General features: G+C 40.2%; 8 protein-coding genes across 16 annotated transcripts; 5 read left to right on the top strand and 3 right to left on the bottom strand.

Moving 5' to 3' along the window:
• Positions 1-2,966: 2,966 nt before the first annotated feature.
• Positions 2,967-28,730, bottom strand: tfb1m (transcription factor B1, mitochondrial). Of its 2 annotated transcripts, none has more exons than XM_010731266.3 (8): positions 28,650-28,730; positions 27,363-27,510; positions 26,657-26,808; positions 26,401-26,509; positions 26,124-26,275; positions 25,735-25,854; positions 4,917-5,044; positions 2,967-3,926 (listed from the first exon to the last, which is right to left on the bottom strand). In XM_010731266.3, the coding sequence occupies exons 2-8, from the start codon at positions 27,493-27,495 to the stop codon at positions 3,647-3,649; spliced, it is 1,074 nt and encodes a 357-aa protein (XP_010729568.2). In that variant the 5' UTR covers positions 27,496-27,510; positions 28,650-28,730; the 3' UTR covers positions 2,967-3,646. The 2 variants fall into 2 exon arrangements, with proteins under 2 accessions (XP_010729568.2, XP_027130481.1); XM_027274680.1 differs by lacking the exon at positions 28,650-28,730 and adding an exon at positions 28,136-28,271.
• Positions 12,462-17,714, top strand: LOC104919288 (claudin-20). Its single transcript, XM_010731265.3, has 2 exons — positions 12,462-12,750; positions 13,513-17,714. Exon 2 carries the CDS (start codon positions 13,760-13,762, stop codon positions 14,489-14,491), a length of 732 nt encoding a protein of 243 aa, XP_010729567.1. The 5' UTR covers positions 12,462-12,750; positions 13,513-13,759; the 3' UTR covers positions 14,492-17,714.
• A 6,533-nt stretch (positions 28,731-35,263) lies between the features above and the next one.
• LOC104924649 (filamin-A-interacting protein 1) lies at positions 35,264-59,963 on the top strand. The gene is made up of 6 exons (XM_019259878.2): positions 35,264-35,480; positions 47,282-47,576; positions 48,544-48,708; positions 49,064-49,242; positions 55,203-58,011; positions 59,124-59,963. The coding sequence occupies exons 2-6, from the start codon at positions 47,289-47,291 to the stop codon at positions 59,328-59,330; spliced, it is 3,648 nt and encodes a 1,215-aa protein (XP_019115423.1). The 5' UTR covers positions 35,264-35,480; positions 47,282-47,288; the 3' UTR covers positions 59,331-59,963.
• Positions 59,964-60,741: 778 nt separating this feature from the next.
• On the top strand, positions 60,742-66,370 carry LOC104924631 (cell cycle control protein 50A). The gene is made up of 7 exons (XM_010738037.3): positions 60,742-61,198; positions 62,638-62,757; positions 63,257-63,364; positions 63,459-63,546; positions 63,717-63,860; positions 63,951-64,160; positions 65,180-66,370. The coding sequence occupies exons 1-7, from the start codon at positions 60,950-60,952 to the stop codon at positions 65,371-65,373; spliced, it is 1,113 nt and encodes a 370-aa protein (XP_010736339.3). The 5' UTR covers positions 60,742-60,949; the 3' UTR covers positions 65,374-66,370.
• A 70-nt stretch (positions 66,371-66,440) lies between these two features.
• Positions 66,441-69,092, top strand: LOC104924632 (cytochrome c oxidase subunit 7A2, mitochondrial). Of its 3 annotated transcripts, XM_027274855.1 has the most exons (5): positions 66,442-66,580; positions 67,034-67,131; positions 67,687-67,776; positions 68,497-68,581; positions 68,840-69,092. In XM_027274855.1, exons 2-5 carry the CDS (start codon positions 67,123-67,125, stop codon positions 68,893-68,895), a joined length of 240 nt encoding a protein of 79 aa, XP_027130656.1. In that variant the 5' UTR covers positions 66,442-66,580; positions 67,034-67,122; the 3' UTR covers positions 68,896-69,092. The 3 variants fall into 3 exon arrangements, with proteins under 3 accessions (XP_019115295.1, XP_027130656.1, XP_027130655.1); XM_019259750.2 differs by lacking the exon at positions 67,034-67,131 and having other exon boundaries at positions 66,441-66,580; XM_027274854.1 differs by lacking the exon at positions 66,442-66,580 and having other exon boundaries at positions 66,611-67,131.
• A 681-nt stretch (positions 69,093-69,773) lies between these two features.
• col12a1a (collagen, type XII, alpha 1a) lies at positions 69,774-123,553 on the top strand. Of its 4 annotated transcripts, none has more exons than XM_010738039.3 (66): positions 69,774-69,937; positions 71,075-71,180; positions 74,960-75,076; positions 75,165-75,308; positions 75,908-75,961; positions 77,198-77,461; positions 77,583-77,747; positions 77,993-78,166; positions 78,348-78,638; positions 78,760-79,362; positions 80,172-80,450; positions 80,533-80,808; positions 80,905-81,177; positions 85,704-85,973; positions 87,548-87,814; positions 87,957-88,149; positions 88,235-88,359; positions 89,959-90,108; positions 90,202-90,321; positions 90,443-90,607; positions 90,691-90,837; positions 91,394-91,533; positions 92,159-92,288; positions 93,162-93,307; positions 93,872-94,001; positions 94,095-94,231; positions 95,350-95,479; positions 95,588-95,727; positions 95,987-96,119; positions 96,335-96,358; positions 97,092-97,231; positions 99,492-99,621; positions 99,718-99,857; positions 99,968-100,097; positions 101,900-102,042; positions 103,734-103,863; positions 104,006-104,148; positions 104,263-104,392; positions 104,962-105,081; positions 105,173-105,319; positions 105,448-105,564; positions 105,645-105,797; positions 106,181-106,255; positions 106,354-106,493; positions 106,585-106,708; positions 106,813-106,956; positions 107,182-107,346; positions 107,565-107,603; positions 107,700-107,838; positions 108,573-108,715; positions 109,211-109,320; positions 113,781-113,939; positions 114,235-114,312; positions 115,056-115,142; positions 115,613-115,666; positions 116,053-116,148; positions 116,492-116,545; positions 117,528-117,581; positions 117,903-117,956; positions 118,504-118,575; positions 118,675-118,710; positions 118,796-118,862; positions 118,958-119,140; positions 119,378-119,455; positions 120,595-120,765; positions 122,667-123,553. In XM_010738039.3, exons 2-66 carry the CDS (start codon positions 71,111-71,113, stop codon positions 122,813-122,815), a joined length of 9,351 nt encoding a protein of 3,116 aa, XP_010736341.3. In that variant the 5' UTR covers positions 69,774-69,937; positions 71,075-71,110; the 3' UTR covers positions 122,816-123,553. The 4 variants fall into 4 exon arrangements, with proteins under 4 accessions (XP_010736341.3, XP_010736344.3, XP_010736342.3 ...); XM_010738042.3 differs by lacking the exon at positions 122,667-123,553 and adding an exon at positions 121,725-122,272; XM_010738040.3 differs by lacking the exon at positions 96,335-96,358.
• Positions 123,554-199,425: 75,872 nt separating this feature from the next.
• Positions 199,426-213,697, bottom strand: LOC104924650 (CD109 antigen). The gene is made up of 32 exons (XM_010738066.3): positions 213,618-213,697; positions 213,319-213,470; positions 213,200-213,228; positions 212,820-213,053; positions 212,590-212,712; positions 212,444-212,483; positions 211,815-211,896; positions 211,631-211,721; positions 211,382-211,499; positions 211,177-211,286; positions 210,889-211,089; positions 210,505-210,606; positions 210,326-210,388; positions 209,403-209,573; positions 209,149-209,301; positions 208,360-208,435; positions 208,072-208,156; positions 207,856-207,973; positions 206,328-206,441; positions 205,895-206,113; positions 205,516-205,657; positions 204,605-204,781; positions 204,407-204,485; positions 204,061-204,292; positions 203,773-203,944; positions 203,182-203,372; positions 202,726-202,881; positions 202,537-202,599; positions 201,563-201,702; positions 201,259-201,415; positions 200,164-200,266; positions 199,426-199,950 (listed from the first exon to the last, which is right to left on the bottom strand). Exons 1-32 carry the CDS (start codon positions 213,695-213,697, stop codon positions 199,748-199,750), a joined length of 4,176 nt encoding a protein of 1,391 aa, XP_010736368.3. The 3' UTR covers positions 199,426-199,747.
• A 1,048-nt stretch (positions 213,698-214,745) lies between these two features.
• Positions 214,746-230,096, bottom strand: si:ch211-195o20.7 (cytospin-A). Of its 3 annotated transcripts, XM_027275206.1 has the most exons (13): positions 229,925-230,096; positions 229,663-229,826; positions 228,962-229,114; positions 226,817-227,425; positions 226,547-226,599; positions 219,591-220,135; positions 219,127-219,223; positions 218,947-219,013; positions 218,438-218,498; positions 218,075-218,171; positions 216,770-216,886; positions 216,622-216,681; positions 214,746-216,506 (listed from the first exon to the last, which is right to left on the bottom strand). In XM_027275206.1, the coding sequence occupies exons 3-13, from the start codon at positions 228,999-229,001 to the stop codon at positions 216,417-216,419; spliced, it is 1,836 nt and encodes a 611-aa protein (XP_027131007.1). In that variant the 5' UTR covers positions 229,002-229,114; positions 229,663-229,826; positions 229,925-230,096; the 3' UTR covers positions 214,746-216,416. The 3 variants fall into 3 exon arrangements, with proteins under 3 accessions (XP_027131007.1, XP_027131006.1, XP_027131005.1); XM_027275205.1 differs by having other exon boundaries at positions 228,962-229,112; positions 229,659-230,096; XM_027275204.1 differs by having other exon boundaries at positions 229,663-230,096.
• Positions 230,097-236,247: the final 6,151 nt, after the last annotated feature.

The raw sequence follows: 236,247 nt of genomic DNA, 5'->3' as shown, positions 1-236,247 counted from the left end.
AAAGCTTTACTGTGCTGCTAGGTTTTTATACAAAGACGTGTGAAATTAACCAAGCAATATGTGGGAAATGTTCAGTTGGCTGAACACATTTAGCATCTCCACAAGGACAATAATTAGTTTTCACATTTCTTATTCTCTTTTATATTAAAGTCAGCAGACTGAAAAAACACCCAAATTATAAATTAAATGATGTTTTGTCAGTCTCCCCACTTAGCCCCAGTATCATCCGCATGGCTAGATGGCTTTTATTTGGAGACATCTGCTGACATTTTGGCACCCAAACAGGAGTTAAATAGAATAAAATTACTGTGCTTAAAGCAAGCTTATGTAATATTTATTGTACAATAGCCAACTGTAGCCACAACTATGTGATCATGTTTCAAACTAAAACTAGGCACCACCATAAACTACTGGTCATACCAGACCAAGTATAGCTGTAGACGTAAAACCCTGTGTATCAAAGTGTTTTTTATTGCTTGTAAACTTACTTATAACAGGAAGTATGTGATTTATTTTTTTAAGTTACAGTGTCATTTTAAAACTTCAAAAATCTTATGTAAAAAGCTTCAAAGCAATGTGTCTGACCCGTAAAGACACTTTGCAACATGCTGCCACTTGTTCGCTTTGATGCACTCCTGGGCTATACAAGTTTAGCTTTATGTAAGACCATGATTAGTATTTTGAGACACACAGGATTATTTCCTGACAGGGTGAACAGGTGTAGAAGACCACCAGACAGCCAAGCACGATGATGAAGCATCAAAATATGCGTGGCCAGGTAATGCTGGCAAAGTAACAGAGGGAAACCTTGTGTCCTTTTTTTATTATTATTATTTTATAGTCACTGCATTTCACAATCAGTGACAAATCACCCGCAGTAAATCTGTCATGATGATGCCTGGATAGCAGCTACAGCGTGAGCCGTTAGCTGGCTGCAGGGATGAAATTGTGTATGGTTCAGGTATTTGCTGTGATTTATCAGATTAACATGCAGTGACAGACAACTGTGGCAGTTTAATGGTTTGAAAACCACACTAAAAGCTATCCAGATTCATTCTGAAAGGTGGTGAGCCGAGGATCATTATTCTTGATTTATTTTACGTTTTGCCAGGATGATTCACACTCATTTTGTCTGGGAATGACTATAAAATGTAGAATGTCCTCCAGTCACCTCTAACCTGTCACAGTCACCCCCCCCCTTGAGTCTGGACACCTCAGACCTCATCACAGGTGTCACACCACACAGTTATTAGCATGTAATATAGCATAGATAATATAGTATCATTATTACACATCTACAATATGTCTCAAGCTTACACTGAAAAATTAATTCATCACCTCAAGGCTTGACTACTGCAATGCTCTCTTGTTTGGCCTCCCTGGGAAAAGTTTGCTTACAACTTATTCATAACTCAGCAGCCTAAGACCAGACAGAGACCTCATATAACTCCTATTTTAAAGTCAATGCATTGGTTGTCTGTTAGTTTTAAAACAGATTTTAAGATCTTATTTGTTGTTGTACTGAATGGCCTGTGTTTATTCACTTTAAGCCCATGTAAAGGCAATTCTGAATACATTAAATATGTTGTAAAATAGTTGCTGAAAACATGTGAAAAGACTTTGAACAATATATTACTGAAATGTGGAGTTAGAGGTTTAAACAGATTTTCACCAGTTTTCAGTCCAGGTTTTTGTGGGCGGTCCTAAAGGGTGGCTCGATGACACACTGAAGCCACCCTGAACATACCCCTGCACCCCTAGCAGGGAAATGGAGATTAATTAATCTTTCTAAGAGTGTTTCAAAGTTAGTCATGTCATCTTATGAACTCATCTGCCACGTTTTAGTCGCTTGAAAAAGGCTGCTTCACTGCTCCCACGAGTGGGCATGGTTTCAGCACATACAGTCCTGGAGCTGAGAATACTGCTCAGTTTTACCTGATTTTGACACCTATTTTAATAGACTTAATATATTTATATATTAATATATTTAATCATTTAATCACTCAAATTTGGCTGGGTGGTTTAATAACACTTTCTTCTTTGGTCTTACAAACCCAGAACACATCTATTCTTACTTTACAGACTTTAATTTAGTTAAACATTTTATTGTTACAGGTTTGTTACTTGCTGAATTGGCGTTTCATTTCTATGCATTTGTTCTGAAACATGTTTTATTTTCTTATTGGCTGCTGCAACATTTTATCATTCTATTTTTATTTTTAATTTTTTGCAAAATTCCATTCATTGTTTTTATTTGTTGCTCTTTCTACACGTTTACATGAACGTTGCTATAACAAAAACATAAAGTTTGAGTCCAATACCTGACAGCGGATTTGACGTGAGGATGCAATTTGGATGTAGACTCACTTGTAAGTGCAGAACTCGGTTATCTCACAGACTTAGTTGGTAGCTAGCAGGCCTCTCTCTTCTTTAATTGATGTCCAGCAGACAGCTGAAGAGTTATTCAGAGATAAACTGTGGACGGTAACGTTCAAACATATTACACAGTCCAAACAAACACGAGTACAACGTGGCACACGAGCAGCTGTGCTCCTGCACAGGTGTTTCTAATCAGTGGCTAATTACCTTCCACTTATGCTTGACGTCAGTTCTCTTCCCATACAAAACCTTCAAAATAAAAGCTCATTATAACACAAAACTATAGTTTTGTTTTTTTTTAGTGTCCCTGAGCTATCTTTATAACATCGCGGCATAGCAGCCCTGCATACCTATCTGCCATGCAGATCTGATGAAATCCTGATTGTGGTTGGAGATTAGTGCCCACCAATAATCAAAACCGAGTGAGTGAATCTTCTCTCTGGCAAGTCAACCATATCACACCATCTGCCACGCTGGCACGCAACAGCCCTGCCATGTTCTGTTAGTGATAATCTGCTCTAGCATTCAAAGAGGAGTATTTTATTGATATGAAACCTTAAAATAACAACACCAGGCTTGGATTTATGTACGTTTCATAATTACTGTATTCTGTACAGGAAAGGTAACAAACATGTAACATCAGTGCTTCCATGAACATTTATGATGCAAGTTTGTAATTTCTTTAAAAAAAACATAGGCATCAATTCCTCTTCCTTTAATACAACACATTCCCATCACTTTCCTCTTCCCTTCAAGCTCTGACTCCCAAGTGACTACAATATAGTACACAGTGGAAGGAAAAACTGGCCTGGATATGGTGCTGCCATGTTGTTCTCATTCTCTAAACCACCCTGAAAACAGTGACATTTCCTTCAGGTCCCACAGGACAAGGTGTTATGCAAGTTAAATCTCAAGTAAGAACTGGGACATATAGATACCCACTTTTAAAGAGCTATTACAGGTGATAAGCATTCTTTATTCTCCCAAAAACACATATCTGCTTTGAGATATCGCATCCTGGAACAAGGGGCTTGGAGCTGATCCAAAACCCACCCAGGATCTTAACGTGCCATGTGGTTCTTGTCTCTGCTCCAGGATTTCATGTATACCAAGTTACCGATTGCTCCCTGTGTGCAGGGAAAAGCGTTTTAAAAATACATGCATATGCCAGGTGGAAATGTCAAGGCTAAGAGCAGTCGGTTGTCTCCCTCGGTTAACAGAGGCTATTAAAGGAATTCTCTAGGTTTCTGGGCTTCTTGTCTCTCTTTCAGCAGGGCTGTTCAGGACTTGGTGGCATGCCGGTTGGCGTGGCAATAAACGTGTCTATTGGTATGTGTTTTTGCCCAGTGAGGTGCTTCAGTCTGAGCTCCTCTCTGAACTCATAACTGAGGAGACTTGGCTCATTGGTACAGAGATGAGCATAGGCATCTGCTAAAGCCCTGATATGGGGTATGGTAAGTTCTGTCGGGCGTAGAATGGGGTCCACATCTGCCTTCTCCATCATCTCCTGTGTCAGCTCGATGCGACATGCCTCTGGGAACAACTTTCTGAGGGTGATAAAAATGATACAGTACATGATAAGTATAGATTCCTACACTCAGGTCGCTTTGATAATCTTAATCATGCAAGTTTAATGACATAAAGTTCAAACAGAAAGAAATTATCCCTCAGCAATTATTTCAAATCTGTGAAGTTAATTGAAATCACACAAAGGGCTAGAACTGCTCATGAATTGTTAATTTGTTCCACTGCCATGCTCCATAGTCGAGGGATGTAGATACTGTCAGACACCTCACACCGACACAAACTTCTCAAACGTAGAGAGGGCAGCTATAATTTAAATGTCTAATTTTTTATTTATATTGCTGGATCTCATCCTCAAAAGCTCTCCCACTCCCAGAATATTCAATACAGAGAGGTAGCCATTTCATTTTTAAGACATTTGTCCATCTAAGTTATTCTTTTCTGTTCTTTCTCTGCAGGTTGGTGAGCAATAGCCAATTCCACACACTCTGGAGTACAGATGCTTTTTAGGCGCTTCAGCGCTGGTGCCTCCTCTCCAATTTGGTGCTGCTGCTGCCAACTCAGTGCAATTACATCAAATATGTTGCCTCGTCTTCCTATGCAACCTCAATGACTCATAATTGCTGCTCTCTTTCACAGAGCCAGTGCTCTTTTGTTATCCGGGCCTACATACGCTTTTCTAACAGGCACAGGGGGTGATGGGCAGCATGCACATTCATGTGGGCGTGTGGGTTTAAACAAGAAGTGTGCTTCTGATGTTCTTCAGACTTCAGTTTCTGAAAGCCTTGAAAGTTGTTTCATTGTCAGAGTGGAGTGTGTGACCAAGAAAAGCAAATCAAAAAACGTTCTAATTAATGATGACATGTCGACATGGCTGTCAGAAAAACTGAGAGTAGAAAATGTTGAGAGAGACATGAGGGTGAGATTTAAAAGATTTTAAAGTATAAAAGAGAGAGAGAGGAAAGAGAAGTAGCTGCTTTAAAAGCTACATCACGTTGTATAATTGTGCTTACTCTACTCCTTTATGGCAGTGCTTCCTGCGGAACTGGAAAATATTCCTGACGACTTTTTCCACCAGCTTGAAGGGTTGCTGGATCTGGGGCTGAACCAGAGGGGTGAAGTTGACTACTCCAACATCCACCTACACAAACACACGCAGGAGGAGGAATACAAACAGCAGGGGGTTAGCAAAGACCTTCAAACTAGATTGCATTAGTCATGGGCGAGGAGGAAGGAGAATGCAAAGTGTGGAGAGATAAATTCTAGAGAGAAAGGTTTCCTGACAAATGGCGAGAGCGATACAAAGCTGGACAATGGGAGGGAGAGAAAGAGGTGGCCGGATCAACACACTGGGATAAAAGAAAAGAGGAAAGGCAGAAAATAAGATGACGCAGCATGGCTGGCTGGCGAGCCGGTTCCAGTTGCCACAGTAACACCTGTGCGATGGACCATAGAAACTGAGCCTGTCTCTATCTTTTCTGTCTCTCTTCCTGTCAGTGCATCACTGCTGAATTTCTTAATACCTACGAGCCTGAGTCACTGTAGCACTCGTCTCCTCGTCCCACTGTCTTTGGCAATCCAGCTCTTCCCTTTCCACCGTTGGTGCAACCAGTGGAGCATGATATAGATCCAGTGGTGGGTGTGTTAAGCTTTCCTGCATTATGAGAAATATGCAGAATGTTTGCTATTCACCAGTTATTACTGATTACTTTCAGCCAACAGTTTAAACTGTTTATATTTTACCTTTTAACTAACTACTTCAACTGTTCATTTCCTTTAGCTCATTATTTCAACTGTTTATCTGTGTTTTTATTTAATTAGACAATTCATGCTTTACATTGAGCTAACAGTTGTAGCTAACCTTTTTGCTTGCTTGCTAGTTGTTGCACACACGTTTTCTATTCTAAATTTAATTGAGAATAATTACTTGGATTAATAAGTTAGAATTAAATGTATTTTTTAGCTTTTCAAACTTATTATTTTTCTAATTTCTTCCAACTAATGCAGGCCTATACACAAGGGTAAAAGGATTTCTGGTAGAAAATTATTGCACTACAGTAGAGCACTGGTGGTAGTGGTAACTTTGGATCCAGTTCTTCACTAGCTGCTGTCTCCTGATCCTTTCTGTGTCGGCCCTAAGCTGACATGACACACTACTGAAGTAATCGTGCCAGACTCAGCAGAGCCTAACTCTTGCTCTCAGATTGCTCCCTCTTTAACACAAGCACACATACATCTAGCACTTTTTTTTTTTTTTTTGCTTGTTCTACCATAAAGGATAATCAACTCATGATAGCATCAGAAGAACCAAAATACATTAATGAATCTCTGGATCGGTGTTTTAGTGGCACAAAGGGGACAATCATCTTTTAAGGGCATTTCACATGATGTCATTCAGTCCTGCAAGATATAGCTTGAAGGGCTACAGCACAGTCAGAGAGACTACTTTGCTGTGTGTGGAACAATGGCACAGCCAGGCAGCGGGCAGCAGAGCGGAGCAGTCGCTTGTTTCCATAGTTGGTCATAGTTTTAATTCTCCAGTGAGGGAGCACAGAGAGAAGGACTGTACTCTGACTGTCAATGGGGCATCAGTAGCATTAATCTTAATAATATTACATTTCATTGCCCTTAAGTGCTTTTTCCTTTTCTAAAACTCTTTGTGTAGCACAAAATAATAAAAGTAGCTCATGTCTCAGATCGGAACATGGAGTAGGTTGTTTTTGCTGAAGAACACACAAGCTGTAATGTGTAAAAACAGAGAAGACAGATGTTGCATGCTATACGTGTGCAGGTATGTAAACGAGAGGAGACAAGTTGTAAAGGAAGGAACCGTGCAGGTGTATGAATGGGAATATTACACAGCATGTTAACTTAACAAGTCAAGCATGCAAAATACACCCACCCGCAGACATGCTCCCCCTCTTATACATACAAACACATACACAGAGGTAAAATAAAAGGACATTAATGCTGCTCAGACTATATGCCCTGTGGAGCTCCTCCATTCCCAATGCTTATATTTCTGGATTGTGTGACTCACTCTCATTCACAGCTGTCTTTTTTGCTTTTCTGTGCTAGGGGGCTGGCGTTGATAATTAGGGGAGGAAAACTAAAGTGGTCCAAGGACGCACGAAGGATATCTAATGAGCTGTTTAGATTCCCCTTTTCTGTGAACAAGTAGGTGGAGCGCTCGGGAGCACTTGTAAACCGCAGCACTATCTCTTATCAGATCTATAGATCCCCCGTTGTTGAGATGCCTGGCTCCTGCTTCCTGCCGCAGTGGCATTTAATGGGACGGCAGTGGTGGAGACTGTTAGTCTCAACAGCCCCGAAGGCTAGGTGCAATAATAGTGCAGAGAAAGCTACAAACTCCTGGGTTCAGCATTCAGTGATTTGACGTAGGCGAAGAGAGGTTATAAGTTGTAGCTGTAAGTGCACGTACTGTACAGCTATTAAGTAAATCTCATGTTTAATTTTAATGCCAATTTTTGTCATGTTTAACACAGCCGAACATTGAGTCATGACTTCATGGTTTATTTGTGTCGGTAATGGCCTTGGCTTCCTGATATGTTCATAATTAATACACTACCCCTTTTAGTTCAGATGATGCATTTTAAATACAAAGGCCAGTGTGGCAGGTGTTGTCAAGGGCACTGAGAGCTGTGGCTGCATCATTAAGTTTGCATTACAAGAGTCAATTCCTCCACTGGTCACATCAGACAGGATCTAAGGATCTTGGTCATGGTTTTATATCTAGATTTTAAAATGTCTCTATCAGTGCTTTGGTGATGCAAGATCAGACCACCATCTGTTAGGAATAAGCAATAAAAAGGAATGCCTTTAATTTCACTCTCTGCTGGAATAATTAGGCCATTTATATTCCACACTTCATGATTTAAGAGAGGAGCAAGGGGAAAAGTCGATATTGGGACTATACAGGCGGCGGCATTTCAGCCATCAGCTTGTCCAAGTCACTTTGCTTCTATGATTTATGTGTGGCCTTGCAACAGGGCTTCACTAGGTAGCACCACTGGAATATATCCTGCTCCCTGTCGTTAATCCTTCCCCCTGATAACCTCAACATGCAAGGAAACTCCATCTTAAATCATGCGCCGCCACCTGGACCCTCAACTGAGGTGCTATGAACATGCCTTCACCCCCAGCCCTCGCGCCGAAACCTTTAAAATACTTTGCGTCTGCAGGGAGGTTCTGAACTGGGGTAGCAGACTGACTTATTGACCCTATCTGACAAGCTTAATATCTCTCCCTTGCTCTGGTTCTTCTATCTCTCACCCCTCGCCTGTTTTTCTTTACATGGCTGGCAGTATCAGGATCATACATATAGGGCAGACAGAGAGGGAAAAGACTCTGCCTGTAATCATCTTGTATTCTTAAGCAAACCATTGTACATTGTAAGGAAAAACAAGTGAATCATTACCACTAATTTGGCCTTGGATTAGATTATTACGTAAGGATATGTACTCAAGCTCTTGCTCCAACTCTCAATCCAGCAAGAACGATGACTTTAAAAGACTTTGAACCTGCGAAAAAAACAACACCTTGCATTTCTACTGCAAAAAAAAGAAGCTTTTATAATGCTGATTCCTCTGTTGGAAAGGGCAAAAAATACGAGAGATCTCTATCTAAAAGTCACACATCTGCTTCTGTCCACAACTCTAAAACCTTTTCTGACACTTAAGTACAATAGTGCCACATCCACATTAACATACCCGTGAGTTACCATATTTCATGTGTTTGACCTTCTAAAACCTCAGCAGGGAACGCTATTACTCCAGCTTTGCCCCTTGGTTCTCCAGCTTCCCATTTCCCCATTTCCACCTCTGATGTCTCTTTCTTGGTCAGTTCTTGCCCAATGGCGTGTGAGCAGTAATTTGTCATGTCCCTCTAAGCGTAACCAAGACGAGTTGGCAGGGGCCCTGGGGCACCAGCCACTGTGCTACCTGAACCCCCAACACTTGCGCTTACATAATGGCAGGCAGGTTCTGAGAAAGAGCAGGGGGGATGGAAAGAAAGCTATATACAGCCAGGGAATACAAGAGAGAAAAGCTCACAAAGATCCTGCAACAAAAGGGAGAAGAGCTGCATTAATCATGACGATACCTTAAGAAGACAACCTCCATTACATCACTGGAGGGAGACAGCATCTCAGAGAGGAGAAGGCAGCAGTCACGGCTGCTCAATATACTAGGCTGATGTTGCTTGAGGGGTTTGGGGAGGAAGGGCTTTGGCTTCCTGTGCAGCCCAGTGTACTTCCCATGAAATTGCCCATGGCATGCACGCAGGACATTCAAGCAAGACTGTAGCCCTGCTCTTTGACAAGATCAGCTCCTTGGAGACACGCTTCCATCATACAAAAGCTTGAACTTTGTGCAAATATGTGACATTTTGTGGACCAGCAGAAAAGCAAATGGGGACAACATGGGAAAATAGTTTTGATGGGATATGTAAAAATATCAGAAATGCCATGCTATATTTGTTCACGCGGGAGTCAATCTTCAATCAGATGAGCTGACCCATTGATCAAGTCAATGCAGGTAGTGTTGCAACATGTCACAAGTGTTTTGTTTACACATATTATGTATGGTGAAACTAGATCCCTGTTTTGCAACAAGATTGCATTGACTGACATTACAGCTATCACACAACACCTTGCATTTATGCTGTGAACAAACCGCCTTTGCGAGACGATGAGCACGAAAACCAATTACGCAACGGGAGGACATAAAAGAGAGAAAATGCAAATTGAACGATAAAAGACCCTTGTGTGGGCAAAAAGAAGCATGGCTGGTCCGGCTGTGCCTCAGAGCTATGCTGCATAAAGGCTGGAGAGCTCTGCTGTGAGGTGATAAAATAAAGGGGAACATGCTTATAATAGCCCGCAATATCTTCACACATCACAGCGTCACACATCTGCACTCACCGGTTGTATGTTAACTGGGTTTTGCTCTTCTCTCCTTCCATCCACACCCACTAATCTATTTATTTATTTATCTTACTCCCCACAGAACAACACCAGCATCAGCACTTAGGATCTCATCGCTTACAAGAAGACAGGTCACACGCACCATAATGTCGTGTGTTTGTAGAAAAAAACTGGAAACTCTCTTCCTGCTACAGTGGTTTCCCACAAGGAGTTCTGGGAATGTCGCGCTGAAGGTCGACATCAACATCACACTGGAGTTAATGTGGTGAGCAACATCCCTGCATGTTGGCCAGTTCTCATTTCAAGAAAAGGGTCTCTTAGGGGTAGTTTAAAGGGAAAACAATGGTGGCTGGAGAGGAGGACCGGGCCATATTAAACAAACAGATCAATAACTTAACAAATCAATTGCTACCAACCTATCTACACGTAATAGCTACACATCACTGTTGGTCAATGTCTGGTTGTTACACTGTAAGTGGAGGGATAGGGCAAATTATTTCCCACAGCTTGCCTGTTTTTGCTGATTTGCCCATGCAGCAAAATAATACACATTTGCGTTTCCAAGGGTATCAGCCCTATTAGTCCTATCTGATTTTTTTCCCCCCTCTCTCTCTCTCATTTTGTCCTTTTTGTCATTCATGAATCAAGACCGTCCTAGCCACTCCCACCCTTGTTTTATGTCCTCTACTGAGAGGAGAGGAAAGACAGGCTAAGACAGGGCAGCAGCTGTGAGTTTTAGGTTCCTGCTGACTGATGCCTGATGAAGATGATGCCCCAGGGAGGGTCAGTTTTGGCATGGTAGAGTACACATGCTCCTCTGGCCTCTGGACTATAAACACATAAACAAAGCTTTGTTGAACACAATTCTGATCATCTGATCTTTCTTCTGTTTTAATTAGATTACCCTTCCCAGTTGTGCAGTGGGGCTATGTTTGGAAATCTTATCTTGGCTTTGCATCTTGGCAATCCTTTATCTTTTAACAACAGCGGCATTACGTTATGATTACTAAGCAGCTCAACGCAGGAATGGGTTGGATTTTATTTTTAAATGGTTATGTAAGTTTACATTACAAAACAAGAAGATAGTTTTCTCTGCTAGAAGAGATAGATAACGCTGCATTTGAGCAACAAATACCATTGTGCAAAGCGTCATAAGTCATATCATACTTCCTTCTCATCATTTGATGTGATGAGGAAGTTGTTACATTTTGCAATTTCACACATTTTTGATATTTATTAAGTATTACTACAACATTAGCTGACTGTTGAATCTGGGAGGTTTAGCAACATACATAGGTAAAATAAATTAAATTCAAACACTTTGCTATCCAAATCCCAAACCTGTCATAGAGACCATTTATTTGGGAGAAGGCAGTTCTGATAAAAGCTGTTCAGAGAAGTCTGAGTATTTCCTTACTTAGTGTAACATGGATGTTATTTCTGGAGATACATTTTCACTGAAATGTATACAATTGACATTCACCTCCAGAAATAACAGGACGCTGGGCAGATAAAACCAAAGCTTTCTGCAGGGACACCTGGAGAGGTGGGTGAACAGGACTTTTGTGGCTTTAAAAAAATAAAGTGCTCTTAAGACATGTCAGCTAATGTTTACATTTAGCTATCTGACCCCGTCATTACCATAGTAACTATTTCTTTGGGAGGGATTGTTCCAATAAAGGCTGTTCAGAGAAGTCTGAGGATTTAGGTTGATACATTACATTTTGATTGTTCACAGTGGAATAAGTCAGATTTCTATGAAGGTAAATGATGTTAGGATAGTACTTTTACAGTACATTTATTGATCCCTAAAAGGGAAATTGGGTAGAGCTGCCAGCCATTTGCTCGCGCCAGCCATGTTTTAAGAAAAGAAAAAGTGCAGTTACAGGCAAAGACAATCACAAACACATACAACATTATACAGTGGATTGGTTTGATGAGATCGCCAATGTTTCATTGAGGTTTAACAACATAAATAGTTAACACTATGTGTAGCATATGCATATTTTTTTTTTTTTGTAGTTTTTTGTAGTTGTAGTAGTTTGTAGACTCTTGCAGCTTCTAAAAGAAAAAGTGCTTTTAGACCTGTAATGTTAGAAATGATTTAGTTAATTCACACCCAACTGAAATGATGTTAAACAGATTGGCAATGATAAGAAACGAGTAAGCTAGCTAACTCAGAGTGACAGGAGTAACGGTTCTTCCGTTGGTCGTCATGGAGGCAGCAGGTGACGGTTGTAACAGTAGCAGTTGGTAACGTTTCACTGAGGTTTAGCAACATAGAGAGTTAACAATATTGTGTTTTTGTAGTTTAGATGAACAGACCCTCGCAGCTTTTTATTTTTTTTTAATGTGCGTGTATAAATATGTGTGTTACGCTAATTATTTAGTTAATTGGCAACAATAAGAAACGAGTAAGCTAGCTAAGTCAAAGTAACACAAGAGTAACGGTTAGTCCGTTGGTCGTTGTCATGTTGTGACGGTTGGAGCGGTTGACAACGTTTCAGTGAGGTTTAGCCGTTTATAAAGTTGTTGTTGTGAGGGAGAGACTGCCATTCTCCAGCACACACACACACACACACACACACACCGGCGAGGAGGGGGAAGAGGAAGAGAGAGAGAGAGAGAGAGAGAGAGAGAGAGAGAGGGAGAGGGATGGAGAGGGAGAGACAGCCGGAGCGCTACGGTTATTTCTCCCGGGCTCCGGCTGAGGCTGTGTGGTCTTACAGAGCGGGGATGTCCGCTGACACTCTGTTGCTAAGGAAATGGACGGCTTGAACGGCTCCGTGGTCCGGGCTGATATCTCGTCCTCGCCCCCTCGTCAGCCCACCGTCTCTCTTCAGTGTGTGTGTTTACAGGAATCACTGCGAACAACGTGACGCGTCAGCTCTGCACCAGCCGGGGTAAGGGATTATTTCAACATCGCTGTTTTTTTATTTTTTTGTTGTTGCAGTTTTTTAACCCTGCTTTGGATCATAAAACAACAGCAAAAAAAAAAAAAAAAATAGACTGGAGATTATTTAATATAAAGCTGGGACGACCTATTTGTTTGTTTAGAAGGACCACAATGCGCCGGCAAGTCAGACAAATTAATAATAAAAACAGAACTAGTGCATTCATAAAGTTTAATTCTAGCAGCTGACTAAATTAAATAAAGTAAATGTCACCTAGAGATAATGTTGTGTGTCTGCTAAAAAGGTAGAATCAGTTTATCAGGCGAACAGCACTTGCATCAAAGTGGTAGGATATACAGTATATATATATATATATATATATATATTTATGTATGTATATGTATGAGTAGGGTGAGGACACTGCAGCTTTAAGTCCACATAGCAATTGAGCATTGCAAATACCACAAACTCATTTCTCCCTCTCCAGTAACAGCTCTATGGGGGCTCCGGTGAGGAGAAGGAGAAGGCAGCACATAGCAGATGAATACATGCACAACAACCCCTGGTTGTTTTGCTTACCTACAGTACAGTCACACCACAGCCAGCTCTCTTAGCGCTCACGCTTCATGCTGCCCCCTTTGTTTCCAGCCAGAAAAGTCTGTGCTTGTGTGAGGTGAAAGAAAAGAGGTAGAGCGAGGGCACCCACTCAGTTCAATTTCATTTCCGTCTGTCTCTCTCTTTTTTTCCCTCCTCCTTCTCCACCTCCTTCAGTCCGGCGGAGCCGCAGCTGAAGAGCTGAGGAAAACTGGAGATTTTGACTGGCAGCTGGTACACCACCAACCAAGGGAGGGGAGACAGAGAGACAGAGAGAGAGAGAGAGGGAGAGGCAGCTGGGCAGCGGGGTCGACGAGCCTGGCTGGCGCTGGGTGAATGCTGCCTGACGAGGGCGAGGGCTGAGGAGGCGGTGGCAGGAGCAGGAGCGGCGTCAACTTGAAGGAGACAAAAAAAACAAAGGAGCATGGCATCCACGGGCATGCAGATATTTGGATTTGTCCTAGCACTGTTGGGCATCATGGGTGCCATGGTCGCCACTTTGCTGCCCAACTGGAAGGTCAGCGCAGATGTGGGCTCCAACATCATCACAGCCATTTCCCAGATGCAGGGTCTGTGGATGGACTGCACGTGGTACAGCACAGGCATGTTCAGTTGCACACTTAAATATTCGGTGCTTTCACTACCTGCGTACTTGCAGACTGCCCGCACCACTATGGTGCTCTGCTGTGTACTGGCTGCCATGGGCCTCTGCCTCGCATCCCTGGGACTAAAATGCACACGTTGGGGAGGTGGACGGCGCTCCAAGCGGCACGCTGCGATCGCCAGCGGCGGCTGCTTCGTCGCTGCAGGCTTTCTGTGTCTGGTGCCTGCTTCCTGGTTCACCAACGAGGTCATCACCAACTTCCTGGACTCCAGTGTGCCCGAGAGCAATAAGTTTGAGCCTGGGGGTGCCGTGTACGTGGCCTTTGTTTCCGCGGGATTCCTGTTCATGGGAGGGTGCATCTTCTGTATGTCCTGCTCGGGGAAGAGACACGGACCCCAGGATCTGGTCCTGCTCCCTCCCCCTGATAAATTGCTGCTCCAGCAGCAGCAACAGCAACAGCTGCTTCAGCAGCAGCAGGAGCTCCAGCACCAGTACTGCTCTCTCTCCCCATTAGACAATAAGACTGGCTACAGCCTGCAGGACTATGTGTAATAAAGCAGCGCTGTGCGCGCTACGGCTAAAGGGAGACGAGCCTTGAGGGGAAACCATCGCGGCTTATGCTACACACTGGGCTCTACTCCAGATGGAGGTGGAGGAGAGAAAAAAAATGAGAAAAGGAGGGCAATAACTTTGAATGCATTTTTCTCTTCTCCTCTATCTCGCTCTTCTGCCCTTTTCTGTTTTTGCAAGCACAAGCAGTGGAGGTATTCCCTAAGCAGCGCCTTGGAACAAACAGTGTGAATGTGTAAGGAGCCAGGATAAGGTGCTGCAGCATCGAGGAGGCAGCCGCTAACCAAATGCAGACATCCTTCATCAGTAAATCACAGAAAGAGTTCCCCGGGGAGTGGATTAAGCAAATAAGAAGCCTTCCGTGTAGATTTTTTTTTTCTCCCCTCGCCAAAGGTTTGAATTGAAAGAAAAAAAAAAAAGCAATCATTTAGCTGCTATTTACAATCGTTTCTAACCCTCCCCAGTTGACAGAATAGGCAATATAAACGTCCGAGAGCAGTAGGTGGAAACCCTTTTCATAGCAAGCCATTGTAGTTCTTTCGTATACTTATCCACTAGAATGCTACGTGGAGTTGATTCAAATAAATGGTCATATTTTTGTTAGCTACTAGAATGATGTTGATATTTTTGCCTCTAAAAAGCATGCCGTGTGGAGCCTGTCTGTGTATTAATACAGTGGAATGCCTGGTAGAAGACTGAGACATAGCCACAAAATGCCTGTGCCTGAAAAGCTGTAGAAACATTACCCCGCTGTAACTGTTCAAAGAGGACTGTCAGGAGGAGTAGATGTGGGCTGCTGGGCTGGATTTGAGGCAAAATGCAGACAAACAGTTGCCTGCCTCTCTCTCTTTCTCTGTCTCTCTCTTTCTGCAGGTTGACATATGAGAGAGATGGGAGAGAAATTTATAGAAAGACATTCAATCCTTCAGCAGAGTGGGCTATCTGATATGCTGTTTTAATATTTCCACACAGATAAAAACATGCCGCCTGTAAGTAGCAGCCACCCCATCCCAATCCATCTATCCATTCCTGCACACCCACACACACACTTACTCATGCTTTTGTGCGTCTATGCGTACACAGTAAACACTCTCAGACACGCCGGCTCTTTGCATGTGCGCTTCCACTTGTGTCATCCTCCTCCACACTGCCATGGAAACCAAATTCACCATTCAGATATCTTTATTGTCTGAGGAGAATGTGCGTGTCAATCAGTGATTTCAAGTTGTTCGGTGCTTTAATCAACAACCTCTGCTTCATGCCACTTATGCGCTAATCCCCGTTATTAGCTGGCGGCATGAAGCAGCATCTCTGTTACGCGGCGAGAGGTTTGCCGTGGTGTCTATACCATGCAAGCAGTCGTGCAGGGATGGACGGATGTTTAATGGTGCAGTGGCAGAGAGGGGGGGGAGAAAAAAGAAAAAAAAGACAACGAAGCAGAAAAAGGGGAAGCATCTCGAGTCATGGTCGGCCGGGTAAGCTGTGTGGCATGCAGCTAAAAAAGGTTTGAGTCATTCTCCATATGTGACTTGTTTTCCAAGTGCGTCAGCAGTGCGCATACGCTACCACCCTGCACCTGGTCTCGGTGTCTTAAATTGCAGCCACTTCACTATGTCACCATTCCTCTTTCCCCTACCTGTCACCCCCCTCACTCCCACCTCCACACTCCTTCTTGTCCTGCTCGTGTCACACACCACACGGATGGTGATCGCTGACAAGAGAAAGCTGATGCATGTTGAAAGCATGGCCCGCTCCAACACATGCACGCACATAAACAAAACTCCCACCTACTCATATGTCTGTAGCACTGTTCCGCTTTTCATGCAGTCATATCTCTGAGTGTGTGGACTCTTCTATGGGGGGGGTGGGAGGATATTAGAGGAATATTGTTTTCGTGTTTGAGACAGGCCTTGGCAGTGATGTATGGAACTGCATATTCTCTCAATCTCTCCCATAAACATGCAGCTTCCTGGGGGAGAGCAGATGGCTGAGCCCAGCTCGCCACCTGCAGGCGGCTGCCGGCACACCACGGGCATCTCTGTGGGCACCACTGCCGGCCCTGGCAGCCCTTTAGGGGCCAGATTTTTTTACCCCACCCTGACTGAACCATCTTGCCCAGCACAGACAGAACTGGCCTCCTGACAATAACTCACTGCCCAGGCACCATAACCAATGCAATAAACAAAGTAAAGAATGTGCCATGTCATCAACTAATACCGACACGTTATGCGTTTCGAGAATGTGCCAAATCGTCTCATGAGGACACGTTTTAATACTATCTGGAGTTCTTTCTGTTTATTTTTTTATTGCGTTGTTTGTACATGAATTATACATTATGGATTTGTGATTTGTTCTGCCAGACTAAGTCTCAAGTCAACTAGATGCTTGTGTACAGTCCAGTGCAGCTTTTCGAGGGTTATTTTAAATCCTCTTTATTCCTCATTTCCAAAAAAGCACATCAAGACTTCGCTTGGCAACGAGAGTTTCATTGGAAAGACACGAGTGTCATGTTTTCTAGATGAAAAAAAAAAAGTATTTGTATTAGGAATTCTGGTTCACTGTAAGTCTGTGACATCTGTACACAAGTATCTAGGCTGTTTAAGGTGTTTGTTTTTACTGAGGGATCAGGACTCCCTCTGATTGTTTCAATATAAAATACAATGCCATGTTCATACCATATCTTCTTTATAAGAAGACGAATCAATGCACCTTTGCTTGTGTTACTTTACTTGACAACGGTTTGTTTCAAATGACTGAGCATTCCAAGCTCTCTGGACCAGTACCAATACATAACACAACTGGCACTCTGGAAAAAACAAACTACAAACAAAAAAAGGGAACGATTTCTGTCTGAAAATATTTAGCAGGGAAAAAAACAAGCTAGAGACTTCTCTTTTTTTTGTGGCTGTGCAGCTTGATCATCAGCACGCAATTTCATTAGCTTATAAATGGCCAGAGTGCAAAGTGACTAGGTCCTAAAAGTCTAAAGAGTTACGACTCTTCTGCATATACTGTAACAAGACATCGAGTTTATCATTTTGATAATCGCAGCTTATTTTTGTGGATGCTTTAGCACTTCTTACATTGCCGGAGCATATTTGTGATGATGAACAGTACACAAGTTCTGATACAGTTGTCTCAATGTGCTTGTGCAAGTAGTTCTATTTTTTACCAATAAAACTATTTTGTGAAAGCAACATACCTACCATATATAGTCTGTGTGCTTTTATGGATGTGGCTGATAAGGATGGAGACAGAATTCGTCCTCCTGCCAAATCTACAGATTGTTGGATAGCACAGGCTGTGCCGAGTGTAGGCAGGCATGCTGCTCTATGCAGCACTCAGGAATACAGCAGTATCAGTCCGACTAAAATACGCATCCATAAAACATTACTATGTGCAAATGGGTTTTGAAGAAGGAATTCTTCCTTCAATTATTCCTCACTAAGATGATGGCATGGGCTAACGCAGCATGTCTCAGGGGCTGCCTTCCGGCTTCATCAGGGACGACTTTGAAAAAGAAAATTCTGGCATTGCAGATTTAATAAAATGCATTAAAAGATCATGAAAATGCAGATCATCACTTAAAATTTGTCTCACATGAGCCTTTCCTCATGTCACGACGTCAGCAAATTATTTCAGCACTACTCACTATGTAAATAGCATACAATGTTTTTAAAGATATTTTTGGGCTTTTCGAGCTTTAACAAATAGAGACAGCTGAAGAGTGATAGGAAAGTAGGGAGAGAGAGAGACAGGCAATGACATGCAGCAAAGGGCAGCAGGTCAGCAGCTAACCGGCGCCTATACAGTGGGTTCAGTACTGAGGCTGAACTTTTACAAGCCAGGAAGGATGCAGGGTATTTTATTCAACACAACAGTGTGCAAAAGTGTCAGAGAAACCACTGGAGGTGCTGACCGGTGGCCAAGAAGCCACACGACTGGTTAATGGTAGATGGAGTGTACTTATATAGCGTCTTTTTGCGTCCAGATGGTTAATGGAACGGGCATTATCTCAGTCTGCAAGTGTTTCTGACACAGAGTCGTGAGTTTCCTGACAACATGTAGAGCAGCTGCCGATAATCAAATCAAATCAGAGTTGACCACAAAAGAAAGATAATACATAACAGTAGGAGATTGTGTATGACAGACAATCACATGAGAGCCAAACAGATGTCAGCCGCAATTTCTCACTAAGATGAATAACCCTGATGCATCTGCAATAAGCATGTATTAGATAGATTACTACAGATAGAGCTGTAGTATGCTGGCTGATGAGTAACAACAAGTTGGTAGACGCGGTATCTCCATTAAATCGTTCAACAGAGAGCACAGACGATCGATTAGTCAATACAGAATAATCGATCTGCTTAACCGGGTGGGTTAGCTGCTTTTCTTCTTCTTACATGATTATAATGTGAATGTCTCTGAGTTCTGGACTGCAAAAACAATTTGCTTTGACATCACTTGAAGCTTCAGGGAATTCTGATCATCATTTGAAGTTTTTAGCATTCTCCCAAATGATGAATCGGCCGATTAAACAATAATAAAAAAATTAAACAGTAATAAAATCATCATTAGTTGCAGTCCTACTGACAATTTTGAACAATTTTAATAACTAAATTCAAGTGGTTATTTTGCCGATGTGTTGGTATTCAACAATTTAAACTCTCAAATATCTGTATCAGTCAAGCTTTAATCTATGATATTAAAAAAATGGACACATGCAAATGCATTAATGAGAAATGATAAGAATGGTAAGAAAGACCCCATCCTGCAAATCTGTTTCATTAAACTGACTTTTTATGGTTCGACATAAAACTAAAATAAACAAGAAGAATGGCCAAAAACTGAAACCAACATCTTTGGATGCAGAACTCTTTGAATGACAATGTCTTTAGGAGCAAATCAGAATATCGTACAGCATGTTCCTCAATTTAATTTAATATTGGGATCATATAATATATTCTGTACACTTTAATTGGAGTGCTTATTAAATAGTTTCCTTCCAAATGCATCTGGAGCTCTCATTACAGCTGATTGGAGCATCACTAACGCTGGCTTCTGAGTGAGAATGTGCTTTCCCGAAACAAACATGGATTATTCACGTCTCTCTCTCTCTCTCTCTCTCTTATTCTCCCACTCTTCTTGGTTACGCAACAAGAGTGCAGATCAAATAACTACTCCTCTCGTGGGGAAACGCTAATAAGATCTGCTCCACTGTGTATTTAACCTACATTTTCCATCAAAGGTTTTCACCCCGAGTTGCCGCTATGACAGATCAGGAATGTGAGCTTAGATGAGGGGAGGTGAGCTCTTGTCAGTTTGAGGCAGGGGTTAACGATGCGTCAGGATCTTCTCTTTGAACTTCGCTGACACGTGGAAAAAAAATTAATTCATAGATTTCCTGATTGACCCTCTTGACCGTCAAATAACCTTTCCAAAGATCAACCCCAGAAGAAGAAACCCGTGGAAGACAATGAGGCGATGACGGCGCACAGTAGTGTGTTAACACTCTCCACCGTTCATGCTGGCAGACACAAAAGAGTGAGACAGATATCGGAGCGTGTTAAAGAGCCGTGATGCCATCGCTCACCAGAACTCCATTAGCGATCACCACATTGCTCAAAAGACAGTGACCGCCTAAATCGCTCCTGTATGTCACCATGCTTAATGTGTGCCTCTTTGTTTTGGACATCCGTTATGCTCGTGAAGGTTCATATTGGAGATATAATGCGGTCATCAATGCTGAGGGAGAATGACCTTCCTTTGTTGGAGTAGCTCTCCTCTGGTACCCCGTGTTCGTGTGAGGCTGAGGGAATAATAGCAACGACCTTGGCTGGGCAGTTAACTGCTGAGAAAGGCAGTAAAAGCTGAGGGAGATGACAAAAGGAGCAGCTTGTAGGAAAACAATACAGTCTGACAGCTCAAAGGAGGCCCTTTAATATTTCAGCCCGGGACGCGTGGCTGGGAGGATTCGTAAGCTGAAGGTGAGGGAGGCTAAACGGTTGAAAGGTGTGGACACAGGAGGGGTTTTTCTGCAATCTATATCTAGTCACTGTAGAGCTTATTGTTTTGTGTTACATGAGATAATATTAGTGGGAGCAGAGAAACACAATAAAGATCTATGGTAGAGGTATACTTCTACACATTGTCAGCTTTTTTTTTTTTTTGTTGAAACAATCAGGATGAAAACACCCACTAAATCCAACCTACAGCCTCAATCCCTCTAAAAAAATGTCTGAAATTAAGTCATGAAATCACGGTGCATGAAGTTGAAATGAGAGCGTTCATATAACCCTTCCAGTTAATAGCTTATAGATTGATGCCTCCCATCGTGGGGGAGGCTTTTTCTTCCCTCCCACCGACTTCATTAGCTGTCAGCGTATGAAAGCGCAGCTAGCGATTTACTTGTTTGAGGCTGACCTTCTTTCCTCGCGATGGCTGTAGCATTATTCCTCAAAATACCTGCATATTCTCTTGGCATGTTCACTGACTAAACAGAGCTGTATTTGCTTAACTCTGCTGACTCTGAGCGAAAGGCGGCACAGTTTCTTGTTAGGAGGAGCAATAGATCTCTAGTGGATGATAAGCCAACTCTGCCAACCTCTGCATTTTGTTTAAAAGGGAAGGAGAGGAGGAGGAGGAGGTGAGCAGAGTATTTTTAGTCTTTCTTTACCTTGGGTCTGTGATGTATTGAGACCAAGCCTTCAGGCGTTTACCACACTGGCACGAGTCATTGAAATAACTTTCCCCGATACTCTTGATACCGCGTTTGACCCCGTTTGCGAGATAGGAATAGGGCCTAGATGAATTGTGTGCCGGTAAAATGTGCAGCGGGGAGGTGAGAAAGCGGCGCAGTCGCTCTGAGTTGATTCTCGCTCTTACTGTTGAGGCGAGAGCTGGGCCACTTCAGGTCACAGAGAAGATATCCATCACCGAGCATGCCACTGCATCACAATGGACTGAGGTGGGTCACATTTAACACTGAAACACCGCCTCCAAATTCAAAGAATATTATTATTCTGATGTTTGGAACAGCTGACACTTAAGACATTAAAAACATCACTTTGCTAAAGGATCTAGGTATTGGCTGGATTTTTACAGCACAAGTGCAAACGTTCCCTGACAACTGCCAGCCGTAATGAATGTTCAATGCCGCATCAACAAATTTAATTTAGGCTCTGTTCATCTGGCCTGTGCTCTTGGACGACGATTGTGTACAAGGCGAACATCTGTAGGGCTCTCCTCCTGTGAGGCTCAGTTAGTTGGTGGGTGATGGCTGATGCAGCCATTACTCAGAGCAGGGCTGATGACTGGCCCAGACAACCATCTGCTGGAGGTACGCCTCACTATCCTTTCAAATCCATCTCTGTCATGAATCTGTCTTCTAGCACTCTGTACTCGTGTGGAGGATGCGCTGCTGTTTCCACATCCTTTTTCCTTTTTTGTTTCATTTCACATCCAGAACCATACACACCTTTACTTCCTTTCCATTCACTTAGTCTCAATCGGCACCTCTTCTTTCCTTTATTCTTTTATCTCACTGCGATTGTTGTCAGTTTCCAATGTTTCCTCTCCATCCGTTTTTCACTTTTAGTGTCTTCCTCCACCTAGTTATCACTCCACTTTTCCCTCAGTTCCAGTTTTATTTCTCTGCCTAATTTTCTTTTTACTGCTTTTTCACCTCGAATAATCTAATATTTCCATCTCCCACTATCCCCTTCTCAGTGCCTCATGTTTTATAATGAGTAACACACTTGTCCTGTAGAGCTTTGTAGGAGCTTACTTGACGTATAGATCTGCCTGTGACGGGCAGAAGTTGATTTTAATTACATTCTGCTGAGGAGCGAGTCAACACGGACTCTCTACTCTTTGCAAATCAGCTATTTTCTATGTGAAGAGGCAGTGAAGATGAAACCGAATGAATGTTGAAGACGCAGATGCTTGATGGCGGTATGCACTCTAAAACTCCTTGACCCCCTGACCAGAATACAAATTAGAAACGTGTATCATAACTAAAGCAACAGCGGGAAATCAGTTTGTATTCTCAGTTTACTTCCTTAAGCGTATTTTTCACTGTATTTGTACAGCTGCGAATGACAGAAGCAATTTAAAGATCACTCATTCGGTCTGTCCATGTGAGAATTAACAGGAGGAGAGTGACTAATATGGAAAAGGAGGCAGGTGTGATCTGCAGCGGGACAGACATAGGGCATTCGGAGCCTGGGGGAACACCATCAAAGCAGCCAATCACTGCACTCAGAAACCTTCAAGGACAATCTCAGTCAGTCCAGAGGCCAGAAGAACAAGACAGACAGATTAAACAGCAAGGATAAGAACCTATCTGCCCACCCCACATCAATATAGGCCCCAGCAGCTGCTAATGTAAAATGGATTCAACATTTCCCATCTCATTATCCCATTACCCTGCACGGGCCAGATCCTATAGGTTCAATTCAACCTTTCCCTTCCCCTTCCCCCCGGCTTTTAGGTGGAGCCATTTTTCTCATCCTGGTTATTTCTGAAAGGTTCAGTAATTTCGTTGCCTTTTTTTCCCGTGGCTTGCTGTATGTTTTTTTTCACAGTATTTAAACCACTTCAGATGTTTTTTCACACCCCACTAACTGCCAATGTCTAACATAGCACCTGCTGTCGCTGTATTTTACTTACTGTAGCGTAGGCGAGTTCCCTTCGAACTAAAACCGTTGACCAGCTTCTGTTCATATATTCATAAATACCATATCAATGCATCACTGTGCTGACCTGTTCCAGGAGAGCGATGACTCACTCGCTCACTCGCTCACTCACAGCAGAACAAAAAGCCTCAGGTTCAGACCACAACAAAGACATGCAGGAAGCAGACAAAAAGATAGGCAGCAAGTTTCGCTTCATTAACACAATCAGTGTTCCCAAAGCTTCAGTGGGAACGAGATAAGGATGCAGAGGGAGAGACCTTTGATATATGGCAGCATCACTCTCAGTATAATCAACTCCTTGCCCACGGACGGGGGTATTCATCCATTATCATTTTTATAAGTTTCTTCTGCTTTTTCTGGGGAGCACCATTAGGGTTGCAAATGGGTGGACATTTTCCGGTATCGGAAACTTTCCATGGAAATTTATGTGAATTAACTGAAATTGGGGGTAATTTAGTAATTAGGGGTAAGATAGCAACATGATGAGATTATTCTATCTGTAGCTTATTTAGCATCTAACTTATCAGCTAGCCATCTACTGTATGAATACATTTTCACGTGCTATTTGCAAGTTAAACATTAATACCGTACATCAAATATATTGACCCTATAATATCATCAAAACTTATTTCACTGGTGTACTTGCATGAAATCTGGTTGTTTTAGTCAAGATTATGCTAAAATACCCTTAGAAGCTGTGAGAAGCATCAATACCCAAGATAGTATCCATTTGAATGGAGTGCATTGATGCACTGACTATTTATATATATATATATATATATATTTTTTTTCTGTATTATCTATACCTCTGTTTGTATTCAGATGACAGATAGACAGATAGTTTAGATAGTCTAGTTAGATAAAGTTTTAGTTTTATAGATAGTGCTTTAGTTAGAAGCCTATATTCGTTTGTGTCACAACCTCAACCCCCCTCCTACCAACCTTTGACGCTGCTGTAAATCAACCAGGACATTTTTATTGTTCATGCACATTCGGCGTAATTACTCTGGTGTGCACCAGTAAACAATGCAGAGCCATAGAGGTTTTTTTTATTTTTATGAATTATACTACATGACATACTAGTTAAAAGGGGTCTGCACAATGCAGGGAGTATGATAGCATTAATACACTCTATGTGCTCCATGATCTTTTATAGGACACCAGCAGCAGGAGGCCTGCTCATCAAACAGCCATCATCTCTCTTAATGATATCAATTCGACCAAGTGCCCATTAAAACATTTACTGGGGATAGATGGCCTGTGTGAGCGTGTGGGAGGCGCTGATTCATCTGCAGTGCATGCGCACACGAACGCAGCGAGTCCCCTCTGTTGACGTTTACATACTGTGTACAGGCAGATGTGTGTTCATTTGCAGCACATGTAGAAATCCATTAAGTTACAGGTTGACATGCACACAAAAACAAGACACTCAAGGGGGAGAAAAAATGCACAGAAAGGAATCTGAGTGTGATGAAATAATCATTGGGAGCCATCTCTTCTAAGAGAATGAACAATCAGCACTGGTCCCATTCACTCTGATGTATTTTAACCCACACAGGAGATTAAATATTTACCAACAGTGGGTCTCCTAAACATCCACGACATCTTCAAGGGACCAACAGTCCATTTCTGACATCAACCTAACACCTATCCTTTAATCCAGGAAAAGAAAAACATGTTTTCATTTGTACAAAGATGCAAGAGAGCCCCCAGAGTCTTTCAAAAGAGTTGTGCGTCTGTAATCTCAACACAGAGCTGTCTATTAGCCAACACTGATATTTCAAAATCTTCGGCAGTACTTTTATTTTTTAATATGCCCCCTAGCCCTGCTATAAATCCTTTGCTCTCATGTTATGTAAGAATGAACGTATTTTTTTCCGCCACTGATACGTGCACATGGGCTGGAAGACGCAAAGAGAGAGAGAGAGAGAAATTGGTCCTAAAAAAGAACTAGGCCCCTCATTACAAGGCACACTGCGATCGTGCCACATCTCAAATACCCACCAGGCATCATTACAACCTAGAAAGGGGTCCACAGACAGAACAGAGGCAACACTGATTCAACACAGTCTTAATGAAGCCTTAAAGCGAAAGAAAAGTGAGGGAGGGATGAGTGATGGTGACATGATGAGGGACTCAGATGGGACCAGACGAGGAGCCGACATTAGAAGATGTGAGGAGGTTCGTTGGTTATCCTACAGCAGAGTAAGACCTGTGAAATAGTAATGTGTCCATCTGCCAGTGCCGTCCTCACAGACACTGTTTCAATACTTTCATATCATAGCATCATTTTGCTAAACGGGTGAGGAATATCTTGTCATCTCGCTGCAAAAGTTAGCATTAAATTAAATTCAAATGATCCACCACATGTCAAACGGACACCCAATTAATAAAACTGGTCTCGGGAATTTAATAAGGGACCATTTCTTTTGGTCAAATACACTTTAACGCACTGCCTGATTTGTTTTTGACATAGTAGTACTAAATGTGGAGATATAAAGTATTATCATCAGAGTTAAGTCCTACCTCTGGTTTAGGGACGAAGGCCCGTCCAGGGATGGTGAAGCAGTTGCGGACTGTGCAGAGATACTGAGCCATAACAGACAGACGACTCCTCTGTTTGCTGCCTGTGCTGGCTGTCAACCTCTGGATAAAGGAGACAAATAATTGATGCATATCGTCTTATGTGTTTATGTGTCATTAAGAGAAAAACAAAGTTAAGCAAACATCATTAAATACTGCTCTGAATGATCTGACTGGCCTAAATAAGAAAAACACTCCAGATTTCTTTATTTTAGATGCAAATTGGGATTAATTATAGATCAAGGAATCAATATTTAATGATAACAATAAAATAAGGCATTCATTGCACAATATTTTTTTAAATACGAGGTGATGCAGCAGTGTTCACCCACCTCTGCAACCTCTTTCTGGAAAGTGAGCGTGAGTTGGGTGCGTCCGTAGGCGAACGGCCCCGTTTTGTTGGCCATGTTCTCCAGCCACTTAATGATGAGCGGGGTAGAAACGTTGAAAGGGAGATTCCCTATGACGTGAAGGTTTGGTGGACCTGCAGACACACAGACACACACACACACACACACACACACACACACACACCCACATATATATAAGTTCAGTGGATTTACTACACATGTGACCACTGTAACAGCTTTCATACTTTCATAATCTCACCTTCCTCCCACGGCTTAGAGATGTTGACTGGGAATCCTCGGTCCATTCTGTAGGTGAGTATGTCACCGTGGACAATCCTCATCCTTCCTGGTGCTGCCTCAGACAACAGCTGTGCAAACAAATTGACGGTAATGTCATATTAACGAGAAATTAAAAAGGTGTTTATAAAGGTGGCTGGCAGTTGAAAAATAATTATCTGGATTCATGAAACGGAGAAGTGAAGCTAACCCATTATCATTGTGGTTGCTCAGTTTACCTTGAGCCCTGGGATGAAGCGTGTATCTTTCTCCACCACTAGCACGTCCGCTGCACCGGCATTGAGGATGGAACGTGTAAGTCCCCCGGGACCAGGACCCACCTCGCACACATGGGCATCTCTCAAACTCCCTGCCTGACGCACTATTTTGTCTGAAAATATGGAGATAGACGACCCACTCGAATGAGTTTCATCAGTATTTTCGCATAAAATCTGTGAATTGCATACTTACTTTCAACTCATGCATCATATAAATTGCACAATACCATCCAACTAAATGTCTTTATCAGTGTCTTAGGTATCTAAATTGAGATGAATAGTGTGTGATGTTGCAATACCTGTCTGCCTTGGTGTGATGAAGATGAGGTACATTAATCTAACAAGTCACCTTGTCCAAGGACAGGAGAGCAGATTAGACCTGCACTGCATCACTGATAATTATATTAAGGCTCAAGCTCTGCAATGGCTGCAAACAATTGACTCAGTCCATTCACATTAGCAGCAGGAGACATGCTGAAACTCAACCATAAGAAAAAGCCTGCCAGTTCCAATGCATTAAAACACAGCTACGTGAAGCTGTGCACTGACAAAACACGCCGCCGTGCTCTGCACTGTACACACAGTAACAAAGAGTGGGAGCTAGAAGGTGTTGGTGCACTGCAGATAGGAGCGAAACAAAGAGGAAGAGAGAGTGAGGCGGACTAACCTGTGAGCCTCAAGTCCAACAGAAAGTTCTGGGAAAGCTGTTTCTCAGCTCGCAGGTTGTACAGCTTTATAAGCTCACCCACAGTGGGCAAGGGAGGCAGACGGAAAGATGCCAGTTTCCCTGAGGCTGCCATCGATCAGGTGAAACACTGTGAAAAACAAGGTGAGAGAAAATATGACTGATCAGCCTCCTCAGTGGTGAAATGATTCAGAAGCAGAGAGGTATACATTTATTTAAAACTAAAAACAAATACTTAAAAGGTTAATGTGTAATCATATTCTTAAATTGTTAGGAAAAGTAAGTCCTGAGTGACCTTTTGAACTGAATGTGTGTACGGTTGTTATTTTTTATTTACAGTTGTCGGGCCAAGTGATTGAACAGGTTTTATTTTACCCTTTAAATAAACAGTGTGAGTCTGACTCCCTGCCTCTTCTAGCACATTTTTAATCAATAGCAATGGCTTCTTCATCAGGTCATGGGATTGATTTCCAATGTCTAGCCTTAAGCTGAGGTGTTACCAGTACTACAGGGCAGATTATGTTGATCTTAGTGTGTCTTATTATAAGATCTAGTGCACCATCTAGTGGTGTTATAACAGAAAACTAAATGGCCAATATAAAAGACACAAAACACATGCCCACACGCTTTGAAAACACGTCCTAATATGGGAATTTCAGCTAAAGGTGTTTCGGTTTAACGAGTGACCATGTTAACCGGTGTCCTTATTTGATAAGTTTTCTTTCTCATCATTGTTACAATGTCAAAAAACATACCTGCTTCGTCTTCGGTGTTTTATTTGACAGCTACAGTCTATTCCTGCTTCAACAGCTGTCGTAACTACGGCAACCTTAGAGATCTTAGGCTAACGGTCACCAGTTAACATGGTCACTCGTTAAACCGTAACACAGGCACCAATCAAGTCAAATTAGCAGTAAATAAATGAGCAGAAATTAGATTTATCTCTATAACACATGAGTAAAATGAACTGCAGTATACTTTAACAATATCTGAGCTCCGGGTCGGGATGACATTGACATGTAAAGCAGTTATTTAAAGCGGGATAATTCACTTTAAACTCATGTTGACATGACACGGAGATGTGACACTTGTTAGCATTTACAGCTAACGTTAGCTTTTAGTCCAAATGCCTTGAGCGGAGCCCGCAGTAAAAGGCTCTGAATGCAGACGGAACACAACAATAGTTCGTACAAACCGAGAAAAAGATGAGAACAAACTACAAATAACACAACGAGCACACAGAGAGAAAATACTCAAGGGTTTACCCACGTTTTTCACTGGGATCGTTTTGCTACCTTACATATCCGCATTAGTCATTGAAGTATCCAATCAGATCGCGAGATTGGTGACCTGAACCAATCAGATTTAAGTAGGCGGGGATTTGACGTTGCCCTTGAAAACCTGGTTGTTGTTGGTGTAATGATGCGTCGCAGCCAAAAGGGGGTGAAATTTTAATTTATCCACCCAAAGAGCATTATTATTTTTAAAAATTTCAGTTAATTATCTTTTCATTGTTCATTATATGTACTTATATGTATTTTGGTTTATGTGTGCTGCTTTTATTTACCCAAATGTTTGCACAGTGTCACGTTGAACAACAAAAATAAAATCATATTGTAGTAGCTATGGGTTGATGTAGTTCTTTAATACTAAATCAAGATCCAATTATTTATTCTCATGATGTCTCCTCTATTAATGTAACTGTGTGAAAATCAAAGATTTTACATGACTTGAATGTAAAGAGGGAAAAGACAAGGTCATGATGAAATCATGATGCCCACTCAGGCTTGTAAATGCACAATATCTGCTGGTTTCACTGCCATTATTCTCTGTCATTATTGGCAGCTTTTGACATCTTCATAATGCTGAATTGATTGAAACCGCTCAGTTTAAACTGATGAGCAGTCTGCATGCACAGAGTCGACTGCAGGGCAGAAATCTATAAGTGATTTTGTCACACTGGATGATAGACAGCTGCTGTTTGGAATCGCCCCGTGGCTTTGCGTCTCCTGGCTCTGCCTTTACAACCCAGGCTGGGTCGCGGGTGTCAGAACTCGAGATGGAAATACTCTTCCCTTGCAGGGTTTAGCAGTTGAGTGGCAGCTCGGTCTCTTGCTGAGGCTGACCTTGGCAGTACATTTTAGACCCTAAAGAGGGGGAGAAAAAAAAAACACTGGTGGCGGTGGGTTAGGGGTCATGTTGGGTCTGAGAGGTTTCTGCAAAGTCACGTTCTTGACAGTTTAGAGTTAGTATAAAACACAATACTGAGATCAAGTTATTAATGCAGACTAGGGAGTCAGGGATAGATCATCATAATTACATGACCTCTGAGTGATCATACCTCCCAATGATAACCTACTCATGTCAGCATTTTCACGTTTATAAGGCCACAAAACAGCCTAACAACATAATGTCCCTTTCATTATCATTCCAGCTATAATCATTAATATAAAAGAGGTAAAACAGAAAAAAACCCACAAGATATAAAAATATAAAGTTATGTTTTTTTATCTGCTGACTGCAAACTAGCCACCAGATCTCCTGCTGCCATTCTTCCACCACTAGCAATTGCAGTAGATGAAGTCATGCTTACAGCATGGCCTCTGGTTTTCCATCTGCGATAAAAGCTATGCCCTCCAGGAGTGTGAAATTGAGTAGCACCTAGTAGCAAAGTTGCAACCGACTGAATACCCCTCACCACATCCTCTCGTTTCAAGCATAAATGAGAAACTACAGTGGCCATGAAAGGTCCTATGTAGAGCTAAGTGTTCGGCTTGTCCATTCTTAGAGCTACTGTAGAAACAAAGTGGTTCAACATGGCAGACTCCGTGGATGAGGACCCGCTCCCTCTATAGATATAGATTCACTATTGAAAACATAGTTATATTACATTTCTGTCAATAGTTCTCCTTAAATCTTACACACTGGACCTTTAACTCCTTTAAAATGGGTTATCGATTATATTAAAGTTGAGAAACTAAACACCTGTAGTACAAAAAAATGAAACAGAAAGTTTATAGTAATATTATCAGAGGAACTGTTCCACTAACAAAGTCCCATTTATATCCTGAGACAAAACAATGTTTGCATCAGAACACAGGATGGCATCAGAGAGTCACTTCCTGCAAGCAAGCAACCCTATAGTGTGTGATCAGCTTAAACAGGAAATGAAACATAAGTAATTAACATTTCTGGGACATTTAGTCATCTCTTTGACCGAAACATCAGAAGAAAAACAAAGACAGAAATATTTAAGAGTATATAATTTCGAAGCCAATTTAGACGAACAGACTAACATCAATAAACGCAGAAACCGCAAGAGATGAGATGTCTTCAGTAAGTTCAACAATAATCTGCTATTATGATAATTCAACGTTGAGTCAGTATTATTATTTAGCTGGATGCTATGGATGTTGTAACAAGTTCAACAGGGTTAACGGCCCAGAAAGTAAAACCAGATGTACACTGTTCTATTGTGAATATCCCTTTGGATTACTTGGATCGAGTATTTTTACTTTATTTACTTCTACTATGGGAATGGTATGTTACTCCACTAAAGTTATTGTAAAACTGGTAAAAATAAACTACAACTTTTTTGTCCCAATCAAATATAAGCGTAGTTTGGAGTGAGATGGCAGTGTGAACACTAACTCATGGTAATCTTTTAGATCCGGCTCAAGAAGTCTTACAATGACTAGTCTGAGTTAACACAAAATTATGTGCATTTATCATTCTGGACAGGACACTATTACTGCGTTCGGAAGTGGAAATTCCAAACCCTAATTAGACATACTTGTCTGTCAACCTTAAAAAAAGAATCCTACGATACAGTACCACATAAAAGAAGTTGTGGTACCTCAACACTGAAATTCCTGTGGTAATCACTGTGTTCCTGTGATACATGTATTTTTGTGGTATTCTGAGATTTGTCTGCCTTTTTAGGACAATTTACTATAAAACATTTGGTCTTCTGTGGCACTTGCGTGTTATACGAGTCCAAGTCGACTGTTTACTTTGTGACAAATAAAACCAAATAATAAAATAATCTGTAAGTCTAGAGGTTTTTGTTGCCAAATAATTGAGGATACAACACTTGACCACCCTCAATTATAGCAGTGTTTAACAAATAGGTCCACATTTTGGGAAATGCGCTTATGAGAGTAATATTGATCCTTTTTTGGCAATAAAGGGAATGTCTGTATGGTGAATTTAAGTAGCTTGCAACAGCAGCCTGTTAGCTCTGCTTAGCATAAAGACTGAACAGCTAGTCTGGCTCTGTCCAAAGGTAACAAAATCCACCAACCAGCACATCCAAAGCACTCTTATTAGCACATTATATCTTGTATGTTTAATCCATACAAATACAGAAGTGCAATTATGTGACAATTTGTTGTTTTGTGCCTGATATCTTGGCCGGGAGCAACTTCCCGGTTTTCTCGCAACTGCCAGACTAGAGAGTTTGTTCCCAGAATTTTTACAAGAAAAGCCTGGACTTTTATCCAGGTACTGCGGTTGGTGTCCGTGTGAAGCCAAAAGTTATTGTTGACTTATTAGCTTTTCCTAAACCTGAGTAACTAAATTGCAACATTTCACAATGTTAACCATATTGCAAAAAGTCTCTGGCAGAAAGGCCTGAGGACAAATTTTTTCCCATATGCACCTACACAAACATAAACATTGCTGTAAAGACTTTTCATCATCATCAATTTGTTTGACCTCCATCATCTCATTTCCTAAAAAAAACTCTTTTGTCCCTTTATGGCTTATAGGCCAGAAACACTATGTTCTCTGTTGTATCGCCTGGTCTAATCTCTCTCTGCTTGGACAGCTCATTAGCATCTGTCAGTGTGCCCAAAACTGAAAATGACCCGAGAGAGCTGAGGTGATGTCTGATGGCAGAAAAAGTGGAAGCAAACAGAGTTGCTAATATTGCAGGAGTGTTTTGACGACATACTGTTGGATGAAACCTCAGTCATTACGGGGGAGCATTTGACGACAAGATTGATTTATGACACTATAAATTAATTTGCCTGACATCGCATTGTCTTCTTTTCCCCCATGTTTCCTTTGACAAAACCTTAAACAAAGATTTACCCTGAAGCTTCCTTGCAGCTGGATGACTTAGCTCAATTCTCACAACAACATTTTATCACCCATCTTGCATTAATTAAATGAGAGTGCTGCTCCTTCTGATCACATCATATAAATGTGGGAATGGCAGCTACTTCAACCAGCCCACATTTCTATTATGATTCATAACAACCGCAGCCCCAATGGGCCCAGACAGGACCACCGTCCTGTGGGCATTATATATACAGAGTGAAATCATAACAAACCTCTTCCTCACTGAATCCCACCACATGACTTCATTTTGGGTGTGGGAATTATGGCATTCAATCAAAATACACTTCTCATGACCTCAGTTTGGATAGATCTTCCTCTTCGATACCACATGTAGGGGGATGACTTCATATGTGGGGAGGAAGGCTTATGTCAAACAAATGTGCTTTGTTTTTTTGGAGCCCTTCTTTGCTTGGATTCACTTTGAGCGTCACATACAGGACAACAAAAAGGTAAAAATGTCTTTGAGGCTGCCCAAGAGCTGCTGAACTCTCAGATTACCTTGTACTTCAGGCATCCAGCAACACCTGAATTAATAAGGTACTGTAAGGAGTTAACCAGAAAAGGAGTGTGCATGTGTTTCTGTCTTTTCATGCTATTGTCTATTTCTCTGCTGCAGACATTGACAAGACATTACATCAGCCCCACACCCAAATAATCCAGCAATGGCTACGTGCAAACAAAACCACTGTCAAATCTGCATTGCAACACAGAAGAACTGACAAAAAGGGAGTGAATGACTCCATGGCCATCTGACATAATTCCTCAGTGGGTTTATCTGTTAGCTGCTATGTCTTTTGTTTGCTTTGGTTTCCACCTAGAGATAACAATGTCATTATGTTTTGGTGACCAGACAAGACTTTCACTTACATAAAAGATCAATGCAGACTGCGGTGCACTCCCTTCACTTCCTGTGCTACATACATGACTTTAATCCAGATTGATACAAATATCATCCAGCAATGTACAAGCAAATAAATAGTCAATAACGAACATGAGCTACAAACAAGGTGAATATTAACCACAGACAGATAATAGGGACAGGTTGGAAACAAAGAGATTTGACTAGTAAATGTTAGCTTTTGTCAATGTGTCCAGATATTTAAATACTCAGAAAAGGATAACAACCAATAATATTGCAGCAAAGAATTATGCAATGAAGCTCACCCTTGGCAGATGAGAAAACTGTTTTATTTGTACTTTTTAGAGAAGCATTTTACCCTGAATAATATGTAACATTGTTGATGTAATGTATTTTTTGGTATTGAATCTGATGTCAGCACAATACCGGACGCATACAGCAACCACCTGGTGGTCAAGTCCAATATTGACTCTCTTTTAGCTCTGATTTTGGTCTCCACCAACTCCTGAGGAAGTCTATAGAGTACAGCCACTTTAATTATAACGACAGAAAGGCAGGATTGTCCAAAAAACTGTAAGTGGCACATCATCTGTAAAATATTTGCAACACATTTGGTTCTGAAAGCTTGTGGACTTCAGGGATTACTACAGTATCTCACAAGGCCAGCCGGGAACATGCTAGCATAGTCTGCTAAGTCCGCTAAATGATAAGTTCTGATAGCTTCCTCTATTGTGAATCCCCCAACTCTCCAGTCCCTCAAAGGTCAGCAATGTCAAGATACGCTTGCTAATCATCAACTTTGCATAGCTGCAAGTCAAAGTTAATCAAATATTAACTTGAAACAAAAAATGTGTTTGGATTTATTTGCTACTTTGAACGAATCTTCTGATTCAATTTCAATAAACTGGTTTTGCTGCTCAATTTTGACACAATTTTTTGATGCAGATGAAATTTTTCCTGCAAACTCTTTAATTCTGCGATAATTAACTATCTAACATGTATGGCTTTTTTTAATACATTGACCTTGAGAGGTGGGTAAATGCTGATCTACAAATAAAACAACAGATAAATGAAGTTTAATTGTGTTTTCTTTCTACTGCTTCCGTGCACATGTCTAACCTAACAGTACCCTGGCAGCAAAGTTAACTATTCCCATTGATGCAGAGGACAATTACTGTACCTCAGATTTAGCTTGCTGGCCTTGTTTTCAGTAAGCTTGGCCAAAAAGGCAGTCTAGCTGCCAAAGTCCTGGAGAGTCTGGCCACACTCAGCCCTCCTAAGTCAGCAATTGGTGGTTCCTTGGACCACTGTTAGGGCTTTGGTGGCTCCTGTCACCGGACTTTCCCAGCATTAGAGAATGGCATAGTTCAGCTGTCACTAAGGGTCAGTGGTGTAGAGTTAGATTCTCCAGCTAGACAGCCAAAACATCTAGCATTCAGCTAGTCTCAGCTGCTAACAGTCCCCATGTTGGCAAGAGTGGGCAAGTTATATATAGAAGTATACTTTTAGCCTTGGTGACTCAAGTAGAAAGAGAGGGACAATGGAAGATGTCGCTGAGTGAAAAGATCTGGCCTTGTGACAAGGGACATCACAACGCACCTCTGCCTTTCTCCTCACCGGGCAACGGCCCCTTTCAACCGTTGTTGAGAGGGACTAGAATAATGCCTCCCTACCTCAACAACCCCTCAACCCTCCCTTTTTAATTCTCACACACTCATCAACTGACTTCTAGAAAGGATAGGAGGGGAAGAAAATGAGAGGTGTGCTTTAGAGTGCTATGCAGAGCTGAACTGGATAGGCTGTGGGAGTGAAAGAGGGAGGGTGAGAGAGAGAGAGAGAGAGAGAGAGAGAGAGAGAGAGAGAGAGAGAGAGAGAGAGAGTTACAGTGCTCTTTTATTACTCTCTACCATTCCCTGCTCTGACCTGAAGAACTGAAAGAGGAGAGAGAGAGCAGAGCTTGAGATGGCTCTTGGCACAACTCAGTAGCCAGCACAAGCCGACACCACAAGTGGACCACACAAGCCAGAGGATATTAGTGGATACTTGATTGCCTTTTCTCTGGGATTACCCTTGGACTGACTACTAATTGCTTAAACCTGGGGACAACACAACAGCAGGTAAGTCACTCTCTGCTAATGAAAGCATGTGTGTTCTCCATGCCCTTGTCAGGGAAACAACCAAAGACAATCACGTGCCTGGCAAAGTAGAGCTTATCAGTTGTTCTGCTTTCACGCTGATATACAGCAAACGACTGCTGCTGAGCTGTCATCAATTTATGAAGCCAATAAAGCGCATTGTTGTGATAGAAACTCACCCTCTTGGCTTCATTTGAACAGTTGTTAGAGCCATACGAATAACACAACTCTTCCCTTAGGCGTGTAATTAATTCAGCTCACTTCTTATTCAAATGACGTGGACGTTTGACATGTTGCATTAATTAGTCGCCCATTAGAAGACAAGGGGCTACTCTTGGTGCTGTTAATGGTGACACAGATTTGGCATTGTGACAACTCATACAGAAAAGAGAGAGAGAGAGAGAGAGAGAGTCATGAATCAAACATTTTTCCCCATGAATTACATCTTATATTCCTGTATGAATAAGACTGTTTAATGTGAGGGGCTTTTGTGCTTTGCATGTGGGCAGAGAAGCCCACAACTTCACCAGACAACAGGAGATGATGGTGCACTGAGAATGTTAGAGAAAGAGTAGAGTAGTTAGTTCATGTTTGGGAATAATATCCACTCATATAGCAACTTTTGCCGTCAACTTCTCCCACAGCCGCCAACTCATCTCTGCAGCACCGTGTAACGCTCACTGCTGCATCTACTGTACAAACACAAATACAAATATACACACACCAGTGCTTAACATTAGGAAGCATCCGAGGCCTTCGCAAGCTGCAGCAGGATGACATCTTTCATCCTGATTATTTATGGATCGTAATGACGCCAAAATGAATTCCATTTCATCGGCATGAAGTCATCGGCCTTTCAGAGGAGACACATGGCTCCTGCTAGCTGCTGCCCATTTGTCAAGGCGCACATCACCTTTCCTATAAACCCGAAAAAGAAAATATGAAATGTATCTCGCTCTCAGCAAGGGAATGTAACGCAGGTGTGGCTTACGCTGCTGTCAAAGATCCTTTCTGTCAGCGTTCAGGGGCTCTGTGCAACCTCACCCTTCCTCTCCTACCCTCTCCAGCTGATGTGGCCTCTGAGTGCTCAGTGATATCACCGCTAACACGAGACAAAAAGAACCAGAGGGGCGATATTACTCATTAACATTTTTGTGCCAGTTCCAGCTTTATCTAAGCTCATCCTCTGTAGCTCTGCACATGCCCTGCAAAGTCTCTGCGGAGCTCAATCAGCCAAATGGCCACAGGAGAAAGACAGATTTGTGAATGTTGACTGAGCAGTTATCAGTTGCAGCTTGTAAATGAATCAGTCTTACTGTTAATCAATAATGTTGTCCCTGTTTAAACTGAAACCAAGCAGGGTAAGCTTGTACGCCAAAGCAGCATTGATTTGAGATGCACTAAATGTGTCACTGGCTTACCTCATGACATTACTATGGCTCTATGTCATTTCAGTTCGGTGACATACTGTAATTTAACTGTGAGATGTGGTTTTAGCTTGAGGATCTGAGAAGGATGACCTTTTTCTTTGTTGCAGCATTTAGACACATCCAGTGTCCAACTGAGTGAGTAGCACACCGGGAATGGTCAGTCAGTCAACAGCCATGTCATACAGTGTTTATACCCTGCACAAGATAAAGCTGTGTCTCTGCATCAAGTGCAAAGTTTGGCTCAACACACCGAAACTACTTTTTTACAATATGATAAACCAGCCAATAAAATGATTTGAATGAGATGTAAATGGAATATTTTTAATATGAGCTGCAAGAACAAGACGCCGTGCTTTAAAGAGGAGTTGCGTCTGTTTCAAATGCATTACTTTCATTATTTCTTGACACTTTTACGGCCTCCTGCACATTATCAACTCCATTCCTTGCTATGAATGTGTGTCTGTGAGGCTAATTCGCCTATATGTGCGCCTGAACAAAAACACAACATACTGTGAGGAGAAGCCCGTTGCTGCATGTGGTCAGTCTTCCCCATACGTCTGGGGGGCCTCAACAACAGCTGTCACTGACACATGCACAGCTCCAGTCGTATACGGGCCCCTGGTCTTGAATTCCAAAGATGCAGTTTAGACACATTAGGATATTTCACAGAACAGTCGCACTTATAACTCATGTTCCCTTGGTTTAAAAATAAGGCCTTAAACTCCATAGCAACCCGGGATCTTTTTAAGATCATGTGATATGTAGTAGTAGTGTAGTGAGCAAGATGGCACAGCAGACTGGTGGTTGATTGCTTCTTGATGTCTAATAATATTAAAACTAGTAAGGTCATTCATTAAGGGCACATACAGATTGTTCTAACTCTTATTTTCCCTGTGTGTGGCATATAAATGATGCACTGCACCATTGCATCTGACTCAAGACTCACTTTAGTTTGATGGTATGAGACATTTGAAATTCCACAGAAGGGAAAGATTAGTTGATCTCAACCATATCCCTGCCCTCTCCACACATCTCATGCTTTTCTTCTCTCATACAGGAAGTGACTTAATTGTGACTCTTCCAGTGAACTGGTGTGTGATAATGACAGTCGGACACACAAAGATCTCATCTGTCCGTTGTGTGCTTGGGGACCAAATAACACACTGTAATTTCTCACACATCTGTTTGTGAGACAGAGTTCTTCATCCCACTGCCATTTCATTTTCTGTTTTGTTTTGGTTCCACCTGCAACAATGCAGGCATTGTCTTTTATAACTAGTTCTTTACTTCTTTAAAAAAAGGGGGGAAACAAAGGGAGACAAAGGGGCATAGTTATGATAGCAACACAAAACAATACAAATGCTCACCTATAAAAAACTGAAATGGGTGGTGGTTGTAAAGTTTTGGAATAGTGCGGTTAGGCAAATATTTCATTTTCATACCAACCGCACCAGAATGTGACCAGATAAGAGGCTAAACAAACTGACAGGCACACGCATATTTCAACCTTACAAAAGCTGTTAAGGTTAATGTGTTAGCAAACATTTGACTTGGACGTACAGCAGACTTAGCATTGAATTGGATTTCAGTGAGTCTACAGCTCTCTGAGGCTGTACGTACTTTAAGGGGTGGTTTGAGCAAAATGCTAATTACAAGCATGACAGCATGCTTACAATGCTAAGGGTTTCATCTTCTTGGGACCATGAATGTTTGCACAGAAATTCATTGAAATCCATATAATAATTGTTGAGATATTTCAGATCTAACCAAAGTGGTGGATCCACCGGCTGACAGACTGGCATAGCCATCCATGGAGCCATTCCACAAGCATGGCTAAAAACAGATGCCTGCTGCTAGCAATGGGTTAATGCAGACAGTGAGACTGAACTAAAGTATTTAGCTGTGAAGTGTAAGGTTGTAACTGAGCTGTGTTTTTTCTCCTTTTGCTTGACAAAGCAAGAAAAGTGTAAGGTGGGGTACATTTATATATATTAATTAAAGACAACTGCATTGCATTAAGGACAGTCCCAGGGTCTGTGAATTATTCATGCAGTCTCAATTGATTGGCTTATTGGGTCACCATGTTGAAAACAGACAGACATTAAGTGTCCCTTCTCTGTTAACTTAATCGTATCTGTGATATTTATCTTAGATATCACAAATGTATTTTATTTTATCCAAAAAAAATGTCTAGGTCTCCAGCAGAAAAATGTCCTTAGCACATAAGAAGTGCAACCCTAACTCCCTAACCCTACAACCTGTAAATAAAAAGTAATAGAAGAAAGCTGGTTTAATTGGATTCTAGTCCATAGACATGCAGGTTAATTGGTTAATTGGTGTAATAGGTGGATGGTTTAAATGTCATACTTACTGCCAAAAGATTTTTATTATGATCTCTATGACAGGGTTGAGGAGTTTCCATGATCTATATATAAAGATCGAGATCTTTATATATAGATCATGGAAACCAATGTGAACCAGTGTGAAAAATTTAGTGGCATCTGGGGTAGGGCTCTTCCACCCTCTCCTTCCCAGTATGAAGGAGAAAGTACGCTGGGCGTGAATCACACCAAAAATGTAAAAGGCCATATGGGGGGACTCCGTGGAAGAGGGACCATGGCCTCTGTAGATATCAGGCTCACTCTGAGGTAACAAAAACATGATTACACACTAATGAAAACAAATATTCTGTAAATACAGCTCACTTAATCTTACACACTAGACCTTTAATATACAATCTTTGGGCTTGACCTGTTAGTGACATTAATTTAATGTATGTGATAATTAAGCTTTAAAAAATCCAGTTAACTCCTGGGGTTGTAACAATATAACGGCACCAATGTACAAAAGTAGCTACAGAGACAAAACTTCTACTAATTTATGAACTGCAAATGCAATTAAAAGTCTCTAATATAAATGGCATTACCATGGCACTGAGCAAAAAATGAAAAAAAAAGGGGCTCTCCAATTAAAACCATGCCTCTATGAATCATCATTGGCACACCAAAAGGCCCCACATTACCATGCTACACTGCACAAGGACCCCGAAAAATGAAAATGTGGGAGCAGTAGCCAAGACAGACAATTAAACATGTGAAATTATGATCTAGTAGGCATTTAGATGAGACTTTGGACAAATGGCCTGACCCCTGTGACATTGTAGCATATCTGAGACTGCTTCATCCATATGTTGTCTCGCTGTTTCTATTCATAGAACAGCCAGAACTTGATCTCTTTCTTGATCTCAAGGCCATAAAGATGATACCCACAAGTGCCATTGGTCCAGAAGAATCTGGTGCTTGATAAGCTGGTTTAGGTTTACATACACTCTCAACAGACTGAAGAAATACTGTTAGCTACAACATGTCTAACTCTTTCACATAAAGTAAACTAAACTAATTATGACATCAATCTTTCTTATGCTTGGCTCAGTATGTTGCTTAAGAAGAGTGGGCCTGATATGTTCTGACTGAATATAATATGCATATCAAAGTCTCCCACGCATATCAATATTCATTATTTTTCAACTTGAAAGGATTTGCCTTTGCGCTTGTGGATTTACGAAGAGATGATAAAGTTCATCAAAGACTCAAAAGTGAATATTTAACAAACTGCCACCAGCATAATTATCATAACTATCCCTGTGATATTTTATAAGTGACTGATTCAGGAACTACCTGTGCCGAGTTGTTGCGAAGCAAAGTCGACAAGTAAGCCATTAATGTGCGAAATTATGTACAGTGGAGTATCTACATTCTTCTCAGTTTGCTCATTAGTGAAACCTTAACTGCTGAATCTCCAGTCAGCTCCAGTGAGAGGATCAGGTTAATGTGACATCAGGAGAATACTACAAGATGAAACCCACCACCTATGCTGACATTTGGCTGCAGTATGGCACGTCAAAGTTATTAGAGTTATTGTCGGTTATGAGGTATTAATAGACACCATGATTACAGGAAGGTAAGCTGTACATGTTTAAGTTTTGTCCATGAAGGATCTTTGGCTTTTTTTTAAATTCAATTAAGCATTACTGGAAGAATACTTCCTAAAAGTAAAATCTTAAAGGAATGTGTCTGAGTCAGTGCTGTCTGACTCTGCTGTTATGTAAAATCTGACCCCAGAGGTCACTGGCCGTCTAGGCTGGAACACGCTGTCCATCAGCCTCTTGGAACAGACGGCAGCTTTGTTCCAGGAGGCTGGGAAAATAGGTGCTCACATTCAATATCAAATGGATTGACTTGTAGCTTCAAATCTTATCCACGGCTACAGTTTTGATTGAAATTCCTATATCTTGGCAAGCCGATGTGTTTGTCTTGTCACGACGGAAGAGCTTCTCAAGCACGCTGCAATTTATCAGTGTCCTCTGGCGGAACGAGTTGCGAAACGCTCGCATGCAAAGAGCAGCTTATTTAGTCACATTATATTTGTGATGTGAATATATCTCACTGAATCAAACAAATCAATTTCCAGTAGCGTTGCTGCATTCCTTATCTCTGGCAAATTAATTTGGCTACAAGTCAGACTTTTATTGACAGACCTCTTCCCTTCCTCACTTTTGTCTCCCGATGAGAATATCAGAGATCAGCAGTATTGTGTAAGCGTGTAAAAAGAGAAATCACTTAACGTAAGTGTTACTGTATGGCTTGGACTTGGGCCAGCAGACACCATCATGGTAAAAGTTCAAATTTTTGCTAATATTTCTAATGCTAAAATGTTAACCTCTGTGGCTGTTAACTGAAGCCACTTAAGAAGTGTCAAAAATTAGGCGTCCTGGTAGTACGTCACTTTATTTAGCGTTTTTTTAAAAGAGAGTTTTCAGCCCCCTCTAGCCACTCTTTTAAAAAAAGCCACTAGCGACAAATCTAGCAACTTTTTCTAGTGTACTGGAGACTTTTGGCCTGCACGTCCAGACTGCAAATGAATCGCGCAAAGACACATTTTAGACAAAAGTAAGTTTGTTTGTAGTTCTAAACATATTTAGGGTGTTTGTTTTTTTAACTCTCTCTTACATTATTCATCTCTACTACAGTGTCCATTACAACATATGCATTGCCAATTATGCAAATTAGGTGATGATGTCATTGAGCGTCTTCTAGTGACTTTTAGAACAGCCAATAGCTACTTTCCTTACTGAGCAGATGGCAACATTGTGCAGACCGTGTGCCTCAGGCAGAAGCCTTGTTGGAGCAAGCTGCGTTCGATCCCTTCTTGTAATCAGATGCCCCCAAAAAATGATTTAAAAAAAATATTGCAGTTCCTCAAACGGTCACTTCAGGCTGCATACAGGACAAGTCAATCTCCATAAGTCGCTATGTTTCCATATTCTTGACAACTGTAGTGAGGCTGAATTTCTTTGTAACTCACCCTTTAAAATTATATTAAAACTTAAAGTTATGCATAATTAACTGCGTGGCTGCTTTGATTAACAGAGGATGATGCCGTTACTGGTGGCCACTTTGAGCAGACTTCATTCAGCCTGCTACAGGCCCAGCCATTATCACCCATATCTTTGCCTATTTTTAGATTAGCCGTGAGGCGGTAGAGACAGGACTGCCAAGATGGCGGCAGCCAGAGCCATGTTCAGAAACCTATGGGTGACATCACATATGAAACATCCATGTTTTATACTGTTTACAGCTCTGTAAGTGGAACTGGTAGAAATTAAGATTCACTCATTCACCCACATTTCACAAAAGCTACTTGAATACAGCCTTAATGCCTCTCAGATGTTACGTAAAGCAGAGGATGTTTTACATGCATCATTACATCTGAGAAGCTGAAAATAGCATTATGCTATTTTCACTAAATTAAACTACTGGTAACTCAAATTGATTGACTAATCAACTAATTGTTTTAGTTCTTGAGCAGAGCATTCATCACTCATAATATGTTTTAAGTGTCACAGTCTACATCACAATTCACTGCACTCCCATTGATGGACACTGTTCTTGTGTAAAAAAAATACTCAATTTTAGCCCACAGATAAAACTCATAGTGAACATCAGAGGTGTTCACTAACTTGCTGACCACTCACTTTTATAGCCCCTTTTTTCACTCTGGAATGGAGGCATGTGTTTTGTTGGAAGCTATAAATACTTTGTATATGTGACAGCTGGACTTTCCCAAACCATGGGATAGATTTGGGGCCTGGCTTTAAATTTAGGCTTAGGCCTTGACTGAGGCCTTGCTGGGTATAAGGCCGCTCTTTGATATTAGCAAACACTATGGAATTGGATGCCGGGCAATCAGTAGCATTGTGCCGATGGTTTAGATGCCATAAATGTGTGTGGGCATTGTGGCGGGTTAGGGTAGAGCTCAGAGTAAAAGCTTATTGTCTGCCAGCTCTCCTGAATTTTCCATAAAGACAACTGGGAATGTTGCATGTCTGACTGGAATGCAGGCCACGTGGCTTTGGAATCTCCATTTGCTGCTCTGGAGAATTCACCACAGTCAAGCCCGTAGTAACCAGTCGGGGTAGATCAAAGACTTGTCACCAATAGGCGTTGATGACAAGCAGAATTTGATGATTAAGACTTGTCATCAAAGAGCCTGTGAAATTGTAATGTTTATTACTATCTCCTTAAGCTGTCAAGCGAGTGTTTTGTATGAATCTGTGCAACTTATGAAAAGTCAAACATGTTTAACTGAGCCCTTTTGATGCTGCTGCTGCTACTGCATGATAAACTGCTAAAATCAATATTTTTAAGCGACAGCCTGAAGTGGAGCCAATCCATAAAGCCCAACTTCACAGCAGAAATAAACATGTTGCTGGACCCGTTCAAATTATATCAGGGCTTAAAGTCAGCACCACACCAATGACAGTATAAAGAATAGACAGACCCTGAGTGACGTCATCCATAGGTTTCCGAAGCGCTGCTGTGATGCCGAAAATATGCAGTGCTGGCTGCCACCATGTTGGATCTACTGCTTCTTTCGCCTCCCGGTTAATCTAAATATTGGCAAAGACGTGGATCATCAGTGGACCCAAGGTGGGCTGAATGACGCCTGGGTGCTCTAAGAAGCCATCTGTAACGGCACTTACCTGTCAATTAAAGCGGTCACGCTGTTATTTATGCGTAACTTTAGGTTTTAATATGATCTAAATGGGAGAGTTGAAAGAGTGACTCACTTATGCAGCCTGTCTCAAGTGACCGCTCGAGGAATTACAGTTTTTAAGACTTCCACATTGGCTTCATTTCCCAGTACAATCCACGTTTTTGCCCATTTTTGGATTAGCAGGGAGGCGGCAGTAGCGGAACTGCCAAGAATGCCAGCGGCCAGAGCCAACACACTCTGAGCTTCACAACGGCTCTTCAAAAAAACCTCACGGATATGACGTCCGTGTTTTATACTGTCAGTGATTAATGCTGGAAACAATGACTCTAAGAAGAGAATTATCACCAACATCTTAGATCTTCCCCAGCATCTTTCAGCTCACTGTTTCGGTTTTAAAGTTTGCTACTTTACTAGCTTGATTCACTCTCGCTCTCATAAGCATTTTTTTTTAATGCAACAGGCAGCTGTAGTCAGCCAAAAAGCTCTAAAATCGGACTATACAGCAGCACCATCAATGTCAAGAAAACAAAGTTAGTGGCTGATGCATTTAGTGGAACATTTGGCAACTGAAGAGAAAGATATTTCCCTCAGGAGTTGGTTGAGACCAAACCAGAGGTGTTAATGTAAACAACTAATATAAAGTATAACAACTTAACATAACAAAAATATCAAAAACAAAATTTGTGATTAGATTTTCAGAGATATGGTTCTTTTGCCAATGTTTGTTCCTCTTTACTTTACTGACCTTTACTACTCTGCTATTTGTGTTTTTAATGCATTTACATGGTGAGTTCCTCTATGCTTATTTAATTCCTGTTTTTATAACTTTTTGTAGTTGTTTGGCTCTCTGCTATAACTGCACACACTCTCCTGCTTACTCTCTTGACCTGGAGTGACCCCACAAAACGAGGCGTTACATTGGCTTCTCAGGACTTTCATGGCACGAGCCCAGAGATTAAAAATAAACCAGCGAGTGCCTAACTCGTCAGCGTCAACCATTTTGTCTTATTTAGAAACTCTGCCTCGAGTAATTTACAGTACTGCACATGTTTCTATGTTTCATCACTCATGCCCTCAATAGTTTTTATGCCCTCCACTGCTGGGCATTTATCTGGTCATTTAAACTCCCTGGCACTGCTTGACTGGTGGGCTGAAGACTGTAGGCACTAGTAGATGCTGCTGTGCTGCGACATTTGACTGAATGACAGCGAGCCCACAGCTGAAACTAATAGTTATGGACAGGAAAGAAGGCACTGCTATTAATCTCCAGTTAAGAACTAGCTCTCCTCTGAGCCAATGTGGACTCAATGAACTCCCAGAACTAAGATAAGGAATGTACTTAATGTGTTGGTTCGTCTGTTTTTTTTTTTCTTTTCTGTTTGAACCCAACATGCATTTGCTGTTATCTTGCACTCTTCCTTCTCATGAGCTTGAGTCTTTTTCTTGGAAACAGGTGGGATTCAAAGAGACTGGTTTCATGCATCATTAGATTTCACTGCAGCCTTAACTTCTATGACCACTATTACAGACGAAGATAAACATTTTGCTTGATGTGAAGCGAAACCTTTGATAGACTCACTCTCAAAACCTCAAGACATTGCATATGGAAAGCCTCTTCTAAACCTACCCATTCATTTTCCCTGCCTTGTTTTAATCTAGTTACACTGATTAAACAAGTGTTGATGTTTTACACTGAGCCTCCCGGCATAGTTGTGTGTACATATAGTCCACATGCACAGTGTGCATGCACAGTTTATGTGTTTTGCGTATGCTATCGCATGCATCCAATCCTGTGCTTAAGAGGGAAGTGACAAGTTGGCAAGCTTACTCAGGATGTCTCAATGCATGATTCAGAGGTCAGGGCGATATGACATCACCAGGGTGCTAGGGTGGGGATTTTGTGGGCTGGGGATTGGCGGTTTCTGTTTGTAATTAAAAATGATGTCATATCTGCAATCAATCACAAAGAGTGCACTTGCTCAGTGTATCAAGGCTGTTGTTAGAGAGCTTATGCACACAAACACGTTAATAAATAGAGGCAAAACGCCTAATTTCTAACAGTGCACCTTTGACCATTTTATTACAAAAGAATAATAACTTTAATAATATGTTTCCACCCATTTGTGTTGACGAGATTAAATAAACTAAATAGCATTACAAACTAGGCAGGTGTTAACACCGGAACACCATGTGTCGCCATTGAGAATGCATGAAAACTAGTTAGCAAGCAGAAAAGTTAAAAAGTTATAAAAGTCATGAATAAACAGCTGAAACAATTAGATAAAAACAATGGATAGTCCAAACAGCTAGTTAAAATTGCAGATTAACTTAGCTAAAATAGCTAGTGTAGACTTTAAAATTGCAGATTAACTTAGCTAAAATAGCTAGTGTAGACTTTGGATAAACGGCTAAAATAGATTAGATGGATTAAAAGCTGAAATTTTTAGATAAAAGTGAAGAATAAACAGTAGGAACTGGTTACTAAAAACAATGAATTAACTGAAACAATAATCTAGCTAAGGCTTTGGATTACAGTTGAAACGGTTAGCTTCATGAAAGAATAAACAGTGGAAAAATTTAGCAATGTATAAATAAGGTCATCAAAGCGACTTTATCAATTGTATAAAAAAAATCATAGCAATATCCACTTTCATATATGTAAATATTGAAATATCTTTGCGTGAACAATAAATAAACTCAAAGTTATTCTCCCAGCTCACTGCATGTTTAAGTAATTAAGGTTACAAAACAAGCATGCCACAGGCCACCACAGCATGACTTGTGTCGTTACAAATGATTAATGCAGTGAAATTAAATTTAGAGTCTGTCATCAACGGATTTATTTTCAAGATCTGGATAAAATGTTTGTCTCAGACTTTTAATGTGGCCAGAAAAGGTTAAAGCACCCAGGAGTGTCACAAATGTGCTTCCAGAATGTCAACTCTCAGCATGAGATACGCAACCCTTGTGAGAGAACGGGATGTGTCAGGAATGCACATGCCGCCATACAACACAAACATACACACAGTTCTGGGTAATTATGAATCTTTATTCCAGATTAGGAATGTTACATGTCGTCCAATTGTAGTCCTGTGTGTGTACAGTAAATAAAAGTTGGTTAGCATGGTAATGAATGGGAAGTGAAGAAATGGTCAAGGCCTCTGTCATAGTGCTCACTGTAAATTACAACAACATACATTAATTCAGAGGACAACTTTTGTAATTAAAAGACTGAAATTGGATAACTAAACATTATTGGTAATTTGATTTAACACAGCGTCTCTCTCCTTGGTGCAGGAAGAGGATGAGATCCAAAAGCAGCGGGGTGGAGAGCCCGGCCAGTGGGGTACTCGGGGTTCCACAGGGCGACCACGACATCAGCCAAGAACAGGAAGTGGGTCTACCTGTGAAGAGCCTGATGGCTAAAGTTCAGCAGAAAGAGGGTGAGGACAATGTGGACGTAGACGTGATCTCTGACAAGGAGAAGCTACTGATTGTTTCACCTGAGGTTGGAGAAAAAAGAGAGGACATCATGGATCTGTCCAAAAAGGATCTGCTGAAACTGCTGGGGATCATGGAAGGAGAGGTTCAGGTGGGTTGTTTCTCACCATTGTATTTGATCTTTGACCTGTGGTCAAAGTAGGGTGGGTGAACTTATGAAGGAAAACAAACATACTTGTGAAAGGCATTGTGTATCAGTTTGAATAGAATGTAATCTTGTTGCACAATAGCTCTATCTTGTGGTTGGAAATGGCAGTTTAAGATGCCAGAGAAAACAGGCAGACGTGCCATGTGTTTGTGAAGTGACTATTCTGGAGAAATCTGGAATTCATTAAGGTCTGTGTAAAGTAAGAATAAATATGTGTCCTGAGTTTGTCAGACCAAAGAAGAAAGTGTTACTAACCACTCAGATAAATTTGAATGATTAAAAATATTAATAAGTTTATAAAATTAGGTGTCAAAATCAGGTAAAAATGAGCAGTGTTCTCAGCTCCAGGACTGTGGGGGCGTGTCCGCTGAATGTGCTGAAGCCACGCCCACTTGTGAGAGCAGCGAAGCAGCAATTTTGAAGCGACTAAAACGTGTCAGATGAGTTCAGGAAATGACATGACTAACATTGAAACACTCTGAGTGAGATGAATTAATCTCCGTTTCTCTGCTAGGGGTGCAGGGGTATGCTCAGGGTGGCCTCAGTGTGTCATCGAGCCACCCTTTAGGACCGCCCACAAAATCCTGGACTGAAAACTGGTGAAAAACTGTTTAAACCTCCAACTCCACATTTCACCAATATATCTTTCAAAGTCTTTTCACGTGTTTTCAGCAACAATTTTACAACATATTTAATGTATTTTGAAAGAAATCTCAGAATTACACAGACTTTAAACAGGGCTGCAGGGCTTTAAACACCATCATAACATTGGATGTGCAATGTGTTCAAAGCCATTTTTAATGCACTATTTCTCTTCTATATGTCTGACAAAGAAGTCTACATCTCTTCAAACTCTTTCTCCTCTTCGTCAGGTGTATTTGTATATCTTTTATTTTTTTTCTATATTCAGGCCAGAGAAGATGTTATCTGCATGCTAAAATCCAAACCGACTGTCCCAGAGGCCCTTGAATCAAGTTACAGCTCAGGTTCGGCCCTGCAGGCTCTGCAGAGGGACGGCTTCATCACTGGCACTGAGACGAACAACCACAGTGTCTACCAAAAGCCTATGGCTGAGGTCAGTCAGCAGATCTCTCAGTCACAGCAGTGTTTGAGATCAGGACATTGAAATCTTTCAATATTTTAAGTGTTGAACCCATGTTTGTGTTGTGTTATATGAGCTACTTTTTCGATTCGAAAAGTGAAGCGTTTAAATTTAATAGTCGTTGGAAATGTAAATGTTTTTCTTTTACAGCTCACTTACATGCTGAAAATCAGCTGCATAAATATCCCAGAGCAGTTTAAGAGTCAAATATGACATCCCTGAACACCTTGCAGGATGTTAATGCTATGAAAGTCTTTGGCATGGCTATGTTTCTCCTGTCATGTGTTTCCCTGGGTGAATGTGATGGCCTGTCTTCGCCTTTTTTCAGCTGGACCGTCTGCAGGAGAAGCACAAGGAGACGTACAGGAGGATGTTAGGTCAGTTGCTGCTCGCTGAGAAGTGCCACCGCCGCACCGTTCATGAACTGGACACAGAGAAACGCAAACACGCAGACTACATGAACAAGAGCGACGACTTCACCAACCTACTGGAGCAGGAGAGAGAAAGGTGAGGAGGAGAGCACAGGGAGCATGTCTGATTACTTTGGTAACTATAAAAAATGATTTAAAAAGGTCACCAAAGTAATGTTTTATGAGATGCATATTGTAACATTAGTCCATGTTTTGATCCCCGTGAACTCCTGATGAAATTTTTTTTGCTATACTAAAACAAACAGTATATGTTTTGCATATGGGAAATTTGCTGGCAATCGAAGAAAGAAGTAGATGGAGTAAATGTGAAGGGGAAACAGGTGAAAGCAGTGGGGGAGGAGGAGAAGGCGGGGTGAGAAAGAGAGGAGTGAGAAACTAAAAAAACATGAATTTGAGGAGCCAACATGGATTTAAAATCAGCGTGGAACATATAAAATGTGGCGAGGCGAGAGAATCCGAAGAGAAATGTGTGAACGGCGGGTCTAATCAGCCGAGTGAATCACAAAAGAGGGAAGAGGAAAGGCGAGGAGAGGGTGGTGGTGATGTGATAACCTTACATACCTTCATTTCACAGTGAGCTTGTAGAGGAGAGGAGGAGGAGTAGGTGGAGTGGAACTAGTTGGTGAGGAAAGGGTCAGGCTCTTTGCTGTGGGAAAGAGACAAGTCAGGGGCAGAGAGAGTGGAGGAGACGAGGCCACTGGGTGGGGGGAGCCGGACGTTAGACAAACGAAGCAATAAAGGCCTTTGAGAGGAGCAAATCTCCCATGACATCATCTGTGAAATGAAGTCATCGCCAAGGTTGCGACCCGATTTGTTGGTCAAGAGGAGACGAGGCATGGCAAGTTGGGTGGCGAGGGAAAGAGGGGTCTCTAGCATCAGAGCTACATCACGTGTGTGTGGGGGGCCTCACAGAGATCAAACAAGCTTAGCTGTGAGTGTGTAGCACTGAATCTGTATAAGAGAAGAGGCCCTACTAATTAACATACATCCAGATGAAAGAGTTTAATTGGCCGTTGCTTGTTGGGGGATGTAATTCACGGCAATTCCCATCACACATCACTGTCCATTCTCACACAATAACCTAGAGAGATGAGGACATGTGTGTGAGAGACAGAGTAAGAAAGACAACATCTGTAATGTTCTGTATAGTATATATACAGTATAGTCATCTGTAGAGCAGACTACACCACGTATATGCTGCATTTCATGAACTGTCAAAACTTCAAACAGTTCATTTGCAGTACTGACCCAGCGGAGGTACTTTTTTTTTCCAGGAGCTTTTACTGCGGGACTCAGGAAACAGACCATGGAAGCTAAATCACAGTAATGACAGCTGAGTTGCCATCACAAACTGAGGAGAGGGCTGGGAAATGAGCAGCAGACTTAGTGTTATAGCAATTCCATCGGCAGGTTTCTAAGACAGGGAAATATGATAGGCATGATTCAAAACCTTTCAATGAAGAATATGTTCTCGAAACACACATAAATTAAGTTATCGAGAGTAAATTTAGGTGTTTAATATAGAAGTTATATTGTGTGTGCAACTTACACAACTTGGATTTTCTAAGGTAAAATACAGTGCAGTTTTGTAAGGCTGTTGAGGACTTTGTTTGACTGACATCCTACTGACCTTAAAAACATATTTAACCTGAAGCCAAATGTATGCATGAATGAGTACAGAAGTAGAAGAGATAAAACCACGAGATGAAAGTCATTTTTTTTTTGTTCTCACTTTGATGCACATTTACCATATTAACAAAAGTAGATGTGACAGTACAGGTGGGCCTTGAAGAGGTAGTCAATAGAATAGTCTATAGCCATGCTAGCAGGTCTGTGAAGCTGGTGATGCTTTGATGTCAACATGCTAACATGCTTACAACATGGTGAAATCTAGCAGGCATAATGTTTACTAAACTAAACACAAAAAGGGAAAGGAAATGTGTGTCTTGTTGTGGGTAGATTATTTCTTTGTTGTAACAATGTTTCTTAGCAATAAATCTTATACCATTGGAAAGTGTGAATATTTTCCTTTTAAATTGGTGCCACGTTTGTAAGAAACATCCATTTGAGGGATGAGCAGCAGAGCTGAGTATGTGGGTTGCGCCCGTGAAAAATTTGCCAAATCTTCTCAGACAATGCCAAACGTCTTTTTTCTGCTGTTGACTCTTGTTTGATGATTGGATGATTGAAGTCTGAAGAAACAAGACATATTAGGAATTTAACAGTTTATTCATTTAACAAACATTGATTTAAATTAATCATTCATTTAACAAACAGGAGCCTCCGTAGCGTGTGGAAGAACCATACACATCACAACAGCCTGGACCAAAAATGTTACCAAATTGTAATCCATTCAAAAGTTAAATGTCCAGTTTGTGAGATTTGTTGGCAGGGATGGAATATAATATTCATTATTATGTTTCCATTAGTGTATAATCACCAGAAAACAAGGAAGCGTGGGAGAGTATTCATTTGGTTGCAATCTGCAACTTCACCTCTAGGTGATCCCAGGTAAATCCTACAGACTAGACGTTTAAGTCAGTGCTTAAAAGTCAACCTCATGATGGCACTAAAAGAAATGTTGATGATCACCAAATGCTTCTTCTGGCGCCTTCAGTCTGGATCAAAGTGGTGGATCAACTCACTGACCTGCCTCCCATGCTGTTGGCACATCCAATAAAATAATCACTGAATGTATCATAATCAAAACCTTTAAACATTGGGAACAGTAACACGAGACTTCAGTTTGAGGCATATGGCACAAATCACAAGTGATCTTTCACTTGATCCTTGGTTTGCATGCAAAAAAGAGACGACCTCCTTCTTATGCCAGGTGGTTTCCAGCAGGTTCCTTGGCTCGCGCACAGGTCGGCCTCTGTCACCTCACAAGAAGAGTGAAAGGGATGAGCTCTGCTGTCAGCACCTACAGAGCCCAGATTCTTGTATCTGTTTCCATAGAAGTGACTAAGTCATGAAAACACACAGAAAAATGTAACTAAATATAGAATGATGGAAAAACGGACACCAACACATGAAGTACAGACTAGCACATAGTGTGTAAAAACAGAGTCGATGACAACACAACTTTCTTTGCACAAACACATTAGCGCCAACACCTACGCAGAAACACGCATATATCTGTTATGTCTGGTGCTGCTCTGTTTTGACATTCTCTTGGGTGAGATGGAAGCATGTCATCATCTCATCTCTGTCAATGTTGTCTCCTGCAGCCATCTGGGTGAGAGTGAAGAGAGAAAAGTCAAGGGTCTTGTGCCAAACATCTGCAGGAATGCAGAGGATGGGTAAAGAGAAAGCAGTTTCTGACTGTGAGCCCTTAACACCCTCTCAGACAACAGAGCAATTTATATGTCAAGAAGTTAGAATATTCAAGTGGCACGATGGTATGTGTAATGATTAACGGAAGACAAGGTGCCCATTCCTGACGCGTTTCAGAAAGAAAGAAAGAAAGTCACGCACACAAAATGAAAATACACACCTTAAATGGAAAACCAGAATGATTGTGCTGTTAGAATTTTACAGGCTTGCGACAAAAACACCAGCGCTCCATCATCTGTCAGCAGATCCTGTACATACAGTATGCATTGACCTGTTGTGGTTGTCTTTAAAAAAATCCACTTCTGATTTCCCTCTTTTAACACCATGTCAGTCTTATGTACTTCACACTATCACTGACTCTCTTTCTTAACACTTAATGCTTTTTCTCTGTCAAGAGAAGTCATTACTGTACAACATAATGTTTTGACAGCTTTTTGGCAGTTCATGTCTGCTTCAGTCCTCGGCCTCCTGACACAAAGGGGCCGCAGTGCCTCTGAGCAAAATTCCCCAGGACGCATAGTATGAGATGAAAAAAAAATGTTGAGGTTGGCTTATGGATTGCACCTGTGTATTTGCTTAAGAAATGTGTTTTCATTTCGCCAACACACACTAACAAGCTTGAACCCTTATTTAAACAACTTTCTTAAACCTACCATGCATTTAAAAAACAAGAAAATGTATCTTAGAGCATTGGCATTAGCATTGGAATTCATAGCTTTCAGCAAAGCATTAGTATTTGCCACTTAAGACTACACTGTAAACAGCCACTATGTCCAGTTATTTCTACCCTAGTAACAGAGCCGTGCATCGTAAGCTATGCTTTACATGACATGAGCACTCGAGCCAAATACCACTGACATCATGACTTTGACCTTTGCGTGAAAGTAATTTGAGAGTGCCAATTTCTAGGCTATCAATGACATCTGTCTGTGTAAGTATAAATTTTAAGAGCTGCACTCTGAGATTTGGATGGCTCCTTTGTACAGTAGCCAGACCTACTTATGCCACTTGGCAATGAATACTGTTGATAATGTGAATCAATGTAGATGTTTGCTGTCATTTACAAAATGAGGATCAACATTTAGATTCACAGTAATGTTGGGTTGTGAAAACTTTTGTTTGTTATACAATTCTCCATGCTGTATCTGTCTATATCAAATAAACATAAAATAAATACAGTTTAATGCAAAGTTCAGAGCATAGCACTTCATAAACCCATTGTCATGGTAATGTATCCTCCAAGATCTTTCTCATCTCAAGGGAGACATCCAGCTCATCCATCTGGTTTCCTCATCATATGTAGACTTTTCAAGGAATCACATTTGCTCCTGTCTCCTGTACCAGGGAGATTAAGGCTTCCGGTCTGCAAAGGCAATATCCTGTGCACATTGGAAAATGGAGTTTAACTGAACTTAATTTTGTCTGAGAAAAATGCAAACATTTTTTCATTCTTTGTAGTACCTTTGTAAGCTTTCCAAAAAAAGAGAAGTCTTTAGTTATGTTATAGTATATGTTTTTACTCTCAAACATGCCATGTTTTATGAAAACATGAAAGTTGGGGGGAGCTTTGCATGCAAAACACTCCTCCTGTTGCCAAGGTCCTCCCCCTTCACAGCGTCCACAGCAAAGCAGCACACACACTCTCATACACACAGTATTGCCTTATATGGATGAGGTGACATCATTTACTAGAGGTCCGGTGGTGCTTCACTGTATTTATTCACCTTTCATTGTACTGATACCATGCCTGGAATGTGACGGTGGAGGATCTGTGGAAGAGGAGGCTCCTGTTACTTCTTATGCATTCTCAGTGGATTTTGTATAATGCCAAAAAATACATACGTGGCGATTGTAGTGCATCCATAGTGGGTAAGTTTTAAATGGGGTTTTGGGAAGTTTCTGAGATGTTCTGTCCACAGTAATAGATATGTTTTGAACTAGGCTCAGTTAAAACATGTAAGGGTTGTTTAAGCTGTAGATCAGCAATCTTCCTTGTTGTGCTGATGCTTGTATTCATTATTTTATTTTTTTTGCAATGCAAAAATGTTGAATAGTGTATTAGCATATCCCTGGGAGTGTACAAGGAGAGGATGCAACTTTGCATTCAATCTGCTTTGCATGTATTTTGTTGGAGCCGGAGATGAGTTTGGGCATGAGCAGCATAGAAAGAGGCTAAGAGAAAAGAAGACCACTTGGTGAGGGGGTGTTAGTTGAACTGTCACTAGTAGTTTGTATTCTTAGTCTATATCCCTCTTACTGCTTGCTGTGCATAGTAACATAGTATGTATGATCTTTTTTTTGTATAGTGGATAGGTTAGCAAATTCTGTTTCTGTCTCAGAGAGATAGAAATTGCTTGGAAAAGTTTTGATTCGGCAGCCAAATATAATATTTTGTGTGGCAAAATAGTCAATTACTGGATTTCTGTGAATAGTAGTTTAAATATATTCAATGAAAACTTGTATCCTGGGTTTGTATCTTGGCGTGGGTTTTGAGATGATCATATTCGTAAAGATACACACTTTGACTCACTTATTTTCACAATCATTGAAACATTAACTGGGAATAAACATTCAAACCTTGGAATATACATTGTTTATATTCCATAACACTAAAGCAAACAATAATACATACTGTAGTTACTGACTTTAAACCAATAAAACTCCAAACTAATCCAATTAATACTGTTTTTTCTCTTTTAGACTGAAGAGGTTGCTTGAGAACGAGAAGGCCTACCAAGTAAGAAAGGAGAAGGAGCACACAAAACGTCTGGACAAGGTGCGAGAGGAGCTGGTCAAGCTGAAGTCTTTTGCCCTGATGTTAGTCAATGAACGCCAGCAGCACCTGGAGCAAATGGACCAACAGAGCCAGCGGGTCCAGGAACTCAGCCAGCAGCTCCAACAACGGGAACAAGCACTGAGTGAAGCCAAGGAGCGTGCTCAGGAGGATGGACACAGGGTACTGAGCCTGGAGGCTGATCTTAAGGAGAAATCTGCCAAACTCACACAACAACATGAGGAAATGAGTGCCAAGCTAGCCAGTCAGGAAATCCACAACCGTCAACTTAATGCCAAACTTTTAGGGCTTACGCATAAAGTAGAGGAGCTAGAGGAGAGCAACAAGTCCTTGAGGAAATCTGAGGAGGAACTCCAGGAGCTGAGGGAGAAGATCGGCAAAGGGGAGTGTGGAAACTCCAACTTGATTGCTGAGTTGGAGAACTTGCGGAAACGGGTGCTGGAGATGGAGGGAAAGGATGAGGAGATTACCAAGACTGAAAATCAGTGTAAGGAGCTCAGAAAGAGGCTACAAGAAGAAGATAGTAAGAGTAAAGACCTCAGGCTGGAAGTTGAGAAGCTCCAGAAAAGAATGGTGGAGTTAGAGAAACTCGAGGGTGCCTTCAACATAAGCAAGACCGAGTGTGCGCAGTTACACACTGCTCTAGAGCGAGAGAAGGGTCTGACCAAAGAGCTCTCAGATGAAGTTGTAGCTCTCAGGATCCGTATGAAAGAGCTTGAGTCTTCTGAACTCAAGTTAGAAAAGTCTGAGCTGAACCTTAAGGATGACTTGAGCAAGCTGAAGTCACTGACTGTTGCTTTGATGGAAGAACGAAAGACCCTGATGGAAAAAATGAAATCAGATGATAAGAAAAATGAGGACTTGAGTAAAGTGGTCAAAGTCGAGCAGGGTAAAGTTATGGAGGTGACTGAAAAATTGATAGAGGAAAGCAAAAAACTCTTGAAGTTGAAATCAGAGATGGAAACCAAAGTAGAGACTCTAACCATAGAGAAGGGGGAACTAAGCACTAAGCTAGCCTACGAAATTGATAAAACCAAGGACCTTAATTCAAAAGTCAGTCAAATGAAAAAGAGGTTAGATGGTTTTGAGCAAGCAGAAAAGCTATCAGCGAAGAATTCAGTGAAATGTGAACTGGGAAGAACGCCTGAACCTGTTAAAAGAGAAGATAACAAAGTTAAAGAGCTGACATTCGAAATTGAGCGCCTGAAAAATCGTCTCAAACAACTTGAAGTAGTTGAGGGAGATTTGATCAAGACAGAGGATCAGTATGACATGTTGGAGAAAAGGTTCATGACTGAACAAGACAAAGCCAACATCCTTTCCCAACAGGTGGAGGAAATGAGAAGTCAGATAGCACGAAACAAAGCAATTGAGAAAGGAGAGGAGGAAAGCCAGGAAGACGACCTCCGACAACAATGCAAGAGAGAAGAGGTTAAAACCAGGGAACTTCAGGCTGATGTTGTAGCCCTCAAGGAGAAGATCCATGAACTAATGCACAAAGAAGACCAGCTTTCTCAGCTCCAAGTGGATTACTCTATTCTGCAGCAAAGGTTCTTGGAAGAGGAGGAGAAAGCCAAGAACATGAGCACTGAAGTTTTCCATCTCACCAAAGAACTGGAAATAGCAAAGCGTCATAGTCGAGCACTAAGGCCCAGTTTAAATGGGAGGAGAATGGTGGACGTTGCTGTGACATCCACAGGGGTGCAGACCGAGGCAGCGTCCACTGGTCCAACAGAGGAAGACACCCCGGCTGTGTTTATCAGGAAGTCTGTTCAAGAAGAGAATCACATCATGAGCAACCTCAGACAGAAGTGCCTGAAGAAGCCAACTGAAAAGAGTACTGCTATTGAGCGTTGCCCTTCATCTGGCAGCGACCTAGGCATGAAGAAATCCTGGATTCCCTGGATGAGGAAAAAGGACAACACCCCTCAAGAGACCAACTTGGAAAAGCCTCTGCACATTAATGGAAATCATTTACCTTCTGAACTGACCATGTCCCAAAAGCAAGGGCAGCCTTTACACATACGAGTAACACCCGACCACCAAAACAACATGGCTACTCTTGAGATCAGCAGCCCCACTGCTGAGGACTTTTTTTCTAGCTCAGCTCCCCTCAGTCCTAACCCATCTCAACCTAAATCCAGAATCACCATCATTCCCACCTACTCTGCACCAACCCACAAGAGAAAGTCCACTACTGGACCTCAGGGCCCTGAAAGAGCCAAGTCTCCAGTCACCATCACAACGATATCCAGAGCCAAATCTCCAGAAAGCACCCGAGCTCCCTCCACTGCTTCAGGAAGGCCCTTGTCCCCTGTCTCTATTATGACAGTGAGCACTGCTATAGTGCCCGAAGCCTCTGCCTCCCCAGAACCTCAGGAAATGACCATGGGTCGAGCTGTGTTCAAGGTTACCCCTGAGAAGCAGATGGTCCCAATGCCTATACGGAAGGGCCACAACAACACTAGCATCATCACCACCACTGACGACAACAAGATCCATATTCATCTAGGCAACACCATAACCCCAAAGATGGTAGTCAGGCCAGTGTCTGCTGTAACAGAGGGCAAGGATATGACCTTATCAACTGGGACAGTTTTACGCTCCCCCCGCCAAATAACCACCACTACTACCAGGAGCACACAGAGCAAAGTGATGAGCAGTATCACAATTTCCCCTGTTACGTCTACGACTTCCAGACCCACTCAAAGCACGGTAAGTTTTGCCTAAAGGTTGCATTCACCCAAATTACAAACTAACATATTTTCCTAGAGATAGCTTCGGTTCATTTTGTCCATTTTTGAGATAACTGCCCAACAGCAATTTACTGTCCATAATCCACAGATATTGCTGTGAACAGTATATTCACCTCCATTGTATTGAATTGAATTGATTCATACTGACCTTTCTTATTCTAGGTGAATATCTTAAAACCTGGGAAAATAAAACCAAACTATCTGCATTTTGGGATATACGGTTATTTACTTTTTGTGGGGAATTATATTACAAGGCTTCAGTCAGTAGCCTGTTAGCTCAGCTTGGAACAAAGATCAAGAGCTGAACTATCTTACCTGGCTCTGTAATTTGCCAGTCTACAGTGACAATACCAGATACCCAAACAAGATATTATGTGTTGCAGATTTAGAAGTGATGGTAGGAGGATTTTGTAACCGTTGTATATTTAGTGTACAAACATGAGAGAGGTATTAATCTTCTTGTGTAATTCTCAGACAAAGGGGTGAATAAGCTTCTTTAATGTCCTGCAATGGTTATATATTCTTTATTACACATATATTGTTTCATAAGTACATATGTTCACAAACAGCTTCATCTCACACTATGAGAATCAAACACTGTGTTGGTGTTTCAGTGGGCCGTATAATATGCTCTTTGTGGATGAGATGGATGGCGTGACAGATATGGCCCTTTGGGCAGGCCTCAGAACGGCAGAGCTAATGATGTGGCATTTTGCCACTTTGCTACAGTCATGCTGTAATTTATAGTTGTTACTCAGTGTTTACATTCACAAACAGCTATGCAGGGCTCAGTGCTCTATGGCTGACACAAAACAGCCTAGCACAGCACACTGAAACTTAGCTTGGACAAGTGGTCACCTACTGGGATTGAAGTTAAAGAATGCATAAATGTTTACATTTTTCTTTCCTATAGCACACACGCTCAGTTACATTGTTTAGAAATTCAGAATTCCTTTTCCCCTATAGTGGGTTTTACCCCTTTTCCACATTTACTCCTCATGTTTCCCTCAAGTTCTGCCCTGTCTTTATTTTCCTTCCTTAAACTGTACTCTCTCTCCCTATTGTCAACAGCCTGGGCATGATGCCCAGCCACCTCGCACAGGGCTGACCCGCATCCCAATGTCCAAGAGCCTGAAGACAGGAAAGGCTGTGCTGGGATCCCTGGGGATCTCGGGTGGAGTGAAGATGGAGTCACGAGCTGAGAGTCAGTCTATGAGGATAGAAGTTAAAAAAACCACTGTGAATAGCAGTACTTTACAAAATGGAGGAAAAGCCTGATTGACATGATAGTATCAAGAAAGTACTTGTTTGTAGATATTTAATTTAGAGGTGATTAAGAGAACAGTCAGAAAAAAAGCTCTGTCCGTGTACAACTCAGCTAGATAATACAAGGCACAGAGGCATTTTTTAAAATGAAATATTAATTTGTCATTTTTGTAAAACCTTTTGTACTTCTTATATTAGTTCCTGCCAGATAGATATAACCATATTCACTGTATTTACAGTGTGTATTGTGATGGGCATTTGGGTTAAATATTATATCAGACTTTGCTGCTACTAACTGCTTCTTGCTTTGAGTGTTTGTCTCACATATAAGGAGTTTGTTGATAATATTTTATAGGGACAAGTTAAAAGTCAAAATACCTGTTTTCATGTAAATTATGTTTATTTTTTTCTGTAAAGTATTTGTACTGAAAAGTATTTTAAATAAATGTGACTTTAAAGGGTAGAGTGATATGCTTATTTATGTAGGAAAATAAGAAACACAAGGGAACTGTTAAATGTGAGCCCCAGTTATTTTCATTTTGTTCCATAAAATAAAGCTTCTATGTTTATTTATGGAAGCAACTAAATGCCACAATAATCTTGAGCCTTACAAAGAACTATAAATTATAAAACAAAAACAAATAGATAAATAAGTGATACAATTAAACATTTAAGGAGACTAGAACATAGTATTTTTTAAATATTTATGTTTATTCTTTGAAAACCATTTATCTCAGTTTATATTAAAATCTATTTGTATTTATATAATATAATATAAGAAGTTTCCAGAAGGTATTTTTAAGTTGTACAAAATTAAACAACTGGATTTGTCTACATTTTTTTCTATTTCTTGTTGCTGTTTTTTTTATATTGATAGTTTCAAGTCTCTTTATTTATATCGATACAATTCTATGGCAATGTGCAGATCAATTCAATTCAGGGTCAGCTGCATAAACTTGATAATAAATATACAGTAAATATTTAAATTTATGCATTAAATTTTCTGTCAACTTTTAATGCCTGAATGATATTTACTTGAATATTTATTTTGAATAATGGATACCTGAATTTTCTGTCTGAATTTGTTCAAACAAAATAATTGAGTATTAATGAAGTATATTATTTAAACAAGAAAGGTCCCATTGAGATTGAAAATCTCCCTTTTTTAAAGGGAGTCCTGGCCAAGACAGGCAGCAGTACAGATAAGTAAATTATAACAGATACAAAACAAAACAGAATTAAAACACATCAGATCTCTAAAAAAAATAAAAGTGCAAGGACAACCACACGATTCTGTTTGCAGGTCTTTCAAAATAAAAGCATCCAAAAATAACTGTCATTAACGGACCTTTCGCGTCACGTGACGAAGGGGCGACGACGTAACGGCTACGTGTCATCATCCAATTGGCTCGAAAGCTTCCGGCTTCTTCCTCTTGGACGGGATTAAGTAGACAGATCAAATCAATACTACAATGAGTAGATATTTGGATTAGATACAGGCTGAATGTCACTCCTCACACAGTTTTACGCCTCGCTTTGACGTCTCGCCTCTTGTTCGTCGTGTTGAATTAACCGGGAGCCGTCGTCTGACAGCCGCAGTAGATTATTGTTGCTCGGAGCGGATCGCAGCCATGATGGCGTCAAGCTACAACGCTAAGGAAGAGGACGGACATCACTCCGGCGCTTCGAGTCACGGAGCCGCCGGGGCTGTGAAGAGCAAGAAGCCGGACAACACGGCGTTCAAACAGCAGAGACTACCAGCCTGGCAGCCCATCCTGACGGCAGGCACCGTGCTGCCTGCTTTCTTCGTTATCGGTCTCATTTTCATCCCCATCGGCATCGGCCTGTTCGTCTCCTCAAACAACATTAAAGAGTTCCAGGTACAGTCACGTCTGCCTGTCTTTCAACCAGCTGGTTAACAATGTAACCACCGCCGACAAGCTTTGTCCGGGTGTGTCCACACTTTGTAAATAAAAACATTTAACCTGTTGTGCTAAACAGGAACTAGAGACACTGTGTTGGTTAGTCTGAACACTGACAGTCTCAGCTGATCTGTGCTCAGTTTATTAAGCAGCTAAAACTGATATATGACTAATATAAGAGCACTGTGATGACAGGTTATGATGAAACTGTTTTTAGTAAGATGTTAAATGAACTTTATGGTCGTTTGGAGGCTGCAGCTAATGAAAAATAGTTTGTTTTCTAGTATTTGGTCCACATTTATATGAAAATGTTTGAAACCTCTTAGTATGACAATAAGTTAACAATTGACAATTTATATGAACCCTCCTCTGTCACTGTGGGCGTTTTTGTTTCTCTTTTATCTGGTCATCATTTCGGCTGTTTTGGTGCAAATGGCACTCATGGTCTCTTTCTTGACAAGTTTTGGAGTTTTAATTTTTTTTTTTTAAAATAGATCAGTAGAACACAGTGAAAAAAAATTTACCATCCTCTTAAGTCATTAAGGACAACAATGTCCGCTTTCAGAAAAGCTGCCGTAAAAACTTTACAAATTCATATTTTTTCTGCATAAATCTTAACTTAAACTTAAGCCCTACTTGAAAACTACCAAACATTTCATCGTTTTGACAATTTTATCCCTTTAAATGCCAGTTTGATTACTACTTATGAGATGTTTATTAATGAGAAAAAGGGAAATTAACTCATACGTCAAGCAGTCAAACAGGTATTGATAGGGTTAAAACCCCTTGGTAGTTTTGAGCAGGGCTGAAATTGAGATATATGCAGAAGAAAAGCAGGAACAAATGTTAATTTGCAAAGTTATTATAGCAGCTTTTTTGGAAGAGGATATTTTTGTCCTTAATGGTTAGTAAACTAAACTTGGCGTGTTCAGATCTGTCTAGCCTCATTAACACTCATGACGCAAGAGTGTTAATGTTAATGATTTGAACACGCCATTAATATCAGTGAGAGTAGACGAAATGTTACAAAGACGTATGTATGTAGAGTTAGAGTTTCATCAAGTCAAGTCAATTTTATTGTCAGCACTGCTATATGTACAGGACATACAGAGAATTTAAATTCTGTTTCTGTCATATCCTCGGTACAAAACAAAGTTAACATTAAATAGAAAACATAAAGTGTACAGAAATCTAAAAAATATAGCAATGTAAAAAAATATAAACAGTTTTAAATGTAGATGGCAAAAAATAAAAAAATACATCAATGTTACTGTACAATAAAAGCAGCAGCTTGTTTGTATTTCAGCTTGTACTGCATACATTTGCCACAAAGTGTTTATAAAAGAATCTCAAGTGTGTACATATGTCATAATACTAATTGAGCTCTCATTTTACAGATTGATTACACCGGTGTCGACATCTCCAGTCCATGCTACAGCTGTGCCAAGAACTTCAGCTGGAACAGCACAACACCGTGCGTCTGCTACGTGCCCTTCACATTAAATCAGTCATTTGAGGTGAGCACCATCTTACAGTGTGGTGGCCCTGTGAATAATGCATGCTTTCACCTTCAAAATTGATAGTGTTGCTTGTAGTGCAATAAAAGAAGAAGAAGAAGAAGAGGAAAAAGCCCTCCTGACACTAAATGTCCATTAAGATCTATTTTAAGTCCAAAGGAAGGCACACTCAAGGTTTGTTTGGGGCCGTCATTATCATCGATCATTCCAGTCTGAAAATAAACAGCCTTGCAACTTTCAGAAGGTTTCTATTGACTACTTATAAAAAGCTCTCTGCCAGTTGTATTTCCAAATCAACAGTGTCACTAAATTTTACTTTTAAGAGCAACTAAAATAATTAAAAATTACATTTATCTCATGAACACGGAGACACCTTTGATAGATGTGAACCTTTAGTTGAAATTATCTTAACAAATGCTTTGTGTTCTTTGTATGCTGAACTATGCACAGATGCCTTGCCTTGTACACTGTCTATAACCTGATCTCTCCTCCTCTGCAGAGCAATGTCTTTATGTACTACGGCTTATCCAACTTCTATCAGAACCACAGACGCTATGTGAAGTCCAGGGATGACAGCCAACTGAATGGTGACCGGTCTGCTTTGACGGTACGATCTTGGAAATAAACTGTTATAACATGCAGAGATTTTAATGAATGCTCTTTGCATTGCTTCAACATTGGCTGTTTTTTTTTTTTTACAGAACCCCAGCAAGGAATGTGAACCATACCGTACAAGTGATGGACTGCCCATCGCTCCATGTGGGGCTATAGCTAACAGCCTTTTCAATGGTAAGTAAGACATGAGGAATAGCTTTGCATTTTTGTAAAGGATTGTTGCAGTCTTTTCTGACCATTGAACCTCTACTAAAAGCTTTGTACATAGCAGAACTCCGGCATCAGCTCATTTGTTGCACTTAACTTAATGCAACATTATTGAATGTAATGTTTCGTTGTTTCAGACACTTTGGAGCTGTATCACATTGATTCCAATGGCACCAGTAATCCTATTCCTCTGGCAAAGAAGGGCATTGCGTGGTGGACAGACAAGCATGTGAAGTTCAGGAATCCTGGTGGAAACAACAACCTCAGTGTAGCTTTCCATGGTGATTTTCTTTCTTTTTCAAACTGTGCACAGGATCTCATAAACACCTAAGTTGCAGTGACTAGCTTGGTTTTGTCTTGTTCTTTCTCAGGCACAAATAAGCCGGTGAACTGGAGGAATCCGGTGTACGAGTTGGACCCATCAGATCCTGAGAACAACGGCTTTATCAACGAGGACTTCATTGTGTGGATGCGCACAGCTGCGCTGCCCACCTTCCGCAAGCTCTATCGCATCATCCAGAAGAAGCCCAACACGACCCCCACACTACCCAGTGGCAAATACTTGTTGACCATCACTTACAGTATCCTTTATGAATCGAATTACTCAGCAAAGTTTCCAGATGTATTGGTAAACCATTTTCTTAAAAGAGAGTCCAAGTGTAAGTTTGTGTGTCATGGTTAGAGGATTGGATTGGGTGATAATTAAATTTAAATGAGTGGTCATCTCATGACTTGATTACTGTAATGGGCCTCCCAGCCTGCACAGTGAAAGCTCTCCACATGATGGGTTACCCCGCTGCTCATGCAGCCTGCATTAAATTCAGATTGCTCTAGCTCGCCTGTAGAGTAGTCTCTGCTTCTGCACCCACCTACTTGGATGCCCTGATACAGGCATATGCTACACTAACATGTCCTAGTCGCACTGTACCATGATTGTTTCCCTTTTTTGTAAGTCACTTTGGATAAAAGCGTCGGCTAAATGAATAAAACTAAATGTAAAATATACAAACATAAACATTTATAAATGTAGTTCAAATCAAGGCAAGGGGAGGTTCATAGGTTAAAAGTAGCTCAGATAAATAGGTGGGACCATAAAGAGTTTTATAAACCAGTAAAAGAATCGATTCTGAAATGCACAGACAGCCAATGCAGTTGCAATAAAATTCTGCTCTCTCTCTGGTCTTCGTCAACAGACAAGCAGCTGAGTGTGCATTAATGTCTCTGTGCTTGCTTGAGAGAGAAACGGTCGTACTTTAGCAAGCTAAAAAAAGCTGTTTTAGTTATATTTTTAATATGGGGTTCAAAAGATCACAATCTATGATAACTCCTTGTTTTTTTTACTCTTTGACAGACACTTTTTTTAGGCTCCGTGCTTGTAGTTTCATATTTAGTTTCTATCTCTGTACCTTAGTATCATTAATTAAACTTTTTGTCCTGGTTCAGCTGTAAAAAATTCCCTGCCATCTAAGATGCAGTTTAAAACGAGCATCTATTGGCCCTGAGTCATTAGGGGACGTTGTGTGTCATCAGTCAGTTTAAATGTAATTATCTCTCAATCTAGAAGCTGCAGTCATTTTTTTCTTTAACCACGTGTAATCAGATTACCCTGTGCTCAGTTTTGACGGTCGCAAGCGGATGATCCTGAGTACCATCTCCTGGATGGGAGGGAAGAACCCCTTCCTCGGCATTGCCTACATCACAGTGGGCTCCATCTGCTTCTTCCTGGGTGTGGTTCTGCTCATCATCCACCATAAATATGACACCCGCAACAACAGCGCAGATATCCCAAACTAAACTATTCTTGTATCACCTTTTCCTGCCTCTGCATGCATGGGTGACCCGGAAGGGTCTGTTCTGGACTGCTTGTTGGTCTTAGCGTGATTACACTGGTCTCTAATCGTCTGTTGTGTGTTTGTGTAAGGACAGCACTGTCTCAGGTGTGTCATCAAAAGCTGTGTTTATGTGTAGGTCAACTAATGCAAAAGAAGGATGCTGGGGATCTGTCTCTCTGTGCATATATCTTCAAGTCAGCTGCTGAGAATGTCATTTCCTGTCTTCAAAAGAAAGTTTTTATCTTCTATTTATCTATACATTATCAAAGTATCTGTGTTTTTATTTTATTTTAGCAGTGCTTTGCGAATGGCTTAATTCTTGAAGGATGTATGTATTTTTAATGCAAGTTTTTGTCAATACTGTGTACTGTAATATGTCCTGCTGATGAATGTACCATTATATTTCCTTGACATACCTCTGTAGTTCTTTTGAGTTACCTTGAATATATGATAATCACTGCTCGTGTGCTGTTTATTATATTAAGCATTGATGTTTAACGAGAAGTATTTTAACCATTTGAAAGACAGAATACTCATGACGAGTAGTACCAAAAGTGTGGCTATCTCCCCTCTGCTGTGACTGGTTGTATAAAGAGATTGAGCCAGTCGTGAATCACCTTTAAAAAATTATAATATCAACAATGGAAACATTTTAATCTTACACCACTATATCCAGTATTCCGTCTTCTAAAACTGAGCAGCGTCTCCGACTCATCATCATCGTTTTCACAGTTTGGCCTGCGTGTTGAGTTATCTTGAGTTCTTTAATGTTTGACCAAATAATATGCACTTTAAAAGTGTTGCATTTGTTAGTTTACTCGCCCCCCTCTTGTTTCAACTTCTGTTAAAATGTGGCGTTGTTGAATTTATTATTAATCATGAGTTCGTTGTCTAAATTGGAAATTTTATGGGTTTTTATAAGATTTATAGGGTCCAAATAAACAACTTGCTGAATGTAATGGTGTTATTTGTGATGTTTTTGCACATATAAGAATAATTAATGAATACTAATTATAACAACCTCGACCGACCGGATGTGACCTGCACACCGAAGGATAGTGGGTAGACATATTGGCAGTGTCCGTCCTTGTGCTGGTGTTTTTATTTTAAATTATTTTTTATCTCTGAGCTCCAGACAGAAGTTTGACAAAATGTACAGACAGCTCATGGTGAGAGATGTGTTTAATATTTTGTATTTAACACGAAACGTTCCGGTTTTGTTGTTACAATGTTGTAGTTGTGTTATTGAGAACTGTGACCGTTTGTCAGTTAGCGAGTAACGGTCACCGCGGCTAAACCTTTCAAACGTAACTTAGCAACCCGGCTAAAGTCAAACTTAATGTGAAGTTAAGTCGTTTAAGAGCACGATATGAATATATATATGTACATATAAACATGATATGATGTGTGCGTGTTTATAACTTTATAACATGGCTTCGGTGGTTTGACAGCCACCTGTTAGGTTAAGCAACAAGTCATGTCACGTTCGTCAGCCGTCATGTAGCTATATCCAAGAAGTTGAATACTCGACAAACATCGATTTAACTCAACGTGAAACACTTATATTACACTATTAACATGTAATATTATATAATTACACATATCAGGGACGTGCTTCTCAGTCTCCCACAGCGTCAACACACATTTGGTGAACGTATAGCTACACGTTGAGGACAGTCAGAGGACAAAGGTTTGAGGAAGGTAAAGTTTGATGTATCAGGTAAGGGCAGTTCTTAATAAATGATAGGATTTGATAAAAGAAGTAGGTAGACAGGCAACTTTTAGACAGACAACCTAAAAACTAAAACTTATACTATATAAAGTATAAATATATATGATATATAAAGTATCATGAAATATTTTGGACATATGTGAATTGACTGTGTGTGTTTTATTATCTTTATTGAACTATGTAATCAAAGATGATAACAGTGATTTGACATCTGACATTTTGAGTCTTAAATGCAATACATGTATTTGGCCAATAGATGTCACCATTTTATTACAGCTGTCAAATGCTTTGCAACGAGTAATATAACTATTTTTAGCACTTCAGTGTGGTTCAGTACTTCCTAAATTGTTATTTCTTGTTTAAGTTAGCTTTGTTCAGCTGTCATTGCTGACTTTGTATCATTTGTGTCACATTGCGTCCTCACTCAGTTTTAGTGTTATTTTCTTGTCCACACCATTATCCACAGTTTGTTCATTAAAATGATAAACATTAGAACTGTGTACACTATAAAATCCTCACTCCTCAAAGTGTTTATACCACCAGGGACTTCGGCAGCTTTCCAGGCGGACCATCGCGAGCAGTGCACGCAGGCAGGTTGAAAACACTGTGAAGGAAAAACAAAAACTGTTTCAGGTATGATCGTACCATCCCATTAGTGTCACATCTGATGTTTGTCTCAGAAGAAGATGCCAAAAGTGTAGTCTAGTCTTATGAATAACTTTCTTTCTGATGCAACTTTGTATATGTTGTATATATTCACTTTGAACAGCTGATTTGTGGGTCTGTTTTCAGCAGAAGTCACAATCTTAATCTTTCGTAATGAAATGCCTGTTTGAAGAAAACTGTGAGAACAAGAATGAGATCTTTATGTACTGATAATGATAACGTTAAAGTTTCTACTTTATTCCCAGGTTCTGGAGACAGAATCTAATTTTATCATCTTTGTAGCCTGACAGATAAGTATCGGTGGATCCCCCACAATGTTTAAATGACCTTCGACTGTAGCTGGGGCTGGAGTTATACTAATTATGTTTGCCAGCTGCTAATCAAAATCCATTGCAAAATCAGCGTTCCAGTGTGGCAGGCTTTGCTGATCCTTGCATAGCGCTAGAAATTACTGTAGCCCTAGTTGACAAATGACCTACCCTCGCTTCTGAATCCCAGAGCAAGCACTGCTTCATTGCGTAGTGTACTATACGCCACCACATAATTGCTGTGGTTAACCAGAGATGAGCACTAAACAAATTTGAAACAGAAAAACTGAAGCTAAAAGTCCATCACATACCTGCAAAGTAAGGCTGTCTTTTTAAAAAATAACTATATGCCTTCATTCTTGGTCTGCTCTTTGCACAGGAGGACAACGGTATGCCTATCCATCTGAAGGGCGGGTCAAAGGACGCTGTGCTCTACAGAGCCACAATGGCTCTCACTGTGTTTGGTATGTCGGCAATTGTCTGAGATTTGATGATTCAGGCTTGCGCCAGATGTCTCAGTCTGTATCTTAGTGAAAACATGTTTTCATACCAGTGACTTGACCCCGATGTTATCACTGAAACTGACCTTGAAAATCAAAATATTGCAATTTGACAATGCATCATCTGGAATTGTTTGAAGTCAAGATAAATAACTTTTGTTCAAGCTTGTTATATCTCTGTATCTCTGTCACATCTGTGATTCTTGTCCCATCTCTTTGCAGGGACTGGATATGTCGTGTACTCACTGCTCTCTGCTTCAATGCCCAAGAAGCCATAGTGAAACAGGAGTGGGCTTTATCATCTAATGAAACAATCATGCACATGCTGTGTGTAATTCATCAACTCTGTTGTGCAGATTGGTAATCTGGGAGATTATTTGTCCTATCAATAATATCAGTATTTATAATGTTTAAAGGGAATATTTATTGACTGTACAAATCGTGTGCTGAAGACAATAAAAGTATATCTATCTCATTCAACTGTGTCACTTTTTTGATGTTTGAGTTTATAATGTAAAGCAAATTTAATTCTCCATCCAGAATCTGAGTTGACTTTGAGACTACAGTCTGTTTGCAACTGTGCTCATCTAGTGTAAGTTTCTGGTCTGAACGCTAGAGGGCACCAAAAACCATCAAATCAATTAGAGGTTTCTTCATTGTGGATACGAGCAGCAGAGAGACTGTTTCTGAAATACTTCTCCTTTCCCCCGCATAAACTCATTTTCCATTGATTTCCACATTATAAATACACTTATGAAATAACAACACACCTGTTTTTGTTTCTTTAAGCATCCTGAACGCGCTATGAGAAACCTTCACGCACTGATATACCAAACGTGAAGAGGTTTCTGTTCACAAATCGATAAATTAAACTTTTATTTCAGTGAGTAAATAGGATGCCTGCTGCGCACTTAAAATCCCCCCCTCAGTATTGTCTGGTTAACTGTGGCCCTGCAGTAAAATCACATTGGCACTGGAAACTCATTAAATCACCAGACCAAAGGAATGCAGGAAAAAAATGTAATTTCCAAACAGTGGATCGGTCTTAGCGGGGGACATACATCAACTGGAAGGCAGGGGTTTCGTAAGAAGCCCATATGATGGTAAACTGAGAGTTGGGAACTGCCCCCCTATTAAGTAGCCGATGGTGGAAAGATTCTTCCCACTTGGAAAGAGGCTTTTCCTTCTTGGACATCTGCTGGTGGAGCTTCCAGTAGCCAGAGAGAGGAGAGGGTCCAGCAGCAGCTCCTGAAATTTTCTCTTACTTTCCAGAGGGGGAGGCTTCAAGCAGGCTGCTCATTTTTTGGGGGGATTGAATAGGTGAGTACATAGACTTTTTATTTATTGTAAATTATTTATGTTTCGCATTTTAAATCATTTTATATTTGAGAGAATATCGCCATTTTGCCGCAGTTTTGTGTGTTTTGAAACAACTTGCGTTACATTTACATTTTAAATATACAATTTTATTGACTTCATTGTAAAATATAGAGTTTCAGTAGAAAGGCTTTTTTTTAAATTGTGCTTTATGTGTAATTCATAAATTTTAATTATATGAGCTCTTATTGTATCCGAGGGACCATGAACCTCATTTCAGCCCCTGTATCTGCAGTTTTCGTTCTTGTGCACCAGGCGGGGCGCACAGCCTGTGGTAAAGATCTCATACTGTGGGGATGTAGTCTACTTATCCTTTAGAGATGAAAAAAAACAAACAAAAAAAAAAAACAGCAACCACATCGCATGAGATTATTCCATTACAGATAAACTGCATAATAAGAATCTATTTAAGTCCGGTATGAGATGAGTGCCTGTTAAAGCCATAGTCCCTCATGTCCCTCATGTCATTGAATTTAAACCATTCTTAAAGAAGGAGAAGAGTTAGAGAGGAAAATCTGAAAAACAGAAATGCGTGGTTTGTTTCTATAAAGATGCCCCATAATATGTTATAGGTTCGAATACATCAAAATATCATCAAGGTGCTTATAAGACCTCATAATGTTCCCCAAACCTCATCCCTGAAGGACTAAAGAGAGTGAGAATTATAGGTAAGACTATGCTGCGTGTAGAGCTGTATACTACAAAGATCAGGACAGCAAGAGGGCATTTCCAAATCATGCATATGAGGATCAAACAAAAGAGCATGTGATAAAAAAAATTCCTACTAAATTCCTACACCTCATGGTGCAGGCACCAATGGGACGCAGCAAGGTGCGGCTCTTATGTTATCTAAGGGAGTCTAGATGGATTTTGCAGTTTTTGAGTAATGGAAAGCAATGATTCTCTAACAGCTATCAATATTAAGTCCATACATCACCAAAAATACATAATACAGAATCTGACCATGTTGACGCAGCAGTAAATTACACATTCATTCATCCTTTGCTTGCGATGTCACTAAAAAAAGTGAGCTGTGTCATAGATCTGCAGTTTCAACACATTTTCTCTGTTTGTCCTCAGACTGGTTCATGCGCTGGTGACCCTTAAGGGCCAAACATGAAGATAGGGCTGTCTCTGGCCACGGCTGCCTTTGTGGCAGCCCTGTTATCCTCCATAGATGCTCAAGGTAAATCCAACTACCTCGCTTCAGTCCACTTACATACACTATCCCCCTCTGTCTCTATCCTCTGCTCTTCTTCTTTCACTCAAACATCTCCACTGGATGTCTGTGTTACAGGGATAAGTCATTTGATTTAATGTCAGAGAGAGAGAGTCATCACATAGACAGTGAACTCTTTGTATTGATAAACTGAATAAAGTTATTCTTATTTCCTGTGTATGCTATTTGACTATGTAACTTTTGGACTACTGACTGATTCCTTGATAATTGTCATGCTTTTATCTCTCATTTGTACTGTATTATGTCTGATTTATCTGTCAGGACTCATTACAGGCTTTGGTGTAAAGTCCAAATCTCATTTACTTGTATTTAGGCTGCAATTTAGATGGTTTTAAACCAGGAACAATTTTCTCATTCAGATTTGGCAAATATAAGAAACCGAGCGCACTTCAGTTTATTTCATTTCCAGTTTCTAATTAAATACATTAAACAGCTGGGCACAGAGAAGAACAAAAGTAATTTCATGGCTAAATGTTTCCCTGTAAATGTTTTAGCAGAGCTGTTGCTGTTTGAGTTTTATGACAGTGGACCTCTGCACTTTTTCTAAAGCAAAACTTGGAAGATTGTCAAGTCTTTCATAATTAGGCATTGAAATGTCAGACAATTTCTTTTAAGTTATTATGATTATGCCATGGTTGTAGTTGGATCTTGTAAACCTGTAAATCTCTTTGCCATGGTTTTAGTGGCTGCAGTAGTAAGTAAATGCAGTGTTTTAAGTCATTAAATGACTTGTGAAACAACACAATAGAGTGCAATGCTTTGAAATAGATGAAAAAGTTCAAAACTAAAACTAAAAAAGCATTAAAATGCGTAAAAAGTAATGAAATGCATTTACGTTAAGTAACAAAAGTATTAATTTAGAACAATTGTCCTTTTCATGGTGTTGCATCATAGAGGCAGTATTGTAATTTTACTGGCAGAAAGTCTAACAAATGGAAATGTCCAAGAAATATGGAGTGCTTAAAACTGTACTTGAATGCCATACTCAAATTACTTTACTTTCCAGCTTTGATTTTGTGCTTATATATTACGGTTTTAGTAACTGTTAAATACTTTGTGCTATACATGTCACAAGAGCTAACATATCATAGACTGTTAACAACCTGTCAGTTGCTTTGACAGAAAATGACTCAAAGTAATTTAATATGCAAACGTTTCAGTCCAAAATAATGGCAAATATGGAAATATGGTATGGAAACCCTGATTTTTTCCCCTCTGAAGGCTCTCTGGTGGGGGAGAGGAGTCTAACGTCTACTCTCACATATCTCCACTAACGGAATGGAAAGATGAAATACGAGAACAGCAAATTAATCCTCAGACAGCACAAAGACAAAGAGCCTTTCTAGGGCTTCTTTGTGGGCATTCGCAAAAACGCTGAGTTGCAATACATATGGAAAGTTAATATGCAGTAATGTTTAATGTCAGCACATGTTGTGGAATTACTTTGGCATCTGTCCTGCCTCTTTGGGAGAGTCAGTGTTCTTTCCTCCTCTTCTTGGTCTCTCCTCCTGGCAGTAGCCCAAGCCAGGATAGCTGGCTGGCTGGAGACTGAGGTTACTAAGAGAACAGTAGCCAGACTCTGGCCCCTGGGAGCCAGAGATGTCCTTTATTAGGAACTGATGGGACAGACACCCATATAACAAGAGCAACCACAATAACATACCAGAAATTGTTATTTTGACAAAACCGCCTTTGTTCCTAATGTATATTTTAAAACCAGAAAGACGTATGGTCGAAGAAATTGTAACAAATTGAAACAACATGCTCACACCGTCTTGAACAAACGTGGGAGTGGCAGGTGTGTAGCTCATGCGAGTGTAGACTCACTTAAAACTTTTTTTATCAGAATTTTTCAATCCAGCAACCATTGCTTTGCTACTTGCTACCCACCCCCCAATTCTACACACCATACATACCACACCCATATACACTTCCATACCCATTACCATTTGGTGTTGGAGATACTCGCGGAGAAATCAGGGGGAACGCAGTCCATCGGGACTCCTTGAATTGATATGTCAGGTTGGTGATCCTCCAATCCCAGTTTTTAATTATTTGGTGGGCTCCTGTTTGTCATCTGCCTGTGCATTCAGTGTGTCCCAAGCTATGGCTTCCTCCTCAACGTGTATTTTACAATGATATTCTTGCCTCCGATGGCACTCATTCTTACTCAACAGCTAGCATGCAACCCTCATGGCGAAACTCTTTGCTGATGCCTTACAGCCTAATGCATGCTCACTTACCATATATCATCCCCATCATGGTACTGCCACTGTTGGCTAGCACTGCAAGTCAGTGCAAATTACATCATGCTAACTTCGTTCACGTCTTGAATGTTCTCACAAAATGTGTTTTATTCATTTGTGTCTTCTTGTCTTTCAGTTGTTCATTTTGTCACTATGAAGAAATTCTCATGGAACACTAATTCTATATACTAGCATAACTTCTTGACCCAACTCGCATGAAATAATCTCGCATCATAAGAATGAATTATATAATGAATGAAGAAAATAGTACAACTAAAACTAACTGTATGACACTTCAAATATTAACATTATATAAAAGAAAACTCTTCAAATACTTTGATACTTTGAACTTGAACTTTTATGCATGTAAGTGCTAAATGTACTAAATGTTAATGAAATGTTAACGAATTTCCACTAATTAACGTTAGCCCTTTTTCTCAACTGGTAGCCTTGAAGCTGTAAGAAAGAATATCATTTTAAAATATGTTTGTCATCTCTGTCTGTGTGGTCCCAACTGTACATGGAAATTACCCTCAAGTCAATCAAAGTTGTTGAGCCAAACAACTTTCTCATGTACATGATGCATGAAGCTGTGATCAAGTCAAGTGTAAAGGCGCGTGGTCTTGTCACACTGTATATGTTTTCCTGTATTTATTTTAATGTACATACTTTCTCTTTGATAGTACATCAGAAAAATCTTTTTAGTGTTTCGAGTTAATTTGTTCTCTCATGCCTTCATATGCACTATGCTGTCAATGAAAAAGTACACAAGGGTCTCCGGTGACGAATTGTGTATTCTTTTAAAAGGTTTGCAATGGATGTGTGCCACTCACTTGTGTAAAGAGTTTTAACCAAATAAACACAAACCACTTTTTGTCCTTGAAATATGTTTATATACAATGTATATATAACATATGGTTGTTCAATTTTGTCAAGAGTTACTTCAACAACCTTAACATGGCAACCTTGATTCCATTGTATAATCGGTAACTTGTGAATGAAGTCACATGGTGAATGTTATATTTTTGTAATGCTGAGATCAACTCCATCATAAAAGCAGTTTAGTATGCGGTCGGGGCATGCTTTGTAATGACTGCACTTAGCATGTTGTTGGATGGTTAATTCAGTGTTTGCACTTTGGTAGAGTTATGTCGTGCACATGTTGTGTATGCCAGTGCTTGAGTTGCTGGCCATCTTGGTTGAGCAACTCAAACAAATGCCATTTTACTCCAAAATGGCTTCTCACACTTTTTCAATGTTGTCGTGTTCTTTACTTGTCACCCTCACAAATGGACATCAGTGTTATGTGTCTGTCCCCAACAATGAACAAGTCTACTTCAGTCATGAAGTGTTTGTTGTTGGGATCAATGTGAATGCTTGATTGAAAATACATTACTTTGATATGAGCGTACATATACCATATTCATACATATGTTTATGTTTGTTGTGATTTAACAGTGTTTCACCTCTTATTTGCAGTGGAACCCCCCTCAGACTTGAAATTTAAAATTATAAATGAAAACACAGTGGAAATGACATGGGCAAGACCCCCGTCAAGGATAGATGGCTTCAGAATACAAGTTGTATCAGATGCAGGTCAGTATGAAGTCAGCGCTTACAGTGTGTTGATTTATACATTCATTGCATCCTCACAGTTGATTTACTGTTAAATTCCCCCTCCTAGATGAAGCAGTCAGAGATTTTACCCTTGATCCATATACCACTATGACCTCAATCACTGACCTGACCCCTGACTTGGACTACTCAGTGTCCATAAACTCCTTTGAAGGGTCAGATGAAAGCATTCCCATCTTTGGACAACTGACCAGTGAGTATATAATCATACTGGGTAATTTAAATTGTTTGGAAAAAGTTAGACCTTAAAATGTTCAATTATTTTTGTATAGGACGTGGCTACAAGGTCAGTTTTTAATGCATTATTGTAGTTTTTACAGTTTCTGAACTGTTATAGTCAAAATCATTTAAGCAAAAAAGTTGCACTTGCCTCCAGAAATTATTCTTTAAATAGTCAGTAAACCTTTAGAGTGTCTACTTATTATATGTGGTGATTAATGATGTGACATAAAGAATAAATGATGTTCACTAATATCGAGGCAAGCAGACCATCTCCTCCTGCAACATAAAGATAATATTTGGCTGCTAGTGATATGCGTATTCCCTTTTAATAAGAGAATAACTTGTTCCATGTAGCATTTTTATTCAATCTGTTTACTGACTCTTGAATTACCCATTGTCTGTAGCCAATGCAGCATAAAGCTATGTGCTTATGTGCATGTGGTTTTGATCCTGTCAAACAGCTTTTATGATGTGTTGATTTTCTTTCCTTTTTCCACTGTGTAAAGACCCACAGTGAGGCAGGGGTGTCAATGTGTGGTGCTAACTCACTGAGTGTTTCCTGTGTTTCAGTCCAGTCCAGTAACGCTAGTGAACGAGTCAAGAGGCCACAGTCAGATGCAATCAGTGAGTATGTTTACTCTGGTGTCAACCAAAATCTGAACAGGGCCTGCCCTCCACACAGCTTTCCTTTTTTTTTTATTATTCGTTTTTTCCCTTCATAACTGTCATCGTAATTTTTTTCCCCCATGGAATAATTTGGTCAGGCATACTTTTTACCTCCTGTTAGGGTTGTCAGCGGGTAAGCAGACAGGGATCTGACAGTGACTGGAAGGGCATACATTGGTTCCTTTAATTGAAACCAGTGTGCACATCAAGAAAAAAGGAAAGGAAGGCATGTAAGACATGGGCTCTGTTATATGCCATTGAGTGGATGAGAGCAGGAAGGGATTGTAAAGCAATTATGTATATTAATTGCGCCATCACAAGGCAAGTGCTGTCCCTTGAAACCGTTAAAAGAGGCCAAACTATCCTCCGCTCATGTCATGAGACCAATCCTTATAGATTTACTGGAGGACATGCTCACTTTCCCCCCACCTATAGATTCTTCTGGAAACTATACTTACTTCTCCAGATTGTCCTAAACCCAGCAATTCCTTCACAGCTACCCAAATTGTTTGACTAAACCCCTACTTTGAGGCCATCATTTTCTACATTAGGTCAGGGAATTTTGAGAAAATATATGCGCTTCTAAGAATAAGACTTGTGAGATGCGAATAACAAAATTTAAAGTCAATGAGACCAAGGGGAATGAGGATTAAGGTCCATCCAGCTAAGTCCTGCCAATTATTTTAATAGAGTCATAAATGTTCCAGAGAATTTCATCTATGATATAAAGCCCTGTAGGATTTGAAAGAGAATGTTGCTAGTGGAACTTCTGCTAAATGTTTAGTCTATAAAGCCACTTTTTCTTTTTCACATCTCTGTCTGCTGGAATGACTATACCAGCCCACTGTTTGGCACTGCCTAATGTTTCTTTTGATGTCAGAATGCATATCTCTGAGCCATCCAACTAAGTGTCAGTGATTTTATTTTCCTTAGACAGACAGGAGAAGAAATGAGCCAGTGTAAAAATATTGTTCCAAGACCAAGTTGTTGCTGCCATACGTTTATTTGCACATTTCTGGCTTGGAAATAGTTTTAATTTGAGACATGAAGGATGTGCTTTTCTGCATCTTAAGTTTTGACACCAATTAGTAACCTGCAGTGAAACTTCAACTTTTTCCTAATATGGATCAATCAAAACATGCAACATAATTTTTTTAACTGACTGACTCTTATTTCTCCACTGTCTTTGCCCAGAGTGTTCGGTCAGTGCAATAGCAGATTTGGTTTTCCTGGTGGACGGCTCATGGAGTGTCGGCAGAGAAAACTTTAAGTACATTCGCAGTTTCATCGCCTCACTGGCAGGGGCCTTTGACATTGGCGAGGACAAGACCCGGGTGGCTGTGGTTCAGTACAGTACAGACACCCGCACAGAGTTCCCTCTCACCCGTTACACCAGAAGGGGAGACCTGCTCCAAGCCATCAACTCCTTGCCATACAAAGGGGGAAATACTATGACAGGTATTTTATCGTTACTATGGATTTGCATGTTTTTTTAAGATAGTGATTTAAGTGTCTTTTTTATGTTAAACATTGAGTGCAACACAGATATTTAAAAATACACGTACATTTCTCTCTTAAGGTGATGCCATAGATTATCTCCTGCAAAACATCTTTACGGAGGCAGCCGGATCCAGGAAAGGTTTTCCGAAGGTGGCCATGATCATCACTGATGGAAAATCTCAGGACCCAGTGGAGGAGTATTCTAGAAGGCTTAGGAACATTGGAGTGGAAATATTTGTCCTAGGTATGGTTTATTATTCAGTGTTTTGTTGAATATTGCTCTCCCATGTGAAAGTCTGCCTGTTCTTGGAAGCTGTTTGATTTTCCACTGATTGCAATATTCATATTTGACTTCGTAAAAGTCAAGTCTTGTTTTTTCTAACATACGCAATACTCCAAAACCATCAACAGTCTACCACATCTGTCTCGCAGCCTCTGACTAAAGGACATATGAGTTTATGATGTTGTATTTCACATTTTCCCACTCAGGTATCAAAGGAGCAGATGAGGATGAGCTAAGGGAAATGGCCTCCACACCTCACAGCAAACATGTGTACAATGTTCCAAACTTTGACATGATCCAAGAGGTAGAGAAAAAGATCATCACAGCGGTGTGCTCTGGGGTTGATGAGCAGCTCAGCTCTCTGGTTAGCGGAGAAGAAAGTAAGTCAAAAGATGCTAATCAAATTAGTTTCACATTTCATTGGATTTGCATTATATTGGTTTTATGGTTTTGACACAGAATGATCCTAATAGTGCTGTGGACAGTCCAGCAAACAAATTTTGATGCTGAATACATGTTGAAAGCCCATGTAATAATACATTTCCTGCAAATTTTTCCCAGTGGTGGAGCCAGCCTATAACCTGCAAGTCACAGAAATTGCATCTAAGTCAATGAGGGTGACATGGGATGCCTCCCCGGGTGAGATCACTGGCTACAAGGTCACCCTCATCCCTATGCTAGCTGGAATGAAACGCCAGGAGTTGTACATGGGGCCCACCCAGACATCCATCAATGTCCGTGACCTTTCTCCTGAGACCGAATATGAGATCAGCCTGTATGCCCTCAAAGGTCTGACTCCCAGTGAGCCCATCATGGCAATGGAGAAGACCCAGCCTGTCAAGGTGTCAACAGGTAAGAAGACTTATTGTGCACGATATGTCATCTTTCCTTGACTATGCTTACTTTTGATACACTTATTTCTGCACGGAAGCCATGCAAGGATTTTAACCTATTATGTCTTGTCTTTTTCAAGAGTGCTCTTTGGGAGTGGATGTGCAGGCTGATGTGGTCCTACTGGTTGATGGCTCGTACAGTATTGGATTACAAAACTTTGCCAAAGTCCGTGCCTTCTTGGAGGTCCTGGTCAATTCCTTTGATATTGGACCACACAAGGTCCAGATTAGCTTGGTCCAGTACAGTCGTGATCCACACACTGAATTTGCCCTCAACACCCACCATGACCTTAGTGCCGTTGTTAAAGCTGTGCGCACTTTCCCCTACCGTGGAGGCTCCACTAACACTGGCAAGGCCATGACATATGTCAGGGAGAAGATCTTTGTTTCTAACCGTGGAGCAAGACAAAATGTCCCCCGTGTCATGGTCCTGATCACAGATGGAAAGTCATCAGACTCATTTAAGAATGCTGCAACCAACCTGAGGAATATTGATGTGGAGATCTTTGCTGTTGGTGTGAAGGATGCAGTGAGGTCAGAGCTGGAGGCCATTGCTAATCCCCCCTCCGACAGTCATGTCTTCGAGGTCGAGGACTTTGATGCCTTCCAGAGGATCTCCAAGGAGCTGACTCAGTCCATCTGTTTGAGGATTGAACAGGAGCTTCTCAACATCAAAAAGAGGAGTAAGTTGGAGTATAGAATATCTAAAGCCAATAATTTTGACCAGCAGTGTAGCCACATAATATGCAAATAACTTCTAAGCATCAGTTTTGGGTAGCTGCCATTTGCTAAATATGTTAGTGCCATCATCTTTGTCCACTGTGTCTTTATTAGACACTGTACCATTGAACTATCAGTTAACCTGGTCTTTAGGAGTTGGGGTAAAGGCAAAAAGCCAATGCAATTATGAGAAAGCAAAATACAGCAGTATATTACTGTATAAATATCTGAAAGATGAGGCACAGGCAAAATTTATTCAACTTACTTGACCATAGCCTGCCAATAACCCTACCACAAAACCACATACATGCTTCATAAATGAGTTCTATCACACCATTTGTTATCACCAAGTGTTTGAAAACTCTATGGTGACAGGAACAACTGTGATATTTTTACTTGACCATAATTTTGACTTATAAGGCCACCCGAACTCTAAGCTGTGGCTGTTCCACCTGGTGTGACACCACACAATGTGCTTGATACTGAAGCCTGTAGTCTCAAAACACACACCACTTAGTGTGTGTAGCATTCCATGCTTGGCAACTTAATTTTTTTTTCCAACCTTGTTGGCTGAACAAGGGTACAGCAACACCTTGCTTTTCAATTCTGACATTACTGGTAGTAATTATGGTCAAGGCAATGGACGGAGAGAAGAAAGGAATAAATCATAGCTACAGTAGCCCCATAAATCTCACAGATTTATATGATTGTGGGATTGATTGCAATGATTTTGAGTGACAGATATTTCTAACAAGTAATCTTTTATTTTCAGGTCTGCTTCCACCCACTAACTTGGAGTTCTCTGAGATTACCTCTAGAAGCTTTCGTACCACCTGGACAGCTCCTGTTGCCAATGTCATGTCTTACCTAGTGCGTTTCCGCAAGGCTGAAGATGTTACTGGTGACTACATTTCCTTGGCAGTGCCAGGTGACACCACCACAGCTGTTCTTCCCCACCTTTACCCCCTCACCGCCTACGAGGTCAATGTCTTTGCTCAGTATGAAAAAGGAGACAGTTTCCCTTTGACTGGCGAAGAGACCACTCTAGAAGGTAGGAGAGATTTACTTGAACTTGACCCAGCACTCATCAAAAGTGAGAAAATTTAGGTTCTAAAATATTCTTTCCTTTTCAGAGCAAGGGACTGTACGAAATCTACGAGTTACAGAGGAGACAACAAACAGTTTCAGGGTGTCATGGCAAGCTGCTCCAGGTTCAGTGATCAGATATCGACTGTCCTATATCCCACTGAGTGGTGCTGGGGAAATACTGGAAGCCCAAACCATTGGACCGGAGACTACCATAGTTCTCCAGGAGCTTTTTCCCATTACCACCTACCGTGTGTCTGTGTCTGCTGAGTACTCTACAGGCATAGGGGATGAGATGCAAATAGATGGCACCACCAAGGAACGTGAGTCAGGAACATTGTTTTTAAGAAGTTTTTAACTACAAGCGAATATGAATAAAAATAAGAATTAGTATCTGAACCATTTTTGGTTGCTTTCAGTCCGTGGCTCTCCTCGTGACCTTCGTGTCTTTGATGAAACCATATCTACAATGAAACTGGCATGGCAGGCTGCTCCAGGAAATGTCCTCCAGTACCGTGTTGCCTTCAAACCTACTGAGGGTGGTGAGAGGAAGGAGATATCCGTCAAGGGAGATACTACCCAGGCTATGTTGAAGAACCTCCAACCGGCCACTGAATATGAGCTGTTTGTTAGTGCTCGCTACTCTTCTGGTTTGGGTGATCCTCTTCTGGGCACAGGAACCACCTTAGAAGGTAAGGGAGAATGTCACATTGTTATAGTCCAAATTAGAAATGGTTGGATTATTTTTATAGCCTATGTGTGGCAGAAATGTAAAGCATGTTTTGTGGTTGTGGCCTCAGCGAGTGGCTACTGCTGGGTAGACAAATTAATTATTGTTCAGCTTCTTTTCACGATGCAAGGAAACGCCAAGATATAGGCATGTATGGTTGTTGTTTCTTGATTACTGTCTATCTTTTATTAATTTGATGAGAGCCTGCATGGCGTAAAACTACTGAAATTAGTTCAGCTGTCTTCCTTTAAGTCCCTTTAAGGGTGTACCATCTGGTATTCCTCATCGGTGACTACATCAGAGTTAAGGAAATTGAGCTCCTACTTTGCAAGGTTGGTTGAGTATATGGGCTGTGGTTGGAGAGGAAAAGACAGGAATGTCGCACTTGATGTAATTCTTTTGGCATAGACTGTAGGTTAGGGTGGCTTTGCCGCCCATGAAGGCAATGAGATGGAAATGGGTGGGGGATGCTTGTAAACTTTCAGAACCTATGAAATGGTTTGGAACAGACGTTGACAGCCAGATGCCTTCATGGTAATACATATACATGTATGTCTGAGTTTGAATTTGTTGTCTTACAGTAGTTCTTAAGACATATGTGGAATATTTGGCAATGAATGGCAGATACCATTCTGTTTTTTAATGTGAAATCAGTCACTGGGGATCATCTCAAGTTTAGTTAATTAACAGTTAGTTAACTGAAGGCAATGATACAAATATGTGTTTGAGCATCTTTTTCCTGTCTATAGATGACACAGCAGGGGTCAGGTTTTCTGTTGATGTCACACAGACCACAAGAAAGGAAGTTAAAGAGATCTGTTTTGAGAGAGAAAGGAGAAGGGCATAGCTCTGGGAGGGACAAAACACCAATCATGGTACTGAATCCCACAGAGGAAAATATCTCTGGCTTTCAATCAGTTCCACTTATGGCTGCAAAACCAGTAAACTATTTATGAAATAAGAAGAGCTTACTTGGGTGGACATTTAATTATAGTGGGGAGTTAGCACAACAACATTGTACTGTATAGATTGGTCTTTAGTAGTCTAGTCTATGCAATATGCATTGTTGTAATGTTGCTAAAACAACTTTGTTTTTTTCAACTTTTCGTTTGCCAAGATGAAAACAAAACAAAACAGTGCCTGTTAGTCCATACTTAGTTCAATTGAGTTGAGCCTAGGTACACATCAAAGCTATTCTATTCATCATAACACCAAGAGTGGAGTCCTTGTTCTTTAATATCGCCTCCTTACACTCCTGGCATCAGTGAGGTCCTCAGTACTGGGCATGTCCCCATTTAACAGAGACATTTATTGCCGACACACATGGACCTGTGTGCTAAATTGATTAGAGAACTTGGGCTCATGCTGTGGCCGATAGAAATGATGTTGATTTCAACTTGCCTTCCTCTTTTTTCTCTGTTCCCACGTTGACTGAAAGGCTTGGTTTTGATTATTGACTTTCCACAGTTCAAATCTGTGCTGTCATCAACCATACACCCCCACAGGAAAAAGCTCCATGACAAAGCACTTTGTTTAGGCAGCTCTATTAAGCTGTCATGACGTCAGCATGCCTCAACACTGATCTCATTGTTTTGAGTGCCACTCACTTTGAGTGACCCTCTGTGAAGTCCATGTAGGCGAGAACTGGAAGAGAGTGGCTTCTACAAAGCTATCCCTTGTGGCAAACAGTGTATGGTAGCCAATACAGAAGCCTTGAGTAGGACATAATTATAACATCTTGAGATGACTCAGAAGGTAGACAGAGAAGGTGTCACAGCAAATGCTTAGACGAATGTCCCAAATGTGGATATTATACACAAACACAGGGAAATTATTTACTTAAGAAGAGGGAGTCTTATCCAGCATGTGGAAGACGTTACCTAAGAGGACCTTCAAGCTGTGTGAGATGTCTGTCTGTGACTAGACAGAACTGTCTGTTTCTTTTTCTCAAGGAACAGACAGTTCTCACCCTCTCTCTCTGCCTCTGCCTGTCCTTTACAGGCAGAGGCAGAGAGAGAGGGTGAGGATGAGTAGAAAAAAAGGGCACTTCAGATTGTGAACCTTCAGGGTGGCCCTGTGGATAAACCATAACTGAAAGGTCATGTGTTCAGCCTCTGAAACAGCCATTATACCAATCTCAAATAATTGACTACTTGGATGATATAGCAAATGTGCCTGAGGGATTCCTTTACTTGGAGAGCAATAGGTGAAATTGAAGCATCTTGATTTTATTTCCTCCTAATCTGATGTCTTTTAGGCAGTGCCAAGTTCTTGCCAGACGGTTTTCCTCCACTACTCTAGAGGTTCTTTGGGGTAAAAGGCCAGAGACAGGCAACCTTGGCACAAAGACACTTAAGGCTTCATATTTGTGGCTCAGATGTATGCCTTAGTGGACCAAAAGTAATAAAGAAAAGGGAAGTGTTCCAGTGCTGAGATGGCACTTTAAAGAGACAATGTATTTCCTGCAGTGATTTTGGAAGAGCTTACAAAGAAATCAAGATAAAAAAAAAATAGGGGTTAGGCTGAGTAACTTGTATTATACTCAGATCCTGATAACTATTATCTAATACAAAAGATGTGAATGAAAATTTCCAGTGATGATAATAGAGTTCCAACAGCTATATATAAAATCAACAAGGGGTCTCGTCTACTGACATAATGTTTTTGTGCAGCTATTGGTATTTTCATTATTAGTATGTATTCAGAAGTGAAGGTTATGTCAGGACATGCTATGAAGGAAATCTCTTAGATGATCTTCAGTTGTGTCATATGTGGTTTTCTTGAGTGGGTGAGGCTTCATTGTGAATATGCTTTGGTCTTGTTAAAGGTCTTAATTTGAGAGTGTTTAGGGGGTTGAAAAAAGAAATGCAGAATATTTTTATTAGCATAAAGTGGCATGTATTTGCTTGTATACACATCTCTCTTCATATATATAGAAGCCACTCCCACTGTAATTCTTTTACTTTGTATACTTGTAACAACCAAAAACATGCTTTTTGTAGCAAATATAAAACATAAAAACCGTTGAATTCAATATATTGGTATTGTGTAAATGCATATATAACATGCAAACTGAAGCTTTGCTGGGTTTGTGGACCATGTGTTTCATGTATGTGTGCTTTCCTTCTTGGAGTGGCCGATGTACAGATAAAAAAGTCAGCCACTATCTGCAAAAGTCATTATCCTGTGATTCTTCTGCCCTTGGTTCACACATGGCCGGAAAAGTCAGTCAAGTTCATCCTCTGCTGTTGGCAATGATAAACCCATTTTGATGGAATGATCTGGGTATTTAAAAGTGGCCCACACTGTTTTCATGGTCTGTGAAAATCTGGAACTCTTCATTAGTTTGTGGTTGTGGCTATTACTCTTCATATCTGGCCTCTGGTCTCAAGGTGCAGATCGGTCTGCTTGGCAGGCAGGGCTGCTGCTGTTATTTCTGTTCAGATTACTTTCCAGTTTGTCTTTAATAGATGGATCCTGAAAAATACTCATATGGTGACAGATAGACACAGTGGCTGCCTTTTCTGCTGCACGCTCGCTTAACATTTCTAAAATGAAAGTGCATTACACTTGTGGTAGGTTTGTGATGCATCTTATTCTTTGCATTGGCTTTTTCTTTTATTAGAACTCATTTTGTGAGGTTTGATAAATGAGGTTTGAGAGAGACCACCCAGCTGCACATCTCTGTCTGTGATTATATTGTCATTAGGTGCTGGCATGTATGGGCTTAGGGGCTTGAATCGGGATCAGGATCCCGGAGGTTGTGTGGGAGGCTATGTGCGGTAGATACAGACTGGAGGCAGCCAGACCAGAGTGTTGAGAGTCTGTACTCGACATGGGCATCCCTCTCAGCCATGCATGTGCTGGCTGCTCATCACCAAACCTCACCACAATATTCTCTCCTCTGTATTTCTATGCCTTTCTCCTTTCATGATGGTCTGTCAGGAAAAGTGAGTGAAGCAGGGAAAGCGAGAGCGTAACATCTGCAATTGTAGCAAACGCAGTTTTGTGGATCGGGTTTCCTCTGTTTCGATGGAAAATTAAAGTGCTGCCAGGAGAGGCGCTGAGAATATGTGATTTGTGATTAGTTTTGCAGAGATTTTTCCAACAGTCTCTGATTACGAAGGGAGAAAATCAAGTTGTTCAAACAGATCCTTAGGGGTTAAAGTAGAGACAGATGAGTGATTGTCAGTGGTTTATCACTGTGGTCCATTTTGTGTCCTGCTCATTTCCTCAAACCTCCATATATCTGCATTAGAAATCAACACCACCTGGATAAAGCCATCACTGGGCTTAGCGTTGTACCTTTATACTAACACTGCCATCTTAGTCCAATTTTACAAAGAAGAAGCTAAGAAAATACTTTAGGTAAACAAAAGTAAAAGTGCAGTGCTAATAATTTTCTATTTCCACATCCATTATGCATAGAGTGATGCTATTATTCTTCTACCTCTGTTTCTAATGCTGTTCTTTTTTGTTTATCCACAGAGCTTGGTTCACCCAGAGACCTTGTGACAAGTGATGTCACAGACACCAGCTTTTTAGTTAGTTGGGTTGCTGCCCCAGGTAATGTCCGTCATTACCGGATCGTGTGGAAATCTCTGTTCACTCACGAGACTGGGGAAAAGACAATACCAGGACACATCACTTCCACAGTTCTGGAGGGTCTCACCCCAGAGACACGTTATCAGGTCTCTGTGTTTGCTGGCTATGGCCGTGGAGAGGGCCAGCCATTGGTTGGAGAGGAAACCACAGATGGTAAGTTACTTTAACTGCTTTAACTCTTTAACTCTTTGACCAAACACTTAATTCTCTTTGCTCTACTTCTCTCCTTTTCTTTTTTTTTGTTTGATTCTTTCTTTTTCTTGGTATTTTTTCAATGCTTTCCTCCTCTCTTGTACGAACATTTTTTTTTTGGTTTCTGAAAGTCTTACCTCGAAAGTGTGAAGCTAAGGTAAGTGTGATGTAACCCTACGACCATAAAAGCCATTAAAGTTCTATGACCACAAAGCTGAATGTTTTTTTTTCATGTGTAACTGTTAAAGCGAGATCGTTTTTAAGGCCAAGAATGCTAGACACTTTTATCATAAACACATCTGAAGCCTTAAAGTTTCATATGCCCGTTAAGTTAGATTTATAGGAGATCATCACTGAGAAATATGGGGCTGTGACGCAAATTTAAAAATGAGCCAGGGAACACAGTTGGGCTGTAAGCACCATTTTCTTGGGTGTTATGTAGAAATCTCTGTAGAAAGATGTGTCAGCGACACTTCAGTTCTGTTGAGCTAAGAGATAACGTCATAGCTGTTGGCATTCACCTGAGCCAGTCTTCGCGTGCACATCTTTAAGCATGTGTGTGTGCGTGTGTTATATGTATGTACAGAAGTGACGTTATGTCCTGCACACCTGCAGCGGGTTTTCATGGAAGATGCAGGACAGATAGACACTGGCCTCTCCCTTGTTAGACTGCGCGTATGCTCGGATGAGAAAAGCACATTGAGCGGAAACTCGCACCAGTTGGGAGGGAATTTGTCCACCAGTTAGTGAAATGGAATGTGCTTAAGGAAAAATATTTCCAGCCATCATTAATGTTTATTGATTCTGGCAAGCAAGAAAGGGGCATACATAAACCCTAAACACAACCATGAGGCTGCTTTGTAGACTTAAATGTTCACTTTGCTCATTCCTTCCTTCACTTCACTCCCACTATCTGCTGCTTTCTTTACTTGTGCACCACACAAATCATAGGTCTCGTTGGGCTGAGCCACACACGGCAAACTTGGATGTGCTGATTTTTTCCGTTAATAAAAGTCCTCTCTCTGAAGTAAAGCATTCTGAATATTTTCCTCAGCTCGTTTCGAGACCTCTGATAATTCACACTTGCCCTTCCTACTCTGAAAATAAGAAACACTCTACGGACGCACAATGGAAAAATTAAAACTATGGCTTCCCTCAAATTCACAAGACATCTGAGCCAGGCTTCCAAAACCCACCGACTAAACATGATCAATCATGTAAATTTGGGCCTGTTTAATGTATACTTCTAAAAATCAGATGTCTTTTGGTAGGTTTTGTCCACACGCATGTGGAAACTGAACAGATATCCGGATGAAAGACTGTGAGGTAGCCAAGCGTGTTACTGTTTAGTTTACTTACCAGCAGGAAAGCCATGCTGCTTATATTTCCAAAGGTATATTGGAAACATAGGCGGTTAAGCACACATTTAGCACAGATTCCCATCTGAACAAGGCCCAAAATCTACATTTTCCTTTAGACCATCCATTCATCATTTATCCTCTTTCAACCTTTCTTCCTTTTTTCCCTCCATGCAGTCTCAGCTGCTGGCAGAGTCATTGCTGTCTCAGAGGAGACAGAGAAAACCATGAAGGTGACGTGGCAACCTGCACCTGGAAATGTGCTAAACTACCGTGTTACCTACAAACCAAAAGTAGGAGGACGCCAGCTGGCAGCCAAGGTGCCTGGAGGCAACACCACAACCGTGCTGAGACGCCTTACTCCCCTCACCACTTACGAGATCACTGTTCTGCCAGTCTACCGTTCTGGAGAGGGCAAACTAAGGCTAGGAGAAGGAACAACATGTGCGTTGGTTTATCATTCACCACACTACAAATGTTGCCCATCATAATCACAATCATCTCACACTAAATGACTAAAGCAAGATTATGGTTAATGTACATTTTTGTTCTTAATCTTCATTATGTGGTGCTCTTCTCTCCTTAGTGACACCTTACAAAGGTCCCAGGAACCTTCAGACTTCAGAGCCTTCCAAGACCAGTTTCCGTGTAACCTGGGACCATGCTCCTGGTGATGTTAGAGGCTACAAAGTTACTTTCCACCCTGTTGGGGAAGACATTGACCTGGGAGAACTTCGGGTTGGTCCCTATGACAACACTGTGGTGCTGGAGGAGCTAAGGTGTGTCTTCAGTCTCATTTTTATTCTTAGTTTTGAGCAATGTTCTTCAATACATCATGCAAAATAAATGTTTTTGGATCTACAGAGCTGGAACCAAATACTCAGTGAGTGTGTTTGGTATGTTTGATGGAGGAGAGAGTATGCCATTGGCTGGAGAGGAGAAAACCACTCTCTCTGATGAACCTGAGCCTCCCCCTTTTGTAGCATCAGGTAAAGTTGTCCAAAATTCCACTAAATATATATGACAAGGTTTTACTACATCATCAAATGAATAACAAGGAAAACATGTTGTATGCTAAAACTAACTACAACGCGAAGAACTTAAACGCTTTTAGTCACTTTGTTACTGCGTCTGTCAACACCATTAAGGCAACGTCTCCAGTATGTTATGTCTCTGGGCAGCAACAGTCAAACATTGGAGACTGTATCACATAGTAAAATTTTGCTTAGGAAAATACACTCTAAATCCATGCCTCATAAAAGCTAAAGAGTTTCTCTAAATACCTTTCCTCAGAGCTAATTGTCTCACGAAATAACAGATGTAATAGCTATTCCATCTGTCTGCCCTTTTCTCGCTTTCCTCATTGTGTCACTTTGGGCTTCCGCTTTTTATGTCCAGTCCAAGTACAGTCTGTATAGGTTCGAGCCATACGCATATAACCTGTTTGCAGTTATAAAATGTTTTTTACTACCTTGTGAGTCAGAGAACATCAAGCAGCAGGAGAGGGAAAAATGTTGTGTTAGCTGGAAGGAGCAGTAAAGGTCAGCTTGACCGCTCAGCTGCAGGCCCCGTTCCTAATGAGGATGCAGCTCCCAAGTCCAGGAGATAAAATAGAAGAGGTGCGAGAATCTCACTCCCCCTTGTACCACCTACTGACTACAGGTCAGTTCTTAACAAGCCTGTGGAGCTTGGGGGCAAAGAAAGCTATGGGTGTGGCAAAACTCATGAGGTCTTAAGAGACATCCTCATTCATTCCTGTCCTAGTTACTTACTTTAAGAACTGTTTTAAATTACATTTAAACATACATTTTCACCACAATGAACCTTTTTAATTTTGATCATAGCCAATGGACAGTCAGCAGTCGTATTAAGTCTCAGGTATTCATACTTTTTAGTGGATATACCTAAACAGATCTCCCTGTTGGATATGTTTTTGTACCTCTTTCCTTTCTTTCCTTGGATTTTCTGTGTGAGCAAACCAATCTGTAAATCGATTATATAACCTGTTTTCAGTTGCAGAAAGTGGCATTTAGTGCTACATCTGCCTATTTCCAGTGCACATCTGCAGCCCTCTTTTAGGTGCCGAGGATCGGATGCCTTCCTTGTCATCTCACAGGTTTTTGGAAACAGGATCTGAATATTGCCTTGCTGCTCTGGAGGGCCCAGTAATGCCGTCAGTGGAGGCCTTTGATATGTTCCATGTCCTCTCCTGATTTGCCCTTGGGACTATCTTGAGGATCCAAAAAGAACAACTGAGAGAAATACTGCCTCGACATGCCTCAAGAGAAGAAGTTAATGATTATAACACCTGGAAAATAAAACTGATTATAAATCCCCAGCATAAGAAGGAAATGTTTTACTACTTGCTTGTAAATATGTTATCTGTTTGGTTCAATGCCAAAAATTAATTTCATGGAACTTTTCTCTCTTTCTTTCCTTTACCTCACAACTCTCTGAGCACCTCTTACACCATTACAATTCACCACACAGACCGTCTTTTGTACATAACAATTGAACTTCTTCTTTCTTGTATATATAGTTTGAAACTTTAACTTTGTTCAATTAAGACATTAACATTTTGCCCTCAGATGTGATGTGCAAAACCACTGCACAGGCTGACATTGTGTTGCTGGTGGATGGCTCCTGGAGTATTGGACGTCTCAACTTCAAGACCATTCGTTCCTTTATCGGCCGTATGGTGGGAGTCTTTGAAATTGGTCCTGAAAGAGTTCAAATCGGTTGGTCTAAACAACTCATTATTGCTAATAAAACAAAAAGTGGTGTCTTCGGCATAACCTCATTGGCATAACAAATATTTCTGGTGTCTTCAGGTCTTGCTCAGTACAGTGGAGACCCAAAGACTGAATGGCACTTGGATGCTCATCGAACTCGGGAATCTCTCCTGGAGGCTGTGGGTAACCTGCCCTACAAAGGAGGAAACACCCTGACTGGTACTTTAATCTGTTTATTTAATGTTTTGCTGAGGGAAACAGTACCGCTTCCACTCCTGTAGGCACATTAATACATTTTATCCATCAGGATAATAAATTAACTTTGATGTCTTCAATATAGGTTTGGCTTTGAACTACATCCTTCAGAACAATTTCAAAGAGAATGTTGGAATGCGGCCCAAGGCTAGAAAGATCGGTGTGTTGATTACTGATGGCAAATCCCAGGACGATGTCATTGCCAACTCTCAGAACTTGCGTGATCAGGGCATCGAGCTCTATGCCATTGGTAAGAAATCACACAAGAATCACAAATCAAATTGTCATATACTGTATATCTAAAGTGCTAATGAGTTCCTTATTGCACTTTAGGTGTGAAGAATGCTGATGAGAATGAGTTGAGGTCCATTGCCACCGATCCAGATAGTATTCACATGTACAACGTGGCTGACTTTTCCTTCCTGCTGGAGATCGTTGACAACCTTACTGACAACCTCTGTAACAGTGTCAAGGGACCAGGTATGTATAAGTTTACATCAAAATGTGCTCACAGCTGACTGATCAAGGTAAACTGAGAATAGTACACTGGATTGTTAGAAGAGAAACCGTCTAGTTCCCAAACTTCCCAGACATTCGATAAGCAATATCACACACCCACAGACAGTTACACATCTTGCCCACCATGGAAAGCAACTCTAGAAGCAAAGAACCGGCCAAGCTCTTGGAAATTATTACAGATATATGATTTTCTCATTCCCCTAATATTCTGTCTGCCTCCTTGGAATAGGAAATAGTCTGCTCCTTAATCAAATTAAAGAGCTGGTAATTGATACTGTAGGGGAGCTCCTTGGAGAGGATCTGGCTTGAGTCTCAATAAGTACTGTGGTGTGTACATGGTTCTGTTAGGACTTGTAACTAAATAGGAATGCTTTAATGTGATCCCATTTATCCCTTCCAGCTTAAATCAGTGATTACCATCTTAATTAAAGGTAGAAAGTAATCAGTCTTGAAGAAACATAATGTTCACTGTGACATATTTACAGTTTCTGTCTTTTTATGCTTTTTACTTGAATAGGAGGTGCACCCGATGCTCCCACTAACCTGGTGACATCAGAGGTGACTCACCGCTCTTTCAGAGCCACTTGGACCGGCCCTGAAGACCCAGTGGACAAGTACCGTGTGGAGTACATGACTTTAACAGGACAGCCACAGCAGGTATGCCTGCCACATACTGTAAGAAAGTACTTCCACTAATTGTGTGTGTTAAAAGTGAAGCTAATCTCCCTGTGACGGCGTTGAGGGGATGTTGGCTTTAATGTATCCTGTTTCTGAGATCAATGGGAAACTCCATTCAAACTTCTATTTCCAGCCTCCTGTTTGTGTTGGACTCTTGTTGTTTGGATGTCTACATTACAGTCTGATACAGGGCAATGGAACAAAAACACACAGTTTTCAGTTAGAGAATTAGAAAACAACTATTTGCTTGATAGCTCAGTTGACCGGCAGGGTCCTGGCTCCAAAATGTGTGGAATAGATGGATTTTTGGTGTCTGAATCTAACTATGTGTTGTGGGATGTTTGTTTTTGTTCCATGGCTTTGTTTAATAGTTAACATAGTTTTATTTTTGTTTATGGATTTGGAGTTTTAGTCCAGTAAAGATTTGTTACAATAAACTGGAAAGCTTTACAACATGCTCAAGTCCAAGCCAGTAAATAATAATAAATGTTTCTAAATATATATACATGTTTATGTAAAGTAATGTAAATGTTTTACAGACACTCAAACCTCACTGGATGAAGACTCTTATGGCTCTTCTTCTAACTTTCCCCCTCTGTATTAGGTGTTTGTAGATGGTACTCAGACCACACTGGTTCTCGAGAGCCTCAACCCCCTGACTGAGTACATGGTCAACGTCTACTCCGTGGTGGGAGAGGAGAGCAGCGAGCCTCTCAAAGGAACTGAGACTACACGTATGTCTCCATTTTTGCTCATATTGAGGCCTTTATCATTTTTGATATAAAGAGATCCACTTATAAAAATCCATATATGGTAAAAGTTGTCAGGAGGAATGCAAATGACTTAAACTGTCAAAAAAAAAAAGTCTCATTAGATCATTGGTTATAGATGTGAACATTTATGTTGAACTCAAGCACGCTCTCTAAATCACAGAGACTTTTCCACTTTAGGAAACCCTGTTAAATTGGGTTGTCCAAAAAATAACAGTTTAAATTTCAGCAGGCTCTGGACCGCTCATGAACCTACAGCCTTTTACTTTTATGAACGGTAGTCAGCTTCAATCAACTGAAGATCTCTGGCTCAGTAGCACAATTTTAATGTGCTCATTAACTGTAATTCCTGTGTGGTCCTCATGAATCAAATGCTCAAAGGTAATACACAGTTTATGTCTTGGCCTTGTTTATAAAACCATATGTGGCTGCAAAGAGATAGCAACAATAAATCCTAATTAGATGCAAATTCAAAAGCAATTTATGTGATTACACTGAGGTTCAAGTGCAATTTTGACTTCTTTCTTTGTTTCTTTTAAGATGCTGTTAAGTGCAGTTTTATTTGGGCTCTCTAGAATAGCAGAGATTTAATAGCGTTAATTAGTATCTATAAAAGCACATATAAAAGAGCACTGACTGTTTAATTTCCACAATGTGAATGGCATACGAAAGCCTGAGAAACTCCCTCTGCAATCAAAGAAACACTCAAAAAATGCACAGATGTATACTTGCTATAATAGATATATATGTATTTGTGTGCGCATTCACAAGTGCCGGAAATTGTCAGTTTCACTGTGTCAACTATCGCCTTTAACATTATTCCATGTTGTTATCTAGTGCCCTTGAGTGCTGTGAGGAGGATGGACATTTATGATGAGCAGACCACCACCATGCGGGTGAGATGGGAGGAGGCTGATGGTGCTACTGGCTACATGCTGCTCTACAGCGCCATCAATGCCACTCAGCCCACCGTCGAGCAGGAGGTGAGAGACATTCCCGGAAAGCACTGAGAACACAGTGTAACCGAACGAAACGGGCATACAGCCAATCAGCTGCGTATACGACAGTTTTGGACAAGGAAAAAATGAACGCATGCACATGTGTTTATGGGTGGACATGATCGCACAAGTTTGCATGCGTTCAAATGCACCAAACACACTGCTGAACACTAGAAGTGACCAAACACTTTAATGTACTGTCAGCACTTCTTGACAAAACACAGATGTCACGCACTGAAATGACATTTTACAAAGCCACCAGTGTTTGGCTCGTCATTCAGCAGACAAGGCAAAAGGGAAAATACAGAGAAACATTGTTAGTCAAAAAGGGGTGGGTGAACCATGAGCTCATACTGCCAAGGGAACATCATCATTTGTTCATGAGGTGTCGAACCCAGTGGGTAAGAACCGGAATCGGCAGATGTGCCGCAACCAGAATATTTCTCCCACTGTTCTTTTCCAAATGTCTCACTTTATGTCACTGAGGAGTCCCTGTCATCCGCTTCCCCTCTGACCTTATGTTGTTTCTTTGGTCTGGGCCCCTTGCAGATCAGAGTGGGAAGTGATACAACTGATGCCCAGCTGTTGAAGTTACTCCCCAACACAGCCTACTCACTCTCCCTCTTCGCCCTACATGGAGAGTCAGCTAGTGAACCACTGACCAAACAGGGAGTCACCAGTATGTATCTGCTAAAAGTTGATTTTATTAAGCACATAATATTTATTTATATCCTGCCCTGAAACTAACACTAAACTTCTGCCACTTGTTCAGAGCCCCTGCCACCTGCGGGCAAACTGAAGGTTCGTGACATCACCCACAGCACCATGAGGCTTTTCTGGGATGCTGCTCCTGGTCCTGTTCGCAAGTACCTCATCAGCTACAGGCCTGAGGATGGAGATGCTAAAGAAGTGAGCTTGGTTCCAGTCCTTTCCTTTCTGACATTGCTAAAACCAGTTAGCAGCCTATGTTTGTACAAGTCCTATACTCTTCTGGTTTTCTTAGAAACTTTACCTTGCATCTGTTTGAGCCATTAGGTTTGATGGCGTTGAATTTATATAGATATTTTTGACTCATCCTTTAATATTATTGGCTGAGACAACCTAATGGAGACTGCAGCTGGTTGGGTGCACATTAGGGAATGTCCAATGTCCAATGAAATGGTTATGAAACTATCAGAACATGGTTTTGCGGGGGTTAAAAGGTAGTTCAGGTGCTGGGGATTGGACGAATACTTTATGGTTCCATGTCCCCTTTTGGGACTTCTTGGGCTACAGCAGCAAACCTTGTGGTCTGCCTTTTGCTACTTCCTCAGCCATAAATCAGGTGGAGGTGATCCTCAAAGCTCCTCTGATGGAAACACACATGTGAAAGTAACTCGTGGGCTGAGCATGTGACTATCATAAATGTAGTGCATGGGAAGGAAGAGCTTACTGCACAGAAAGTAGCAGAATGTCATGTTTGACCTTATGGATTATGTTATAGAGGTGATTATTTGACAGTATGGCACTGCAGGGCATGTTTCCTCCTATTGAAGCCATTTGCATGTTTTTCTGGCCCAGACAAACAAATACTGTGCTCAGACTTATAACTCAAATTAAAATATGAAGAATCTGACAAACACACAGCAGCTGTTCAATCTAATTGGTATTCAGAATTAATTTCTTATGTTTGTTGAGATTGAGCTAATAAAACCTAATTGAATCAAGGGTAGTTAAACCAACATAGTGTTTCCTGTAAGTATTCCAGGTGTTCAGTTGTTGTTGGATGTGTGTCTTGTTTGTTCCCATTTTCCTGTGGAAACAAGCAGTTTTGTACCTTTAAGTTTCCTACTAGTCTAAGGTGCGCATTCCTGCCGGTGTTCCTGGAAACGCTTTCTGTGAATGGAATTAGAGTTTCACAAGACTTGGCTTGGCTTGGCTGAAGAGAAAAACATCTGAAGTGCTTTTTGCTTTCAAACATCAAAGCTCTATATATTTGCATTATTTATTTAGTTTGATTATAGTTAACAAGTTTTATTGTTCTACAGCTGGAAGTCGGAGGACGTGTGACCACCGAACAGTTGGAGAACCTGATGTCACAGACCGAATACGCTTTGGCTGTTACTCCGATCTATGATGAGGGACCTGGTCAGACAATGTTGGGAGAAGCAGTCACTGGTAAGAATGGATAATTACTTTAATGACATTGTGGATAATGGCAGTGGACCTCGCCTGTTTCTCACTGAGATAGAGATCACGCTTTACTTCCCTCCCTCTCTTCTGTAGATGTCGTTCCTGCCCCAAAGAACCTGCGATTCTCAGAAGTCACCCAGACCAGCTTCAGAGCCACCTGGGAGCATGGAGCCCCTGATGTGGCTCTGTACCGCATCGGATGGACTAAAAAGGGAGAAACCAACTTCCAATACGTAAGAGAAAACCATCTGTCACAGATGTTTACATTTCTGATAATTCATGGTGGTACCTCTTGCTGAATCCCATGAAAAGCTCTTTGGCACTGCTTTGAAAAAGACCTTCAGTAAGAACATAGAAAAAACAGACTTTTGCACAAATCCAATTATTATATCTCTAAAATGGATCATGTGTCACTTCTCTTTGGTTTGTATTGGCTAAAATCTTTTGTGTCAAGCACCATCCCACATGTCCTGTTTGTGTTTCCCTCATCAGGCCATTCTGAACAACGATGAGACAACCCACGTTCTGGAGAACTTGGAGCCAGACACACCCTATGATGTGTCTGTCACTGCAATCTATCCAGATGAATCAGAGAGCGAGGATCTGATGGGCACTGAGAAAACATGTAAGATGCACATCCCAGCAGCTCTGTGGTGACGATTTAACAATCGCTTTAGTTAACTCTGTTTTGCTTAAGTTTCTTGACAGAATCTCTGTTGGATCTTGACCAAAGGCTTGAATAATGATTAACTTTTTGATTTTACCGTCTGGAAAAATATGCTGAGTAAAATGTTCAGCGAAGGTTACGCCCATTATACCTTTCTATTTTTGCCTCTATAGTGTCCAGGCAAGGTGGTGTCACATGTAAGTATTTAAGTGGTAAAGCAAGAGGACGCTGAAAGCATGTTTTATTACTTCAATCAGTCATCAGCACTTTTGTTCGATGGACAACCATCATTCCATCATCAAGCAAGGCCCTTAACCCATCCACCACGCCAGTGGTGCTGTGCTGCAGCTGACAAAGCCAGTTTTTATTATATGTTTGCCTGTCCCATTATTCATATCCATTCATCCATCCCATGGTCATCTCCATCAAATGCCAAACTGAATAGTTGAAAATGGATTTCAACTATGCATGCCATGCAAAACGGGGATTTGAAAATCCTTGTTTTTAAAGTCCATTCCATCATCCATCGTCTATTCATCCATCCATTTCTTCATCGCATTTTTCATGCATTTATGAATCCATCCATTATCATCTTTCCATCAATCCATCCTGTTCAAGAGAAACCATACCTGCTTCAGAAAAGACAAAAACCCAGAGGAGGATTGTCTTTTCTTCTTTAAAGCCACAATCCTTGATACAAATCAGTGCTATATCTGCTAAAGTAAACAAAGTACACCATCTAGAAGTAAATGAACTGATATTTTGATGACAAACTAGTCACTCAAGACTTCTTAACATGAGCTGATCAAGACATCAAGGACTGTGTCTTTAAGAGATAATAAGAACTTCATGGAGTGCTTGCAACATATAATGAAAGCACTTATTGACATGGTTGTAACTGCGACGTGTGTGTGTGTGCACGTTCTCCAGCACCTAATGCACCTCCCACCGACTTGGTTGTGTTCAATGAAACCACTACCAGTATGAACGCGAGGTGGAATCCCGCCCAAGGTCGTGTCCAGAACTACAGGATCACTTACGTCCCCACATCTGGAGGCAGGAGCCAGACGGTAAGTCGCACAACAGGCTATCACACCATACCCACAATGCACCATGTGTTCATATTACTTTGTGTAGCGATTGTGTTTCATAAAATTAACACAAAACATGTAGCATTTATCTACAAAGTGACTTTGTCTCTCATGCAAGGAATCCCTGAATACCCAAAAGCAGACTGAAGTTTTAATAAAATAAGTATTTCTCAAAGGGAGAGATGTTCCGGTACTTTAAAGACAATGGATAAACACAAGTTGGAATTTAAACTTATCTTATATAATAGATGACCAAAATCGACATGCAACAGAGACAGTTAATAAACCTATAGTAATAGTGCAATAGTCTAGTATCCAGGTATTAAAAATCTACTTACTCTTTACTCTCTCCTTCTTTACTGCATTTCAGCATTACTTAACCAACAGACTGTCATTCATGGCTCTCTGAGCTTTAAATGAGTCACTGGATTTGTTTCTTCCTCTAGAAGAAGTAAACTAAAGCTAAAACTCTGCCACTGGTGTTGCATTATTTTTGTTTATTTTAAATCAGATCTCCTAATCTGTTGTTTGGATATGGCAGCATTAATGTGAACAAAACTCTTCCTAGCTTTTCTCAATATTTCCTGACGCTGCAGACTGTCTCCCGCTGGTCATGCATTTTTGGCAGCCGTAACTGAATGTGCAAAAGTCTATTTGGAACACAGTCAAATGTTTGGTTTCCATTTGCCTTCAGACATTTCTCATTGCCTCCACAAGCGAGACTCAATCATGCTAAGTGGTGCTTGTGCACACAGTCATACACGACAGAGTGATGGTCACACTGATAAGCTACGAAACAACCTCTTAAATCAACTCTAACCGTTCCAACAAAGTTTGAAAATATTTCATCCTCACTACTTGGCTTTTAGGAGCTGTGAGGAGTTTCTGAAAAAAAGATACAAATTTAAATCTTGTAAAAACTGCACATGATGCATTTAACAGCTCTAAGGGGAGACAGTAAAAAGATGCTTCAGAGATTAAACATTTAACTGCATCAGTGCTTTGATGGTTCACATGCAATGTGTGGTATTTGGCCATCTGCAAGTGTGTGTGTGTGTGCGTGTGTGTGTGTATACTGTCAGGTGTGTATGCTTGCGTAATGAGAGAGGACCGTGTGACAGATGTATTATACAGTGGATTGTGTTTTGAGTGCTGCACAAACCTGACTATTAGTTCACTGTTTTCACCTATGTTAATAAGGCCCAGATGGCATCCAACATTTGTCATCCTGGACGGCGCAGCTAAAGGTTGAAGCTAATTTTCTCTCCTCATAATTTACCCTGTTGTACCAAATTTTACTTCAGCTCACTTGCTATTAACATAGTTCACAAGTTGACCATTAGTTTCCTTTTTAACACAAGGCGATATATTTGCCTCTTTAGTGCTTGATGACATTTAGTTGTGCTGATTGCCTTGGTGATATCACACTGAGAGGTTGATGGAAAACTGGAAGCTAACAAGCTATTATCAGCCAAGTCATCTTGAGTCAGGGTCAGGATTTCAAGTATAACTACCCTAGGGAGTTTTGAAGTATTTAGTCTGGGACAATAAGTTTGTTTTCGGAAATGGATGACACATTTTGCACGTGTGTACAAGAATACTTCTCCAGTGCCAAATTATAAAATAGTAGGTTTGGAGACAGAGCTTCACAGTGATTAAAGAAATCCAGAGAGGTTTAAAGCAAACATAAAAGCACAGGTGCATACATTATCTTACACAAGATCCACGTTGCAAACACACTCTCCTGGGTCGCTTAAAATGACTGTGTCTCCCCTCCTTCAAGCTACGGCCAAAAGTAATGTAGTAAATTCATCATGAGTCACGGCTGATATGACAAGACATCCGACTGTTTCAGCCATCAGCGTACAGATTTACCTTGGCCGGTGTGCTGTGTATTAAGCATGTCCAAGAAGACTTGAGTGGTCTCTGGAGAGATGTAAAATCTTTTATCCCATTCTAGACACAGATCTAATATATTTTCCCCCTCTTGGAGTGGCTCATGGTTGTTAAAAGCTTAAGCAAGACAGACGTATTTTGTAGAAAATGCTCTCCGAAAGAATGAATATCTAAGTTGACTTTCACTGTAAACAACTGATGTAGTAAATTGACTAAATAGCTAAATTCACCATGATTACATAGGGTTTACAAACTTTTGGCAGCTTCAGTGACTGAAAAGTCATAATAGTTTTTTAAAGAAGATATTAGCTAAAGAAGCTAACATTTGTTCTTCCCCAACTAGACCCAGGTTGGAGGAAAGAAAACTACTGTCCTGCTTCCCAAGCTGACCCCTGACACTGAATACTCCATCAGCGTGGTGGCAGTGTACGCCAGAGGAGTCAGTGAAGAGCTGAATGGCCTTGGAAAGACCAGTAAGTGCTCCAAAACGACAAAGTGATAACAGTCATACCTATAAATGTATACAGTTGGAATGTTATTAATTATGTCATACCTCTTTCTTGCCCCAGAGCCTTTGGGTGGTGTTAGGAACCTTCGGGTCACCGACCCCACTACCAGCACCCTGAATGTCCAGTGGGAGGCTGCTGAGGGCAACGTTCGTCAGTATAGGATCTTCTATGTGCCTGCAGCTGGAGGAGAGGAAGAGATGGTAAGCTAGGAAATACTTCTAGAGCATTACACCATTGGGGAAATGTTCTTCTCTTTATGATCACAATGAGGTCAGAGCATGACCTGATGTCTGTATGTCTTGTTATACAGGCCCAGGTATCAGGCAGCACCTACAGCACTGTGCTGAAGAACCTGCAGTCTGACACAGTTTACACTGTAACTGTGGTTCCTGTCTACTCGGCTGGAGAGGGTCAACGCATGTCTGAGAATGGCAAAACATGTAAGCACTGCATGCATATAATAATTGCTGTAAATCATAAGTTACAACGTTGATACATGCATGGTTGTTTTAGTCATGACGTCCTTGGAAGACAGCTTTCAGGGTTTAGAAAAGCCCATAAAGACTGAAAAGAGGACCTCTGAGAATGTCGTGAAGGCTGTGGGATTTTTTTCCCGAAGTCAGGAACCCATTCATGTCCGTCCAGAATGAACTTATTGGCCTCAGTTGTTGGCTTGCTGTAAGTGTATGTCAGGAACCTTCAATAAGGCAGCCAGTTGTAGCTGATGTGTTTCATCATCTAAATTTAAAAAAAAACCCTGCAAGCTAAGAAACCAATCATTTGTTTCTTGAAAGATTAGTTAAATGCACACTTTGCATGTAAAAACTCGAACATGTAACATAACGTGAAATGACAGTGTTAAGCACAGTCAGCTCAGTTTGAACTTGGTCAAAGAAGCAAGATTTTTCCAGTTTCTCCCACAATTTCAAACCACCAATCTCTGCTGGGAATGAGTCAGCATTTTGCGGGGTGATTGCGTAGGAAGGAATTCCTCCGGATTGGCAGCATTATAATGATGTCTCCTCTCTTTTTACCGTAATATTGTCCATTTATAGGATGGAATGAAGGGTAGTGGTCAGGATAATAGTGGGGCTGGGGAATGGGGGAGGGGATATACTGGGTAATTGGCTCTCCTTTGGGAAAAAGAAACAGAAGTGGGGTTAGAAATGAATGGAGAGCATTATATGTTTTATGGCTCTCAACTCACTTGGCTAAGGTCATGCTCCATGCATGCTACTGTTACCCCAATTTTCCCTCCTGTAGCAATGTTGCTTCATGTTTTTGTGGCTTTTTCCTAGACATGTTAACCAAACTTTTATACAGTATATCAGATCTTTAGTGCTATTCCTTGGAACTTCATCTCTGTTCAAACTGCAGTACCTCAGTTTGTCTTACTCTTTTCAAGCAGTATAAGGACAGATCTGCTCTCACTACAGTATGTGAGCTACCTTTGCTCTTCACTGATAATTGTGCCCTTAAAATTCGAAGCAGCTTTCTAGGCAACAGGATTTGGTCTGTGAAACGTTAAAGTACGGAAGCTCTTTCACTGTGTTTTCCCCCTGCATTTATGAGGTTATAATGGGGAGCGGCACAAAGCCTCTAAACATCTGCTCTGTTTTTTTTATGCGGAAAGCTTCACACAAGGCTGCACAGTTGCCTTGTATACCCTTTAGGGCACTGAAAGGAAGTTTCCTGTTGATAGCACTATTGTTAAATAATGTCTTAAACCTGTCCCTGTTGGTTGCTGGGCAGTAGTCTTCACATTTTATTGAAATGTTCTCATGTAGTCATTGAACTGCTCCGGCTGTCCACAAAAAGTAGTCTGGACCGTGTTACGTTAAATGAAACAAGGAGAGAATGACAAAGGTGTTAACACTTGTAAATAACTCCCATTACCCACAGGGTAAAACTTGCACTGGTGCATTTGTGTAGCAATATTATGGGTGCTGTTTCTGTGTAATTGATGGCTTTACCTTCTAATTTAATAACCTGCCCAGCCCCTACTTGAGTGCCTGACCTAAACAATCTCTCTGTTCTTGTCTCATCCGCCTTACCTCTCCCTCTATCTCTACCTCTCATCTATTCTAATCCCTTGACTTACTGGCCTTTAACCTCACTCTGTCTTCACTTCTCATTACTCTTTGTACCTTCTTTTTTGTTTTATCTCACCCTGACCCTCCTTTTAACCTTTAACCTCTAACCCCTCCTCCTGTCATCTACAATCCAATTTCTGGCTTGGCAGTGGAGCGCAGCCCCGTCAGGAACATCCAGGTTTACAACCCTACTACCAACACTCTGAACGTTCGCTGGGAGGCTGCCACAGGCCCAGTCCAGCAGTACCGGGTGGTCTATGCTCCTGTCACTGGCGCCAGGCCTGCTGAGTCGGTGAGTTTCCATATGCATACAAAGAACATATACATCGGCACAAAAGGTTAATCTTTTTGTTAATGTCAATTACATTACACACACACAAACAGTGAGGGTTTTTCAAGAAAGAGGAGAACTCGGTGGAGGTGTGAACACATGCTGCCCAAGCAGCAAGCAATACATTTCTTTGACCAACATTTAAAGTATACCATATGTCATCAGGAATGAAACAGCCACATCCTCATTGGGGCGGCTGTGGCTTGGAGGTAGAACGGGTCGTCCACTAGACAGATGATCGGCAGTTTGATTTCCCGGTTCAATCCCCTCCAGTGGTAGTGTCAAGTGTCCTTGATACTGAACTGATGAGCAATTGCATGCCATGTATAGATAATGGTGAATGAGATATGTCCTCTAAAAGCGCTTTAAGTGGTCAGAAGACTAGAAAGGTGCTATAAAAGTACAGTCCATTTACCATCCTTAACTTTGAAAAGAAAACATTAGTCTGTTCAACAAATGGCCCAAGTGAATGTGTCTGTATGCAGGCATGTGTGGAATTAGTGCCAGATGAATTTTATTTTTCACACAAACTGTTCAAGATTTTAACCACGACTGTGTTGATTAAAGCATTGCAACTCCCGTTCTCTACATGATATGTGGCATCTGGCACACATCTTCATGTGTAAAGGAATTCTTGGTCGCTTAAAAAATCCACAAGCACCTTTTGAAGTGTTACTTGACATTGTTGAATCATTAGCTGTCTCCAGAATCTAGACAGACAGATTGCCCTATTAAAATTGGTTTCTGCGCTGTAACTGTAATAACATAGTCTTTGAGTGTGGTGTATTCCAGTTTGTTGATAGAGGTGAACTCTGCCTTCATCCCGATTTGTTAGCACATTCATGGCAGGCTCAGGCCTTTTCCGTGGCCAGATCCAATGATGTGCGTCAGTGGCAATGTGGCCTTTTTCAGCCAGCACCATCAAATTTAACACAAGCTGGAGATTTCTAGCACAAATTACCAGCTTTACCGGTGTGATATTATTTTCATATTGAGCCTTTAAAGCAACTCAGTAAATCTTTGAGCAGGAGAGATTTGAGCAGACTGTAAGTGACGCAATTGGAGAGCAGACCACGGGACATTGTTGGTGCATTTACATGTGACGTAAAGAGGCAGTAAGGAACTTATTTGCTGGTCTAACACTCACACATAACTCTCTTCATCACACAGTTTCACTATTTCCATTGAAAGCACCAGCTTTCTCACTCACTGACAGAGGTTATCACCAGGCCAGAGCCCTTGAGGAACACTGACCTAACCTTTTCTAGCTAACTAACCCACATACAGAGAGAGAGAGTGAGAAAGGGGGTGGACCCTGTATAATTAGCTGTTGTCACTGTCGGACTGGACTAAACAGGTGCTAGCTATAAATCATCAAAGGTGAGCAAGGGGCTTTTGAGTGAAAGGGAAGGTGTTAGAGGGAGTGCACAACACAAGAAGATAAGAGAAAGGACTTTGTCTGTGCATGTGTTGAGCGAGGGGTGTGTCTGTATCATGTCTGAGCAACCCTTCACAGTTTTCTTAGAAAATAACCACATCTACTAATATGATTGATTGATTTTACTGATTGGTTTGGGACTAAAGTCTACACATGCTGCACTGAAACTCTCAAAACTCAAGACTCTCCTGACATGCTCTGTGTCTCTACACAGGTTGTGGTACCAGGGACCACCACCACGGCCCTGCTGGAGCAGCTGCTCCCGGACACCGGTTACAATGTTGGAGTGGTGGCCCTGTATAGCGATGGTGAAGGACCCGCCATCAGTGATATTGGAAAGACAAGTGAGAATATATTTTAGTTGGAAAAACAATCTATCTAAACAATTTGTCTTATTACTGAAAAACGCGTCTAAGACATAGAGATGTTTAGACTGCGTAACACAAACAAATAAAACATTTTTTCCATCTTGCTTTTCTTCCTCAGTGCCCCGTAGTGGCCCAAGGAACATGCGTGTATATGACCCTACCACCAGTACTCTCTCTGTGAGCTGGGAACATGCCGATGGTCCCGTCATGCAATACCGCATCACCTATGCCCAGACCACCGGAGACCCCATCGAGGAATATGTAAGCACGTTTGTAATTCTACATAATTCCTGATCTTGTCTTTCTTTTTCTCTTTTTTAATGATCCAGTCTTAAGAAATAAACTCATTGATGTTGCATGTCTTATGTCTTGTAGACTACAGTGCCAGGGAACAGAAACAATGTGATCCTGCAGAACCTCGATCCAGACACTCCTTATAATATCAAAGTAACTGCCATCTATAGTGATGGACCAGGAGGAGAGCTGGAAGGAGATGGACGCACGGGTATGAACGATTAAATCTCTGCAACCTATGTGTAGCTTTTTTAACTGAAGCAGAGATCATTTAAGGACATGACACTAAGATTATTGATAGATGTATTAAAAATAGCATACACACACAAGTGAGGGATCCACAGCAGAAAATCTGAATAGACTGATCCATTAATTGGGAATGATTGTAGCAAAAAGGGAAATTCTTAACTTTTCATGAAAGCGCCAAAATCATTTGCCAGAGAATAATGAACTGGCTGTACTCCAGTGAGGGGGTTCTCACGCTTGCTGTGCTGCACGTGTCTTGCCTTTGTCTCTCAAACAAAAAAAAAGACCCTATTACGTATCGAAACACCACAGCGCACCTCGAGGTGGCTCAGTTTTTTTCTGATGTGGTTGAAGATATCATCCCCTTGAGCACACGTTGAGATGATTCACTCATAATTCAAAAGACATAATAAACATAATAATATAGAAATTACTGTGCTGACAGTTCACCAACACTGAATTAACTGGATTCCATCTCACTCTAATGAGCCGGAGCTTGTATTCACTGTGCTGTCCTGTCTTGTTTCCACACAGTGGGTATGCTTGGCCCGAGGAACCTCCGTGTCTCTGATGAGTGGTACACGCGCTTCAGGGTGTCCTGGGACGCCGCCCCCTCTAGAGTTAATGGATACAAGCTTATCTACCAGCCTGAAGGTATGGACGTGTTGTAATAGGAATAAAACAGCATTAGCTGATAACAGTAATAATTATAAAATCATTATTATGTTCATGTCTCTGTTTTTAGGCTCTGATGAGTCATTGGAGGTGCTCGTTGGAGATGTGACCTCCTACCAACTGCATAACCTGAAACCTGGAACCACTTATGACCTGAAGGTGCTGGCAGTGTACAACACAGGCCTCAGTGGACCTCTGATTGGACAAGGCACCACATGTAAGTTAATGATGCAATTATTTATTGGTTGACAGGTTTATCTATGCAAAATTAAATTTGCAGTTTTGACTGCCAAGCCATTCTTGTGAAAGAGGAACATGTGCTAAGAATAATGCTTCCCCCCTTAGTGTATCTGAATGTGACCGACCTGAACACCTACAATGTTAACTATGACTCCTACTGCGTCCGATGGGCCCCTCACAGAGCAGCCACCTCCTACAGACTCAGAGTCCATCCTATTGACCGTAAGTGTTGTTGTCATTTTCATGCCAGATTTGTTAGATTACAGCAACCTCAACCTAATCTGGATTCTCTTTTCATTTAGCCTCCAAGAGTGGAGCTCAGGAGATCACTGTCAGAGGATCGGAGAGCACTTACTGCTTTGATGGTTTGACCCCTGACACTCTCTACAACACCATAGTGTATGCCCAAACCCCCAACCTGGAGGGACCTGGAGTCAGTGTTAAGGAGAGAACATGTAAGACAATATCCTGTTTGGCAGTTTAAAGACATTGACATTAGATATGTTGGAAAATAGTTGCTGAAAACATGTGAAAAGATTTTGAAAGATAAATTCAAATGTGAAATGTGAAAAGACCTAATTTTATGAACTTGTCGATAATTTTAATCATTCAAATTAGGCTAGGTGGTTAGTAACACTTTCTTTGGTCTGACAAACCCACAACACATATTATTCTTATTTTACACAGACTTTAATGCTAATGGATGAGAGGACAATGCATTCACATCCATCAGTAAAAGCTACTGGAGCTTCCAGTTTGTTTTGTGTTATGTGTCATGAATATGCCTTCACCAGCCACAGTACAGTATGTCACATTCTGTTTCTGTTTCTGTCTGCAGTGGTCAAACCCACAGAAGTGCCAACTGAACCTCCCACACCTCCTGCTCCAGCAACAGTCCCCCCTGCGCTAGATGGTGAGGAGAGCTTTAGCGTCTGTGTGCTAAAATAATCGTTCTCATGGCTCTTTGCTGAGAACAGGCTTTACATTAACATCACTCTACCTTCACCACAGTGTGCAAAGGTGCCAAAGCAGATCTGGTCTTCCTTATTGATGGTTCCTGGAGTATTGGAGACGAGAGCTTCAATAAGGTCATCCAGTTTGTCACGAGCATGACTGGAGCCTTTGATGTCATCAGTCCCAATGGCATGCAGGTCAGCATAAAACTTTAATTGTTCATCACAATCCCATTCGAGTTCTATATAAGTTTTATTATATATAACATTATTTGTTCTCTTTGAACAGGTTTCATTTGTGCAGTACAGTGATGACGCCAAGACTGAGTTCAAGCTGAACACCTACCACGACAAGGGCATAGTGATATCTGCCATACAGAATGTGCGCTACAGAGGAGGCAACACCAAGACAGGTACACTGCTGAAAAAAAACAGTGGTATCTTTGCAAAAGCAAAATGTTCTAAAGAGGATGGACTCTTCAGATTGGATGCTCTCTGTCCACTATCCTTCATCCAGGCGTCTCTTTGAAGCATGTCTATGAGAAGGTCTTCACCTCAGACAGTGGCATGAGGAGGAATGTCCCGAAGGTGCTGGTGGTCGTTACTGATGGACGCTCCCAGGATGATGTGAAGAAGAGCGCAGAGAAACTGCAGCATTCCGGTATGCGTGGCATTATTAATCACCGTGATTTTTGTAAAGCACATACAGTACTGGAGACTGTAGAGCTGTTCGGAATCATCCGTTTTCTCCCAAACTCTGATTACTTCACCAGAGCCAAAAGTTTTTTCTCTCATTTACTTAATATTCCCTACAGTGATGAAACAGTTCTCAACTATCTGTTGCTTAACAATGGTCTTTTTTTTGTGTGTGTTTTCTCCCCTTTAGGCTACAGTGTGTTTGTGGTTGGAGTGGCCGATGTTGACATGACAGAGTTGAGACTTATCGGCAGCAAGCCAAGTGAGAGACATGTGTTTGTGGTAGACGACTATGATGCTTTCGCCAAGATCCAGGACAACCTGATCACCTTCATCTGTGAAACGGCCACTTCTAGTAAGGCAGACATTAATATATAATTAAAACACCATTACAGTTTACTATTTCTGCATTCCAACTTTGATTTCATAATGACTATTGTGGTTAATTTGTGCACCTGCAGTAGGCTCACCCACTGCCACACATTTCTACTAATCTGCTGGCAGGAAATGTATAAACAGACATAAACCCTAGTCTGTTTTTCCAACCTTCTAAAATGTTTTATCCTGTTTCAGCCTGTCCTCTGATCTACATCAATGGGTTCACAACACCTGGTAAGAATGCAGCACCACCATGCATGAACTCATTTCGCTAGTTTCGCTATTTAGATTTCCATTCTCTCAACGTGGCCCCTGTTTTATCCCTTCCAGGTTTCAGGATGCTGGAAGCTTTCAACATCACAGACCGGACATTTGGTGCCATGAACGGTTTGTCCATGGAGCCGGGCTCCTTCAACAGCTTCATTGCCTACAGGCTGCACAAGGATGCCTTCATAAACCAGCCCACCAAGTAAGAGCTTAGGCTAATTAGTATTTGTGGTGGAGGACTAACAAAGAGAGTGTGAGCCTCACTATGTGAATATTCCCAGCCTACTGGCCTTATCTCCTGTGCACTATAATCCTGCCCAGCCCACAGTCATTATTCATAATGATGTTCAATAGCCTCAGTCTTAGGGCTTTCCCCAGTGGCCTTTGGCAATAAGCCCAAAGCCTTATTGTTGTTGCAGCTTGTGTAAAATGAGGTGTTAGCAGGAACAACAAAACTTGGTCGAGGAATTATAAAGTTCCTGGAGCAGACCCACCTCCTCCCACCTATGTCATACTGGGAGCAAAAAAATCACCCCAGGGTCAAGAGCTTTGTCTCTTAATTAAGGCACGTTTAAGCGTTATTAGGCAATTGCAGAACTGCTGGAGTACCGAAACCTCTTCAGCATACTTTGTTAATATGTTTATAATGATGCAAATTTTGCGTGCGTGGGTGCAGTCATTGACTTAATATGCACAAATGGAAACACTTCAAACTCAAGCAAAGGAGAGGGGACAGAAAATGCTTTCAATATGTGGGCAATTTCTTCAAGGCCGGATGGGAAAACTGGCAATCATTTACAGGCTCTGCAGCCTATGTGACAGACTGGATGCTGTATCATTGTAGCTGAAGATTTAATGGTCTCTGTGTTCACTTCTAACGTGTGTAATGAGGGAACAAGTCTGACTCATCATGATGTATGCTTTTAACACTAACAGGGAGATCCATCCGGACGGTCTTCCCCCATCCTACACCATCATCATGCTCTTCCGTCTGCTGCCTGACACACCTTCTGAACCTTTTGATATCTGGCAGATTGCCAACAAAAACAACAACCCCGAGGTCGGGGTCACCATCAACCGTAAGCCTCCCATCCTGTTTTAGCCTCTCAGCTGGAGGGGGAATGCTGCTGTAGCTGACCCAACATATACACAGCTGCACACTCTTTATTAAGAACTTAAGCTCCTGTTTTCCTCCCTCTTACCTCTTACCGTCAGACAGCCAAAGCCTATTTGATCTTTGTCAGGCATGGTAGGGCAGTGGAAGCATATTATAAGTATAAGTATGACTGACTTTAATCTACTACTCTGAATCAGATTCTGATTTTGGATTTGGCTTGACTTGTTTATTCTCTCATAGAAAACCTTTATTTTTAAATAAGTATATTTTACTAATATGCACACACGTGGTGATTGCATGCAAATGATTACAGACATGGACCTAATCCCTCCTAGCCTTCTCTTTAGCCCTCTCCTTTCCCTACAACCATGTGTTCTCTATAGTCCTGTCTGTGCTTTGCGTGCCACCGCATCGTAACACACTGTCAGGGATTCATCAAAGGCTCTTGTCTTTTCAGCTTCCAGCAAAACAATTTCATTCTACAACAAGGACACCCGAGGAGAGATCCAGAAAGCCACGTTTAATGAGGAGCAAGTGAAGCGGGTTTTCCATGGAAGCTTCCATAAGGTAAACACAATACATGATTCTTAAAGAGTGGAGAACTGTGCACACACACATGGTGATATTGTTAAAGTTTGGCTTTGATAGGACAGACTGAGAATCTTTTGCGGTCACCTGTGGGTTGATTATCTTTTTCCAACCCAATTCCAAAGAATTCATTCCTTTGACTTCCTTTCACATAGTTTGTTCTTAAATCCTTTCACATGTCTCTGTTGGCTGACTAACCTAACAGCTAATATCATGTTACCTGCTATCCATCTTGGAGTGTTGGTCTGCTGTCAGAGTGGTCTTTAGGCCTTTTTTATGATTTGACATTAAGTTTTGTTTTTTTACCACGGGTAGTTAATGTGATAAATGGATGGTGGTGGCTATAAATACATGCAAAGAGAGGTTGGAGGGAAATTCTGATACCTCACTGGCACAGCATAATGTGCAAACTGTTAGACTTAACCGTGGAGGTCTGACCACATCAAGACTGGAGAGTGAATTCCAAACCAGTCTGCTCCGACCTGCTGCAGCACCAGTCGCACGACTGGGTTGCTTTTTATTTGTCTGTATATTCTTCACAGACGTTATGGCGTTTCAGACGTTGTGCTATTTCATTAAAGGAGTTTGGGAGCTGCAACCCGAGAAATCCTGATTTTTAGTCCCTAGCATAGGTCAACGTCCAAAAGTACTCGATCCCACATAATACAATGCATCTTTTGTTAGACTTCCCATGCCATGTATTTGACAGAAAAATGCAAGACTTGCAAGCAATAGTTTAAAAGGTTGAATTCAGAACTTTGAAACTGATCCTTGCCTTCACCTGCCCTATGTTTCATGCACGCACTTGTTGAAAGATTCATTAACATCAACTACTCTTCAAACAATCTGTCAAAATGTCTCATCTAACTTTCAAATAACCATCCACAATGGTATTATTGTTTTGCAAACTCTTTGTTCCTCTTAAGTGGTTTAACCGCTATATCAACCCCACATGCCAAACTTACAGTTGTGATAAACAGCATTTTTATAGTATGGTGTCTCCTGGGGGTAAGAGCAAATGAGGTAAAGTCCAACTTAAAGCAGCAGCAATGAATATAAAACATCCTCTGTTATGTTCAACCGCAGTAGGGTGTAAAGACGAGGACAATGAGAGACAGTATATTTTCAGACTGACCTGAAATGACTTAAGATGTGAGATTCATCAGTGTAGGAAAAACTCAAACTCAAACTGCATTTGAGTTTGTTCCCAAGGTCAGCATGGCCCTTATTTGGTACGCAGGTTTCTTTTCCCCCACTAAATTTGAGATAATAAAAATGAATGACCCTATTTAATATACTAGGGTCTTATCTGACATCAAAGACTGTCCACTTCCTATACAGTTTTTTGAACTAAGGGTACTCATGAGAGCGATATTTTGGCCCTCAGATCAGAGAGAGAGAAAATCGCTTTTGTAAATGGCTTTCAGTTTGACCATTTAGCATCCACACAAGTAATTGAAGGGTAACTGCATGAAAGAATTGGACCCTGGAAAATGTTGGGTCAGAACTGGATGTTAATGACATCACTGCTGGTCCAGTTGGACAGCGGCCTGATCTGTGTGTTTGTATGTGTGTGTTCTCTCTGTCTGTGGCCATGGTGGAGACTGTAGTCTGACTGTACATTAGGTGGCCAGTTTGTGGTGAGAGCAGTTGTTGCTCCATGAGCTTGGTGAGTCTGCAGTGGTCTACCTACCTGCTCATTTACTGGTCTGCTGAGTAAGTGCCACTGCCGTCTGCTGTGGTGGTGTGTGTTTACATGCTGTCAGTGGCTTCCCAACAATGTCCGTAACTATTACAGAGTGACCTCAGCGTGTGCGTCTGTGTTGAAAGTGACCATGAGGGTTGTTAGTGTGGCAGTCAAGTTTATTGTTAAGATAAACAGAACGAAACCCAATAAAATCACATTAAGTTCTTTTTTGTAATGTAGTAGAGGTATTAGGTATTGAATAATTATTTTCATTAGCGATGAATCTGCAGATTATTTTCTCCATTAACTGATAGTTTAGTCTAGATAGTTAAGTACAAGATGCCCATCACATGCTCCCAAAGGCCATGGTGGTGTCTTAAAATGACTTATTCTAACAGTCCAAAACACAAAGATGATCAGTTTATTATTAGAGAACACAATGAAAACCAAAATATATTCACATTTGAGAAGCTGGAACCAGTGACAGAATTGTGTTAAATGTGTTAATTTCGTTGAGAATTTGTGTCAAAAGCGTCATAAATCTCCATCTCCACGAACCAGTGTTTTCTTTCTTTGAACTGCAGTTTCCTTTTCTGTCAAGTGTTATATACACTTTATGTGCCACAGTGCTGGGTCACAGACTGCTTGCAGATTTGGTTTACCTCCTCAGGCTAGTTAATAAAGAGTAACTCAGGCTGGAGGGGTCTTGGTCTACCGCTAGTTGAACATGTGGGAAAGCTCTCAGAGATGACTTAAGCAGATGCTAGCCACTCACTAGCCCACTGGGGAATCCCCTCCCACACTCAAAGGGTGGGAGTCCGCAGAGGGAACTTTCCCGCTAAGAGGACATTTTCCACGAGTCGTAGTGACTAGTCACAGACTGTTTACTCATGAGTAACACCGGAAGAATTTTGAGTTTGTAAGTAGTTGTAGTGAGTGAACAGTTCACTGTACTTTAACCTCAATGCTGAAAAAAAAACATATTGTTTTTTGTCTTGAACTCAACTTTCAAACTTTCCTTTCAGGGACATTGTTAGGAAGGTTGTGCCAATATATGCATAGTCTAATCAAGACAGAGAGTGAGGTTTTTGGCCAAATTCTTCTCTGACTGCACTGCATTGTGCTCTTCATTTATGACAACTTTCTTCTAGACATAAAGACGTCGTCTTTGTGTGACCTGGGCAAGTAGACTTACTGACCCGAAAAACCACACTGAAAATACAGGAAATTATATATTAACTTCTCGTTCCAAAGAAATCACAATGCCTTGACTGTTCACACGTGCCAGATCAGACGTGGGAGGTTCCTAGCTACAGTGATACAATGATCAGGCCAACTGGAGATTTCATGATCAGTTAAAGCATTGTTTGCACTAAAACACCAATTTAATTTAGATTTATACTGATTATTTATTTTTACTTTACCCTCAATAAAAGCAAACTTGGATGCATTTTTAGCACAGTGGAGGTTAGGGTCAACGACGATGATAAAAATAAAGGAGCAGAGCAAACAACAATAAAATCTAATCTATTAGAAATCATAGAAATATGTCAGGTGTACTGGAGCAGAGATGGTCCCAGCTCGAAATCTTACCATATCCACCTTAACTGTAGAGCATTGACATAGCAAATCACATTGAAACTGTATGTGTTAACAACTGGTGAATGGAAGTTGTTCCTCTGTCAACACTTTGATGCAGCATGACCAGATCACTTATCAGCAAATACCTTCAACTGAGGGAGCAGTGGTCACTAGAACGCTAGTTTTTCGGAGGCCTCATTTTCCAGTGACTGGAGTGTTTTTATTATGTTTACTTATTGGTCAGTGAGGTAATATATACATGCTTATTATTTGCATTCCCAGTATATCATCCAAAACTGTTTTGGTAAGCCCTCAGGAGCATCATCGCATAATATATCCATGCCAGGATCCTGGGATAAACGACACCCCTCTCTCTTTGCGGTCCTCCAGATAGTTTGTTCTGTCGCCAAGGAAGTCAACTATAATTTTGTGATTGGTTGCCAAGACCTGTGGCCTGGTCTGTGGTTGGTATGGCTTTGTAGAGAGAAATGGTAGCTTGCTTTTCCTGACATAAAGAAAGCTTGTCTGACTGTTGAGCGGGGGAAAATTTGCAACTGTGAGGGAAAACTATGGAAAGTGTAGGACTTTTGATGGCGCACCGCAAATGATATTGTTTCAAGATGTGGAGCAGGGTTCTCTGGACAGGAAACTTCCAAATCTGGCACTTTGTCATTTTGTGTTGTTATACAATCACTGACTACAGCTCTAAAGCTGCATTGAAACACCAACTGTTGTATATTTCCTTATTTTATGGTCCATTCATCTGTAGAGGCATCAAAAGCAGCCCCATGCCAAATCGGTAACCACTCTGGGGTAATATCAGAATCTATAATCAACATCTTCTGCAAAGTTTAAACAATTCCCTCAGTCTTGCAATTATATGGAATACAGTATCAGCTCCCTTTTTAAGCTCGTGACAAGATGTTTTGAAAAGGTTCAGTGAGGTTGTTCCTAGCCTTATGGTTGCACTTTCTTAAAGAATTTCCCATCTATTTAAAAAGTGTAATCATGCCACTGCCAAATAGAAATAAATGCCAAACCCAAACTCAAAAGCTTCACTGTTCTTAGTACTCTTTGCCAAGCAATTGTGTTGCAACAAAGTTGGCAGCTGTGAAATATTGAGAAGACAAGAATGTTTTGTTTAATTGTGCCCTCTCTCCATCACCTGCAGCTCCACATCACCATCTCTCCAGAGAAAGTCAAGCTGAACGTGGACTGCCAAGAGGTGGCAGAGAAGCCCATCAAGGAGGCCAACAACATCTCACTGGATGGTTATGAAGTGCTTGGCAAGATGGTCAAGTCTGGAGGCGCAAAGAGGCAGTCTGCAACAGTAAGTGAAAAAGAAAGCCTTTGAGTTAAAAACGCAAAGGCTTGGAAAAAACACACGTTTGGAAACGCGTTTCACAAGTTTCCAGAGAATCAATATCCAAAAACCTCTTGTGTGCGTAGAAGCACAATTAAGTTTTAACTGCTCCCAGTGACGGCTGGAAGGATGAAAGCTTGCATCTTTCTGTTTCACTGAGGGACTCATTGTTGTCTGTTTTGAACAGTGTGCTTTTTTATCACAAATGGGAGCCATTTGTAACACCCTTCTTCTCCATCTTTTCCCTTCTTCTGTTGTCTAGTTCCAGCTCCAAATGTTCGATATTATCTGCAGCTTGAGTTGGATCAGCCGAGACAAATGCTGCGACCTGCCCGCCACAGTAAGAACAAGTGTCATTTTAAGAATCATTACATAACAGAGTCAAGTCAAAAGGCCAACTATAGATGCACTAGGGTGGCTGATCGCTCACATGTTTGAATGTACATGATTGACTAGTTACATTTGTAAATAAATCGGACCAATTTTGTAGAAGGGTCCTTGCCATGGTATTTAACTGTATATAATGTACGCATGCATACCGTCTCAGAGGGTTATGTGTGTTTGTATGTAGTTGTTAGGCTGATGACGAGATTGCTGTTTAAAAAGTGTCTCAGTTGAACTGAATAGGATCTTGTATCCTGTGTAATTGTGCTAATCAGACTGTTGCCAGCATGAAACAAGTGTTCCTTTAGATCAGAGCGGGCAGTAAATCTCATTTATTTTGTTACAGTATGGTAAATACCGGATGAATGCACATTTATCCAATTATCAGTAATTCATCTATAATTTGCATCAGATATTAATACATGAAGTCAATGACTACAGTGTTATAGAACTCATTATGTCAGAGACTCATTTCCAAAAATGTAGACAAACTTTGCCGCTGTCACTAGGCATCTGGTCTTAAAGCCCCGCACCGACTTTTGCTGATTTGCAGTTATGTTTACACATGAGCCTCTGTTCCACCATGACCTTTGGGGGGTTTCTAAACTCTCTTAAACTCTAAGTAAAGTCAAAAAGATACTCTCAGCCCTTGCAAAGTTTCTTTCCTCTAATTTCTTTATCTTCTGTCTTCCTTTTCAGAGAGATGAGGCCAAGTGTCCATCCCTCCCACACTCTTGCACATGCACACAAGACAGCATTGGCCCTCAGGGGCCTCCTGGACCTTCGGTAAAGACGCTGTCATCACTTCTCGTCTTCTGTTATCTGTCTGTTGTCACCTGATAAAATGATTTTCTCAGAAGTCATACATGTTTTGATGATGATGAGGATGATGATAAAGCCATGCCTTGTGTTTTAACGACTGCACAGCTGTAATGAGCTACTAGATATTTGCCTGCTATGCAATTTGAACTGAGTAGTCTGAGGAAGTCCCTCGCATCAGGAGTGGTATTTTCTTTTCCTTTGGAAAGAGCAGTTGAGGATGAGACCAGTGGCATGCAATGAAATGTGGGCTTAGGGAGAAGTGTCAAAAGATAAATGCCTGTCGGAAAAACAACAGTGTCTTGAGGAAAAGTCTGGAATATGAGTGCTCGGTAGCCTCGCTAAGCTCCGGTGAGGATTTCGAAGGACTTTAGGGCTTTTGGAATCCACTCCTGTTGTTACACTCCCTCTGTGTTTTTGGCGCCTCGTTTTTCCAGGGAAGCCCCGGTTCTAAGGGACCACGAGGAGATAGAGGAGACCACGGCAAACCTGTGAGTAACACCTTACATAACTTTGAGTACTTACTTTGTTGCAGATTTTGAATTCGTAACTCATTTTATTGTAAAAATCGACCAGCTCATTTCTACTGAAGCCTGCTGACATTATCAATAATGCTAAATCCACACATGATAATGGACAGCGTCTCACAGCCATGGTACTTCAGAAGCTGTTACTGCTCTGCTACTGCCTTACATCTGCTTGCACGACCAGACGAACCAAATTGCACACATCTGAATTCATTTACCGACTGTATATGTTTTCTTAACTCAATCTGCCAACTATCTAAAAGGCCCATTTCCACTGTTAATATTCATTGTCTATACGTGTACATTAAAAAGTCTTTCATAACTTTGTTTTTGTTTGGTTAATGTTATAGGGTGCAATGGGTCCACGTGGTGAGCCAGGACTTCCAGGCTCTATGGGACCAGCGGGTCCACAGGGCCCTAATGGACTGTCTCTACCCGGAGAACCTGTAAGTTAACCCGACACTATAAAAGTCCAGTAAGGGTAGAAATAGTTAAGTATCTATGGTAGATGGAGTTTAATGTATATGACAGACACAATCATTTATGATTAGTACGCCTGCTGTGTTTGTGGGAAAATTGCTGCAGGTCCACAAGTGAGTGGGATTTACAGCTAAAGCCAAAACACATTACACTCCTGTGCTACCTCTAGCCAGGCAGCTAGACTGCTTCTTTATTTTTCTTACCTTCAGATGTTCTTGGCAAAACATGAAATAAATCACAATCACAGACTAAAAAAGATGAAACAAAGACCAAAGCTTCTTCTCTTTTCTTCTCCTCCTCCATCTTCAGGGTCGCCCAGGACCAAAGGGAGATCCTGGAGACCCCGGCATGACTGGTCTGCAAGTAAGTACTCCCCCTCTCATTTTGTGGTTTATGAGCAGGAAACAGGAGACTATCCATAGAGAGCAGCGCTGCTACTGGAGCCTGGATTCAGTCCACATGGACTGATTGAAACCACACTCGGAGTGGGAGGTTTACCATGCCATCCTCAGGGAGACCCACACTCTCAAATCAGCCCGTTGATTGACAAACAGTAGAAGGCCAGTGATGCAGTTAAATTATTATGGAGCACAGACTCGTGTTACCAAAGGGAAAATAGGGAATGGAACATGTTCTTCCCCAGCCTTGTAATTGAAGATGATCGAGAGTTGGTGAAGACTTACAGTATGTCTAAAGCTTAAGCGCCTTTGACTTACAGTAGATGTCATTTTGGGGGTTCTAGGATGAAAATAAAAGTCAAATAAAACTAGACTTAACATTACCATAACACTCAAAGTTCTTCAAAAAACTCAATACTGTTTTATCAAGTCAGAAATAGATTTGAAGTTCAACCCATTACAGGGGAACTTTTTGGCAGAAGGGCATTTTTGAGTGGGCTGGTATTACATAGCAATCTCTTGGCCAAGCCACCGTTCATTCATCCATCTGAGGTCATTCAGCCAACTCCCACCATTCAACTGGAGAGAACATCATCACTGGTTATCCTGGCCTCTGAATATGCGATTTTAGACACGGGAGAAAGTCCTATTCTATTATCTTCAGCGTTTATTGGCAGCATTGTGTCGGTTACTTTACACAATAACGTTTATTATAGCAGCGCTGTCTCTGCAGATGTCTCACACACATCATGTGTCATCAGACCACAAGGAAATTGTTCCAGTTTTTAGTAACAAGATGATATATTATATTTGGCTAAATAACTGGGAAACTGCAGGATTTTTTTTCCCTCCTGTAGTTTCTAGTTCAGCAGAGGCATTAGGGAGCTGTATAAATGTGTTGTTCTTGATCATTAGCATTTGATTAAGTGTGTCTCCTTTTTTCCCAGGGTACTCCCGGGCCACGTGGTCCTCTGGGTCCCGTTGGACCAAGCGGAGCGCGGGTAAGATTTGCCTCCAGGTCTGCTTAGTGTACACACTGTTCAAAGCCTACAAATGGATCCAACACTTAGTTGAGCTAATGTTTGCATGTGATCACCCACTTAGCTCAGCGTGTAAAGAAGTACTGTCGTTTAGTCTTTTGCAGTTACACTACATGTTCTCACTTGCGTCAGTCAGAAAAATTGAGCCACTACTTGTAAATGTAATTAAAAAAGACAGATTCAAGGCTGAAACCAATATAAAGTCATGACACTGGTGTATTGCATGAATGGGGTCCCCAGTGTGCTGTAAACCACGTGTGATTGTATGTTGTTTCTACATAGGGGCCACCAGGAAAGGAGGGACAATCTGGACCCAGAGGCCCACCAGGACCTATGGTGAGTGTGTGTGTGTTTGTTTCTGTGTCTTTGTGTTGTGCAGTTGAGGGCAAAATAAATACTCCTCGGAGTGTGCTTTATTTCCTGATATATCTGCGACAATTACTCCACTGGCTCCACACTTGCACTCTGCTGGAACGGCACATAAAAAAGAAGACTGTAGGCCCCTCACTTAAGAGGAGGGTGCATGCATCTGTGGTTTTGGGGAGGTCTGAATCTACTTAATCCAGCCATCATGCCAACGGGCAACATGCCAGTATAGAATTCACATGCACTATACCAATAGGACTCATTAGTGTCTGGTGTGAATTTGTGTGTGTGTGTGTGTGTGTGTGCATCCTTTTCCTGTTGGCTGTTTCCGTCTCCTCTTTGTGTGTTCTTGGCATCTTGTGCCACATGATTACCCCCCTCCCTCACTGCAGATGTCAAAGCATGGATCGCAAATTGAAGCTCGCTACCAACCGTACCAACAGAGAGCAGGAGTTAAAAGTTTGCATTTATGTTTACTGTGCAGTGATTTAAAATAAACATTTCTGTTTTCTTTCAGGGAAGCCCTGGAAATCAGGGTGTACCAGGAATTACTGGAAAACCAGGGAAACCAGGAGACACCGGAAACCCAGTATGTGCTGAACAACAGGACACAAATAATCACAAATAGTCACATGAGAATGTGTACGGGAAGTCGAGGTTGTTCTAACGCTGTTCTTGTCGTTAACAGGGGCCTGTTGGCATTAAAGGAGAGAAAGGAGAGAGGGTGTGTATGTTTGATGAAATTACCATACAGCATTGATGAGAAAAGCATTGCACTATCTTCATGTTAACGTGTCTTTGTTTTCCAGGGAGACTTTGCATCCCAGAACATGATGCGCTCCATTGCCAGACAAGTCTGTGAACAGCTTGTGAACAGTGAGCAAAACAAAGTCTTAAATCTCAATTTAATTAAGTCATTAAAGTGTAAACATGATCCAAACCCAAATCATTTTTGTTTTCTTTTCTTGCAGGTCAGATGAGCAGAATCGACATGATGCTCAACCAGATTCCTTCTGGATATCGTAGCAACTCTCCCGGGCCCGCCGGTCCTCCTGGCCCTCCTGGCAACAATGGACCCCGCGGAGAGCCTGGACAACCTGGACGGGCTGGTTTCCCTGGAAACCCAGGTTTACCTGGAAGTCAAGGAGAAAGAGGTGCTTTCTTCTTTTTCTGAATGTTTTGTTGTCTTACAAAATATATAAGCAAACGCTAAGCAATGAATTAATTAAGGCCATGGCGACATGGACTCTTCTGGAAAAACAAAACTACATTAACTTGTGTAAACACGATTCAAGTTAGCATTGTCTTGTTTCAAGCATGCCTTTTAGATTTGTACTCTTGTCCAGATAAACTTGCTTTATTTAACGTGATTTCTGCTCTTCCCTCTGTAGGTGTGCCAGGAGAGAAGGGAGAGAGAGGATCTCCAGGAACTGGTATCAGAGGCCAAAGAGGCCCGAATGGGCCACAAGGTAACACAGTTGTATTTTTTCTCCCTTTTAATGAGTGAAAAATGCCATGTTTTCACATGCACGTTGTTCTTCAGCAGCTGCAAATAACCTGGAGGTCTCCCACTGTTCTCTTACAACTTTATTTCAACACTTAAACACAGTTTCATGGTGACAGCTTTTTCACCGTTTCTGTGGAGCTTTTCAAGGGCACAGACCCACTCCCGTTAGTCCAATTAAAACACACATTCCAGCCAGAAGCCAAAATTTATCTACAATATATATGTGTCTCAGGCACCTTCGTTTGGGCAGCTGCACTGCATAAATTCTTTGGAAGTTTCCCAAACATATTCCCAATTCTTTCCTTTCTTAAAGATTTATGTCTCGTGTAAATTATGCTTCTCCGAACACTGTGCACATCAGAAATGGTATACTTAATGGAAGGTATTCACATCCCATCATGGAGAAAAAAATTTAGACTGTGTTGAATCAGTTTTCAGTGAACGCTGTGTTGCCGTTTTAAAAAACACTCGTTAAAAAATTTTTTTGGCTTATTTGTCTGTTTGAAAAAGGCCGTAGCCTTTGCTCAGTTCCCATTTGATATGCAATATGTTTCTCTGGCAAGCTCACCACTTCAGACAATTTCCTTTCCCTTGGGAATCTTTTGCAAAACAACAGCAACCTATTGATGTCTACCCCCAAAACACCAAACAGTGACATGTCTGTTTCTGTGAATGAAGCGGGAAAGAACTGACGACCACTCGGTGGAAGTCCGCACTGATGACTCACTTTGTGTGTGTGTGTGTGTGAGCTGTATATGTTAGTGTGTGTCAGTGAGTGTGGGGGATTGGATTGTTATACAATGAGCTTTCTTTGGTGGCTTCATTGACAACACATGGGCTCACTTAAGAGAGAGAAAAAGAGAGAGGGGGGAAAATTCCATCCTGAGTTTTTACCGTCTAGACAGACGGTGGGGAGGGAGGGCAACTCCACACAGCCCCAGACTTTTTTTCTTGGTCAAGCTTTTTAATTGAGCCATTGAAAAATGAAAATTACAGTGCTGCAGCCCTGTGTTAACCCCACTATTTTCACTAAGGATTTATGGGTGATGTGTTTTTGTGCTGAGAGACTTTTACTCACCTTCTCTTCTCTCCCCTCTACAGGGCCACCAGGAGAGTCAAGAACAGGACCCCCTGGTCCTTCTGGCTCCTCTGGGGCTCGTGGCCCTCCAGGTCGCCAGGGTAATGCAGGAGTGAGGGGACCACCAGGACCCCCTGGATATTGCGACTCCTCTCAGTGTGTTGGAATTCCTTACAATGGACAAGGATACACAGGTACACTCAACACTTTCTAGGTCCTGCATGGTACTACATTAGATAAGAGACTAAGTGTATGCACACTAATTACATTTGCAACTCAGTGCACTACTTCTTTCTTTTAAATGTATGGAGTTATGAATATAAGTGTTTGAGAGCATTGATTTGTAAAAAGAAAGCAACTTATTTCCATAAGAAGTTCAGACTGTTCGCTAAGCCCCACTTTGCTGTTGCTCTTGCTATTTCCAGCCTGCAGCCATTAATTTTGACGCCTGAAACTGCAGCTGACGCTCAAAGATTTTATCAACTGTAGCTACCTAGATAGCTAAGTAAGCTAACATTAGCTCCATGAGTTGGTTATGCACTCTCACTGGCTGACTTTTATTGTTTTATTGTCTAAAATGAGAAGGCTGTAAAATGTTATCTTAAACCTACATACAAGAAAAGCTATGTGGTCAATGCATTCTCACCAGATGATGTACAAGGAAAAAAATATATAAAAAAAACTACTATACTATTTAGTACCAGCATTAAAAATATAAAATATATAAGGAAGCCCGTTCTAATGCTCTCTTGGACGAGGTAATGTGCAGTGACTGTAGGTAGCAAGCCAGTTAGCGAAGCCTGATAATGTTTGCAAATTACATTAACGAACATAAATCACTTTTACTTTTATATTTTTGTTTTTGTAAAATGTGTATGTGGTGCTCACTACAGCTGCACTTCAAAATCCCCCAAAATTAGCCATGTTTAGTTACTGTTGCTAAACTAAGATTGACCAATCACTGTTGAGGGGAGGGGTTTAGCGAACAGTCTGTTAAGAGCCACTATATTTCAATACCTCCATACATTTGATGTACATTTTGAAAACTGGCATGTAAAGCATTGTAGAGTGGTGAATGATAACTTGCATTAAATCAAATAAGATGCATTTTGTTCCACAGAGAAAACTCACACCCTCTTTGAACTATTTTCAGGTTTGGCATAGTAAACGTTCTAAGTCACCTGTGCCGCTTACACTTTGAAGTCCTGTTTCTGAGATGTTTGCCCATTTGCTATGGGGCATGTAAGGATAATCACCATGGACATAAATTGAACATAAAAACAAACAAACATTACGAAATCCAAAAAAAAAAAAAAAGAACAGAAAAAAAGAAAAGAAACAGAACGGAGCAGACTGGCACTAACATCATCTCACAGCTACAAGCTACAGTGATGGCAACCTGCTGGCCTGTTTGCATCTTGAACCACAAACCGCTGGGAGATAAAAAAACAAAACAAAAAAACAGAGACTGAGCATTTCCACGAAGGAAGGAGCATGTACAAATACCACCCAAAACAACTACTAACAAAGAGGATTTCATAACTGAAAGCAATGTTAATGTAGAGGTGATGTGTGTAAATAAAACTAATTTTTGTGCCTTGTAAATGATTGTATGAACCAGGACATGTCACTAAAAATCAAGTTAACATCTGTATTGAGCTTGTGCCTCATAACCCTCTGCTTACTTACCACCAGCATAACCTCTGTTTACGACGCCTTAAGTGCCTTAAACAGCTCTGGTCCAGACTGAAGCATGTTCCATTTGTACTCTTATTCATCATGTTCTTTGTGTACGTTGACCAAATCAGTGCTAAATGTTGCTCTCCTACCATTTCTGTGTGTCCTTTGTAGTATGAGCTGGTTATTTTACTACGTTGTATTATCCAATAGCTTGATGGATTTTATTGTAAATGTCATCACAGAATTTTGTTTTTTTTATTTAGCTTTTTTTTCTTTTTGGTACTTTAGGAAGCAATAGTTTGACACAGGGAATTTTTGGGGGAATTCCATAGTGCAATATAATTTAAAATTGTGCATGTGAACAGTTTTAGATGAAACCATTTTTTTTGATTGGCCGTCCCAAATATTTTTCTAGCCAACCGCTACCAGCCTGAACCTGAGGTAGAGTCTATACCTGCGGAGCCAGCTGGAGAATTTGAGACAATACAATCACCCGGTTACTCACGAAACCTACGAGGAAAAAGATCACTACCACAAGACAAAACAGAAATACTAGCATCATAGCTGCGATAAGAAGTTTTCAGAAAGTGTAATATTGAAATAACCTTCATGATCACTTATGTGAGGATGAAGTGAATTTCAGAACAAAACTAATACTTATATGGGTTTGATACCCCTGGCTATATTGAACATATATTTTTTTGACAACAGAAAGTTTAGCAAGATAAATACAAACCTACATGTTCGTTCATTACAAACCTGTGTGCTTGCTAAGTGTTCCCCTTTAAGTGTCGTTGCTTGTAATATAACTGCAAGTGTTTATCGGACTCCATTGTGTAATGCACTAATCATGTGAAAACCAGCAGAAAGTATGTCGAGGGAAGTACAGTATGTATGTTTTTGAACACTTTTTTTTGTCAAACTTCAGTATGTAAAGCTGTTTCAGATTCTCCATCCGTAAAAAAAATAAATAAATACAATTAATTTGATGATGTTTTGTTAGGCCTGTAAACCAAATGATAATCGGACTCATTGTAACAAACCAAAACTTCTTCTTTTTTTTCCTTTTTGTTTTGTTACCAAAGGTGGAATTGCATGTTTGTGTTGTATATTTACTGAGGAAGTCAGAATATAGTTGTTGTTTTCTATCAATGCAGTTTGGATTTGGTTGCAAGACTATGGACATAGAATTGCTTTTCTCATGTTGTAACTGCACATTTTTGTGAATTCCACACAGCCTTATTTTCTTATTTATTTCTGAAACAGAAGAGGCATTTTTCAATAAAACTACTGAAAATGTAGCATCTGTTTCTGCTCTCCATTCATTAACTTCTCACACTTATACCCACTACACAACGAGAAAACCTTGAAAAGACTTCAGTTTGTCACCTTCTCACATCTAAAGACGCTACGTCAAATGTTTTTTAGGTTTTGGAAAGATTGAGAATCTTCCAGGCTTACTATTTACAAGATTACAACTAGATTCAATTTGAGATTATTTTCCATCATTCACCTTGGTAGCAATTTCTGTACACTTTTTTTCCCCTTTACAACTCGATGATGGTACAAAGGGAGGACACGTCGCAGACATGCTCATGCTTACTTCACAACTCGACCAATTTCTCCTTCTTCCACAGTTCAAGAGAACCCTGAGTCCCTACATGTTTACTACTACATAGCCAGCTGTTCCTGATGGTGTTAAAGATAGTGCACCTATTGATGGATGAGACTGCTCACATGATTGAACGTTTGAGACTAAAAACCTAAAATTGAACATGCTGAGAAAACATGAGAAAAAGACCAACTTAAGACAGCCCTGATTGAGGTTTATGACCATTCTACACCAAACAATCAAGATGACAGAAGCGCACCACAAACTGAACAAAACTTTTATACTGAAATTGATAATTTGGTCACAACAGTGAAAGTCTTCTGATGAAAGGCCATTATTATCTGTACATTAAGACAGTACCCTTAGGAGTACCGATGAAATACTTCTTATATTATTACTTATTCCATTACTTCCATTACTTTTTACTTAACCATTATTTGTTGGTTAACTATTCTTTTTTTAATTTAACACATTGTAGGAGCTCACATAAATACATTTCATCATGATTGTACCTGTATGATAATATGTGACAATTAAACTTAACTTGAACTCATGTTCACAGCCCAAATTATCATTATCGTGTCAAATCAAAGGTCAGATCCTCAGCTGCAGACTAATGACACCTCAGCATGCAACCATTTTCCTTTTTCACAGTTTATTTGATCTTGAGTGACAAAGCTGGTTCTTCCCAGTATAAGGCCCTCGAGATATATGCTTTGAAGTCTAAACCTTTATTTATTTTGACAGCTAAAGCTATTTTGTGCCGTCCAGAATGTCAGTTCATGTCAGGGCAACAAGAAGAGAAGGCAAGAAGAGTGTGAAAACGAGCAGTCCACAAATATTTTCCTATTTTCAACGTGAACTGCTTCACAGTGTTTTACATGCACCCAGTTGGCTTTTGTCCTTTCAGTTTGTAATGACTGTGCAGAGATTTCCATGAAGAAAGATAGGGAGGATCCAAGCCTGGGAAAAATCACAGATTTCCACCCATTAAGAATATCCAAAGGTGAAATAAGAGATGTATGAGGTAAGGAACAACTGACGCCATGACTCCCCATATCTTGTTTATTGTGATGGGAAAACATGTCTGAGGAGGAGTTCTGCCCAAATGCCAGAGATAACAACCTGGGGGGGTTGAGGTATTGAGGTCGAGAACACCACCACAAAGTGACATGGAAGAAGTCCACTAAGGAAAGCCTTTAATTTGTTACTCTTATTTTCTAAAGCCCTCCAATTAGTCTTGGAAGCGCAGTTAGATTTAATAGAAATATTTTATAAGAGAAACTCTTGCAGGTACTCTTGTTTGAACAGCTGGTGCATGTTAGTTATAAAGGAGGTGGAGGTGGTGTCTGCAAAATCATTTACTGCAAAGCACTTACATGAGAACAAATGTAGAGAACACTGTCTGACATGTAAATCTGTCCAGTGCATCATAGCGTGGAAGAACATGACGAAAACACACTGTCTGATGTGGCTTTTCTATAGAGGCCCTCTTCTTTACAATTACCTGACTGCAACACACACTGTCCTTGTTGAAATATGCTCACACCTGCTACAAGTGATCATACTATTTCTCAACTCCAGGTTCGGATTTCATCAGTCCAAGAGAACGCTGTAGCAATCTCCCCCGACCCCCCTCACCAATCATACTGTGTTTTTCTCTAAACTACAAAACTAAACAAACTGTCTTCAGTGATGCCTAATACCATCCTCATCATAACCCTGTCTGGTTCCTGTCTGGTGATTTATTCGAGTTTGTTGACAATCCAGCGTGCATCTGTGTTCACTTTGTGGCAAGATTTTCAAGTGGGTTGTTCCAGGGTCTGTGGTCGATACAGATTTTAACGAACTCCTGCTTTATCTCCAGGTGTCCCCTCGCAAACAGCAGACAAAGTGTCTCTCCTCTATTGGTGCCCTTATGTACTATTTCATTTCCATATTAAAGTTTAAACCTGTATTAACTGATTTTTTTGGCCGCTCAGGAGCAATGGAAACAAAACTGACATATGATTCCTTTACTAAGTTGATATGGCGAACGCATTAGCTTGCCTGCAATTTCCACATCCAGCTGACACAGAGCAACATTAGTATTTAGTTGGTTTAGACTTGGAAAATATTTGGCCTTTTAAGCTGCTAAACACTTCACTAATTCACCAGCTAGTGGCTAACTTTGCTTGCCTGCTGTTTAGTGCTAGGTGGGTTGCATACAATTAGTGTATTTAGAGATATTGTACTGGAAATGGCACCGATACAGTGCAAGAGTATTGTTTTGACCCTGTTTTGACTGCTGGTTGGGTGATAATTGTCTGCAGATTCATCACTACAAGCAACAACTTCCACATTACATCAGTCATTTGATCTATAGTTCATGTAAAAATATCAATTAGAGCAGCTTTAAACTGATATTTTGATATTTGCTAATCAATCAGTATATGTGAATGTGCAGACATACGATTGTTAAACCATATTGTCAGCATTGGATTCAATGCCATTACAGAGATGGAACCATAGGAAATGGGCAGCAGATGAGATGAATGAGTCTGATATTGAAAAGTAATCATAAGTGATTAAAAAGTAGAATTTTATATGGATTTTTATGACCACTATGAAGGCACTAGTATGGGAATTGGTCAGGTGACAGCTAAATGGAGATCAGATGCCATGGAACACAGTCAAAGCATCTCACAGCTCTGCTCATAACAGAACCTGCTGCACAGCACGTCAGTGATTATAATGCAGAGATACACAGAGGCAGAGACATAGAGGACACATCTGGCAAGGGAAGACACATACAGTAAATAAGCTAAATGTTGCTCTGATGTGCCAACATAGACAGTATGAATATGGACGTTGTATCCATGACGTCATCCGCAGTTTCTGAAGAGCCGTTTCGAAGCTCAGAGTGTCTTATAAAGTTACCCATAGAGACCATGTTTACCTTGTCCTTGCTTCTGATTGGTTAGACACTGATAACACTCAGTAAAGATGACCATCACCTTTAACGCTCACTAATTAATACATATTTTCTTAATCACAGTACTTATTTTTTTTAGAGTTGGTGATGAATGCTAGTTTATTGTATTTAAACAGAGGCTAGCTGTTGCCCCACTTAGCTGTAGGTTGATTTTTTTAGCACACAGACGCAGATGAAGGTGGTGTCAGTTAACTCGTCTAACAAGGCAAAGTGTACTTCCAAAAATGTTCCCAGAAGAGTAATTTTAGTCTCTGCAGGAGAAAGATTTTCTTAAGGACACTTGGGCAGGCTGTCACACAAGCTTCACCTGGCTCTTGTTCAACATAAACTGACTTATTACAGACAAGAGAGTGTCTTCACACAAGAGCTGAACTGAGGTTTCAAACTTACAATGGGATAACGAGAGAGGTTGACCATTATGTGGTTTTGATGACCAATAATAACAAAGCTTTTTATTGGATGGTCTTTCCGACAAACCAAAACTCTGTTCTGATTTACTTTTACTTTTATTGATCCAGCATTTAGACTATGCGACACTCCAAGTTTCCAGTAAAGTGACGCATCATCATTTATCCTTGTGGATACTTTTATGGAATCTCATCAAAATCTCAATAAAACCAATTTACAGTAAGTTTCCTGTAAACGTATCATACTGTATCTCAGCTTTGCTTTAATGTGGTTTAGACACTGCACAAAGGGAAGCAGACACAAATGTATATGAATATTTTCAATCAGAGGCATCCACTCATTAGCACGGAGTGGCTTTGATTCTTGATTTGCCAACCAAAACTTGAGGAAGGAATGAAGCATTCCCTTTGAACTTGAAGGGGGATTGACTCCTCAGAGGGCAAATATTCAGTCAGCATGTAGACAGTAGGTTTCCACTGACTGAGATGCCAAAAGCAACAGCAAGCAGCACTCCCCTTTGAATACGGGAAGTGGAGAGCCAACAAGTCTTCAGCTGACCTTGTGAAAATAAAGCTTTGATTGTGAACTGAGGTTCACAATCAAAAGCTTTATTAAAAAACCCATGTCCTCATTTAGCATGTTACCTGTCTCCAAAACTCTGTCCAGACAGGAAGCAAAACAAGTAACTATGCAGTGTTTCATAGATACAAATCACACTTCATCCCGCCGAGCAGTCCCTAAATCACAAATAAACTTTGAAAGTGCAAATTTAGAATCCAACGATTGATCAGACTGTTTATATAACGCTGGTGTTATATAAAGGCTTGTGTTTTAGCCTTTTTTTGTCTCTGAAGATCTCAGTATTTCTTGATTTGGCAGATCATATAGCTACATTGTGAGAAATACAAAAGCCAGTAGTGTTTTTTGTTTTTTTTAAACAGTGCGGCCAAACAAACTCACATTGTTCTAATAAAGAAGTCAGTCCAAAATAATTCCTACCACGATCAGATTTTATGCTGCACACGACATGAGTAATTTTCCACACAACAACAACAACAGAGCAATGCACTGTGTGCTGAGAAGGCTTCAAGTCTTCGTCAATTTGTTACCCCGGTGCACAAATCTAAATTGATGCACTGATTTTAAAAAAATGTTTTAAACTGATGACTCTGAAGAGCCACCTTGTGTTGTCTAGTCGCTTTTAATGTGAAGCAGCAGCAGGATTGTTAATGCAGCTCTGGTATGGCTGTGGATGGCTGATATCATTTAGATAAAATCTGCTTAGCATCAAGGGCCACTAAAAGTAAAAAAAACACATTATATCGTGAGATCTTTCCATCCATCCCTCCATTTTCCATAACTGCTTATTGTTATCAGGCTCACTGGGGCTGGAGCTGATCCCAGCTGCCATTGGGAGAGGTGGGGTACAACTCTGGACAAGTCAACCAGTTCATCGCAGGACTGACACATAGACAACCACTCATGGTCATATTCACACCTTCAGGTAATTTAGAGTGAACAATTAAGCTGCCATGTCTTTGGACTGTGGGAGGAAGCTGGAGTCCGAACCAGGAACTTTCCTGCTGACCACTGCACCACCACATTACATTATGTAAATATACCGAATGACAGCACTATAACTTTAAGCTCCCATGTGTAATATGTAATATTTTGCAAAGCAGAAGACTCTCTGAAAGTCCTCCACCCAGTTCAGAGCTCTGCCCACTGATGCAGGAAGCAACACATGGTGAGCACAGCTGTTGAGATCACTGGTTGAAGGCCAACACGTGTTTTGATTCCTCTGCCTGTCCCACAAAAGGTTGTACTGGTGTTTATGAAATGTCTGACCTTCTTGCAGAGTGAGCTTTGGTGGTATATTTATTGAGAGATGAGGGTGGTCTCAGATGCTCTGTTGTTGTGACTAGGGGGCTAATGAGGTGAAACTCATCCAGGGGATGTTTTGCAAACACACAATAGCAGCTGAATGTTGTAGGCAGGCACATTGTCATATGAAAATCAACATCATTTCAATTCATCCAAGAGTGTAGGTATGGATGAGTTTATTCTTCTACATGCATTTCGTCCAACTGTTAACCTGTTTACATGTTTATTCTTTCCTTTTGAGGGTGTTTTAATGCTCCCAGGCAACTGTGAAATATTTTATTGGAATAAGTCATCCCAATTTTCGACATGGTCCATTAACTTCTATTAGACCTCAGTCTTATTTTCCAGTGCTTTCAGCCCAGTAAGGTTTTAAAGGTTGCAAACCAAATGATGCTGAAATCAAGTGGGTTGTGGCAGCAGACAGTGCCTCTAGTTATCATGTTTCTCTAAAGATTTTAGACATCCTAAATGCGGCAGCTTGTCAGAGTGATGTAGCTCAAGTCAAAAATGAAGTGTGACAAACATGGAGGGAAGATGTCATCTGTGCCATCTTGCATTGATTAAGTCACAACCACTTGTAAATACAGAAAGAGTGATTTCATGGGAGGACTGAGGAAAGGTTTTAGTTGTTGCTTAGGTTTAAGTCATGCTGTCGTCTGAAGTGGTCTGGAACAGGACACATGGATTCATGCAATCAGTTGTTGACTGTAAAATAAGAAGAGATACAATTAACAACATGCCTCAGAGGATGGTGTACATTCTGGGGACAGCCTGACTTCATACAGTTCAGCTGAGCTGAGACAGGATGCTCCGATAAACAAGCTCTAAATGATGAATGGATAACTGTTAGTAGATGTTCCACATCTCTTTTCTAAGATGGGCACACTGGTATGAAAATGGCGCATAAATACTGGGCTGAAGTTATTACAGACTGGCCAAAATCTCACTAGTAATGATATCTAAATAAGCGGTTTGTAAACCCTTAAACTGTTCAGTGTCTACTTGTGACCTGGCAAGATAAGGGCCTAGTGTCATCCTCCTTGGATTTGTTTCATATGAAGGATATTCAGAAGTGGTGAAGACATCTACTGTAAAAGATTTTTTTTTTTTTTTAAAGTACTGTAGTCCGGGGGACTGGGTTCAACTGGGCAGAAGGTGATGAAAAATTTCACACTGTCATTTGGTTTGGTTCACTTTCATACTGCACTTTTATGGCCCAAACCGTCTGGTCAATGTCATGCAGTTACAACAGCTGCTCGTTTGGGGCAGTATTTTTTTTAGTATTTAAAAAAAACATAAGGAAGAAGAAAACCTGGCTCAAAAAAGACGGCGGAGGGCAAGAGACTAGGGACCAGGGTTCACTTGCAAGAGAGCTGAGACCCACGTTTTCAGGCGGACCAGAGTGTTTCCTAGGTGTGTGTGTCTGCCAATAGTGTGATTGTCCACTTGGTTCCTACCACAGATCATAATAGTGTTAGAAACAGCCAATGTACAGTTTCGTCTTTCATCAGTCTAATGTTTTTTAATGCATATGAGAGTAATTGTGAGCAGAGATTTCACAGCTGCTGCTTTGCCTGGTCTGGACTTTTATTGTACTCTAAGTACTCATTCAACTTTTACTATTTTGTATTCATTGTTTTATGTTACTTTTTATTGAATTTTAGCCTGTTTATTTAACAACCTTTTGATAGCTTTATTTGACATTTTATTGTATTAATATTGAGTTTTAGTAGTTTGGTTTGTTAATTTGGTTTTACTTTGAGAGGGCTATTAACTCAAGACATAAATTTTAAGAATATCCTTAGAGAGGTGGTTGTAGCATGCAGGAGTGTGCAGAGTGTGCAAAAAACATAATTACAAAGTTAGCTTTAGCTCCTCTCCAGCTCAGTATTATTTTTAGTTATTTATTTACTTGCCTGTTTTGAAAGCAAACTGAGTTTGAACTAAAATGATTGGATTTGATCTTTGGGTATTTGGGCAAAAGTCCCAAGGTGGTGTTGACAATTTACTTGTAATAAAATGTAGCCATCCTCCGGTCATTGGCCCATGCAGTTACATGTACAAAACCTGAAGCATAAAAACAACATGTGGTTTCACAGGCGGTCAAATCCCAGACTATTTCTTGGCCTGAAGCAGCGACTCCCTGGAGTCAATACTGTAGCTTAGTCCTACTACTGTACTTTTCTCAACTTTTTAAGCTTTTGACAGAGCGAGGCTGACCATTTCCATGTTTCCAGCCTTTTCTGCATGCTAAGCGAACTGTTTCTTAGATATATCGTCATATTTACCAGACAGAGAGAAGTTTTGATCTTCTCAGCTAACTCTTGATAAGAAAGCGAATAAGCATATTTCCCAAAGTAACTTTTTCTTTGAGGCATTAAGAGAGTAAAGTATCCAGTATTTCAATTATTTTATTTGAATCTTTAGTTAAGTAACCAGAATTTAAATAATCTTTATTTTATGCCGTTTTAGGGGCCTTAAGGATTTAAAGTAGCCAACAAATCACAAAGTGGAGAACAGTTAGAAACCCATAAAATATTTTTAATGATTTTTTCCTTTATCCCATCAGTCACATAGTGACCCTTATGATTCATCACAGTTTGGGAGGACTGATCCCTGAGATCAAAATTTAGTCATGGAATGGACCTGGAGCTGACCTGGAGAAAACCCCTTAAATAGGCATGAAAACCAAAAATCCACAATAGCGGGAATAGAGCTGGATATTGTAACCAGACATTACACTCATTCAGATGTTTGTGTGGGTGATGGTGTGGGGGTCTGATTATGTGGCCCTGGGCCATCACTGCTAGCTCCCTGGAGGGCAGTGAGGAAAATCGCTTACTGGGGTCAGAGTAATGCTGTGTCACTCTTTCCTTGCTGAGCAATTTCGAGAAACTTCTCTCCAGTTTCCTCTCCAGGCTAAAGCAGCTGGCAGTAGTCGTCATGATGACCTGTGAACCCCCAATGGAGAAGGAGTCTCCGTGACTCAATTCCCAGAGGTGTCTGTGAATGTCAATAAGAAAAAAAACGAGGCCTGCTGTTCTTGGGAACACCAGAAAAAGAACGGAAGTATGGAAATATGTGTCAGCATGGGCTGTGTTTTCATTTACTCCTTTTTTTGCTGAGAGAAAATTTGCGTAAAGAATGAATTGTTCTTAAGATTTATGGATGATCACAAACCGTTTTAAAAAGAACAGAGTGGTATCTCTGGAGTTATAGGGTAATTACAAAACCTCCATTAAATTATAGCAGGATTCTTATGTGTTAATATGACCACAAGTACTTTAAATTTATAGTCATGGACTTACTTAATCTAAAAAAGGATGGAACATTTGGATGTATTATTTCCTATTTTCTATTATGACAACTTGAGTTTTTAAATTCATGTGAATTTCCTGTCTTATGTATTTGGTAATGATTTGGGTCAAGTTGATAGTTTGGTTTAGCTCAGCATAGATTGAGGTCAGATCTTCATTTGTAGATGCAGTTAAATTGGACCCTCCTTTAAATGTAGTTGAGAGCTCAGTTTTTTAAATTATTATCATGGGCTTTTTATGCCTTTATTGAGATAGTGACAGACAGGAAACACACACACAAAGGATCAAAGGTTCAGCATTATACAGATAATGCACTGTCAAATCTGTTTTAGTAGTAGACTAATTGTTGCAGCTGTGAAACCCTCATTAGTAGGGGACCAAAAAGTTTAAAGTTTGCTAGAAGAAAGGCAAGTTTGTCCCGCTATGAGAATGAATACAAATATTATTGGGATTTGACTATGAAATCTTGTAAACATATCTTGTAAAGATACCTTCTGAAATATATATTTTGGCTTTAGTAAAGGGTGGAAGGTAACAAAAAGTTTAATTCTCAGGTAATTTTGTGGAAATCTATCAGTAGTGTTTGATGTCTTAGAAACAAAATTGACACTCATTTGAGTGTGAAGGGGTCATTTTTCAGGGACCATGACTCTTCTCTTCTCTGCTCTTTATTTTTTTTGGATATTTTGAAGGTGAAGGTATCTTTGGATGTTGTATACAAGGTAGGAAGGAATTCAAGGCTGACGACAGATAGGTGTTGCATCAGTTCATACTTGTGGTCCTCAGTTAAGGTAACGAGCAAAAGAATGAGATAACGGATAAAAATGCCAGGAATGAGTTTCATAGGTTACCCGGGCTTACCCATAGACACAGGGTAAAGAGTTCAGACAGACCTTAAAAAAGAACTGCTCCTTGTCAAGATAATCCAGTTGAGATGCTTCAGGCCTCTGATAAGGATGCCTCTTGGTTTTCCATTATGTCCAACTGGGAAGACTGTAAATTTTTCTAACTAACAATTGTCAACTGATCACTCACTGAGTAGACGATAACTAAATAAAAACAAGTTTATGTTGATAAAAACTTTGATGAAATCGACCAATAAACCAATGGGTGGTGTACGGTTATATGAGAACCTGAGCTGGTTTGTTTTCAATTAATGTACAATACAATACAAGCCACAAGAGCTGTCTTTTAAGCTGAAATAGATGTTTCCTCCAGGTGTGTATGATGAGTTTGAAAATTCTTCAAAAAAAGTTTAAATGCATTTCCATTTCCTTTCACTAAACCCATTGTATTTGACAAAATGTTAAGTGGTAATACCACTAAGTGGTATTTTGGTCAAAAGACTATGACTAAAACTTGAGAAGACTACAGGGCAGACCCACAACACACTGCTGGGATTATTTGTCCCATGTGACCTGGAAATACCCTGGGGTATTCTTGGGAAAGCTGGAGGATGTGGCTAGGCAAAAGGAGGTGTGGGCTACCATGCTGAGCTTGCGGGCACTGTGACTTAGACCTCAGATAAGCGTCATAAAATGGATGGTTTGTTGGTTTCAAGGGGAAAGGGTCAGCAAATCACCAGAACAAAGATTTCTCCTTTGGGAGACCTACAAAACCTACAGGATTTCAGGCTATTAAGTTGTATTATGTAGCAGTGCAACAATACTTGTATCTGTATTGAAAGGTTCAATACAATGGTCTTGGACCTTGAAATCTAATTTAAAAACTGTTAAAAACAAATGTTGGTAATTTCAATAAACTACAAGTTAAAAAAGGGCATGGAAATGTCTCTTTTTTGTATCGAAAACATATCAAACTGTGACACCAAAGTACCAAACCGAACCGTGAATTTTGTGTATCGTTGCACCCCTAGTTTTATGAGCGGAATCAGTCGAGGGTAAACTCAAATATCAAGAATATCTTCTGAAAACCATAACTCATTCAAACCTTATTTCATGATAATCTGACGTGTTGGATAGATCAATTTATTGGACAACAATGGCATCTTTGGCCAGAGCCACTGGTTCAAGTGTAGAGCAAGATAAGGATAGAGTAGAGTTTCTTTGGTTTCAATTATTCTGTTTAAGTGTTGCTGTTGATTTTTGTGTCGGAAATTTAAGGCTTTTATTTGAAGCTTAAATCCAACTCAAACAGAAGCCAAGTCTAAGTTGATTCATCACCTATTTCCTGCCACGTCAATAAGCTCAAGAGAGAGTCTTGACACAATGACATAATGGAGAACTAAGCAGTTTCTATCCACAAGAACTGGACCAGAATACTTGAATGGCTTCACATTAACAGAGAAAACAGGCCTAATTCCGTCCATACTGTTAACAAGTAGTGAACAGCCAGCAAAATAAAACTACAGACACAGCAGCCACCCCATGTGTCCCTAGCTGGTCATTTGGAGGCATTTTACAGCTTCACACTGAAGTAATTGTCGCACGTCTTGGTGGAACGTGTTAGTTTAAGGTTACAGGACATACAGTACTTCATGAATCGATGCACTGAGGTGGTGTTTCCATCACGGCCTTTAAAGTTGTCATTGTGATGAAATGCAGCTACAGCAACTCGTATTCTAATGATGAAAAGTGTCTTTGGAGGAGGTTTATCTGTAAGTTATTATCATAGATGAAACTCATGAAATAATAACATGAATTATTATGTTTCTTTTTTGTTTCCTCTTTTGAACTCACCCGCAGGGTGACATGAGTAATTTCTTGCTCTGGCTTTAAATGAAGGGGGTAACATGATGGAGGCGCTGTGAAGCCTGATGGTCTTCAACCGTGTGGGAGGGACATTCCAAGCGGATGATAGTGGGGGTTTTATAATCTTGTTCCTATCAGTGATGGATTTCACAGGCGATCTCAGTCTGCTGTGAAAACTTCTGTGTTACAGAGGAACCGGATGACAACTGTACTGTAGGAGTTGTGGTCTTTGCTTTTCCACCCCCTGATCGGTTCCCCTAAGAACCATATGTCATCACTGAATAATTTGTGGCGGCAGTTGGTTCTGCTTTGAATTGAACAATTTTTTAGTGCATTAGTTTTAATGTAAAAAAAGATGCTGTGTGTATTGTGTGGAGCTTAAAGAGCCTGTACATTCACATTTAAATATGTTGAACAACATATGCATAACAATGATAACTCATAACTGTAGCATATCTTCCACTTGAAATTCTTATTTCTTTGAGTAAACCATGATTGGCTTCTCATTTCTAGCTAATGCTGGCAGATTACCAGCTCATTTAAAAGAAGAATCTTGAAAAGGGTCTTATGCTACATACATGATGTAATACTAAAAGACAGAGGCTAAAGCCATCCTAAACTGAGCCAATTAATCCATAGCTACATGTATGTTTTAACTTTTTTTTAACTGGCAAACATAACTCTGGTATCCATCGCTCAGGTTGCTGGAGAGTCTTTTTTTAAAATTATCTTATCCTCTAGGATCTTAGAAGAAATACTTTCATCTCTGATCCCTACTGTGCAGACTTTGGCTCCAAATGAAATCTTCAGTGTAAGTGGCTGTATCTTTTTTTTGGACAGTGGGGCACATCGTCCATCTTTATATACAGTACATCAATGAAATCAACAATCCTCTTGTATTTTAGGCTTGGAAAGGTTTTGTGAAGAAATACAAAACTCAACAGATCTGTTTAGCTGTTACTAGACTATGACTGAACAATTATTGTTTTAGGGAGGGGTTTAGGGCACAGTCAGTCAGCAAATCCAACCCTCACTTATTCAATAGTTCATCTGATACTCTGGCTTTTGGCCACAGTCTGATTCATAATGATCTTTGCTTGTCTTGTTTCAACATGAGGTGAGCAGCCGTACCCAAACACTACATAATATCCCTGTAATTTACTCTTAACGACTGCAATTAGAGACAGATTTTTTTTGAAAGAAGATTAATCGTTATTCCTTAATGGTCTAATAACTGAACAACAGAGTCTTGTCTTCTCAAGGTTTTACTGCTCGGAAGACATCCCAGTTTGAGAGAAGCACACACCAGATGAAGAACTGCAAGTCTGTTAAAACTATTTGCAGTTATGGTAATAATAAACTAGATTAATCCAATCAGTTTGATTAACGAAATCCTGCTGTAGCTTAATAAAAAACTGACAAACATTTTGTCATTTTACGACTTCTGAGAGCTAAGAAGTGCAGCTTCATGTTCCTCTTCCGACATTAAGATATAGAGGTATGTAGTGTAAAAGTGCTTTGAGTGGTCTGAAGACTAGAAAGGCGCTGCACTATATAAGTACAGTACATTTACCATTAAGCACGGTGTTCTAGTTTCTTTTTTAGAAAATCACATGCTGACGTTTTTGCATGATTCTGGGAAAAACGCCGCCTAGTTATCTAATGGAAACCTAATCAGTGGTTTAAGCTGATTATAGCTGAGAGCCCTCTGTCATTTTCAGTGTCAGGTTGACCATTTTGCCAGAGTGAATCAAATTTTCTGTTAATTTTATATATTTTTTGCACTGCTGCTGAATAAAATAGTTGAATCATTGTGTGCTCTCATGATGCTTTTGGAATGAATCATAAATGGGAGGTTTTGATGTCTGATGAAGTTTGTAATTTTGGGCTTCATCTCTAGCCGTAGATGTCAACTGACTCGTGATTATGAGGCTGTTTTGGCGGTTTTGGTTTTGCCCTTAAATATATTCAAACTGCACCACTCAACCACTCAAATACTGTAAAACGAATGGACTTGGAGTTGCTTCCAGATTTGGACATCTCCACAGAAATGTGTGCCTCAGTCAGTTTTATTCTGCTCTAACTTTTTTGTTAGATGAAAAGAAAATAGTGGTTGTACTTTCTGTTTGACCCAGGCGTACTTAAAGGATAAGTCTGGTAAAATTATGGTTTTTACTTACAGTCATTGAATCCCATGTAACAAAAACCGTGTGTTGTCTGACTTGATCCAAGTATTGTCTGTACAGCCAAACCCTGATATATACAGTATATCTTATGCCTCTGGAAACACCCACAGTTACGTTACACCATTAACATTGACGCTGTAGTTTATTTTGAGTCCATCCCGCATGCACCACCTAGCTGCCATAAATAGTCACCAAACGTGTATTAATCCAAATAGTCCCATCCCATGCAATTTATGTCTATTTGAGTATTGGTTAAAAACTGCAAAGCTCAGATGTTTTTGGAAATGACTGAGCTCTTTTTTAAAATATGAAACTAGATATTTGTAATCCATTTTTAAGGATTTACGTCTTTGGTAGGAATAAATGGGTTTGGGCCACAGACATAGTGGGTAAGTCAGAAATAATTGAGAGATGAAGAAACACATTGTTGGTTTTGGGTTTTTTTTATGGGATTTAGTGACAATAAGAAAAATATAAACTAATAAACTAAGCTTTACCCTATATGTGTGTGTATTCTCTGACATGAATCATTTGTTTTACATTTATATTCTTTGCATTTCTGCACCTTCAAGAATCCCTTTCAGCAGCACCTTAAATCATCTCGCTTTTTAATTTAGCAGGTCAGTTCCAGATTTAATGTTCACTCCTAGTGTGTAGGTGGCTATGATGTAGTGTAAAGGCATTTACTATGCAGACAGTTCATCCAACTATCACTTGAAGCATGATCTCGTTTAAATTAAAAATGGTTGTCATCGGTCTCTCCGGCAGATCTTCACTCACTGGCACCAAATGACAGGTAAGATAATAACCTGGTGGTCTTCCATCCCTAAACCACTGATATTCACTTTGTACATCTGTTATGACTTGAACTGTTTAGGTTCATGAGGTTCATTCATTGCTTTCTCTTTCTATATTTTCCCTTTGTACTTTTAGAACTTAAAGGTCCAAACTTTCCTACACTCATGCAGAATTTTGTTACAGGCAGGAAACACCAGAGACTTAGAGACTAACAGTGGAGGCGATTTTCTTGTCTGCAAACCTCCCATTTTCTTCTGTTTAGCTTTTGGGTTTAACGCTTCCTTCTGGGCTGTATTCAGTGCAATTCTGTCAGAGAGGTTTGTTTCACAACTTGCCCACTGAAACTGATCCTGACTCATTTAACATGTCCTGGTGACGTTGTGGTTTAAGGTGTTCATAATGTCAAATCTGGCTCTGAGCCTACAGTGTAACATATTTCCTTCCAATTTCTTGTTTCTCTCTCTACTTTGGCCTGTGTAATAATTGGAAAATTATGAAAAGAAACATAACCACTGATTATTTTTGTAGAGATATCTTCATGTGCATGTAACAACAGAGCTGCACTCAGTGGTTAGGTAACTTGGACTGAGCATTTTCATGGGTCTGAACTTCTTCCTCCACAAAGTTTATTTTGCGGTTGGCCTGTTTGACTGCTACTTGTAGCAGCACGAGTCAGTCTACAGCTACAACCTTCTGCTGTATTGTTGTCATGAGTCAATGAAGCCAAAGCGAGCTCTTCCTGGGGAACCCCAGGCATTCCCAGGCTTAATGGGCTATGAAGTCCCCCCACCAGGTTCTCTGTCTGCCCTGGGGTCTTCTAGTCCAGGAGGCATCCCAATCAGATGCCCAAACTGACTTGTTTTGATGCAACAGAGCAGTAGCTCTACTCCAAGCTCCCTCCAGATGTCCGAGCTCCTCACCCATAAGGTGATGTAAAGTATTTTGAGAGCAAGCTAAGCTAACTTTCTCTTGGCAGAGAAGGATAGTGATATCGATCCTCTAACGTTTGTCAGCAGTTGACATTATGTGTTACATTATCAAACACACCCTACATAGATTTTTCATGTACAGGCTTGGTGATTGGCTTTAGCAGTTAACGATGTCGTCAGTGTAAAAACAGTAATTACATTGAACAAGGGTGTGTGTTTGAATCTCTGTCCTTTGGAAAAGATGACTCAGCTTTGGGCTTTGGTTTTTTTGGTAACAGCAAAAACATTAAAGATTGAGCATCATCAGATGGTGCTCTGGTCCTGGTCACGTTGTACACAGGCAGGCGACACAGTGCTAATACATGGCATTGTCCCATTCATCATTCCATTCATGTACTGTCATATTTACTTCACCTATCTATGAAAACACACCACTGCCCATGTGTTCTCCATTACCCCATTCTAGCTGTAGTATTTCTGTGATGTGACAGAAAGTCCGGCCAGAATTCAGCAGATGTCTCTGGTTTTGTTTCTTAGTTTCCTCCACCCCATGAGGGTTTACAGTGTACACCAGCTTGGATTAGATCGGAAAGAATACGATGGAAGTGGAAGTGCGTGATTCGAAGGTAGTTTCAGGCTAATCCTGGGGATTCCTCTAAGATAACCTGCCTCCTGTATTATTTTACAAGGACATCTGCAAACAGACTCAGCTTCAGGACAAGGTGATTTAATTTTCCTGTCTACAGATTATCATAATACTTTCCTATAGGACTTTTTTCATCTTCCTAGAAACACATCATACCCTCATGAAGACAGAGTGAAAGATTTTGCCTTCAAAACTGTCAAGTTGTCAGTTTCAGAGAAGATCCTGGGTCTCATGTTTGAATGATGACGGTCTTAGTTTACTATCAGCAGCATCTGTTTAAGTCTATCTTAAAGAAGTATGTGATGTGACGGCATATAACGTGATATATTACTGTGCTTAAAGACATTTCAGTGGACTGCCGGCTAACAGGGATTTCTAGGAGAGCGTGTCTTCCTCTAATCAATCCAATATCCCCCTCTGTCTCTGTGGGACTACCACGAACTTTTCCAGATTTAGGCTAAATGACATCTACTGAACCGTGACAGGGCTGGACACATCAACACTAACTACCCAGATCTACTTCAGAACTTCAGAACTTCAGAAGTTCATAAGTTCATAAAAACATACAGTATCCAAAATATCATGATAATGACATGGATGCTAATATTAACCTTTGATGGAAAGGTAATTGATAACAAATGTTTGGATATTATTGTAATGCCAAGATTTATAGCAGTTAGGTAGCAGTAATTTGACAGGACATTATGGGCAATTTTCTTTTTTAAATGATTTTTGGAGCACAGATTGATATTAAACAACAAAAGAACAACAAGTTCATTAAATATAAATCAATAATCTCTTGGGAGTGTGAACATTTAGTCAATGTGTACTGTAAATTAGGAATGACCTAAAGTCAGATCCTTGGATGCACTACACCGTCCAGACATCCTCAATGTAGAGCACTTTATTATTATTAATTTGTGCAGCTGTTTTCTTTGGACGCTAACATGGATATAGAAAGACCCCTTGGTTGGTTTTGTCTGTGAGTCAATGCTGAAAGTTTCTCTTAGTGTCCTTCTGCAGTGAGTCAGCAGACGGACTTCCACCAAAGCATGAGATCCTCTGGCTGTGAGCCACACTGTTTGGGCCACTGTGGCCAAGTTTATGATGACGGCCACTCAGACGTTGCTTGTTAGAGGAACAGTGCTGCCTCCAAGCGCTTGGGAAAGTCCAGTCAGTCAGTCTCTCTCTGTATGTGTGTGTATGTCTAAGAAAGTACCACCTCTTTTGACCAGCATAACCATCTCCACACCTCACAGGATCATTAGAGCCTTAGCTGTGACTTGTACGAAACTAGGGCAAGAAATCTAAAACACAGCATAGTATTTTAACTTTTAACTTTAAGTATAAAGTACATAATCTGAATGTTTCTACGGTACTTGCGGTTAGACATCTGTTCCCAAATCTCATCACTTTCAGGAGCAAATAGGTGCCTTTCATCCACATGTTTTTATGCATGTTCATATTAAGTTTATGAGCCACTATCCATTAAAAGGTACCCTGTAGAGTTTTGAGCACTAGTAGAGCAATGTTTTAATGAGAGTTTCCTGATTTTGTTGATTTTTGTATTGCACATACACACAAGGACAAAGGTGAGGCAATGTACATTTATGTAAGCCGTTTTACCATAAGCTCCTTGGTCACTTAGTCTGCAGAGTGTATCTTCTGATTCAATCTTGAGAAAATCCGATGTAATCATTATGAAATAATAACTTAGAGCATCATAAAAGGTGATCCAAAATTCTCAATTCTCAACCTAGTCCTATTACCAACTTGATGCTGTACCTTACAAAAACTTGGATTGATCCATAACTCTGCTAACCTGTTCGCGTATTATATCACCATGGTCCATACCTTTTTCTGTGTCTATCTGCACTCAAAATCTGCCTTTTGGCATTACCAAGCCTGTCATAAACTGCAACAAACTTTGTCACAATGACTTAGAACAACCTAACCTCCGATACCGATACTGATATCGGAGGTTTAGTATCGTCTGATACCGATCCGATACAATACAGAAAAACAGAGCAGAATCACGGTAACAAACGGTATGTCTCATTGTGTGGAAAAGACTGGGATCAACATCAGACTTGACTTAAACATTTCTTTCCTATTTTTATAAACAAATAAACAGTCACAAATGTACTGAATTACTTATTTATTTAATAACTGTGCACCAGTACAGCAATCTTTAAAAAAAAAACAATTTAATTCTATATTGGGACCGATACCGATACCAATTTCGGATCAGTGCAGACCCACTATTCAACATATACATTGATTTACACATAAATAATAGCAGAACATAAAAAAACATGTCACAACAACATTTTCTGTAACTTAAGTGGCTCTTACAATATTCCTCCTTAAAGTTTACAAAGAAGCATAGACATGCAACATGGATGTAAACAATGTAGGTTTCAAATATTCAAAGTGTTTTGTGAGGAAGCATGAGGTGTATTGTGTTTGTTAGATCCCAAGGACACACACAATGCATTCTGGTTAGAAAAGCTTTGTTGTTTTACGAGGAAACTCTACAGGCCAGCGTTAAATGTGGGTCTCTTTTAGTGGGTGGTGCTTGAAGGCAGGGTTGGTGTAATGACAGTAGATATTTGAACATGATACATCAAAGTAGAAAAATCACACACAATGTTACTGAATTTCAATTAGCTGCTTTAGTTGTGCATGCTGACTCACCGTCACACTGTCATGTCTTACTGGGACAGTTGAAACAAGCAGAGACGCTGTTAATGTTATTAGTAACACCTGTGCTATTCCCACTATGACAAGACAAAATGTCTGCTGTGGGAAAGGCCTCTTGTGTTTGTATACTGTACAACAGCAAACTTAAAACTTCAGCTTGAGCTGCTGCCTTGCTGTAATGCTGGGTGTAATGTGTGACATCTGCAATCGTTCATCACAAAAAAATAAATAAATAAAAAAATAATACTTCATGAATGTGTGGCACATACAAGTGTTGGGCTCCTTTGCTGATCAGCAGTTTTTGTTGGAAAAGTGAGTGTTTTTGGAAAGTATCAAGTAAGACTGAAATCTCTCCAGTGCAAATAAAAAGAGGTCTTGTAAAGCAGGTTTTAACATCAGGTATCATTGATGCAAAAAATCAGCTGTTCCAAACTGTTTTAGTCACTTTAATCAAAGTAAATAATTTTCATGGCAATTTGAGAAGGCTGAATTGTGCATTTAGGTAAAGTAAATTAAGTTTTAAACCAACTGATGCTTAAAATAATTCTGTTTTGTGGTCAAAACATTGCAGCAAAAAGCAGTCCTTATATTCGTCTGCACTGGAACACTTTTGTGAAGACGGTACAAAATTGTGAATGATGGAAAGAATTATGATGATATAAAAACAGATTACATGAGAGTAAGGAAAGCTCAAGGCAAGAAAAACAAACCTGGCTCATCTGGAATGAAGGGAAGACTTGTGAAGAGACATAAGGGACATCTTTGAATGTTCTCACACGTTTTGTTTGTCACTGAGCCAAATAACATCCCATAAGGCCACAGGAACAACAGAGATGTTCCGTTAATTTAGTACTGTATTTAATAAGACTCAAATGTAAGGTCTGCTTTCTGTTAAACAAGGTAGCTGTGAAAAGTCTGCCTTGGCACTCTGCGGAGGTTTCACACTTTTAAGTGGTTATTGATTTATTTATCCATGGCCTGAAAGTCTCTCATGCCTGCTGTGAAGTATGTACAGAAAATGGGATCCTTGTCTGTGCAGTCAGGCACTGTCTGCTTCAATTAGAAATGTTCAAACCATAGCCGGAACTTTTTCCACTGTTTGCTCTTCATTCACTCACATTTTCCATCTGCTATGAAAGTTTAAGTTCCAGCGTTTTGGGAGCAGGGAGTCTTTTTCTTTTTGCTCTTTATTTAGGTAGAAGGGGAAAAAAAGGCCAGACAATCTGTCAGTTGATATAATGATGCTGTATTCACTTTTGCGTCTCACATATCAGACTGAATGTAATAACATATTAATATCAAAATGCCGGGAAGGTCTGGTGCTTGATTAGAACTACCTTAGATTGTGAGCTTTTGTTGGATTTTGCAATGTCTTTCTGTTACTTTAATTAAAAAAAATAAAGTAACATTTTCTTGGACCAAATTTGCACACATCCTTCCCTATCCCTATTAGGCACAGCTGTGCATCTCACATTTTTATAGCATTTGTCCCCTCTTTCCACGCTCTTAAACCATCTCCTAACTTGTCATTTATAGACGCTTTGTAATTACAATCTATTACATAAGCTTAAGAAAAAAATCATGAATCATTGGAAACCTTTAAGACGTCTTCTTGTGTCATTTTCCACAATCATTCCAGTAAAACCTCTTTTTTTGGGAAACAAGAAATAGCAGAACAGTGAATGTTTCTTTGGCAAATATCTTATGTAATGATGTCAAACCAGGCTGGTGTGCTTTTTATCATGTGGGGTTTTGGTTTTGGTGAAGCGTTTCACCAAGTGAACCAAGAGGTATAATAGCCTTCATTCATTCTGCTCTTTTGGTGCCTTTAACTATCACTCTCATATAGAAATCACATACATTTACTTTTTCCGGGCTTGTTTTATTTCTTTTTGGGGCAAATTTAGGTGTATTTTAAATTACATGATTTCTGTCAGAGAGACTTATGTCAGATGATATATGAGTATTTGCTACATAAATGGTCATATATACTTTTATTTGACAGAATGATTTTAAGAAAACACAGCTGGTAAAAGATGTAGTGGGTAACAGAAGCCAATTTATACAAACATGTTTGACAAAAAGTGAAACCCAGTTTTGTCTAGTTCACTTCCTCCTGTTGGTAAGTTCCACAATGTCAGTTTGACCTGTACAGTAGATGATTAATGCTGTACTCAAATGTCTGGGAACATGGCGACGATGCAAAAGAAGAGAGACTGAACTTTCCTGTGGGTAATTACATGCAAACCAATTCCTGTTTCATGCAATGGGCCTGGACATTTGGGGTTTCTTTTTGATGGAAAATTAAAAGGCTCACCCCAGCATTACACCATAAACGAAGAGGCTATAATACCCACATTCCCAGAAACACTGCCAGGAATCAGGATTATATATTTTTTTGTTTCAAACCATAATGCGCTTGCTATTCTTCTTCACAAATTAGCTGAAGCAGTATTGAACAGAGGGTAAAAGATCACATTCTTCCAAGCCAATACCGTTTAATAGCTGCACACAGAAGCAAGAGACAAACCAGAATTTTTTCCTAATTACTTTAAACCTCTTTTTGAAGGATGACGCAGGCGGGGGGACTGAGGTTGCTCTGGCGCTCCGAAATGGAAGGAAGAGGAAGGACCTCCTCTGGACAAGATCGTAATCATTTTCCTTAAATCCAAGGTTCGACTCGTGCTTGTATGCTTTGATTCCTTCAATAAAACAGACAGCCCCTGTCTAAATGGTCCCATCATATAATTAGAGTCATGTAAAACTATTAACCACTTACTCAGACTTAATGACAAGTTGGGTTTTTGGGAGCAAAAGTGGTTAAACTAAAGTCGTCTTCATCCTGGATATTTTTAATCTCTATATATATATATATAATGTAACTATTCATTCATTCACTTTATTCATAAGTAGCTGATCACAGCTGACATTGGCTGGGTACACCCTTGACAGGTCAGCAGTTAATCACAGGGCACATTGAGACAAATAACCAGTCACACTTAAATTCACACCTACGGGAAATTTAGAGTCATAAGTAGTCATAAGTTATCTGGCAACACCCATGGTTACCTTTAGGTCTAGGTTCTTTCAAAATGACACACATATCGACCATTTGGAGGAGCAAACATGTCTCAAACACCAAGTCTGTCAAAAATGTAACAGAAGAGGAGTGACTCATGCAGCCAAACAAACCTGAAGTGACACGATTTAATGCATCATCTTATTTGTTATCCAGCATGTTTATACAGAACTCACAACTGATCACGTCCAGTACGTGCATGCATCATTTTATCTAAATGGGTATGTCATTTAACTACAAGGGAAAGGTGGAATCTGCCAGTAACAAAAGAGACTAACGGAGTAACATAAGTTATAAAGAGAGCGAGGCACTATGAACAGACCCGGAAGTGTGCTTGAGGTTTACTTCAGAAAAAGAAGAAAGTTTTAGTGGTTTGAGTGGTCATTTGAAATTGATTGACAATGACCAATCTTAAGCATATTTATTTATTCAAAATGTACATTCTCTGCATTAGGGACAGCTTCTACCTTTGTAAGGCCCAAAAAGGACAGATATATTGAACGGCTGTTGCTGATCCTTACAACAGTATACAATAGTTTGTCCACCAACTGTCACATCTATTTACTTCACATAGCTTGAGCATAAGAACTGAATTAAATAGCTCAAGAAAAAAATCCTACTTTTGAATCATAAATCCTCCACATGCAACTATTTCATAGCCTGAGGATTATTGGGAAACTGACTCAAGAGCAACATGCTTTCTAGTTTAACAAGAGTCAGCTAAGGGAACCTAAACACTCTTATTTCCTGTGTCCCACCACGCATGTATGACTCCCTCAGAAGAAAGTAGCACATTTTTGCCCTAGGTTACATGCATTATTTTGTGCTGAGTTTTTCCAGACAGTCATTTGTTAGCTTGAACATTTAACATTTAAACAATAGGAACATTTGTCACGAACGCAATTACGGGCTATTACAACAGTAGTTAACAATGAGAACCATTGCACCTTGGATGGAGGAATCCCTGGTGTTTTGGCTCCAACACAGAGAATGAGAACCATGACCAATCCTCTCTTTTTTTTTTCTGAACACTGTCTGCCCATTAACCACAACCACAAAAGTGCCACTCAGCAACATGTGAGTTTTAGGCCAGTTGTAGCTCATTTTCAGAGTTTAATGGTTATGGTGGCCACAAAGGTTACTCAACCAAACAAAGAACAGCTTCTCTGTTGGTGGTCTGAGTCCAATTCTTCTTTGACCTTTTGACTCTCTCCCCTGGAGTATGAGGTCATCTTACATTACTAAAATGGGTCTGCTTCTTTTATTATTATTTTTTTCTAAAAGTCTCAAAAATCTGAGATACTTCAATAACAGGAAACTTGGATAAAACACAACAGACTAACTTGATCAGTTGACATCTGATCGTTCTGTTTAAGTGACCGGCATGACAACCATGCAATTATAGGTTTTGCAAAAATGTCAGCACCTCATTGCACTTGTATCCTGCGACGAGGATAAGGAGTTTGCAACTCTCCCTGGCGTCGGAGAGATCTCCTTCAGTATTGTACACGGACTGAATGTCACAGGCAGTAAAATCTAATACTTCTCCTGTTATCGCTATTACGGAGGATTACTGCGCATTGTAATTGTGGTTCACATGCTTGATCGGCCTCACCGACCAAATGTTTCATCTGTTCAAAGGCTGCAGGAGCAGTGTTGAAGCATCAGAGGCTGAATATTATATCCGTCCCCACATGATGTCATGTGTACATTCAGAGCGCGGTTAGCAGTCTGCTGGCTTTCAGACAGCTACAGTGTGAGTATGCTTCTCATTACCCCGTGTAAATAGCACATCCTGACTCACTCTTTAATTTAACATTAGGAAGGAGCTTGTAATGCTGAAAATAGCACACATTGGTCAGATTTGTACTTACGTCGAGGGCAAACACTACCAGCTTCCTTGCCCTGAGTTGTGGTTTTAGAGTTTTTAGCTTGATTTCTTAATTCAGTTTTACACAGGCTGGTCTTTGAGGGTTATCTAAACATCTGTTGTGCTGAAGCCAGAGCTAAATGTTCTGTTGTGCACTCAGTAAGACATAGATGTTAAAGGAAAAATACTCCATCAGACCTCAAACAGCAACGGTTAGTGTGTTTGATCAGTTTGTAATGTTTAGTGCATTACAGGAAATGGCTTTCTGATGAAGTGCTGTAATTTAGTTTGATAAAAGGTTTACCCTTTATCCTTTACAGTACTCAAACTTAATGTTTCCCTACATTTCCCACAAGATGTTTGCTTTGAATCATGCACTTAGTACAAGATATGATATATAGCCCTGACTCTTACTTAGATAAGTTTAGGTTTACGCAATGGATTCCTTCTTTTATGTCCTTGATAGAACGTGAGAGGAGATAACATGCAAAGACTGTCAGGCCACCAGGATGCATTTTTATGTTCTTAATTTAGAAGAGAAAGTTAATTACGGTGACTCTAAAACATTCTATCGAGAGCCAGTATTTGGTTTGTTCATTCTGGGCTACTGTAGAAGCATAAAAACTATACGCAAATGAAAACATTTCCATTTCTGCCATATTCTGTAAATAGAACCCCCTAAATCTTAGATACTTGACCTTTAAAGCTTTTCTTCCTTCTAAGTTACATAGTCTCTCTTTAAATGTCTGCTACCAAACCAGTTGCACTGTCTGTGCTTAGTTAATTATACATAATAATAAGACACAAGACAACACCACATATTTAACATGGCCAAGAAAATACTTTTATTGTGCGTCATTGCTCAGTATAGCACAGTGTCTGGTGATTATTACTGATGTTAAATGCAGAGCAATCACTAATATTGGTCTAATTATTACTTCATGTACAGCAGTAAAACAAGAGTAACTGTCTGACAATCCTGTGAAAACACAGAGACTGGCCTAAGTACCCTGAGCTCTGGGGAAAATTTGAACAGGATATAGCCTCTAAACTCGATCTTTAAAAAGAGGACAAAATAAATACAGTAGTCACATGAAGTAGGTAAATGATGAGAGCTGCCATAGTTGGTCTTATTGCTAAAGGATGATTTCAATTAGTGCAGGCGACAGATTTCTGCAGTGACCTAATATCAGGCTGTAAGGACTCACGGGAATCTAAGGTTTCATAACACTAATGTCTTTCATTAGAAAGAAAACAAATGTAGCTTGCACTGTGAAATGATGAACTGCACCTCTCATTGCATTTTCATGAAATTCCTTTGTAGACATAACAACACTCCTATGGTGTATTGTATGACATGTAAATACTATAACACATGGATGTTAAAAGGAATATATTTCACTGGTCATCATTGTGCATTAATATTTACTTCACTTTGGTCAGATTTCCATGAGAGGGTGCGCAGCCTTGTAAAGTCTCATATTCCACTGATTCATTGACTCCAAACAATGCTTTTGTTTCCTGGAACCTGTTTTTATAGATGGAAATTGTTTCATAAAAAAAAAGAAATGAGAGCTTGTGCGCAATGGCTCATTTCTTTGTTGTCTGGTGCTAACTTTATGGTGGCAAGCATGACCACTTTCACTCCTTCATCCAGAGAGCGATCACATAAACATTTTACTTGATGTATTTAAATTAAAACACCACAGAGCTTTAAAAACACCAACTTAATCTCAACTGCAGTGCATAAATGATAATACATTTGTTTTTCTATAGACACCCAATTCAAAATCCAAGGTGTTTTTTAGACGCTAATATTGATTGTAGTGTAATTTTGCTACTATAGATCATTCTGTGCCTTAAACACCTTGGTTAACTAGTTCATACACTAACATTACATGACCAGAATCAAAGACTATGTATGAAATCTATCAGACTATCAAAACATCCAAAAGTCTGAGGGGTTTCCAGGTCAAAGATGCTCAGACTTCTCCTGTGTTCTGTAACCAAAGCTGCAGTAAAACTAAAGGTGCCTTTGTTGGCATTGCCCTGTTGTCCTTTCAAATGAACCACAAAACCACACTTTCCATGGTGCCGTTCTCCCAGACAGTGCTGCCACTGCAGGGCCCCACTACCTGTAGAGGCAGGATCTGAGGGCCATCTGGGCTTTGTGACTCATAATGTCCACAGCTGAGATGCCTTCCACACACATTCATAGCTGGAGCAGTAAATCATTATGCACATGCTTTACAGCACCTACAGTACAAGAGGCCTTTAAAGCTGCAGCTTGTATATGAATAGTTTGAAATAACATGTATACCAACATCCATATACTGCCAGCTTTCTAAGGCCATTATTCATCCAAGGACAGGATTATATATTTAAATAAATAATTAGTGACAGATGATTTAAAACACCTTCTTAACATTCAAGCTATTTTGTCTTTTTAAATGAACCATTTTCCATGGTGTCGACCTTCCAGACAGTCATGTTCAGCTGCACCATTAATATTTCTATTCAACCAAATAGTTTACTGTAATAAAACACACAATCACAACACCAGATTTGCCGGTAAAGGGTCATATTGTGGTACCCAACCTAAGGACCAATGCAGTGAAAAAGACTGAGCTACAACAAATTGGAAAACCTTACCTACGCCTAACATCCGCCTATCACTAATAAATCATCCTTTAAAAAGAATACACAGAGGCATTTGTTGGCATGCAGATGACAGACCAAAAACAGTAGTAGGTGTGTTTTTTAACATCTGTGTTTCCTTTCATATGAGTTGTATAACTCTCATTCTTTTCTATGTAAAGTAAAAATAAAAATGTGTTCTGAGTTTGTCAGACCAAAGAAGAAAGTGTTATTAACCACCTAGCCAAATTTGAATGATTAAAAATATCAAGTTTATGAAATTAACATGTCTGCTGAAGCCCCACCCACTTATTGGAGCAGTCAAGCAGCAATTTTGAAGTGACTGAAACGTGTCAGATGAGTTCAGAAAATGACATGACTAACTTTGAAACAATTAATTAATAAATATGTATCTCTCTGCTAGGGGTGCAGGGGTATGCTCAGGGTGGCCTCAGCATGTCATCGAGCCACCCTTTAGGACCGCCCACATAATCCGATAGACTGAAACCATTTTGACCTCTAACTCCACATTTCTACAATATATTGTTCAAAGTCTTTTTACATTTCAGCAACTATTTTCCAACAATTGTTCAAAGTCTTTTTACATTTCAGCAACTATTTTCCAACATATTTAGTGTGTTTTGAAAGAACTGAGTTTACACAGACTTTAAAGCATAATCTGTATAGATTTTCTCTTTTATTAGTTAGGGAAGTACATAATTTGTATATGGTTGTAAGTTTTGTTAATCATCATCGTATAATGTGTCATGTATTATATGTTTGGTGTGGACCCCAGGAACAATAGCTGATGAATATGGCTTTAAATAAACAGCTACACCGCTGATTAGCAGGAGATCAGAGTTTAAACAGCAACTAAACCTAAAGAGTTGAAGCACTTGCCAACAGGCTCAGGCAAACTATTATTTACTCTACAGCATGGTATTAATTTAACATCTGAATATCGTTGATGACATTGGCAGGCATGAACACCACAATGAAAACTGTATAACCAGCTCCAGCTCTAAATAAAAATCCTCTCTCTTTCTCATCATAACATTTACAGGACAGTTAATATTTTTATTGTTATTATTTATATGTGATAAAAAACCTCAATGCAAGTGCCAGACAAACTCATTTTAACCTCAGTTCATGAGGAAAATCTTAGATGATGTTATTTAGTTCACATCGTCGCAACGAGCATGTTTTTGTGTATCCAAAAAAAATATCTACCTCATAGCATTTTTTCCTTTCTTTAATGTCACGCCTTGTTTACTGACCTTTACTGTCAAGAGAGATGGTCATTTGGTCCACTGACTTGGTGGTTTTTCATGACTCATCATTCTTCCACCTGTCTAAAAAGCTAAAAACTGGAAAAGTTCATCATCGACTGTGACATACAGACATCAGCAATTGTTATGTCCTGCCATAATACAGAACATGGTCCTGTAAGATTTACAGATGTCTTGCAGAAGAACGGTCAAATGACTGGCAGCAACAGCTGTCAAACAAAAACCATTAAAATAAAGTAAAAAAAAAAAAATCTTAATTCAAACGTCGAAGACTAGAAATAGAGGTTTTGCAGAGAAACACTCAAAACACCACTTTCACTAAATTATTATGAATTAAATTTAATTAAATTTGTTATATTGCTTTCAAGAATTAAAGCTCATTACAGAGCACATAGAGGCAAACAACATGTACCAATTAACCTATTAAGTGCATGTCTTTGGACTGTGGGAGGAAGCCAGAGTACCCAGAGAGAACCCACACAGACACAGGAGAGAACATACAAACTCCACACAGAAAGACCCAGCTGAAGTTCAAACCAGGAACCATCTTGCTGTGAGGCAAGAGTGCTAACCAGCCTTAACTTAGCCTTAAGCACTATACTTATTACTATACTATATATTAATATTATATTATCATTGATAGCTAAGCTGCACAGTCTGTGGACGCTGGTCTGCTAGGCTTTGAAGCTATGCTTCATGCTTGCTGCAATTACTGTATCTTTGAAAACAACCCATATTAAGAATACACAGGTTAGATTTCCATAATGTTTGGTAAGCCCTGGAACCTTGAACTCCATGAAGTGGAAAGAAAAAAAAAAATGCATGACAGATTCTCGCACCGGTGGAAAAAAAGATCTCTAAGTGTTGCCACATGTTCATGTAGACATCAAGCAACCATCATGTAACAGGAGAAATGCAGACAAGCACAGATAGTTTCTGCTTTGTGGTTTGCCATAAGATTCAGAAATGAAATTACCATACAGCTCACAGTGATTGCCAGGATGGATATTCTCAGCTGTCAAGAGTGAGGCAGTTAAGGAGACGTCTGGGATGGTCACAAACTGCAGAGTTTACATTCTGACATGATTGTACACATCTGATGTGTACCTTCTGCTGTCCTGACACGTGACCTGTTTGAGATGCATGTAATGTTTGGTTCTTTCTTTTGACAGACCAAACAAACATAAATTGTGACCATTAAACTGGTTAAAAACCTGAACTGAATTATGTCATTTTGTGAAGCAGAGAGCCTGCACATATATCTATATATCTGCACCTATATCTATTCATAAGATTTACAGGTTGGCACCCTGACATTTACAAGCCAACATGGAAGTCTCATGCCATCATTATCAGCCATGTTGAACCTCTGCATGTTGTTTTTACTGTAAAAGCGCCATAGGTTTGTCGTATATAGCAGGTGCAAGGGAGCAAAGAAAGTAAGCCATGTAAGAATTTTAACTTTTACCTTTGTCAGCTCAGGTAGATCTCTTGTTCAGCTCTCCAACTTAATACTTTCAGACACGTTGCCAGTATAACTACAGTCTGAGCTGATGACCACTGAGCAGCTCCACCACAGCAGTGGAAGGTTAAGGTCCTGCTCGTGGGCCTCAAAATGTTTCTAATAAGGAAAAGACAAACATCAAATCATCAAATTGTTTGTTCTATGAATTAACTATATAAAACATTTCTTGATTCAGTTTATTATCTCATTACCGCAACATAGCCAGGCCATGGTTCTTCATTTTCTTTTTTTTAAAAAGTGAAACATCTATGATTCAAATTGGACAACATTCATCTGTTTCCATACTATCAGTCCTGTCCTGATTGGACCAAATGGCTTCTTCAATTACAAATAACGTGACATAAAATACACCAATTGGCCCAAAGAAAAGTGAATTATTCTTGATTGCATTGTTTTCACATCATAGTTTGTATTTAATGCTTTCCATCGTCTTACTCCATTGGCTGGCTGTGGTCAGCTGTTAACTCTTCGAGTACATTCTGGCCAGTCGCACTTTAAAAATGCTGAAACAGCATGAGCAGGTGGGGCTATAATCATCTCTGGAAGCTGCAAAGAGCATTGGAAACAACCTTGGGTCCAAACGCACTTGAACATAATTCATCACTGACCTACTCATTTGCACATCTCACAACGTGTTCATAAAGCTGTCACTGGATTTTTAAGACACCCCATCACGCACCTCAGTGGCTCACAGATTATTGGAATGATTGGAAACACATGCTACAAGGAGGTCTTATTAACGAGCAGCTTTGACATACAGATCAGACAATCGTTAGACTGAAACTAACAAGAAAATAATACAGCTGTCACTAGTGTTGATAACCAGCTAGAGGTTAGCTTAATGGAATCAGATGAGGCAGTCTGTGTAAAGTGAAATATTCAGGCTCTCTTCTCCTCAAGCTGATGTACAATAACAGAGTTATTAATCGTGTCCTGATGTCAAGGTGGTACCATTGCTACTGACCTGTTTCCCCTTCTTATCACCCCCGGTCAGGTTTGTACTTTTGAGTGTTTTTACAGCATAACTGGACACAGACTTTCCACTAAGATCTGTCAACGGGGGATGAGTAAAAGTCTGCCTGGGCCTCGTCCATCGGAGGAAGACTCCAGATTACGGCTGTTGCCAACGGGCTAATTCACAACACATGTGCTTGAGAGTTAAGAGGAGGAAACCTGCGAGCTCGAGAGACAGAGACTAATGCGGCTACTGCATTTAATCCTGCTTTATTAAGTAAGGATTTAAAAACATTACCACAATGTGGCACCCTGGTGGAATGGCATGTGTGACATTGTGTATGAAGCCGAACGTCACAGCGCTTTCGTCATCCAATTTGTCTTTGCTGTCATTTAGTGTACTCTAGTATGTTCAAATAAAGCAGAAACAGCTGTATGTAAAAATAAATCTTTTAAAGTTTACTGCATCTAATACCTCTCATCCTCACTTTATTCCATGTTAAAACCTGTTTAAATTTGCAAACTCTTCTCATTATTAAAACCATAATTTCTCTGCGGCAGGCATATTATCTCCATTTCAACAATGACATCATTCTGCAGACACCGTGTTAACAACAGCTGTAGCTATTAGTGATAGCCATTGCGCCTGTAAGAATTACAGATGAATTATAGAGAGGCAGAGGCAGTTGTGAGTTATTTTTCCTCTGTTTGTCCATAAGTCACTGACAGTCCTAAGGTATTAGCTGAAAGATGTGCCCTGGCCACAGCTGACAGTCTGAATTACAGCCTGGTTGTTCCTGGCTACAAGCATGCTAATCTGTCCGACAGGGTGGTCATGCCACCACGCTGCATCCTCCCCAGAATAACTGCAGCCACACAGCTAACCCAAAGTGGACCCAAAACTAACAAAAAAAACCCTTGTACACCCCTGTAGTTATGCAAAAGATGACTGCGTTTGACGCGGTCAAAGGTGTTGATTCAACCATTGTAACTCATCATCTGTGCAGTCTTTGGCAGTATGTGAAACTTATGTAAACATTAATGTATGGCAGCAACTATGGTAGATCCCAACTCTTTCACACAAGGTGAACTTTGAAAGGTCTGATAGTTAGTGCAAAGCTTTAAATCTTTGAGTTGAGGAAAATTCTGATTTACAACATGAGGCAATTTAGCAGTAAACCTATGCCAGACAGTTGCTGCCTGAATTGATGAGGTACAAACACTGCAAAAAGGAAAAAGTTTCATGGAAACATATGCCATACACATGAAAAGTAGGTCCACACTAGCTGTGACACTAAACAGAATATCTGCATATCAGCACTACACAAACTACGGCCTAAAAAAAAAAGCTGACAGTCTCAACAAAAAACAGCATCACAAGTTTTTCCAAATCGTCATTCACTGCAGGGCGATTGTATTTGATTTAAGACATATTTCTTTTTACGTATCTCTCTTGATATATATTGAAAACAAACCAGACAAAGGGGCAGATGCATTATAAGGTAAATGCAATCCATCTGTCTACAGTTTTGTTGCATGAGAATGTTCTTAGATTAAAGGACTGTATTGATGAACCAGAGTGTAAAATTTAGAGGGATTTATTGCCTGAATATAAATTGAAATATAATATTTTAAAAGTATGTTTTCATAGTTTTGTTACCTTAGAATTAACCTTCTTTTTAATCTGCAAAGAGAGTAGAGTCAGTGGCAGGTTGCACTGCCATGTTTCTACAGCAGCCCAGAATGGACAGCGTGATTAGAAGAGAAGGGTGTGGCGAGGACTATTCAGTTGGCTGCAATCAACAAGCTCACCACTGAATGCCACACCCTAAATCTCAATTTAGTTATATAGCATCTTTCAAAATATTCGGTCTGCCACTTACTTTTTGGTGGTAGACACCAAAGTTGAAAAGTTTAAATGTAGTGTGTAAGTAAATGGATTATAAAGGGCACAGGATAAATCAATACAGAAGTCTTGTTTTTCCAAAATCGCAAGAATATGCTCCCGTATTCTCAGGAAAACAAAGTCTACCAATGCATGACTGCTTAGGGCTTCCGTAAATGAATGATAATATAAATCATGATAAATATCAACTGAAAAAAAGGGTGGCTGCAAAAGACTGAATTTGGCAACAGTCCCACAGGAATTTTCCATTGTGAAGTTTTCCTGTAAAATGTGACTGTAGTCGATACATAAGTCAAGCAGGTGTCCGACTGATGCTTCTAATTAGACAATCTGATCTGCACATCTTGGATAAAACAATGGAGAGTAATAGATTTTGTCAACTGTCCTGAGCAGTGTCCACGGTACAGTGATGACTCTTTTGCAAATGAGCATTGTAAGATAATGGAAGGGGATGAGAATTCCCTCTTACTGCACAGTTTACTTACAGCCCACTTTGTGCGAGTCTAACTAGAGTACCATTATCCAGTCCACTTATCTTTGATCGACAACAGTCACCACTTGTCATATTGCAAATCTGTTAATGGTTCTGAAAATGTTCTGCAGTTTAAATATTACAGGATAAGTATTTTTGTAAGCAGTAACATTAGTACAAAAAATCCACAGGGCTCAAAGAGATATTTCATTTTATTTAATTTTCAGCTGTCTCTTGTCCAGGGCGACTTGAAATAGGAAATAAAAAAAAAATAAATAAAGTTTTTATTCAGCAAAGAGAATTGAATTTAGTTAATTTGAGAGATGAGAACAGTGACTTGCAGAATGAAACATTGTAAACCGCAGCGTGGTATATTTAAAAATATTCTGACCTTCATCTACAACAATTTTTTTTTTACTTTCTTGTCTGTCTTACCCTGGCCTATTGTTGTATACAAAACAAAACAAACAAATCTGTGATGTTAGGCCTGATATATATACTGACAATAAAATTCTAAGACAGACAACACCCTTGGACAATCATTTCCTTCACCTTTAATCATCTTAGAGAAGAGTGAATGCATAATAACAGATCATTTTAATGACAGTTTCTGAGAAACAATCAACACTGATGCTATTTGACGGGTGTTGGTTCATGGAGCGTAAGCTAAAATCAAGGTTTATTAGCTGGTTGGCTCTGGTTGTTTTGTGCCAATTATGAGGTCATGTACAGCGAATAATGCGGATGATAAACAGACTGGAAACAAGATACATGTAAGGAACAAATCATCACCACAACCACATTAGCTGCAAATGAACTGCAGATTTTTGGAGAGAAAATGCAGGTATTTGATAAGTTTGATCTGCTCTTTCACTACAAAGATGTTGAACGTGTGGGAATGGAAACTCTATGACTGTTCTGTTCTTGTAAAAGGATGGAAGAATACTGGAGGTGGAGTGGACGGCTGCCATAATGAACCGTTAAGCAATCTCACTGCCTGGACTGTTGTTTTGGATAATTTGTAATATGCACTTTGCTCATTTACTTTATAATTACATTCAGGCATTTAGGGCTAAATTAAAGAGTAACTACACCCATGATAGTAATCTTGCATGTGCTGCCAACTAGTGGTGGCAACATGACCTCTCCAAACTCTGAGCATAAGACTTCACACTGGACTATAGTGAAATGCTACATCATATACAAACCACATCTAACCGCACCCACTTGTGGTCTTGTCCATTTTCATGCGCCTACCATTGACAGTATACATATGGATGTCAGACCCATGATGTCACCCACAGGTTTCTGAGGAGCTGTTGTGAAACTCAGAGTGTGGTGGCTCTGGCCGCCGCCATCTTGGCAGTCCTGCCTCTCCCGCCTCAGGGCTAATCTAAAAATGGGCAAAGATGTGGACCAGGCTGAATGAAGCCTGGTTGCTCAAACATGCCTCCTGTAATGACACCCGCCTGTCAATCAACGTGGCTACACAGTTAATTATGCATAACTTTAAGCCTTAATATAATCTGAATGGGCCTCAGTACAGTTGTCATGAACAGGGAAGTTTTTTTTTGTACCAGGCTGTAAACGTGTTTATTTCTGCTGTGAAGTTGGGCTTTTTAATATGGGGGCTTATGGACATTGACTCGTTCTGTAACCAGCCTCAAGTGAACTTTCGAGGAACTGCAATTTCTCGCACAGTCACGATTCCCTAAGCTTCGTTTTATTTTCAATGTACTGTTTTTTCTTTTATTCAGTGAACAAGCTAGTAAGCTCTTTGGCTCAGTTGCAAATTGGACCTGTTTGTACCATTGACTCACTGTCAGTTGTCCACCAACCACTGCTTTTTTGTGGAGCAGGTAGTACCATAAAAGTTGTTGGTTGTCTAATAAGATTCCCATGGCTTTCTTCATTGCAGACTCTCTGGCTTTCACTTTCCCCACAGACCAAAACTGCTATTATGGTTTGCTTTTGGTCAATGGCATACATTCACGAAGTTCATCAAAGTTTAATTTTATGCAGATTTACTTTGCCCCTATGCACAAATCCACTGATCACGATTATACAATTGGAATTTACTGGTTTCATCGACTCATGGAGGTTCTTTTCAATAAATAAACATACTTGATTTTTGCAATTCCCATGTTTATAAAAAGCCAATGCTTTTGTATCATATGGTTGATGCTGAGCCTAGAACATTGAGCTACAACCATTGAAACTGATGCAGTTTAATTGTCCAAAAGTACAAGGCTCCTGATTGTTCCTTCTTATCTCAGAATGCTTTTGTAATTGTGTTATCCACTTCAGCTGTGGTTGTCTCAGATTTGGTAATTTTCATTTTTAACACAATTATCATCCACTCAGCAGTCGTTTGTTCTTTGTTTTTGGTCTTCTTTCTTTCCTTTCCATGTCTCTTGGTGATGGAGTTTGCAATTTTGCGTGTGCTCTTTGCTTTTCCTGTTCAGCCATTGTGGCTATTACTTGTACTAACCACTTAATTCAACTGTTTATTCCAAAAATAAACAGACAATATACAGTACAACTTATTGCCAGAGGATTTGTTTTTCTGTGAGAGTCCAATCCAACAATAGATGGAACAGCAGATGTAAAAGCTTTGAACAACTGGAAAACTGTTTCCACAGAGTGAATTGGCGAGAGAGAGCAGCAAAGACTTTGTAGATTACTACAAGAGTTTCTGTGGCTTCATCACTTTATTAGCTGAGATTTTTTTTTTTAATCAGATTTTCACAGGGCAAATTATTTAACAGCTCTGCCCGCTTGGCAATCAATCAAATCAAATGTGTAGTACTTCCTCTTCTGGCATTGTGAGGACATTGTGCTCAGCTCATCTCATCTCATCATAAACTGTTCTGGCCAAGGAGAGTGAGGAGTCTGTGGGTTAGATGTGGTCAAATGTATGACGCCAGCTGAGTGGAGATCAAGGTGTGAGAAACTGGAACATCACAGCTACTCACATCTGTGCATTTGCTGAATAAGCAACCAGAAACAGGTCATGTCTATTCCAACACACCAACACATATATTAAAACACACACGCAAACACAAAATAAGTGGCCAGACCGTGTGATCTCTGAACTGGCAGTAGGCGCTGGACCAAAATCCCTGAGCTCTCCTACTCAGTCGTGCATCTGGCCATATCATTATACTCATGCACCAAATAGATATTAATGATGATAATAGAGGCAAGTACAATTACCATATTTCACTGAGATACTGCTGCCATGAAGATTACATCCCCAATTAAGATTTAAGAGACTGGATCTAATGGAAAATGTTGTTTTTTTCTCAGTGCTGTAACATAACATCTGGGAATTTTATGAGCTGCTGTTTAGCAGATGTTTGTTTGTTTATTTCTTTATTTGAGTTTATATTTTTTACATTTTAAGCAGAATCTATGGCACATATGGATGTTTTTGTTGCACGCTATTTGCTATTTTTACAGTGCCTCATAATGATGTCAGACAAAAATCTGTTGGAGATCCTATTAAATCTCAACAGGCATTGTCAATTATATTCTGCAACTAAAGCCATAGATATGATGTCTTCAGAGTAGCTACCAATAGCATTTTTACGTTTATTGTTTTTCAGTTTAGTTAGAGGTCCAGTGTGTAAGAGTGACTGGCCCCTAGCAGTGACAAATGAATACTCACCCTCTTCTTCCAAGCATGTAGGAAAAAGTGGCTACGAAATTCACATAAAAGGCAAAAGGCCATATCTAGGACTCCGTAGACGAGGACCCACTCTCACTGTAGATATAAAGGGCTCATTTTAAAGATGAAAACACAATAATTCATATATTCAGGTCATTATACGCAAATGAAAACATACTAATAAATATTGTATTCCATTCCTGCAAAGAAATACTCCTAAATCTTACACACATCTTGAGGCAAAGTTTTTGCTTTGGCAAACCACTTGTCCTACAACATTGACTGAAAATATGCCCCTCTGTGATCTCAGTGGATTTTTGTTTAACTCCTACCTCTAACAAAAACACACTACATTCCTGGGGATAAGAGTTTTTGCATGATGACTGTACCTTGTAGTACAGCTTAAGTCACTCACTGCTGAAACTGTTTTACAGTATCATAAACTCATTACATAAATCGCAGGCATTACAAGGCAGAAATACGTGTACAAGGACAGTCTTGCAGTAGGCTTACATAATATACATTTTTGTTGTTTAGTGGTTTCTGGCGGTGTCACCCAAACAGAGTATATATTACCGTCTGATCCTCTCCCATATCTCAAGCCAGCCATGTGCTGAAACATTTTCCTCCATTTTCTCTCTTGCGGTTTATGGGAAAGCTTGTATTTCCAGGAGATTTGTTTGAGGCTTCGAACAAACACTGGAAACACCTCAACTGGATTTGAAATTAAGCTGTAGTCTAATCACAGACCGGAGGGCGAATTCACACAATCAGCAGAAAGTTCCACCAACCAGAGGCAAAAAAAAAAGCTCGGGAGGAAGGAGATGTTTAGGCGCCACAAAGAATCCACAATACTATCACAATTTTACAGGCTGGTCCATTAACATTTTTGGTTTTGCGGCTTTTATCCGCACTAATAAAAGCAAAAGATCACAAATTCTAGGAATTTTTAACTTGTTTTGTTCTTGAACCATCACAGAAACCAATAAGTAGTGTTTTAATAGTAGTATTTTGTCCATGTTGTTGTCTCAGTTCAGGCCTTCCACTAGTTGTGAGTCATTCTGATAATACTGACAGAAGTTTTTTTGTACCATTACAGTCTCTGGCACTTTTTGTTGTTTATATTCCCACATAATTTATTGACCATCTCTTAATTTCAACCTTGATGCCACTGTAAACAAATTGGATGAAGTATGATAATATTATTTAAAGGATTTGCTGCTATGGAAGTCCCTGTTTATGTCTCCTGCCAGAATGGTAGGAAAGAGTTCCTCTGACTCTTCCAAAGTAAACAGGACGATTTAATGATCTTCCCAGGTAATTCTTTTGAAAGCAGCCCAGCTTAAAAGCACAGAAATATCAATGCCTTTCTGGCTTGAAGCCTCATCTTTTGAATAGTCTATTCTTGCCTGTATAAAAACTGAGCGTTGGAGTTTTAGTCCAGCTCAATAAATTACTCGATAAATTTTTAGAAATGAAGAACAGCCTGTGTGTTTTGTCTGGAAATGAAGAATACCAGGAATATAAGAATCGTTTGCCTAACCTTTAGAGAGAATTTCCTAGTGACGTTAGTAGCTGTCTTTGTCTGATTGGGGAGGGGAAAAAAACAACAAAATTCGTACAACTGGTCCTTTCTTTCTTGGCCTATGTTTCTTTTTCCATAAACATTTCTATTTGTATTTTAAATTTAGTTTTGAAACATGCTGAGACCATTGTTATTCTGACAAGTGTAAAGAATATGAATAAGGCAGGTAAAGAGGCATTTCACTGGTCACGTGGTATTAGAGTACATCAGAAAACACTTTTTTTCTCACGTCTGCACTTTCTATTTTATATCGGGCTTGTACGCCTGTTTTCCGGTTTGGCATTCTCGATTTTTTCCTGTTATTTCTCCAGCACAGGAGCATAAACTTAATAAGAGCTAATCTCGACATCTTTCTTTTTGACAGTGTGTTGGGGAAAATATTTCGTGAATTTTCCACCACAGAGATACAGACAGCACCTTTGGTCTACTAACTTTTGTTTTGCTCTCAGGCTGTAGATGTAGAACTGAAATTTATTCTGCCTGCCTATGTATTTTTGTACCATAATCTTTAAGGAATCCTCATCAGAACCTATGTTGAGGTGATCATATTGAACATAATATTCACAGTGTGGGGAACACAACACAACTAGATGGCTTAGTTTGGCCTCTGTGCTTGGGGACTCTGGAGGTTTCCAAAATGCTTGGTGCATGACCTGTTTTAAGAGTTTCTACAGATGTGTAAGATATATAATCCGCTTTTGGCTTCGGGCATCATGTCACTTACCTCCTATCAAAACACCCCGCGCACCTCAACACCGTTCAGCCAGCAGTCAAACCTGATCCTGACCAGAACAGAGCGCACCAAACTCCCTTGACCGTTTTCACACATTTCCGTCCGGGCTGAGATCACTCAGTCTGTGGGCAAGAAGACTCCCTGTTGATTTGTCTCATTGTCGCCAGGATTCTGCTGAATGGAGGATACAGGCGGCTCTCTTCATTCTCCAATGAAAAGTATCAGAGGAAATTGAACATCTCTTCACTTCTAACTGTGCGAAAAGCGAATAAGCTGCATGCAAATTCATTTAATATAAACACAAACAACTCACCAGAAAAATTTTCCATGTTTAGCAGAAGTGAGGAGTCATTGGTTGCAAGAACAAATAAAAAGAAAGAATAATGTTTTTAACAGATTTTCATGTGGACAGTTAATAGTTGCAGATGTTCCCAGTCCCTTTTCTTTTTTCCCCTTATTTGGCCGTCTATCCAAATTTGTTCTAGCCATGAATCGCGCATGTGTACATGTGTGTGTTATTGCGGCTGTGAGCAGAGGGAGGATAACGGGAAATGAAGCAACGATTTGTCAGCTTTCCTGTTCATCCTTATTCACAGTTTTAACAGGTGATGCTTAACAGAACTTTCTCCATTTGTAGAACATGCTCCTGGTGATTCAGCTGGTATGAATCTATGTTGTTCACTTCATATGGTCAAGCAGAAATATAACTACCAGTGATGAGCTGAGAGTTTGGCGGCTGTTGCCCATTATGAGCGTGGCCTCACTGGGTCTGTATTTTAGAAGTTGACATTCTGCAGGGATGAAAGACATTTTCTATTTCATACCAAAGACAGCTTGAAGTATTTTCAGAATTCATAAAATCCAGACTCACTTTTTATTTGAAATAAATCATCGGCAAACACAACTTTAGTGCTTCTTTTTCCTTTGGAATTCTGATAAACTGGATAAACGACTATTCTGCCCCCAAACATACATTCCCAGACACCAGCATGTTCTTCTAGATTGCAATATTTGATTATTTGGTTTGCTGGAGGACAATTAGTTTAGAACTGTAGAATATAAACCATCTAGTATAATACCAACCCAAATGTGACATATAACATAATTAGATCTTGAAGCTCCCTCTATAAGACCAAATAAAAAGGCAAACATAGCTCTATGAGTTGCAATTTTGGCTAGTACTACCTCTCCTGATCTAAAAATAGGTAAAGATCTAGATCAAACAAGCTACTTGTAATGGTATCCACCTGCCAATCGAAGCGGCCATGCTGTTAATTATGCATAACTTTAAGCTTTGATATAATTTGAATGGGATTCACTACAATTGTCATGAACATCAAAATTAGCTACAGAAACCAAACCTCATTGTTTATTTATGAGGTTAAGACGCTATAACAGCGAATAGCGATTGCCTCGATCTGTAGTCAGCCTTAAATGGATGTTTGAAGAACTGCAATTTTTTGGCACCTCCTCATTGGGTTCATTTCACAGCCACGGAGGTTGCCGCCTGGTCCACATATACTGTACACATTATATCTGCAAAACATCATTGTTAGCATTGTACCTGGGACCTCGAGGTTCCCGCAGAGTCTGCAGTAGTTGTCCACTTTGCCTCGATGGTAATCAAGTGTTTTCCAACATTAATGATCAAAATTATCAGTGTTTTAACCTCAACTGGATGATTACATGGAACTTTGCAGGTTTTCTCAGTTCCTGAAAAGGTATTTGCAAAAGGGCTTGTCAAACAAAGTCCTAAGAAGATATTGTGTTCATCTACAGCCTCTAGAGGAAATAAAAAGTAGTGCATCCATACTAGGCGAGAGACACAGAGAAGTGCAGGAAAGGCGTTTCCACAAAAGGGATTCCCTCCATTATAATGCTAACATGTGTTACTGTTTCACAACCTCCTGAGTTCTGGCACAGATGCCATGCACAGGTCACGGACAGTCAAAACCAAGATGGAGGAATGTGACAGCAGCCACTTTTATTGCTCATATCTTTGGATGCAGACGCTATGCATGATGGGGATTTTACAGCCTCTTCTAAAAGGTTAAAAAAATGTTCAAGAGTTGACATTTGGCGTTGAGGAAGCGGTTCATTGGAGAAAGGTGCTGACAAGGACACGTCATGTTTGAAGTGAACTGTGGCGGTGTAACATTCATGTTCTGGCAGGTGCACTCTATAGATGCTCGTGAAACTAAACCGAACTTTAAATTAAAGTCTAAATGTAATTATTGGTTTCTTTGCCTTTAATTTTCAGATGCTTATCGTGCGGTGAACTTCCCTGCAAAACTTTCCGATTGTTTTTCCTTCAGCTGCAGCTTGACGCATCTATTTCTGGCATCAGTCACAGAAACGGCCCTCCCAGCTTTCTCTGATTGCTGGCTGTCAATCATCTTGTGAGTTTAACAGCTTATCCGCGTGTGGATGTGGAGCTCCCACAACAAAGACTACTCTGCCTCGGCAGCTGAGACACAAAAGCAAATAAACGAGCTGGGAGTCAACCTTAGAAATGATTCAGGAGTTGTTAGCTGATTACAGTGTACTTAACTCTCAACGTGGCCCACACATTTGTACATGTTTGATTACACTTCCTCTTCTTTTTGCCTTTTTGTTTTTCCATAAGTGTAAGTTTTAAAACAATGACGTCAGTGCATTTTAGCACATACATACATTACTACAAACAACATTCAAACATTGTACAACTCCAGTAATGGAATCCAATTAAATCCTTTAATTTCCAACTTTGTGATTTTGGGAAATTTGCTCTCTTGCTGAGAATCAGCTGCAAAGACTGATACCACACTTGTGTCACTAAGGAGTTAGCAGCTGGTTAGCTTAGTCCAATGACTGGAAACATCAGTAACACAGCCTGCCTCAAAACAAACAAAACACGCCTACCACTTCCTTTAAAGCACATAAATGTGTCGTTTATAATCCTTTTTTGAAGGAAGTTATACTTGCGTGCCATTACTAACACATCCACATCATTCACACAGTAGAACCTGACTCCTTTAGAAGAAATCATTGCATCCTAGTCGTTTTGGACACTGCAGTGGAGTTATCCTTTCTGGCATGAGAATATCACTCTTTTCTGCTGCCAGCGGAGCAAAAGCATAAAAGAAATGGACTTTTACCAAAAAGGAAAATATAAAATCCTATTAATTCAAAGCACATTCCATGCCATATATTCATTGAAGGCCTAACAATCGTTAAATCAATATGAGCAGCTTCAGTCGGATCTGAAATGAAGCAGTGTGAAATTCTTTGGGTAAATATATATAAAATGTGGAAACTTGTGTTAATGAATGGACGAGTCTCCAGTGTGCTGAGATCTTAGATCTTAAGCTGCGTTTGCAGATTTCACGTTTCAATGTCTTATTGGTATTACTGTATGACAATGACACTTCAGCAAGGCCACCTCTCTACTTCTGCACTGCAGAAATGTATTATTCCATAGAGGCTGCTGGAAACAGTGTAACAGCAATGGACAGAAGCAGACAGATTAAGGTCTGGTCCCTTTACTAGATTTTGTAGAAGCTGTCAAGTGGAAAATTCTTTAGAGATGTGTTGAGACACTTAGACAAATCATTATAGCAGCTTTTTAATGAGGTCATTTTGCTCTAATCTATCAAATGCTGGTAACTTCTGGTCTTGGAGTTTGGCTACTTTTTGTGATCTATCCCCCAGACTGGTCAAAGGTGAGAAGTCCTATTTTAAATAGTCATAAGGGCCCACATTCTTTCTAAGAAACGAAAACGAAAAATTTCCCTTCCATGACAGGTTCACTACTATTCAAACAACTCTCGCATAATATTTGTCCAACAGAAACCATCATAAATAACTTTAAATGGCAGTGTTTTGTCATCTAAAACTCCCTTATTCTCAGTATGGTCTATACTAATCCATTTTGTTATGCAATAATATTAAGAGAGAAAGCCTCTGGTTATTTCAGCAACAGTTTCTCCTCTCTAGGTTGCACTGATGTCTGTTTAAGATAATGTTTTCTGATTGTTTAGCATCTAGCCAAGACTTCTTCCCATTCAATGCACATCACACATCAAGTGCAGATTTGATAAAAATGATTTTTCCTTGCACTGGTTACCTTTGCTGTCATAGAGCGTCATCTTTACTTGAACTACAAAGTGTGCATCATTTATAAATATAATTTAAAAATGCATATTTAATGATATTCTCCAGAAGATAAAGTTAGTTAACACCACTACTAATAAAAAATAGCCTCTAGAATATAGTTTCCCGCTTTAAAAAGGTAATTACCAATAACAAATAACTTCCTAAAACAGCTGGGTGGTGTATTTTGTACCAAATGTTTCTCAGACAGGTGGATTAATACATGTTTGGTGCTCAAGTGAATATTTACAGCAGCATGATGGTCTATGTGAGATAGGGGTGGAATGATTGTATGATTATAGTCTTATAATGCATCATCATGAACTGGTTTGATGCAGGTGAGGTGGTAAGTGAATTTAAACATAATAAATAAAAACCAATAAACAGAAGTACAAACAATGGAAAATCTGTATCTTGGACACAAGAACAAGGACACAGGGAGAAGCACAAAGACTAAAACAAGAACTAGGGAACAGAATACAGAGCTTGGGGACAGGTGAAACTAATCAGGCTGAAACAAATAATCAAAAGTGACGGGGAAACACAAAGGCAGGAAATAAAGTAACACAAGACACAGAGAGGGGAGAATCACAAAACAGGGAACACTGAAGATGACACTCAAACTGTTACGTCTTCACAGCACGGCGAATGTATGAAATCACTGATTTGTTGGCCTTGTTTTGGAGGTTTTATGAAAATAAAAGGAGGAACTGAACATCTCTTATAAAGGCACTACGCCATTTTGGGGATTACATGTCGCTTTGGTGCCTGTTAAACGACTCTTAACTCACTGATACTTCGACAGAAGTGACAGAAACACGGTGCAGTTGAGCCTTTACGGTTACGGAACCCTGACATTTAAAATCTGGCTTAATCCTGAAAACGGTTAAATGCTGCATCCCTAATGTGGGACTGAGTCAAAATAAACTACAGTGTGTAGTCTTATAATGAAATATGTGTCTCCCACTGCAGCAGTGCGGCTGATTCATGTGTTCTAATAGTTTTTGGACAACAGTTGCAGTCTGGCATGGAGGAATAAAATATATCACACTTAAAACACTTATCAGCACTTGTCAGTAATATCAAATCATTGTTGGTTTTGGTCTTTGGTCCACAACAAGAAAAATCACCATCCCTTTGTTTAAAAAGACCTCAACTGCCATGGCAAATAATGATGATGAAGTATTTACTTTTCTGGTCAAGAACGTGTATTCAAAATAAACACAACAGCACTCATCATGCACTTCTAGTTGGAAGAATACTCCAGGCATTAATTAGTCTATAAATCTACACTGTGCTGTCAATGTGGCTGCTCTGCCACGAAGATTCATGGCTGGATTTAGAGTTTGCTTTTCTTCCACATAGTTATGGATTGATTAATGACTCACCCACAGGCTTTTAAGGGAAATATCAATAAATCCCATCTTTGAAATTATAACAGGAAGTAGCAGGATATAGCTGGATTAAGATGATATCAGAATGTCAGACAGTGTTTGTAATAGCTCTTAGGTGGTAAATGCAGGTTTAATTTTCTAGTCTGGGACAAAAAGTCCTCTTTCAACCTCCATTAAACTGTCAACCACACACAGTTGCAGTTCTGCTCTTTAATATACATCTTTCTATCTCTATTTATATATTTTGTAGGTGTGCTGTGAATGTCTTGTTAGATTTTTTTGGTTTCACAGTTTTGGCTTTAGGAATTTACAAGGATCTTGATCTTGTTAAATAGGACTAAAACAACTGAGGACAAGATGCTAATTACATCTGACTCAATGTGGGAATAATAAAGAATGATTAATTCAATATTGAGTTATTTGCATGTGGAGTGTGTTGAGTATTTTGAAGGTTATCCAAATATAAACTCTCCCAGAGGGAGAACTAAATGATGAAAACTATTCGTTGAACTTGAGTGTGAGGAGAAGGCCCGAGTTTATAGCCAGACACAGTTCAACTTAACAACTTTGTTAAAAAATAATAAATATTCAGTGAAGTGATGCAACGAATTTGTGCTTGTTTCAGTGTACATTGAGTGTTTACTGATCTTCTCCTCTATTGTACGCAACTAGCAACAGATGAGTATTAGACTACATCTTGTGACTTCATAGACAAATGCCGAGAGGGGTACCACACTCCAAATGGTGAATTTGAACGTGCTAAATGTCCTTGTGCTTTGGTTACCCAACAAACCTCATATTTCAAAGGATTAATAATGAAATAAAATGCTTCATGCTGTGCTGTGTTAAATAGATCATTCTGCATCTGTTTCCATGTTCCACGGACCTCCATGGGTATTATTTCAGCACAACAGTGAACAGAATCATATGAAAGGCGGTGTACCTGCCCTTCCTGAATGGTACTTATTGAATGGACAAAGTTGATATGGACCTCAGTCCAGATGGTTTTTAAACAGTCACATCTGGATGGTTAAAAATACATTGTATACTACATCCTTACAGCTGTAGCAAACAGCGGAAGGGAGACATGCAAGATCAATTATTGTAGCATTTGTACAGTAGATAGATGGAAATGATTACACACATGTACACTTACAATATTGTATTGCCAGTTATTAAATTGAAGAGCCATGGTGTTGTGAAAACTGTATAATAATGTACAAATCTGTCTGTTGTACTCATGTCCAAACACAAACTTACTGACAGTGAGCTCCAACAAATGTAAAAAGATAAGTTGTTAAATCTGCTCATCATTTTTCCCTTCAAACAACAAAATAATAATAAATCTTTCATCTGCGTAATTAGGCACAGATGAAAAACAGTCTATGCTTCAGTGTTTGTCAGCTCAAGGGATTTGTAATTCTCTGTCTTTGTAAAATGACAACAGGCAGTCACAGTCTCATCTAGCTGAAGCAAGCCGTTGGGGATTGCAGGGTTTGTGTTGCCTTTTCCATGACCAACAACAGCAGCAGGCTTTGAATTTGTAACTGAGGATAGGCTCCATCCACTATAACGTGGAAAAGCTACTCTACAGGAATTTAAAATGTCGTGTCTGTTGCTTTGAATCCGGCGAGTGGCTGATTTATGATGATAAACATGTTGTGCATTCATGCGACATGACGTTTTTGGTCTCTCTGTCTCACTGACAAACATGCAAACAGCCATGGATCACAACCAAACAGCAAGCATGCGAGGAGGATACAAGCAGCTGAAACAACAAGATTCAGGTGTTTTCAGCAAGTCACACGACTGAATGTGCAGTTAAGGCATTTTATACAGTTGACATCTTCTCCATCCGGTTCATGTAGATGAGAGGAGTCCTGATCAAAACACACTAAAGGATAAGGGATGGAAACATCTCAGAGGACAAAGTGAAACCATGTTTTCCTTATTACATTCTCACATTATCCCATTCAATTTCTGCTGACAGAGGTATTGTGTTATACGCCAACATACAATTACTGAAGCACTGATAGAAATCACACGACGGGTTAGAGGTCTGGCATGTTTGTGGAGAAGACGCTCATGGTAGCACTGTGACGCTTTCTTTCCTATTATGTGGTAACTGTGTAAATTGTTTCTGTGGTGGATGTGGCATAAAAAGCAAAGTTTAAAAGTGAGTGAGATTATCAGAAAATGTATATTATCATATATGTTTAGCAGATGTGTTTCACTCCTACTGTAACTTTCTTTGGTCTCGGTCTACTTCAATTACAGTTGTACCATCTTACGTCCGGGACACACAGGAGGCAAAAGCGCCATGAAAGTGATTCATGCGTAAGTTGGATCTTGAAAGGTTTTCACCAGAGCAAGCAATTCTGCTCCTCTGCTGTTTTCTAATCACACGTAGATCTGATCTTTATAATAACCTCATGAATTATGTGTTCACGAATCAGCTCAGTGTCCAAATACGCAAGAAACAAACTAAGAAATGTAATTTATGGTCTAAAATGATAAGAGTACGCATCTAAAAAGCCTTAGAAATTAGTTTTTATTGTCATTTGAGTTTTTTCCTGATATTGAACTATGTGTGCTCATGCAAGGGAATTTGGGAAAAAAAGACAACAATGCAATTCATACTAAAAAAAAAAAAATCCATGTGCTCCACCAAACTTATGCGCCAACAATCGCCACTACCAAACGGACAACTGAACCCACACACAATCTGAATTCAGGTTTTTCTCTCCTTTCTTCTCTCTATTTATTAGAACATTTTTGCTTTACTAGACAGTTACAGCTGAAGGAATAGACAGGAAACCAGGGGAGAGAGAAAGGGGACAACATGTAGCCAAGGACCCAGGCTGAACCCGGGTTGCTGAGCCCTAAAACACGGGGTGCATGCACCAACAGGTGAGCACCCCTTTTACTGACCTGAGACCAGCTTAACTGCCTTGTAAACTCATAATGAAAACACTTCATTCAAACTGGACAGACAAAAAACAAAACATACAACATACCAAAACAGTCTTGGTTATCAACGACTCTGGTTTGGTCAAAACAAATCCTCAATTCAGTGAGTGAAAGAGTGAGTCTGGACTGCTGGCTTTAAAAAGAACAAACCATCTTGAATTGTCTAAACAGCTAAAGTTTTTTTTAACTTTTCTAATAGTTATGAACATTTATTTTCACTTAAATTGTTGTTAATGCTTAAAGAAAGACCTAACTTTAATAGGATACATGCGTTTTTACTATTTTAAGCCACATTTCCAGAGGCTTTAAGGACTGTAATGATCTGCAGAGCGTTTCTTCTCTCCTGCCTTCCTGCCTTGCCTGCTTGCATGCGTGTCTCTGCTTGTCTCTTGCTTTCCGTTTAGACACAATCAACAAATATTTGGAATAAGTGCGTAATTTAAAAAACACAATCCCAATTCCAAAAAGTCGGAACACTCTGTAAAAGGTACATGTAGCCCATGCAGAGGACACGTCGTCCGTGATTTACAAAATAAATTTAAAATGTGCACGCGTCAGACCACAGCACACTTTTCCATTTTCCTTAAGTCCATCTGAGACGAACTCGGGTCCAGAGAAGTCTGTGGTGTTTTTGGAAGTTCTTGATGCATTCTGTTTTTATTTATGTTTTACACATCCAACCTTCATGGACTCAGGGTTACAGTTATAGTAAATAGGTAGTGGGGAGATGCACAGCTGACAGAAAAATCAAAGGCTTGCAAGCATTGGATGCATATGTCATAATTTATCAGAAGAGATCATTTTATATAGTTCATTCAATACATTCAATAGATCATCAGTGTGTTATTCTCCATGTATGCACAAACAAAACAAAACAAAACCTGGATTTAAAAAGGATTAGCACTTATTTGATAAACTGTACTTTTTGGAAGTCATGCTATAGCTTGTGATGCTACAGTGACTTCCTGTTTGTAGTTGATTTGAAAGAGGAACACATTCCAACTTTCACTTCTGTAGCGAGCAATCTTCGCAGCATCATTTTCATTTTCTGCTACTCATGTAATAAACAAAAAAGTTTATGGTTCTATTTTCTGTATTCTACATATTAGTGGAAGAAATGTTGCCAAAGCCAAGTGTTTAAACCGGGGATTGATGTGTTATGACACACAATATTTAATGCATGTCCTGCCACTCTGCTGGATTTGGGATATTTTTACAAATGTGGTATCAATATGTCTAAAAAATCTCTCATGCTTTTTTTATTTTTTTCAAACAAGCTCAGAGCAGGAATGTTCCCTCAGGTCCATTGTTCCTTCCAAAGCATTCACTGTCTGTTCTGCTGTCAACACATGTGAATATCTGAAGGTAAATTAGGGTGAAATAGCAGCAGAGATATTCGATCTGACAATTACTGTATCATCCTTCTACAGAGACTCTTCTCTAGGGACTATTTTCAGTGCAACCCAACTGGCCCAGTCACACAATAAAAGCTTTGCAGGTGTTTCACATCTGCTCTGCAAAATGGCCTCTTAGGACATGGAGTTCTGCAGTGTGACTGTGAGATATGAGGAGAGAATTACTTGTCTATCATTTAAGAAGGAAATTGGAATCATAGATTGCATATTTGGGGTTAAAGGCATTTAAAATTCAATCTGATGAAATTAAATTATCAGACATCTTGTGCTCATCAAATTGACTGATCTGCTGTCATTTGCATGTTGCCATGTTTGAACGGATTAAAGCTGGATAGATACTTAATACTCCCACTGTTATCAAACTCTTTGACTTTGAGTGTCAGCTTTGATTACACCAGCTCCAAACATTTGGTGCATTTCAGCAAACGTAACAATATCTTGGATTACAACATGACAGTTGTATCATCTCCTGAGTTATTGCACTTACTTAATCCACTCATTGTCCTTTCATTCCCACAGCAGACTTCTACCCAGGCCGTGTGCCCAGATGTCACCAATTACAGTAAATACTGTTTATTATTCTTAAGAGTAAGCACTCAAATTTGTTTGTCCCTGTAGCAAAACCAGCTTTCATTATGTTTTATTTGCAATAAACAAGGCCTTCCCATATCGCTGTCCTCAGCTGCTAGTAAAAGAAAAATAAGAGCTCCCACGGGTTTAATGTGCGATAATATTCATTAAAACCACAACAATATGAGCAATAACAATATGCTTTATTTCTCTGAAAGGCCTACTAGCTGTAGAGACAGCTATATATCTCTGCATTGTGAAACAGTAATTGGTTGGAATTGAATAGCACAAGACCTTGGAGGCACATGCCCCTATTGTTTACACAAAGAACCACAAGTTTATTTTCTATAGCAAGTTATAAATCCTCTTGTGCTAAAATATTACTAGAGACCTTGAGAAACACTTGCCAGTAACGTGAGAACAATCTGCATAGCAATTACAATGTCTGTGGTATCCGCCACTATCACTAGGCCTACATTGTGTTAGTATATACAGTAACCAAATGTGTCATAATATAAAGGCGGCAAGCAAACTGAAAGTCAGCATATACATCTTAAATATTTACATTCCAGACCAGATGATTAAGCAAACATGGGGCACTTTGAATCATTGTTGATTAAACCCACTTGAAGAGCTAATGGTGTCGCTAGATTGTGTATAAGAGAGATCATTACAACATACATCCTGTTTCACAAACTCCCAGGGAACTCATTTTAGCATGAGCCATATTTATTTTTAGTTTGTGCATTTTATTTGATTTTAGCAATATCAGAACAGAAAATGACTGTATTCTTAAATCATCAGTCATTTACACTACAAGTGTAAACAAGATGCAAATACAACTTTGATATACAGTTGTCCCTCGCTATATCGCGGTTCACTTTTCGTGGACTCGCTGTTTCGCGGATTTTTATCAGTGTAATTTTGAATGCTTTTTTTTTACAGCATACTGTACAGTATGAGCGCGCATTGTGTTCTGTGTCCTAAATTGGCTAAGGGAGAACCGCACTGCGTCCTGATTAAGGAAGTACTGTACAAAATGCGTGTAAAAAGGTGTATAAAAGTGTGTGGTTAGGGGTTTTATGGCCTTAAAACATGTATAATAATTGTAAAACTTACTTCGCGGATTTCGTTTATTACGGGTTATTTTTAGAACGTATCCCCCGCGATAAACGAGGGACCACTGTACTGTATTATTATTATTATTATGTTCGTTTTATTGAGCTAACTTGTAGTTGCCTATTTTACACATGTAACAGAAGCATTATTTGGAGTGTTTCTGGCCACCTTACTAATCTAAATCTAAAAATATACACTTTCCCTTTAGCTCTCACTTTAGCTGTTTGCTCTCACCAGCTGGAATATGGCTAACAGTTAAATTTTACACTATGTTCACTACCTAGTTGCTAATGGCAGAAGGTGGGTAGTTGAAGTCTAGCATAGATTACAGTAAGGACTGGTAGCTAGCATGGTGCTAGTCCACCTTGTGGGCACTGTGAAGGTGCCCTTCAACAAGGCACTGAACCCCTAACCCCAAAACCCCATCTCTGTCACATGCAGCTGCAAAACTGTTTTGGTCCACCAGGAGCATTTCCATAGCCTGCCAGATTTTATTAACTTGCTCAAATTTGATCGTTTTCCTTGGTTTAGGTGCTACTGAATGCTTCTACATGTTTAATATAATATAATCTGCTACGTAGTTAAATTGTTTCTCTTCTGGCTGCTTTTAAGACCGTCAGTTTGTACAGCGCGTTTTATTTTGAAAATTGACCACATTCACTATGCTGTTTCTATGTCTGGCTTCCGGCCAGCTCTGTGCAGATTGACGCAAGCTGCTAGCCTGGCGTCCATCAAGAATAGAACAGCTGCATATTCCCCATGAAGCCGAGTGGAGGCCCGCTTCTGGGATGCTTTTGAACCGGACCACGGCGGAGCTATTTGAAACAGTGACTAAAATGGCTGGGTATAGCTCCACCGGCTGCAACGCAGTTCATGTCCTGATGGGATTTGGGGGTAGGTGTTTCCAAGGTGGTACTATATGGCTGCCCATCACTCCACTATTTCTCTACATTTGCATGTCACTGGACCATTTTCCCCTTCAGCGGTCACCATTTTGGGGAGAGGAGGGACCACCAGCATTGCAATTGCAGCAGAAGAGCTGACGCAATGACAGTGACTACTACAATATAAAAATGTAAGTTGTATATTTTTTTAGTCAAAATACTGATGCTAAGGCTGCACCTGGTTGCAATTCGGAAAAGACAAAGAAAAAAAGGCAAAATTTTGCAAACATCATTTTCAGTAAGTGAAGCACTACCCTGCCAAAATTAGCACACTACAACATTTAGAGCTTTTTTGCAGAAAACAGCTGCCTGCTGCAAACGTCATGCATGAGAGTGGTGAGAATGAAAATGGGGACACACATCCAAAACAATAAACTGAAAGAGACTGAAATGCTTGAAGTGTGGAGATGTGTAAAATATTTACTAGGGTAAAACAAAAGCGTGTATGCAAGTAAGATAACAGGCCTAACAGCAGATGGTACAGGAGGCAGAGCTTGTGCAGTCCAGAAATAAAATTTTAAAACACAAAACTTAGAGGGTGGTGGTGAGGCAGGCAAGGATAAAAAGTCCAAATGAAAAGACAAGGTCCAGAAAAGATCCAAAAACACAAGGGTAAAACACAAAACACCTGACAGAGAGTGAAAACTGAAACCAAGGAACACAAGGACTAAATACAAAAGAAAAGGCAGGATAACAAGACACAGGTGAAACCAATCAGGGTGGAATAGATAATCAAAACTGGCGGGAAATGCAACAAAGGCAGGAAGTAACATAAGATAGGGGAGAATTTCAAAATAAAACAGGAAACACTAAACAAGAAACATAAAACCATAACAAAATGAACACCACTGTTACTGGAATTTTAAAGAAAAACCCTTAAATAAGGAGGACCGGATTCAAAGTATCAAAGTTAAAGTTTAATTAATTGTTCTTGTACAAGAGGAGCGTTTCACAGTGCAACACACTAAGAAAAAAGAGAAAAAGGTTCCCTGACGAGCTCTGACAGTTGGTCCTTCCTAAAAAATGGGCTGTCTCAACCCCTGTAAATTGTTAACAGACAATTTGCATATATAGCATCTAAACAGTTTTCTTCAACAGATCCCCTAATCAGTAGCCAGTATGTTCCCAATCTAGATGTCACCTCTCTGACCTGTCCCTGGCCCTCATTCTGTTCTGGAGTTCCTCTATTTATACATTAACCTGAACTTTACCTTACCCTGCCAGTTTCAGTGAAACAGCAATAAAGGGAAGTGCCCTCAAGACATGTAATAAATAGGAACAAACATTGTATAAGTTAAAACATCTAAATAGCTGTGTAACCCAGATTTTTATGACAACCATCTTCATCCATCAGCTGCAGTTTTATTTAGGATAGACCCGAAAACCTTCATAAGCAAGAAAAAAAAAAGAAAAAGAAAAAATCTGGTTATCCAGATTGATCCATCCAGTCTGAGTACATGGAGAAATTAAACAAATGATTTTAGTCATAGTACCATAGACAGTATAAAACATGGATTTAGTATCTGTGATGTCACCCATAGGTTTCTGAGAGCAACTACTGATTGTATGAACGTTAAAGATCGATGGTGATCCACACAAAACAGTCTGTAAATTTAAAAAGTCAATTGTGGATGTAATAAAAATTAGCAACCTCAGATATAAAAATAGGTGATAAGTGCATACAGCAGCTATTGTTCCATTAAACACCTAATTATCACTCGAGCTACTTGCTAAATTTTGATTTTGAGGTTTCTCTTGGGATATAAAATGACCCAAAATCAAACATTTTATTGTGACTCCAAGGGTTTCATGGTTCGCTGAAAATGGTCTCAGCTTTTATGTGGGTTGGTGCTTCCTATATGAAGCAGTCAAAGGAGCAGCTGGACCTGCTGTGTCCAGAGGAATGGAAAATCTCTCTCTCGACAAGCCAAACCTCATGTATGGCCCGGATCCCCTGACTCCAATGTGAAGCTGTCTTTTGATATAGAGGATCAACTTATGTCCCCTCAATCCAAACCACAATCCTGATGAATGAAAATACAAAAACTGATCCAAGACCTAAAGGAACAACTTCTTTCCGTTCAATAAATGAACAGAACGTAAAGAATTTTACTTTCACATCCGAGTGTCTGCAGGCCACATGGAATCTGGTCTGTTGCCCTTCAAGCATCTGCAACAGTTAACAAAATTGCTGGGCAGACAGAAACAGGGAGGCATACATGGTGCAGGGTTTGTCTTCGTTCCGTTGATGAGGGATCCACTAAAACCCCTTCCAGTGCCACAACTGAGAGCTGCATGGCCACAGATCTCTTTTGGTTTGGTTGCTTGTGTGGATTGAAGTCCCATATATAAGCCAGTAAAGGAGGAGCACTGAGAGTAGGGGTTTCTCTTTGGCCATTATTATAGAGTTTGGTAAATAGTGGGCGTTTAACAAAATGCCATAGCACTGGTGTTTGGTTACTGGTATCATAACTCAGCACTGAGAAGGTATTGTTCCACGTGACACACTGCAATGGGAAATGAAAGAGTGGTACTGACATTACTCTATGAATTCCCTTCTGTGTAAAGTTTTTGGAAAACTCATCCAATACCAGTTTTTATTCTTCTTCACTCTCTGGGGGAAAAACACGTGAAAAAATGGACCTTCTCTCTCTGAGTAGACTTCTGGAAAATGTTACAACATCAAACATTTGATTGTTTAATTACATTCTAACAACCGTGTTGCCTCTTTTCTCAGCCTCAGCCTCAGGACTTGCTTAGCAGGGATTAATTAGACTGTTTCTTCTTGTTTACCGCCCAAGAGCAAGGAACAGATTTGAAACACACACAGTCTAATGTCAGTATTAGAGCTCAACCCGAAGAATTGACCATTGTAGTTATGTTCAATCATTAACCAACGGACCATTTTCCATTTGTGTTCAAGCATGCTATCTTGCAACTTGATGACATGCTGGTAAGCCCTCTGGCATACCCTGTACACAAGGAGCCGGGCAATTCGGAGCCATTATAGCTCTTTAAACTTAGCTTATCTTGTGACCATGTTGGGGGCTTTATCCAAGCTTTACAATGAGCTCGTAGGTATGTCGGGAATCTGGAGTCAAGGATTCCACTCATTAGGAAGATTTAAAGAAGACTGCAATAAGAAATCATATATGGGATTCCAGGAAAAGATAGAGATTTCCAAAAAGATGACAACATTTCTTAGAAACTGAGAACATTTTACTGGAATGTCCACATAAATATCAATACAAATCTATAGTCTATAAGGGCCTACCTATTCTTGTGTGTGTGTGTGTTCATGTACATGTGTTTGTGTGTACAAACATCTGTAAATGTGGGCATGAACCACTATTGGTGCATGTTGTATGTGTTTGTGTGAGTGTATCCTGTAGCATCCAGATGCCCCAGATGTGTTTCAAGGGCGCAGAGCTTCATGTGGCCTGTGGTTATGGGCCTGTAAGGATGAAGATGAAGAGAGACATTCATTTTTAAACAACACAGAGAGCAGTGCCCTACAGCCCCCCGAGAGACCAGATTAGAGGATTAGGAAAATAGTTCATAAAAGACCCTGAATCACAGGGAACAAATGATAAAAGGCTAATTATCCCCCAAAAGATTTGAGATGTTCTGATAGAAAACAATGAATGACTGTATGGCAACAGCATGAGATGAAAAGAGTGTGTGTGACTGGAACTTTTTGCATATAAACATGAGTCCAAATTTCTCCTCGCCAGGGGTCCAAGTAATGGTGAAAATGATTCATCCAAATGCCAGGTGATCACATCTGGAAGCAAGTCCACTCCAGAACAACAGTCTTTCCGAATTAACCCGCAATCATCATTTAGGATCTAATGGTTTCATAATGCATAAAGAATCCATGAGCATTTGTGTGAACTCTGTGTCAGCAGTTAGCTATTAAAGAGGCGTCCCTCAGTGTTTCGGTGATCTATCTTTCTGATAACCATGCTGACCCGGATTGCAGGCAGGGTCAATGCAAGGTGAAAGTGAGTAATGAAAAACACTACTAACTGAAAACATTTGATTGTGTTTGACTTTCACTATTTTGATATTGCTTTGTATAATTCAAAGTTTAACATATACTGCAATGAAATTAACACTTAAGACTGTCCACTGGTATCTCAAATGTGGCGATCGCATGCATCACCTGACAAGAATTTAGTTGCATTTCACTGTAATTTTTATTATGGCGGTGCAGCACGACAGTTGGTAGAGGAGCCCTGAATGCACTCAATTTTATTGTAGGTAATAAAAAGCAGTCAAGTAAAATTCAAATGAAACCAAATGACATAACTACCTCAAAAATGTTGGGAGGATTGAATCAGTTTCAGCCGAAGTGTTTACAACCCAGTATTTCCAGTAATTCTCTGGTATTAACAGGAACACATCTGTAAAAACGTAAAGACTTTAAAATAGCACTTCCACTTATCCCCATCTGTATGCATCCTTTGAATCGTCTAAGTCATGAATTTAAAAGTAACAATGCTATGGTTGTGCTTGCGTGATTGGAAAACATGATCAGCCATGTGATTAGAGGGGGATGAATGTTGGTCCATCTGTAGTTACTTTCATCTCCAAAGATGAGTTAGATGTATGTTCTTAAGAGGATATTTCAAAGTCTCATTCTCATTGCCATTAAATTTAAAATAATGTATTTATTATTTAATAACCCTCTTAGGGGACTCAGAAGTGACAGATTTTTTTTTAAAAGTCAAATATTTCTTCTTCATTAGAGACCCCTACTCTCATCGTCTAATCTGTACGCCTTCAGTTTTGTTACACACAAGTGTTGTCTATTGCGTTCACTGTCTAAAAAAAACAGATAACACAGATAAGAAATCTCAGATAACATGATGATATTTCCTCAGCGAACACCAAGAGAAATATTTAAATGGTTGACCATCAACACTAATCCTAACATACTCATTCCTTCTGATAGCGACCCAGTGTAAAACCACCATGACATCACCCATTGGTTTGAAGCCTTAAGTTAGGTATTTAGCCACCTTGAGCTTTGGGAGCTACAAATGTCCATATTTGGATGAGTTGTTTTTGGCTTTTTTTTTTCCATTTTCAGGAAAAATGTTGTTACAGCTAAACAGCATGTTAAAATATGTATTGAAGTGATATGAAAAGGCGAGAAATAGGTAATACTGTAATAGAATCTTGATTTGTATTTGTTTCGTAGAGTTTCTTGAGCTCTGTGTGTTGCACTTGACTGATTAATTGAGATGCATGTGCTGCTTTTATGCATGTCTATTTTAAATCTAAATGGGATCATCATTTACAAAATAAACATCATGCTACATAAAAGAAGACTTGAAACTAGTGATGGAGAACAAAATTGGTTTACTTAGGTCATAAATGGGTGAGGGAAGTAGGATCATTTCTATGACCATATTGTTGCAGCCAAAGGAGCTGCTCCCTGCTGGCCATAAGGAAGAATGCAGGTTTAAGACACTGCTGCATTAGCTTCACTTCACAGACGTGGAAGCTTTGTCCACTATCTATGTCTATGAAAGACAAAAGATAACCGCATCCACAGCACAATACAGTTACATTAGCTGACCTATTTAAAAAAAAAGTCAGCATGCTGCCTGCATGTTTTCATATTTGTCACATCTTTATCAAGATGGTCATTACTGACAGAGACATAATGTTACTGAATGTGCGATAGTGTTGGTAAATTGTCTAAATCAACTTTAGAACAAGAGATTTTTTGGAGCTAGGTGATTTCTGCAGATGCATGCAGGTTAATGAAGACTTGATTTGAACTTCATTTGTGCATTAATCTGTTTTGTTTTTTTACATTATCTTTTAGTTTAAATTTGATGTTTTTTTTTTTTATATATTACTGTAAGTCACATCCTCCATCCTCTCCCTTTTATTTATAGTGCTGTTTCCTGATGGCAACATCAGAGTTATTTAACCACTGGGAGACATTATGAAACTTTCAAGGCTGAGTAATACTCCCTGTGACGTAAGTAAACTGAAATCCATTTGTAAAATTGAGTGGCCCTTAAAAAGTATCCCAGACTGTGTTTATCTTATTTTGACTCAGTCATGAACATAGAGTACACACATCGGCAAATGTACAATACATATCAAGAACATCTGCATAAACAAGACTCAGGGGTCATTTTTGTGGGGCAGAGAAATGCCTTGCACCACATTTTCAAACAACAACAACAACAACAACATAAAAAACTGAATACCTCCTTTTGTCCCTCATGTTTAAACCAAAAACCTGAGGGGTCAGAATACAGTAAGATTGCCACAGTGTTTGTGTTAAAAGAAATACTTCAGATTTTCACACTTGGTATGTGATAAAGAACCTTGAAGCTATATCTAAGCACAGCAATGAGCATCTTCTTTCTTTCTTTCTTTCTTTCTTTCTTTCTTTCTTTCTTTCTTTCTTTCTTTCTTTCTTTCTTTCTTTCTTTCTTTTCCCCCACCACAGACACACACACCACCTGAAGGCTTACCATGTGTTGTCCTGATCCAGATTTCATGCTTTTGCACACAGAAAAGATAACAACACCGTTGACCTTATCGAGGACAACGTGTTTATACTGTAGCAAGAAAGACTTTGCAGAAAATATGTTAAAAATCAAAGGGGAAATATTTTGTTAAGTGTTAAGTGTTTTTGAAGATAAACTATGTATGGGAGAGAAGTTTACACGCACAAAAATGTAAATAAAAGTCCCTGGAATAACAAAACAGGAACTGTCTCTTTAGAAATCTGAGCACAGATTCTTGGGAAAGACACACATCTGTCCAATAACACTAACTCACTTAGGTGGGAAACATAATATATTTCTAAAACAAAACACAACTAAACTAAAACAGCATTGCATCACTGAGTGTGATATCTGGCACTAACAAATTCGATCCATGTTGAAACAAAACTAACCAGACAGCAATTCAGTTCAACGCAATCAAATGTTTTCAAAGTTGTTGTTAAATCTGTGATCTGTTTGCAGTTTTGTCGTGCCATATATCCATCCACACACTGACCTGCCTTGTGTTTCCTTACTGACATCATCCTTCACCACCATGGATCCTGTAACAAGATCCCGGTCCTCTCCTCCCTTCCCTGTGACGTCTCCTGGTTTCTCTGCGCTAAGCTGACACTGCCATCATGTTGTTTACTTTATCAATCAGCTACATCTCTCTCCTGGCTCTCTCTGTGACCCATGACCCCTTTAAAAGTTTAAGAAGCAAAGAATAACAAATAAAAGGCCTGTTAAGTAGCGCATTGGTGTTAGTGTTACCCTGCGTATGGGATGCAATCAGATGGAGTTACTGCTCTTTTTGGCTATATAAATAACTGAAGAGAGATGGAATGTGTTGTTAATAACTTCACCTCCTTTCTTGGACCACTATATATTCAGCAGAGGTTTTTATATGCAGGTATCACATTGAGAACTTGTACTGCAGCATTGACCCAAGGTGTGATATACATAGTTTTGCAGATTCCATCTTGAGTTCCTGCGTTCCCGCCACCCTGACAATATACTCAACATCTGTGTGTTGAACTTACGAGATCCTCCATAAAGTGCCTCTGAGCAGTTCCTCTGTCTGGCTTGACCAAAAGCTTCAGTGAGTTTATTGACATCCTGCCTTAAGAGAGAGAATAAAAGGGCTGAGCAGCTAAAATCTCTGCATGGAGGCAGGCAGACTGCAGACAGCCTCTGGTTACAGCTTACAAGTAATCCTCCACAGCTGAAATTATGGTGAACACACATTCTGACTGAGTGATGCTGATTGCTTTTCTGTTTGCAAAACTGCAAACAAATTGCTCTGACTTCAGGCATGGCTTTGTTGAAGACTTTGCACACAAGCTAGAGTTCCAGCTCCTGAGTTTTTTATTAGCTTTAAAAATATTGATGACTGGAAATTCAAGGTGTTAGTATTTTTCACAAGAAATCTTAAACCCAAATATAGTGGATAGATTAAATATGACAGCCTTTGTTGTTAAAACATCTCTGGCTTATGGGTGTCTACAATATGTGCTAAGGTTGAATCATAAACAGATGTCAAAAAACAATAAGTCCTTGAGATTTAATTAGTATTGTAGACAACCACTAATCCTGTAATAGACTTGAAGTTCTACTAGAGACCTGATCAAAGCATTTGCCGAAATCACTCTCCTCGTGAAACCATTCAACCAGTGCCATGTCATCCCCGCATGGCTTATGTAATTAACATTGTGTAAATAAGCAACCTCTACTTTCTCCCACAGTTTATGTGACATTATGCCAAGCTGGACTTTGTATCTGTAATCCTGGAGGCTGAGGACAAAGCAAAGAGGGATCAGTACAGTAATGATCTTCTCCTGCACAGATATACACACCAGGTAAAGAACAAACTTCCTGACCCACCTCCACTTCAGTACAGTGGAGCCATGGACTACACATGGTTGCTCCCCATCATGGGTCCTGGATCTTCATAGTGTTATTGATAAGATTACACAATGCTACTGTTTTCTTTAACCTGTGGGAAGTGGGGCAGTGGGTCAAAAATGCTTATGAGATGGTCAGGATGGGCGTGGGGCAAATTTCTTTGCATTTTTTTTAATAGTGTGCGGTTACCTGGTGCTGTAGGGTACACACTTTACAGAAGCCATTTATAATAGCAGCCTCTGGTTTGTTTCAGTTGGGAAGTTACACATCGTCTAGCCGGAGCCAAATGAGGTCATGCTTATAAGTAATGATCCAGCCCATTTCAGGCGACACCATTACCTGCTATACGGTCATTATTTCTACACATGCAATCACTGATGTCAAACATTCGTCTCACACCTCCATTTCACCCACAGAGTGTTAAGCAGCAAGTTTTTAGTTTCATCACCACCATAAAGAATGTCACAACTGAGAAATGAAACGGAAAAATTAAAAAAAATCATGATTAGTTGAGAAACGTTGATGAAAGCAACACGGGGTAACTCAACCTTACTGGTCAAGAGCATAAACTCCCAGACCATGGTGATGTAATGTATATTTCAGTGCATGTGTGTGTGTTTGTATATGATTCACCACCTGCAGCACCCATACCTCTGAACCTTCTCTCCAACAGTCAATAAAACAGTCCAGCCTGAGAACCAGGCGTCCTGCCGCAAAAAAAAAAAAAAAAAAAAAAACGTGGGAAGAGGAGAGGAAGTGCTGAGTCGACACACTGTTGTATTGTTTAAGTGGAGAAATGTGATGACCGGAGAGATTTGTCGTGCAGAACCGGAGTTTGAGGGCCTGTTTTTAATGAGTGGAAAATGAAGCCTGGGAGCTGAATTTGCATGAAAGGCTTGGAAACTAATCACGAAGCCCCGTGGGCGCTGGGAAAGACAGAATCCCTGTGCTGTCTATAGTCGACAGAGGCTCAGATTCCTAAGATTAGCTACTTTCAACACATGTCTAAATAAAGAAATGGTGACATGACTTCATTTGCTGGAGTTAATTTATCACTTTGCTTTTTTTTTTTTTTAGAAAAAGGCATTTTTATCATCTACACAATTGCTATCAGCACCTTCCATTAAGGTTTGTTCACCATGTGTTAAATTAAGCATGAGGTCACTCTTAAGGCAGACGGATTGTGTCAGAAGTAAAGATTGTTAATGGAGCAGACTGTGTCGAGCTGAACTGATGTCATCACTTCACTTTTTTCTTTCTTCTGCTGCTTTTTGCAAGTAACAGAAAATAATCTCATTATCACATTAAGATTATTAAGCCACATTTGGAGATAAGCAGCAGCTATTACTCACAGCAAATTAAAACCAGAAACTGTGTGACTCTTATACTTTGTGGCACAGCGAGGTGATGCATCTACTGAGTGGCCCATATGGTGCCTGCATCATTTAAAGGTGGTGACAACACTGTAAATAAAAAAATATTTAATATAAAATACTCTTTTTATAATTAGTCCAGATTTAGGTTATTTATAATGCATTCTAACTTAAATGGTAAACTAGTTTCTGTGATAAAGGACATATGGTAAACTACACATAGCAATCTTTAAATGGGCTGGAACGTGAAATGTGGAAAATAGATGGATTGTTTCCAGATCTTGAGGTTTGGAAATTGCACAAAAAGTCTGGAAAATGTATCAAAAACATTGTTATTCTTTGCTGACATGCAGCACATGCCACATTTTATGTTGCTTTATATCCGCTGCCATTTAATATAATACAATATTTCCTGTTGTGGAGAACAATCTGGCTATATAACCGCAATACCGATAAATATCAACATGTTGGGATGGATTAGAAAAAAGTAGATAAGTAATTTTATTTAAGCAGGAGTTTGTCATTAAAAAGCAGAGAATGTGGAATAATAAACCATCAAAACACTGATGCAGGTGACAATCTCCTAAATCGCCATATTACAGCAGAACAACATGATGTGTGGTTTAGTACTTTGAGATGTGTACAGTGTACTGTAGAGATCTGGATTTGATTCCTGCGAGGAAACTCTGTCATGTCATCACTTCACTCATGTCTCTTTATCAAATCAACAAAAATACAAAAAAAGGAAATGACAAGTTTGAATGAAATATAAAGTCTGCATTTGAATCTTTGAAATAGTTCTAGGGTGAAGGTTGGACAGTTTCAAATTACAGTAGTCCAATGACTTCCTATTACCTTACACATGTGAAATAAAAGCAGCAGCCTCTGTGGCTGTAAAGTTAAGCCAATGTGGAAGGGCCAACAACTGCAGTTCCTTGAACATCCACTTGAGGCTGGCTACATAATGAGTCAATCTCCATAAGCCTTCATGTTAAAATGTCCAGCTTCACAGCCAAAATAAACATGTTTACAGCCTGGTGCAAAAAATGGTTTTGGTCTTTGTAGCTAATTTCCCCATTCATGAGTACTGAGGTTTATTTTTTAAAACTCACCTCTTCAAACTATATTAATAAGAATTGTAGTATTCAAAACAGTTATTCAGAAACCTACAAGTGATGTCTTGGATATGACATTGGTTCTTCTACTGTCAATGGTGAAATATTATTATGCCCAATTTGAAAGTAGAAACCCTCAACACTCTGTATTTGTCCCTGCTGCAGCTCTCTGAAGCCAATTCAGCATTAAAGCAGTCAATCAATAGATGAATAGGTTCCAGTTCCAGTTTAACCATACTTTCTAAACCAGTAATCTGTAATTGAAAATGAATTTGATTAAACAAAACATTAAATTCATCAGAACAGTTTTCTGGTTTAAGCTATTTACTTGCTTCAGAGCCAAATAAACATCTGATAATACAGGATTTTACACATTATGAAACCAGAAATGAATGTCATAATGGTGGGAAAAAGATATGAAACTATTCAGCCTTGTTTATCCTTTCAGTTTAAAACATTACGCCTACCTATCATTCCCATAAAGTTAATGATTTTGAGCTATTTGTGGCTCTTATACACAAACACACATACTATGTTTCAAGCATCCTGTTTGTGTTTGAAGTTGGGAGCTGGTTCTGTTTAGTCTGGACATCACTAAGTAGTCTACAGTAGTTATAAACCCAGTATGGAACACAATCAACACGACTGTATTTTAATTATAGCTCACCTTTTCTCTTAATGCTTTTTATTTTGCCATTTAATGGGACTGTATTCCACAGACTTGATGGGTGCGGATAGTTTTGTCACCTTGTTTCCTAGAAGAGATGTTAATTTGTCAGCAGTAAAAGGACCACATCATTTCTCTCTGGAAATACTGAAAATGCAGTGCGACACTTTTATACCAAGAATAACGTTGTCTTGGCTTTTCTTTTCTGTGTTTTACAGTCTGCAGCATGATGACATTAAATGTGTCATTACCTATTTGAAATCCAAAGACTTATTATTACTGTCACGTTGACGTGACTATAAGAGTAATTGTGATTTTATGGGTAAGATTACTACTTCATGGAACCCATCGAGGTTCATCCAGCATTTCAATCAAAAAAAGGGTCAGTTAATGTCATTTGCCAGCATATGTGGTGAAGTATGTTAAAAACACATACAAATCTGAACAAAAACATTGGAGAAAGGTTAGGCTGCTGTCAAGTCAAGACCACAGTGAAGGAGAATCAAAATATTTTTCTATGAAATTAAGTCGTACGTGCTCTGGAAGGGCCTGCTCTCTGTCTGCAGCAGGTATTTCAATCTGTTGTTTAAAACAGAGACACAATAATGACATCAGCACCGACGTGTGTCATAACTCTTCTGGTCACTGACAGGGAGGGTAGAAATTTAGGAGAAGAGGAAATCCTTTGACTTGGTATGCATCTGTTCAACAGCTCAGCACCCGAGCCGAATAGATGAATGAGTGTGTTATCAGACGACCAAGGACTTGTAATAGTCTCATGGGACTAAATGAGAGTCACAGCAGGCTGGTTATATATAAAGAAATGAGAACTAGTAGTGAAAACCCTTCTCATGTTGGCACTGCACTACTTCTCTGTACATACAAAAAGATCCTCTATATAGAGAAGATCTAAAAACCATTCCTCTTGGCAAGCCTTACTCCTTGAGAACATCTTATAGCATGAGATCTCACAGGACAGTAAACTTGAATATTTCTCCTTTCTGTTCTGCGGTATTAGGGTGGCCCTAACTTCAGCCCTCTGGGTCTACTGATTTTCATAGCGCTTTAGCGCTCAAGTGGCATAACGACTTGGCCAGGAAAGGACCCTCACCTGGGTGTTCCACCAGAAAACCAAGCGCTGATGTTAAGATTACTGCAAATGCTGCAAAAGCGTGCCCCCTGAGAGCTGTGAATAACCCACGTTCTGTGGTGAAAAGTATATAGTGGGCTAATATTGGGCCAAACGTCTCTCTCTGGGTTTGTAAAAGCAAATGCAGGAAGTTTAAGGGTAATATGGTGCACTTTTAATGCTATTCTGGCATATATGACAAACAATTATATCAAAGGGTAGTGGAGAATGGTGATCCGACTGGTTTATAAGACAATATATGAAGGATTTATTACCTCTGACACTATAAAATCACAACCAGTAAGGACACACTGAAGTAAAACTGTTCTGATCGGTCTCGTTGCTCTTTGCTCATTAGAACCCATGTTTCACTTTTACTGCTCGTCAGTGGGCGGAGAAGCTGACAGTCCAACTCACCAGAGACAAGACACAAATCACCCCTCCCCAAACACACATCCACCCCCCCTCCCATCTGTGCCCTCCATGACCAACGTACCGGCATGTGCGCCTTGTGGTTTGAGGTGGAAAAAAATAGCTCTAAATCAGAGAACCACAAATCACAGACAGGCTGGAGTTCACTTCCAACAATCACCAGTAAGCACGTGCAGGCACACGTATGCGCACACACCTCTCAGACAGAGCTTTCTGGTTTATGTTCTCATCAATGCGTGCAGCTAGATAGGGAAAGAAAGACGAGAGAAATAGTTGAGGGAGTGAGGGTATCCAATTAGGCAATTACAAGCTTTGGGGCCCGGATTTTCCATGACTTTATCTTAGCAACTTCTGGAGTTCACCATGGAGGCTCCGTAGCGTCTCCTGGAAAGAGGCCTGAGACAGGGAGATGGTGGTTTCTGATACAGATGGATGTCCATTCCCCCCCATTGCCCCAGGGCTCGGTGGTCCAGGCTTCCATCATAGATCAGAGTGAGTCTAGACAACATACAGGCATGCTGAGGAGAAATAGTGCTCAATCAATCTTCACTTCTATCTTCTCTAGCCTTACGGTTCTTTCCTACACATCCTCAACTGTACCTTTCCTTTTTTTGCAGCAGTAATTTACTCTCTCTCTCAACGTTGTCTGCGGAGGTTACCTGGATCTACAAAGGGAAAGGGCAGGGCTTTAGGTCTGGAATACAGCCTGTCTGTGCAAGGTTATGTAAGACTTGGCATGACTGGCTCTCACAGCTCCTACCACAGTGTGCAGGCTGCAGCCCGCATGGCATTGAGTTTAACGCAACTATATTTTATGCCAGACTCTGCAAAGAGGAAGATAATGTCTGCTGCTGCTCACCTCTGCTTGATGTTTTCTGCATATGCTGGCTCCCCCAGCGTGGAAGGAGCGGCTGTAAAATCTATTTAGGTCAGAGCTATTACTTTCAAGCCTTGTTCCCTGTCTCAGCATTTTAGGGGGTTCACACTACCTTCACTCCATTTGTCTGTATCCAGTAGGTGTTTCTGCATTATGTATGGTGCATCGTTTACAGGAAACATGGGGGACAGTCCTTGCAACAAAATGGGCAATGTTTTTCTAACTTTTAAAATATGAAAGGGGGTTAGGTCAGCATGTGTGCTCTTTCCCGACAATAGTGTAGTTACACACAGCCACACTGTCTGCTTGTTGCTGTGAGGTACATCTCATAACTACAGTTCACACATTATTCACTACTCCTGTTTCTAGCCTCTTTTAGTCACATCATTTAAAGGTGACGTGTTAGATTCTGAGGTATTTTACACATTTCTTCTGCCTATGGGTTAACAAGTTGTAGCATAACTTTAAAAAATGAGCCCTCCACAACTTACAGTTTGCTCATAACAGCTTTATGTAAAGGACTCAAACTATTTTGGTGGGGGGAATCCAAAGGATTTTTCTGTCGTAACATCAACAAACAACTGTCACCCAACTCATAGAGCCCAACACGAAGTCCAAAATCAAACATTACTGCAAACTATGTGATATATTGTGGTTTTAGTTCTGTCTAACATTAGTCTACTTGCTATCATGGACAGACTGCCAGCTCGCTAATGTAGTATAATACTATCATGGGTGGATAACGTCAGCTAATTCACTGACTTTAACCAGACTCCAGGGGCTGGTCTGGCTGGTAAATCGCCTGGTCTGCACTCCTAATCTGAGTGCATATATTATGTATAACTCACTAACCTGATGATAGTATGAACATACTAACTTATGTATTACCACCAACAATGTAACTGCAACCGAATGTACGTAGCAAGAACATTCAAAGCCACAACTTTTTACTCTTTGTTTTTCTTTGTAGGGATTAGTGAGTTTGAGAGGGGCATGTAGGGTTTTTTTTGTTACCATAAGACAGAGCCAGGTTAGCTCTTTCGCTGTTTCCAGTCTTTTTATGATGCTTGGCGTTCTGCAAGAAAGCAAATAAACGTTTACCAAAATGTCCTATAAATGTATGATACATGTTTCTGGGCCTTTTGTGATTCTTTGTTTTTAGTGTCATCTTTGTTTTTTACTTACTACTAAGAAAGAAATGACATCATATACATAATAAATCCTAAATTTATTACAATTTACAGGCAAGTATATAATGCATCATATAACAAATCATCACTTACCGTAATTTGCCACGATAAAAAGAATACCGTCATGGATACCTTGTACCTAAGCACTGGACTGTAATGATTTCCATCTCACTTATTCCAAGGGAAATATCCTTTCAATGTGTCTGTGTGTATTTATATACAGTGTGCACTGAATCAAATCTATGCTGGACTGGACATGTTTCCAGGTACATAGGCAGCTACACAAAACCAGTTCTGGAGAACATCCATGGCAGCAGATGACCGACCAGACTCATGTGGCCCTCAGATGTTTGAAGTGAGCTGCTAGAAAAGGAAAGAATTCCACAGAGTACAAACTATAATTCAACAGCAGCAGACACTGCAGCTGCCTGACAGTGTATGGTATGGTATGAGCAGATCAGAAGGAGTCAATTGGGAACAAGAACAATATGGCTGACAGTTGTGCAAGTGAAGACTTCAGCAGACAGGTCATTTCAGAAGTGGGGGATGAGGGCAAAGAGAGGTTACAGTTCTATCGTAAATTTAGGACCATGCATCCTGCAAACAGAGAGATAGATGGTCTTAATTTAAGAGCGGACCCTCCTTGTCAACACAACAAGGCCTGAGACTGAGAATCTGAACACAGCATGCAACTGGCTAACAAGCATGCATGCAGTCATGATGACAATGATGGTGTTAAGGCCATGTCTAAATCTATGATGAGCACTCCAAATCATCCTTTCTTTTATGCTCCTAAGGTGGAGACAGAAGACAAAGCTCCCTGAAAATCAAGACAAGACAGATGTTGCACTTACAGTCTTTCAGTCAGATTGCCCTGCAGCTTCAAAGAGACAATACTAAATCTATATTCAAAGAACATAATGTATGTTATATATCAAAGTTTGACAGGAGACAGCAAGCATTTATCCTTAAATAGTTTGAATACATTTGGGGAAATATGATACATTTCTTGCCAAGAACTGGGTGTGGAGGAGGTGAATTTCTATGTTATATTTCTCCGAAACAGATGAGCTGGTTAGCTTACCATGGGATCGACAGACGACAAGAAGCAAAGGGAAAAAGAGCTAACTTGGTCATCTCCAAATGTGATGAACAATCTACAGGCGTGTCTGAAAATCAATAACGTGTTGTCTTAACACAGAGTCTCAGCTGGTTGCCTGGAAACTTCATGGTGACAGCAGGACTACAGGTATTTATTGGTCATGGCCAACAATAGAAATTGCTGCATTCACGCAATAATGAATGAAATAGTGCAACCCCCCATAAAACAAATTCCACCTAACCATCTCCTGACTCCAGCCTCATATTTAACAGAATGATATGAGTGCAGTATCAATCTTTTAATTTAACTTCTAAACAAAAAAACAAAAAAACAATTCTTTAAAGGACCATATTTGTGATCTCACACATTTTTAACAATACTTCTGTGTTTGAGAAATTACAATGTTTTTTTCCCCACTGTTACATTTCTCATTTTCCTGTGATATCAGCCTATTACCATTATGAGGCGACGCAGTGCAGACTTTTCCAGTCATTCCAGACAGATAAGTGTAACACACAGAGATAACTTCAATCAACAACTAATTCATTTTCTTATTACTCAACAGCAACAGGTCACCATTATTTCATTTTACATGCCAAGTATTACACAGCAGTGAAAACTAATCAAGTTGTGATGCACGCTGTGTACTGCAGCAGTACTGATAAAACAGAGCTTCTTGTTTTGGCTCTGCAGCTTACAGCGGCCCATTAGCTCCTGCTTGGTTTCCCTCCAGCTAGTCACATATGTCGTCCTGACAGACATTCCTGTTCTGTCCGTCTGCCACAGCAGGAGTCAAGCTTGTTTTGAAACAACACCAGATTGACAGGGGGGGGGGATTTGCAGTTAAGTGTAAAAAAATCAGGAGCAGATTGGGTGTGTTTCCCTGAGGTGTTTGATGTGTCAGCAGCCTCCATATGGGTGGGGTGCTTGTTCACTCATTCGAACAGTGCATGTACATGCAGATGTTGTCCGGAGCTGAAGTAAAGAAATAGGCAGCTGCACACCTTAAAAGAACAAAATAATGATTGACTCAGGTTCAGGCATTCCTTTATGACTGTATGGGTGCGTGACTGTACATCTAGGGCTACATCCAGCCATTGCAAGAACTGTCCTGTACTATACAGTATTCATCCTGCAAAAATACCAAACTATTCCCCACATTGCTTTAACAGAAGAAAAATGGGAAAGACATTATCCTCACAATAGCTATAGGACACAATACTTGGCATCTAAGATCAGTCAGAATCTTCCACAGATCAAGTGTTTATGCTGCCAATAAATAAAATTTAATGGGACAGAGAGGCAGAGCTGAGAAAATGGATTTCTTGAAATCATTACAAGCTCCATTAAGGTTGTAAAGAGAGAACTGGATGCACACTTTAGTTCACAATGCCAAAGGTTGTCACATAATCTGTTTTCTACAAATGAACTCTTTTCTTGCTGTTGCTGTTGGATGACATGACAAAAGGTGCAGTATGACCTCACCAACAGGGTCTGAGTTGTAAAATTTACGAGCCCTTGACTGTGAATGTGAACAACTTGAATTTCAGCTTGAGGAGAATGTACCGTAGAATGTAATTAGTGAATATAATTTGAAGCAATCGGATCATATAAAGATTACAAACCTATTGATAATTAGGTCTGTTCAAGGCTGTATGTCTTTCATGGTCTGGATTTATGACTTGGTGACAACATATCACATGTCCCAATGCCACTGCTGAGTACAAACATACAAATACATCCATTAATGGTAATAAAGTGGCAACATTTTACACCTGAAAGAGTTTTGATTATCTTGCCTATATGTCTACCCAGGGAGCCTCCCTATAACTCTGTCACGCACTATATTGTAATGGGCCTGAAGTGGCTCTCAGCCCAGTAGCAAAATGGAAATATTATGCTTCTGAGTTTTATACCATCTGCCCTCCTGCAAAACTCTTTAAACTGTGACAGGAAATATTTAGACAACAAGATCAGCTCTGCTGAAATCACAGGACAAATGGGACCAGACAGAACTGTGGACAGTGAGTAAGAAAGAGAAACAGACTTTTGCAAAGTAGTAGTTGAACTGTCTCATTGCGAAAATGTGAGGATGTTTTTCTGTGTATTGGCCAACTTAGTCTGCAAAACGATGGTTTACTTTTAAATAGATTTATTTATATCCTTCATAGGTATAATGTCTGCACCAAGACTAGTGTTGGTAATCTTCAGTGATTTACTACTGCACTTAGATAGCACTGTTTAAACAGCCAGTAACATATTTGTGTTTGCCTGGTAAATATCACTTCCACAGTTTATGCAGACTTTGTGTTTGTAGTCTTAAGGCCCAAGCTGAGATAGAGTCATATAGGGTCATATTTTCTTTTCAGCTTTTGGAAAGATCCTCCAGAGCTTCAGAAGACTCCCTTAGGTGCGTAAACTGATCTTGATGTGTAAAATTGAAGAGAATACCTCCTTCTTTTTGTACAGTCCATTTTCCACCATAAAAATCAGTCTCACAGCTTCGGCGTTCAGAATTATTTTCTTTTCAAATATGAAAAACAAATATCTGTGTTTATTCTAGCTGCAGTTTTAATATGAAACATGATTGATCACAGTAAGGAAATTAAGCTTATTTGCCTGGGGTTGAAGTCGGGAGCTTAACACCACCCCCGACTGTGACACTTGAGTTGTGTCCCAGTTTTTTTTTTTTTTACTACACGCTAATTCTTAGCAGGTTTTGAGTATGTAGTGTGTTCATGCTGGAAAGGTTACAAAGTAAGTATGCTCAAAGCACAAAGGAAACAAAGCAATAGCTGGTGAGATTGATAGAATGATTTCGGGAAATTTGGATTAAGATTACATATATGGGTAGCATGTTAAATCATATTAAATATTTAGACATACACTTTGGTGTTTAATTGTCACAGTTTGATTGACATCTGACAGTGCACAAGTTGTATTAAATGGTAAAGTAAGTACAGAACTATAAAGATGAGCTACTTTACACATACAGTGGTAATGGTACTCAGCTAGTGTGTTGCTCAAGGACACTTCAGCAAATGAAAAATCACTTATCCTCACTCAATATTACGTCTAAATGTTGGGTTGCACCATTTGATAAAATGTAATTCATGAACAGCTGCCAGACGATGAGGCAGAAACCCCCCCCTCTCAAAAAAAAAAAACATATATTATTTACTATTCTCCATCTCAACTGTAACTCAAGTATTTCCAGCAGCATTCAGGTCCACCATTTAAGTGTTCATTATCACCGAGCCATACGTCAGTGGAATAACAGTGCGGGAGAGTTTATTTTCTCAGCTCCCACCATTCATCAATTCTGTGATCCCTGCTACTGCATAAACCCTCACGTCACATACGTTTAACTCAGTTTGTGTGTTTCCTCTGCACAGAGTAATCAAAGCAGTTGATCACACAAAGACAGTCAGACCCAGACAGTGTTTTGGTCTCAGACTTCAGGAACCCCCTTCTATTTTTATGGTTTAGACACATATTAATACAATATAGATCAGGTATGTCTGTGCAAACACGCATGTGCTTCTGATTTTATAGGTCTCCCACTCCCTTTCACACATAAACAATCTTTGATTTCCTCTCTTCTTTTTTGTCTGTCAAACTCTGTCTTATGTCCACATATAGTACAAACACACGCACAATTGCACATACACATTCAGGAGCTGGAGCCGTGGGGTGAACCTATTTCCACCTGTTTCTGATTACTCTAATTGGCCAGTGAAGTTGAGGAAATGTGTGACAGCTGAATCCCGGGTAGCAAAAATGACCCTTGTGAAAAATGAGTGGAAAACTAGTTGAGTGCCTAAGTGAGAGAAGACATATCAGCATTTGGAGTCAGGGTCTGCTACCTTTGTGTGTGTGTGTTTAAGACCGGTTAAGTTTAGTCTGTCTTCTACTCTGAATCATTCATTCTCTCATGCGCTCTTTAGCACATACACACATACACTCAGATTTCACAGAAATCCAGGACCTGGCTGACTCACCACCAAATACGAGTATGAGGCCTGATAAATGGACCGCAGAGGTGATGAGTCAAGAAACCCTCTTGAGCCAGACAGGCTTAATCAATCACACCCAAAGGGCTGGCTGACTTTCACAATGATGCCCCATCACCACAATGAAAACAGCTTCAGTGGGGCTGCAAGTTGAAGTGGCCATTCACTCACACGTAAGGAAATATACATTGAAGTAGCTGCGAAATCTCTGAGGAAGAGAAATGAAGAGTGGTGGAGAAAACCAAGAGCTGTGTGCTATTTAGATCTTATCCACGACTGTATATGTCGTTTCACAGTCCTGCGTGGCTGTTTACCAGAACACTGGAGGTGAATATAACAAATACCTTTGTTGATTCAAACCATTCCTTTTGGACTTTTTAGTCACAAAAATACAAACTCAAGTATGTTTTCTGAGATGTCTATACAGGAAGCTGGGAAACAAGACAAAAAGTATACATACTGGTGTTGTCACACAGTTGTTGTGACATCCCATTATTCCGAAACGCCAACAGTACAAAACATGCCCCAAAAGCCCATTTGTTATTATCCCAAAAGCAAACAACCTTTTTTCCGAAGGCCAATTGCTGCAAGAATACTAGCCTGGTATAACATCGTAACATAAAGACTTATGTAGATAGACCGATAAAATTTGAACCTGATTACGCTATAGGACAAGGTATCACTACAGTGATAGGGAACCTGGATTTGTTAATCAAATTTAATGGCAGTAAATACAATTACAATGTAGACATTTAACTCAAAATGACAGTCATTGTTGTTCATTGTCTGGACATCATAAATGTCTGTCGCAAATTTCATGGCATTCCATCAAATAGTTGTTTTCTGCTTGGACTAAAGCTGACAGAACTAAAGCTGGTGAACTGACCGACAGACTAACTGGCACTGCCATCCCTAGAGAACGCAGCTAGCATGTTGAATTTGTATTTTAAACAGCTTTTATAAACAGATCTGTGACACAAATGTCGAAGCTTTATGAGATCATGGGTATCTCATGAACCATGATATGATTTTGGATCTTGGCAGTCATATGTCTGATTGGGCCAGTAGCAACTTATACTTGTACAAATATACAGACATAATAATTGCTGACACACTTAACAGACAGTGACTCACATAAGCAGCACACAGACACGAATCATCTTAACATTATCTTTGGTGGTGATGAAGAATGAACCAGATTAGTATCACCTCCACCTGAGAGGATCATACCATTGTGATAAGATCATGTATAGCTTCCCTCTAGCAAGCTCACCGAGTGGACCTTCAGCTCTGCTTTGTTTCTCTGTCTCCTCCGTCTGGGATGGATTTGTCTGTCTGGGCCGGCCTTTGCAGGGTCGCCTGGGGGTTGTGTAAATACACAATAACTCTGGGTGGGATGGAAGCTCAAAGGGATTTTCCATGACTCGCCCCGGTGAATGGAGCGTGCCTTGCCAAACAAACGCATCATCATCCTCCTCCCAATCGCAGTCGTTTAGGTAGCATCGCGAGGGAGCTGGAAGTTTTCCCTTCGATTCATCTTTGTTCTTGTTGCAACCCCCAATTTCTGTCACGACACCACCAGCTTTGGGTTTCCATATGATGTGGTTGTTTGTTGTGATGGTGATTCTTTCCTACTGATGTCATCTGGAGCACGGCCACCGGGAGCAATTTAGTATCTCTTTTTTTGAACTGAAATGAAACTGCAAACTTGCCAGAAGCACTACCTAACCACATTATCTTACACTAATTTCTTGCGGTTAGAAATGTAAATTATAGAGCCTTTATTATGCAATTTATTATTCTAATATTCTAATATATCATATCAGTCACTTCTTGGTATTCAAAGCAGCAAGGGGACTACACAATGGAGCACTGTCATCTCTCCTCTACTTTTTGATGAGTGTGTTTGGTACAGTCTGTTCAACAGGAAATTTCCCTAAGTTCCCTCATCTGCAAAATCTGCTATCAACGTGTACTAAACGCAGACTCCATCTTCCTCCTGTCACAGTCCAATAACAATATTGCATGTTTTTCTAATAGCTCCCATCAGGAGATGAAACTCATAAATAATCATCTCCTTCACTTTGTGTATCCCGTTTGCATCTCCTTGGTGACAGGCGTGTTGCCAGCATTAGTCCTCTCACTGCCACATTGATGGGAGTGAATATTAATAAATGTCACCAAACTGAATGGACCTGATTTATGAGCTTAGACCTCAGTGTCGTTCTGGGCACGATATGACCCAACCACAAGCTCCAGAAACGTCCGCAGGAATAGAGTGATTCCTGCAAAAGGCTTGGCATGGGAAATATTACATTTTGTTCTTTTTAATCTTACGTTGCTCTTCGATGACAAAGTGGTGACAGACTGATGCTCTGCAAACTCTCATAAATCTTTTTTCTCTCTCTGCCGTATACCGTTTTGTTAAGAAAGGCTTCCTGTAACTCATCTTAAACTCTTTCACTGCACTTAACCTAAAGTCTCTTTCAGTTAGGGCCACTACATTAGGACGTTATCTGACATAGTAAATGCATGACATCATGACCAGGGACTGCCACTGATTGATGTCTGTTTTTTTAAGCCTGACCCATAACAAGGCCGTGGTTGGTAAGGGTCATTTGTCTCGACCTTTACGTGTGTGGTGTTATCCTACATGAATATCTTTACAGCAGAAACACAGTATAGTAAATCAAACAACACTATTTTACAGGCAGTAAAGTTCTCAGAAACTTTCAGGATGCAACTGGCAATTTTTAATTATTCTATACATCACAAAAACTCTGTGAAACTCATCAAAGCTGTGCTGATAGCGGATAGCACAATGATGTCTCATGATATTTAGCAGTAAATCATAACTCATAAGGCAAAAGTATTTCCTGCTTGTGATAGCATCAGCTTATAAAGGCTTGGGAGCTCACATAAGTTTTGAAGCTGTTGCTATTATGATACCAATTCTGCCATCTAGTGTCAGTAAGTTTGGTACTGCAGCTTTTCAGCTTCATGTGAACCAAAGCACTTGGAAATTGCCAATAGGAATTAAATATACAGTTTATATTTCTATGGAAACTGTATGGAACTGTTTTATGTGTGTATTCAGGTAAATCTGGCATTGCACTTGCCAAATGTTTTCCATCTATCCATAATGTTTGTGTATGGGAATGTGTTTTCCTCTTTGCCTGAAGCTGCTTTAACTTCTGTAAAGTCAGAGCAACATGCTTATGTAAGGTAATGTCTTATACCAACAACATATGTGACTCACAGGGAGAAGAAGCACACGTCAGTGTGGTCACATATGGTCAAAATTTGGGATAGCCCAACATATTTACAGTAACATCACCTACGTCATCGGCTAAATATGGAGGTTCTACCCGACTTTGATGTCATTTTGTAGCATTTTCATGTCACACTAACACAGTAAGGATTGGATGGAGGAAAAAGAAGGAATTCTGGGAGGTTTTTCCTCACAAGTAGTAACCATTTATTACATCAGAATAAAGCCAAATATTGTTTGTCTGAGGTATGTGTTTGCTTTTTTGTGTACCAACTCATATTCTCAGCTTCATTCCATGTCTGCTTTTGCTTATGAACAAAAAGTTTTATTGCCCCTAGAGGGAAGCTGTTTTGCCAAATGAGCCTTTTAAAACATCTTACACATAAAAACCAGACATGCATTGCCATTAAAACACTGAATGTCAAGGCAGCAAATTTTGTTTAAAAAAAGCACAATGGCAGTACAGTGGGACTAACCTCCAAAGAAATTAAAGGTCAGGTTCGGCTACAAACCAGAAGAAAACCTCCCAGTGCTGGCTGACTTGACAGACACTTCAAGGACAGATGTTTGCTGAAACTTAACTTGAACACATTTAACCGAACAGTATTGTCTTTGGGGATTCACTAAGAGGTGACTACCAATATTATCCATATAACTGCCATTACTGGGTTTTTATTATGTTTCCATACACTGTATATGGAGACTTAACTTCAATATTATTGTTACCTCCAAAGTACAACGCTGTCAGAGTGACACGACTGATGAATAGGATGAATGTAAAAATGTAATCATGTTCAGACGAACATGGTGTGAAATATTTATGTTGTACAAAATGAAACATGCCATGCACACCTCTTAGAAATAACATTCATACTTCATGATACGTCAGTGATGCCAAACCTGATTACTCTCCAGTGATGACTTATGTGTGTGTGTGTGTGTTCCCTCTGCATACTGCTGCAGGTCAGTCTAAATTCCTTCGGCTCGGAGTTTCATGACGTGGCAGAGGGTGAAGTAGAGTTTACCTCGTTCCAAATGATTTTGCAGGGCATTTTTCCTCCTGGGTGGCATATTTAAACTCTAACTCAATGACATCTGGTTCAGTCAAGCGTGACTGTTATAAATCAACAAAAGTAAAATATAAGCTCAAATTATTTTATTCATTTTCTCATGTATCAAACCAAAAAATATAGTGAGTATATCAATGATATTTAACAGAAAGGTTTCCAAAGTCATTAATTACTCATTCACATTATGTCCGAACAATACAAAACACACCGTAAACAGCGGAAAGCCTGTGGACTGAGAAAAAGAGCAGCATGCAAATAGGCCTCTCTCTAAATATTACAATCATTTGTCAAGACATTAGAAAAGAACACTGGATCTAAAACATTTACATCCAGTGCATATCAGTGTGTGGACATGCTAAAAAATGATGTCAAAGTATATTTATCACACACGTTCCTTAGCTAATTAGACTACAATAAAAAAAGAAGCCACTCCAAGAAACAGGCAAATCAAACTGTAGGTGGCGCTGCTTATTGAGTGAGATGACAGCATGGAGGACACTGCGATAGCGATGCCTGGCCTGCAGCGATCACAGTTTTCACCACAAAAGAAGCAGGAGTTCATGTTGTGCAGGACATCTGAGCGGTATGTTCTTGTTGTTTTTCTCGCTGTGAGACAGGAAGAATGACCACATGATATTATGATACTCAGTGCATGACAGCACTGTGTAAATCACTGGCTAGTAAAATGATTTTAAGGCCATAATATCATCATAGCTTAAACAGCACTCTGTATTTAGTTTCAGGTTCATGGTTTTTGAAAAACTGTGCTTTCCTATGAACTTCCAGTAATGTTAACTCACAGTTTGCAACAATACTCACTAGGTTCATAGTAGTCGTAAACCTGCACCACAGCATCCTGTACGTGGGCCACTTTGTAATCTCGAAGGAGTGGAAGTGTGAAGCAAACCTCTGACTTGGTAAGCTGCAAATGGGACCAGAAAAGTGTCATAAAACATGATATACCTGACATAGGAAATTATTTATTCTTGTGGTGAAAGGAGAGAAGTCAGTGAGAAATGCAAAAAAACCAACCACGCAGAAACAAATACTGTCCTACAAAATGTAATGTGTGAAGTCTATTCTTACTTGATTATAAGAGGAACATCTGTTCAGTTGAAAACCTTGTTCTAATCCTTCGCTAAAGCTTTCAGTGCTGCTATAGAATACCAGCAAATGGCCACTGTGCATAAATATCTTTCTCTATTACACTTTAATTTGTATTTAACAAGAAATCAGTGGTTCTTTGCAGACCTTTAAGATACAATAATACAGTGTAGATACAGAAATCATGTTTTTCTGGGAATTTGAGGATTTAATGGCCCGAGGAGGAGTTTGCCTCCAGACATTGACACACAATAACACAATATGTTTTTTTATGCTTTCATGCAATAAGTAAGTATGATTTGTATGAAAGATATTTCTAAAAAAGTATTCCGTAATCCCTCACGGGAATGAGATTCTTGGTATTGTGGTGAAGGCTTGGAAACATAATTTTGAATCATCATGTAGGGAAATAAAAATTATGAGAAAAACCTCTCCATAATACTGAAAAAAATAGAAATTTCATTCCGCCAATGAGGGGTTTTAAGTTTGCAGTCAAAAATGACACACAGGCAAATTCTGAAGAGCCTAATCAACCTAAACAGCTTTCACTGCCATAAATAAATTCAATCGACGTAAAAGTATTAAGTAATCTCTCACTAGAATGATATTGTTGGCAGTGTGGCGAAAGCATCATTTAAATCATCATGTTTGGGAAGGAAAAATAAATTCATAATCGGATGAATAAAAAACAAAACAAAAGATGTTTGAGGAAACGTCATTTTCAAGCTGTTCTGTTTTGACAAAATGTTTGAATAACTAAATGTACAGTGTGGTCCAACTCAACTCATGACGACAAGATGAAACACTTACTGAATCCAGGTACAGGCTGACTTTCTCAGGCTCTACCTCCACCTTTTTGATGATATCTGCTGGTGTGGTAGCTCCAGGAGAAAGACTGAAACCACTGAGCATGCCCACTTCCAATATAGCCATGCCTGTTTGATTTATCGCCTGACTGTCCTTTAATCTAAAGAGGACAAATGCAAAAGGGTCACATTATTCCAGTTCCTTGTTTTACATAATATCTGACATGCATGACAAAAGGCATATCTTATGGTAAATGTTAAAAGAAAGTCAGCCTTACACACATGTCCACCTAAGTTATAGTAATTACCTTGTGCATATCGATACTCGCATGTGATTGTGGTCTACGTCCTCAGTGACTTTCACATCCAAAAGGAAAGCCTCTTCATCCATAGCGTGCCGGGCTTTCTGTGAAAATACTTTGCTCTCCAGGTTGTAAAAGACATTCATCTGGAAGGATTTATGGAGATGTTTAAAAATGTAAAAAACTTCTGCCTGATAGCACGGCCAGAGATTATATGAGTCTGTAATGTAATGATTAAGTGCAAAGGCCTCAAAGTCACAAAAACAATATCTCTTATAGTCTTGAGAAAACTTTCGTTTCCACAAAGCAAGAATGAAATAAAGATTTAATCTCTCCGTCTTCTCGTTTACTTGTTTCAGTGTTAAAGTATTGAATCATGGAGAGTTTAAAACTGGCGATATAGTATAACAGAGGGGGGCTTGAACAGAAGACAACAGGTTGTAATTTAACATAGTGGAAAGATTAACCTTTTACCAGAGTCCTCCTCTGAGTGATATTATCTGGACACGCTGAACACAGACAGGACTTCAAGTAGTAGAGTATTTGTTCCAGATGTTAATTGCTGAGTGTCTATTATCATGCTGCATTTGCATTTAGCTGTTTTGGTTTAGCATTTACAATGCAGTACATTGTGCTGGGTGAAGCTATCATGCACAGCTGCTGTGTTTAATGTATTCTGGTCATGCTCTGGTGGTTAAACTACTCTTTATGTTGAGGTGAATGTGCTGGAGGTATGAAAATATTCCAATATTGTGAGGGGTAGTTTGGAGTCATGTTGTTACATTTTCCTTACATAGGTTTAGCAGCCCTTGGAGATATTAAAGCTTTATTATCTTTTTTTTAATTTTTTATTTTTATTCTGTAGCGATTTCTTGTTTCTGTTTTGTGAATGTTTCCTGTCTTGAAATCTAAATGAGTCTGCCTTATTAAATAAGATATAATATGTACAGCACAGAGAAAGAAAAACATTAAAACTGTACCTGAAAGACTGCAAATCCTCGTCCTTCCATGTTTATAGTTAGGTTTACATCTTCGACATTAATCTAAAAAACAAAGTAAAAGTTGAAAAATAAAGAATGTTCTGAGTGGTACAGTAATATACAGCATCATATATCTTAAATCATATAGACATTATACAGAACGCATGGGTTTCCACCCAGATCTAGTACCTCTTTGCTGTGATACGTCCGATAGTTGTTGGAGTTGATGTGAAACTCTGAGACAAGCGAAGACGTTCGGGAAGATATATTGAGCCTGAGGTCGATGGCGATGGCACCACTGAAGGAAGAGAAGTAAGCAAGAGCCTGGAGTGCAATCACTGTGTCCTGAGGAAAGAGAACAAGAAAAAGGAAAAGGTCAAAGTACCTGCATCTGGATTATATCACCGAATATTTGATTTGGTGCAGAATTGGGGGGTAGTTTTGAAATATGGGACCACAATTGGAAATTGAATAGGTATAATTTGCATAAATTAAAAAAAAATATATATGAAATTGCCATTTTGAGATGAACAGAGACACTGACAAAAACTGGAAACTGAAAAATCAGACTAAATCCCCCCAAATCTTACAACTCAAAAGTACAAACTAACACTTTGGCTTCTCAAGTAACAGAAAAAGTGTCACCTGCGTTGTCCCAAAGCCTCCTAGATGGGTTCTCTGTCTGCACAACCATTTCATGAGCTCAATGCTCTCCAGCAAGCTGCCACGTCGAAAATTAGCTAGCAGCACGTAAGAGGCCATCTCGATCTGCGCTGAGCGCGGCTTCCCCTCATGTAAGTCCTGGCCAGCTGAGGAGCTCCACATCATGACCCCATCTTTGGTACAAAATGACAGTGTAGTCTTTAGGGTAATCATAGAAACATGTTTGACAATCAGGCCTCTAGTTCTTAAATCAGAGGTGGTAGGAAACATTCCCAAACTTCTAGTCATCCACAAATGTGACATGCATCATATCTTTATAATTAGAGCTGAAATTCCTTTGAAAGCTGTATTTTAGCCACCATGAACACACACATTATGGTGGCTCTAAAAATAAAAATCAAATATATGTAATTTGTAATAGTTTTCTCTGACATCTGTAACGTCATCATGGAACAAAACCTGCTCAGTTTCATTGGCAGTAATGCGCCATCTTTGATGGTAAGACATTAAAATAGGAATGTAACTGTTGCACTTTCCTGAACATAAAACAACAGAGTGCCTTCACTAAATTACCTCTGTAGTGTGCTCTCCTGCTGAGCTCAGTCAGGGCAGTGCCAGCCACAGGACTATTGGCCAGCGCTAAAGCATAGGCCACCAGACACAGGCTGTAGTTACTGGCCACTCCACTGGACACCTTGTCTTGCAGGTACCTCTGGGCCCGAGAGATATTGTCTGCGTACCTATCCTGCACACAGAAACCAGATTAAATATCATTAATGTCATTATTCCACATACACTTTATTCAGTATACAACACTTAAATATGATAAAGTCTGACTACCTAACTTCTCTCCTGACTCACCACATAGCTCTCGTCTTCCAGCAGCGCCATCAGTACATAAGCAGTGAGTGCCTCGGGACCATTATCTAGTCCTCCTTGCATCTCTGTGTGGATCAACCTGCCCACCTCATTGAACTCCCCCTGGGGCCCCTGGTGTTTTAAGAGCCACGTCACAGCCCTGGTCAGGACACTCTGGTCTATCTGCATGTAGGGCTGAGCCTGGAAGAAGCACCTCAGCACAAAGGCTGTCAACCTGGGACCAAAGAAAGGACTATTAGAGACAGAGCAATTAAAGCACCTTTTACCCGTCTTAAAGAACCAACATGGTGTCTACTCAAAAAAGACAAAGCTTAGCTTGGTGTCCTACCATATGCTACCAGGGGTGCTGGCTCCAAAAGCACTAAATGAACCATCATCTCGTTGGTAGGACAGCTGTTTCTGATATCCTTACAACAGAAAATATAACACAATACTCAAAAGATATCCTATTATATTCAAGTAACCATATAAAAATAACCCAAAGCACATTTACTGTATGCCAGTGACTCATATGAAGGCAGCTTACCTTCCATCATGTAGCCCAGAGCGCTGCTCCTGATCTCTTTATTGTCCTGGTTTGACTTATCCAGGTACTGGAGAACATAAACACTTGGAGCAAAGTGGATCATGTTCTGCTCCCCACAACCAAGAGGCATCTGAACCAGTGAATCCAGTTTGTTCATGGACAAGGCCAAGATATCACCTGTGTAAAACAATACAGGGACGGAGGGGGATTTAACTGTTACACAACATGTTCACTACTGGGCTTCAGACTGGACCTGAGGGAAGTGTTAGTACTGTGATTTTGGCATTGTTTGTGTGTTCTGGTGTGGTTTTACTGAAATGATACATGCTCAAAGGAAAACCCTAAAATGCTCCACCATAGCAGTTACATAGCGGCTACCTGAATTGAAAGAAAATAGCTGGAATGGCCGCTTGAGCAGTCACAGCAGCGATTTCAATTACAAAGTATGGAAGAATGTAGAAGAAACTATAAAAGGCAGTCACAAACAGAAAACTACTCCATCCTCCATCCACATTTGTCGGATGTTTAATGAAGCTCACTATCACAACAGAGTACAGATTCCATAAATTTGGCTCCAACTAAGGAAAATACTGAGTCTTGCCTTTCTACCATAACAAATGGTAGAACACAATTCAACCTGAATGGAGCCAAGCCAAACAGCAGACTGCTGTTCAGAATCTGCCCGCCATAAACATTCCTGATGTTTGATGTCCATCATTTCCATTTTTCAGCATTCAGTACCTAATGCAGGACAGTGCTGAGCTCGATGCACATATACCCGAGCTCAACATCTAAGCACAAAGGGAAAAAGTACAAGCATATATCACACATGCCTAATTGACTAAAAGTAAACACAAACAGCACTCAGATGCGACCAGCACAATAGGGAAACTGACAAATGTTTGACGTACCAACCAATGCCACATGGGCCCTCTGGCTACCGGGTACCACATCTGGTGGAAAGGAGAAGGAGATGGATCTGGAATGGTTGTATTTCACTGGTGCCAGCTCCAGGAACAGAGTCTCTGAGTGGAACTGTTCAACGCCCTGAGGCTTCAGGAACATGGAAGTGATTCACTGTTATCATAGGATTAACCATTTGCCACGTAGCACCATGTATTTCATACTGCATTCTTAAATCCAAATACATTTTTATATTATTGAATAGCCAGAAAAAAGAAGACGATTTGAGCCACAGCAGCCTCTTTGCCACAACCACACTATTTATACTAACTTTGATTTCCCACACTAAATTCATAGATATTATCGAGTGTTTCCATCATACCATACCTTCACAAGCACTCTCCAAACAAGGCTGTCTGATGCCTCCGCAGATACAGCGTCCACAGATATTTCCATCATGCCCAGAGCAACAGGCCTTATAGGGAACAGTGCTGAAGCAGACACATGACTCCCTAAGGTGAACTTTTGGGCATTTACCACAGAGACATCCCCTCTGTCTGCCAAAACAAACTCGAAGGCCTCACTCTGTGCTAGCAGCAGGATGACCTATGGAGAGAAACATATGGGAAGACAATCCTTTAAAATAAAGAAAGTATCACTTTCCGTGTGCCATAAATGACATGTTTATTATTAGAAGCCTCTAATCAATCATCAGTTGGGGAGTTTCTTGTTGCATCTAAAGAAAAAAGTAATACTTGTGGAAAAGGTCAGATAATTTCCTATTTTAGTCAAAATATTCCACGTGTTTTGTCCTTCTTACCTCTATGTCGTGCTCTAAATGGTTGATGATTTTCACCTCCAACACAATCTCCTCTCCTCTGATAAGGTGTGATGGGACATCCAGAGACAAGGAAAAATCTTTGGATACACTCAACTGCGAATGACAGAACGTAAAACAATTCAAAGGCTAACATGAGCAGTGGATATTAAAAGGTAAAGCTACTACTAGTTATCCCACAGCCTTAGTGAGATAGTACGACTGCCGTAAATGTGCGCTTTAGTTCTGTGAATTAGATTAGATTTATTCTTGTGTATTGTGTAGATGTATTCTTGTGTATTGTCACACTGAGATAAAGACCACTTTATTTATTTATCGGTCAACCATGACGTTATAATTGATTGCCATGGAATATAGCACACACATTCATGTTGGCTTCAGGATGAACTGTAATTATGTCCCAGACATTTTCTTGAGTGTGATCATCTGGTTAAAATGTCAGTATGCCTCTTTTGTTTATGACTAAATACCTGCAGAACTGATGAACCACCACCTTCAGCTGCAAATTAACAAATACTAGTATGCTAACATGCTGAATTAAGATGGTGAACATGGTAAGCATTTGACCTGTTTATCATCTACATGCTGGCATTGTTATTGTGATGCTAAAGTTGTGCTTCATACAGTATTTAAACCAGCAGTTCTAGATTTGAACAGACGGCCTGTGCATGTTAGGTAACGACTATCATGAAGGCATATTTGCCAGCTTTGCCCATCTGTGTACTACATTTTATCTCCAACAATCAGACCTATTCCAACACAAATCAGACACTTTGTCCAATCTAACACCAGCCTTCCCAAATATCCCTCTCCCCACAAGAACTGACCACCTTACACCACTGACGACAACGACAAACCGTCTTAATTCTTTTCTATACGACCTTATAACCCCAGACACACCCGCAGTAAAATGAACACAGAATGGGAAACAGAACTACGACATGTATCTATCTCAGACATGTTGTGGGAGCAGGCACTGAAAGAAATAAACACTTACTCGTCCTGCAAAACTTGAGCTTATTCAGTTTAAGATACTTCACAGGGTGTATTACTATTATTACAAATCCAGGTTATCAAATCTCTAGCTCTGATATTATTATATGACTCCTGTGAAAGATGCTCACAAACTTCCTGTAACCTTACCCACAGGTGTTGGTTATGTCTAAAACTGGCTGATTTCCTTTCGTTATTATTGTTACAAACTATGGTGAGCCAGCTCACAGGGGATTTGGTAATGGACGTTTGGGTAAATGTGTGTGTGTAAAATACTTCCTTGTGATACTAATATCTTTGTTGCTGCTCTACTGCAATAAAAATGAAGTTGGCACAACAGTAGCCTTTATGGTGACTAAACTATGAAGAGGAAGGCTTGAAAATCAAATGCAAAAATCACTTCCCATTCCCCTTTTTCAGTACCACAGAAAGCACAATATCCTCTTTGCAAAAGGAACAAACACGATATGTAGGAGATACAAATATCACTGGCATATAGAGGTGAGTAGTTAGTTACCTTTTGTGGCATAGGAGTGAAGCCCAAACCCAGATTGTCTGACATCACCAGTGCAACAGCTCTCAAAGAAATAACACCATCTGGCACTGTTATCTTCTCACTTGTCCAAGTGTGATTACTAGAAATGACAGGGAAAAAAACAATGTGTGTATATATCACTCATCACTTATTTGAATTACCTACCCACTTCCAGCACATGCACCTTTAAGCACTCACCCTACATTAGTGTCTAACCACAGCAAGGATTCTGTGGCTTCCATCAGGTGGCTCCAGTATTTCTTTAACATTAAGGAATCTTTTTCTACATAACCCAAAAGAACAAAGAGAAGAAATCAGATGAAGCTCAATCTGTCAAAAGTCCTGAAGAATGAAGACTGAACCCAGTAGTATTGAAATTGTGGGAACAATCCAGTACGCAACATGGCCACAAGAGGGACTCTAAATAGAAAGTAGATGTTATATTAAAGGGATCACATTAATTCAGTGTGATATTTATTATCATACCATTTTTAGGTCCATCGGGCTGCTTTTGATTTCTTATAAAAAGTCTGGCATTGGTCAGCATCCCTATATTACATTCCTGTGGTGTGAAAGACACAAAAAAGATGATAACAATAATAGATCTGTTATACTAGCTACTATAAATACAGCTATAAATACAAATATAATCAATTTCCTGAGTGTGGGATAATTAAAGTCTTTTTTTATCTTATCTCATACTGTGTAAACTAGCATAAAAGACTGCTCTGTGAGGTCTAATATCAGAGCATGCATCATTAGTGTGGCAACAAATGAAATATAGGTCAGGTTTTGGCAGGTGATGTAAGGTGTAAGGTGTCTCAACTTTGTAGACGCCTGAGGAGGTCTCACTTTTATGGATTTATTCAGACAATACACATCACCAGTGCTTTGGGGGAATGGTCAATTTGAGGCAGCTCACTGTGAAACCCATCTTGCATCTATCAGTTACCCTCAGGTCCTGCCCCCAACGCACTAAAGCTACCTGTTCTTAGAAACAGCAGTCGTCTCCTAACAAAGCAGACAGATATGTTACATCCAGACTAACTGGTTTAGTGGCCACACACTGGCTAAAGTATTTAACTAGGGAATCTGGATTCCCAGAATTAGGAGACTGTTGTTTTGTAATTAAACTGTGAAATGGACAAAGGAGAAATGCCAGTATCTAAATAAATTACTTTCCTAAGAGGTTTACAGAAGTTTAAGCCTCCTAAATTATATTTTACATACAGTAATAAACTTTTAGGCTTTGGCAAATCACGATGGTTGTCATACCTGCTCCACTGTTAAGTCGAGGTCAGTCTGCACAATGTCACCATGCGTCCCCAAAACCATGATTGCTACCTGTGACCTGGGTTCAAGAGCAGTCACAGTGAGCGAAACCTGCTCACCTGGCTGGGCTTTGTCACTGCTCCAGTTTAGAGATACCTGCAGAAAGCAAACACACAATCACAGTCATATCACAGATTATCATGCACTTACTGGAATAATATGATGGGTTACATTGAAAAAACAACAAACTAAAGTACATAGTTGTGTTGGTTGATAGGTATGCGCGCTGTGTCCGTGGTGACCTCTCCATCAGAAAAAATGCAGTAGACAGTGACACAGGCCTCGGGAGACCAGGACACTGTTGGTGTTAGAGAAAAGGAGGATGACGTCTTTGTCCCAGCCGCCACCACTTGACCTCTAGAGCGCACCTAGAAGGACAACAATAAAAGGGAAGTTTCTGTTCTCAAATTAAACCAGGAATTGTGGAATTACTTTGTTCAAAGAATAAAAAGTGCAGTGAGGTCCTTAAGTTCCCATAACAATCTCTTGTGTTGCATGTTTTGGCATAGTGATATCTATTGAAAACATCATCTCTGAATATTGGATAATACTGCAAAGATCACAAAGATTATAGTTCTCTATACATCAAAGTAAAATAGGAATCAGTTGTAAATGTGGATATATCAGAGCAGGATCTGAGAACACAACACACATCTGTGAATTTGGTTGGAATAATTGAATTTATTTTTTTTATCATACCTCACATTTAAAAGCAAAAGGTCCTTGTGTGGGCACATAAACATCCCCACATGTTCTTGTCATGTGAAAATGTTGATATATTTAAAGTTATTTGTATGGATAGTAGGGTATTGTGTCTTGGATTGATAACAGATGTAACAGATGATGTCATGTTGAGAAGCAACCTGCATATCTGTAAAACTTTACTGGTTGCCTAAAAAACAATAACTCAACATTGGTATGTATAAAATAGATGGACAAATATATACAATATGTGATTGAAAACTGATGCAAACAGTGAGAACAATATCATATCTGGACCTGAATAGGTTAAGTCAAGCTCTACATCATGATTTCTTGATGGTTCTCCATTTGCACATGCAATATATAATTGCTGTAGAATAAAAAATTCAGAACATGTGATATATTTAATCAAACATACCACAAAGTGAAGCTTAGTCAGTTGAAAAGTACTCTCCACATCTAGTTGAAGAGGCAATCCAACCTGAAAGTTAAAAATGTTCTTTTTAATTATGTCTTGGTTGCAAAAAGCATTTATGCATTTATCATCATTTTGGCATGTTTGTACCATAACAGAACAAATTGTATGTTTAGAGTTACCTGTGCAGGTAAGGTGTTGATTGGGGAGATCTGAATATATGCGCCTGTAGGAGAGGTGTAGTTGTAGACCGTCAGAGTCTCCTCACTGGATTGAAATTTTGCCTGAATGTAAACACAAGATAGAGAAAATATGAGCCTAAAATATCATCAGTCATTTGGGCAACATAAAAATAAATCATCATTTATTCTTTGATGTTCTTGATATTTTTTTTTTTTGTTTTTGTTTTTTTTTTACCTCAGATCAGTTTTGATGTATGTCCTGGGGTCATTTTAATGATAGATGTGAGTATAATCTGACTGTACTGAAACTACTCATCTTACGCACAACGAAACTGTTCTCCCCGGGGAACCACCATTCCAGGTACTGTAAATCAAAATACTTGCCAGAATAGAAAGTGTCACTACTTGATCCTGTAATTGAAACTTAATGTGGACATTCCCGTCCTCAGGCACTGGAAATGTCAGAGTTTTGGATTCGGTGTTCATCATGGATGTTCTCCATGTTCTCTGAGTGACTTCAATCACAGCAGACTGCTTCAGATCCTCTGAGCTGAGTGGCTTTCTGTCATATCTAGAGATCCTTAGCTGTGGAATAAAAGCGAAGAAGGTAACTCTTGGAAAAAATGGATTAATATAGATATCAAATTACCATAATAATAGTAAATTGCTCACTTTTGAAAAGAAGTGTAAAGATGGTTTTAGTGTAGGTGGAAAATCGTGGAAGGCAAGGACGAATGTGTTCTTCATAAAACGGACTTCAACTGTTTTGTTCACTTTAAGTCCTTTTGGGTGACAAGAGAAGATTAAACCGCATTGTGTGAGGATACAACTGAGATGCAAACTACGCTGATATTAATAATTTCCAAATATATTTCACCTGTGGAGATGTCAGTAATGCTGGCTGTAATATATGACTGGCCATCACTGCTGATTCCTGAAGTGTAAATGGCTTGAAACAGATCTTTGCTGAAGAAGAACTGTGTTGACCCATAGATCTGGAAAACAATGGTCAAATGTTAGCCAATGCTGTTTAGATAATCTAACTGTAAACCATTGGCTAAATGCACAAAGTTGACTTATGGCGCCTGTTCTTTCATAAATGAGCTGTGGGGACAATAAAACTCACCTCTTTAGTTTGTGTATGTACTAATGGTGCTAAGGCTGCCACACGGACTGAGACAGTTAGTGTTCCCTGTACAGGTTGTCCACTAGAGTAACTAGAGAGAAAAACAAAACAAAGTACTACTGTATACTTGCTTAGCATGTGTGTAAATGTGATATTATTAACTTGCTGAGCTAATTAAACTCACAGAGCTCTTACTGATCCTGAGATGCCATCACCAACGAGGACATGTGGAGGTGTCTTCAGCAGCACTTCAAAGGGAGGACGCTCTGCAGAAGCAGTCAGTAAAATTGTGGTTATGTAATTATATTGCTATATGCTAGCAGCTCTGTGGGGCTGTGGTAGGAGGTTGATAAAAGATGTTTGCCATGTTACAGTAGTTTAGTGCATGTGAAAATTAGCAGTAAACACAAAGAACACGGCTGGCTGGCATTAGTTTAGCAGATATTTGGTCATAAAGACAATAAAGAATTTTTGATAGTGGTGCTAGAGGAAAGGTCTGATAATCACAAAGTATTTGCTATCTACCCTCTTGTGACATTGAATATCTCCATGCAGAACTTGTTTGGAAATTTCAGTAAACATCTACATTGTCAATGTCATGGTGGCACTAGAGGAAATCAATTGAAGGATCACTAAAGTTAGTAGGAGTCATCCTCTGGGGACCATGAATATCTGTACCAAATTTCATGGCAATCCATACATACTTTTAGCCTTGACCAAAGTGGTGGACTGGCCAACTGACTGACCACAGTGCCTTACTTTAGAGCTGCTAGCATGACTAAAATATATTATTTTGATAAACTGATCTGTTACCATGATGCTCCACAATGAATGCTCTCTCATAACTGATGCCCTGTAGAGGAGAGGATGGGATAACGCTTCACTTAACCAATTCAAAAAACAGTCTTTTAAACAGTATGCTATTGAAACGTAAAAACATTTCTACATTTGATCCTTACATTCACTGTGGTTTTGATTGACCACTGTCCAAGGAGAACTGTCTGGGATAAAATGAAATCCTGCAACACAATCCCCAGAGTTCCTGTGGACTCCCAACTGTTGACAACTTTCCCAGTGGGATCCTGCATGTGACAAAAGAACGTCAGTCAAGTTTCGCCACAACCACCAGACAATAGCCGCCTAAAATCTTTTCATCTCCTCTGGCTTTGTTCTGAAGACTGATACCTACCTGTGCAGAAATATCCACTCTGCCTTTGTATGGATGGTTATCCAGCTGAACAGACACAATTCTGATTTTGACGGTGTCACCTGGTTGGTAGCTTGATCTGTCGGTTTGAATGAAGGTGGAGACATTCCTGGGGCTGAAACTGACGGTGGTCGTGTTGGAGAAAATGAGACTGTCTCCCTTGTAGCCCTTCACTGTCAAGTTAAAGAGGGAATCCTGGGCTATGGATCCAAGAATCTGGAGCGAAGCATTTTCATAAATGTTATATCAGGCTAAACATGTCATTCAAACATTTCCATTCTCATCTGTGAGAAAAACCAACAACAGAATTTTAAATGACGAAAGAACTAAGAATGAAAAAGGAAGAAGAAATTCATACTCACAGGAGGGAGCGTGACGACCGTGGTCAAACCTTAAAAAGCAGAATGATACTTTAGCCCTCCAACATTTAAGAAGTAATGATGCAAATCAACCCTAAATCTCTGTGTCATTTCTGTGTCACCTCCTATGAAGTCCTCCGTTTGGGCTACTTTGATATCGCCATGCGCTGCTTCAACCATCACTCTTCCAGGGAAGTCAGTAAGGACGGTGACAGCAAGAGGAGTGGGTGTCCCACCATGCAACGTCTCTGGACCCGAGACCAGAAACAATGTCCTTGTAGAAAAAGGAGGCATGGCTTGTTATTGATTGGTGAAACAAGTTGAATCATGACAAACAAAACATGTTAATATAGAAAATATGACTTCAGGTATTCAAAGAAATGACTGGATATTGACTGTATTAGGAAACCACATCTCTTACTTGGATGAATCCTGAGTCGAACCGGGGACGGCAGAACACACAACTCCCAAACACACAACCACTGTCCAGAACACATCCATGGTTCTGTCCCCCCACTTCACCACACGTTCACCTTTCAGTTCAGACACCTAAGCTGACCGCAACTGCTACAGTATGTGAAAGTGACCTGGACCTACGAGTTACAAAACCCCACCTCCAGTCCTCTCGCTCACGCCCCATTGGGCCACGCTCCCATGATCATTACAAACTGCTATACAGGCATATTATCACATAAATATTCTTTGTCATAAGCACAAAGGAGGAAGCGACGGAGGGTGTTCACGTAGTCCTAACGCCTTTGCCTAAGGGGATGCGTCTCGTCTGTCTATTCAGGGTTTAACAATTCCCAGTCCTGTCCAAAGCACAGAGAGACATTCTGGCGTTACTGCATCCATACTGAGACGAAAATTCATCTTAAATGTCAGCAGAAACACAACTCTGCAACCAAACACAAAACCACCTGGGAGTTTAAATCTTGGCATACTATCTAAAAATAGAGGCTGCAGTTTGAATCTGCAGTGTTTTTGGAAACATTTTGATACCTTATATAGCCTCCTTTAAAGTTTATATTAACACATTTTAATTACTTAAAATATTAAAATAATTTACTTTGTTCAAACAGTCGCCATCAGAAACTACTAGTCTTTTTTTAGTTTTAGTTTTTATCTTAATTTTAAATTGAAAAGGATGTCAAACATTGTGTCACTGTGTTTTGCACAAGTGTATCGCAAAAATACAGAAATACACAAAGAAACAAAAATAGCAGCATGGAGCTTACAACATGGGACTATGTTTTAACCACTAAACTGTAATTAAGAATTTCACTGAGGGACATCCAAGCGTAATAAAAAGCTGTATTAACTCTCCATTACCAGCAGGGAGTAGTAGAGTACAGGACAACTCATCACCTAATACTTGGGGCTTCTTCCAAACCGAATGAGAACCTTGACAAAAACCAGAAGAAATGGGAATACTTTACTTGGCTAGAGGCCCAAAAATGGATGCTCTGTGTTCAGTACAGTTCTTATGTCATCAAGTTTTTAATGTACTCAGTTTTCTTTTACACAATAACAACACACTACTATTTGCTTCATATTAATATTTTATTTCTTTGGTAGAGTATTTTTTTCCACACTAGTTACATATAAACATGTTTTACAATGGTTTCCACAAAAAGGATTATTTTTCCAACACTTGGCACTTACGACTTTGGCAACAAACTCAGCTTTAAACTTGTTGAAACAAAACCAGCTCATTAGTTTCTCAGGTGGCATATGAGGGTACATTTGTGCATCCGCGAGGATGCAGGTGCGACGTGAGATGATGTTGCAACCGGATGTGCGAGCCTAGGCTTGTATTTTTTTTTGTAATTTTACTCGATGTCACGCCTGTGATGCACATCCCTGAGCACCTAAACCGCACTGGCACACTCGCGATAACAGAGGCACTTCTTAAATTTTGATCATTGCCACACACTTGTTTGAGAAGACACCAACTGCTTTTCAAAAATTTGAACTTGATCAAATCTTCTAATTGGTCTGCAGCCTTGCCGCTGAATGTCTACTGAACCCTTCAAAGACTACAGCAGCTGTGTAACATCTGTACTATACATTATTACATTCATACACCAGCACAGTGCTGGCAAAAGTGCATATTTACAGTGAGTGCTAAAAGGTCCAGGAAAAAGTAGAATCTTTGCAGAGCATCACAGACAAAATTAAAAAGGCAAAATATGTTGGCAGATAAAAAAACAATGTGCAGTTTAAGGATTACTTACAGATTTTATCAAGGACATGATGTTGTGGAGTACTTTCGGCCAGTGAAGTACCAGTGTGGAGACATTTAGAGCAACTCTACCTGTACGTACATGCAATGCTAGAAAAAGATCCAGAAATTTTGAATCTCTGTGTTGATGAAATCTAGAATATCTAACTTTTTGGATTAAACAGTGATGTTTTGTTAATCTTTCCCCTCCTTCTCAGTTGGTCACATTCTCACCTCTGCACTTTTACTCAAACTAATAAGCTGTCTAATTTTGCTGCATCTGAATTCTTCCACACACATCAGTATGTACTGTGGAATGTCAGCTGATTAAGTACATGGATGATATAAGAATGCATATAACAACAAAAAATGAAATACTGACCATGGAGCCGATGGTAACAAACCAATCAAAACTGAATACTTTGCACCTCATCACTTCCACCTGGTCAAAGGACATTTTTCAAGTCCAATCCACAGAAGCAAAATACAGTTTTTTTTTTTAGGTTTCAAAAGATTTTCGTCCAGTGTTACAAACACATCTGCTTGCCTGTGAAAATTTGAATCATAACACAGGCTTCATTCTTCATACTGGATTGTATGCAACGATAGTATTTATTACTCAGTAAATATTTATAATATTATAATATAATATTATAAGTCTGTGCAGTGCAGTGACAATTAACACACTCTTTCTTGCCTGAGTCAGCATCTGTAACGTTACATTAAAAATGAGCGGGAAGAGCCAAAGTTTTTGCCATTGTTGTTTCTAAGATATTCTGAACTTAAATGCAAGCAAAAAAAAAAAAAAATGTGGCCGAAAAGCTTCAAATTGTCTTTTTTTGTTAACAGAAGAATCAATTTCTCCAGTTTCCAGACACCCAACAAAGGTATCGCATAATATTCAGGCAGCCATCTTTACAAACAACTTGTATTGTTTCTTTTGTAGAGTCCTTAAGGATCCACTATGATGGGATTGTCTGTCAGTACCTCCAGCAGTCACATTTCAAAGTGACGGTAGATGCTTTCCACGTAGCTCAGGACCCTTTGCCAGTCAGGGCCGCCTGCTCTCAGCATCTCCTCTACAGTCTGTGGAGCGAAGATTTCAAATAAGTTTATGTGCTTAAAATCGACATGGAATGTGTCTTTAGAGACTTTACAGCAAACTTATTTGTGTTATTTATAAAAAGACACCAAGGCTTACCAGAGTTTGTGCAATCCCAACACTCTCTCCTGTTTTGAATGCCAGGCTGAGATTCTCCCTCTACAATAGACAAGTCTGAATCGATAAGCTGTACACCATAAATCACTTGGTCGAATTCATTAAAACAGGCGTCGGGAACAGACCCTACCTTGTTCTCTGGAGTAAGAGTGCTGTAAGGGATGTGGGAGGGGAGGTAAGTGTGGTACACGGCACAGAATGCGAGACCGTCGGCCCAGCTACTGCTGAAGTTGGTGATGTCAATACTCTGCATAGAGAGAAAAGTCAGAAAAAAGTTATATGGTGGCACAAGAGAAGCAACTGTCTGAAAATTCCAGTGGTTTTTGAAGCAGGCATTTTTCACAGAATGGCTGAATTTCATTTAGCTGCTTCCCTTTCACTGGTCCTGCTACTGCATATGCTGACTCACTGTCATGGCTTACTGGGACACTTGAATAAAGCACAGCCATCAACAATTTTAACAAGTGTGCTTTTCCTACTATGACAAGTCAAAATGTCAGCTATGAAAAGGGCTTGCTGGGATATAAAATCAAAAAATCATGATGCATTCAAGAGATGTTGGAAAACTGGAATTCTGGCTTCAGATCAGCCTGATAATATAAATCATAATGCCTACATATGTGCATATAATCCTCACAACACACTATACAAAATGAAGCTGAAGGGTGATCATGAACGATAGTTCCAAAGACTATCCAATTATTCACATTACCCAATCACACTTTGTCACAACCTTTGTGAGCCAATCATCACGCTACTGTGAAATCTGTTCCCTTCATGATATAACACAGACCAACATCACATCTATGCAGAGGTCGTGGTCACGAAGCGTCAGAGGACAAAGAGTTGTTCCTAGTGATGAAATTCTCAGAAAGTTTTTTCATTTTAAATTTCATTCACAAAGCATCTTAGCTTTCAAGGTGAAAACTGTTAGGAGCAGAAAGGAGTTTTTTTTTAAAGAGGCTTAAGAGTTTCTTAAGCATAGGAGAAAATGGTGGAAAGACAAAGTGATAAGAGAAATATTCGACAAATGCTCAATGATGACTCGGGTCTGTCGCACCCTCTCATCAGCAGAGTGATCACACAAATATTTACAGCGCTTTCACTCAATGTCCACACCTGGCAGGCTCACAAAAGGACATTCATGGACATTAATTACCTCCGTGCGTTTCAGGAACTCTGCCACGTCCAGCTGTCTTGTCATCTCACCTAATTTTTGGATTATTATTTTTTTGCCTGCACCATTCCAGATCACCTTCACCCAGAATCCCTCCTGCTCTTCGCTACTTGTTTTTAATAAACTGTTTTTGTGTTTACATTCTGCTACTGTTCATCATACCAATTAGCTGTATTACAATATGAATTAGCCTTTTCAGACTGTCAGAGTGTGATTTTACATACAATATCACAGAGTGCTGATCATATCCAGGATCACCTTGTATCCTTGTGTTCGGCTCTGACACCAGCGAAGCAGTGAATTTCTCTTCGAGCCTCCATGGCGACGCAGCAGCAGGTTGAAACCATCCTGGGACCTGACGACAACAAGATACATACTGCTGAGAACTCATTTAAACATTGCAGCAGCTCCTGTTATTACAGTAATTGGGCTTATGTGTAGCTATAAAAAATCTTGCTATTGAAAAGAGACACATATTACCACACTGAACCAAGTTAGAGGGGTGTTTTGACCCTGTATTGAGCCTTATGAGTTCACCGGACAAACGTATTTGGGTCAAAACAGGTAATTACATTTACATAGGATGTAGCAACTGGGCTGGTTTCTTGGACACAAACTCACTTGATGGGAGGCAGCTCAGTGAGGGCAGAGTTGTACTTGTTTAGAGACTCCTCACGTTTTCCTGTAAAGACAAGCAACCATTCTTCATTCACTGTATTTAATAGTGCAGTAATAAGCCAACAACTGCCCATTTATACATCCTGCAGACACAGAGAACATTCATGTGGACTTGTTTTTCCGATATTCACTCTCCTTACAGCTCTGTTTTGGTCTCAGGCTCCTCAGAAAAATCTTGAGCAGATAACTATCCCACTATGTTACCCAGGTAGTAGCTAACTTTGTGTGTCTGTCCACACTAAAACACTGCAAAGTTAAAAGATGGGTAATAATTAGACTTTAGTTTAACATTATGCATAACCATTTGAGCAAATGTCTATATGAAAAAGTTGATTAGTGCGCCTTTAAGAAGCCCTGTGTTTTTCATTAATGCATTACATTGCACGTTGCATGTTGAATACATTTCCTTCCAACATATGTAAAGCTGATTTATTGAATATTTTATACACGACCTGTGTCAGTACTTGTCCTGCTGTCTTGCCAATCCAGACTTTTTCGCCCTCTTAGTTGCCCCAAGTTCTGTACAACAAGGAAGATTCATTCAAGTCACCTCAAAATCATTACATCAGCAAAACATGAATTAGGTGTGTAAGCATTTCCTCACGGATCTTTCTCAAGATAAACTATCTGACCTTGTTTGAAGGTCCAACTGTTGAGGCAGTATTGGACTGGGAAGTTCCGTTCTGCATGGCTGAGGAGTCGGAGGAAGCAGGTAATCTGGACAGGCTTCTGTAACATTACAATGCATAGTTAGGAGAACAGACCCAATAAAACCAAACCAACTGCTGTTCCCCTCTCTTCCAGCTAGAAATGAAGTGGTTCAAAACTGTCCTCAAATGACCCTGTGAAGGCTTGTGGGTTAACAAAAAAAAAAAAGAAACCACAATCACAGGCCTGACCAAATTTGGTGATTCGTATCCATTTGTGCCTGCTAAGTCACAGACAAAAAAATGTGGAAGACAAAAAAAAAGGGTGAGGTCAAATATCTGAACACAGTGCTACCTAAACAAAATGATCCTTTAGTCATGTGTTGCAAAAGTACTATTTGTTCCTGTGTATATTCCCAAAAAAAACACAAGGTCAAAGAGTTTCTCACCTCGACCTCTCTGTGATCACCGTCCTTTGTGTCTCACTGGAACGCGGCTCCTCTCCATTCCTGTCCTCATTGGTCACATTTCTCAGGTAACGCTTAGTCACTCCTTTACAGTCTGTCCTGGCCTCCTCGCTTGCAACATTCTTTGTCAATTCATTCTGACTCCTACTTTCCATCTCTTCTCGTCCCAACCTGTACAACCCCCTCTCTCTGCCTCTCTGGGTCCCTTCTTTGCTTTCAGAGATGTTGGCCTGTCCTCCATTGGGCTTTTCTGGTTCCTGACATGAAGCCTGGGTGTCTGCTTTGCTTTGAACCTGGGAGAGAGTAGCCAGTCTCTGCCTGCTCTCCTTCAACTCCCCTCTCAGGGTGACCAGTTGCATATCAGCCTCTTTCTGTCTCTGCTGGGAAGCAGACAGCTCCCTCTCAACATCCGTGTGGGCAGTTCGGAGCGCGTTCAGCTCTTCTTCCGCCTCAGCTCTCAGACGGTCTGCCACCGCCACCGCTACCTGCAGGTCAGCCTGGAATTGCAGCCATTCCCCACGCTCAGTCTGAAGGAAAAACAATAGAGTCGTTCACGTGTAGAACACATACAGGGTTCCTAAACACTTTCAAAGTATAAAATCCTTTTAAGATTAATTTGAAAGACTTCTCGGTAGATCTGTCAGACCTTTTTTGACATCTGAGTGCAAATATCTAGAGGTTTTTGTAAATAAATCCAACTGACAACATGTATGTTACATTCTGACTGATGTATTGTATGTATGCTATTATGTTGGCAAATAATTGCCAGAATATTGTTCGTTATTCGGGATTGTCAAGTGTGCTTCGGAACACACTCATTCTTCCTGAATCCACATGATCTACAAATGGTTAATTGGTGACTCTAAATTTCCGATACGTGTACACAGTGGTCCCTCGTTTATCGCGGGGGATACGTTCTAAAAATAACCCGCAATAAACGAAATCCGCAAAGTAAGTTTTACAATTATTATACATGTTTTAAGGCCGTAAAACCCCTAACCACACACTTTTATACACCTTTTTACACGCATTTTGTACAGTACTCCCTTAGTTAATCAGGACGCAGAACACATGTGCGGTTCTCCCTTAGCCAATTTAGGACGCAGAACACAACGCATGTTCATACATGTACATATATGTACAGTACGCTGTAAAAAAAAAAAAAAAAAAAGCATGCAAATTTACACAAAAAAAATCCACGAAACAGCGAGTCTGCGAAAAGTGAACCGCGTTATAGCGAGGGACAAATGTATATGTAAATATGAGTGTGAATGGTTGTTTGTCTCCATGTGTCAGCCCTTTGGTGAACTGGCGTTTAGACCAGGGTGTACCATGCCTCTCGACTAATACCAGCTGGGATAGGCTCCAGTGCCCCACAACCCTGATAAGGATAAGCTGTTACTGAAAATGTATGGATCAAAGGAGATTGGTTGTTGGTCATAAAACATTGTCGCATTAGATGACGTTAAAGGATCACCAACACTATTATAACTCACCCCGAGATGCAGGTATGGCCAAAAAATCACTACTACAAATGTCCTGAAAGGCAGTTTTTCCTATTCAAAGTGTACCTCATCAGTAATACATGCAGTTTGTGTTTTCAAGTCAGGCTGCTACATTTTGACAAGCATTATTCTTCTACAAAACATTTCCTACACTAACGGAATACAAAGCACCGCAAAAGGATTAAAACTGTTTTAAAACCCAAACTGGGTATGACTGCCAAAAACAAAACCCTCAGCAGACAGTGATTATAATCAAATGAACAATCAAATATCAATTTGGCCTTCATTAAGAGAAGTGAAGAGAAGTTCAACTGAACTGAGCAGCAAGCCTCAGCAAGCAGAGAGGAGTGGAGTCAACTCTAATGAGGCATAACTGAATTGTGAGCCAAAAGGTTTTTGCTCAGTGTTTTACTCATCTGAAATCAAAGCAAAAGGAACCCTAACAAGTCTGGACACAGACAGAAAACAAACAAAGATTTAAGCAATATTTTGGGAGCATTGTGTAACTGCCTTCTGTGTTATCAACGCTGTGGCAATGACTGATACAGACTCTGTCTCATATCTTTGAGGCCAAGTGAACTTCCAGTTTTCATTCTTTAAGAGTATTATTGCCTCAGACATGCACAAACACTGACCCTCAACTCGACTCAGTGAAGCCAGTAAACGATACCAGACCATAAAAAACACTATAATCACAGCAACCGTCATCATAAAAAGGAGAGAACGAAGGACAAGGAGAGAGGAAGGACATTAAAAGTGTTTGGAATCAGGCTCAGATTTAAAACTGCCCATGGAGAGATTTAAGCCAGAAAGAGATGTGAGGGGGTGCTGAGGAGCGGAAGAGGGGCTGGGAAGTTTGGTAATTAGATGAAGAATGGATGGAGATGTGGAGGAGGAGGTGATATCTGAGCCAAGTTGCTCCCTCATCTGACCAGTGACTCAAGACCACAGCTGGACCCGATTATACTGTATACACACACACATATACACACACCACACACATATCATATTCCCTTCTTCTCTCCCAGCCATACAACTCCCTTATTCGTTTACTTCACCACCAAATCACACTGTTAAGTTTTCTCACACACATTCAGGGTAAGTTATTGTGAATTCTGCCTGGCAACATGTGTCCAATGAATAGCTGAACAATTCTCTGTTGGGAAAAGTCCGACAATATGTAAGACTGGATGTGGTCTTCAGAGATCCTTTGTTATCTGGACGTGGGTACTCCAACTGGAGCATTTCTGTTTAAGGAAACAGGAAGGGGTGCTCCTCAGTCACACTGAGATAAGGGTGTGGACTGTCAGTCTTACGACACACACACACACACACACACCCACAAACTCCCTCAAGAGCTGACCTAGTGCCCCACCGCAAGACCAGATGTGGTATCCAGCATTCAAGGCAAACACACAGACACACTTGTCTATACTCTTGATTTCCTGACAATTCCTGGGAAAGGTCCAGCACACTTGCAGATTGTGTCAGTCCGTGTGTGTGTGTGTTTTCCAACAATCTGTCCCTAGTTCACCTCCACACCCAGTCTCCCTAATAAATACTTGGGGAAACATCCCAACTCTGTAATGGTTCTTCTCTCCAGTTTTCCGCAGCTCTGTGATGTCTATTTAAAAAAGTGGTTCAACACACTGTTACACCTATTAAGAGACTTTTTCACTCCCCCTTCAGAAGTCACACACACGTACAAAATGGCTAAATCCCCCCCGAATGGCACATAAAGATGACTTGGTGGAGGCTACAAGTTGCATATCTAAATATCCACAGACATCAAAGTAAAAGGGTCCCAAGACATTGCCATTTACTCTGTGCTGAAAATTCGACACAGTGCGCACATAAGCCCTCCCTCCTCTTCCTTCCTGCGAAACACACTAAATCTTCTACATGTGAACAGCCTCCGAGGCCTCCAGATACTCAGTCTTTTCTGAGTCTGGGTTGGTGAAGCAGCCTAGCGAGGAGAAAAGGGAGCAGAGGGAACCTGGAGATCATTCCTGGAAATCTACGGCAGCATTCACCTGGAACTGATTCCAAAGCAGGGCTTTGAGATAGACTAAAACTTCAAGAGGGAGGGAATGCAAATCTGACCCGACACACACAGACAGACACACACACACACAAGCCACGAATGGAGTGTTTTCATTTTTGTTGGTTAAGACAATTGAACACTGGTGGTGCACATAAGCACAGACAGATGGTACATTGGACAATATCCTTAAGTAGTTCGCTGCACATTGGGTGATCATGCGTCTCCTTTTCAGCATTCACTCTGCGAAACACACTGCCTGCAGATAGACAGGGAAAGAAGCGAATTTGAAAATGCAGGGATGAAGACAGATGAAGAGGCGTGGAGGAGAGGCTGACAGAACGTGACGAAGAATAATGGCTGCTTAAATTACATGGAAAGTCAAAAAACAAGAGGTCAGAAAAGGCATAAGAAACTTGGATGGAAGTAAAAGAACAGACTAAGAGCTGAAGAAGCGAGATAGAAGAGGGGTGAGGAGAAGACAGAGCGAGGAAGGGAGGGATGAGCTTGAGGCAAAAGTTGGAGGGTAATTATTTTGAGTTCTTGTGCTCAGGGAGGAGCGGTCAGTGCTCTGATGGGGAAAGAATAAGGGAATGAAGAAAAGGGAGTGAGGCACAGCGAGGGAAGGAGCTCCCCCACAAAAGCTTAAAACCTCTTACACCATCCCAAGACTTACAATGGATCTGTACGTGTTTGTGAGTCTTCACACAAAAAAACACATGGCCAGTCAGTCACTGCTAGCTGAAGGCCCCCCACCCCTCGTCACACAGCACAAAACAAAACAAGTTTTGTCTCCTGAACAGCCGAATGTGAACCCCCCTCCTCCGCACTGCACTCCCCTTCTCCAGCTCTCCACAAAAAGGCTCCCAGGACAGCAGAGCAGACTGAGAGGGTTCATAAAGTTGAGCTTTGCTAGCTTATATTGCCCCATCGAGGGCCCATGTAAACAGTGTTGGATTGGACCGATGTCTAATACACGGCTACCTCTCAGTGCTATACCACAGTCTCTTTGAGGTTTAGTTGGCCTGTGGAAGGCTTATATTTCCAGGTCCCTTATAGAGATGTGGGAAAGTGGAGAAAAGTGGAAGGAAAGGCAGGAGGGAGCAGGGATTAAATATCAAGTAGAGAAAGAGGTGACACCAAGGAAGTGTGAAGTAGAAGAGATGGAATTAAAATTATTCTGATACGATTCAAAATCAAAGAATAGAAGCAGGGGAAGAAAAAGAGGAGAAGGGGTGGAGGAAGGCATACCGTGGGTCATATTCCAGCTGTTGTAATCTGTGGCGGATCTAGAGGAAGCTGAGAGCCTCTGGCTACAATCCTCATAAGGGAGGGTCAGGAATTGGAACGAGCGACTGACAGGAAATTACCACAGCATATCACCATCCTCATAAGAGTATGGAACGCTTGAGCAAGAAGACTGGAGAAAGTCTGAAGAATATTTATTCTTATCATGTATAGGTTTTACTCAATCAATAATGGGTCGACCCAAAATAGCTGGTTGGTCCTTACTGGAAAGCATTACCTGATAAGAGTCAGAATTGTCAACTTGTTACACTCCATTTCCATCTTCAGTCTCTACTCTAACTGATTTCTAAAGGGTGGGGGATTGAATTTTCTCTAACTGGTCACTAGAGATCAACGTATCCGCTTGAAACAAACATCATTTTAAGTTGACACTGCTCTGTAGCCATGCCACATACTGCTTTTGCCGGGGGTTTTAAGAGTGAAGCGGAGTGGAGTGCAAACAAACTGCAATGAACAGCATCTATCTTGTCTGTAGCGGTCACTACTGTTGTTATTACTCCTCCTTAGTTGTGAAGCACAGCTTGAGAACAGTGTTAGTCCCCCTGTGGCGCTCACTGGATCGATAATTTTTCAACCAAGAAACCACCGTTTCATGTCATGATGCCAGACCCAAATCAGTCAACTCAATGGAGCGTATAAACTCAAAAAGGAAAGGACAAGCATCATTTGCTGGGGTCCAAGAAAGAGAAATAAATGCATGTGATAGAAACTTCATTCTTTTTAAAGTAATTCTATGACAAAGAACGTAACCAGTTGTCACAAAACGTGGTCACTTTTAAGAAGGAGTTACAACCATATGCAGCCATCTTTGATTGCTCTACAAGTCTGACCTACAAGGAACTTGAAGGAAGATTATCTCTACAGTTTTCCTATTTTGGGCCTCTCGGGAGAAGCAGAGGACAGGACAGGAAAATCTCAATCAACAAAGCTGCACCCAGGGGAACCCATTCCAAAGCCTATTGTGACAGGGGCGGGTGGAGCGTGACAGGGTGTGTTTTGGGGTTGTCTCCCGGCCAAAGGGTCACAACCACTACTTTGACTTATGTATAATTGGAGTCTGTGCCTTCCTGTTTACTATATTTATCCATTTCATTCTGTCATGTGTGGTGATAAAGAATAGGAGTAAAGATTTTAAGTGGGAAATGAAATCTGAGTACACCCAAACTACAATCTTTAGAAGCCTGAGGCATTTTCTCTGTCTGTGTGGTCCCTAATTGGCCCTTCTTAGTTAACATCAGTATGTCAAACATTCCAATTTTGCATGGCACACATGCAGTTACCCGTCTCCAAAATCATAGTAATCTTTCAAACAATGGGTATGTCATTCCAGACAGTGGTAGACAAAAGCAGGCTATTCATTTCTAATGTTTTCTTGCTGTTTGGAATGGTAATTGTCAATGCAGATTCTATCAGATAGCGAATTAGATGACTCATTTTAAAATGAGAACCCTGTAAAGGGATGCTGTGTCTCAATTCACATAATTCTGTATTTATTCTTGCTATTTTGAGAACAGTACATTCACCATGTCAATTATGGCAAAATACAGTGTTTTGCAAGTACCCGGATAGTGCACTCATAATTGTCAAAACGTTGAGTGTGGAACGCTGGACACTTCTCGCCTTCAGTGGTCGCCATTTTGGCTACATAGTGGAAGGGGAGGGACCACCAGCATTGTGAAATCGGGTTAAGTTATGGTCAATGCTGCCAATATACAAAAGTATATATGTTTTAGATTTGGGCAGTCAAATATAAGCACTAATGCTCTGCCTGGTTGCCATTCGGCGAAGACAAAGTGGTAAAATATTGCTATTGTCATTTCCAGTAAATGCACGTTGGCCTTACTTGAAATGAGACAAAACTACCTTGCTGAAATTAGTGCGTTACACCAGGAAGTACATAATATACTACATAGAAGTGTACTAGTTGAAGTAAAATTTAAAACAGCATAGTAAGGTTAAGGCTGGACAATTGCTGTTCAGAGGCAAATGGTCCCATACCCTTAGTATCATGCTGAGCACAATTGGTGAAGGAGAAACTGGCCAGAATAGATTTAAAAGCAAACAACCTTTCAAGCACAACTCACCTGCAGAGTACTCTTCAAACTCTTCACTTCTGTCAGTAGTTGCTTCAGTATCTCTGAGGGAAGGATATAGAAATGTCACAGGACATCCCATGCATATCAATTACAGAAAAAATGTCAAGGAAATGGATTTGCCCTTCATGTTATGACCACAATGAAATGAAATGTTTCAGTGATCAAACAAAAAGATTCTGTGGCCATGAATATTATTTATCGGCAGTATAAAGTATATTTAGGGGGAAACTAGTACTATGACAGACAAATGACTCTTGCCTGCTGTGTTCGTCCTCCCATCCTCACTGACAGTTACACCCAGTGTTGTCCGACACTCCTCCAGAAGCTTCTCCAGTTCCTCATTCTGGCTGTCCCCAGCTTCGTGACCTGGCAGTAAGGACTGACTCAGACCACTGTCCCTTTCTCTCCAGCTCTGCCCAGAAGAGCTGCCCACCACAGGTGAAGCACTACAGGGGGAAGAGGGGCTCTTTGTAGGGCTGATTGACACAGTCTTCCCCTGGGGAGTCCGAGGGGTGGAGGTTGGAGGACCCCCATTCCTCCCCAAAGGAGCTTGTCCTTTAACCAAAGTATTTCCTGGCTTGTTGTGCACCAGGCCTACTCCAGTACCAATGGTGAAGCTATTTGAGCTAACTGGTGGTGGATTTGGCCTCCAATCAGGAGGAGAACTGGAAGTGGTAGGGGTGGTGATGGATTGCACTTTTTTCACACTGGATGCAAGGCCTGGGACTGGAGGTGGAGATGAAGCTGGGGCTGCAGAAGAAGGTTGAGGTGAGGTAGGATGAAGGAATTGGGGGACACCAGGCATGTAAGGAGGCCCATCATTCTGTGGAGAAGCAGGAGGTGTGTGGAAAGTATCCCCATGGACCCCTGGAGAAAAAAAAACAAAACAATTTAAATGAAAGGCAAATAGATGTTTTAAGATATATGAAAGTACTCTGCTTTGACTAATGTGTACTGGACTGTGATCGGCCTGTTAGTTGATAAAATCTTACTTGTACATACACTAAAAACTCTCCCCATTCAACAGAGGAATGCACCTTCAGCTGCACATACATCATTCTACAAACTGGAGGTCAAACATCCAACGAACAAAACATATGTTGAGTGGATGGATACTTTAAAGTTATGAATAAGTGCAAGAGACAAAACAAAACAGCTGAATCGTGGACAGAATGAAGGAAAAATAACAGATAGTAGTCACTAGTCTGGTATGTTGACAATGAAAACACCATTCATTGAGGTGGCCGAAGCAGCAAGGCCCTCATTAGCCAGTAAACATCCAGGCCATGCCCCTGAAGATGAATGCTTTAATACAGACATTCCTTTTGGCCTGCTCATCCATAATGTTGCTGCGACACTCATTCTCCAAATTCAGGAACACACAGACATGGACAGAGGACAAAATGTTCCCTATACACAGACAAATAAATTTTCAAACTTGACGCTATAAACACAAGTGATTTTTACTTTTTGGCTTAGTGTTTCCTGCCCATAACAACATGCCACCAATAATAACTTAAACCCCCATGAGACTGCTGAACCCTGTCTCCTTTCTTTTCTTTCCTCCTTTACCTTGTTTGGACAAAAGCCTTACTGCAAGCAGAATGAATGCGTGTTTTTTCTTAAATGATGTAAGAGCAGCAGTTGAACATTTACAGAGCTATGCACCACCTGCTGTAAGGCCAAATCACCGGGAAAGAATGACGGGATTGTCTAATAACTTTCTCATGCCACCCCTGCTTTTTATTTCTTCATTCCAAACCTTAATGCGCTCATCCAACCATGTGCACGGGTGGCAGATTGTGTATGTGTGTGTGAGCATCTATTAAAGTCTGTGTGTGTGTGTGTGTGTGTGTGTGTGTGTCAGATAGCATTAGGCTTCCTATGATTAATCCGCTGCCCTTGTGCTGAGCCGGGGAATTCTGCCGATTCATCACAGCTGGCCCGGGGGGGCCAGAACGAATCACATAGAGACGCGAGGAGAATGACCACTCACTGAGCAACACACAGGAGGGCTGCCAAGATTCCTACTGCTGCTCAGCACACACACACACACACACACAGCCTTTCCGCTTGCTTCTCCTTTTGTTACCTTCAATTTCCTGATTACCCCTTATCCACCCTTCTTTCATACAGTCCAGCATCCTCACTCTTGCTGTATTTCTTTTCTTTTCCTTCTGCACCACACTCCTTCTACTACATGTTTCAGAGCTTTGAGGTCTGCCGGCATTATTCTCAAAACATGGAGGCACACACTCTCACAGCCAGGTCTCTGTGTGTACTTCTATTTCTGATTGCAGAGACAAAACTAAGGAGATTCAACAGAAATTATTCGATCAGAACTGCTTTGCATGCTAATTTGCAAACTAATATGTGTGTGTGTGTGTGTGTGTGTTGACCTACCTGTGGGTGAATGGCCGTCCTTGCTGGAAAAGTTGCCCATACTGCAGTAATGGGGTTTGTCCAGTGATGGGGCCCTGCAGGTGCTTGTTGCTCTTTCACTCAGCCCACACCAAAGTGGCACTGTGGAGGTGACCTACACACACACAACCACCTACCCCCCCACACACACAGAGGATATCCTGTAAGATGATAGATGAGGTCTTGCAATGTTGTCCAGCTGAGAAATAATTTGGTGACTACAGCTCTGAGCAAGAAACCTTGGATTTCTAGAGTTAGTGGTGAACTGAGGGGGAAACTCCTGCTGCTCATTTGAATGTTTTAAGTAAATCAGCTGGTTTACACAGTGAGGTTTGATCACAGGGATGAGATCAGCCGCAGAAACAGGACACTTCACTGAGACCACATGGGACAAACAAAGCTGTTGGCATGTCAGGTTTCAATGCATCTGCATGAGAGTAAAGTGTACACGCGAGAAATGCGCCAAACCTGACACATGGAAACAACTAAACCAAGTCAGCAAAACGAATCTGAGACACGTTGATTAAAAACGAAACATCATTTTGTTTCAACGCCACAGACTCGATCCAAACTTTGACACACAAGTGTGAAAACGCGCTCAGAAAAGTAACTTTTTACGCACTGCGTTAAAATCCACACTTTTGATTTGAAAAACAAATTTTAAAAAATGAACACAAACCTGTTCGATAGTGAACAAATAAATCCTAAATCCTTTTGTTCGGAGTTTGGTGAACTCTTCTTCTCCTCCACGCTTTGCTTCTTTGAGCGCTGCTCAGAGCGCACTGCCCTGCTGCGTCTTCACCGAGGAGGAGAGGGGATGGCGCATGGAAAGAAGCGGCTGCATTTCCTTAGAGCAAAGTTTAATCCGAACATTTTACTGCTGGGGACATCTTTGATAAGAAGCCAAACCCGGATGTAAAAGAGCTCAAAAAACAAACAACAAACTTGTGCATTGATCATTGGTGACCGATAGCGCCGATAACCGCTGGATGTGTCCACTGGAGGGCACAGTTAGGCTGTGTTAGGAAGAACCTGTTGCTTCTGGGAGGTGTGGTGGCCCTTCATATCTCTTCACTGATTATGAAGCTGACTCACACAGGCCTGTGACCCACTGACCTACCCGTGCCAGGCAACTCCACGTTCACAATTCCTACTTGAACTTTACTTATACCTGCATTTCCTCGATAAAATGTATTCAACCTTTGACCGTTGAGCGTTTGGCCTCTACAGCCCAGAGAGATATGAATTTTAAAATGCTGGCACTTTGTTTAGAGCTGTGAGTGCTTCAGACTAAATTTGCATGTTTAGACTCAATATGTGCTGGAGCTGTAGATTATAAAACTAAGCATCCGCACACTCACATCTATGCAGAAGTCTTCATTGAAGATGTTTGCACAGAATTTATTTCTATAGTGGTCTGCTGTGCATCTGCTAGATTACAGATTGAAATGAGTTGTGACTTGCAGATTTAACTAGATATTTCTCATTATACAATACATTATATTAATAAGTACATTCAATCTATCCTCTATTTACTTTAATAAAAAGTTTGTAGACCAATTTTTAAAACTAATAGATTGATTGCATATAATCTAGCAGACAGTACCAGATCTTGTCCACATACATTTGAGGAATTTTGACTGAATATTGAGAATTACTATAATACTTATGTTGGTCTTTAGTATGCTAGAACACCTGTACTGTACACAACACCTGTAGATGCTTAAATGGGCTCTTTTACTGCAATCAGAAATGTAATGTGTCATCTTATTTTGTACAATCTGTAAGCAGGCAGCACAGTTTGCTGCTTACTGAGGTGACATTCAGAAATCTAATTTCATAAAATAGATCATGCAAATAAATAATAGCACATATTTCTATATAGTCTATTTTATAAAGTCTCATCAGTTTCATATCAGTTTCTTCAAGTGCCCTTTGGACATGTCAGTAGAGGTTTGAGGGTCAGTGGTCTCCTGAATGTTCACTACTGACAACAAATCTGCTCCTGAGTTAAGTGTTTTTAAGAGTTTAAGTAAGTTTTTTTTACCTCACCATAATTCACTTTAGGTGTTTAACCTCTCTGAACTTTTTCATTTTGCCATATCTTTGATATTAGATATCAACAGGCTGATGTTCTGTAGTTCATAACTAAAAGATTCTGAGGTTTTGATGAAGGTTGTGATTTTCTGGTCTCTTTAAGCCTACTTACAGCAAACAGCGTGATTGAACTTTGACTAAAAACATTAATTTTTTTCATACAAAGACCATATGTTCATAATCATATATAAACAATCTGACAGACTGGTGTGAGTCAGTGCAACAATATGTTTGTCAAATGCTTTTATTTCATAAATCTCTTCCAACAACTTTTCATTAAACATTAATTATATTGCTAACAGAACAAATCTCTCCTTCAATGGGTGCAGCTGAACTAGAGTTTGTAGACCATAACAGACTGAAATGAATAAGCAGTGATGTGTGACACCATCAACAAGCCAACACATGAATACTGTGCCTTCAAACAATCCTTGTATTTCAGATATTCCCTTTTGTCAGTGTACTGTCTTGGCAGTTCCCCCTCATAAACTGTACAATGCTGAGCGAAACAGGAAGCTTGCTGCAGTGAGGAGACAAGCCCTCCCTCACTCTCTGATTGAGATCAATAGGTTTCCACAGTGCTCTGTGCTCACTGTGCACCACTGCAGTATAGAGAGAATCCATCAAAAGCAGCCAGGTGCATTACAACACCTCCAGCCCCCACCAACATTTTAAATTTCACACTCATGCAAGCGCAATGCCTGCATGTGACTTTAAAATGCAGTTCAGTGCCAGCATGGCAGAACTGATGAATATCATGTTAAGTACATACATGGATCTAAATCAGTTGTTCCTGAAAGATTTTATAACTAATAACTAATTTACCCTGTATTTTTCCTTCAGGCGTATATGACAGAGTATCCTGTTGTTTTAAGGCCATCACAACCCCATTATGAAATTGTTTATGGGTGTCAGTCCCTCTGTAGTAAGGTGACCAATTGTTCAGCACCTGATGCCAGTTGGAACCATTAGCCCCCTCTGCTGAATGGATTATGACCATTTTGTTGGCGACCTACTGTGCTAGCGTTCAGGAGGGCCACTACTGGGGCTCTAAAAACTCCCAACAACTAGCTGCTGATCCAATTTGGCAGACACACAGGGATGGCTCTTCAGTAATGAAAAACTGGATTACAAGGTCTGGCTGACCTCTACATGATTGAATACTTTCTTGCAATCCTCCAATTTCAAAACTTTCAGAAATTCTAGGGAACTTTCTCATCGTCTCGCCTGTCAACTGCTTGTGGAGAATATAAATTATTTCTGGTCACTTGTGTCACCATGATATCTGAAATGCAATCAGTTTGCAAATTTTCAGTCAAAATAAGAGGCTGTAAAGACAAAAACAGTATGACCCTGTGCCGTCAATAAGGCACAGCACGCATTCTCAACCACACTCAGTGTCTCGCCAAATCTCAAGTCCCTTTTCACTGCTACATTTTTAGTGTAAACACAAATGGAAACACTAATCCCATAAACTATAAAGTCATGGATCACAGTGGGATGAATGGTGGACACTGCAGGGGGAATGGTACAAAAATGGGATGCACAGAGACTGTTATGCCTCTCACGGGTCCTTGTCTCTTAATACCAGATTAGATGAATGACTATGTGTGCCAGGTATGATTCTCCACCTGGGGTAATCCCCACAGAGGACAACAGGCTGATCCAGGAGGAATCACCACTTTACGTTTCCTGCCTGCCACCCGCTGTGTCTGTAAATTAGGATTCATAATCCAGCAAGGTGTATTTGTGCAAGTGTTTAAATGACTTAGGTTCCAATGTTAACGTACCTAACTTTTAAGGGTTTTCCATGCACTCTCTCGTTCTGCTCTTCTTCCACCACTCTTACCCATGCAGAATTCAACTTTTATGAACACAGGAAGCACCAGTCACTGATTCAGCCACAAAGCCAACCTGTGTGTTCCGCCACTGTCACTTGATTGACAGTCAATGCCAGATCGCACCAGCAAACGCCAAGGCTCGTTGATAGATGGCACCTGCACCTCCTCAGAGGAAATCAATTGAAGTCATGGGCAAGGGTGGGCTGCTAAAGCATTTACACATGGCTGTCTGCCTGGGGAGGGAAGGGGAGAGAAGGGGAGGTGATTGGGAGGGAGGGAGGGAGGGCACAGAGAGAGGTTTGCCAACCATCTGTGTACGGAGGGGCACTGCCAAGCGTCAGTCCCATTTACGCTATCCCTCAAAAAGACACACAATGTCTCCAAATTAAACATGTTAGCTCCTTCAAAATACATTCAGCAACAGTCTTCGGGAAGTTCCAGCATCATTACATACTCATCCAATCATTCATATTGCTCAGCGCCCTCTCTAATATTCTATAGAGTCTAATATTAGTGAGTAATTGATAGTTGATGTTGTACAAGTTTCATGACTCATTATTACAGTAAGACATCCAACTTAATGCCAACACAAAGGTTGAGGTCCACACTTGCACATCATCAGAGAGCACATGGGCCACATTAGTGCAATGGGCCAGCATAGCTACAATCTTAAATGTGTATAAGTGTAGTTACCAGAACTCAACCTTTGATATTGGCCAAACTATACCCAATCTAGCATCACAGGTTATTTCAAGGAAATTTCTGGCCCACAAAGGAGGGAGGTGGGACCTCCTGGCAGCCACCAGCCCGGCGATTAACATCCAGGAAGGGGGCCTTATGAGCTGGTGTTCCCACCATGCTGGCATCAGTGTGTGAGCCAATCAACTGCAGCACACGTGCAGAGGGCCTGTGGTGGAGAGCCAACTGCCTGGAGCTGTAGCCACACATCCCGATTCCCACAGCCCCCAGCAGCATAGCCATGCCGGGCATGGTCTTCTCAACTGGAGGCATCACAGACACATTATGGTAGGCCTGTGTCTGAAAGGGAAGAAAATGAAGGTTGAAATGTGATCACAGGAATGTTGGATTTCCAAAAGTATTGTATGAGTAATGAAAGACAAATAAACTGCATCACACTATCCAAACTGTCCCAATCAAAGCAGTCCAGAAATAACAAAACGTTCTGGCAAACAATGACCCAAAAAATCATGATTTGTTAATGTCCAAAGTATGCATGGTTGCAGATCGATTTTAGGCCTACACAGCACAGAAGGACAACACGCCTTGCAACCCTTTTTGCTAAAAATTTGTCTGCATCAAATGAGTGAGCTACAATATGCTCACCTCAGCCCCCATCCTATCATGCCCTCCCCTCCATTCCCACAGAGATTAAAAACTCATCTTCTCTCATTTACTAAATCGCAGTCTGTCTCTTTTGACAAACAAAAGATTTGTCTATTTTGCGACATGGGCAATTTCCTCTGTGGGCCTTTGACAATTATAAAGAGCATAGAGGAGCAAATAATAGAAGCTTCATAGTTTCTAATGGAGCTGTGTCACAGACAGTTAAGAAGCTATTCCTGTAGCTCATTCACCCAATAGCCGTTTCCATTTACAATGCAATGGACTGTCACAGGCTTGGATTTCTCCATTGTTTGTGATAAATGCCACCAAAAAACTACTTGTGTTTTGTGAGCTAAAACAAAAGGCATCATCCTATAGTTACGGGAACAGGATGCTGGAACAAACTCAGATTTGTGAATGGTTTGTATATAATATGATCGCACTATACTCCATCATCTGTTGAGACACTTAACCGAAGAAATGGTTTCATAATGGCAGAATAAGACTTAGTGAAACCAACTTACTGTAAACACTCCGTCTCTGTCTATAAACCTCTGTACATACCCATAAAACCAGTACCTTGCAAACACTTCATTACATCAATGGCTGCTCTCAGAACTGTCAACATTATTTTATCTGCCACTTTCTTCTACTCCTTAAGGGCCAGTAGAGACAGAGCATGCTAAGCACTGTGTAATCTAAACTTCAAATCAAGACATTGAGAGGGCTTACTTTTTGTTTTAAAGAGCTTCAATCAAAACAAGTTACTTGATGTGGAAAATTTGCAATAAAGTGCAATTCACTAAGATCATAACATCCAACTTCCAGTGACTCAGCACTTCTATGTTGCTGTTACCCAGCACTATAGACAGCTTTAGTGTAATTATGCATCTGAGAGAAAAAAACGCAGCACATGAAGAAACATTCTGTAGCTGGTTAAAGTATCTCTCTGACTTTTAATCTCGTTCACCTTCATGAATGTGAAAACAAAGAATTGAACTCACTCACCTGGAGCAGCCTGATGTAGCCCGGGGTCAGTCTTGGGACTCTGAAGAACATTTTGGAGCGCTCTATAATGGTGTTCCTGTGTTAGTTAGAGACACTTGGCACTAACACTCAAGCTCCTCTTCCTGGACTTCCCGGGCCGGGAAACCCACTAATGGAAGGGTTTGTCCCGGTGTGGGCTTGGACACTTCAACCTCTGCTCAGCTATCTGATGCAGGACAACCTGGTCAGCCCTTATAATGTCTCCTTCCTGTCTTTACATAGCACAGACTGCAGGTGGTGTGTCTAAGGGGATTACAGGAGTTGGCACACACTGGTCTAAACAGAAGGAAGGTGGTAGGGAGTGCAGTGCTGGGTCATTCCTAAATATTGAGTAGACAGAATTTCAGTGAAATCAGATGGAAATGATTTTGTTGTGGGAATTAATTATTTCTAACACGGTTTTATACACTTACACTGTATGATTAATAATTCTGATGATTATGAAGGTTTATATGTATGTAAATGTGTCTGATATGTAACAGTGCAACACAGTTAATTATATTAAACATTTGCCACACTGTGATAAATATCTATGTATAAAAGAATATAAAATATTCTTATATCCATTATTATGATGTGATTATTTCAGCCACCTCACCCAGTCATAATACAGTGTATTAATCTATGTATATGGTTAATGTGTGGAGAATTGAGTGTATTAATCTATGTATATGGTTAATGTGTGGAGAATTGGAGGGGTGTTATACAATTTGGGAGCAGTGCGCATACTGTAATTTTCAACGTTTTTGATTCTGTGCAGAACATTTACAGGATTTCGATGCATGCTTCCAACATTTTCTGTCTGTTTTAAGGGGGTCTGACATCAATACAAAAATGAATGAAACTAATTCAGGTAAAGCACAGCACATCAGCATCAGGTGGAACTGATTTCTTACTTCAGCAGTTCGTTTAATAGCTTCGTACAGAATACCCAAGTCA

The sequence above is a fragment of the Larimichthys crocea genome, chromosome XXIV (genome assembly GCF_000972845.2).
Source record: "Larimichthys crocea isolate SSNF chromosome XXIV, L_crocea_2.0, whole genome shotgun sequence".
Taxonomy (NCBI): Eukaryota; Metazoa; Chordata; class Actinopteri; family Sciaenidae; genus Larimichthys; species Larimichthys crocea.
The sequence above is the reverse complement of the archived record's forward strand: the minus strand, read 5'-3'. Positions and strand labels throughout refer to the sequence as shown.

What these genes read in the sequence shown, in the direction of transcription:
- LOC104919288 (XM_010731265.3), top strand. Translation starts at nt 13,760, where the DNA reads ATGGCATCCACGGGCATGCAGATATTTGGATTTGTCCTAGCACTGTTG.
- tfb1m (XM_010731266.3), bottom strand. Translation starts at nt 27,495, where the DNA reads ATGGCAGCCTCAGGGAAACTGGCATCTTTCCGTCTGCCTCCCTTGCCC. An exon ending in GCTTCATCCCAGGGCTCAAG is followed by an intron (nt 26,510 to 26,656) that starts GTAAACTGAGCA and finishes TTGTTTGCACAG; the next exon opens with CTGTTGTCTGAGGCAGCACC. An exon ending in CACTGCCATAAAGGAGTAGA is followed by an intron (nt 3,927 to 4,916) that starts GTAAGCACAATT and finishes TATCACCCTCAG; the next exon opens with AAAGTTGTTCCCAGAGGCAT.
- LOC104924649 (XM_019259878.2), top strand. Translation starts at nt 47,289, where the DNA reads ATGAGATCCAAAAGCAGCGGGGTGGAGAGCCCGGCCAGTGGGGTACTC. An exon ending in TCATGGAAGGAGAGGTTCAG is followed by an intron (nt 47,577 to 48,543) that starts GTGGGTTGTTTC and finishes TTCTATATTCAG; the next exon opens with GCCAGAGAAGATGTTATCTG. An exon ending in CTGGAGCAGGAGAGAGAAAG is followed by an intron (nt 49,243 to 55,202) that starts GTGAGGAGGAGA and finishes TTTCTCTTTTAG; the next exon opens with ACTGAAGAGGTTGCTTGAGA.
- LOC104924631 (XM_010738037.3), top strand. Translation starts at nt 60,950, where the DNA reads ATGATGGCGTCAAGCTACAACGCTAAGGAAGAGGACGGACATCACTCC. An exon ending in CATTAAATCAGTCATTTGAG is followed by an intron (nt 62,758 to 63,256) that starts GTGAGCACCATC and finishes CCTCCTCTGCAG; the next exon opens with AGCAATGTCTTTATGTACTA. An exon ending in CTTGTTGACCATCACTTACA is followed by an intron (nt 64,161 to 65,179) that starts GTATCCTTTATG and finishes ACGTGTAATCAG; the next exon opens with ATTACCCTGTGCTCAGTTTT.
- LOC104924632 (XM_019259750.2), top strand. An exon ending in AAAAACAAAAACTGTTTCAG is followed by an intron (nt 67,777 to 68,496) that starts GTATGATCGTAC and finishes CTCTTTGCACAG; the next exon opens with GAGGACAACGGTATGCCTAT. An exon ending in AATGGCTCTCACTGTGTTTG is followed by an intron (nt 68,582 to 68,839) that starts GTATGTCGGCAA and finishes ATCTCTTTGCAG; the next exon opens with GGACTGGATATGTCGTGTAC.
- col12a1a (XM_010738039.3), top strand. Translation starts at nt 71,111, where the DNA reads ATGAAGATAGGGCTGTCTCTGGCCACGGCTGCCTTTGTGGCAGCCCTG. An exon ending in AGATGGCACCACCAAGGAAC is followed by an intron (nt 80,809 to 80,904) that starts GTGAGTCAGGAA and finishes GGTTGCTTTCAG; the next exon opens with TCCGTGGCTCTCCTCGTGAC. An exon ending in CTGGAGGAGAGGAAGAGATG is followed by an intron (nt 99,858 to 99,967) that starts GTAAGCTAGGAA and finishes CTTGTTATACAG; the next exon opens with GCCCAGGTATCAGGCAGCAC.
- LOC104924650 (XM_010738066.3), bottom strand. Translation starts at nt 213,697, where the DNA reads ATGGATGTGTTCTGGACAGTGGTTGTGTGTTTGGGAGTTGTGTGTTCT. An exon ending in TAGTGACACTTTCTATTCTG is followed by an intron (nt 210,607 to 210,888) that starts GCAAGTATTTTG and finishes GTTTACATTCAG; the next exon opens with GCAAAATTTCAATCCAGTGA. An exon ending in GAGGCTTTGGGACAACGCAG is followed by an intron (nt 202,882 to 203,181) that starts GTGACACTTTTT and finishes CTCTTTCCTCAG; the next exon opens with GACACAGTGATTGCACTCCA.
- si:ch211-195o20.7 (XM_027275205.1), bottom strand. Translation starts at nt 229,001, where the DNA reads ATGGGCAACTTTTCCAGCAAGGACGGCCATTCACCCACAG. An exon ending in CAGGACAAGTACTGACACAG is followed by an intron (nt 218,499 to 218,946) that starts GTCGTGTATAAA and finishes TTGTCTTTACAG; the next exon opens with GAAAACGTGAGGAGTCTCTA. An exon ending in TTGGGATTGCACAAACTCTG is followed by an intron (nt 216,507 to 216,621) that starts GTAAGCCTTGGT and finishes TTCGCTCCACAG; the next exon opens with ACTGTAGAGGAGATGCTGAG.